Source organism: Myotis daubentonii, chromosome 9 (assembly GCF_963259705.1).
Source record: "Myotis daubentonii chromosome 9, mMyoDau2.1, whole genome shotgun sequence".
Lineage (NCBI taxonomy): Eukaryota > Metazoa > Chordata > Mammalia > Chiroptera > Vespertilionidae > Myotis > Myotis daubentonii.
The window spans coordinates 63738561-64026918 of record NC_081848.1 but is presented as its reverse complement, the minus strand read 5'-3'; the positions used below and the strand labels follow the sequence as shown (position 1 = coordinate 64026918).

General features: G+C 41.6%; 1 protein-coding gene across 4 annotated transcripts; it reads left to right on the top strand.

Moving 5' to 3' along the window:
* The first annotated feature begins 102500 nt into the window (after window positions 1–102500).
* On the top strand, window positions 102501–278775 carry MPPED2 (metallophosphoesterase domain containing 2). Of its 4 annotated transcripts, none has more exons than XM_059709189.1 (7): window positions 102501–103193; window positions 108701–108949; window positions 158967–159148; window positions 196823–197048; window positions 270885–271000; window positions 274068–274181; window positions 277376–278775. In XM_059709189.1, the coding sequence occupies exons 2-7, from the start codon at window positions 108822–108824 to the stop codon at window positions 277492–277494; spliced, it is 885 nt and encodes a 294-aa protein (XP_059565172.1). In that variant the 5' UTR covers window positions 102501–103193; window positions 108701–108821; the 3' UTR covers window positions 277495–278775. The 4 variants fall into 4 exon arrangements, with proteins under 4 accessions (XP_059565172.1, XP_059565176.1, XP_059565174.1 ...); XM_059709193.1 differs by lacking the exon at window positions 102501–103193 and adding an exon at window positions 103242–103306; XM_059709191.1 differs by lacking the exon at window positions 102501–103193 and adding an exon at window positions 104348–104844.
* The last annotated feature ends 9583 nt before the right edge of the window (window positions 278776–288358 follow it).

The following is a 288358-nucleotide window of genomic DNA, read 5'->3' as shown; positions in this document are numbered from 1 at the left end:
TTTCTCAGAATCCCAACCTGAGATAAGAATTGGAGTGCAAGTAGATTGTTTGATATGTGATCTCTAGAAGTACTGGGAAGGGCTTAACAGTGAAACAAGGAAAGAAAAAAGCGACAATAGGAAATATTCATGAGCAGATTGTTGGTGTGGGAATTGGAGCTCAGTCCCACTGGGGACTTCTGGAAAAGTCTGTGGAATACCCACCTTATGTTGTCTAACCTGTAGGGTGAGGAACAGAGGTATTTATTCACCAACTCCCATTCATCGCTGGTTGAGAGTTGCTTCTTGGATCAAAGAAAGTCCCCAGGCAGAGAGTCCCAGGTGCAGGCAGTAAGAAGCCATTGGTGTGCACAGGAATGAGAACTGCTAATGGGATATGTCAGGACACCGACAACTTCTGCTACACAGCACATTTCAATCAAAAGAAGGCTTTTTGCGGGGACAACACCAACCATGTGATGTTCTCTGGAATACAAAAATAAATACAACATGTTCCTTGTCTGGCAGGAATGTAGCTCTGTTACTTCTCATGGAAGATTCTGGAGAAAGGCAGAAAAAGAAAGAGGAGGAAGAAAAAAATAGCCCAATCTCCATTCCCTTTCAGTCTATAGTCTCTGATGAAAATTTTATGCGATTCTGCCCACCAATTCATTACAGTCATGGTTTCCAAATAGCCGTCATGCTTAATGGCTGGCAGTCACTGTCAGAGTGGCACAGAGTCAGACCAGAGCTTGGCAGATGAAAGAGGTATCTTTGCTCACCTCGGGTCCCCAGTGAGCCCCAGCTCTGCTTCGGTGATAGCTCTACATCAATATTTCATTAACCCATACCAAATATGCAACAAGATCACCTGTGCAAATTAAACTAATATTTGAAACAAGGAGAAAAGAATCATGGGAGGGAGAGTCACTTACCACAAAGACTCCTCAAAGAAGTTATGAGGAAAAGGCGACCGTATTTTGTGCTTTTGCCGTACAATGAAGCGGTCTGTTCTTGTGAAGTACTATAATTATAAAGCAATTTGCTACCTCTAATGGGAGGACTTTTCTTTCATAAAATATTAACTAAATATAATATCAGTGCAATAGGTTAGAAACAGTCTTAGTTTCTCCATAAAAAGTCAATTTGTAACCACTGTAAATGCCTTCTTGGAGATGATGGGAGACAAAACATGCCCATTGCCACTTGGCCTTGAATTAAGCGCAACACATTTTCCCGTCCTCTCTTGATTTGATGCTAAGTGCTTTCCCCTGTAAACATGTTAATTTGCGATGCTGTTCTATCCTCTTGCTGAACAGTTCTCCACCGATGGCACCACTGGTACCCAGGCAGTGTTGTAATGGTCGTGGCCCAAAAACCTGGGATGCCAACAAATGAAAAAACTCAAGTTTAGGTTGAGTGCTTAGTTTGTAAAGTCCCAACCTCTTTGTATTGTAGGATTACCTGCACTTTTTCAAATCATGGAAAGGGATGGTTCTTTCTGTGAGACAAGTTCTCCAGGCAGGATTGCTACCCAGATTGCAAACACAGGCAGTCTGGAATCAGCAAAATTCTTCAGGCAGGGCAGACAAAGGTTCTCTTTGCAAGTAGGAAAATCAAAGACTAGCTTTTTCCCCCTCTACTTATTTTTTCCCTCCTAACTTGTATCCTTACATAAAATTTAGTTCTTTGTTGTTTTGGTGTATGAGTGTGAGTGTGTGTGAGTGTGTGTGTGTGTGTGTGTGTGTGTGTGTGTGTGTGTGTGTGTTTTATGCTCTGAAACTTGCATACTGAAGTCAAGAACTGTTTCCCCAATGCTGCTTGGTTATTACCATTTCTCATCCAACCAGGGGCAGCAATCACTCTCTAACGATCCTGGATGATTTGGTTTTTTTTCTCAGAAAAAGATGCAATCTAAAGTGAAAAGGGAAGATGTTTATCTCCCAGGACGATTTGAAGCCACTGTGCCATTTTTCACTGAGAGAAAGCACAAAAACAAAAAATTGCCCAAATAACAAAAACCCAAACAGATCCCCAAACAATTGTGTTTCCGAAACCTTCTTCATTAGAAGTGATGCATAGAAAATCCATACTTGCTCATTTGGAAATTGCCTAAGGGCTGCATCCACTTGCACACATTCTGTTCTTGGTTTACACTTTTTAAATGTATCGTCAAACTCTATTGATCTTAATCAGCAAAATCTTTCTTGTTTTCTAGTTCTTAGGAGTCTCCAAATTAGCCAGGAAGTTTTGCAAGGAGCAGGTATGTTATATTAGGACCAGGAGCAGAAGCATATTTTAGATGAATGTGACTGCAAACTAGAAGTGGACCCCTGGCCCTATATTGGGAAACATTCAATATAATTTCTGAATGGACAAATGAATCCATGAGTTTAATCAAATATTCACATTTAACTATTAGAATATTGTTAAAACAAGTTGTGAACGGGAATTATAACATGAGCTAATATTTAAATATATATTTTGTATGCATATTCCATTATGATTATATTGAATATAGTATTATTTTTCTTGACCTTATAAATTTATATGTTTATATATGGTAAAATAAAATGTATATATGTATACACATACATAAATATGGTAAAGGAAAATAAACTGGAGGAATATACACAAACTAAATCTCTCTGGGAGGTAAAATTTGAGGGGAGGGCGGGACTTCATTTTAGTTGTGAAAATGGAAAAAATTCAGTTGTGACTCTTTCAAACAAACAAGGGTAGAATACAGCCTAACAGAAGAAACATGCATGGAACCATCTCTCAGCTTTATCAAATCCTCACATCACACCATATTTTGATTGAGATCATTTTTTAAAGGAAACATTTCAGATATAATAGAGCAGCTTTTCATTTTTCTACATTGTCTCCATGCTATTTGAATGAACATATTTGTGATCTGTTAAAAAAAAATCAGTTCCAATCTAAAAATAAATGGTAGACATAACCAAACTGAAGGGAACTGAGCTTCAACGGCTCATCCGTGGTTGTGTTTCCAGAAAGTTTTTCTGCTTCTGCTATTAACAAGAGGCGAGCTTGCCTATTGCCTTCCACTCCCAGCTGTCTGGCCACTGGAAGTGGCGAGTTGGGACTGAGAAACACAATGTCCATGTAGGTGCCGGTGGGTTGGCGAGCCACATGTTCCTCTTTATCCCTGTCAGCCACAGGCCCTATTAACTATTTTTAATGAATCACCACTGCTTTTACTTTTGCCATCAGCCATGACCTTCACCATTTAGAAACACATGGTCCCTCATAAACGATAGCCCACGACATATAAACTTGAGAAGGATTCTATCACAGCTCAAACTACAGTATCTATCACTAAAACAAACAGCTCGTTCTAGCTGAAGAGACACTCAGCTATATCACAAAACCAACCTTCCATATTTTGAAATTTACTGCCCCGTGTTGGCAGATTTTTTTTTTGAGGAGGCCAGGCAACCTTGCTCACTTAATACTTTTGATAAACTTCTGCTGACAAGGAGTGTGATTAATGATGGTTAAAAGAATTGAATCAAGAGTAGGAAAGACAGAGCCAAAAAAGCAGACTGCCGGGCTGATGGAAACTAACGTCTCTACAGAAATATATGATGGACCCTCCTTTTTTTTTTTTTTTTTTTTTTACCATGCCAAGTAATTACTTGCACAGGCCTGTTGTAATAATTCCTATTACAGCCAAAACGGAAAAGTCAGTAACTCACCGCCCTGGGACAAGGTGAAGGCAAGGCCAGAGTAGCATGGATCAATATTTCATTTACTCACCGAGGTTAGCTCCTATCCCTGTATCCAATTCTTTTACAGAAAGCCATGAAAGAAATGAGGTTTGCTGCAAAACACCAATACAGGGGCCTTGTTTCCTTGGGGTGCTTATGAGGGAAGCAGAGCAACAAACCCTTTCAGGAAAACAATATGCACTCAAGGTCACTCATTACTTGCTACTGTTGGAAAATAAAGTGCCATTAGCCTGATATGAGTAATGGACATCAATCAACTGCAGACGAGAAAAAGTATGTTTTCAACTTGGTGGTGCTGCTGGTAATGAATGAGCCATTTGAACACTGTCTACACAATTTGACAATTGTGGAAAAATTTTCTCTTGACAGTGTATCATTTGTTTTTTATGTTTTTGTTATTTAAAAAAAAACAACAACATTAACATTTATCTTTGATTACCTCCTGCCTTTAAAAAAGAAAATAAAAGAAAGGCAGCAGGAGGCCATTATGGTTTTCTCTGCCACCAAGAAGTTTCCAGTTTGGTACTTTTCTTAAAGAGAAATCACAGGTGAACTATGAAATGCCTAGGAAACAAAAAATGAAGCATTTCTCAACATGTCTCCTTTTATAGGGTTTTAAATGTTAAGATTCTCAGTCTAAGTTTTCTATGAAACTTTCTGGGAAAAAGGATCTGGTACTAATTAATTTTAGGTCCCATGTGGATGTTATGAAACTAATTTATTATTATTGATGTTGAATTCTTACAATTTCACTTAACATCAGATTTAAATAGTCCCGACATATATGGACCTTACATGAAATGCACGATTTGAATATTATATACTCATTCCATTTATTGTCCCGTGTTTTGGGTTAGAACAGACTTTAATGCTACATTTGTTCTCTTTCTTAGATTTTATAAGAACCACTATTTATGAAGCATATTTCCACCATGCCTCACACTTCCATGTGGAATGGTCTTAGGAAAATTCTCTTGCACTTGCTTTTCTCCCCCCCGCCCCCACATTTTTATTAATTCCCAGTTGCTTTTCTTAGGATTCCAGGAAGGAAGAAGGAATGAAAGGATTGATTTATTTGCTCAGAAACATAGGCTACTGGCAGTAATGACTGGTAACCTTGAATGTTTCTTACAGTTCATTTTTTCTCAGAAATAAATCTACTTACCTTCCCTGGAACTTCAAAGCTACCCTCTACCAGATCTCCCTATCTCCATGCCATGGAATGAAGTTTAAATCAAGGCAGGGAAGTCCTGGGCTGTCATATGAGCCTTAGATGTGTGCTCATCTCTAGAAACCTAGGTCAGCTGGCCTTGACATTGACTCAGGCCAGCAGGACTTGCTGCCTGGCCAATCCACATCTTAGAAGTATTTTTCAAGTGTTTGGGGTCTGCAGAAAAGTATGCTAGAGTTTCCTAAGAATTCTCACCCCCTCCTTCCCGCCACCCCTTCAACTTGGACCCCAGGAGTATTTCGAAGGAAATTCAATCCATATGTGCCTGATTCGTGTTCACTTGACTCATTGACATGTTGTTTTCCAGGAGCTGATTGATGTACAAGGAGTCTTCTGACCTTTTTTCCTGAACCTTGCCGAGCTGCCTTTCTTTGAGCTGGAAAATTGCCTTTCACTTGGGTAAGTAGCACTTTTGAGAGTTGAAAGTTTTGAGCTCAGCTTGAAACATAGTTCCCAAATCTGCGTAGAATTCTGGGTTTGACAAATGTGGCCTCAATACCTTTGTATAAAGCCCTTTCTTGCCTCATTTTTTTTTCATGTGTGACACTCATAGCTAGAGGGGAAAACCCCCACAAAGATGATAACTTTCAGAGCATCCAAGCAGGTATCTTTGGAAGTCACAGCGTCGCTCTGATGGTGTAAGTTGTCTAAGTCCATCTGTTCTCTTCAACCGTCCTTCACTAGCCTTGATTTCTTTTATGTGGTCCCAACCCAAAGAACTTCCTCTGCCAAGTTTCGAGTATGTAATAAAGGCAGCAGCTGACTTTAAGCCCTGCTTTGATTCTGTTAGGCAACATCTCAGCTTGGGTTAGGTTCCCTAGCAAAGAATTTCAGTAGACTTTCATATTGCTACCCCTTGGAACTCATCCTAAATTATGCCACTAAATCATAGAAGTTATAAAGACAAACTACTCTCTTCATTGTTTTTACTAGGTTCAGAGGGAGCTGTGGCAGGGCGTGTCTCTGCCCAGGGACAGCTGTTTAATTGATCTAGAATAGCTGGAATGACACCATGAAAGGATCGCCTCTTAGCTCTTCTAAAACTCCAGCTAGAGGAGCCAAATTCGATCCTGTGGCAGGAACCTACAAACCCAAATGCCTACAGGGGACAAATAAGAAATGTAAATAAATGGAGCAGATTGACGGGGACTAGTTCAAATAGGGAACTCATGTCTAAAGCTCATCCAAGCCAATGTCCAGAGTCAGCGACTAGAAATTCTTGTGGGCTTGGTGTTGCTGGGTCTCTTGGGATTTCAGAAGAATCCAGAAATCTTCTAATTTTTTAAATATTTGCATCTAATTCACATATGGTAACGTCTTATTTTATGAGCCAATTTTAGCCACCCAACTGGGGATATTTACTATACAAAGTGACAGAGGGAAAGAAGAATAACAGCAGTTGGCAATTTATGGGTAATTGTCATGTGCCAGAAACTACGCTAAGTGCTTTCCAGACATTATTTCATTTGCTCCTCACCATAATCCTACCATATGGATAGTATTCTTTTTCTCTGTTATAAGAAGAGAAAACTAAGATTTGGAGTCCTTGTTACCAATGCAGATTCTTAAGCCCCTCCCAGACCTACTGAATCAGAATCTCTAGGCACAGGACCTCCCGGGTCTTGGAATGTACATCCAAGCTGGAGAACGACTGTCTCACGGTAGATCACAGAGTCTATGCATGGAGCTTAAGAAGAATCTGATCCAACTGCCCCGTTTGCACATTAGGTTCTTAGACAGGAACTGACTTGCTTAAGCCGTGAGAGCAGAATCAGGGCTCAAACTCAAGCTTCCTGGAAACAATAACAATAATAACAATATTGGTCATGACCCCAGATTCTACTGAAGACCTGCCACGCACCAGGCACTAGACAACGAATGGTGTCACCCCTGATTCGAGCCTCAGAGGCACGCTAACACAAAGATTATTCTCTCCATTTTATAGGCCAGTAAACAGGCTCAGAGGAATAAAGTGGTTTTCAAGGTCACTCTGAGAAAAGTAAAGGGTAGATTCCATTTTTAAACCCAAGTATATCTGTTTCCAAGCCCAGGGCCCTTGCCATTATACAAGGACAAAATCGCTGGGTCCTTGCCACTGAATGCCGATGGAACTATGTCTATGAAGCAGAAGGTATGAGCGCACATTGAAAGAAACCCATGACAACGATGGTGGTGGTGAAGGTGGTGATACTTATAAGGAGGATGAGGCCGAGAAGGAGGAAAAGTCAGGAAATATCAAATTGCCCAAAAGGAAACCAACTGATAGAATCATCAACTTGCTGAATGAAGGGCCTCAGAAGCCACTTATCCACTGAGGGGCTTGGTGCCTTCATCTTCCAAGTTAAAGAGTTTGTCGTAGGTAATCTTCATGCTCCCGTACCGTTTCAAACTCAGTAACTCTGGGTCATAAGCATTTATGTAAACGTAAAGTCAGGAATTCCACCCTGCTGAGGAAGTCAGGGTGGCTGCCCCGCCACAGGACCCGGCCCCAGCAGGTCTCACAGCATCACTGCGAGACTTGCCTACCGTCTGAGAGTCATCTGCAACCCATCTTGAAAAAACACGGAAAACTGCAGCTGGGGTAAGGTGATCATGCCTCCTCTCAGGAGGCAGCCTGGCCTGCTCCTTGAATGTGGCCTCTGACTTTCTGGCTGGGAGAGTGTCTTCTATTGCTCTTTCTCCAGCCTTCTCTTCCTCCCAGCCTCCATGCCACCATCCTTTCTTCTCAGACAGAAAGCCAGCTTCTTCCGTGATGGAGTTAACATGCTATTGGAGGCCAAGGTACTTGGACCTCTGCTGTACTTAGTTCAAGATCCAGCCAAAGGCCACAATCAATACCGCAAATCACAACCAAGCGACAACAAGGAAGCTCTTGTTCATTCTCTCCCCTTTTAGGGATGCCATTTTTAACACTTAGCAATTTCATTAACTCAATTTCATTAGCCTAGGTCTCCTTAGGAGGCCTGCACTAAAAGCTATCTTTGACACCAGAAAGAACTGGTCCCTACACCATGACCTGAGCAATACAGAGCTCCTCAGGGGCTTCTGTGTGTTTACATGTGGCTGTACCTCAGACATCAGCCCTCAATATTCAAAAGCACTCTGTACAGAAAGAGATCAAAGGCATTATGGCGAAGAAGCATCTATTCTGCTGAATGCATCAAGCTCTATGGATCTGTAAAAGCACAATGTCAAAGCAGTGCGATATAAATGCGACTTGTCACAAAGTTATCTTTTGTAGAGAAGAAATGCTGCCATTCAAAAACACATAAAACCCCAGCTTGCTTCTAACAGTACATACATATAATATCCTCAGATTCCCACAACTAAGTCAAATTAGGGGCAAGGCAACAAGACAGACTCAGAAAAGTTTAATTTCTATGCATACTACCTGGTGAAATAAAAGAAGAAGGTTTTAATCTTTCAATATTTCTGATTTCAAGAGTAAAAGTATTTGCCCTTCTCAATTTCTCCAAAAGCTTATTTTTTTTTAAAATATCTCTGCTGTCCAGTGTACACACCACACACAAGAATTCAGAAAGGAATTTTTGATGCCATGTCTAGGATTTGAAATAGGATACATGATTTCAGTTAGACTCATCTGGACATTTTAGCAATTATGGGTTGGATGAAGATATTCAGTAAAGCATTGTTGGCAATGCTGATAAACTGGAAACAACCTATGTATCCACCAACAGAGGAACAACTAAATGAGCTATGATATAGGTGTGTTATGTAAGCAGCACAGAGAGCTGCCACCAACATCTGTGTGGGATGTTCGCTACACAACTCCATGGGTGCCACATATGAATGGTAACCCTGTCATAGCCACTATTGCATCATCCTAAAGGAATGAGGTAGATTAAATGTACTAATGTGGATAGATTTCTAAGACATATTGTTGAGATAAAGAAAGTTTCAAAAGAATATATAGACATTTATTTTAATTAGCATACACTTGAAACTGTGTGTGTGTGTGTGTGTGTGTGTGTATACAAGCAAAATCTTTGGGAAAATATTGACTACATTATAGCAATAATTACTTGTGGGGGAAGGGGCAAGAGAGAAAGCTTGGGTAACTACCAGAGTACTCTCTCCATATATGTAATGTTATAATTTTGAGTAAGATGAATGGAAATTTTTTTAAAGAAATTTTTTAAGAATTTAACTGAAAATTGTGAAGCAGTTTAAACTTACATTTGTGATTATTTTTACTTTATTATATTTTAATGTATTTATATGCATATTTTATATTTTATTTAAATATATACTTATGTGTACTTCTATGTTATTATATTTATAGCTTATTTATTATTATTTGTGACTATTTTCCAAAAGAATCAGTGAGTGCAAGATGATGGGACTCATATGTTTTATATTATTATATATGTATGTACCTATTTCTTTCATGAGGCTAGCAGTTCCCAGAGAGCAGAAACTATCTATAAATTCTTCCACCTTTAGAAACTAGCACAATGAATAGCATAGAAATTGTGAATTAATAAATTCATTAATTTATCAACACATTCATTCCAGAAATATTTTATAAGCACCGAATCTGTGCCCTGAGAATGAATTAGGGAACACAACCAAAAGAGTTTAATTTCTATGCATAAAAGAAAGAAAGAACAGAGGGAAGGAAGGAAGGAAGGAAGGAAGGAAGGAAGGAAGGAAGGAAGGAAGGAAGGAGAGAGAGAGAGAAAGGAAGAAAGAAAGAAAGAAAGAAAGAAAGAAAGAAAGAAAGAAAGAAAGAAAGACCTGAGAGAATCTGGACAAATCCATTCCAAAAAGACCCCCAAATATATAATTAATCTACTTGTCTGGCTTAGAATTTCCACTACTTGATAATCACTTCCATAGGTTGCATAACTTTTTTCAATTTTGTGTCCATTTCCTTCCTTCCTTCCTTCCTTCCTTCCTTCCTTCCTTCCTTCCTTCCTTTCTTCCTCCTTTTCTTTTTTTCTTTTTAATGGGCTTTCTCTACATTTATTTTTTAAATTCAGAAATAGTCTAGTAGGTTTTCTTTTGGATTATGTTCTTTCACTATCAAATTAATCGATTAAAATATCTGTTCCTTGACATATCTGTCTTACAACATTCCTGCAAAGTTCTATTTCATTATATTAACTAGAGGCCCGGTGCATGAATTCGTGCACAGGTGGGGTCCCTCTGGGTGACCTGCAGGGATCGGGCTGAAACCCGCAGTCCAACTCTGCCTGTAGCTCCTACCTGCCGCTCCTGCTCATCCCAGCCCCACTGTGCCTGCAGTGGGCTGGTGCTCAATCAGTCCCAATCGGGAGAGGCTCCTGCTGCCACAACAGCACTCACCAGACATGAGCCCTGTGTCTGGTGCCCTCCCAAGGGGAGTGGCCTGTGAGGTAGGGCTGAAACCAGTTCTCTGACATTTTCTGAGAGGTCCCAGATTGTGAGTGTACAGGCCAGGCTGAGGGACCCCACGGGGGCACAATAGGGCTGGGGAGGGACCATGGGAGGGCTCCAGGGCATGTCTGGCCCATGTCGCTCAGTCTCGATCGGCTGGACCCCAGCAGCAAGCTAACCTACAGGTTGGAGCATCTGCCCCCTGGTGGTCAGTGCACGTCATAGCGAGCAATTGAGCATCTTTAGCATATCATTAGCATATTACACTTTGATTGGTTTTTTGGTTGTTCTGCTGTTTGGTCTATTTGCATATGACCCATTTATTATATAGGATAATTTCTCACAAAAGTATTGCTCTTTACACTTTACCAAATGTTTCCTATATACTTTCTACATATTTTTACAAGATCCTAAATATACTTATTTGTTTCTAACCGAACAGTGAAGTATGCTGGGCAGTATTTATTTAATGGATAAGTGGACCGAGGCTCAGAGGAGTTTAGCAACTTGTCCAAGGTTTACACAGCTAAGAACTGGTAGAACCAGGACTGGGACCAGGTCTTTTGAGTTCAAAGCCAAGACTAGCCTATTCATCATGTCTACATACTTAGCCCAAAAGTGCTAGGGCAAAAATACTTAATTATTTTAAGAAATTAAGTTTATTTAAAAGTTGAGACAAATACCACTCAAGAGGAAGCACGTAAAGCTGTCCATGTGGGTGTTTTCTCCATGCCAAGGTGTGTTAAACATCTAAGTTGGAGTTAGGCACGCTTGGTTAATAGCTATGGCTTCTTTATGCTTACCGTTGAGATTTCAATTCATGAAGGCAGTAATGACAACAGCGAGGACAGTTTCTTAAGGCTTTTCCTGCACTTCTGTGCCCTCTATTTGATCACCTGCCAAGGTTTGTGAATAGTGCCAAATCAAACAGCACAGCATCTCTATGAGGATCCTCCTGGGAGTTGAGGAATTCAGCAGTTGGAGCACGGGGTAAGATATAAAAGGCACAATTATGGTCTTCTTTGAAGAGTTTAGAGGCAGAAAATGTTAATCTATTTTTTGGAATTTCTAGTCTAAAGTGCCTTCATGCAGCAGCCTCCTCACTTCCCTGTGCTTCTCTGGCCAGCTTATCCTATATCTTATAAACATCCTAAAATGAGAAGGGATACAGTGATCTGATGCTTTTGAGTTTTCTCAATGAGAATTCCATACATAAGCATCAAAGAAACAAACACATGATCTCCATTGGCAATCCCATTTACCTAAGTAAAACATGTAAATGTTTCTCATGCTGATCTCGTGCATAAATCTCTAATGGTCTCCTCTTTTGTGCCTCTCTTTTCCCAACTTCATTGTTAGGAAGATTGTATTACCATGTCCAGTGTGATGTTATTGTTTTTTATTTAATCATGATTAGTTGCAGAAATTGTTTTGACATATTGTATTCAAATTTTCTCTTCACAGATGCTACCCTTTTTGCTACTTAACCGTCTGATTTTCTATTTGGCTGCACTCAGTAAGGTAAGCCAATGGTTAAATCTTCTTCCTCCTGAGAAAATTAAAAAACTTGCTGCAAATTTTGCATACCATTATAATTGCATGGGACCAGTTAAAAAGTACAAAGGTACACTTTAATATTTTTAGGGTAAGAAACCAAAAACCAAAATATTTATAGTATCACAGGTTCAGTTTTCTTCTTATAGAAATAGACATTTTATATTGCTGTTCCTTAGCCAACTGTTTCTATAAAAGAGTACTAGTCTTCTCCATAAACATTAAAAGGACTAAAAAAAAGTCTTGAAATCTGAAGTTTAAATTTTCATTATGTGTTGAGATTGGCTAGATGCTCCCCAAACCCATTTCCTCCTCCTGGATATGGGACCAACCTGCATTTCTGTTTCTCTCCTAGGTGAGGCCACATGACGTTATCACCGGTGGGACATGAGCAGAGGTACTATGTCACTTTCAGGCTCCAACAGGTAGTTAAGAGAAGGTGATCTTCACACTGTGGATTCCCAACTGCAAGTGGAATTTCAATGCAGGGAAACAAGCAGTCACCAAAGACCTATGTGGGACTGTGTCACAAGTGAGAAATAAACTTTTAGTGTGTTAAACTACTGGACCAACGCTTGATTGTTACATAGGTACTTATCCACATTAATATTACCCATTTATGTTCAACCTCTGGACATGTCTCCCTTAAATTTGATTTTTAACATTCAATTTTAAGAAAAAAATTACATACTAGTAGCATGCAGTAAAATCCTCTTATCTGTCACAAAATATTTTGAGCACACAAACATAGATGTAAATATCCAATAAATATTTAGGTACATTTTAAACATAGAAATTAAAAATAGTAAATCAAAAAAGTAAGATCGCTACATTTATATCTACCAATTCTTTAAAAAATGATTATAGTCTATTATTGGTGTAGTCAAGGTTGTTGAATGCCATTACCTCCAGTGGGCAAGCCTACTGCCCCAGACATGCTTTGTAGCAACTTTTTTTTCCTCCTTGGATTCCCTTGTCTAGAGACATTCAAATCCTTCTGCTGAGCTGTGTTGCATTTACAAATATGCCTTTCTCATTCAACCACCCACATCTCCTATAAATTTTACCTATCTGTCAATGGCAAAATTTTATTAGTCTAGATATGTTACTCCAGGATAACAAGTAGGTTATGTAACCTCCGTGTAATAACTGAGGAGGGAGAATATATGTTCAATGTCATGCATACAGAAAGAGGAAGGAGATTATTTTCATGTGAACTTCTTACAGCTGCCTAAACAGAAGGGAAACAATTATGACTCTCAGATGTGGAGCCAAAAATTCAAAATCCTAGAAGTGGGGTTAATGGAGGAAAGATTGAGGGTGATAATGAGTATGTTATAATGAGATCTATAGCTAAAAGAGAAAAGAGAGAGTATATAATACTGATCTTCAATAAGACATATTTGGTGATGTTCAAACCTCCATATATATATTTAATTTCATTGCTTAATATGTGCCAGGCACTGAACTAAGCTCCTCTCTTGCATAATTAAATTTAATTTTCACCCTCCTGTGAGGTCAGAACTGCAATTATCACCCGCCTTTTACATATGAGAAAACAGAAGGAGAACAAAGGTAAATCATTCTCCTGTAACCACGCAGTTGTCTAACAATGGTTGAACCAGGAATCCCCAGGAATTGCTCACATCAATGCCCACAATCTGTGCCACAGGCAACCTAAGACTGCCAGCATGGTGATGACACCATTCCTCCTCTGCATCCTACAGACCAAATGACTGCCTATTCTCTCTCTTAAGAATGAACATTTAAACCAAAATGAAGCAGCTTCAGTATTTTATTTAAGAAGGTCAGCTTTTGACCGGGAGCAGCCAAATCAGATAAGGCAATAAATGCCAAAGCACTTTGCACACCATAAAGTGCTGAAGGAAATAAGTATCATGATGCTTGACATTAATAATAGCCATGCGTGCATTCTCTAACATTCCCATTATATTTTATATGAGATATTAGGAGAGAGACTGAAGTACCAATTATTGCATGAACCCATTGCATACCTGGCTGGCTTTAACTTTCCTGAGAATGATTTTCCTCACCTATGAACTGGGGACACTATTTACAATATCCCAGGAGTGTTGCATGATTAAGCGAAATCATAGATGCAAAGCTCAATGCCCAGGTTCAGAGTTCATGTTCAATAAAGGACAGCTATTTTCTTTTTTAATATATCTTTATTGACTTCAGGGAGGAAGGGAAAAGGAGAGAGAGAGATAGAAACATCAATGATGAGAGTGAATCATTGACCGGCTGTCTCCTGCATGCCCCCTACTGGGGATTGAGCCCCCAACCCGGGCTATTTTCTTAAAGGAACAATTGTAAAAGATGGAAACTGATTCATTAACCTCTTCAAATGTACATTTTAGATTGTTTTCTGTCTTCACATTGTTTTCTCTGTTATAAGGAGGACAGGACACGCTTAGAATTAATTCTCTGTGCTCTCCTTGTGCATCCTTGCTCATGAAAGAAAGGACATGCTACAAGAACACCCTAAAGTGGGTTCTCTACTGAACAGTGGAATTGAATGACCCTTGGGAAAAGCTTTATGTCAGCTCCCCCTTGGAAATAGTTTAAAACTTTAAAGCCTAGATATTCAAATGGTGTTCTGCCGACCAGCCGATAATGGCACTACCTTGGAGCTCGTTAGAAATGCAAAAATCTCAAGCTCTACCCCAGACTCACTGAACCAGAATCTGCATTTTAACAAGATCCCCAGGTGAGTCATGATTCACGGGCACTTTCAAGTTTAAAGCACCCTACAATGAGCCTGTTGAAAACTACTGGCACAACAGACCAAGAAGCAGCTTAATTACATTGCTATTATAATGGCTTTGGGATGAGAAGTGCATTGCATGATATCTGGCATGTATGCATTCACTGGACAGGCATTTATGAGCACCTGTTATCTGCCAGCTACTGTACTGGTTACTGGGAATAGAAAGTTCGAGAAGAACTGGTCATGCTCTCACATTTCACATCATTATTTAAGGGTTCTCTGCCTAAGGTTACCATATCTTCTCTTCTCCAGAGCACTAATGACATTAATAACAGCAAACACTCATGGACGTCTTGCTCTCTGTCAAACACTATGCTGAATGCCTTAAATACTGTAGAGAACATCTGTTGTTTTGTCTATACCCCCCCAATTTTTCTTTGTAATAATGCAGAGCCCCCCTTTTTTGGGCTAGAGGAGGTATCCTTCACCTGCTTCTCTGTCCATGTTGTTTGGTTGGAGCTTGTATAACCTACTAGCTCCAGGATCAGGCCAATTTGAGAATGCTTGCCCCTGGCCTCAGTCTGGAGCACATGACTCGGGAACCAGAAATGAGATTCAGCCCTAGGAATTTTGCTAGAACCATGGAAAAAAGGACACCCTTTTTCACTGTAGTTGCTAAGCTGTAAGATATAGTTTGGAGCTTGCTGTTGGTGGTCATCTTTGCCAGCACATGAAGAGAGTACTTGAGAATAAAGCCAAACCAAAGAAAAGCAGAGCCAGCAGTTGGAGAAGAGGCAGGTTTTGAATACGCTCATTGAATGTCTCCATCCAAGCATGCCTAATGCCAGCTTTGCACTTTCAATTACTTATTGCATGAACCAATAAATTTCCCTTTATGTTTGAGTTGGTTTGAGTTGGATTTTTGTGACTTACAACTGATGAGATCCTGGCAGCATACAAAAATGTTTTCATTGAATCCTTACAATGTACTCTGGGATAGATACTATTCATGAATCCATTTTTCAAAGGAAGAAACTGAGGTTTGGAAAGGTTAAGTGTCAGGCTCATCTGTACCTAGCTGACAAATGGCAGACTAAAGGTTAAATCTCAGAATACTTTATTACAAAGTTTTACAATTTATTAGTACCATTATAAGTATTGTTTATGGTCTGGAATCGTTAAACTCTGCATTTGAGAAAGATTTAAAATAAGTAAATACTCCAGAAATTCACTTCAATAGTATTTATACTTTGAAAGCATAGCCCTGAGGGACCACTGGAGTAGCAGATCCATTGACAACTTCCCAAAACTGAACCTTCTTGACAGGGTTCATGGCAGACCTCATCTTAATTCAGTCTGTGCAATAACAGGTTGCAGGTTTACAGCTATAGCAGTGGGTAATTTAGTCTGAGGTCAAAGCCATCTGAAGGTAAACTTGCAAAATAAAAACGTTTGTCTTCATGAACTTTTCAGCTTCATGGTTCTACTCCCATGATATTCCATGTCCCATTTCTCAACAATATCATCCCACTCTAGCACTCTTTCCTGGAGCCCAACTAAAACTTCCTTCAGAAAAACCCAAAATATTTTCCATAATAAGATAGTTATGACTGAAACCAACCTTCATATCTTGGGTCATCCAGTTCAAAGCCACAGAAATGAAGTATTAATAATGGAAATCTATTATTAGAGAAGGCAAAGTTTACCCAAGGTTTCTGCAAACACAGTACCCATTCCATCTATATATAAGTCTAACGCTTAGTAGGTCTGTGAATACTTTGGTGCCGGGGTCCGACCCCAGCAGGTCCAGGGGTCCCCAAAGGTGTGGACGGAGTCGGCGAAGAAGGAATGACACGGAGGCTGAGTTCAGTTGATCAGCAGCCTAGCCAGGATCTCCAGCCAAGTTCTGGTCTCGATCTCCAGAGAGGTTCTGCTTCGGTTCTCCAGTCAGGTTCAGTCACCAGGTTCTAGTCAGGCTCTCCTGCCAATCTCTGCAGTCAGGTTCAGTCCAGGATCCCCTGCCATGCTCTCTCGCCAGGCTCTGCCTCCAGGCTCCAAGGCCAGTCCCTGTCCAGGATCCTCCGGCATGCTCTCGCCAGCGAAGTTCTTCTGTCTCTAGAGAATGTTCTGTGTAGGTTCTGTGCCTAGGTTCTGTCTCCTAAGTTCTGTTCTAAGTTCTGTGTTCTAAGTTCTGTCTCTTTCTGTCTTGTTACATCTGTATTTATACCAGTTGATTCAATCCCATCAATCTCTATTCCAAAGGTTAGGGCATTTCTTATCTCCATTCCAGGGAGTAAAGATTATGTAGCTTAAGCATGATTGTTCGTAGTTAAAGTGATTAATTACCCGCCTGGCACTTAGTTGAGGGGTTTTATTCCCTCCCTAACTTCAGGGGAAAACCCCTACCTGGGGATTCAACCTTTCTCGGAGAGGTGACCTTGGTTAAAACACAGCGCCAAGAAGGTGAGCAAACATATTAAGAACCGTATGCCATATATGCCAGGTCCCTTGAAAAAGCCAGGATGGACCGGCTCCCGGCACTTTGGGCCTACAAAGAGTCATTGCTGAACAAACAACCTTTACAAACAAGAAAATGAGATGAAATTTTCACAGATATTATGGAAAGGCAAGATGAACAGAGAGCTTTTCAGAAAAGTAACATTTATCGAAATGGGTTACCGTTGCTAGCTTACCTTTAGAAGAAATTAAAAAGCACTTGAAATATCAAAATGCCAGTGTGTCTACATAGCTTGTTTCTTCTCCTCCAGCCCCTCAAATCTCCCATCCTGCTGCTATTCACTTCCAAGACAAATTGCTAATTTGTCCGTTCTGCAAACCTGCACTGCATTTGCCAAACTAAATCCTCAAACATTTTATTCATAAGTGAGGTTAGCTGAAGCTACATGAAAAAAATTAAATCTCATCTATCTTGTCCACGCGTACTTGGAGAAAAATTCAATGTATAAAAATGTCCTTAATAGGAAGATTCTTTTATCTTAATTGTAGTCATAGCCATTAAAAATGCACATATATATCTTTCATCTTTAATTTTATTTATTATAAATATGCACCCATTTATTTAAAAACATTCATCAGTGCCTACTATTAGGGAGATGTTGTATATGGTAGATTTTATAAAAACATGGAACCCTGGTCTGTCTGGCTTAATGTTTCCTTCTGTCTCTTCCCCTCTTTTTCGCTCTCTCTAAAAATCAATGGAAAAAATATAATCGAGTGAGGATTAAAAAAAAAAAAAGACATGAAAATGAAGGAGCTCCAGGCTGTGCCTTCCTTTACCCAACAAATATTTATTGAGTACATAACTAACGGCCAGGTACTGTCAGGCAGAACTATGATCAATTTATACACATTTTCTGCTCCATAGAATTACATTCTAGTGGGAGAGGAAAATAATAAAAACAAACCTTATCAAAGTAAGATAATTTCAGGAAGGGATAAGAAAGGAAAATAATAGAATATCAAGTAACCTGGGGCAGAGGGATGACTCAAGGTGCAGGTGTTACAGAACAGTTTCTTTGAGATGATTTCATATGAGCTGATTCTTGTGATAGGTTATATTATTATTGACAAATGTCCTCCCTCTTCCTTGTGAGATTATACAGCACCATCATATGACTTCACTGTCTTCTGTAGGACGATTTTCCTTCCCTACTGTGTTAATCAAGCTTGGTCATCGGATATGCTCTGATTAATAAAATGTTAACACAAGCGACGGTGTGCCAGCTCCACGGAGGAGCTCTGAGAACTGGTGATTGATTTCATCAGCTTGCTTATTCTCTTCCCTCTGCCATGAGTTTGGCATATTTCAAACGGAGTTTGCTCTTTGCTTCTGGATCCGAGGATGAAGATCTGAGGAGCAGATCTACAGATAATTCACAGTTTATGAATCAGCCATGCAACATAAGTAAGAAATAGGACTTTGTGTTTTGGGAGACAGTATAACCTGGTAAAAACTAACTCATTGAGCTAAACAATGAGAAGAAGCCAATTTTGAGAGGCTCAGGGAAAGAAGGAGTGTGTGTGTGTGTGTGTGTGTGTGTGTGTGTGTGTGTGTGTATCTGAGAATTCATTTGGCATGCTCAAAGAGCAGAAAGAAAACCAGTGTGGGTGGTACAGAACTAGAGGTGACATAAGAAGGTGAGAATAGGCCAGATGGTGTAAATCTTTGCAGACCATGGTAAAAAGTCTGGACTATATAAGATTGAAAAAAAAAAATGTAAAGGGCACATTTAAAAGTTATCTTTAAAACAATTTTCAATTATCACATTATGTTTTATTTGTAACCTTTTATTTTATTTTATACTTACATAAGAATTGCATCAATAACACAGAGAGTTTCCTTGTAGCCCTCACCCAGCTTCTGTCAACAACAGCAGATATTTTTATAAAATATTTTGTCAAAAACTTGGGTTTGTCTAAAATTTTCTTGTAATTGAAGTAAAGTTATGCATTTTGGGGAAGAATGTTACAGAAATGATGCTATATCTTTCTCAGTGCCTCAGAGCAAAGAATTCATGATACTGAATATCTTTGGTGCTAGTTATGTTCAATGCTGGGTTAAGTTAGTGTCTATTGCATTCCATCACTGTAAACTCACTATCTTTCCTGTTGTAGTCAGTAAATATCTTGAGGAACAAATTTTGGTGGTTTTTTATTTCCTTCCTTCCTCTACTTTTATTAATTACTAGAGACCCCGTGCATGGATTCGTACACCGGAGGGATCCCTCGGCCTGGACCGCAGGATTGGGCCAAAACCAGCTCTCTGACATCCCCTGAAGGGTCCCAGATTACGAGAGGACACAGGCCAGGCCAAGGGCCCGCACCAGTGCACAATCTGGACTGGGCAGGGGCCACAGGAGGGCTCTAGGGCATGTCCGGCCTGTCTGGCCCAGTCCTGATAGGCCAGACCCCAGCAGCAAGCTAACCTACCAGTTGGAGCGTCTGCCCCCTGGTAGTCAGTGCACATCATAGCGACTAGTTGAACGGTCAAATGGTCAGACATTTATCATATTAGGTTTTTATTATATAGGATAGTTTTACAATAAGAAAGAGTTATTTTCTCATTTATTTACTTAACCAAACATTCATTTATATCAGTGTGTAGTCATGATTATTTTTTGTTCTATAGGTTAAAACCCAATACTGTCATTTGCTTTATTTCTCCAACAGTTCAAGCTTTGGCCATCAGGAGCTCCCTCCGGTTGGCTATTGAACAAAAGAACAATTTCAACAGAATTCAATCTTTTATTAAGCATTTTCTTCTATCCTGGGACTATAAGATGTCCAGGATCATCTTGTGATTTCTTACCTCAGCGTTAGAATCAAATACTTCTCTTGGAATCAAATACTTCCTTTGATTGCAGAGTAATGTTTAGAAATTAAGATCTGGATGCTACATGTCTATTATTGTGATGCCATTGCTTCTCAGCAGACAGAACTAGGAAATACATTTATGTGTGTTAGCTACACATGTACATACATCTCTCTTTATACATAGTACAAACCACGAGTTTGTGTTGACACCTCAGATTCTAATCAACACTTCAAAGTTCACTTTAGCCTTTTCCCTTTCCTTATTTTTAAATTCTTTTTCCAACAGTGAAAAACGCAATTCTTATTATGTACAATATATTTACCTATTTGTTTAATTTGTGTATGCTCATAAAATTGTTTAAATTGCCAAACCACATACCTTTGACAAAAACACCTATTGACAATATTGCAGAATTCATGCACACATGAATTCTGGGTCTTTAGCCTTACACTATCCAATCAAGGCACTGTTTTCCAAAATTACTTAGGTTAGTTCTTTTCTTCCTCATCCCATCAGTGTGATTATGCTATTAATTTGTACTACAATTCAGTCATATGTAAGTATCTGTTTCATTTTTGGGTTCCGTGCACTTCTGGTTGGTTTCAATTATTTCATTTTAAATATTAATAATTTTGTAAAATAATGTTTCATATATCCTTCACATTATTTGGGCATGTAAATGTTATATGAAACATAGTTATGTATGGTGCTAAGAATTAGCACTCTTAAATATATACTCAGAGAAATTCCGTGCCCTCATCCCTGTTCACCTGTTCCAATTTTCCCATTTTTCCAACCTACCCCATTAGGAGACCAATCTCTTCAGTTTCTGCTTTACCCTTCCTGTATTTCTTCTGAGAAACTGAAAAGACTCTTGTGTATTTTTTCAAATCCTTTTTTTCTTATAATATGATAGATACTCTTGGGCATTTTGTTCTTTTTATGCAATAGTATGCCCTGGAAATGAATAGTGTACTTTAAAATATGGTGAAAAATTCCATATCACCTCCATCAGCTTAATATTCTGCACCTACGTCCTAAATACACAATAGTTCTGAATTAAAGAAAAAAATACGTTTTAGTATAATGTGTTCTTTGAAGCACATTGTTTCAATGTAAACCTTTAAAATGTTCCTATTTTACATCCATCTGTATTTCTGGCTGAGGAGCAAATATTCTAAACCAGACCACAGACTTGTGTTCTCTGGCCAGTGTTCACTATTGTCAAACTCAGCTTTCCTTGAAGGTCAGCAGGCCTGACATCTGACATGAAGTTAAGCAAATTGTCTCCCTATTTCTGCGGTTGGAAACCAGGCACACTGATGGAAAAAACTGATGGAAAGGACTGGCTGTGTTTGGTTTGGACAATTCATCCCAATGAGAGTGAGCCCAGCACGAGTTCTGCCTGAATGATGTCTGAAAATCTGGGCTCTTGCATCTACCTTAACAGCCTATCTATTTGAATTTGACTGGAGTTCAGATACATAAACCAAATATCTTTGCTTTGGTTTCCCTTGAGTCCTATCAATCTACACCTCATCAAAAGTATGAAGTTAGAAAGAACAAAGAAGCGATTGAGCATCCTAAAACCAGCTGTTAATTTGGGCCTTTGGAGATGTCAACGAAAGTACTAAAGTTGTGTGTTTAATCACATTTTCTTGGTACTTTCTGTGAATAGTAAGAATTTGAGGAAAATTGTAAGTATGAAGAATTCTTTAAAATTACAACTTTTATTTATATTTAATATTTTAAAATGCTACCTCTTACATTTAGTATGTTTAAAATTACACTTTTATAAAAGAAAACACTTATCCAGAAAAGTAAATGCCTATCAGCATTTTACGAGAATGACTTGTTTAAATGCTGAGAAAGTCAATGATATTTACTTCTGTCAGTTAAATAATTTTTCTGCATTTGTTAAATAATATTTTAAAACCCAATTTAACAGAGTATCTGCAAAAATTAACAGCTTGAAAATTACATTTTCATGAAGAAAGAAAAAGTAGAGTTTGTTTTATTTGAATTATAGCTTTTCAACCAAATCTGAAAATATGATATCCTTGCCTATATCAAGAATGAAGAAAATTTTCTGGAAAGAGTGTTAGGAATTAGATAACCAAATTACCCAAATGATTACCTCCACTCTACACTTACCCTTTGTATGTAAATGCCTTGGTGTAGTCAAAGCTCCTACTTGTAAATATGTTTTAAGATACTTGCATGGCTCTAGAACAAATTTTGGTACGTAAGAAGCACCTGTGAAGCATGAAAAGGGCAAATGCCCAGGCTCAATCCCCAAAAACTTTGACTCAGTTGGGTCCTGAAATTTGTGTTTTTAACAAGGGCTAGTAGTTAAGAAATTGTCCTAAGGGGACAAGAAGTTCATCTAGCCAACCCCACTCATGGTACAAATGAAGATGCTGAGGCCAAGACAGAAGTCATAGCCAAAAGCAATTTTCAAAAAACATTTTTATTCATTCAAAACAAATGTAAGGGACACTATTACTCAATGCAAACTAGGCATTGGGAATACAGTGGCAAATGAGCCAGCTTTGGGCCTTCCCTAGGAGGAAGACCTGGTAATGGCAGAAGTAAGATTATGAGAATTGGGTTATATCCCAACTCAGTGTTCTTGACATTATGATGTACAGCTCTTGCTTTAATTTGGGTAATCATGATCATCTCAATAACTGAGAGAGACATAACATCCACTAAAATAAAGAAATTTATTGTTCAAATGTCTCCTGTGTTCTTGAAAGATGTGTTATGCTTCTAATAGTTACATCTCCTCATGCTCACACCCCTAGAAAGTTTCAGGATTGCATTGAAATGATGAGATCTAGAAAGCTTCTGGCTCTTTCGCACCTCTAATTTCTCAAACCCACATTGGGGCTAACCCAATGTGATCCCTAAGTCCTACCATCAAGCTCATCCTTTTGCTTATGCCGAGGAAGGCAAGCCCATGTGTGGTCAAACTTCTATAACTTTTACTTATAAAAATGTTATTGTTTTGTTTGTTTTGCATTCAATGGAGCAAGTCATGCAGACACATAATTAACACAATTTATCCTTATTTTCCATTGACAGGTGGCTTTGTTGATGGACTTGAAAGGTTTGGGAGTAAAATAAATCTCAAAGTGAAAATTGTGGCATATTAAATCTCTGTAAGAAATCAAAAGAGCTCATAACTAAAAGCTGGTAGTTGGAGATTAGTTTAAATTCTGGGGCTAATATACAATCTCACTCTATTGCTAACTTTGAAGTCTGGACTAAATAAATACCCACCTTCTGGGTCTTTACCAAAATTCCCTTCTTAACATGGATCCCAGTGTTATAGGCATTAGGTGCCCAATCAAATCCTCTTGGATGAATGAAGAATGAATTACAGTAACATCATTGAATTACAGCAAATCCTAAACAAAAGTTTAAAGAATTTTATTAAATAACTAGAGGCTCGGTGCATGAAAATTTATGCACTGGAGGGGGGGGTCCCTCAGCCCCGCCTGCCCCCTCTCACAGTCCAGGAGCCCTCAGGGGTGGGAGGTGACCCGGTGATCAGGGGAAGGCAACACCCCATCACACCTCTGCTGCTGCCACTGCCGGCAGCGCAAGCCTCAGCAAGCACTGGTTACCTGAGCCTCGGGTGGCCCTGGGCAGCTGGGCAGCCACCATCCAAGGCTTGCCTGCACCTCAGGCTGAGGGACTGGGGGACTCCGTAGGCAGGCACACGGAGCGGCTGCACGCCTGCCGCTCCGGTGGGGCTGAGGGGACTGGGCACTGCCATCTTGTGGCTGTGGATGCTGCCATCTTTGAGGGCAGGGCAGTCAATTAGCATATCCCCCCTTATTGGCTATGGGCACTGCCATCTTTAAGGGTGGGGCAGTCAATTAGCATATTCCCTTTTTATTAGATAGGATTAGTTTAACATCTACTGTTTCAATTGTAGATTTCATTGTAGGCTTATAGTGGAGATTTCTCAAGCATGCTAATAATGGTATTAACTTTTAATTTCATATTAACTTAATAGATGACACAATCTACTAAAATAAATTTTAAACTTCAAATTGTTCTACTCTTGCCAATTAAATCGTCACTTATCTTTGGATAAAATTTGGATGGAATTGCATACAAAATTTTTAAAAAGCCAAAGGCATGAGAAATTATTTTATTTGATATTATAAAGTTTGCATATTGATTTAGAGCTTAACCTTACAAGTCTGTTAAAACTGGTATGGAAATTGTCCTTGGGCAGGCTTTCTCATTAGATTTTTGGCATCTCTGCATTGGTCTCAGCCAAAACCCTGAAGTGCAAAGGCAAAACTGGAACACATTTATCTAAATATTTCAGAACCTCCAATGAGGTTACTTCCAAAAGCTAAGGAAGGGGTATGGTGATTCTTTTTCCCTGGTTCTTCTTCTATGAAATCTTTTATTATCCAAATTCATTATGGGAGAAAACTGCTATCTCCAAATGTATTTTATTTGTAGAATGTGTATGCAAAACTTTTTGGTTGAGTTTCAGGTCCAGCAAGCAATCTTATTAAACACAGTGGCCATTCAAGTGCAATTTAAATATCCCATGGCAATTTTTAAAAAGAGCAAGGATTAATCCCAAATCCAGGCCAATATCAATAAAACTGCTTCTAATTTCCACAGTCCTGTTTGAGCTACTGTCAAGAGCATAATGGCTTTCTCCATTAGCTTACATACTTTCTCACCACTAGTGTTTTACTCATTACTCTGTAAAGCACTTTAAAGTACTTTAAAATACCCCAAGTATGAAAACCGCTATTTAAAAACAATCCTGTGCTGTTTTGTACCATATCAGATTAACCTAGTTAACCCACCTGAAATAACACTATGATTCCAAACTTGGGGTTTTACAAAAGTCTTTTTAAATTAAATAAAATAGATGGCACCACGTACATTACTTTCAACCCATACCTAATTAACATACTGTAGCTTATACTTGAAAATGGCCATAAGCGTGTAAAAGTCCACTCCTTGACTACAAACATATTGAGTACAGGATCCACTTTTAATTTGTCTCCCCCCTAGAGCCAGTCATGGTACCTTAAAAAGTAGATAATAAATATTTGGTATAAACTTAGTTATTCATTTATTAATCCTTCCAAACATCCACCCATCCATCTTTCATAGTCATGAGTTAGGTACTTACTATGACTGGAGCAATATTCTGAATAGGGACAAGACTGCCCCATAGGGGCTGCTTTAAATAAAGTAATGTTATTTGGTCCAAATGATTGGTAGGTACTATTGACCTATCCTGTATAATAAAAGGCTAATATGCAAATTGTCCCCTCGACCCAGAATTTGACCAGGAGTTCAAGCAGGGGGCGGAGCTGGCTGGACGCCAACAGTGCACAAATTTGTGCACTGGGCCTCTAGTAAATGATAAAGGGCCAGGGATGCTAGATATTCTATAATGGGAAAGACAATCCTGCATAATGAAAAATTGTCCCAAGTGCTATACATGTTGGAAATGTTCCTTCAGACATTCATGTCAGTGAAAAGCTTAGTTATAACTCTATTGACACAGAGCCTAGCCTTACATTGCATATAACACAAAATATTTTTGCATAGTTTTCATATACAATGAATTTTTCAGGAATGCAATTATTAGGTAAATCAAAGTAAGAATGTTCTTTGCTTTGCTTGGAACTTTATCGAGTCATTTCAAAAAATAACCAATGATGTAATACAGTTTTGGGTATCTGAGTTGCCAATTCAGCCACCTGTATCAATCTGTATTTGCAGTTATCACAATCATCTTGATTCTATTTATAAACACAAGCATCTGACAACCTCATTAAATCCTCTGGTGTAGTTGTATCCAAGAATTTTTCATTTTTTTTTATTATATATTACATTATTTATATTATAGTTAGGGCTTTAAGAAAAAGCTCTATGCATAGGCAAGTTACTAGTCTTTTATCCACAAGTTTCATTTCAGGATATTACAGGTGTGTTACAAATGTTTGCTGTAACAAAGGGGACTTTAGGTGCCAGTGGAGAGAATGGGCTGGTGTGTTGATAGCAACTCTTTCCCCAAAGACTTCAGTCATTACACCTAAATGTCTAATTGCCATGAGGTATTCCCATTCTAAGGGTTTGATTATGGTTTAATGCTTGCTGAAAAAATAAACGAGCAAAATCAAATTAGGGGACCACATTTTTCCCTGCATGAAACATTTTAATGTGATTTTATGCTTACATTTCACTGACCATTTTGACAACATAGAAAGCCCATCCCATCTCAGGGCCCAAATGAATCAGTTCAAGAGCTGTTTTTATCTTAATAAGTGTGATTGGACCTAACTCTGACATTCTCCAACATTGGCTGAAATATGGAATATGATTATGATGTATTGAAGGAAGAGTTAATACCTGAGCATATTGTCATTGGAAAATAATTACTTTCTTCTTCTGATTTAAAAAGAAGAAGTGACATTGAAATCTTCACCAGGTGAAGTGAGGGATTCCTTTACACTTGGGGTAGGTCACCCACCCTGTTGTTGTCACTATGATAAATAGGTACCTCTTCTTGTTAAAAATGCTTAGCATAATGATTTCAAGTGAGTTAAGCTAAGAAAGAGACCCAAATAGTAATGGCCTTAAATTTGCTTTAATATACAGAATTTAAATGCCTGCTGAATTTTTCTTTGATGTTATTTTCTTTCCCTTTTTCCCATTCTCCTGTTTCATCTTTCTCATCATCACCACCAACACCCACACGTGGAGGCAGTGTAACTGAGTAGAAAGATGATTGGCTTTATAATCAGAGAAACTTAGATTGAAATTCTGAGACTGGCTGGAAAGCTAGAGCAAGTTGCTTTTCTTCTGTGTGTTTCATTTGTCTTATCTAGAAAGTGAGAATAATACCACACATATAACAGACCAGGCTTGGCACATAGCTAGTGCTCAGTAAATGGTAGCTATCACTGAACGTGCCATAAAACATGGTCCCTGCCCTTTGAGCAATCTAAAATCTACTTAAAATAAAAGGACCCATACATAAAAGATTAATGATATAAAATGTGAAATATAATAATTGCAAATAAGTCAAGTAGATGATAACTACTAAAGGAGTTCCCATAGGTAGAAGCAGTCAAGCAGGGCTTCATGGAAGAAGAAGGCCTGTGATGGGACTTAAAGCCTGGCCAGGAAAAGCAGGAAGTGTTTGCAACAATAGGGCTGGCATCCAGTGGGCATAGTAAGCACAGTGCCTAGGGCCCATGAAATCTTTTATTTTTAATTTCTTTTAAAATCAGAAGAGAACATGAATATAATCACGAAGACTGTATCAAAATCAACACAGCCTGGATTATAGTTGTCTCTAACAGCCATAAAATATAATTTCTGATTTTTTTGTGTGTGGAAGAAGGAGCTCGGGAAGGCAAATATTCTCATAAGTCATAATGCAGCCCTGCCAGAGAGGGAATGGGGAAACTTCTCCCAGAAATTCCTGCCCCTCACTCTGTTGTTAGACTAAATATGTCCCCACCACCACCAAATTAATATGCTAAAACCTAACACCTAATGTGATGGTATTGGATGGTGGTGCTTTACAGAGGGGCTTAGGTCATAAGGGTGAAGCCCTCATGAATGGAATCAGTGTCCTTATTCAAAAACAAAACAGGGAGCCCTCTAGCACCTCTCAACATGTGAGGGTACAGCTTTCCAGGAAGCAGGCTCTCCCCACATCAAATCTGCCAGAGCCATAGTATTGATTGGAATCCCCAGCCTCCAGAACTAAAAAAAAAAAAATGTTTGTTCTTTATAAGTCACCAAGTTTATGGTATTTTTGTTATAGCAGCCAGAACAGACTAAGACTTCCTGCAAAGAGTTTGTAGTTCAAACCCAAAATTAATGGTATGTTATACAACAAAAGCAATAATTATTTTAAAGAAAGGTTCTATGTCTTTCTTTCAATTCATCCAAACTTACCTGGTTTTACCTTATTAAAAAAAAATCTTCCAAGTTTATTCTGCATCCCCAAGGGCTCTGGAGGCAAGGTCTTCAATCCAAGGGGATCCAGAGAATTGCGGCCTCACTCTGTGCCCGTGTTCTCAGGCTGTCACCCGATGCTCACTGAGGCAGATGCCACTAATGCCCTTCCCACAGAAAAAGCAAAGGGACAATCGGAGCTGCTGAGTGGAGTCCCCGGGTCCCTATCTAGATCACTTACCACTACTAAAAAGGAGAAAGCCATAGAAAAACTCAATTTGAGATTTTATTTCTTATCAATAAAAAGCTCCAACTTACTTATCTTGTTTCATACTTGGTTTCAGAACAAAGTATTATGTTTCTACACTCGCTGTCCCCAAATTCAAATGATATCAATAAATTGGTAAGTGGGTTGCATGAATTTGGATCTTTCGTCTGAATTCTTTCTAGGTAAGAATCATAACATTCAGAGTCAGATGAGATAATGGATACTATGAGATCCAACCATTTTATTCTATTGCTGACTCTAAGCTCACAACTAACTGAATATCATCACCAAATTGTCACTTCTTACTCTTCTACTCAACCTTTCCTCTTAGGCTGTGACTGATGGTCCTTAGGATAATTCATAGCTTCTCTCTTTTGCCTACCCTATCACTGTGGAGTTCATCAGGTGTTTTGTGTTGTTGTTTTTTTAATCTTGTTCATTTTTGAGGAGTAACTTCCAAGTTACCCTTGCCTCATCAGGGTCAGGGGGATGTCTGCAGATGACCAGTGTTCAGAACTCGTCTTAGAATAAAATTAATATTTTTAAATTTTGAAATATAAAATTTTATTTTTTATGTCATGAAACTAACTACCAATCAATCTTAAGCAAATGTTTTAAGGACAAATTATTATTTTTACTAAAAATGTTTCTTTCCTCAATATAATCAGTGAAGGCTGAAATTAGGGAATTCTTGATTTTAAGAATGGTTGCTGATAGTCCCTGAATTACTAGCAGATTTTACTTTTTTTAAAAATGATAGGTTTGGAATTCATTCTGACAAAAGATAATCCACACTTCTAAACAATGGAAGATTTTACATCAGGAGACTTTGAAAATGTCCTTCCACTGAATGAAAAACAGCATCTGTTATTGATTAAATGTGAAAAGGTGAAGTATTCTGGAATAAAACCAATTCTAATGCTCAAGTCTCTATAAAGACTGCTACCTAACACATTATGGATGGCTACCGAATGAGCTGCATAGCTTTAACAGCTTATAAAATGAAATATAAAATGCAATACGTAATAAAATTCTCATTTATTTAATAGTCAGTTGTATGGTACAGTAAGAGGGTATGGTAAAATAATCATGGGATTTGGAATTAGGAGACCTGGGTTTGATCCTCAGCTTCAAATGACTTGGGTTCAAACACTTCTTTTTTTTTTTTTTTTTTTTCTCAAAACTGGAAAGTTGATAATAATACATCAGCAAAGAGAGAACATTTTAGGTATTAAATATACAATGTTATGCAAATATTTCTCTTGTAGCTTATATTGCATAAATAACTTATAATTTTCTTTATATTTTAACTGTTAAAATGTGAATTTATAATTCACTTAAAAATAATAAAAATGTGTTACATGTAAATATAACATATTTATGAAAAATAGCTATAGTTCCTAAAACAAAAATATTCAATGAGAAGAATCACATTGTTTTACATTTTTATAATTTCTTTTTTCTTATTTTCCCCTTTTAATTTTTTTTCAATTACAGTTTACATTCAATTATTTTGTATTAGTAATTTTCTTTATTTAAAAGATATACATTCCTTGAATACGGAGAGAATGCTGAGATAGTTCAATGTCCATTCTGATGATTTATATTATTATTTCTGACCTTTATATTTATTAATTAAGAAAAATTGTCTTTGTTCACTTTACTTCACATATTAGCATGTCTTAGCTCCACTTGATAGGTGCTCAAAAATGTTTGCTAAATGTTGACTATTACGAAATTCCAACAAACCACTCAGAAAATTTTAGTGATGTGAATAAATATGAGAAACTTGTGGGAAAGACAGTAATGAAGAAAGTTAGAAAATCTGAATGAAAATCAAGACATTCATGAGATTTGGCAGGAAGAGGGAGCCACTCCTCCCCAGAGGAGAGCCAAGAGAAGGCTCTCTGACTCTGATTTCCTCCTGCTCTGACACAAGCACTTTCCTGAGTTTGACAGTTGAACATAAAATAGGGAGATTATCCTGGATTATTCAGATGGGCCCAATGTGACCATAGGTGTCATTAAATGTGGAAAAGGGAGGCAAAAAAAATCAGCTTCTCAGCAGGTCATTGCTTCCCTCTCTCTGTCATGTTTAGTTCGCATTTCTCTTTTTTTCTCCTGCCTTCCTCTTATCTGTCCTTTCTCCCTCTTTTTCCTTCATTGTTTATGACTGTGTGCATGGTGAGTCTCTGTATGTTATATAGGGACACACACACACACACACACACACACACTCAAACTATATTGAAAATGAAAACTTCTGAATTCAACCAAAACTTCATTTTAAAGAATAGCTGACTAATCTATACTAATAAAAGGGTAATATGCTAATTAGACCAGACATCTTCCGGACAAAGCCATGGTGGCGGGGGCCAAGGCAGAGGCTATTAGGGGCAATCAGGCCAGTAGGGGAAGGGAGTTAGGAGGCAATCAGGCCGGCAGGGGGGAACAGTTAGGGGGTGATCAGGCCAGCAGGAAGGCGAGCAGTTAGGAGCCAGTGGTCCTGAATTGTAAGAGGGATGCCCGACTCCTGGGATCTGGCCTAAACCGGCAATTGGACATCCCCCGAGGGGTCCTGGGTTGGAGAGGGTGAAGGCCAGGCTGAGAGACCACCCCCGTGCACGAATTTTGTTCACTAGGCCTCTAGTCCTATATAATAATCCTATATAATAAAAGGCTAATAAGCAAATAGACCCAATGATGGAACAAGTGAACAACCAGTCGCTATGAAATGTGCTGACCACCAGGGGGCACATGAGGAACATGGGGGGCATCGGCAGCAGGCGGGATTGTGGAGCAGGTGAGTGGGGGCGCCAGACCAAGGCAGGGTGCCAGTCGCTGTCATTGGGGCACCTCTGGTGGTTACTAAAAATTCTTTACTACCACATGCAGAAGTCCTGCCTGGCACTTGCACCTGCTGCCAGCAATGGCCCCACTTGCACCTGCAGCTGGCCCTGGAGCTGCTGCTCACACCAGCTGCCAGTGCTTGGTGCCAGTCCTGATCGCTCAGTGCCGTCAGTGGGTGTGAGCAGGGGCTGCCGGCCCCAATTGCCCCTGAGGGATTCTCCACCTCCCCCTGCTCCTGAGGGGAAATCAGGGCAGTAGCCACCGCTTGCACCTGCTATTTGCCATGGTGTCAGTTGCTCCGCGCCATCAGCAGGTGCAAGTGGGGCTGGCACAGTCAGTGCATGGGAGCAGTGGCAGTGGGAGCGGGGCTGCCAGCAGACAGGGGACCAGGGACTGTGGCAGAAGTGGCCAGGTGGGGATCCAGAGGATGGGCTGAGACCTGCCCCTGTGCTCACTGCAGCCTCGCAGCCCACAATTCCTTTTAAGGTGCACAAATTTGTGCACTGGGCCCCTAGTCTATAATAATAAAAGCATAATATGCTAATTAGACAGGACATCCTTCCAGATGTCCTTCTGGACAACCTTCTGGATGAAGCCGGGGCTGCAAGGGAAGCCCAGGTCTCAGGTGCCAGAGGGAAGCTGGTGCCGGCAGCGGGGGGAATGAAGGCCTACACTTGCATGAATTTTGTGCATCAGGCCTCTAGTATTGTAATAAGATAATGTGTTTTTTTTAATGTATTTTATTGATTTTTTACAGAGAGGAAGGGAAAGGGATAGAGAGAAACATCAATGAGAGAGAAACATCTATCAGCTGCCTCCTGCACACCCCGTACTGGGGATGTGCCTGCAACCAAGGTATATGCCCTAACCGGAATCAAACCTGGGACCCTCCAGTTCACAGGCCTACGCTCTATCCACTGAGCCAAACCAGTCAGGGCTAAGATAATGTTTTTATCTATTAACTGGTGTTCTTTTGTTTTGCTTTGTTTTGTTTTCAGATTTCTGAATACGTCTTCCATCGATTCAGCTGCTAAGGTATTCTAGACTTCCTGCCTTAGTGAAGGGAAAATACAGCTAACTAATTTGATTCTTGCAGAGGCCTTGGCATACCTAATAAACAGGGGTTGGGTTCCCTCCCCCCACCCCCCACCCCCCCAGGTCCAAAGTAAAAGGTGGTTAGGGAAAGAAAAGAAAGTAAGAAGGAAAATGCAAAGCATAAATTTTGGCAGGGTCTCAACATGATACCCTCAAGGGGACAAAACAACAGACTCTCTTGATAAGAGTTGTGATCTGAGGGCAGAGGAGACCTGTGCACCCCTTTTCAGCTTTATGAATAGAAGTTTCCTAGTTAGTATTGGCAGGACCGATAGAAAAGAAATGGTTGAGAACATTAGTTTCCTACTGCTGCCTTCATATAAACTACCACAAACTTAGTGACTTAAAACAACACAAATGTATTCTCTTGTAGTTATAGAGGTCAGAAGTCCAAAATGGGTTTCAACAGGCTAAAATCCAGGTGTCTGCAGGGCTGCATTCCTTCCTGAGGGCTCTCTCAGGCTTTCAGCTTCTCGAGGCTGCCCACACTGCTTTGCTTGTGGCTTCGTTCCTTCGTTCAAAGCCAGGCAAGTCTTCTTCACACTGAATCACTCTGACACTGACTTTCCTGCCACCCTATTCCACATTTAATGAACCTTATAGTCACCTTGGGCCCATCTGAATAATCCGGGATAATCTCCCTAGTTTAAGTTCAAGTGATGGATAACCTTATTCCTTCTGCAACCTTAATTCCTGTTGCCATAGAACATACCATATATACAGATTCTGGGGATTAAGACCAGGAAGTCTTCAGAAAGCCATTGTTCCTATTACAGCTGTGCTGTTTGTGATCACTGACACAACTTCATAGAGGTGTAAGGTACTACAGGGAACAGCAAAATGTTTTTTCCTCATGCAGCTGAGAACAACATGGACAATAACATGGACTGGCGATTCCAGGGAGGTCGTACTATCAAACACAGGAGAATATGACAGGTGATTTATAAAATGGACCAGTGAGCAGGAACGTAAATCCAGGTACCAATCCAGGCTGATGTACATTTCAGTAGCTACCATCATGGAAAGATAGCGACCAAGGACCAGACAGCCTCTTTTCTCCTGACCCCAGAGACTTTATGATACATCGTGCCCTGATGCCCCTACCATCCCCCTGTAAACTTAGATGCAACTTTAGGGAGAAAAAGAAATGAGAAACCTCAAATCAACTGAGTTTCTCTGAAATTAACTATGACTTATCTTCCAATATCAATAGATTGGGGCTCTGCATAGAAATTAGGTACATTTACAGGGGGATAAAAAGCATATTTCAATATTTGAGTTTATTGTCTGATATTTCACACAAATTAAACTCTCAACACTTTTTTATTAAGACTATAAGGAGCCCTTTGCTTTTCAAAAACCCATTGGGTGTGTGTGATCACATCTGTACTTGTGCTTCTCATTTTCAAGCATTAGAGATAAAGGAGGGGGTGGTGAACCAAACCAGAGCCCTGTGTCCTTGGATTCATCATCTCCTTCCCCCTTTCATTTCAAGATGGATTACTTTACCAAGGAAGAGACTTTTTCCTCCAACATATATTTTTATTTCTATTCCACTTGGGTTATCTTATGGTAAAGTTGAGACCCTTACCTCAGAAAAAAACTTTTCAAAACCATGGCCTTTCCCAGGGCTCATGTGAAGTCACTTCTTTAGAGGATCCCATTTTACCATCCACATGGAATTTTTCCTTAACAAATGTCAGTGGAGAAGGTAATAATGGCTATCAGAGGTTTCTTCCAGAAACTTTATACATTCTCTCTAATTCCCAGAACTCTTTAAAATATATATTATTATCTCCAATTTACCTGTGAGAGAATTGAGATCCATAAAGACACCAAACTTTCCCAAAGTAACTTAACCTATGACCCACTGTACCCCCCCCCCAACCCCACCCCTGACAAAGCAGAGGCTGACACCAAGGCTTGGATGCAGGTAGTTTATCTGGGAAGAGGGCTAAGGAGCAGGACTTAGGAACAGAGGGAAGAAAGAAAAATACACTGTAAAGGATGCATTATAACAGCCAGTTCTGAAGGTGGCAGATTTTGACATGGCCATGCCCTTCCAAGGAGCTTTGTAAAGTGTGTCATAGAACTGTGCATCTAGGTTAGAAAAGGGAGAAGACTTTACCTTTGTTCTTCTACTCTGACTGGTCAAGGTGGCTCTCCTCAGGTGCCTACTCTGTGGCCTTTCCAGTTTTGTACATACAATGCCAACAGTTTTCCCATAGGTGTCCCACATCTAAGCTCTGGGGCAAGAAGCTAGTGATCTGGGTGGAGAATGGCAAGGCACTGCCCTATTTCTCCTGTGCACAGCTGGCTGAGGCCTGTGCAGAAGTGTCCACAGCAGCAGTGCCTGTACACGACACAGAGCTGGAAGGAAGTGAAATGATGCCAGAAGTGGCTAATACCCAAGGTCATATGGCTATTCAATATTTAAAATCAGGCCCACATGACCGCAAGGCCTGGGTGCCTTCCATAATTCAGATGAGTTCCCAGGAAGATATCTGGCTTTGTGGAACTAAAGCATGAGTGTAGTACCCTTGGCAATTAGATGAGGATCTGGTATTGATTTTACACTATATCAGAAATGGACCATTATATACTCACTCTTTGTATATCTGAGGGCATGAATTCTTCCCCCATTAACCTCCAAAATGGGTCTGAAAATAAATATGCTAAATATAGGGCTCTAGAACAGTGCTATCAAGCAGAAAAATAATGTGAGTTATATGTGAGATTTTAAATTTCTTAGTAGCCACATAGAAAAATGAAATAAGAAGCAAGTGAGCCCATCCGGTGTGGCTCAATGGTTGAGCATCAACCTATGAACCAGGAGGTCATGGTTCAATTCCTGGCCAGGGCACATGCCCAGGTTGCAGGCTCAATCCCCAGTGTGGCGATGGGGCGTACAGGAGGCAGCCAATTTTATATATACATTGTGTATATATACACACACATACACACTCATACTAAGTCTTCAAACTCTGGTATGTGTTTCAGACTTACAAGCACAGGGCAGTTGGACTAGCTGTACTTCAAGTGTCAAATAGCCACATGTGACTACTATTACCACTTTCAACAGTGCAGCTCTAGAGTTAACTGAAAGGCAATACCATTGTACTTTTCCTTCTGATGGGATGGAGTAGGGAGGATTGCTATACACTTTCTTGACATTATGACTTTGGTCTCCATTATTTATCTCTGAAATAAACAAAATGTCATCTTGACGAGGTTCATGGTCAGAAGTGATTAGAACAGTAATTTGATGACAAAACCAAGCCATACATGAATCTAATATTTCAGAGCTTATTTCCCCTGTTTACTTGTCTTTAAACTGCAGGATGGTAATTTTTAACTTAAAAAAATAGAAAGTTTACATATTCAAGCATACCACACATGAATAATATAAGATAGTGATTCTAAAAGTGAGTTACAAACAAGATATCCTACTCCCCCTGAATTATAACATACTAGAGGCCTGGTGCATGAAATTCGTGCGGGGGGGGGGGGGCGGGGTCCCCTCAGCCCAGCCTGCACGCTCTCCAATCCAGGACCCCTCGGGGGATCTCCAACTGCCAGTCAGACATCCCTCTCATAATCCGAACCACTGGCTCCTAACTGCTCACCTGCCTGCCTGCCTGGCCACCCCTAACTGCCCCCCCCGCCCCGCTGGCCTGGTCACCCCTTATTGCCCCCCTGCCAGCCTGGTCACCCCCAACTGCCCCCCCGCTGGCCTGGTCGCCCCACGCAGCCTGCTGTTCAGTCGTTTGGTCGTCCCTCACTAACCCCCCTGCTGGCCTGGTCACCCCATGCAGCCTGCTGTTCGGTCGTCCGTCCAGTTGTTTCAGTCGTGATGGCCCTTGGCTTTTTATATATTAGAATAATATACAATATATGATATATTATGTATGATATATGAGTCTAAAAGTGAGGTATCCTATTCCCCCTAAATTATAAAATGTACATTTGTTTGTCCTTAATCCTATAAAAACTACATTTTTATTTTCATGGGTTTATATTTCTCATAAAGCAATGTCATTTATATAAAGTCTAATACAATATTTGGCATAGTAGTTAAAAACACAATATTTAGAGATATATCTGGGTTCAAATTCCACTTTACCACTTAGTGTGTGTAACTTTGAGCCAATCATTTCACCTCTTTCAGCTTCATTTTGTCTTCTCTGAAATGGAGATAACAACAACCATCTGAAAAGGGTGTAGTCAGAATTAAATAGGATAGGGTATGTTAGCAACAGTGCCTGGTACATGGTTAATGCTCAGTAAATGGCAACGTTTACTATTAGTAAACAAAAACCTAACAATAAGGCGGTTTGCATAGTGTCCACCTTGCCTCTGACACTTCTTAGAGTCTATCTATAGTTAAGAAACATTTGACACCCTATGTGGAACCATGAGTTACTGTGCATGCCACTAAACTTTACAGCGTTCAGGAATTTACCAATAAAAGGGGCAGTTTCCATTCAATGCTGGCCAAATTGTTCATAAGAATCCACCAGCTTAAAGCAACCTGACTGGGAAGTTTGGGGAGGTCTTTCTGTTCTTTTGTCTCTTAATCCCCACACTGTGGCCTGATTCCCATAGCAGCTGAAATTATCACTTTAATTTTCACATTATCTGCTTTTTATTACAGATGAATAATGTGCTAGAATAAAAAGGGGGATCTTAGGAGGAATTACCAGAGATGAAAAAAAAAATATATTATGCTTCTTCCTGAACAGTCTTTTATAACCTGTACTGAATTTTCAGTGGCCAGGAAACTACATCCCACCATTGGGTCTAGAACCAGATCAGAAGCAAGCCCTCTGAGAGACAAAAGTCTCCTGAGACAAACTTCCTGACTCACATCTGCTTTTCACTACCCACTTTAAGCCAAGTAGCTTAAGTACAATTGCCTTTGAATGAAATGTTATTAGGTGCACGTTCTAACAATAATAATAGCCAAAATTTATTCAAGGGTTGCCAAATATTATGCTAGTATATCACATACATTAGCTCATTTATTTAGTCCTATGAGGTATCTGACAGATGCAGGGATGGAACTACAGAAGGTCAGTAACTTTCCCAAAATCATACAGCTGGGAAGTGGCAGAACCAGTATTCCAAGAGAGACATTTTGACACCAGTGCCCAAGCCCAAAACTGCATAAAATGCAAAGGAGACATAACACATGTACAATCTACTAACAAGTCCTTCTGGCTCTACCTCTAAAACATGCTTCTAGCTTAGCATTTTCCCCATCTTCACCAACACCCCCGTAGTCTAAGCCACCACCATTTATTGTCTGGATAATTGCAAGTTTCCAACTACTCTCTCTGCTTCCATTCTTGTTCTCCTACAAACTCTGTTCCATACAGCAGCCATGTGAACATTATAGAATATAAATTGAACTTTGCTCCAATTTTGCTCCAATGCATCCCTCTTAGAATAAATCCAAAGTCCTTACCATAGTCTTTTAAACTGCACATAGCCTTAGCCAGTTTTGCTCAGTGGATAGAGCATCAGACTGCAGACTGAAGGATCCCGGGTTCAATTCCGGCCAAGGGCATGTACCTTGGTTGCAGGTTCTCTGGCCCTGGTGGGGGTGCATGCAGGAGGCAGCCAATCAATGTGTCTCACATTGATGTTTTTCTCTGTCTCTAGCTTTCCCTTCCACTCTCTCTAAAAATCCATGGAAAAGTATCTTTGGATGAGGATTAATTTAAAAAATAAAATAAAATAAGTAAACAAACAAACTTGCACATAGTCTGAGCTCTGTCGGCCTCCTCACCTCCTTTTCTCCTCCTCTCCTCACTCATCACTTTGTTCTTCTTTTCCCCTCAAGTATGTCAATCCCATTCTTTCTTTAGGGCCTTTGCACCTGCCATTCCCTCTGCTTGGCACACTCATGCCATACATCTTTACACAGCTGAATACTTCTTGTCATCTGGGCCATCAGTTCAAATGTCACCTCTCCAGAGAGCCCTTTCCTCATCACTATCACTAAAGTCATCCATTCCTTTCTCCGCTTTCCCATTTGCTGTCTACATGACCCCATTTTACTTTTTTCGTCACACCTCTTTATACCAAATCATGTGTCCATTTATTTGTTAACTTCTTTGCTCTCTGCCTCCCTGCTATCACTAGCACAGTGAAAAGTACCATAAACCAGATACCTTATCTGTCACATTCACGGCTGTATCTGCTGGGTCTAGAACATGACTTGGTATATAATAATTTTTTTCTTTAATAGGAACATGAATAATTTCATTAATTAACAGCATGACAAAAAACAATCATCTTTAAAGACTTAATTCTCTGGAGTCCTTCTGTCAATATCAGTAAGGTAGTGAGAAATAGGAAATAACAGGGATATAGACAGAGAAGCTATCAACAATTAACTCCAAAAAGACACAGAGAGCCAGATAAATGTGGTTTATGTTGTTGACACTTTTCCCATGCCTCCGATTGTATCTCTGCCACAGTACTTTGTCATTTATGTTCTTCTCTTCTCTTGAACAGGTACTGTGTTAGGTACTTGGCTACATAAATGCCTAAGGAATTCTAATGAGGTCTCTATATGTTCACATAAATAATTATAATACAAATGCCCTCTTTGTGGTTTTTATAAAGTATTTTTGAACAATGGGAAATTAAGTAATCATTAAGAAAGACCAGTAGATTTTTTAATAAGAGGGAAAATAATCTATACTAATAAAAGGATAATATGCTAATTCGACTGGACATCTTCTGGATGTCATTCTGGATGTCCATCCTGACAAAACCAGGGGTGTGGCCAGCCTGCAAAGTGCCCGTGGCCCCTCACTCATGCTGGCCCTGCCCCCCAGAAGGGACCCTCCACCCTGATTGGGGGCATGGCTGGCCTACAAACCCTCAGCGGCCCCTCACCCAGGCTGACCACAACCCCCAGTGGGGACTCCCCCACCCATGCACCAGGCCTCTATCCTATATAATAAAAAGGTAATATGCAAATTGACCCTAAGACCAGAATGACCGCTGGACCAGTCACTATGAGGCACACTGACCACCTCTTGGTCCCTTTCCCTGGACGGCAGACTCTGATAGCCTGATGGCCACCCATGGCAGGGGCAAGGCCAGGGAGCAGGCGGGAACAGCCGACCTCTCCATTCCTTCTCCCGACCTCTCCGTTCCTTCTCCCGGCTGTCAGGCACCAAATACCCAATGGCAAACAGGGAGCGGGGGTGGGAGGTGGCAGCGAGCTGGGGGAGATGGCCCTGATCGCAGTCCAGGCCTAGGGACTGTACCGCACACAAATTTCATGTGCTGGGCCTCTAGTTATACCATAAAAGTTTTTGAGAAAACGTGACATCTCAACTATCAAAAAAATGCATTGAAAATTACTAATAGTAATTTTAAGGAAGGAAATTACTAACAGGATTTGCTTCCTGTCAGTGGAATTACAATTCTTTCTTTTCCTTCTTTTTCTTCTTCCCCTTGTTCTAAATCAATCACCTTAGTTTCAGGTTACACTTCAAGAAGAAATCTCATTTGTCTCTCATCTTCACATTCAACATGGGGATAGACACAGCTCTGTTCCACATTCTCTTCTTTCTTATCCATGGCTGAAGGATAAGCCTCTCTTTAGAATACTACAGTCTCATTGTAGGAGGTAAAAAAAAAAAAAAAAAAAGTTACCTGTTTTTTAAAATGGCACCTGCCACTTTCCTCACCTTGTATTGGTTGGTCTAACCAACCCTCATGGCCATGCCCTCTGTTCATGGGGGAAGAACGACATTCTTCCTATAAGGAGAGGCCTCAAATATTTAGAAAAATAAAGCAGTCTACCACAGGCCCATCTATCCTTCCAAATTTTTGGAATGAGAGCACTTTATATTTATTAAAAAAAATCAGAGATGTTGATTTTTAAAGTAATTTTTCCTTTCTTTAGCTCGACATGCATTTAGCTGGGATAATAGAAAATCTGGCTTTCAATGGCTTAATAAATAAAGGATATTCTCTCATATAATAAGAAATATGATGTTAAGTGGCTACAAGCATTAGCTTAGCAGCTCAGTTATGTTAGTGTCAACTTCTTGACTTTTCTCTTGTATTTACAGCCCATTGTCACAGATGACTGTCACAGATGCCTAATATCTTCAATGAAGGAAAGAGGAAAAGGAGGTAAGAAAAGCAGAGCAGTCCCTTTATCAGAAAAGTAGAGGCTTCCCCAGAACCACCCCAGCCCCCACTTTAACTTATATCCATTGACCAGAAATGAGTCACATGATCACTTCCAGATACAGTGAGATTTGAGAAAACAGGGTGTGGTACTGTGATTACCTTAGAGCAAACATGATCTTTCCTGGGGTTTAGCATATTTCTGTGTTAAATAAAGTCTGGGCTATGTTAGCGAAGAGGAGGTAGGGACTGGTTATTGGCAATGTGTCCACTACAGAAGCCAAAAGTGAATACAATTCATTCTGATGGGTGAACTAGGTGGACATTTTAGCTGGAATTGAAAAACAGTGCACTTTTATCCCAAAGAGTATCTGAGTGTTCTTTCATAGAAGAGGTGCAACATGAGTCCCAGCAAGAAGGTAGTTTGGAAATACCAACTAGTTAGTCTGATATAACTTGAGTGTACAGTGTGAAATTGCCACGAAAGAGTAGGAGTGAGGGAGAAAGGATAGAGGCAGATGAATGATGATAATAATAGTTTGATTTACTAGATGCTTACTAGAGATCTGGTACTCTTACTACCATCATTTAATTTTCACACTCCATGAGTGCTACTATTTCCTCCTATTTTACATATGAGGGTAAGTAACCTGCTCAAGGTCACATAGCTAATAAGGGGTAGAGCTAGGATTGAACCTGGTCTACACTGTAGTGATTAAGAGCACGTGCTCTGGAGTCAGACTGTCTGGAGCCTGCACCCCCACCCTCAACTCATTTACACCCTAATCCCTACCCCACTCCCTTTTACAGTGAACCCCAAGGAAATGATTTGTAACCACAAACACACAAATTACACCTTGTGTAATTTGAGCACAAATTAAAAGCCAGTGTGGTAGAGAAATCCTGTGTGTGGAGTGGGAAATAAAGTAGGAAGGGCCTGGAAATGGGGAGATTAATATAGTGATTGAATCATCAGAGACAATGCTTCTTGTCCGTACCTCTCACATCAGAGCAAAGGAAGCCTGCAAGTTCAAAACACTCACTCTTCCCCCCCAGCCAATTTACATGATCTGACATAAACAAGAAAGCATCTGAGCCAATGGCTGGGCTATAACTCATCCACTATCAGAGAGGAGATGAGCTTAACAATAAGGTTTCCCAGAAACATTTTTCAAGCACCAGTTCAGCTGCTTAAAAAGTGTTGCCTGAATCGCTAATAAATCCTGGCAATCCATACACTACATCTTTACCAGCCTTAACCATGATGTATATGAGGCTTCCAGAATTCAGCAGACCTTGCAGTCACTGGGTTTTCTACTTGTTTTAGAGTGTGACAGTTTCCTTTGGTTTTCCACTTCTTCTCACCCAAATCCATAAGATATATTTTATAAATATCTAACTTCTCCCTCTACCACATTTCTTTAAAAAGCAAAGACATAGTCAAAAAAGTATAAAATAATAAATGTGTGGATATCCTAATTGTCACTTCTAGAACATAAACAATTTCAGTGTTCTGCCTTATTTTAGTGTTATAGGTCAGTGTTTTCTTAATTGTGCACTACTGTGTTGACACCCTTGGCCACCAATATCATTCCCCAACCATTGTGACAATCAAAAATAAATGAATTCCCACATTCATTTCAAAACCTACACTCTGGGAACAGTTTTCCTTCTCTCTACTCTCTTGAGAAACATTGGTTGAAATGTGACAAAATTAGGACTGCATTTTGGTTGTATCTATTGTGGACGAAAGGGGCCACATGCTGACCTGACAAGCTCAGGGGAGGCCTGCATGGCAGTCTTGCAAACTTGGAAACCTAAAGTAACCACAAAGGATGGTCTGAAATTAAACTTTAACTAAAAGCAGTTATGGTGGGCAGTTACGTCCTAGGCCAGTATCTTCACTGACAAGGTCAACCTTTACCTTAACTGAGCCTATCTCTCTTTTTGCATCTATGATAACATACCCTTGAAATGTCTGGGTAACTTGTGACTTTCCTTTATCTGGAGCCCCTGGGGCACAACCAAATGTGCTGAGCCCCAGGACAGATACCACAAATTCCTTCATCATCATGTTGATTGTTCCTGCACCCACCTAAGTATGTGTCCATCATTTTACTTTTTATCCAATCCCAGGGGTTTCCCTGCTTTGCTTATCCCTCCTCCTTAATCTATCACCAATGAATTTCATGTAACCCACCTACGTCCCTCCTTTGATTGCAATGTATAAATGCAGATGTAACCCCACCATTCTCCGGAGCATTATCTCAATCCGTTGAGGTTCTGCTTCCCGGCATATGATAACAGTTTGGCTCAAATAAACTCGCAAAAATTCTTTACAGGTTTCAATGGTTTTTTTTTTTTTACATTAACATTACCTATTCATAGGAAACAAATTGATTTCCATATCTGTAAAATCGGCATAAAATTAGCACATACTTTATATATCATGGTGATACAAAGTCAAGCACACGGGCCCATCCAGGTAAATATATTAGGTTGAACCAAGCCTAGCATCTGAACTGTTTTTCTACCCTCTCTAGCAAATGCTGACCTAGATAAATAGAGTTTTAATTCACTGCTCCATTCTGCATTGCCATATCCTGGCTTCTGTTCATTTGGAAACTAGATAACTTGGAGCACTATTTTAAAAAATTGAATATAGCTCTATGATTGGAGTAAAGTAGGATACTATAGAAATAATGATAAAAGAGATGGAAAAGTCTATTTTGGAAAAGGTGAGACTTACAGATCAGGAATTCAGGAATGTTATAGGATCCTAGAAAGTCCTTGTTTCCTTGATTTATGAATTTATAAACTGGAAAATTATCTTTTAGGGTTTCTTATAGAGAGCATTCCTTCAAAGGGGGGTGTGAGGGAGGTAAACCAAGTAATCCAAAAGATTCATCTAATTTCTAAAGGTCTGTCAAAACTTCCGTGCATATTCAAAGATAAATAAATATTTTTGTCACAGAGATTTTGTTACAGAATTTACCAGAAAATACACACACAGGAATACTCGGAGATACAGGAAAAACCCATTTATTTCCAGATGTACTAGTACCGTGACTCAGGAGAGCCTGTTTCCAAATCCTGAGCAAACCAGTATGGAGGAAGCTCTCTCTTTATACCCCTTAGGTTTCTTTGTCCCTCAAATAATGATCAGACTTCCAGATCTTTGGCGCACTTTGCAAAAAGTCCCATGTGTTGGGATGGTGGCCATGAGACCACACCTAAAGGCCTGGCCTTGCCTGGTGCCAGAGCTGATAACCCCCTCTGGGGGTTGTGAATTGTTCATGGTTTATGGCCTCCGTAAAATGTGAGTATTTAGATGAACAGGTCTTGCAAAATCAGATAATTAAGGAAGGGGCAGTGACTGCTCTATAGGCTAACAGAAATGTGCATTAGGGATACTAATTAACTAGGGACAGAGTCAGGCTGCTGGTCTCCCCCCCCCAAAAAAAATGTCTTATTTTCCTCATAATTGTAACTAAGCAAACAATATGTGAGAGCAATTACAAAAGTTCAGCTCCTTTCCAAAAGCAACAAAAATTTAAAAGAGAAAAAGGGATCTTTTTAACACTTTGTTGAATATGCTAATTTTACTTTAGATTTCAGTTTTGTACAAAATAACTCCAGCAGCGTAATATTTCCTTAATAGAGGAATTCACTCTATTGGATATTTCCTGTAATCCCTGGAGAAGCAGCCTTCAACCCCCATTCATATAGTAACTCTTACAGGAGAGAGAAATTAACAATGTTCCATTAGATTATGATTTAAAAAATGCATTTGCAGCAAACTAGAAATAGAAAGAAACTCTCTTCACATGATAAAGGAATATCTTGTTGCAGAAGACCCCAGAAAAACCAAGCGACGCTTTGAAGAAGTGGAGAGACACTGTTTTAATTACACAGGCGGACTCCTGGAAGTAATTTCTAAATCAGAGTCCGAAACATGCAGGGGCCTTCATTTTATATCTCCCTGTGGTCTTTGTCCCGCAAATGTGGATTATGCTTCAGGTCCTTCTCATGGGCTTTGCAAGAGGCCCTCAGGTGTTGGGGGTCTTCAGGCCATATCTGATGGCCTGGCCTGGCGCCAGCGGTAACAACCCTCCTCCGGGCAGTGCACTGTACACAGGTTTATGGACTCTGTAACAGATTCTGCAAGACCAGTTTCTGGGAAAGAGGTAAAGACTTAATTATAGGTTAGCTTCCTGACATAGATTCCAATTGCTAGCCCTCCAAATATCAGGATTACATTTGAATTAGCCCTGTTTAGCCTTCTCAGTCTAACAAAGCCTATAGCACATTTCCTACTTAACAGTAAAAATTTACAAGCACTCTCATTAATGTCAAAAATGAAAAAAGGATACCCACTAGATTCACTATGAGTCAACATTGTACTAGAAACTCTGACAGTACAATAAGGCAAGAAAAAGAAATATGATATATGACTAAAAAAGAAATACACACAATAGTCATTATTTTCAATACTATCAATTTGTTTACATAGAAACTTGAATAAAAGCTATGATCATTAAAATGTATGAGAATGCAGCAAGATTTTCTGGAGACAAAAATCCATAGCATTCCAGTAACCAATCATTAAGTAGTTTCAAACAATAGGATTTTCCTATAGAAGAAAATTAAATTAAATATTTAAATTACCCATGCCAAAAAAATTAATTCCAGATTGATTAAACCTACAAGAAAAAAAAAATGTAACTTTGTCTATTAGAAGAAAATATATAAACATAACTAACTTTATCAACCCAAGGTAAAGCAGGACACACAAAAAACTCAAGGCCCAAGGGAAAAGTTTGACTAGTCAACTTCTGTCTATTGTTTCTGTCACTTAATCTGTCAAAAGATGTCAAAAACAAAAGACAATGATAAATCACAGACAGGGAGACAATACAATGCATATAAATAACCATGAATTGATATCAGAATATACAAATCACTTCCAAGAAATGTGGAAAACAACTCAATGGAAAATATAGGAGGCAATTATGAATAAAGTGTTCATAGAAAAAAATAATAAAAAAATAATAAAATGACAAATAAACTCATGAAAGATGTTCAATGTAGAAAATAGGGAGAATAATGTAACCCACCATCAGAATTTTTTCAATGTTAACCTTTGGTCATAGTTGCTTCATTTTTTAAAAAATATAAAAACCTAAGCTATTACTGATAAACCTAAAATTCCCTTTGTCCCCTCTCTCGTACTCATGTTCCCTCACTTCAGAGAAATAGAATCATGAATGTGTAAGTATACTCCAGTCTATTTTTTTCACACATGCATTGTAGGTATAAATATTGTTGTGTTGTGTTTAGAACATACTTAATGGAATGTTTCCCAAAAAGTAGAAATAAAAGTGGGCAGAGCCCAACATTCAATCCCTAGTGGGCCTGACTTCAAAACCCACACTTCTCTCATTATGAATGAGTATTTTCCCTCTTGAAATTAATGATTTATTGCTGGGGTCCAACCCCAGCGGGTCCAGGGGTTCCCCATAGGTGTGGACGGAGTCGGCGAAGAAGGAGTGACACTGAGACAGTGTTCAGTTGATCAGCAGCCTAGCCAGGATCTCCAGCCAGGATCTCCAGCCAAGTTCTGGTCTGGATCTCCAGAGAGGTTCTGCTTCGGATCTCCAGCGAGGTTCTGTAGCCATGTTCCCTCGCTAGGTTCTTCAGCCAGGTTCTGTAGCCAGTTCTCCAGCCAAGTTCTGTCTAGGATCTCTAGCCAGGTTCGGTCACCAGGTTTTAGTCAGGCTCTCTTGCCAATTTCTGTAGTCAAGTTCAGTCCAGGATCTTTTGCCATGTTCTCTCCAGCGAAGTTCTTCTGTCTCTAGAGAACGTTCTGTGTAGGTTCTGTGCCTAGGTTCTGAGTGTAGGTTCTGTGTTCTGAGTTCTGTCTCCTTCTGTCTTGTTACATCTGTATTTATGCCAGTTGATTCAATCCTATCAATCTCTATTACAAAGGTTAGGGCGTTTCTTATCTCCATTCCAGGGAGTAAAGATTATGTAGCTTAAGCATGATTGTTCATAGTTAAAGTGATTAATTACCCGCCTGGCACTTAGTTGAGGCGTTTTATTCCCTCCCTAACTTTAGGGGAAAATCCCTACCTGGGGATTCAACCTTTCTCAGAGAGGTGACCTTGGTTAAAACCCAGCGCCAAGAAGGTGAGCAAACATATTAAGAACCGTATGCCATATATGCCAGGTCCCTTGAAACAGCAAGGATGGACCGGCTCCCGGCAATTTATGACTCTGAAAGACTTTTGTTTCTTCCGTCGCATCAAGATTGAAAGAAAATATGTATTTCCATTCCTACCCATCCCCCATAGTTTCTCTTTTTTCCAACTGGACATCCAACATATCATCCCCAGCCCGTGGCTTAGACGAAGCATTTAATAGGACCCACACACCCCCAAAGGAGAGTGATGGACAGGATGTAATCCCACCCATTTTTGCCCTCTCCAAGGAAGTCGCTATCACATTGGTAGGGGCACAAGTCATTGACTGTTTAATGGGAAAAAGGATCCTAGAAAGCCAATCTCACCGTGGGCCTGCCAGATAGAAGCTTGACTGAGGAAGAGAGACGAGCAGGTGAAAATGGCTTGCAAAGAGGTCAAAAAAGTCGATATGAAAAATGAGACAATAGTCCTAGGAGCACAGTAAAACTCTTCAGCTTTCATAACCCACCACTACGGTGTTAGCTTCGCTGGGTCAATTAGCTGCCTACTCTATCTTCCTCTGTTGTTAATAATGGCCAATATCCTCTCTCTTTAAAGAATGAAAATGAGGAATTTGTGGTTATAGTAAGCTATCATTAAAAGCACATGAATTCCTAAAAGCCTCTGAAAATAAATTAGTCTTCACATTACCATCTGCAACCATTTCACCTCAGCTAGTGATTCCATTAGCCCTTGTGCACTCTAAATAGGCGAGGGCTTGGATATTACTTAAGGAAAAAATCTCCAAGGGAAATGGAGTGACTGCAGAAATCAAAAAGAGAAATGCCAAAGGTGGCATCTGTACACTCACATAGCCCCAGAGCAAAGACCCTGTGCCACACGAGGGACACCAATCGGGCCATCTCTCAAAGATAAAGATGAACTCTTCAGGACCAGCCATCAATAAAACTCCAGGATGACTGGTAAGAAGGGGACCGGCACATTCAGATTTAAAACTAATCTACTTAAATTCTATCTTTGGGTCTGTGGACGTAAGAAACGTCCCAACCTGCAGAGAATTTTTATGAATTTATCTGAGCCATACTGAAGACAATTGCCGGGAAGCAAAATCTCAAAGAATTAAGAAAATGCTCTGGAGAATGGCAATTTTGCACCTTATTTTAGACATTAGAGTCAAAAGAGGAGGCATAAGGGGGTTACATGAAATCTACTGGTGATAAAGTAGGGAAGCAGGAGATACCAAAGTGGGGAAATCTCTAAGATTGGATAAAAAGCAAAAGATATAGACACATATTCCTTTTACATTGGTGAATATTGGATAGTTAACAGTTAACAATGAACAATGAGGGATTCTGTGGTCTCTTACTCTGGTGGGAGATTGCATCCTGAGGGGTCTGGAAAAGCAAATTACCTTCATATTCCAAAGGTATGTTATCTTAGATGCAAAAAGACAATAGAGAGGCTCAGTTAAGGTATCTTCCCTTTGGGAAGATATCGGCCTAGGACATGACCACCTGCCATGACTCACTTTCAGTTAGAAAATTTTAATTTCAGACCATCCTATGTGGTTACTTTCAGTCTGTGAGTTTGTAAGGCCCACCATGCAGGCCTCCTTTGAGCTTGTCAGGTTTAGTATGTGACTCCTTTTTCATCCCAATAAATCTGAGACCATTCTCTGGACCTCTCTCTCTGCAGCATCAGCTGCTATTGACACTGTTTCCTTTGGAACTTATTTTTTTTCCTGGTATTCTAGGTTGGATCATGTCCCCCTAACATTCATGTACACACCAGACCTCAAAATATGGCCTTATTTGAAAATAGGGTCTTTACAGATGCAATTAATTAAGATAAAGTTGTACTGGAGTAGGGTGGTTCCTTAATTAAAAATGACTGGTGTCCTTATACGAAGAAAAGACACACAAAGATAAAGGCATATAGGAGAACTCCTATAACAACAGAGGCAGAAAAGGAGTGATGTGTCTATAAGCCAAAGGATGCCAAGGATTACTGGCAACACTATAAACTAAGAAACAGGCAAGGACAGATTTTCTCATGGAGCATCTAAGAAGGAACCAATCAATGCTGCCGAAACCTTGATTTCAGATGGTGATTAAAGAAAACTGAATTTGGAAAAACCAAGATGGCGGCGTAGGTTAACGCAGGAGATCGCTGCCTCGAACAACCACTTCAGAGATATAACTAAAGGACAGAACGGACATCATCCAAAACCACAGGAAGGCTGGCTGAGTGGAAATTCTACAACTAGGAGGAAAGAGAATATCATACCCAGACTCAGAGGAGGCGCAGTGCTGAAGTGAAATCTCAGGTGCGGAGTGCGCGCGGAGCGGGCTGGTGGCGGAGGGCGCAGTTGTTATTTTCAATCGGGAGGGAGTTTCAGACTCTGAGCTCCAGATCCGGGCAAGTCTCTGGGGAGCAAGACTCAAACGGGAGAAGCGGGACTGTCTGGCTTCAGTCGGAACTCGAAGGCAGCTTTCTCTCCGAGGTTTGCAGCCATTGCTGGGATTCTGAGAGGCAGAGCCCCTGGGGAAGGAACTGAGAGCAGCCATAACTGCTCGCTCCGGCCAGCCCTGTAGATCCCCTGGGACCTGCCCCGCCCAAGCCCTGCGCAGAACCATTTGCCGGATAGCCTCAGGCAAAGGCTAGATTAGCACCGCCTTAGAGATCCAGCACAGAAGCCCTCCCACTGCAGACCCAGCGACTCTCATAGCCAGTTAGCCTGGAGGTCAACTCACCCCCGGTATTGCCGACATCAATCAAGGCTTAAAGGCAACAAGACTGCACACAAAGACCACTAGGGGGTGTACCAAGAAAGCATAAAAAATGCGGAGACAAAGAAACAGGACAAAACTGTCAATGGAGGATATTGAGTTCAGAACCACACTTTTAAGGTCTCTTAAGAACTGTCTAGAAGCTGCCGATAAACTTAGTAAGGCCCTCGAAAAGACTGGTGAGACCGCCGATAAATGCTGTGAGATCCTCAAGAAATCTAATGAGACCCTCGATGTTATATTGGGGAACCAACTAGAAATTAAGCATACACGGACTGAAATAACGAATATTATACAGACTCCCGACAGCAGACCAGAGGAGCGCAAGAATCAAGTCAATGATTTGAAATGCGAGGAAGCAAAAAACACCCAATGGGAAAAGCAAAATGAAAAAAGAATCCAAAAATGCGAGAATAGTGTAAGGAGCCTCTGGGACAGCTTCAAGCGTACCAACATCAGAATTATAGGGGTGCCAGAAGATGAGAGAGACCAAGATATTGAAAACCTATTTGAAGAAATAATGACAGAAAACTTCCCCCACCTGGTGAAAGAAATGGACTTACAGGTCCAAGAAGCGCGGAGAACCCCAAACAAAAGGAATCCAAAGAGGACCACACCAAGACACATCATAATTAAAATGCCAAGAGCAAAAGACAAAGAGAGAATCTTAAAAGCAGCAAGAGAAAGAAACCCAGTTACCTACAAGGGAATACCCATACGACTGTCAGCTGATTTCTCAACAGAAACTTTGCAGGCCAGAAGGGAATGGCAAGAAATATTCAAAGTGATGAATACCAAGAACCTACAACCACGATTACTTTATCCAGCAAAGCTATCATTCAGAATTGAAGGTCAGATAAAGAGCTTCACAGATAAGGAAAAGCTAAAGGAGTTCATCACCACCAAACCAGGATTATATGAAATGCTGAAAGGTATCCTTTAAGAAGAGGAAGAGGAAGAAAAAGGTAAAGATACAAATTATGAACAACAAATATGCATCTATCAACAAGTGAATCTAAGAATCAAGTGAATAAATAATCTGATGAACAGAATGAACTGGTGATTATAATAGAATCAGGAACATAGAAAGGGAATGGACTGACTATTCTTGGGGGGGAAAGGGGTGTGGTAGATTCGGGAAGAGACTGGACAAAAATCGTGCACCTATGGATGAGGACAGTGGGTGGGGAGTGAGGGCGGAGGGTGGGGCGGGAACTGAGAGGAGGGGAGTTATGGGGGGGGGGAAGAGGAACAAATGTAATAATCTGAACAATAAAGATTAAAAAAAAAAAAAGAATTCAGTGGAAAAAAAAAAAAAGTTTTATGAAACCTAAAAAAAAAAAAAAAAAAAGAAAACTGAATTTATTTCAGGGAAGGGGATGGGGGATGAGATATCCAAAGGGAAGGGCTGCACAGCACCGAGCCAAGGGGATATTGGGGCAATGATGGCAGCCCCCAGGAGCTGGAGTTTCACTCTTACATGCAGTTGCTGGTGGGAAACTGTCATGAGTGGGTCTGGGGGCTGAGCTAGTGGGCTTGTAATGCAGATGGAATCCAGGTGTCCAATCAGGTGCCTTCAGGAGAGTTTCCATTCCTTGTATGGTCTGACTCCTGGGATCCCTGGAGTTTTCCCTGATCTTTGGTTCTCCTGTGGCAGGAAGCTTACAAATGGCTGTTAAGGGTTGTATTGCCCTACAGTCCTAACACCTAGGAAATCAATAGGCCTAACTTCTGTAATGCCACAGTCTAACCACTCTTCCACCTGGCCCTCAAATGATGCAGTTTCTTCAGGCTCTATCCTAGAGGTCTCCTTTTCCTCATTCTAATCTTCCCCTGGCTGACCTCACTCCTATTCCTGACTTCCATTACAACCTAGGGCGGGAGGGAAAAATAGAATAGTGGGGAGTAGCCACAGTTACAAGAAATATTAATCATGCTCTGTTAACTGTGATTGTTTTGCCCTGATTAAAGAAAGTACATTCTGACCTGGCTGGGAGTTGAATATGCCGGGACTTGGGAGTTAGCCTTCAAAATGGGGTCCATTCTCCTTATCTGAGAACTGCCTATCATCATGGAAAGATTAACAATTTTTTTGCCAAAACAATGGAGTCCAAGAGATGCCGGCCCTTTGCAACCCCCTCAGCACTCATTGCCTGTAATCTGTAACCATTTTACCATTTCTTATTCCTTTTGTCTACTTCCCCATGTAATGCTTGTCCTTCTACCCAATATAATGACTTACTGCTCTTCCATGTTGCTGGAAATATTGGAAAATAAAATGCTCACATATGATTCAACGCTGACTCTGTTTAATTGGCTCAAATAGTGACACACAGCCCAGACCCATCCTTTGTCTGGTTTCACCTTCATACAGTGACTCATACATTTATACCATCTCTAAAGTCCCATATGTAACTTCATCTCTTAGCTTTCTTAAAGCACTTCAAATACATGTGTCTCAAATCAAATTTATTATCTTTCTCCCAATCTCAAGGCTTGTTTTGTTTTTCCAGTAATCCAGGGTCAGCAAACTTTTTCTGCAAAGGCCTAGAGAATAAATGTTTTAGGCTTTGTGAGCCAGTCTCTGTCAAAACTACTAAACTTGGCATTTATAGCACAAAAACAGCTGTACATGCCACAAAAACAAATAAGCATGGCTGTGTTACAGTAAAAGTTTACTTTCAAAAATAAGCTGCAGGCAGGATTTGGCCCACGGGCCATAGTTTGCTGACCTCTACTCTAAATGAATGAATACCAACCCCCATCAGTTGTATTTATTACCTAAAAACCAGCCAGAAACCTACTCTTAATATCTAACTCCCCCTCACAACTCTTTCCTGATATCCTCTCAGTCCTGCAAATTTTACTTCTCAATGATTAATCCATCCACCCCTCCACATTTCTTCCACTAATCCTCTTGTCTTCTTTTGCCTAGATCATAGCACAAGGCTATACTGACTTGTCTACTCACACTCACTTCCAGTCCACTCCCCAAAGTCCTCTATAAACCACAACAAAATGATCTTACAGTGCAAATGGAGTCATACCACTTATACTCAAAGCTATCCTGTTATTCTTATGACGATGGCAATATTCTTTAATGCTGGGGTCCATCCCCAGCAGGTCCAGGGGTCCCCAAAGGTGTGGACAGAGTCAGCGAAGAAGGAATGACACGGAGACAGCGTTCAGTTGATCAGCAGCCTAGCCAGGATCTCTAGCCAAGTTCTGGTTAAGATCTCCAGCCAAGTTCTGTGTCCGTGTTCTCTTGCTAGGTTCTCCAACCAGGTTCTCCAGCCAGGTTCACTCACCAGGTTCTAGTCAGGTTCTCTTGCCATGTTCTATCCAGGTTCTGTAGCCAGGTTCTGTCTCTAGGTTCTTCAGCCAGGTTCTCTCGCTAGGTTCTGTCTCTAGGTTCTGTGTCTAGGTTCTTCTGTGTCCTGTTGTCTTGTTACATCTGTATTTATACGAGTTGATTCCAATCCTATCAATCTCTGTTCCAAAGGTTAGGGCGTTTCTTATCTCCATTCCAGGAAGTAAAGATTATGTAGCTTAAGCGTGATTGTTCATAGTTAAAGTGATTAACTACCCGCCTGGCACTTAGTTAAAGGATTTTATTCCCTCCCTAACTTCAGGGGAAAATCCCTACCTGGGGAAACAACCTTTCTCGGAGAGGTGACCTTGGTTAAAACACATAGCGCCAAGAGGGTGAGCAAACATATTAAGAACAGTATGACATATACGCCAGGTCCCTTGAAACATATGCTGTGCAGATCTTTCTTCCCTGCAGAGACTGTGTCAAGCAGCAAGGATGGACTGGCTCCCAGCACTTTTACACAGCCAGCCATCCCCTACATGGTTTGGCCTTCAGGTGCCTCTCTAGCTTTATCACAAATATTTACACCATATCATTCTTTATAATAGTGAAAACAGAGAATAAATTACTGACCAACATAAGGGTTGATTTAAGGTATATGTATTATATAAGTTCAATGGTATACTATGCAACCACTGAAAATAGTGTATGCATAGGAAAAACAACAACATGTAAATAACAATGTTTCCAGCCCCTTTACTCAAAATAGTAAAAAAAATTTTTTTTGAAAGAAATCAAATGTTTAGCAACAGAAGGATAGATAAACCAACCAAAATTGTGGTGTATTCATACAATAAAATTCTACTCAGTGGTTTAAAAAAATTTTTTTTTAAACAACTTTGTGCAGCAACATGAACAAATCTCAAAAACATGCTGAGCAAAACAAACAAATTCTGAAAGATTATATATTATGTAGTTCCATTTGAATATGTTCAAGACAGCAAAACTAGACATAGTTATATTAGGGTTAGTGTTGGAAATTATGTGAGGGTAAGGAATTGACTAAATACTGCATTGTAGTATTGGTTGCATGGTTATACACATTTGTAAAACTCATAAAATTTTACAGTGTATTTCACTGTAAGATTTACCTCAATACAAAATTATTGAGAAGGAATATGCATTTATGTTGAAGTGTTTTATAGACTGTTGTTAAAGGTGACAATAGAAGCTTCATGATGCCAGAGAAGGGAGGAAAAGGAGGAGGGAGGGAGGGGAGGAGGGAGGGGGTAAGGAAGAAAGGGAAGAGGGGGAAGGAAGGACTAAAAGACATAAAGTATGATAAACATGTCAACTTTGGGGTGGAAGAAATCTGTCATTTTTTCCTTTGTGTTTTCTGTGTGTACCAACTATTAAACATTAAGCCTTAACTATACTTGTGAAGACAACAACACATATTTTTAAAAGTGTAAAATAACCCCAAAAGTTGTTAGTTTAAGAAGGCAGATTTTTCATGAAATTCATCTATACATGCAATATACTGTATATTCAATATTGGTTTTTCTCAAGGTTGTTTGGTGGAATAAAATTCAAAACAAGACATCCTACATTTCTGCAACCTTTGGTGTCATAGACAGAGGGTAAGATTAGTCAAGATATGTTAATAAGCTTCCATTAAAAACTGAGTGTCACCCCTGCTCTACAATTTCCCAACACGTGTAATTTGGAAGTGCCACTTTCTGTCAGAACAGAGAGGAGAAATGCAGAGGATATTTGAGAGAAGGGTTGGTTTTCTGTTTCGAGGAGACTTTTGTTCTGTTTTCAAGGCTAGATTTGGGTTCTGCTTTAAGAAAAATCCAATGAAACAACAACAGCAAAAAAAACAAAACCAAACCTGTTGTATCTTCAAAATGGATTTATGATATGACATATATGAGAAAGGAAAAAAAGCTCACAAAATTGAATGTTGGGTCCTTGAAATTTATATATCTGATAATATGGTGGTTAGGCATGTCAAAAATCAATTTTCCCCTTCATCTTGATAAAATTAAATTTAAATGTCTCTTTTGGTTTTCTATGTTTAGAATTTTGAAAAATAGATTGAAGAGAACAAATATCTATCCTGATTTTTCTGGAACCTCAGGTAATGTGATGTGAGTGGTCAGGTTATATAATATGCCACAGTTTGTAGCATCTCCTAAAGCAGAGATAAAAGGAAGCATTGAAATTTTTCCACATGACATTTAATACTGCAAAAGTTTTTTGAGATCATCTAGTCTAGGATGGAAGAATAGATTTTCATCTGGTCTGTAACTTCTAATGTATTAATTATGTTGCCTGGATTGCTGGGCTGAAAGAGATGCAGGAGCCATCTCTATGCTTAACAGGACTTTTATTGATTATAAAAGTCTGGTTGGCCATGGATAGGGGAAGTGGTGGTAAGCATGTCAAAAATTTGCTGTCCTGATTTTAATCCAACACACTGATTTTACAATGGAGAAAAGGTTGAATTTGCTGTTTCATGAGATTAACCCAGTGCTCAGCAGTGCCCATTCTCCTTCAGGATTCATTGGGTCAGCAGATGGACACTGTTAATGTCTATTCTTTATCAGGTCACTAGCTCACAAAATTTACCTCCATATTCCCATCCTCAAATTATTTTCTACTTCTTATATCTAACACCACTCAGGGCTCATCATTCTCATCAAATCCCTGGGAGCCATTGAAATATATCTATTGGCACCTCATCTCCTCAGACCTCAAGGTGACTATTAAAATTTTTAAAAATCATTGTTATCACACAATTGTTAGATTATTTGAAACCCCATAATTATAGACTCTCTTGAATTATAACTTATTTGAACTAAATCTTAACCACAATTGTCCAGTTTTTTTGCTCAGTAATTTTATTTAGAGAAGTATGAGCCATGAAGATTTGGGGAAGGATATTTTTTTAGACAGAAAAGTTTAATTAAAGTGTCTAGACGTGTCCTTCCTTTAACAGAAGGTTTCTCACTTGCTTGTCATCAGCTCTGCTGTCAATCCAAAAAGGATGTCTCCTCTTTAGATCACAGCTAGAGACTTGGTCCTACTCCCCTTTATCTTCCTCTAACCTTTTCTCCTGAACTTCTTTAAAGACGAAGAAGCCAAATCACATAAGGAAATGATGTCAATTGAATTTCTATATGGATGATGACATTTCTCAAGGATAATGATAGGAATGCACAACTAAGAAGAAAATGATGAGCCAGATACCAAAGCATTCACCTAAATTTTCCTGCTTAATCACTCCATAACTTAGAAGCAGAAACTATAAATATTTATTATTTAGCTCATATCCTATAAGTTTGCTGGGATAACTGAAACAGCCAAAAAGACTGGGACAGCCCTAGCCAGTTTGGCTCAGTGGATAGAGCGTCAGCCTGCGGACTCAAGGGTCCCGGGTTCGATTCCGGTCAAGGGCATGTACCTTGGTTGTGGGCACATCCCCAGTAGGGGGTGTGCAGGAGGCAGTTGATCGATGTTTCTCTCTCATGGATGTTTCTAACTCTTTATCCCTCTCCCTTTTTCTCTGTAAAAAATCAATAAAATATATTTAAAGTTAAAAAAAAAAAAAAAAAGACTGGGACAGCTCTTCTGGTCTAGGTGGAAGCCATTGATCTTATAGTCCATTTGCTGTTCTGATGGAGCTGGATGTTCTAGAAAGGCCTTATTTACTTGCCTGGGAGTTGGATCCCAGTGAGTCTGCTTGTATCTGCTCCACTTGGTCTCTGTTTCCTATATAATATACCAGCTTATTTACAAAGTGGAAATGTTCTAATGAAGAGCAAGACAGAGACTGAGAGACAGATGGAGATAAAGGCAAAGAGAGAGAGAGAGAGGTTGAAGGCCATAAGGCAGCAGTTCTCAACCTGTGGGTCGCGACCCCTTTGGGGGTTGAATGACCCTTTCACAGAAGTCGCATAAGACCATTGGAAAACACGTATATAATTACATATTGTTTTTATGATTAATCACTATGCTTTAATTATGTTCAATTTGTAACAATGAAATTGGGAGTCACCACAACATGAGGAACTGTATTAAAAGGGTAGTGGCATTAGGAAGGTTGAGAACCACTGCATAAGACTTCTTAAAGTCCTGGCTCAGAAGTAACTCAATGTTCTTTCTGACACATTCCACATTCAATCAGACAAAAACATCTCAAGGCTCAGCAAGATTAAAAGTGTTATAATGTACCCCACGAATCACAGAAGGACGCCTCAAGAAGCCGAATTAAAGAGTCACATTTATTGCAATCCGGGACTACGAGGGAGTCATGCACTCCAAATCTCAAAGTGCCCTCCCCATGCCCACCACCAGATTTATAAGCAAAGATCACAAAGGTATTGATTACATCCCAGGGTTTGGAATGAGGAACGTGGTTCACAAAAAAGCAGTTTACAGAAGCAGAATTAAGCATGTTAATTATAGTCTTGGGTCTCCAGATCACTGAGTTGACAGAAACACGTTATCTGGGATCGCTGGGTTGACAGGAACACATTATCTAGAGCCCTCCGGTCTTGAAACTACTGAGTTGCCAGGAACACATTATCTAGAGCCCTCGGGTCTTGAGACCACTGAGTTGACAGGAACACATTATCTGGAGCCATCAAGGCAATTTAGAGTAATTGTGCTGTCCTGGTCTTGGGACCACTGAGTCAACCGGGAACGCATTATCTGTGGCCACTTAAGATAATTGTGCTGTCCTGTTTCCCAGGTACGGAAGAATGTGCTTTCATAAGCAGTAAGATCACAATCAATGGGATATTCACATTACAGTTAATAAGGTATTCAATCAAATGGGATGATTTATACAATTCAGAAAATCACAATAACTTTTCTATTATTAAACAAAGCAAATAAGTACAGGAGCTAAACAGCAGAGTTAAAGTTAAGCTATCGTTTCTATCTGAGATGATTGCTACTATACTTCAAAAGGATGAAAAAAGTGGATTCCACCTCTTTATGTAAGCAAGGATGTCAGTAGACTTTGTATGTGGATGTTAAAATTCTCATGGACAATGATAGAAGTCCCAGATACATAGATAGATAGATAGATAGATAGATAGATAGATAGATAGATAGATAGACAGACAATCAGATAGATATGGAAGGGGGTGAGAGAGTTGGCAATTTATCACCTGACAGTTTATTACCTGTGGAGAATGGACAGGAGATGAGAAGTTGCCAGCAAAGTTGCCAGGAAGAGGATGGTATCCAGTGGTTCTCAATCTTCTGGCCCTTTAAATACAGTTCCTCATGTTATGACCCAACCATAACATTATTTTCATTGCTACTTTATAACTGTAATGTTGCTACTGTTATGAATTGTAATGTAAGTATCTGATATGCAGGATGGTCTTAGGCGACCCCTGTGAAAGGGTCGTTCGACCACCAAAGGAGTTGCGACCCACAGGTTGAGAACCACTGGTATAGACAGATGGAATATTCTTCCAAATAACAAGACTGCCATGAATTTTTGCATGGAATTTGGAAGTAACAATGAAACCACACCTTAACTCCCTGCTTCCTTGCTCCATAGTTTTTGGTCATCCATAAAGAGTGGCCTCCACTCAAGCTACAAAGGAAATAATATCCTCAAGGAAGAGCAGGATTTCTGGTAAAACAGGAAGACTCAATCCTCTTTAGATAAAGAGGACTTTGTAGTAATGTATTGTGGACTCCTGGGGATATTGTGCAAGGAGTTAGGAGAAGGAAAGGAAAGGGAATGATTCATTGGGTCAGCAGATGGACAAACAAGTTTAGGGATTAGAACATGAGAGAGAAAATATTTGCAGTGGTATCTAAAGATGACAAAGGTAAGATACATGAAAAAAAAAGAAAAGAAACTAAACCACCAACTTACACCATACTCAGAAATAAACTCAAAATGGATAAAGGACTTAAACATAAGATGGGAAACCATAAAAATCTTAGAAGCATCTATAGGCAGCAAAATATTAGTCATATGTTGTAGCTATATCTTTACTGTTACAGCTCCTAGGGCAATGGAAACTAAGGGGAAAATAAACAAATGGGACTACATTAAAAAAAAAAAAGTTTCTGCACAGCAAAATAAACCATCAACAAAACAAGAAAGCCTACTGCAGGGGAGAACATATTTGCCAATGTTCTATTCGATAAGGACCTAATCTCTAAAATTTATAAGAAACTCATACATCTTAACAAAAGGAAGATAAACAATCCAATCAAAAAATGGGCGAAGGACTTAAATAGACGCTTTTCAAAAGTGGACATACAGAAGGCCAAGAGACATATGAAAACATGCTCTAAGTCACTAATCATCTGAGGGATGCATATCAAAACGACAATGAGATACCATCTCACACCTGTCAGAATGGCTATCACCAACAAATCAACAAATGACAAGTGCTGGAAAGGATGTGGAGAAAAAGGAACTGTCGTGCAGTGCCCATCAGCAGATGAGTGGAATTAGAAAACTGTGCTACATCTACACAATGGAATACTATGCTGCTATAAAAAAGAAAGAACTCTTACCATTCGAAACAGCATGGATGGAACTGGAGAGCATTATGCTAAGCGAAATAAGCCAGTCAATGAAAGAAAACTACCACATGATCTCACTCATTTGTGGAAGATAATGAACAACATAAACTGATAAACAAAAATAGATCCAGACACAGAGAAGCATCGATCAGATGCTCAAAACTCAGAGGAAAGGTAGGGGAGGGTGGGGGTAAGGGGGACAGTTCATCCAAAGAACTTGCATGCATGCATATAAGCATAATCAATGGACACAGACACCAGGGAGGTGAGGGCATGAATGGCAGGGGGTGGGGTGGGGGGTGGGCAATGGGGGGATAAGAACACATATGTAATACCTTAATCAATTAAAAAAAAAAAAGATCCAGAGACAGAAAAGCATTGAACAGACCATCAAACTTCAGAGGGAAGGAAGGGGCGAAGGGGGAATGAGATCAACCAAAGGACTTGTATGTATGCATATAAGCATGACCAATGGACACAGACACTAGGGAGGTGAGGGCATGTGCTGGGGGTGGGGATGGCTGGGGAGAGGTCAATGGGGGTGTTAACGTAAAAAATCCATTGAAACCTGTAAAGAATTTTTGTGAGTTTATTTGAGCCAAACTGTTGACATATGCCGGGAAGCAGAACCTCAACGAATTGAGATAGTGCTCCAGAGAATGGCAGGGTTATATCCTTATTTATACATGAAATTCATTGGTGACACATTTAAGGAGGTGGGATTAAGCGAAGGGGGGGAAACCTCTGTGATAGGATAAAAAGTAAAATGGTGGACACATACTTAGGTGGGTACAGGAACAATTAACATGACAAATGAAAGAATCTGCTACATCTGTCCTGGGCCCAGCACACCTGGCCCTGCCCCAGGGGCTCCAGATACAGGGAAATCACAAGTTATCCAGACATGTCAAGGGTAGGTTATCATAGATGCAAAAAGACAGATAGGCTCAGTTACAGTAAAGGTTGACCTTATCAGTGAAGATATCGGCTTAGGATGTAACTGCCCACCATAACTGCTTTTAGTTAAGGTTTAATTTCAGACCATCCTTTGTGGTCACTTTAGGTCTCCGAGTCTGCAAAACTGCCATGCAGGCCTCTCCTGAGCTTGTCAGGTCAGCATGTGGCCCCTTTCGTCCACAGGGGAAAGGAGACTTATGTAATACTATATGTAATATTTTAAACAATAAAGAATTTTAAAAAAAGAGATGACAAAAGGTAAGAAGCACAAAACTAACTTCTAAATTCTTAGTAGAAATTTGAACAAGGGACAATTTTCATATTGACACTCAGCGTGGCCGTCATGTTTGGAGAACCTCTCTATCTTTGTGGCTCCAGGTATCCCTGTGGGTCAGGCAGCAGAGTTACCGGATTTAGCATAGAAAATCCCAGTAAAATTTGAATGTCACATAAAAATGGAATAATAGTTTTTAGTCAACCTCACTCTCATTCTAAAATTACTATTTCTGCCATCCACATTTTCTAACTTTTTTTTCTCCAAAAGAAGGAAGTAAAATTGGCATCTATTATAAATAGGAAAAGGGGATCCTTCATCAATTACACCCGCAATCCACAACCCTGATGCTACCCCTGAGAGAATATGTCCTTAATTTTGCAAATCAGAATGAAGGTAGTACCCTTTAAGAAACATCAAATAAAACATTTAAATGTATTTATATTTCACATCCTGAGGATAAGGAAAGCTATAATATAACTGGTTGTGGAAACCCTCAGGGTTTGTAGGAAAGGCTGCTCCTTTCAGTAAGCAGTGAATAAATACCGAAATGAAGTACTTAAAATTGGTTTACAATATACCTCAGTGCAGAGCCAATAAATTAATAAAATCTGATAACTTTTCAGATCCCTTGAGGGGTCCGTATGCAGCTTGCAACATAGCGAATTTATAGCAACATCACAGAACAGTGAAAGTTAATTTTTTCATTTCCTATGTAGAAGGCCCAGCTAATTTTTCACTGCCAACCCCCGTTTTAAAAAGTATACAGTTCTAGTACACATTGCTTAATAGTGATTTTCATGTCACGTCTTTTTTTTTTTTTTTTCCAATTGCTTTTGAGGAATTCCAACTTACAAATAAGGAACTGCAGATGGCTTTATCTTATTTACTCAAGTATTTTCAGTTCACTCAGCAATCAGTGGGGTACACTTACCCTGGTGTTGGGTGGGGATATTGCATACCCAGCTCTTATCACTGTTCATAAATTATTGTTCCCTTATGCACCATCCTGAAAATGTACCCCTATGGGCTTTCTGTGGTGGTGTTAGTAGGAACCTCACCAGAAATCTGGAAAAGACTAGCTAAAAGGTGAATCCTCTCCTCCCATTCCCATAATACTGAACCAAGCAACCAAACATGAGATACTGTAAATGTAACTTATTTTCTTGGTTTTGCATAAACATTGTCAACTTTAAGATGTATTTGAATATTGAATACAACACACTGTTTCCTGGAGAGTTCTGTTTACAAACCTTTTAAAGGCACATCATGCAGACAGCCCACCTTTATGATTCTAATGGCCTCAGCTATTTTGCAGGAAGACTATTGTAATGGCCGGTGGGGCTTAAATGGCCACAGGATTAAGTAACAGCACAAAGAAGCTTCCACCTTGATTTAGAGCACCAATTAAACCAGGTAACAGCTGTCAGGTCAGGGCCCACTCCACAACAGGACATTTTAGTTAGCCCCTTTCTCTGATTAAATCCTGTTTAATTATTTTATTAAATATATAGTTATTGATCATTACCAGGATTTCAACTTGGAAGTGGTTCCCATCTCACAGAGGCCCTTATGGGTGTCCTGTAAAGGTCTGTGGATTGATACTATCTTCTATTTATTGGTTTTTCTGGGTATACCAGATGGAGTAGGACACCATCCCTGCCCTCAAGTAGCTCCCACTCTAGTGGGGGAGCTTGAAAGATGTATCTGGGACAAAGGCAATAATGACATGTTGAGCAGAGAGAGCTCCTCAGTAGGTAAGCACATGTGATCCTTTTCTCTTTTAGAACCACTGATCTTAATCATCAGGGGGAAATATTTGAATCTTTTTAAAATGTTACTTACAAAAGCTGTTTCTTTTCTTCACAGATAAGGATTTCTTTCAGAAGAGGTGTCTTCATTAAAACAGCTGCCCCTTCAATACAAAACCAAAGTAAACCAAATAAACTAACCCCGCAATAATATACAATGGTCGGCCAAAGAAAAATATACACCCCAGCTCAAAATGTAACAGAGTTGTCACTCCAACAGAGGAAAAGCAAAATGGTTCCAAAACAGCAGCGAACCTTGGTTCTAAAATATGCTGCCAGGTTCCTGAGCAGTTTGCTCCCATCTACATATCTGTTTTATCTTTATTAGAGAAGTTGATGAAACCTTTGATGTTCCCAAAACACAATATGGGATGAATTGCACATCATTTTCACAGTCATGTGTGCAGTTTTGGATTTGAGACCTTTTTTTAAGGTCTCCAGTGTCCAAAGCAGTTTTCATTGTTTTTAACATCTTCTCCTCTAATTTCTTTCCCAGCCTGATCCCTCATCCTGAGTAATGGACTAGTAGCAGGGACTACTTTTAAAAAATGTTTTGCTTAAAGCATCTGTTTATGCTTCAAGAAAACAAAGTCAGACATATTAAGGAATATGGTGTTTTAGAAAGAAAGAAAGAAAACAAGCAAGATTAGAGGAAAGTTAACTGTTCCCTCGGGAGAAACCCTAGTGGTAAAACTGTTTCATCAGCAACAATGCAGAGATTGTTTTAATGGTGTTTGGAACATCTTAATTCTTGGAAAAAAAAATATGCATGCTTACAAAACACAAAGCGTGGAATCATGGCTCTCCATTTGGAAAGTGGACATTTATTGAGTGCAATAATTCAGAAAGTCTGTTAAAGCCAACAGAGTGAGGATATGGAAACTTTATTATGTACCTTCACAGATGCTAAACTGATTGATACTATTTAGGACAATTAATATTTTTCAGACTCTGGAGAGAGGCTTACATTCTAGTGCTGGGTTCTTGGACAAAAAGCACATTACAAACCACCTTTTAAAAAAATATATGTATCTTTATTGATTTCAGAGAGGAAGGGAGAGGGAGTGAGAGATAGAAACATTAATGATGAGGGAGACTCATTGAATGCTGCCGGGAGCCGGTCCACTGCCTCCTGCAGGCCCCACACTGGGGATTCGTCTGCAACCCGGTTATAGGCCCTGACCCGGGATCCAACCATGACCTCCTGGTTCATAGGTCGATGCTCAATCACTGAGTTTTGCCAGAAGAGCTCAAAGCATCTTTTATGACAGTTTAAGAGAAATCACACTGGGAACAAAACTGAAGTCTTCTGTTTATGTATGAACAAAAGTGCACTTAAGTGTTTGTCTTTGCTTTCCCTTTCCAATACAAAACGCTGTGCTCCTTTCTTTCTGTTTCCATTTTCCAGGCGTCAGTTTAAAATTTGGGGGGCGGGGGAGTGAGGAGTTGAAAGGCATTATTTTCCCATACTGAAATCTGCTGCAGCCTTTTTCTATCTTTTAAAAACTCTAACCATTAAATGCATGCTGCCATCACCAGACTACCTTGGAGAAACTTCTAGGTTTGTCACAGCAGCAAACTCCATCATGCCCTATGGTCAGGTATAAACAGACAGGGCAGGGTCCACCTCGGACAGGACATCCCTGTTCGAGGCTTTAAATGTTTTTCTCCCTTGCCCTAAACTACAGATTGGCGGCTTCCCTTGAATGCTTTGGTTTGCCTTGATAAAGGCTGTTTGTTACAGCCCGTGTTGGGGGCAGAAGTTCTTTGGTAAAACTTGTCATTATTTACGTACAAGAAAGGAAAACCTTGTCTACTAAATTAATGAGAATGTGACCTGAGAAGGAATATTTTTGATCATGAAAACAGAAAGCTTTGGGGAAAGGGGGGGAAAAGGCAGAAAGATTCAAAATACAGAGCAGCATTGTTTGCAGAGAGCCTGCTGCTTCCTTTATGCCTAGCTGAACCCTGCCAGGAGCCCTCTTGAATTTCTACAAGAATACAGTTTCAGATCATCTGCATTCAGGGCCAGAGTCATGGCCCTGGAACCGATAATTGCCTCTGACAGGATTTAATTACCTTCTCTAGGACCTTTTCTCTGTTTGATTGGAGACCACCCCCTGCCTCCGATCAAATCAGACAGTAATAACACGCTGAAGCGCAGCAGCCAATCACGAGTCAAGTCTGAGCAGTGACCTTGCTGAGTCGAAGCTGATTGGTGGTGTCAGCCTTGTCAACGATGTTAGGGAACCGTCAGACAAGAAAGGGCGAGGGGGGAGCTGAGGGGAGATAAGAGAACAGCATTAATGCTAATGGTGGCTGTCAGCATCTAAGGCTCCAGGCTGCCTTACGAGCGGCCTTGCACAAAAACAAAAATATTAGAGAACTCATACGAGTCTAAAATATTCAGGAGGGGGACATTTTCCCTTCTCCAGTTTGGGGTATCTGTTCAAGGTAGAATTCACATGCAATTCAGATCCAGTGACAGATACACGCACATAATGTGACAGTACTTTTCATGAAAAGAAAGAGCCCCACAAAACTTAGCCAGATGAATTGGGGCGGGGGGGAGGGGGTTGGAGGGAGAGATAAACCACTACTACATGACTTTTTGTTTTTAACTAGAGGACTAAGAATGCTGGTATTTAAGATGCACCACAAACCTCTGCTTTCAATATTAACGTGACTAAGCAATCACTATATTATTTTATGACCACTTCAGTATGGGATATAAGCCCACCTATAATCTTAATAAAGAATAATACATTCATTAAATGGCCAATCTTCATGTACACATAATTTTAAGAAAATTTATAGTAATGGCATAATTCTGGAACTACAAAAGGAATAGTTTAACTAAGCTGTAAAATTTGGTTAACCTCTAGTCCATTGGGGAAAAAAAAATGGCACTTTCCCCCTGAAAAACAATACCACAGCATCAGTGAGTTATAATATGCAGAGAGCCTGTTACAAAATAGTAATAAATTGAGATTTGGAAGAGAAGTAGAATGCATTATTAGTACTGAACTAATTTGTAGTTTAATTTATTCATTACATTTGTCTAAAAATAACCTTCCCCATAGCATTTCTTTTGTTTCTGACTCACCTACCTTTCTTAAAAATGCAGGAACTAATAAGAAAAAATAGATATTTGCAGAGGTGCATTGGAATTCTCTTAATTGAGAGGCTAAAGTCTCTTATATTTAATAGAAATAGGACGTTTAGTATGACGCAATATTTTTTATAGATCTTTCCATCTTTTAAGAAAACTGTTGTCTAATTTGACTCCTTTCCCTAAGAAAGAAACACTTCTTACATGATTACTAAACTTTACCAAAAGGAATATTTTTTTTAAAAAAATAATATCAGCTGATTTAAATTTAAGGCAAAATTCTGGCACATATCTACAAATACGTATTTCTTTGAGCAGTTTCCAGCTCTGCCAAGGGATCTTCCCTAGACAGCCGTTGCACAAGTTGATTCACTGTTTTTGACTCCTATTCTTTACATAAGCTCTTCCCCAGCAACTTGTTTTTGAATAAAGAATGGATTTTTAAACTATACATCTTCAGTTCTTTTCCTTTATAGTCATGGAATTTAAAAGATGGTTTAATTAACATATAACTAAATCACATTTTTCTATACTGGATTAAAATTTATAATGGTCTTGTTAAGATGATATAGTTATTTCAACTCTTAAAGGAGCTCTTTGAAACAACACACAAGGACTTGGTGCTACTTTGAAAAGGTTGCTTATTTTCAGAGTCCCACGGTTAAAACAACTCGTTTAGGAAAAAATGTATCTGACCCAGGAAATCAGAGGCTTAGAGTCTAGCTAGGATCTAGTTCCAGCTTTGCTATTGACAAGCTGTCCAATGTGGGCCAAGTCACTTTGTCTTCATGGGTACTGGTTGCCTTGGCGATAGAAGGCAGTTAACATTTGGTTACCTAGAGCAGTGGTTCTCAACCTTCCTAATGCCACGACCCTTTAATACAGTTCCTCATGTTGTGGTGACCCCAACCATAAAATTATTTTCATTGCTACTTCATAACTGTAATTTTGCTACTGCTATGAATTGTAATGTAAATATCTGATATGCAGGATGTATTTTCATTGTTACAAATTGAACATAATTAAAGCATAGTGATTAATCACAAAAACAATATGTAATTATATATGTGTTTTCCGATGGTCTTAGGTGACCCCTGTGAAAGGGTCGTTTGACCCCCAAAGGGGTCAGGACCCACAGGTTGAGAACCGCTGACCTAAAGACTTAAAAGGGTGCACAGTACGAGTATAATTCGAATGTAGGCATGTTAACATAGTCATTTCACTTCTTAGAAACACTATTCAGGTTTGGTGACTTTTTCTCTGCCTGTACTCCCTCCAGCCCCATTCTGTCATACACTTCATCAGCATCCAGCATACATATACACCCTGACAAATAATTTGACCAATATTGAGAGGTAGGTAGCAAGTAGTCACTATCACCATCAGGACTAGAAACCAAATTTGCTAAGTTTTATCCCTAGGTTTTTTCAAACCCCACTTTTTGCCACTTGGAACTAACACCATATTGGTACTCAGATAAATGCTGATCATTTATTGTGCTGGTTTTAAGTATATTTCATTTATAGGGTCCGTATGCATCATGCAAATGTTACCTGGGAGCAGATGCTTAACAAATGCTTTTAAAAGAGATTGTGCAAAGTAAACAGATTTAATCCTTGTGTGATTATCATCCATTTGAATGATTGGCCACTTTGGCTAGTATCCCCAAGTCTAGAATATATGACAATGAAGACAACCTTTATTTAGCTATTTTTAAAGTATTAAAGAGAGTATAACATGTGAGTATGCTTATGCTCCAAACATATGTTTCAAAGCAGATAGTAACATTTTATTCAAATGGAGGGAACTGCCTTTTCCAAAGGCAATCTGCCCCAGTTGTGAAGGGAAAGGCAGATTTTCATTCTGCCTCCTGCTATCTCCTCTTCCACCAATGCCAGAGCAGAGCAGCAGCGACAGAAAGAAAGGGAAAGAAGCCAGCAGCATGCCTTATTTCATTTCTTTGGCAACAACGCCATTCTCGCCTGGAAAGGTGAATAATTAATAGCCATCTGACTCCACCTAATTAAGTCCACATTTGCTTGTTCTGTTCATTTGAAAATGATTTTCTTTAGAGAAAATCCCCTTTGCTTATCTTCACAGTTTATATTCCTTAAATGGATACTTTTGGAATTAAAGAGATTCTATCTTGGTTTTGAAAAGCTTTCCCCTTTTTGTGCTAATCATTAGGAATCAAAGACAAAGCTTACTATTTTCCTAAGCAAAAAACAGAATATTAACTGATTGATGGGTTTAGAGTCTTGTAAAATAGATTGTCAAAGCGCCTATAGTCCTATGTTATATCCTTTTTTCTAGAGAGATGAAAAGGAAAGTCTTTTGGTCCTTTAAAAACTAAATACATACACTGACAAAAAGAGAGAAATAAAAGAGAAACCATGCACCAAATTCTAGGTTATATCTCAGTTGCTGTTGTAGGATGATCTTTGCATAATCTGAGTTACACAATAGAGTGACTCTATTTGTAAATTCAATCACTCCTTGACTGAGGCTCAGAAATCAATTCGCAGTAAAATATATGACACTTGGTCATTCAAAACAATAGAATGGTCAATATTTCATTATCAACATTCTAGTTAGGACCTATTTCAATACAATACAAATTTAGTTCTTTTACTATGTCAGGCAAATCTTTTCTATTCCTTGTAACCTTTCCTAACATTCCCAATAATCAAAACTAGGATTGAAGTTCAATAAAATCATGAGATTTCCAAGACTTGTAGAGAGAATTTCCCTAAAAGACTTCTGATCTCAGACTTTTGACCTGCTCTTAGTTCATACTGATTGTCAACTTCACTTATGTCCTTGTGGTTTGGCAACTTAAATTTAGACAGGGATCATCCAAGTAAGAGAGTAATGTGGACTAGGGGCCTGAGACAAGGAGGGCAGAGAAGATCCAGGTTCAACTAAATGGTCCAGAGTCTGATCTGAGATTGCAGAATACTGGATTTTACTGTATTCACAGCAATTGAATGGAAATTGCAATACAATTTCCCAATAGACCTCACTTTGGCATCATTTTCTCTAGCTCTAAAAGCCTGGGATAGAGGACAGATAGAATTCAGATGTAGAACGAGAAACCAGATCTAAATAAAAAACAGGTAAATGGACAGTTTTGAGTCCGTGAGCGTTTCTAAGACTGAAATTCCCAAGTTTTGATTTCTAGTACTAAGGCGTGACTCTTATTTTTTAGCTTGAACTTTTACTAAACCTAAATAAAATAGCCAAGGCTTACATTGTTTTGTCACATTATTGTTATTACTATTATAACAATATTGGAGTTTGCCAGTATGTTTAGGAAAGGGGTGTTTCTAGAAAGAATTCCATCTGATTAAGTGCATTGTTTATTTACTTTAAAATCCACATTTTAAAAGATGGGCACACAAAAGACTCAGAAATGCACCCAAAATGAAAACCTCCCTTCAATTGATTAGTCAGCTGGCAAAATGGAAATTTCAAGTTGCACAGACAGCTAATTGTGGCCTGCCTCTGGAATGACAGGTCTATAATTTTTAGTTTTGTGTGCATTGAAAGCCAGTCACCTTGACACTCAGAGCTCCATTATCCACCGGCCACCAACCATATGATGATGTTCAAGGAGTGACGGGCACTTTCCATTATGGGCGATGAAACACACCGTGTTTTGTTTGGATAGCCCTGTCCTGAGAAAAAAAGAAATCCAGGTGCCTACTCCTCCCCGCGAGCAACAATGACATGGGATCACCTTTAATTGCAGAGATTCAACTTATTTGTTCTTGTATAACAACAACCATCAGTTACTCGTGCTATTTGCTGCCCACATCCTTGGAGTGCTTTAATATGTCACGATCTTAGCCTTTTAAATATAAATTTTGCCTCTGAATGTCAAGAGCTCTCCTTAAATTGTATCATGTTAGAAGAACTCGAAACCTGGTTAAAGCCTGCACCCTGGGGGAAGCCTAACATATTTGTTCTTTGCCTTTTCCCCCTCAAATCTACCATTTCAATTTCCGAAGGCTTCATAGGAGTGATTATTGAATCAGGAGCCAGGAGATAAAAGTACAATCCAGTTGTGAACTAATTGACTTGGCAGAACTCTATCACCTCTCAGAGCCTCAAATTAGTAATCTCTAAAATAAAGAGGCTGATTCCAATGTACTCTTTATTTACTTCTATCCCTGGAAGTCTTTGTTTCTATATTAATATTAAGATCTTGATCATAACATTTTCCTGGCTTCAAACTGCACCAAAACTCATTTGTCAAGTGGAGCCCTGAGGATGCAAGTATTCAGATGCAAGGAACAATGCCTACTAACTTTGGCATAAACAGAAAAGACAACCATCTCACCTAACAGGAAATCTGGAGGCATAGTACACAAGGTTCTGTGCATTGCTCTCAAGGACACAGGTTCTTTTTGTCTTCAGTGTGTGGGGTTTTCATTCTTTGAGATCACATACTGCTTATAAAATGGCTATAGAACCTCCAGGCATCTAAATGTCAGCAAGGATGAACCTGAAGGACATTGTGCTAAGTGAAAGAAGCCAGGCAGAAAAAGAAAAGTACTGTATGATCTCACCTCTATGTGGAATCTAAAAATGCACACTTGAAATAACCGTAGAGTAGAATGGTGGTTGCTGGTGGCTGGAGGATGGAGAAAATGAGGAGACACTAGTCAAAGTGTACACATTTTCAGTTATAAGATGATTAAATTCTGATAATTACAGTTAATAATACTGTATTGTATACTTAAAATTTGCTAAGAGAATAGACCTTAAGTTTTCTGTATTAACTTGATTGTGGTAATCATTTCACAATGTATATGTAGATCAAATCATCACATTGTACACCTTAAAAAACAACATCAGCAGAAGGCAGCTGATCAATGATTCTCTCTCATCATTGATGTTTCTATTCCTCTTTTCCTCTCCCTTCCTCTCTCTGAACTAAATAAAAACATATTTTTAAAAAATCATATTCTATCCCAGCCAGTGTGGCTCAGTGGTTGACCATCAACCCATGAACCAGAAGGTCCAAGTTTGATTCCCGGTCAAGGCACATACCTGATATGTGGGCTCAATTCCTAGTAGAAGGCGTGTAGGAGGCAGTCTATCAATGATTCTCTCTCATCATTACTGTTTCTATCTCTCTCTCCCTCTTCCTTCCTCTCTGAAATCAATAAAAATATATTAAAAATCATATTTTACCAACTAAAAACATACAATTTTTACCTGGCAATCATACCTCAATAATGCTGAAAAATTAAAAAGTTTTAATGAAAAGGCACAGCTACAAAAAAGTAAGTTTCTCCAAAAAAATTTCTAGCATGGAAGGGGAGACTGAAAAGAGGACTCTCCAATTGCCAGGAAGTGAAACTTACCCAGAGGCCAACTGGTGGGCTGGATAATGGCCACCACGTCCACATCTTAGTCTCCAGAACCTGTGAATGTTACCTTCTATGGCAAAAGGACTTTGCATGTGTGATTAAGTTAAGAATTTTAAGTAGGGAGATTAACCTGGCTTACCTGGGTGGGCTCTGAATATAATCACAGTTGTTTTTATGAGCGGGAGTCTGGAGGGAGACTTGACACAGAAGGGAAGTAGGTGATATAATGACTGGCAGGAGGTTGAAATGAAGTAAGAAAGGAATCACAAACCAAGGATGCAGGTGGCTTCCAGAAGCTAGAAAAGGCACTGATTCTGTCGAGTTACCAGAGGTAGCAGCCCTGCTGAAATCTCAACTTTAGCCCAATGAGACTGCTTTTGTACTTCTGGCTTCCAGAACTTCAAAAAAAACATTTTTGTGGTGAGGCACTAAGTTTGTGGTAATGTGCGACAGTGATACAGTAATAGGAAACTAATACAAGCTCTCATGATACTTCCTTTACATCCGATTGGCCAAATACAGGCTATATATAGGCTATTCCTCAACACAGAGGAAGCTGAGATAATAAGTAACTGGCAAACAGGAAGAAAATAGACATGATTGTATTAAATCTATTTTGCTTCATCCCCTGGGGGTATGTTGCTAGCCTCAAACCAACTGCAGTTCTGTTACCATGGAAATAGCGTCTGCCATATCAAAGTTCAAGGAAATGTATGAACTTTGAGATTGTTTCTCAACTTTGAGATTATGGTGATGGTCAATCACAGTATTTGCTAAGTGCCTGGTCACTCAGCTTAAAACTTCAGTGACTTGTAAGGTTCTCCTTGGTCTAACCTCTGCTTATCTTCCCAGCCTATCTCCCATCATTCTCTAGGGATCCAGTCATACTGGTTTTTCAGCTTTTGTTACAAATTAGGCTTTCTTCCTCAAAGTCACTCCACTATGTATTCAGTTTGCTTTCCATAAAAGTTGCACCAACCCATCCCCACTCCTATACTCTTTGCTTAGCTAAATTCTACTGACTTTTCAATTCTCAGCTTAAACAGCAATTCCTCAACAACGTCTAAGTTAGCAAGCCTTGCTACACGTTCATGTACCATCTTTTATATAATACTAAAGGCCCAGTGCACGAAATTCGTGCACAGGGTGGGGACGGGTGGGGAGAGTGTCCCTCAGTCCAGCCTGCACCCTCTCTAATCCAGGACCCCTCAGGGGATGTCCGCCTGCCAGTTTAGGTCCGATCCCTCTCACAATCCAGGACCCCTGGCTCCTAACTGCTTGCCTGCCTGCCTGATCACCCCTAACCACTCTGCCTGCCTGCCTGATTGCCCCTAACTGTTCCCCTGCCTGCCTGATAGTCCCTAACCACCTCTTCCTGCCTGCCTGGTCACCCCTAACTGCTCACCTGCCAGCCTGGTCACCCCTAACTGCCCTCCCCTGCCAGCCTGATTGCCCCTAACCACCTCTACCTCAGCCCCTGCCACCGTGGCTTTGTCCAGATGGATGTCCCAAAGACATCTGATCTAATTAGCATATTACCCTTTTATTAGTATAGATGGTCATCAGACTGAACAGGATCTCATATTTTATTCCCCACTAGTCCGGGGAACCCCTTGATTCTAACAATAAAAGTACATCTTTGAGGAGGGTTTAGGCCAAAAAATAAAGTCAGCCCTGTTGGCTTGTCAGGAAGCCAAATACTGTACTAGTATAAAGAAGGCAACACTCTCTTTCCTATCTGTCTCACTGCTGTGGTCTGAATGTTTCCCTTCAAAATTCTTAGGTTGAAATCCTAATGTCTCATGTGATGCTATTTGGAGGCGATAGGAAGGTGCTTAGGTCACAGGGTGGAGCCCTTCGGAATGGGATGTGCTTTATAAAAGAGGCCCAGAAAGCTTGCTAGCCCCCTGTGAAATAAAAGCAAATATGTGTCTTAATCTCTGTCCCAGGTTCCTGGCACAAAGCTCCTAAAACCCTTGTAATTTCCTAAATATAAGAGCTGTAGGAGCATCTTTTGGTCTAATAGTCTTACCCAGTGACAAAACCCCCACAGTTTAAGGAGTCCAAACAAGTATCAAAACTAAAGTCAAAATGGCAGGAATGTTGGAGATATCAGACCAGAATTTTTTTTGAAACTATGATTAATATATTAACAGCTTTAATGGAGAAAGTAGACAATATGCAAGAACAAATGGATTATATAAACAGAGAGATGTAAATTCAAAGAAAGAATCAAAAGAGAATGCTAGATGTCAAAAACCCTGCAGCAGAAATTTAAAAATGCCTTTTATGGGCTCATTAGTAGACTGGACACAGCTGAGGACACAGCTGAGTTTGAGGATGTGACATTAGAAACTATCAAAAGTGAAAAAGAAAGAAAACTGAAACATAAAAACACAATATTTAACAACTGGGAGACAACTACAAAAGGTATAACAATATGTGTAACTGGAATACCAGAAGGAGAAGAAAGATAGAAAGAAAAAGAAGTGTTACTTAAAGCAATAATGAATAAGAAATAATGTCAGACACCAAACCAAAGATTCAGGCAGCTCAGAGAACATCACACAGGATAAATGCTAAACAAAACAAAACAAAACAAAACAAAAACAAACAAAAAACATGTAAGCATATCACATTAAAACTTCAGAAAATAAAAAATAAAGCATAATTTTGAAAAAAGGCAGAGGAAAAATATACCTTACCTATAGAGGAGCAAAGAAAACAATTACATCTGATGTCTCAGAAAACAAGAAAGCAAAAAGAGAGTGGAATATTTAAAGTGTTGAGTGATAATATATATATATATATATATATATATATATATATATATATATATATATATATATATACAACTAGAATCTTGTACCCTGCAAAATTATCCTTCAAAAGTAAAGGAGAAATAAAGATTTTCTCAACAAACAAAAATTGAGGAAATTAGTTGCCAGTAGACCTGCCTTGAAAGAAATGTTAGAAGTTCTTCAGAGAAAATGAAAATGATACCAGTCAGAAACTTAGATCGATATAAGTAACAGAAGAACACTGGAGAATGAATAAGTGAAGATAAATAAAACTTTTTAAATTATCACTTGATCAGGTAAACATGTGTTCAAAATAATAGCAACAATGTGTTAATTTATGTATGTTTATGTATGTATATATGTTTATGTATGCTTATAAGTGTAGAGAAAGACAATGATATAAGAGATAGGAAGAGGAAATAAGAAACATTTTCTTACTATAAAGTACTTACACTATATATGAGGCAATGTAGTATCATCTGAAAGTGGACTTGAATTAGTTATAAACATATATTACAACCCTAGCACAACCATTGAAAAAATAAAAATATAATTGATATACCCAAAAAGGAAAGAAAATGGAATCATATTAAATATTTAATTAAAACTATAAAAGGTAGAAAAGTAGAGAAAGACAAAAATAGAAACAAAGAACAATAGCAATAAATAGAAAAGAGTAGCAAATATGGTAGATATTAACCCAACTATATCAATAATTACCTTAAATGGCAATTGTCTAAATTCACCATGTCTAAATTCACCACTTAAAAGACACAGATTGTCAGAGTATATTAAGAAATACCCCACTATATCTTGTTTATAAAAACTCACTTAAAAATAAAAAGACACAAGTAGATTAAAAGTAAATGGATAGAGAGAGATATACCATGCTAACACTAATTAAAGAAATCAGGATTTTCTATATTAATTTTAGACAGGTCAGACTTTAGAACAGGGAAAATATCAAAGATAAAGAGGGGCATTTCATATTAATAAAGAAATCAATACTCCACGAAGACATAACAATCCTTAATGTGTATATGCCTAACAATAGAGTGTCACAATGCATGAGGCAAAAATTGATAGAACTGCAAAGAAAAAATAAATAAATTCACTATTATATTTGGAGACTTCAACACCCCTCTATCAGAAATAAACAGATCCAATAGAAAGAAAATCAGTAAGGGCATAGTTAAACTTACCAGCACCATCAATCAACAGGATGTAATTGAAATCTCTAGACTATTTCATCTAACAACAGCAGAATACAGGTTCTTTTCAAGCTCTCATGAACCATTCATCAATTAAGACCACATTGTAGGACATAAAACACATGTTATCAAACTTAAAGGGAGATAAATTATACAAAACCTGCTCCAAAATATTTGGAGTTTAAACAACACACTTGTAATCATACACGGGTCAAAGAATAAAACATCAAGAGAAATTTAAAAATATATTTAACTAAATGAAATGAAAAATATAATTTATTAAATTTATATATGATGCAGTGTTTCCAGGAAAATTTATAACATTAAATTTCTATATTAGAAAGAAAGAAAGATCTAAAATCAATAATCTAGGTTTTCATTATAAGAAAATAAAAAAATGAATTAAATTCAAAGTAAGCAGAAAAAAAGAAATAAAATTAGAACATAAATTAACTTAAAAAAATGGAAAGCAATAGAGAAAATGAATGAAACCAAAAGCTGGTTCTTTGAAAAAAAAAAATCAATAAAATTGGTAATCCTCTAGGCAAGCTAACTACGAAAAGAGAAGACACAAATTACTAAAATCAGGGATAAAAGAGAGAACATTAACATAGAATTCATGGACATTAAAAGGACAATAAAAGTAATATTATAAAAACTCTATGCCCACAAATTTGATATTCTAGATGAAATAGGCCAATTCCTTGAAAAGCACTATTTCTAAAAACTTACACAAGAAGAAATAGACAATCTGAATAATCCTATACTATTAAAGAAGTTGAATCAATTTTTAATAATCATTTGATCCAGTAATCATACTCCTTGGTATTTACCTAAAAAAGTAGAAAACATATGTCCATATGAAAACTTGTATTCCAGTATAGATATTTATAACAGTTTTAGTCCAGATAGCCAAAACATGGGATGGAAGTAATTCACCAGTAGGTGAATGGATAAATGAGGTAGACAATGAATATTATTCAGCACTTAAATAAAACTTTAAAAAAAATTATTAAGCAATAAAAAAGACACAGAGGAAACTTAAATGTATATTCCTAAGTGAAAGAAGCCAATGTGAAAAGGCTCCATACTGTATGATTCTAACTATATGACTTTTTGGAAAAGGCAAAACCATGGAGACAATGAAAAATTAGTGGTAGCCAGGAGTTAGGAGAAAAGGAGGGATAGACCGGCAGAGCACAGAGGAAATTTACGGCAGTGAATCTAGTCTGTATTATACTTCTACTAGAAGCCCAGTGCATGAATTTGTGCTCAGGTGGGATCCCTCAACCTGGCTGGCAATTAGGGTTGATAGGAGCCAGCTGGCTAGGGGGATGGACCACAGCCGGCAGGGCGGGGAGGGACTGTGGTTGGCTGGCCACAGGAGGTTGGCTGTGGGAGTGCACTGACCACCAGGGGGCAGCTCCTGCGTTGCGTGTCTGCTCCCTGGTGGTCAGTGCGTGTCATAGCTACTGCCGGTCGTCCGGCCATAACAGTCGCTTAGACTTTTATATGTACAGATACTACAATGGTGGACACACATCATCTCACATTAATCAAAACCTATAGAACATACAAAATCAAGAGTGAACCTCAATGTAAACCAGGGGTGTTCAGGAATAATGATGTGTGAAGGTTTTTCGATTGTAACAAGTGTACTACTCGGGTGTGGGATGTTGGTTGTCAGGAGATTGTCTGTGGGAACAGTGGGTATATGGGAACTCTCTGTGCATTCTGCTCAATTTCATCACAAACCTAAAATTTCTCTAAAAACTAAACTCTATTAGTTAAAAGAAAAAAAGTAAATGCCTCATCCCCAAGGTCACAGAGCCAGAGCAAATATTTGAAGCTAGAACTCCTTTTTCTCAGCCCAGCATCTTCCCATTACACCAAGCTCCCATTTTTTTCTGCCAATTTTTATTTTGGTTTCCTATCCTGAGAATATAGAGAAAATATTTATTTGTCATGTGCCTTCTCCTTTGTAGAATGTAATTTACTCTTTCATAAGTGAATCATAATTTCCCAAATGTTCCTATAGTTACATCCTGATTAATGCTGTATATATTATTCATATTGAGAACATGCGAATTAGACTATTTATACTTCAGAATATTCCTAGGGCTTTATCTTAATAGTTCAGGAGTGTATAGATCAAGTACTTTTTTTTCTTGTCAGCATATCTGATGCTTCTTCTCAGGTGCATATTGTTTTCAGAAGCTTCAAGTAGATCATTCCCATGCCAAGAGTTCCTCAGAGCCATAAATTTTAATTTCTTGATTATCTGTTTAAGCATAATCTGTATTTCATTAGTATTACTTATTTCTCCCAAGAGACAACTACAGACATCTTACATCTGTTTCTCATAGTCTGGTGTAAGTAACGATGATAAACTGTACATATGAAAAGACAGGATACTGTTTCAAAATATTTTTTTGGACAAGTCTTGTCCATTCAAACCCTCTTTTATAGAAGTTAACACTCTATCTTTTATAATCCCAGTTGCAGAAGGAATAGTGGAAAATATTGTGAATGAGTATTATTTCCTACCTTCCATATTCAGCATCTGCAGACTGTTTATCCTCCATCAGGAAGTTAGTTAATGTAAATGTCTGGTTATTATAATAGAGTGCTCCAGAATTCTTTCAACCGAGATTTAAAGAATTAAACTAACCGGTACCTCAAGGCAGAAGCATCATTATGTTGAAACTTGAGATAATGGGCTAAATAGAAATTCCGTCACTTAACATTCTTCCAGATCTAAATACAAAAGAAAGAATTTTGAAGTTGAATTAATGCTTTTTATTAAGAAAGCATGTAGTAAAATCCGTTTGATATCATTCCCTTTGAGAAATATGACCTATATAATTTCAGCATGTGCTTTAAAATGGAAGTTTATGAAGACATATGAAGAAAGAGTAAAGGAAATACAAAAATACAAAATATGGTTTGTTTTTAACTTGTTCAGAAACCATTAGTTTGGTCATAAAGCATAGAATTGTGAAACCATCTGAGGAACAATTCCGGGGGGGGGAGGGAATGATCAGAAAAAAAGTCCTGAGGACTGGCCGGTTGTGTTTTCTGAACTTCCTTTTCTGAGACTCAGCAAATCAGAATATCATAGGTTACCTTGTTAGAGGGGGTAAGAGTAGTTGGTAGGTTTTATGTTTCATTTTGTGTGTTTTGGCTTGTCTTGTCTTGTTAAGAGGGTCTTGAGTAAGATGTTTCATCTGACCTAGAATTAAAATTGCTTCATTCATTCATTCACTCATGCACAAAATGCCTATTTAAGGCAATGGCAATTAAGCTGAGTTCTACAGGATGAAAAGCAAAAGTACAAGCATTCCAGGCAAAGGAAATATTGTGCATTACACAAAATGTTTAGTAGCCCGATAGGTGGGAAAAATTTGTGGAGGAAAACGATCAATGTGGCTACAAAATAAAGTCTGAACAGAAAATTGACATAAGATGTGGTTAGGACTGTAAGCAGAAACCCTTGCGTGTAAGGCCTTGAAAGCCTTTACAAGAAGTTTGAATAATTTTTAGAGCCATTAAAGGGCTTTTAATAATGGGAGGGTGAACAACTTACATATTTTTAAATTTTACTTTTGTTGCTGTGCATTTGGGTAGATTTAAGCAGTGTTTCCCAACTTAGTCCCTGAGGGGCATTTGGCAATGTCTACAGACATTTTTCATTCATGTAACAGGGAATCAAGGGGGAGGGGTGCTATTAGCATCCGTGGGTAGAGTCCAGGGATGCTACTAAACATTCTGTGCAATGCACAAGATAGCTCCTTCCTCCCCTGCTGCAATCCACAACAAAAAATGTAGTCTGCCTAAAACTCATAGTCTGAGTTGAGGTACCTTAGATTCAAGGAAGCAACCAAAGTCTCCAGAAAATTGGTGACTATTTCAGTGATCTAGGTAAGAGATAATGGTGTTTAGGATGTTGATAGTGAAATGGAAATAATTGGATGGATTCCAGATATAATTTGGAGAGAAACATACGGAACTAGACTTCTACTTTTGGTAGTAGCAGATTAGATCATTCAAGTCATTCCTGAAGACTACTAATGCTGGTGGGATACATGTTTTGTTTTAACCTTTTAGAGATAACCAAGCAGCTAACAAATAAGTGAGAAATTAATAGACTAAGGTCAAACGAGGATGAAAAGATGTGAGCTGAATATTTGAGCTTATTTTTGTCTTGTATTTGTCCATCTAGGACAGGAGGTCCAGAAATTGACTTGTGTTGGGGGAGTGGGGGGAGAGAATAAAAATCAGAGTCTAAAGTTTGGCAAAAGTGGGGACTCTGCTGAGCCATTCCTACCTCAGCCTGGGACCCTGAAGGGCTGCATTATTAAAGTTAGGTGACTTGGAAGCAAATCAACCCTTGCACAGATGGCAGCAGCTACTAGTCATCTGGGAGACCCAGAAAATTTTCAGGCATGGAAATTGGATTAGAATGATCTTTAATTGCAAATGCACAGGTGCCTAAGACAAAAGAAAATCTTCTCTAGAGGAAGAAAATGTCCTCCACAATTTTTTTTTTTTTTTTACAATACTGTTTCAAGCCCAGCATAGAATCAAAGAGATTAGATAAATAATAATACAAACCTAGTAGACATAAGAGCCAAAAGAAATAGACCAACTAACAGCCCTAACCGGCTTGGATCAGTGGATAGAGCATTGGCCTGCGGACTGAAGGGTCCCAGGTTCGATTCCGGCCAAGGGCACATGCCTGGGTTGCAGGCTCCATCCCCAGTAGGGGCTGTGCAGGAGGCAGCCAATCAATGATCCTCTCTCATCATTGATGTTTCTATCTCTCTTTCTCCCTTCCTCTCTGAAATCAATAAAGAAATATATTAAAAAAAAAAAAAAAGAAATAGACCAACTAACAATCTCAAGCCTGGCATTTTAAATCACACACTATAAGTTGACTATGAAATTCAGTCTTAATAATTTTAAATAGGGAATCAGAAACTCTAAAAAAGTGACAAAACAGGCTTAAGAAGAAACCAAATAGAAATTCAATAATTAAAAACTACAACTTCAAAATTAAGAATTCAATGAGCAGTTGACATAGCTGAAGGGATAATTACTGATCTAGAAGAAAATAACCATAATGAAGCAGGAAAAGACAAAAAGATGGAAACTGCAGAAGAGAGCAAAAGTAACATAAGAGTAGGCAGGGAGAGGTTTAATATACACTTAATGCTGTCAGGAGCATAGGAAAGAGATAATAAGCAGAAGCAACATTTGAAGAGAAAATAACTACAGATTTTTCAATCTGATGAAAGATGTCAATCCACAGATTCAAAAAGCCCAACTATTCCTAAGAAGGTAAATGAAAATACTTCACAGCTAGACACATCACCAAAGACAAAATGAGAGTCCTAATTGGGGGAGGGATGCCATTCACTGGGTTGAAGAAAACTGGGGGTGTGGGGGGATTGATCAGATGTAAGAATCTAATCCTTTCAGTATAGTATTATACAGCTGCATAATATTAACATTTTTTAGCTAAATCAGCATCATGACCAAATAATACAAAAATTTTTATTGGACTAAAAGAATGCCCAAAGTGCGATTGAGTGTCCCTCCTAAGTGTTCTAACATACAGGCATTCATAACATTATTATAGTCACCCCTTTGCTTGCTAGAAATTAAGTCCTATGAAAGTAAGAGTAATATCTTTCATTTATTATCCTCAGAATGTGCCTGGCAAAGAAAAGAGTCCCAATAAATTTTCTTTATGTCCCTTATATCACTTACAAATAGTGTTAGTTACTAGGAACAAAGACCTAAAATATGAACAAGTTAAACAAGATCCATGTTTATCTCATGTAAATGAAGTTTAAAGACAGGTAGACTCAGGCTAGTAAAAGAGCTCCTGAATTCACAAATTTACCAGTGTCATTCTGTCTTTTTTCTACATGATTTCCATGCTTAAAGTCAGCTCACAACTCCAAGATGGCCACTGCTGCTCCAGCCATCACGTATGCACTCTGGGCAGGAAAATCAAAGAAGGCCAAATAGATTGTTCCTATCTGCTGAGTTAGTCCCCTCTAAAGAGCTTTTCTGGAAAAACCATGAAAGAAATTCTGTTCACATTCATGTTTGGACTTTTTATTGCCCCTACCAGAGTCCTAGCCTCTGCAATTTCCTGTCTCTACTTCCCTCTGTTCCCAAGTTTGAGACCTGTTCTGCGTTGCTCCCTAACCATAAAAGACAGCTAAGCCACTTCCTCAATTATGGAAAATATATTTCTAGGTTTTCTCTGGCTTAAACGTAAAACTCAAACACTATTTACAAACTTGCTTAAATTAGGAAAGTTATTTCTGATTGCACACAACTGCCCTAGAAGCAAGTTTCTGAAACACAAGCATTTGTTAGGGAGCATCAGTATCGTCAGGTATGCTAGAACTCTGGCAGTGCATCAAGTAGTGGCCAACATACTTTTGAATATTTGTTCATATTTTACTTTGCTTTATTATTGTTCTTGCTATTCTATGATTGGAATGTGTTGTTGTTTTGTTTACTTCTTTTTTGTTTTTAACCAAGGACATAATTGTGTCCCTCTTATAACCTGAAACATTATTTTTCCTCTTGAGACACAACAGGAAATGATTTGCTGGTGTCTTGAGCATAGCACTTATCCAAACTTAGTTTTCATGTCACAAGACTTGGCTAGTGGCTAAAACAATATCTGCATATTTCATCTAGTAAACCCAGAAGTGACATGTTAGCCTTTCAGGTCAACACACATGCTCTGAATAGTTCTATCTTGAAGTAGTGATGAATGAACATTAGTTTACTTTTGATAATTTCCCAGAATTTGAGATATTTCCAGGAATTTTTTGAGATACTGCTAATCTCATAGTTCATCAAATTACCTCACATAGAACTTGATGTCTTCATCATGTTATTTTTAATTATAATTATTCATAATCATGGCACATTATCAATGAGTAAAACCTTTGGTTGCATGATTTGTAATTGTATATTCTATTTTAAAAACCTTGTCCCATAAAATCTCTTTGTTTTCTACCTGCTCCCCTTTCTCTCCCATTATATCCAAGTTAGCTTCCTTTCTCAAATTTCCTTGTTTATCTCTGAGTTCATCAAATGAAGTCAGGATCCTGGATATGATAAGCTGGGAAGATTCTAATTCCATCTATCCAGAAGTAAAAAATAAACCATTCCCCTTATGGAAACTTTCTTTAAAATAGGAATCACAAACTCAAATTATTCCAGGGATCCAAGCAGGTGACACATGAATGAGAAAGGATGGGTGAGGACCAGAACAACCCCTAGGACTCATACTTAGGTTGAAGTAAGCAGCTGTTACTCATCTCCACCCAAGCATGGCATGATGTTGGGTTCACTATATCCAGATCTTCTTTTTTTTTTTTTTTTTTTTGAGAGAGCGAGAGAGAGAGAGAGAGAGAGCGAGAGAGAGATAAATTGAAAATATACTTTTTTCCCAAGTGAAATGCAAATTCTTTTTATTTTTAAATGTACATTGAAAAAACAAATCAAATGCAAGTGCTATATTGAACCCCTAGGCTGCCAGTTTACATTTGTTTTATGGGAAATATGTATAACTTGAGGAATTTATAACTAAATTTTTTTAAAGAAATCTGGTATTTATTTTTCCAAAGTCAAAACTGAAAGAAAGAAAAGGACACAGTTACCCCAAGAAGTCTCTGTTTGAACTTTATAAGAGGTTGATAATTATCTACACTAATAAAATAGAAAGATGCAAATTGACCATATCTTCGTGACACCCACCAGCCAATCAGGAGTGAGTATGCAAATTAACACAACAAAGATTGCAGGTTAATTTGCATACACAGGCACCGACCGGTGGAGGGCAGGGTGGGATGCTTGCATTGTCGCCATGGCGATGACATAGGTGTTCCACACCACCCCAGCCGCTCTGGGCCTCTGGGCAGCATGGGAAGGCGGAAAGGTGGCTCCGGCCAGAGCAAAGGCAATGCTGGTAACCAGGGGAAGGAAGGCCCACTCTTGCACAAATCTTCGTGCATCAGGCCTCTAATTTATTATAATAAAAAATAGGTTCAGCCAAAACTGGTTTGGCTCAGTGGATAGAGCATTGGCCTGCAGACTGAAGGTTCGATTCTGGTCAAGGGCATGTACCTGGGTTGCGGGCACATCCCCAGTGGGAGATGTGCAGGAGGTAGCTGATCAATGTTTCTCTCTCATCGATGTTTCTGACTCTCTATCTCTCTCCCTTCCTCTCTGTAAAAAAATCAATAAAATATATTTTAAAAAAAATAGGTTTAAGAAAAACAGCTTAGTGCCAAGCATAGTACTGATGCTGGTATATAAAAGTGAGAAAGATGAGGCCAAAAAAGTGATGGAGGCCAAAAAATATATAAATAAATAGAATACTGTAATGATAAAATAGATATTGAGTACTTACTATGTGCCAGGCATTGTGCTTTTGTCACTCAGACAATCAGTCAACAAACATGTGTTAGGCCAGGCACTGTTCTTTTTTTTTTTTTTTTTTTTTTTCCAAAATATATTTTATTGATTTTTCACAGAGAGGAAGGGAGAGAGATAGAGAGTTAGAAACATCAATGAGAGAGAAACATCAAACAGTTGCCTCCTGCACACCCCCTACTGGGGATGTGCCCACAACCAAGGTACATGCCCTTGACCGGAATCGAACCTGGGACCCTTCAGTCTGCAGGCCGACGCTCTATCCACTGAGCCTAACCGGGCAGGGCCAGGCACTGTTCTATGTGCTGAAGTACAGCAATGATAAAGCAGAACCCTGTCTTCTAGAAACTTAGAGTCCAATAGAGGGAGATGGAAAATAAAATTGTAAACTATGAGAGAGAGAGAGAGAGAGAGAGAGAGAGAGAGAGAGAGAAGAGGATTTCAAGTGCTCTGTGATACAATAAAGTAAATGAAATAATGAAGTAGAGAGTGACTAAAATAGGGGAGAGAGAGTTTTCAAAAGTGGTCCAGGAAGACCTCTCTGAGGAAGTGTCTTTGAATAAAGACAAGACTTGGGAGAGAAGGCAATCATGAAGCAAAATGTATGTAGTTTGCTCCAAGTGGAAAGTGCAAACACTAATGGTTCTGAGCTGGCTACAAATTTGGCATATTCAAGGGATGGAAATTAGGCCAGGGTGAGTAGAGCCAGGGAAGAGTGGGAGAGGATGAGCTCAGAGAGTAGGCGGGATCCTTATGGCATCGTAGTGGAAGATTCATCTACTATGGGCAAGGGAGACACTGGGAATTTTTTTTTTTTATGTTTTTATTGATTCCAGAGAGAGAAAGGGAGATGGAGAGAGAGAGAGAAAAACATAAATGATCAGAGCGAATCATTGACCAGCTACCTCCTATAAGCCCCCTACTGGGGATCAAGCCCACCACCCAGGCATGTGCCCTGACCAGGAATCAAACCATGACCTCCTGGCTTATGGGTTGACGCTCAACCGCTGAGTCACACCAGTGTGGCACACTGGGAATTTTAAGCAGTGCCCTGTATGTTTGATTGAAGCATTAAGATCACTCTGGCTGGTCAATGGAGGAGGATGTACTGATGTGAAGGCTGAGCTGATGGAGGGCTGGACTAGATTGTGGTGGGGCTGATGGTAAGACACGGACAGAGTTTTTAATCTACTTATTTATATTTAATGGACTGAATGTGTGGTCTGAAGGCAAGACCTAAAACAAAGATGACATATTGGTTCGGAGCTGACAGGAGCTGCGCAGGCCACCACCACTGGCACCACCTCCATTGGCTTTACTCCTTAGCGATCACCGTCAACCACCCTCTTCACACCAGTACCGTTACCAAGCCCCCCTGCTCTCTGCTGTAGCTGCTGCTGGGCTAGATCAGTAAGTGATTTACAGTCAGTAGAGTGATCTTCTTTACCAACCAGTATGGAAGTATTTTAATATATATATTAATAAATAAAAATATATTTAAATATATATTTAAATATATTTTTATTGATTTCAGAGAGGAAGGGAGAGGGAGAGAGAGAGAGAAACATCAATGATGAGAGGGAATCACTGATTGGCTGCCTCCAGCACACCCTCTACTGTGGATCAAGCCCGAAACCTAGGCATTTGCCCAGACCAGGGAAGAGAATGGTGATCTCCTGGTTCATAGGTCAACACTCAACCACTGAGCAACACCAGCCAGTATTTTAATATTTTAACAGACATATCAGGTCACACCAGCTAAATGTCAGTCTTAGAGTAAGAAGTTTGAAATCTAACCTGTTAGACATAGAACATCAGTGACAATTTCTGGCCAGGGGAATGACATGATCAAAGTAGAGTTTCCAGAATGTTGGCCTGGCAGCTGTGTGCAGGAGGAGTTGGAGAGTGATGGAGAAACTGGATGCAGGGAGCTCCATTAGCACGTTATTCCAGAAGAGGCATAAGATCAGGTGGGAAGCACACACAAATTCCCCAAAGGATTTAGCTGTGAGAGTTAGACTTTACCTTGAAAGGTGGAAGATAATAAAATCCCTCCCCCTTTTAAATTGATTTGTTGGAATTCTGTTTTGTCACCGAGGGTAACAAGTGAATATATCACTGTCACTGACATGCCCTGTGGATTAAATGATAAAATTACCATCCCTGCTTCCTCTTTCTTGAAGGAATGAACTTTAGAACTTTATGGAAAGGGCTGGATTAGGAGTGAATTCCTGAGGCAACTTGGTACCTTCCAAAGACAGGTCTATCTATGAATCTTTGACATGTTTTTCAAACTGAGAAAAGGGAGACATTCACACCTGATATGAAGAGCATGAAAAGATCCTTGAAAACCACCTTAAAATATATCTGTGCTTCTTTCTGACTGTCAGAGATAGAACCATTCACAGGAAAGAAAGGTTTGGGGAGGGAGAACAAAATAATAACAATTAGCCTGGCCTATGTGGCTCAGTGGTTGAGCATCCACCTATGAACCTGGAGGTCATGGTTTGATTCCCAGTCAGGGCATATGACCAGGTTGTAAGCTTGATCCCCAGTGTGGGACATGCAGGAGGCAGCCCATCAGTGATTCTCTCTCCTCATTAATGTTTCCATCTATTTCCTTCTCCCTTCCTCCCTGAAATCAATAAAAATATATTTTAAAATGTATATAAAAAAATTAAACAATTGGTGAATCTAGGCTAGCACATGCATAATCACTGTATTGTTTTGAAACTTCTCTGTAAGTTTAAAATATTTCAAAATAAAATATAGGGGGAAATAATCTGCTAGTTTGTTAATTGCTGTTTCAACTAGTTGACATTTGAATGAGTCACTTTATTTTCACTCTTGGAGAGGTCTCTCTGTACAGTTTAATGATAAAGTGAATCCCATATGTCTAAATCATGGGTCCAAGGTCTTAAGTACTTCCTTAATTCTTCTTGTTTTAATTTCTGTAATTATCTATATAATAAAAGCCTAAGTGACCGTTATGATAGAATGACCAGAACAAACGGTCGCTATGATGCACACTGACCACCAGGGGGCAGACGTTCAAGCAGGAGCTGTCCCCTGGTGGTCAGTGTGCTCCCACAGGGGGAGCACCACTCAGCCAGAATCCGGGCTCACAGCTGGCGAGTGCAGTGGCAGTGGCAACAGCCTCTCCCACCTCCAAGGGAGCACTAAGGAGCAGCAAGCAGGTAGGCGATAAGGAGCAAGGGGTCCCAGACTGCAAGAGGGATGTCTGACTGCCAGCTTTGCCCTGCTCCTGGGGATCGGACCTAAGCTGACAGTCGGACATCCCCCAAGGGGTTTCGGACTGTGAGAGGGCACAGGTTGGGCTGAGCTGGCAACCTGCCACACCAGTGTATGAATTTCGTGCACTGGGCCTCTAGTTATTATATAAACAAGGGACCCTTGCTGTGGCTGTTGAGTTTCCTAGGAGGCAAAGCTGCCTTTGCTTCTCTTTGCCATTTAATTGCTATTTGGGTTGACACAGAAATTACTCAACCCAATCAATAGATGTTGTGCATTATCTATTTATGATTTATTTGTTTGGGTCCACAATAATTCTGAAAGTGTCTGCTCTGTCAAACGGATCTGATATAATATGTAAGAAAGTGAAAGGACATTTTAAACCCTATTTATTTTTCAGGCCATCACTTCGAAATACAAGCAGGAAGTAAAAATGTTCAAATCACCATAGCTTCTGAAAACTGGAACAAATACCAGGGCAACTGCAGTTATTGTCAGAATCCAAAAATAATATCATGGCTTTGTGTTTTATTCACATCTTAAAATATTAACTTGAACCCTATAAAAATGACATTTTGTAGATTAAAAAAAAACACAGTTAAATATTGACAATTTCATATGGTTCCCCCTATTAAAATCAATGTATTTCTTATAAAGTTGACATCATATTCTGTACATATTCTACAAATTTTGTAAATTCTGCACAGATTCTACATATTACTTGAACACTTTGCAGCAGATTCCCATGATTGTCATTGTCAAAGTCTCACTTCTTTGCTAGTCAAATGGAAAACCTACCGAGGAGGCTGGAAGTTCACTGAGTAGCATTAATCTATTGGGCAACCTACGTCTTTTTCTTTCATTTTTTTCCTGACTTACAGCTTCCGATAACCTCTGACAGGTGAAAAATCACTCATAGAATTCTCTTACTCTTTCTTTTTAACAAGTGGATATTTTCAATTTAACATGTATCATACTTAAATGCCAAATTCTGAACGTACCACATGATGCAATAGAGCATAGATTATCCTAACGGCTCTGCTAAGTGCTATTAAAAAAAGTCTGTGAATAATTCTCATAATTTGGCCCACTTACAACGCAGGAATATCTTTTTTTTTTTTTTGACACAGAAAATGTATCTCCCCCCTCAAATGATTAGTGTTTCCCTTGGATATTTCTCATTAATATCCTTAAATATTGGAGTTCTGAGAACTACAGTTTTTCTAGAAGCAGAAAGTTACAATGGATTAAAAAAAAAAACTCTCTTAACAGAAATTATAATATTAGAGCTTCAATGCAACATTGCTGCTTTTTCTGTTACCACTTCAAAAACTGTACTGGCAAAAATAAAGGAGAAACTGAGATTTGGGATTGTTTGCTTATTGAATTCACATAACAATTTTCTTTTCCAGGTGCTTCGAAAGTTCACTATTCAGCCAATAAAGATTTTTTTCTTTTTTCTTTTGCTTTGGCATAAAGCCCACATACTTCCTAATGTTATGTAAGTATCTCAATAGTACAAATCAGCAGAGGAGAAAAGGAATTGGAATTTAGTAGCACAGAAAGTCAACCGGAGGAGAGGCATGAAGAAGAAAGGTATTATGGGCGGGGGGGGGGGGGGGGGGGGGGAAGGGGCGGGCAACAAAAAGACTCAGGTCATGACAAGGAGCTTCTAGAGAAATCCCTGTGTCCACCTATACTCAGGCAGGTAGTGCAGTATGTTAGCTGATGCCCCATATGGTGTCACATGCCTGGGTCCAAATCCTAATTACACTTCATTCATCTTAAATGAGTTGTTTGTCTTCTGTGCTCCAGTTCACTTGTCAATAAAATGGGTATAAGAACGGCATGTATAGGATTGAGTTAAGAGGATTAGATGTGTGTGTCAAGTAAAGCACTTAGATCTCATACTTGAGCCTTGGTGCCAGCTTGCGGAGGCAGACGCCTTCCCCTAACTGCTTCCTCACTCTCAGACACACTTCCAACGGAGACTACCCTTCGCCTTCAATGTGCCCAGCTCTTTCCTGCCTTAGGATCCTTGTAGCTGTTGAACCTTCTTCCTTCAGTGGTGCTGTCCCCACTCTGACTCATTTGTATTCACCTTCCAGGCCATTGAGAAGCTTTCCTTATGCTTCCACCTAAGTAAGCCACTCACTGATCCATCTATATGGGTGGATGTATATCCTCTCCCGGTGAAGCCCCACTTAAATTCGTAGACGTTGGTATAAACAGAGCTTTGCCCTGGAACAAGGCCAAGTCAGCTTTGCTCACCAACGACAGAAGAGGGAAGTGGTCATCCAGTCATTTTAATCTTAGTCCTTTTGTTTGAATTTCCTTAGTTCTCTTGTGCCTGCTATGTTTGTGCTTAATTTTGAGGTGTTTTGGGAGCATTATTAATCTCATTATGTCCAGTGAATGTACAAGCAGTGAGAATGATGAAAACTGCTAATTAGTGGCCTAGAATTATGACGGAAACACAGTGAAACATACCATTAATTGATGAGCATATGTTCAACCCTTGTAGGGCATCATTTTGGACTTTGGAACAAATAGGCTTGTAAATAGTCTTTGGAAATTTACCTCATCTGTACCCAGAGGAGTTTCTATGTTTGACTTTCTGGTGATATTTTCATTTTTATCTCTCTCTAAATTCCATGAGGCTAGGAAACGATGTTTTGTTCAACATGGTACTGCAGATGTCTCAGAGTGCCTGTTATGCCTTCTGACACCAGCCACCTAGAGTTAAGCCAAACCTCTCAGGTTAAGAGCACAGTCTTCCACAAGACTTCCCTCACTCCAGACACCAGCCACACATTTGGGAGTTCCCAGGCACCCTAATTTCTGAGCTGCTGGCTACAATTCAAAATTACCCATCACCCACTCAGGTTTGGTAATTCGTTAGAACAACTCACAGAACTCAGGAAGGCACTATACTTAACGATTATAATTTAATTACAGCAAAAAAAGGTTTGAGGCAGCTCTGAGTATTTTTATAATCTGCAGGCTCTTGTTTTACGTTTGTGAATATTTTGTGGACTGAGTGCTAAATACTAAATTATTAAAGATCACTTAAAAAGGAAAGAAGAAGCCTAATATCTTCTAACACCCTGTAAATGACTTTATCTGGAAGACTATTTCAATAACGTTATTCCCAAAACACAATTAGCAGACAAGATATACATTTTACTTGCAATTAATTTGTATCTAAGGGTGTTATAACTAAAGACAATTATATATTGTAGTAGGATGAAATGTGGTCTGACTGGACTCACTGTTGTTTGACATCTGTCATCCATTTGCTGTTCTGAAAAAACACACCAATTTCTTTCCCCCCATGTTATAGTCTTGGTGGGGATGACAAACCCAGGTGCTTGCTTCCCTACTGGGAGGTGAGTCTGAGCAGCCGCTGGAGGCTCTTTCTTACCAAACCATTCCAGCATCTCTCAGGTACAGGCAGAAGGTGCATTTATAGTCACATTTGGGTCTGTGGATGTACCCTCCAGGACTTAGACTCTTAAGCAAGTGATACAGGATTGAGGAGACATTAAGTCGAGTCATCCTGGTGGCAATACTACAACCATCCTTCCAGTGCTGCGGGGTGTTTCTCTAGCTCTTACGGCCCAGCTCTTCGATCCTCAATTCCTGCTTCCTCTCAAGAGTTGCAGTTACTATAGCTGTTACAGTCCACCCCAATTGAGTGGTTTAAAACAAGAACATAACAACATCTATTTTGCTGCAGACTGCAGTCTGGGCAGACCTCAGCAGGGTCAGCTAGTTTCACCTCTACTCATTCTTGCCTGGGGTGGCTTGCAGGCAGGGCTTGAAGGCTTGCTCACATGTCTGGAGCCTGGCAGGGAAGGCTGGGACAGCTGGGGACCAGAACAGATGGGGCTCCTTGGGCATCTCTCAAAATCTTTATATGGCCTATCCAGCCTGGTGGCTTTAGGGTGGCGGCCAGACTTCTTACGTGGCAGCTCAGGGATCCAAAGTTCCACCCCTCTAGAAAAGATTCACAAGAAACCCTATCTCTTTTACTAACCTCGCCTTTCAAGTCCTGTGAGGTCACTTCTGCTGTGCTCTTGGTTGAAACTTCGTAAAAAATCCACCCACGTTCAAGGGGAAAGAACGCGGACCTTCCCACCTCTCCACAGAGTCTAGTCAACATCACATTGTAAGAAGGACATTTGGGACAAAATATATAGATATTGGTGCAATCATTTTTGGAAAATTTAATCCCCAACCCTGAGCCTTCCCATTGATGTAATCCTGTTACTTTTCAATAAACACCCTGTTGCCAGGGTCAGATTCTATTACTTATAACTAAAGAATCCCAACCTGATAGATTAAGGATCTGTTTTATTAATCCCTTGGCAAGTAAATGCCACTTTAATGTTGGATATTTAATTAATATCACCATCAAGAGGTTGGTCCTTACTCATTACTTAATTACTGGACACACCTACCCAGCTCAGAAGAAGACTTCGCTTCACTGGTGAACACCTCCAGCTGTTTTATCAAGTCTCCCTCCATTGCTGTAAAACAGACTCGATTGGAAGAGAATAGCTGAGGCTCAGAAAGGTTATTTGGTTTATCACAGATGGCAATGGGGAGTGCAGTGCTTCCAGAAACAGGCCCAGAAGTTTTCCTTCCCTCCGCCAGCCTGGAACTATTAAATCCCATAGAAATACCAGGAAAAGATAAGCTACATGAACCAGTGATTGCTGGCGCTAAACACTCCAGTGAGTTCAAAGAGCCCTGAGGGCCTGCTGCTTATTTGGAAAACCAGGGGGTGGGGAAAGTGACGAGAGAAAGGCAGGATAGAGGCCTCACTAGGTATTAGCTTTAGGGTTTTATCTTCACCAGGCTTGCTTAGAGAATTTACCTAGTAGATGTGCATGAGTTTATGTATATATGTGTTTAGCGTACTTGAATCCTGTTTTTTTAAAAAAGCTTCAGGGAATGTGTATGCATTTAAAATTAAAATGCAGTTCCAGTAAGTATTATCAGTCTATTATTAGTCATCGAATTTTAACGTGAGAGCACATGAATGTCAGAAAAGCATGTTAGAAAAATAGCAAATGATATAATTAGTATGTAAAATATGAGGTTGCTTTATTAAAGATGAAAATTTGTAAAATAAATAATAAAGGAAGGGAATATGTTTGTTGTTTTTAGGAATATTCCGTTTCTCCTCCTGGAACTTATTAGCCAATTTCTCTAAGATGCCAGAAGGACTTTTTTTTTAATGTGATTGTCTGATTGGCCATCTCTACTTTTAAACTCTTTTATTGATAAAGTTGTTGGAGATCAAAGAGAAGAGGAAAGTATATGCCTGTGAGTCCAGTTACTGATATATCTAAGGATTTAACTTTAACCTTCAGTGTTCAAATATTCTCTCTCTCTTCTCTCTCTCTCTCTCTCTCTCTCTCTCTCTCTCTCTCTCTCTCTCTCATAGGAACTGTTTTGGTCTTCCTTGTCTTCCTGCCACAGAGTGTCAGAGACTGAAAAAATGGCCTGAATCAACATGGACCCCAGAGACTTTCATCACATCTCAATAAAACTTGCAGTGATCTTCATTTTCCACACAGCATTGCAGCTGTGGATGACACCCTGCATCTGACCAAAATTATAGGGAACAGCACCTTGAGTGAAAAGATTCCTTCAAAAAGAGATCATACAGAGAATTAATTGCATACCTTGCTTTTTTTTAGTCTCCATTTTGAGGAAAATCACTACTAAACCCCAAGAAAAATCATACACATTCCTTAAGAAGTACAAATGTCCTAAAATCTTTAATTTGAAAACCCCTCGTGCCCTAAGTATATTGAGCTTTGCAGAAAATTCTATGTGTGTTTAGACACTGGTTATGACTATTTTTCCAAAGAAATGATTATTAAGGAGCATGCATGAGACACCTCACCTTTTTATTGACTAAGTTTGGAGTTACCGCTTCCCTCTTTTTTCTTTGTATGTGTTCATCTTATTTTATGAGCCACTGGTTGCTGGATTCTGATGTATTCATTCATTGCAACAGCAAAGCTTTTTTGTGTTATGTTACAGTATTACTTCTAAATGGTTACATTTTTACCTCTGTGTAAGTACAGTATCGCGGAACTACACAACATACATAACTCTCCATCTATCCTCCACATTCCCTTTGCATTAGGTGTCCCACTGGCACGAAAATCAGAGCCCCAGCTCCAATTTTTCCAGCTGTCTCTGTCGCCCTGTGATCTTTCGGTACAGATTTTCTAGCCTGTTTGAAAAGGCAGCCTTCTACCCCCCTCTTTGATTGTACTTAGGCATTTTGCCAGCCCGAGACATGGATTAATCTGAACAGAATCACAGGCTCCTCTGGATGTAAGTCATTTACGTGTGCTTAGTGGCATCTACCAAGCAAGGAAAAGGCAGCCCACGGTTGCCTTTGTATAAAGTCGGGGTAGGTTTTGATTTCACTCAGAGTCAAGAACAAAGCAACCTCTGACTTTTCCTCCAGCTCAGCCCGTACGGAATGACTTCTAAGGACTTCACGAACTGCTAGCCTTCAGGTGACGGGAGCGTTTTTCACTTTTTAAGTTTTCTCCTTCTGTGACGTTCTATAATTATCCCTATTTTGGGTCTTCAGATTTTCTGAGTGTTTCAAGTCTAGAGGAAAAAATTTAAAATCATTTGGCCACCATCAAATGCTCTTTTCAGTTTGAGGATAATGTGGAGAGAGGCTTTAAGTGTCGTGCCAACACCCAACATGGCATTGCGGATTGAATGAGCCAATTCTGGCCCCAGAGTCTGAATGATTTGGAGGAGACGTGATGTCATTGTCTACTTAGAGATAAATGGGAAGGAGTCTGGGTGGAGACTTTTGGAGTGGTCTTTGTAATAATAGTAATTAAAAAGAGCATTACCTCATATATTTCAACTTTTTGTATATACCATGTGCTTTTCTCATTTTGACCCAATATTACTCATAAAGGGCTGGTGGTTCTGTTTCATTATTTTTGAAGCACTGTTGGATGACACTGGTTTAACAGTTTCTCACAGTTCACTGCTTCAGTTTTCATCAAATTATATTTCTAGTCACACCAGCCACTTTCATCATCAATTTCCATATGTTTCGAAGACATGCAAGGACCAGTTTGCCAACAGCAAATTCAGATAGCAGATACTAGCTGCTGTGGAACACATTTTTCTCCTAGGGCAGCCATTTCTAAAATGAAAATCTTAGAATCCACCAGGCCAACCCCTTGGCCCCAAACACGCTTATATTTATATACCTAGATTAACCTGTGCGCATGTTGCAGGGTGAGGATTACCACAGACGATTTAGTTTTGATGTGCATATCTTTTAAAATAAACACTGGTCATATACACTTCCAGATACTTCATATCCGGGTGGTGGAGAAGCAACAGCCATACAATTTGCCAAAGAACTGCCAAGTTCCAAAATATTCTTACATCAGCCCTTCCTCAAATTCTACAACTTTCCCATGTTATTGCCATCACTTCTTAAACCTCCTGTTGTCAAATGAATGCTATATATTGGGGCCCATTATATATTCTTGACAGCTCTGAAGTATGCAAATACATGTTATATCAACAATTGGTGTATCAATGAGTCACCAGTTCTCAACGAACTATCAGCTTACTTGTTTACTTTTTTGGTTATGTAAGCAGTATAAATAACCAAAAACTGACTGCAGCTAGCAAAATGTAAATTCCTCCATTTGTTTTTTTAGAATATTGCTCATGCCTCAAAAAAAAAAAAAAGAGTGGGGAATTAATAAACTAACAATAAATGACATGCAAATATTTTGGTCTTACAAAAAAACAACTCAATCATTCCCATTAATATGAATATCAGAAAAATTTTCTTAATATGTTTTAGGACTACTGAATTCTTAAGGAGCATTTTTTAAAATAATCTCTATGATTGTACTATGTGTACGGTATTTGAAATGGAATATGGACTGTTGGATATTCTGAACTTGTAACATCCATAGCACTTTTTTTCATGAAAGTTATCCTATCTAATAAAAGAGAAAAATGGTAATTGGCGTACGACGATACCCTTTTCATTGGCTAATCAGGGCTATATGCAAATTAACTGCCAGCTATGATTGGCAGTTAACTGCCAACTATGATTGGCAGTTAACTGCCAACTATGATTGACAGTTAACTGCCAACTAAGATTGGCAGTTAACTGCCAACAAGATGGCGGTTAATTTGCATATGTAGGCACAATGCAGGGAGGCGAAAGGGAAAGCAGGAAGAAGCCCCCTGCCACTGACAGTGATCGGAAACCCAGGGGGGAGCTAAGAGCTGGGGCCTTTGCCCTGCCCCCCAGCCATGATCGGAGAATCAGGTGCCTTTTCCGCCCTGGCCAGTGATAGCAGGAAGTAGGAGTGGAGCCAGCGATGGGAGCTGGGCACGGTCGAAGCTGGCAGTCCCGGGAGCTAGGGGTCCCTTGCCTGGGCCTAAAGCGGAGCCCACGATCACGGGGCCGCTGCAGCCGGTCCATGCTTGCTGTTTCAAGGGACCTGGCATATATGGCATACTGTTCTTAATATGTTTGCTCACCTTCTTGGCACTATGTGTTTTAACCAAGGTCTCTGAGAAAGGTTGTTTTCCCCAGGTAGGGATTTTCCCCTGAAGTTAGGGAGGGAATAAAACCCCTCAACTAAGTGCCAGGCGGGTAATTAATCCCTTTAACTATGAACAATCATGCTTAAACTACATAATCTTTTCTCCCTGGAATGGAGATAAGAAATGCCCTAACCTTTGTAATAGAGATTGATAGGATTGAATCAACTGGTATAAATACAGTTGTAACAAGACAGAAACACTCAGAACTTAGAACACAGAACTCAGAAGACAGAACTGAGAACACAGGGCTTGGAAGACAGGACCAAGAGAGACAGAGCCTAGGCACAGAACCTACACAGAACGTTCTCTAGAGACAGAAGAACTTCGCTGGAGAGAGCATGCCGGAGGATCCTGGAGAGGGACTGGCCTCGGAGCCTAGAGACAGAGCCTAGCGGGAGAACATGGCAAGGGATCCTGGACTGAACCTGACTACAGAGATTGGCAGGAGAACCTGACTGGAACCTGGACACTGAACCTGATTGGAGAGCCTGGACAGAACCTCTCTGGAGATCGAGACCAGAACTTGGCTGGAGATCCTGGCTAGGCTGCTGTTTCAACTGAACGCTGTCTCCGTGTCATTCCTTCTTCGCCGACTCCGTACACACCTTTGGGGACCCCTGGACCTGCTGGGGTTGGACCCCGGCACCCGCTGCCCGGGCCGGACGCCTAGGCCAGAGGCCTCAGGCCTGGGCAAGGGGCTGATCCTGCAATTGGAGGGTGATGGGGGTCAACGCCTGAGGGCTCCCAGTATGTGAGAGGGGGCAGGCTGGGCTGAGGGACACTCCCCCCCACACACACCCAGTGCACGAATTTCGTGCACCGGGCCCCTAGTAGTATATAAAGCTATAGAAAGATGTTTAATGACATGGAAAGATGTCCATAGTCTTCTATTCATGTGTAAGAATAGGTTATATAGGTGGTGGGATATGAGGAAGAGAGGGCAGCGTTTACTTCTTAATATACTAAGATATTTAATTCATTTACAGTAAGTATATATTAATTTTGTTGTTAATCCTCACCTGAAGATACTTTTTCCATTGATTTTTCTTTCTTTCTTTCTTTCTTTTTTTTTTTTTTAGAGAGAGACTGGAAAGGAGAGAGACAGAGAGAGACATCGATGTGAGAGAGATACATTAATTGGCTGCCTCCCATACCTACCCTGACCAGGCTGGTGACCGAGCCCGCAACCAAGGTCTGTGCTCTTGACTGGGAATGGAACTTGTGATCCTTCAGTCCCCTGGCTCAGCGTTCTAACCACTGAGAAACCTGCCAAGGCATTTCTAAATTAAAATATTTAGAAATGGATTACAATACTGTATAATAATTGCTTGATATGTATTAGTCATTATTTTAAGCTCTTTTAAAATATTAACTAATTTAATCCTTGTAACAGTTCTATGAAATAGGTACATTTAAGATTTAAACAACCTTAGGTAGTAAAAGAGAGATGGGATTCCAGCCCTGCTTTTCTCTTCATTACTACACTATACCCTTAACTGCAACCAAACTTTATTCCATTTTTTTAAAAATAAATTTGATTAGAAAAACTACATAACAAGAGGTTAACAGTGAACATTTCTGAATGATGAAATTATAGCTAATTTAAAAAATTGTTTTACCTGTGTTTTCCAATTTTCACAAAAACAATGAATAGATAAAGAAAACAAATGAAAAGAAAAAGACTAATATTTTTAGAGTTCCTCCTGTGAAATAGGGATTTTGATATAGTGCTGTGATTTTTTTAAACTACCCTCCAGTAACTTTCTTTTTATTTTAGCATCTAGTAAAAGCATGTGTCTTAAATCTTGGCTCTTCAACTGTTCTCTTGTGGGCAGATTTTATTTTGTTTATAAAAGGTCACGATGGGGAACTATGAGAACAGAAGAAGGAACCTGATGGAGCCTTCCAAATGTAGAAATGCCAAGAAAGGGGTAAAGTTAGAAAACATAATTGTCATTAAAGAAGTCATAAAATGTTTGACTATATTTCCATTGCATCTTTTTTTCAGCAGTCTGCGTTGCTAAGCAGGACCATAGCGACTTAATTTATATCTCATATGAAATAAGAACATGTCCGTTTGTGGGCCAAAAATAGGGTGATAAATTTTAGGATCTTTATATTTGGGAAAAAAAGTTAGATTAGTGACATGTTATGCCAGTATTGCATTTAAGATTGCAGTTCTTCATGTCAAGATGGGATTCTGAAAAGTGGTTACGGGATAGAATGAAGATGGCTTGGAGACGTAGGAAGTCTTGCCTGTGAGTGGCATAATGGGTTTAAGAAAGGAAGTCATCAGGTAAGTATGACAACCAGCCTCTCTGTCTGGGTACTACCATGCTTTCAGCCAGTATTTTAAGATTCTGATTTTTTTTTTTAAAAAAAAATCAACTTTGTTTTTATTACATAAAATTTATTCAAATCCCAAATCCATTTATGACTCTCCATGTCTCATCTCCTCCTGTTGAAGGCTACCATCACCTCCAAGTGACCTCCCAATGTTCACTCTAGTCCCTAAAATCCATTCTCCACACTGGGAGGAGAGTGACCTTTTCAAATCACAAATGTAATCATGTTAGCCTTTCTACTTCAGATCTTTAAACAGCTTCCAGTTGCCCTCAGGATAAAGTCAAACATCTTGAACAGGGCCTTAGCTGGGTCCTTCAAACTTGGCCCCTCAGTTCTGGCCTCTGCCTACAGATCCAGATCTAGATCCCTTTTGCATGTACCATGCAGTTCCTCACTCAGCACCCCACCACGCTGCTTCTCTCTCTCTCTCTCTCTCTCTCTCTCTCTCTCTTTTAATATAGTTTATTGATTTTTTACAGAGAGGAAGGGAGAGGGATAGAGAGTTAGAAACATTGATGAGAGAAACATCAATCAGCTGCCTCCTGCACAGCCCCTACTGGGGATGTGCCCGCAACCAAGGTACATGCCCTTGACTGGAATCGAACCTGGGACCCTTCAGTCCATAGGCCAACACTCTATCCACTGAGCCAAACCAGTCAGGGCTCTGCTTCTCTTTTTCCTAAGACATCCTTGTATTCCTTTCCTCCATCAAGGAAGTTTTCACTCAACTTCAGAGGAGAAAAAGTCTCCCAAATGTGTGTGGAATTTTTATTTTTTGCACCAGGTGCCTCTCCTTTTCATAGATCTATTCTTTATTTATTTATGTGATTATTTAAGGTCAGTCTCCCAAGCTCCTGAGATTACAAACTCCATCATGTGAGGAAAAACTCTGCTTTTTGCATCATTAGACTCTCAACATGACTTAAGCACCCTGACTGGGACAGAGCAGAGCTTAAAAAATAGTTGTTGAATAACAGAACCATTACAGTAATAATACAGAGAGGAATGGGTTTTCGATTTTACTAGTCTCTCAAAATCAATTAAAAAAAGGTATTCATTCATTTATTTACTTTTGCTGACAAGAAAAATTACATTATATATTGCATACTCAAAATATTGATATATCTTGTCAAATTGAATTATTAAACTTGAAAACTCCCACATACATTTTCTTTAATCAGGTGGTTATGGGTTTTCCATACTGCCCATCTGTCAAAAGAGATTACTTTGGTTTTTACCTCAATGAACACACCCTTCTTAGGATGAAAAACACATTAACACATGCTTTTTAGCACCTTGGTTTTAAACTAATTATTACAATTTTTGTTGCATAAATAATATTAGTCTTCTTTGTTGATGCATACAAGATATTGGTTAATAAGAATGGTAAGAATTAATGTTTCCGAGACTCCATGTTTATCATTTATGCAGCAAAGCAGGATTGAATTTAGTCTTTCTAAGATAGTGCCTATGTAATTTATTTTATGAAATGAAATATCATCAGTTCTAGTGCTTCCTGAATCATTATTGGTTAACCAACTGGAAATTTCGAATACAAAGGACAAAAAAAATGTATATATTTATCTTGAGGACTTAAGAAAACGATATATCTAAAAGTCAGGTTAATCACATAAGTTTCTTTTGAAACCACATCTTGGTACATTTATTCTGTAAAATTTAAAATATAACTTTTACTCAAGATTATTATTATTTTTGTTTTCTTTGCATCCTACTGTATTTAAAAAGAAAGCTCCCTTTGCCCTGGTTGGGTGGCTCTGTTGGTTGGAGTGTCTGTCATCCCGTACACCAAAAGGCTGTGCGTTACTACTGGTCAGGGCACATACCTAGGCTGCAGATTCTATCTCTGGTCATGGTGTGTCCAAGATCGATGTTTCTCTTTCACATCAATTTTTTTTTCTCTCTCTCTTTCCCCTTACCTCTTTCTCTAAAAACTAAAAAACATATCCTTGGGTGAGGATTTTTTTTATAAGGCTGCTTTTAAACAGATGTGATACATAACAATCTTCATTTTCTCAATGAGAAAATCAGCTTCTGAAACAGTCATATATTATTTCATGTCTCTAAAGATATTAGCAAATTCCTTTAAATGTGCTACATGAACTCCATGGAAAGTCCTTAGTTCTTACCCTCCGACACTGATCTCATGACTTCACTTCCATCCCTGCCTACCTGGTATGAATTTTCCTTCATTGTGTAGTTGTCTCATTCATGCATGCATTCTCTTACTTACTTTCTCATTTACCGATCCATACAATTGTGTAACAAATACTTCCAAATTTCTACTATTTGCATAGCACATAAGAATGAAGGACACAAAGGAATATAGGACATAGATCTTAAACTTGAGGGGTTTACAGTGAAAACATTCTAAACAGATCAAAAAACAATAACGGTAGGAATTTGAATAAAGTAAAGGTGTTTGTTGGATCAGGTTATTTTCTAATCGCATCATAATAATAGTTCTGCTAACAAGCTCTGATTTTTCACATGCCATATCTTGGCTTTTGCTGGAAAATGATAAAAATGCAGACAATTTAAAGAAAAAAAGAAGAAGTAAAATAGTTGCTGTTTGTTCCTAGAGTTAGATTAGCGTATAAAAGTTCAATAAAATTACTCCATAAAGTGGCAATAGTTTCAACAAATTTCTCTTTCCTGAAGAAAACCCACACTATTGTTATACACAGGTACCCCTGGATTACTGAAAAACCTGTTATAGGGAGCAGGAAAGCCAACTCCAAATGAAAGACTGAGCTTTCCAGGGAAGCAGCTTTCACTTTCCCAGCTCCCACCTGGAGTTCTCCCACATTCCTCTCTCTCATTTTCTTCCCGAAATACATTCTGAAAAGGTATTTTAAAATACATTGCAGCAGGCTATCAGAACGCATAGTTGCCTGTTCCTTTGATGAAATCACTGGAGGAAGGGTCCAGATTTACATTCCATTAAAGAAAAATATGTGTAGTATTTGCATAGAGGCAATCATAAACTTGGCGTTTGAGTTTTGTCCTTCTTTTCTTTCCCATTATAAACAATAAAAATTGAATTTACCAACAATAACCAAAAAAATGGAGCTTATAGGCTCACTTATCTTAAAAAAAAAAAAAAAAGTACCAGCCTCTAGCATTTACAATTTGGTATAATGAGGCTTGATATTTCAAAGCTGATGTCAGGGGACAGACATGGTTCACATCCAATCATTTTAAAACACGCTTTTAGTGTAGGTAGCTATATGGGTGGAGAATATGATTTAACAAAACACAATGTGTGCAAATCTATGTCATGAGAATTATTTGAAAAATGAATTCCTTTTGTTCCTGATTTACTATTTAAATTCATTTACATTTCTCCAGCTTCTTTCTTTTGGTAGCTTACTGGGAATAAAATTTCAGAGCTCTAATACAGCTTGGCCACTACCTCTCAGTGACTAATTGATCAGCAGGGACAAAGTAGAAGCTGACTTCTTCCTATAGTGCAAGTTACAAATTTTCCCCAGTCAGCAAAATGATATACAAATTTTCATCAACTTTGTATAGGATCACTCACTTGACTTTCTGTAGCTTTAAATATCTTGTAAAATGTGCCAATCTGTGTGCACATAGATTTAGAATCATGTACAAACTATTTGGCTGTTTTGATTGACTATCAGTTCAAGAAAGAAAAAGTTAGAAAACCACAGAAGTTATTTGGCTTGGCTGGTGCCAATTTTTTTTTTTTTTTGACTGATTAAATTATTCCAAATCAGTCTAAAAATTCAAAACATTTAGATAAGGGGAGTACAGGCTAACTCACAGAATAAGGGAAACAAAACTAAGCACTTCTTACATGACTCTAGTCAGTGTTTGCTGCTGGGCTGGAAAATAAAAACAAAATAAAAAGGTACCCCTACCCCATCTTTGGCATTCTTTAATGTCAGTGTCGCTTGCTGTGATTTGTGCTGGGCAAGGATAGCCACTATCCCTTGATCCCAGCACATATGACAAGTACTGACACTATAGGCACACTGTAAAACAAAATAAATACATTAGCAAGATCCTTTCCTCCTTCATTTCAGCCCAGGCATAAGAGATAGGATACTTAAAATTCAAGTGCCAGGAAAGCCTATTGTAAAAGGGAAATATTTTCAAGTGAAGTCCGTTTGATCTTTTTTTTATAGGGGCTCCTACCAGCCTCTCTCCTTTCCTCCCCCTACCCTGGAAACCAATTAGTCTCAGCACAGAGGCCACAGACCAGGTTGAAATGGCTCCTTTTTATTTTTAGGGGATATAATTTCAGCCAGCATGTCTAGTCAGTTGTCACATAGTCTACTTAGCACACTTCTCTCTCTCTCACATACCCCCATTGGGTTTCCCTTTGGAGAATGGCTAGATCTTTGAGTCTGACTCCTGGAAAGGAATTGATCTGGTTGCCGTCCAATTCCTTCAGCTCTGACAATGGCATAACATCACAGGGCCACCTCATCTTTCATAGACAGCCCTGCCAACCAAGTTTTCTAAAAGCCTTCTTTTCCTTGTCTTCTATCATTTCAGCCGCTTTCCCTTTCCTTATGTTGTTTTATGTTGTTTGCATACAATTCTGAAAACCTTTTATCCCCCACCCCCCAGCCATTATCCAAAGTAGCAGAGAAAATAGGATGAACTTTGCTTTTTAAAAACGTTTTAGAAGGGCTTATCTTTTGTGCCCCAAAGACAAACATGAAAACAGCTAGAGTCTGCCTCTCCTCAACTCCCTATCTTGAACGTGGCTTAATTCATGAAGGTGAAAAAATTATCAGCTGGGTTGGCCTTTTCTTTCCCAGGAACAACATTGCAGAGAGAAAGGGGTGTGTGCGTGTATGTGTGTATCTGGCGACTTGACAGGCTTGAGGAAAAGGAGCCTAGCTCTCCCCCAGGAAAGCCTAAGCTCAGCCGATGGGAAGGGACCCAGGGTCGCCTTCTTTGGTCTGAGCGCAGTGCCCGAGGCCTCTCGCCTTGCCCCAGCGGCGAGCTCTGCGCCCTGTAGCTGTGCCAGGACTCCAGACAGCGCCTGGCAGGTCGGTGGGTGGGAGGCCTGGGTGTTCTCTTTGCAAAAGACGCCCTTTTGGAGGGAAAACTCCCTTTATTTGTCCTGGGGTTCCACAGCACCCCTCCCCGACCCCCGATCATTTTTACGCTGATCACACTCCTGATGATGAACTTGCAGCTCAGCTTCCTGCCGCCTGTTTGACCCGGGAGCGCCAGCAGGCTGCCGGCCTCGCCCTCAGTTGCCTCCGCCTCCTCCTGCAACCTCGAAGCCCCGAGGCGCCGACGGGGGTTCGACTGGGCCGGGGCTGAAGGAGGGGCGCGCGGGGGCGCGGGGTCCCGCCGGGGAGCGCGCACGGAGCGGCGCCTTGGCCGCCGGGCTTCCTGGAGCTGTGCTCCTTTGACCCCAGTGGCAGTCCCTGTCACTGCACCGCTCCCTCCGGCTCGCCGCGCCCTCGCTCTCCCTCCTCGCCCCCTCGTCGTTCGCTCTCTCCCCAGATCGAGGCTGCTCTTGTCCTTTCTTCCCCCCCCTCATACCCCCGCCTCCCTCTCGCGCCGCGCCCCCCGGCCCCCGGCCCCAGCCCGCGGCGGGACCTCGGAGGTCGAAGGTTCTGGCCCGCCCGCGCCCCTCGCCGCCCCCGCGCGCCCCCCGCGCGCCTCCCGCCGGCTCCGGCCGCTCAGCGATGGATCGCCTGCTCGCCGGGCGCTGAAGGCATCCCCCGGACCCGGAGCGCAGCCCGGGAAAGGTAATCCACCCCGGGAAGGGAGGCGGAGGGCGGGGGAGGGGGAGGAGGCAGCCGGGCGCCCGGTGCGGAGCGCGAGAGGAAGGGAAAAAATGCACACACAAAGCGGAGCCCGGGTGAGAGGTGCCTTGTCAGAGGCGCGTGCGGGGGGCTCGGAGGCGGAGGACCGCAGCTGCCCCGGTGCCCCTGACATTCGCAGGAGCGGGCGCTTCCCGGGCCATTCGGAACCCGAGGAGGGCTCGTTTTCTACCCCCCGAACGAAAGCGAAGTCTTTTTTAGGAGCGTCTCCCTCCCACTCCCCATCCTGCCCCTCTGCTCTTCTCCCCCCCTCCCCCCAGCCCTCGGCCCCGACCCCTCGGGGTCCCCAGGTCCCCGCCCCCTCCCCCGCGGGGATTTCTCAGGCGGAGAGGAGAGGGTGTCGGTGAGGGGCAGCGGCTAAAGCCGGGCGGCGGGGATGGGGGTGGGGACGAGGGCCAGGCGAGCTGTTTACTAGAAAGTCCCGGGGTTGTGCGTTCGAGCCGCCCCGGCCTAGGCCCGGGTGCATTGTGTTGGCCCGCACCCCGGGCGCCCGCGGCGGCCCGGGCGCGGTGCGGTGGCCGGGAAGGCGCCGCGCAGCTTTGTGCTCGGGCTGCGCTCCGCCGCCGCCCCCGGGCCGCCCGCGCGCGCGCCGCTCTCGCGCGGGGCTGTTTCTCACCCGGTCCCCGCGCCCCGACCTCGCTCTCCCCTGCCGCCTCGGGTCTCCACGATCGCAGCCGGCGGAGCGAGTCGGTGACTCGGGCTGGGCGACTGGGGACGAGCGGCGAGAAAAAGTAACGTTGCCGCACGGTTTCTTCTGGAGAGAGGCAGGAGTTTCTTTGCTATTTACACGTTAGCAGGGTTATCTTTGTAAAGCCTCTGAATTCCGGGGGTTTGCGGCCTAGGAGACGAAGGTGGCATTTTACTGGAGATTGGGGAGGGGGGTTAGAATCCATCAGCAAGAAAAGAAATTAAGGATGCTCCAGTGGGGTAGATTTATAGCATATTTACCTCCCCCCCCCAGCACACCCCAAATTAAGTGCAAATTCGGGTCATGAAAAATATGTAATTGATTTGAGATGCTGCAAACAAACACGAACAGGTCAGGATAGGGAAACACACACAAATAAAACTTTAAGCGAAAGAAAAGATTTCCCGAGGAGGGGGGAATCCGTGGCTTTCACATCCCCTTCCAACCCTCGCTGGCTTCTCCCCCTTCCGTTCTCCGCGGCTTCTGGGAAGCAGCCCGGCAGCTCCGGGGCGGAGAGCGGGGAGGCCACGGCGGCGGCTCCGGGCGCGGGCTCCGCTCTGAGGGTTCGGGGATGCCAACGCGCCCGGAGACTGACGTCGGGGGCGTGGGGCTAGGATGCCTTTGCGAGGATGGCGCGGTGTCAGAGCCATGGGCCGCCAGTGGTCATCAATCAACCCGGGGCTGGGGGAGCGGGAGAGAAAGAAAGACAGGCGCTCGGCGGAGCCGGGGCCGCGAGCGCCAGCGCCAACAGTGCCAGCAGCGGCGGCGGCCGAGGCGACGGCAGTGGCAACCGGGGACTAAGCGATTAAGGCGCGCTGGTGCTCCAGGAAGGAAGGGGGAGCTGTAGCCCGGACAGCCGGCCGTGAGCCTGGAGGGCAGGGCGAGCCTGTAAGTGAGTGTGTGTGTGTGTGTGTGTGTGTGTGTGTGTGTGTGTGTGTGTGTGTAGTCGGTGAAAGCCACCCCCCCCCCCCCGCACCTTCCCCCGATTTAAAACAAACACACCAATCCAAAGTAGGGAATTCCGCGCCCCCGCCCCACCGTATATAGACTCTACGCGTAGCCAGAGGCGCAGGAGAAAAGTCCTGCCCTTCCTCTCCCAAAGCATGTGCCAGCCCGGTGTCCGCAGTGCTGGAGACAAGTTCAGGTGTAAGTGCGGCGGAAGGGAGGGCGCTCTGTGGACAGCGGCACGTGGAACTTTTTGCATCCCTCCCGAAACTCTGGCGGAGTAGCTGCCAGGAAGGCTTGTGAGGATCGCTCTGGGATGCAGGGACGAGTAACTGGAGGTGGGCATAAAAGAGCAAAGGCGGGAGTTTCAGCGATCACTGGATCTGGGCAGCAGAGGGAGGAGAAGGAAATTTGGCGCAGTTGGAGCAGGCGAGCTCCAAAGTCTGGCCAGGCGGTTAGGCGATCTTAGGGCAAGTGAATAAAATGAGCATCCTTAAACGACGAAATCACGGGCTCCTTTCCCATAGGCTATGCCGTGCGGTGCTCGGGGAGAGGGGTCATGAGTTGCTGCTTTGAAACTTTTGGTAAATTGGACTTCTGGTGTCTAGGAGGTGGAGACAGTTATTTAATTCCTCAGCGTTTAATCCTTTCATTGCCAGCAAACTTTAAAAGGTTTTCCAACTAGATTCCTGGGGAGGGGGACATTGCAAGTTGCACAGCTTAAGGGCTTAAGGGACAGGAGAAATGACTGCTGTCTAGGAAATGCAAAATGTGCTCACTTGTTTTTTTGTTTGTTTTTTTTTAAAGAGAAAATCAAACTAACGCCAGCATGAATGTTTCGCAATGCTAGTCCCTTTTTATTTTTCTTTAGGATTCCTGGCATTTAGTACTGGGCACCTTTGTTTTGTGGAGCAAATGTGTTGAAAAATGAAAAATTTTAAAAGGAATACTGGTCTCTTTATTATATGTGAAAAGCAATGAAAGTGTGATGAGATGCTTCAAAATCTGATCATGTGCAAGGTTTTACTGCCCACATATGTGAAGCAGGGTGATGTAGCTTCTTGATAGTTCTAGGCAGTGTATCATTGTGTCTTGTTTCAAGCTTTTAACAGATTTCTCAGGTAGAAGAGGGAAGACCCTCGTCCCATTTCTGAGAATTTACCCAAGAAAGGTAAATGCAGGTGTTGGTGTTTAAAATTCTTAGGATAAGTTCATTTTGTGATGTGAGTGGGGGTAAACATAGCATTTTAAAAAATAGCTTTTTATTGACTTGTCGGTAAAGGTTCCTGTGAAAGTTTTGAAGCTCTCTGCCTCCGTCTGACATTTTCTTCAAAGGACTCCAGATTAAAGAAGATAGACACTGCAGGTGCACTGTTTTGATAAAACATTTGAAAGAGAACATGGTGAAGATGAATTCAAATGAGGTGCCAGACACCCATTTAGCCATTCAGAGTTATAGGAGCCTGTGCTTGCTGATGAAAAGATGTTCTGTTTGTCTTGCTGGGGCAAAGGTGCAACAAGGCACAGATGTTCACTTGATAGAAAAGGCAGCCCTACATTGACTTTAGGAGTGTGAATTGATCACCTTCTAAGTCCTGTCTCTTCTGGGCTTCCAATGGCAGGGTCTAATGCTAACTCCTATAAGTCATGGCATAGATATTTACATAATGGGTATGTATATTTTATTTTAATTAGCGAGTTTGTTCCAGAAATATTTAAATTGTTTCTGGTACTGAGGGCAAGGATTGTTACTGAGAGGTCACAATGGTCTAGACATGAATTTTGTTTCCTTCACTTCTTGATGTTCTGTATTTCACACAATAGACATTGATGGCAGGAACATGAGAATTGCCATGCAGTTTTTACATCACTCTCTAATTGTGCTAACACTTTAAGTTCTCGCAGCCTGGAAATGTGTGTGTGTGTGTGTGTGTGTGTGTGTGTGTGTTTTCCTCTGTGCTTTCTTTGATGGCTAACATTCTTGCTAATGGCAGTCATTTCTATAACAGGAAGATGTTTTCATTTGTATTTACTTTTCAGCATGGCACAATTATGCAGTTTTGCGCTTCAGTACTGTCTCGGTACTTTGTGTCTCAAAAGAGAATTACAGTACTTAGAACAGGACTGCAATTTGAAGCAGGTGTTGTGTTTTACTGTTCTGCAAAATAACAGTAAAATATAATTGTGGGGGAAATTAAGGAAACAGCTGCAAACTTGGTATGAAAACTGCTACATTATGATTCGTAAGCAGTTCTTATAGATATCTTACATCAGAGGGGCAGGGAAAGACTTTAATTTCGTTAATCCTACTGGCCTGCTTGTCTATCAACTGGTGCTTAAAGGACTCATACCTCCCATGAAGTCAGGAAGAAGAAAGAGAACCCAAAGGGATACTGTTTAAAGTGCCAGCGTACCAGGGATTCCTCTCTGGGAAGTGCCTTTGGTCATTAGGAACGCAGGCAAGGTTGGGTGTTGTTCAACTCGCTTTGCTAAGATGAACAAGGCAATGAATGACTTGAGTGGAACGCTGTGGAATTTCTCAGCCCAGCTAGCATATGGAGGACTACACAAGCCCCGGGTTGCAAAATAATAAAATAAATGGCCTATAGCAGGCCATCTGCCTTTTGCTTGATATTTAAGGTGTTTCATGCCAAATTTAAATCTAATCTTATTATTCTACATATTTTGATTTGAGAGAGCAGCTAAGACTCAGAAGCTTAATGGTGCACAATGGCAAACGGATTCAGATGTGGAGCACTTAACGTAAGAGCGTGGGTTACCCAAGGGTTACCCGAGGACTGTGCTGCCTGCCACTGCTCCTCTACTGCACTGATCGCTGAAAACAGCCTGTGCTTTCCTCAGTCTTTGCACACCTGCGATGAAAGTAAACATCCTCATTTCTGAACCCAGTGCAGCAAATCATATATAGACCTTTAAAAGAAGATTCAATGAAATTATGAAAATTTCATAATTATAAAAGTATGAAATTAATTACTGAGAATTATGCAGCAACAAGCAGGAACGAGGCAGGTGGGAGATGTAATGGTCCCCCTCCTTTAGTGCTCCCTCCCGCCTGGAGGAGGCATGGTAATGAATGCATCCAAAGCGGTGGTCCAAGCCTGGATGTGTTTGCCTTTCCCCCAAGTGACCGTAGTCTTTAGAGATATGATGTTCGATTTAGCATGAAGGATTTGCTTTACCCTAAAGTTCTTTGCAGTGGTTGAATGCATATGTATAGTAGGCATTGAGTACCTATGTATTTTGGGAGCTACCTCATAAAAGAAAAAAAAATATGTTTAACGTGTGCATATATGATGCGTGTAGTACAGGTACACACAGGTATTGTTATGAGCACAGCTTTTTAAACTTACATATGTTGTTGCATGTTACGGCTGTGTTAAGCATGGAGATTTCAAATTATTATATGAAACCAACTTTGTACGGACCCGATATTCCAATTAGCAGGAAGAGTCTCCCACTTCGAGCACAAACCATTTATAGTTAGACTCCATGGCAACTGGGGATATGGCCCTTCTGTAATTCATGTTAAGTGCCATAATTATAATTAAAGAGGAAATCTTCGTTTGAACACCATTGAAATGATTTGCTAGCAGCCAGCATGTCACATGGAGTGCAGTGTCCACTCTGAAGTGCTTGCAGGATAGAGAGTTGGAAAAGGTGGTATCCACGAGACAGCAATACATATTGAGATTTTTTTCTGGAACCAATTTCATGTCCGGGTGTTACAGTTGAACACCCTCTTTTTCTTCGTTCTCATTTTATAATTTTTTTCCCCCAGAAACGCACAGCAGTATTTATGAGTAGATCCTTGGGTTCAGAGGTTGGCTGAAGCGCACCATGCCTGCTTCCATCCTTCGCTCCGGAAAGCTGTGAATTGCTCATGCCTATAGAGAGGAAGGATGGCACATGGGATTCCTTCTCAAGGCAAAGTTACCATTTCAGTGGATGAATACAGCTCTAACCCCACCCAGGCATTCACGCACTACAACATCAACCAGAGCAGATTCCAGCCGCCACATGTACATATGTAAGTATCGCTCATGAACTTTTAAAAACTAACAATCAAGAAAATAGACATAAAATAAGAAAGTCACTGATGACTTCTGCCGGGGAGAAAAAAAGACCTATGATTCGCAAAACAGATGCTTATCTGTGGTCCTCACTATCGCTTGGAGGAATACCCTACATCTGTTTAACACCTCAGAGTGTCAGAGTACTTTCAATTTGATTTTCAGAGCCTCTCTTGGGTGGTAGTAGGTCGCCCACGTTTTATGGATAACATCAGAGAGGTGAAGGTATTTGCCTAATGTCACACAGTGAATTTTGGCAGAGTCGCCTCCTGATCCCCTAGCTCAGTTTGCTTTACACTGTATTGCTTGTCTCCATGAGGAAATATTTCTTGAAAATGTCTAGTTTCCCCCCTCACCTCACCTTACCACCCCTTTACATTTAGCTGGGAAATAGGTCTAATCAGGACTAATTGTTCAGCCCCCGCCAAATCCGCTGCCTTGCCTGTTGCTAGTGGAAAGTGTGCTGCATGTGCACCACTCAAACAGGGAACAAAGGTCTAAGGGACGGTGGAGCACTTGGTTCCAGGAATTGTACTTTTCTACCACTCCCTAACACTGTTTAAATCAAGTGCGGTTTAAACTGTTTCAGGAACAAAGTGTGGGAGAAATCAAGAGGCAGATTTTGCAGCACCTGGATGCACACCAGCTTTTTTCTGTTCCTCTGCCACAGGATGTGCGGGGCTTTCAGCAGATGGGGCAAAAGGTCACCATCTCCCTTGTTTATTCAAGGCCTGGTGCTCATTCTCTATGAGACCCTTCCAATGGCTAACATGCGTCTTTCATAGTAGGACTAAACCTCTTTGAAAACTATTGTATAGTCAAGAGAGAAAGGAGATTAGAGCTCTGTTGACTGTTTTTGCCATCCCTGGCAAAATTGAACTCAGGGCATATCTAAGTCACAAGCTCTTTTTGTTTTTTTAGTAATTGTTTTATTTGGGCATTTAAAAAAATAGTGGGACCGCCCTCCCTCAACACACACACACACACACACACACACTCAAATTTAGAAACACTAACCAAACAAGATCTTTTTTTTTGACTATTTGGATATTAGTGTATAATAGGATGTTACTTTGCAAATATATCCAGTAGAACCACTCAATTTCCATGTGATGGGATTTCTAACAAAAACGAGAAAGAAATCCTTGTAAATGGTTTGTATGCTAAACTATTTCTGAGAAATTTATACTTGCTTAAAATCAGAATATATTCATGATTATGAAGTATTGCTAGCATGATTTTAAGGAAAAGTTTTAAGGTAAATTATAATTTTTTTGTTAAAATGGTTTTTCCAAATGATAACTATGTATTCACTTCAAGATTTCTTTTATTCTCCTATTTCTAATAATTTCTTTTTTTTTCAAATACTAGTATGTGACAGGATTTGTGGACGTAGGATACTTCAGCTCTGTTTTGCTGGGGTGACATTTTGCATTAAAGAATTGCAAAGTACTTTCTGGATTCTGTTCTCTTTTAGGCAAAAGAAAGTATGTTTTGGCCTAGATTCTGGGAAAATGACTGACAGGGAATCTCAGCTTAGTCTTCACTTGTTGGTTGCCATGAGATTCCACTCCTGAACTGTGGATACACAGAGATATTTTAAAGGTCATTTAACCTTAGAACTGATCTGCTTAGATCTAGCCATGAAATATTCAAAGGACCAGATTATACCTTTTTTTCTTTTTTTATTTTATTTTTTATTTTTTTTAAACAATTCTTTTTTTTTTAAAATATTTTATTGATTTTTTTACAGAGAGGAAGGGAGAGAGATAGAGAGTTAGAAACATCGATGAGAGAGAAACATCGATCAGCTGCCTCCTGCACATCTCCTACTGGGGATATGCCTGCAACCCAGGTACATGCCCTTGACCGGAATCGAACCTGGGACCTTTCAGTCCGCAGGCCGATGCTCTATTCACTGAGCCAAACCGGTTTTGGAGATTATACCTTTTTTGAAAAAAAAGCTTGACAATTGGGGTTTGTAATGGTAGCCTAGACATCTGGGGAGCCCTTTTTCCAGATTGCCTTCCTACCTTGGAGTAGAGGATTCTTCCATGGTCTGGGTCCAGCTTGCCTTTTCATCTTTATCACCCACTGAGAGCTTCCTACCTGAACCCTTTGCTACAGCCACATAAGTTGGCTCACTGTCACCTGAGCACACCCTGAGCCTTTCCATCTTGGTGCCATGCTCAGCTCATCAAATGCCTCAGAGCCCGTTCAGGCTCCTCTACATCTATGAAACCTCTTCTGTCTCTCCCAGTCCGAACTGATTGTGCCTTCCCTGACCCCACACCTGATGCCCCTAGTCATTTGGCATATACTTCAGTACTAACTCCATTATTACTGTTCTCACTCTCTCTCTCTCTCTCTCTCTCTCTCTCTCTCTCATTTATTTCTTAAAGACAGGGATCGAGTAGGTAACAGGTATTCAAGAAATACTGATTGATTGCTCAATCCATCCATTGATTTGATTGTGCATTGAGATAAGAAATTAATGTTTGAGATTTGGAGATTTTCATTGGAATTTTTCTGAGCTGTTTTAACATCATGAGTGTTTGAATGACGGTGTATCCTGTTTTCAAGATGTTGACCCACCTTTCCCTTGCCTTTACGTTTTCATGTTTCATACCTTGACACAGTGACTGGCTCATACTAGGCATCCAAATATCTTGGTGAAATGTGCTAATGTTACTTTCCATTATTTTTTAAAAAGATTGCCCTTAGTCCAAATAGAAACTTAAATTGGCTGGAAAATATCCATACAATATTTAGTTTTTCTTCAGTTTTTTTAATTTTTAAAATGTCACATAGGGCTTTGCTCCTCTCCCTGAAGATATGTTGTCTTTTCCACTTGAAATGTTACTCATTTATTTTGCATGGGATTCTTAAAACACTTGTTTTCCTTTTTCACTTACAATTGAGGACTATGAAGACCCATGACAGATCACCCGGGTTGGAGTTGCAATCTTGCTTCCTTAAATGATCCGTGGTTTTCTTTCATGCAGCCTTGTTGGGGTTTTCTCACCATAATTAAGGACTACTAGTAGTTCACTTCCCATTTAATTCAGTTAGTCTCATCTCAGCCTTGTGACCTCCCTTGGTCAACTTACTTCCTTTCTCCAGGCTTCAGTCTACTCATCTGTGAACATTTGCACTAAATGATAGTTATGGATCTTTTAGCTCTGACATCCTAAGATGAAGATGGCAACCAAGACAATATTTATTTGCAAGGTGTTGCTTTGGGAGGACACAGAAACATAAGACCTGCTCCCATCTTCATGAACTCCATCATGATTTCAGAGCTGTTGTCAACTGGCTTTAAGAAGTTTACTGCTTGGTCTTGGTTTGCTGTTACCCTTGAGTTCTGATGAGGTTGCCACCAAGCTTTCTAAAAACCACTGGCCTGCATCTCTGTGACACAGAGAAGTTTTTTACAAAATATTTTTTAATTATTTCAGAGAGGAAGGGAGAGAGAGAAAGAGAGAGAAACATTAATGATGCAAAGAATCATTCAATGGCTGCCTCTCGCATGCCTCATACCGGGGATCGAACTCACAACCTGGGCATGTGCCCTGATTGGGAATCGAACTGTGATCTCCTAGTTCATAGGTTGATGCTCAACCACGGAGCCATGCTGGCCAGGCAGGAAATTTTTTTTTTTTTTTAAAAAAAAAGCAATCCAATGTGACCTTGGGAAAGAAAATTAAAACACAGCTGGAGTTGGCAGGGCAGAATTTAACCCAGAATTTGTGTGCCCCTCTTCCCAGACTCTTGAACACACTAATAGATGTGCTGATTGAAAACCAACAATTAATAGGGCTTTATTTTTCTATAACCCTTTCATCTTTCCCAAGAAGACTTTTGAGAGAATTGTTTAGTATTTAATGATGGTGGGAGGAGCTGCTAAAGGAACCAATGTAGGTTTGAAAGCACTGTAATGATTTTGTATGTCTTTAATTATCTGAGGCCTTATAAAATACTAGGGGCCCAGTGCACAAATTTGTGCACCTTGAAAGGAACTGTGGGCCTTGAGGCTGCAATGAGCACAGGGGAGGGTCTCGGCCCATCCTCCATGCCCCGACCCGGCCCCTCCTGCCATGGTCCCCAAGCCCCTGTCTGCCGGCAGCCCTGATCCCACCGCCACCGTTCCCACATGCTGATGGCACAGAGAGATTAGGGCTGGTGCCAGCAGCGGATGCGAGCCGGGCTGGCCCTGATCACCCCTCAGGAGCAGAGGGAGGTGGAGAAGCCCTGAGGGGTGATTGGGGATGCCAGCCATTGCTCACACCCACTGATAGTGCCGAGCAATCGAGGCTGGTGCCGGGCGCTGGCAGTGGGTGCGAGCCGTGGCTCCAGTGCTGGCAACAAATGTGAGAGGCAGCTGCCAGCCCCAATTGCCCATTAGGAGCAGGGGGAGGTGGAGAAGCCCTGAGGGGCATTTGGGGCTGGCAGCTGCTGCTTGCACCTGCTGACGGTGGCCAAGCAGTCAGGGCCGGCGCCAGACACCGGCAGTGGGTGTGAGTGGCGGCTCTGGTGCTAGCAGCAGGTGTGAACACCAGGCAGGACCGTGGTGCGCAGGAGCAAAGAATCTTCAGTAACTACCAGAGGCTCGCTCTGATGACAGCGATTGGTGCCACGCCTTGGTCTGGTGCCCCTGCTCACCTGCTCCACCATCCTGCTGTGGCCAATGCCTGCCATGTTCCGCGCTCTGCCACCTACTGCTGACGCCCGCCATGTTCCACGCGTGCCCCATGGTGGTTAGAGCATGTCATAGTGATCGGTTGTTCCACCATTTGACCTATTTGCATATTCAGGTTTTATATATATACTAGAGGCCCAGTGCACAAAATTCATGCATGGGTGTGGTCCCTAGGCCTGGCCAGTGATCAGGGCCATCAGGTTCCCTGCCTTCTCGCCTCGCCCCCCCCTTCCCTCTCTGCCCACATCTGCTGCCACCCACTCCCTGGTTCCCCATCCCAGCCTGGGGGCCTGTGGGCTGAGGGCAACTCCTGTGTTGAGCATCTGCCCACTGGTGGTCAGTGTGTGTCATAGCGACTGGTCTTTCTGTCATAATGGTTGCTTAGGCTTTCATATAGAGAGATAGATTCAGGACTTTGTAGTAGAGTGTCCAACCATCTCAGTTTTTGCACTGAAAGTCCTGTGTTTTGAGAGACCATTAGTCCCACACTAACCAGGATCATTGGTCACTTGCTTAATTCTTCCCCTTTTTCTTTGAGGGCTGGTTGTTAAGAAGCTCAAAACAAATTTTATTTTCAGTTTTAGTTAGTTTATTTATGTATATCTTTGGTTGTCAACACCCCTTGGGTCTTCTTTTTAAAAATAATTTATTTTTCCCCGGGTCAGCTTTAGCTCAAGCGGTTACTTCGGATTCTGCTTGTTGCAGACACATAAAAATAATTTATTTTTCAATTATAGTTTACATTCAATATTATTTTATGTTAGTTTCAGATGTATAGGATAGTGGTAAGCCAATCATATATGACCTTACAAAGTGATCCTGGGATCTTACTTAGCTCTGCTTCTTTTGCACTTGTTTTGGGAGACACTATAGCACAGTGGTGAACATCTCCAGGGGAATCAGATTGTTGGATTTAAAACTGGTTGCACCACTTACTAGTAGTGCAACCAAACACAGAGAAATGTATCCACATTTCTGTTTGTTTGTTTTTCCACTTGTAAAATGTGGACAATAAAGTAGTGCCTATCTCAAAAGGTTACAAACAGTATTACTTGTAAATTTCTTAGAGGAGTGCTTAGTGCTTGGTTATACTCAATAAATGGTAGATATTATCATTAATGGTTGTTTTATAAATTTTGCATTTGTGTTTTTAATTATAAGTTGTTTCCATTCATTTTGAAAACCAGTAGAGTACAAATAAATGAATAAAAAAAATACTTACTGGTAAGTGCTGTCCAGCAAACTTTTCTGGGTGGGTTGGCAGGTATCCTGATTTTTTAGATCACAGCTTAGGAGTGTCTCACCTACCTTTAATTGCTCCATGAGAGTGACAGTCCCAAGGGAGAAGGAATCCAGTGAGCTGAGTGTTGCTTGGTTGTTCTCTAGGGTATCACAGTAGCCTTCCTTCATGTGGGCTGGTCTCAGGTCCTTGTAACCCCAATTAATGCCTTAGACTCCGCTGTTGACAGAGGTTAAAACAGAAGCATCAAGAGTTAATCATAATAACTAGGGTTGAGTGCAAAGGGGACAGCTTGAGCTGAGAAATGAGGACAATATTCATATGGTGGCTGAGAATGAGGTCTGAAATAATAGATCTCTACAAATGCTGATCCCACCAGTTAGTTACAGGCTTAGTTAGGTGATGATGGACAAATTAATGAACCTCAGTCTTCTCATCTGTAAAATGGGTTTAATGACCCTTTATAATGATTGTGAACATTAAATGAGATAATGCATATGACATAATGGCTGAAAGATAGCATGTGATAAACAGATGTTGGGATAATATTTATGGGTTTTTCCACTACTTGGTGAGCATGAGATAATTGTTGGTTAATATTTTTATTTCTGAACTGCTTGGTGGTATAAAACCTGACAATGACTTATTACTTGTTACTTTGTTGAATTCTATAGCATGTCATTGTTTAATTGGGCATTTTGATCTGAAGCATTTAGGGTGTCTGGGTGATCATTCCATGCCAAAATTCTTAAAGGATTTTGCTTCTTTTATCTGAAGTTTCATTTTAATGTGGTAGAAAGTAAATATTTATTTCAGGGCTGTATTAGGTATCCTTAGGTACAAAAACAAAATTACAGAAGAGCATTACAGAATTGTGTTATTTGGTTTAAAAAAATATAAAAGTGTGGAAAGATAAATACCAACATTACTGATGATTATGTAGGGAATAAATTTGGGAATGAATTTGCTAAAGGAGTGTTGGATAAAAGACCTTTCATTTTTTACTTTATATACTTAACAACTATGTAATACTTTTTTGATGAAAACATTTTTTAAAGGATAACAAAAATATAATGTATCTACAAGTCCCTCTGCTTTGTCTGCAAGATATGCAATAAAAGTTCCCTCTGCTGCAAATCTACTTACTCTGGGCCTCACTTCCTTAGGTGGTACCAAGGAATAGACCAAAGGCTATTTATTCATTGGTTCGGTAGAATTCAACTTGCTCATGTGTGGGAAGATGAGAGCAGTGCCAAGGATGGTGCCTACTTCTTAGTCCGCTACCTGAAGTGGAATTTTTTAAGAAGCATCTTCAAATTCATTTTTGGAAGCTGGCATTCTATAGTATCAGTGAATAAGCAGCTTGCTGTAGGACACGACTTGACGGTGTTTAAGGGAACTTGGATTGGTCACTAGTTAGGTCTCTGATCCTTAGAAATTTGGGCTTCTCTGAATTTCAGGTTCCTCCCCAGCTATTGGATTTGATACCCTTTAGCATCAGACCGTCTCACTCTGGCAGTTTAGGATTTCTTCTATGTTTTACCTTTTCTTTAGTCTATTTGAAATTAAGAACACAAATCCCTCATCATTAGTGAAATTCTGCAGGGAAAGACTATAATAGGGAGGCATCATAGAGATATGGTGGAGGGAGAAGAAAAATGACTCCTAACTCTCAGACAGAGGAAGAGTAATATGAATGAATGAATGAATGTCTGGGGCTCTGTAAAATTGCACATGTTAAAGAAGGTAGAATTTCATCGTTTCCTACAGAGCTGGGCTGCATTAGCTGTTTGGGAAAAAAAATTTGAAACATTTTTCTCTTGGTAAGCCACTTTCTCATTCTCATTACAAATTTATCACTGGCCCGCACATTAGCATGGCCATAATTTTTGTTAATGTTTTCAATCTGAAATTCATCGTGGAGATGCTGAATGGCCCTTTTAGCTTGCACTCATATATAAACACAGGGTATTTTTCTTTTCCTCTCCCCTTTCTTTTTTAAAATAAGTTCTTTTTCCTCTATATTCCCTGAGGGTACTGGTCTTGTGGTCCGTGACAGTTGACTTTGTTGTACAGCTGACTTTTCCCCTATTCTGTAGATTTCTTTGTTTGCATTCGAGCATTAGAAAGCCAGGCTAAAATCAGACATATCTTTTTTTTTTTTTTGTCCATATGGATTTGTTCTTAGAGCCCTAGCTGTATGTTGCACAACTGGGTGGTATTTTTTGTTTGTGTTTTTGGTTATTTAACTCTCTGGGAGGGTAAAGAATTCTGATACATAAAGCAGAACCTCTGTAGTATGGTATAACTGGATTTCAGATTCTGAAATACTTAACCTACATTTATGGAGGTAAAACAAGAATCATAGGGAGAGTGTGGCCGCCATCGATGGATAGACATATAAAACGAAAACAATTATATCACTTCTGCTTAAGGGTTGAATCTGTACCTTGTTCAAAATACAGGGTTTTTTTTAAAACGTCTTTCATGGAAATGTTTCGATAAAAATATGCAAAATGGCAAGGCAAGCTGACCAGGAAGTAATGTAACAGAGAGTCTGCATTTGAGACATTTAATTTTAATTTGGAGACTTCAGAGCTTATGAAGATGCATATTTTAAGATCTAAAAACAAAGTAGGGCCAGTGTATCTACCACATTTTGTATAAAAAAAACCCAGGTAGTTTTGAACTGTTTTACAAAGAAGAGAAAGCTCCCTGCGTCTCAGAAGATCTATCCATCAGCTCGTTTTGATTCCTTTGCAGTATTTCTTTAGCTCTCTCCTTCCCATTGTCTTTTTCCCTTTTAGATTTTCATAGCATACTGGAAACTAGATGTTTCAGGAGCTACTCTGGCATGATTAGGCTATTATTTGAATATCAGTGCGGATAAAACTACCACATTTGTGCAGACCACCATGTTAGTCTGCCGTTGTGTGTGTGTGTGTGTGTGTGTGTGTGTGTGTTTTAATGTACAAAGTATAGTTGGAGACTTTGTGTAAAAACACTAACTCTGCAGAGAGGAAACTTGGTTGGATTTATTGGCCCTTGCAGTATTTGGGTCTGCATATTTTTGTATTATTTTGCTTTGAAGATTTCTTGTTTTCCATTTCTGCCCCTGTAGGAGGGTAAAATGTATGCAAAGAAGAAAATGCATTTTTGTAGGCTTTTTTTTTTCTCTTCCTTACCACAAATCAAGAATATAAGCTCCCCTAGTTGGTTTAAATTTTTGTGGAGTTTTATATTAAGTAGCAAAGCTCTTGACACTAGTTGGAAAAAAAAAGAAAAACTAACACCATTTAATAAAGCAAACAGAGGTAAATTTTTAGTAGTCGTTACTATTGAGCTTTAAAATTTCACGTGCATATTAAACCATTCTTGAAGTTCCTCTGTTGGCAGTTGCTTCCTTAAAATATTGCAGGGCCCTACACCATGACATGGACTCTACTTAGACCCATTTATTTCTTTGTACAGCTAGTCTCTGAAACCTTCCAGCTCGATAATTCTTGAGTTAGAAAAATATCATTTCCCATCTTGCAGTGGGCTATTTTGGCATTTATGCTGATTGGCTAAGGAAAGTGGCTCACTTGTGGTATTTGGGCCACAGAGCAATACATATTGTACACTTAGTTAAAAATGTGTTTTGCACAAAGGCTTAAAAAGGCTGAAATTAAGAAAAAATTAAGTCTCCCACCAGCTAAGCAACCTCAGCATGTTTCTCTAATTTCCTGAAAGATTTTAGCCTTTTGCTACGACAGAGACATTTTACCAGCTCTATTTTGGGTCTGAGTTTTGGAAAATTTTTCTCCCTTTTGTTTCATTTTGCTTTGCCCTAAGACTTCAAAGATAACCACAGACCCTACTAGACTATATTAGATTGATTTTTTTAAAATCACAAATATCATACCCATTGCTCTTGGTTCTGCCTTATATTTAATGTGTTCCTTTTTTTTTCTTCTTTTTTAAAATTACTAGTTTTTATATATTAGTCCTGCTTGGCTATGCAGGGCGTGTAATGAGAAGATGCATGTTTTATGACGAAGAGAAAACTGAGGGTGTGTGTAAAGGAGAGAAGGAGAGGGGGAGGGCGGGCCTAGCAGATATATTCATTAGCTCATAACTCTTTCTTGCAATTATGATGTCCCTGGTCTTGGGCTTGACTAACACCAGGAGAGTGTCAGTATCTCCAAACATGAGTCAACGGGGAGATAAGATAAACTGCATCTCAGCTTTCTGGGGTATGCATGCTAACTCTACATACCAATGAATCCAGCATTTGAAAGGATTAAAATACCAATATTGGATGCATTTGCCTGTTTTGATCTCTGAGAAGGAACAATTTGTTAGGTAATTCAACACTTTAGGTTTGTGTTTCAGTATTTTAAAAAAATCTGTTTGACAAATAGCGAACCATGAACTTGCTTTTGAGAAATGTAAGAATATCTGCAATTGCGATTTCCCAAGGTTCGCCATCTGTTAGTATCAAGGAGCCTGACCATATGTTGTGCTCAGATTCTGACTTTTACAGGTTAACTTGTTTTCACCTGGCTCTTAACCCTCACATTTTGGGCACAGCTGGCAGCACCTGAAACCTATTTTGTCTCAAGCTTAAAGGAAAGAGGAATGGGAGGGGCAAACCTTTGGGAAGAAGCAACAGAGTTGGGAAGGCGGTGTTGGCTCCTAAAGGGTATGCATTTCTGACTCTCCCGTAATGCAGTTCAAAGAAGAAGCTATTTTTCTCTCTGTGTGAAATATAAAGGCCTGGGTGTCCTGTGCAGCACCGTAGAGTGAGCCTTGCCCCACCCCCTCGCCCACTGACACTCTGGAGAATTCAGAGGGAAATAGTAACCCCGTGGGAGGTTGCTTGCCCCACACTGTGTGCCTTGTTGGTGGATGGCTAGTCTGTTTTCCATCTGTCCATCTCGACCCCTCCACCGCATTAATGGCAGCCGGCACGCTCCACTGTTTATCTTGGAATTTGATCCCATCATCTTGGCAACCAAACTGGGACCTTTACTACTCAGATTGTTTGTCATTTGTTGTTAATTATCTGTTACCATAAATTCTGCACTTTGAGAAAAAAAAAAAAAGGAATGTTTTGTAATAATTTCCTCCAACATGTAAGTGGAGCTTCATTTGCTGTGGACAAAAGAGGGGGGCCCGGGGGGGGGGGAAATAGCCCTTTTTGGAATTGATTTTAGGGAAATCAAATGTCCTCTTTTTAAAGACAGGCTGGTTTAGATCCCACTGCTGCAGCCAGAAAAAACCTTTGCAGTTCAGCACCGGTCTGTAGTGAGGAGATGGGAAGGGGGTGGGGTAATGATTTAACTTTACATAAGGGGTTTTGCCGTGGTCTCCTTGTGCCATAATTGTGTTTTGTGTGTGTCAGAGGCTAGAAGTTCCCTGCAATCGGTTCCTCCCTTTCAAAGGTTATTAAGACCAAGCAGTCCAGAGTGAAAAGTAGCTTCTGCTTACCTGCCTTTACGAGGTGTTTATTTTGTCAAGTGTAGAATGAAAATGGGCTTTCTGGCCATTAGTCGGTTTTAATCATGCCCCCACGCTCTGCAGGGAAGGTTGTATCACCTTATAAACCAGCAGTGCTGTTTTGCGAGGTGTTGTACCACAGGCAGCAAGAGCCAGGGCTGGACTAGTATCTTAATAAAGCCGTAAACAGAAGAACAGCATAGAGAGAGAGGAAGAATGAATGCGTATATGTTGGAGGGGAGAGTTTGGGGAGTGGAGTGGTGGTTGCTAAGCAGACATGTAGGCACATTTAAAAATATTTAAAAAATCACTTGAAGAGTTCCAAAAAGAAGTATATTCAGAATCCAGTCTGTGTCTTCATCCCCATGCTCCTTGCATGTGTTTATTTATATTCTCTACTGTGTCTCGTCTTTACCGTGGGCATCATAATACTATGCTTTAATAGGTAATGGTGAAGGTTATATTACATGATGCTTAGTGCTTAGGAAAGAACTGAGCACAGTATCTCAGTGCTCACTGCATGTTAGCTATTATTAAGTACGATAATTAATAATAAATGTCATTAAGTTTGATGTGTCTGTTTACTTTTGAGAAGTGTCCCCCCCACCCCACCCCCCCGGCTGCCCCCACCTCCGGCTCTTAAAGTTTTTAGGATTCTCCCAAGTGATTCCCACACTAGGAGGGAAGAATTGAGTCTGTGTTAACCTACTGTTAGCCAGGGCATGGACTTAATAAACACTTATCTCAGTTTACTGCCTTCTGCCTGGGACAGTGGAACTCTAAGAGATGTGCCTTTTACCAGAGTTGTAGCTGTTGCTTGGGTTTGCTGTCTTTGGTTTCCACGAGACCAGAAAATGTTCTTCCAGACTCATAAGGACTCATATAGTATTGTCCCTGAAATAAAACATCATTTCTACATATTCCACTTCCATTTCTCTCTTACTTTCTCTCTCTCGGTGTTTTTTTAAAGGGAGTAAGGGAGGTGTGTGTGTGTGCACCATTTTAGAACACAGATTTTTTTTTATTGTTGACATATTACAGATGTCCCCAATTTTCTCGACCTTTACCCCTGTCTACCCAGCTCCTTGCCCCACCCCACGCCTTCCCCACACTATTGTCTGTGTCCATGGGTAATGCATGTATGCATATGTGTTTTTTGGTTAACTCCTTCTGTCCCCTCCCCATCCCCATCCCCATCCCCTCTGAGACCTGTGATTCTGTTCCATGCATCCATGCCGCTGGACCTATTTTGTTCATTAGATTCCACATATAAGTGACATCATGTGATATTTGTCTTTCTCTGACTGGCTTATTTCACTTAGCATAATATCCAGGTCCATCCATGCTGTCACAAAGAGTAAGAGATCCTTCTTTTTTACAGCCTCATTGTATTCCATTGTGTAAATGTACCACCACCTTTTTATTCACTCATCTACTAATGGGCACTTGGTTGTCTTCTGGTCTTAGCTATTAAAATAACACTGCTATGAACATAGAGGTGCATATATTCTTTCCGATTGGCGTTTCTGGATTCTTAGGATATATTTGCAGAAGTGGGATCTCTGGGTCAAAGGGCAGTTTGAATTTTAATTTTTTGAGGAATCTCCGTGCTGCTTTCCACAGTGGCAGCACCAAATGTATTCCCACCAGCAGTGTACTATGGTTTCCTTTTCTCACATCCTCGCCAGGACTTGTTGTTTGTTGATTTATTGATGGTAGCCATTCTGGCAGGTGTGAGGTGATATACCTCATTATAGTTTTAATTTGTATTTATCTGATGATTAGTGATGTTGAACATTTTTCTCAAGTCTATTAAGCATTTGTATGTTATCTATGGAAAAGTGTCTCTTCAGGTTTTTTGCCCATTCTTTAATCGGATTGTCTTTCTGTTATTGAGTTGTATGAGTTCTTTGTATATTTTGGATATGATCCCTTATCAGATATATCATTGGCAAATATGTTCTCCCATACACTGAACTCACTTTTAATTTCGTTGCTGGTTTCTTTTGCTGTACAGAAGCTTTTTAGTTTGATGTAGACCCTAAGAAATCCTGCTTGCCCCACCTTGCATCTTGATCTCTGCTGAGGAGGCAGAAGCAGAGGCTATGCCTTTAGGTCTCAATAGTCTCAGGGGGCATCAATGATTGACTTTTGGTGGGGCCATTCCCCCCACTATCCTACTATGTTTCCTCCTCGTGGGAAAACTGACAGACACTCCCAGCTTCCAGCAGACTCCACCAGACTGCATACAAGGGGTTCCGTCTGGATGAGGTCAGGGAAATACTCTGGGACAGACTGAGACGTGTGGTGCTTGGATGGGGGAACACACCCACCATCTTCACTGAAATCTGAATGGCACCTCCCCTGACAGGAGACCCAGAGGTCGCATCCTCCTGATTCTGCCCCAAAGTCCTTTCAGAAACAGCCTTTTCAGTAATCAAGTCTGGAAGCCGGCCAGTAGGCAGAGATGGATGGAGATGGATATGTAGGTACTTACGATGTTTGCTGATCAGCCTCAAGGCCCCATGCTGCTAACAAGCCCACCCTAGGGCACAGCCTGGCCCCTCCTGCACACAGCCAAGCCCTGTGGAGGCAGCCAAAAACCATGGATCGCTCAAAGGTTCAATCACATTGTCAAGAGCAAAATGTGGGCAGCTTCTGACAGTGGCTAGCACCAAATTACCTCTCAGGAGGCCCAGAAACAGCATACAAAATAGTCAGCCTCAGTCAACATAAGAGCAAGATCCAAAGGGAGCTGCTAGGAGGTACTAAACTAAACACTGCCCAGGTGAACTCTACTTTGCTTTGTGTTTTGCATTATTTTCTTTATTTTTTTATTGCTTTGTTATTGTTTTTATCTCTCTTTAGTCCTTCATAGTCTTACTTTTCTTTTTCTTTTCTTACTCTAGTTTTTTTGTACTTTTCTCTTATTTTTTTCTCATTTTTTTCTCCTTTTTTATTTTCATATATTTTCCTTCCTCTTTTCTTTTATGCTATTTTTCTTTTCCTATTCTTTGTTCTTATTTTTTTCTTCTTTTTTTTCATATTTCCCCCACTCCCCTTTATTTCTATGTGTATTTTTCTCTTTTGTATTATTGTTATTCTCTTAACTCTTGCCTAATTTCTCTTTTCTGTAGCGGTTGTTTTTGTTGTTGTTATATGTTTTTGTTTTGTATTGTTGTGTTTTGTCTTGTTCTGTCAGCACCTGCATAACTGCTTGCACGATATGGTTGGCGTTGAGCCTCATAGTCAGCCAGCCTGAATGGAGAACCCACCCATGAATGGAACAACAAGACCCAATTATAATAGGAGAGCCCAAATAACTCACACAAGGGGCAGTCTTAGAGCATCCAGCTCAGGAGATCAAAGAGACTGCAACAGTGGGTCCCACAGAACACCTATTTCAAAAGGCCACCCCGCAAAGACTGGAAGGCATAGCAGTACAATCTCATACATGGAAACAAGAACAAAGGGACAGCAAAAATGGGGGACAAAGATATAACTCCCAAATGAAAGAAAAGGAAGAAGCTCCAGAAAAAGAGTGAAATGAAATGGAGGCAAGCAATTTATCAGATATAGAGTTCAAAGTAATGGTTATAAGTATGCTTAAAACGTAGTGAGAATTATAAGGAACTTAGGGGAAACTACAACCATGAACGAGAACCAGTTGGAAATGAAGGCTACCATATCTATGATCAAGAATACACTGGAAAGCTTTGCTCTTAAGCATTGAATACTTTACTAGAGTAGATCTGAATGATCCTACTCCTTTGGAACAAACAGTGCTTACTGGTTTCCAATCATATTTAGCTTCGGGTTGGAATTTAAAAAAATGAAAACCTAAATAAAATAGGTGAAGTTCCCTGACTATTCAGGTGAGTACACAAGAAAAAAAAAAAGAATACACTGGAAGGAATTAAAAAATAGACTGAATGAAGCAGAAGATCTAATAAGTGATTTGGAAGACAGGGTAGAACAAAACACCCAATTAGAGCAACAAAAAGAAAAACAAATTGAAAAGCAGTAAGATAGTTTAAGGGAACTTTGGGACAACATGATACTTAACAACAACTGCATCATAAGGATGCCAGAAGGAGAAGAAAGTGAGCAAAGAATAAAGAACCCGTTTAAAGAAATAATGACAGAAGACTTCTCTAACCTGGTGAAGAAAATAGTCACACAAGTCCAAGAAGCACAGAGTCCCAATCTAGATGAACCCCAAAAGACCCACACAAAGACATATAATTAAAATGACAAACATTAAAGACAAAGAAAGAATCTTAAAGGCAGTAAGATGGTACTCTACAAGGGAGAGTTCCCATTAGACCAAACATGTCAAACATGATGTGCTTGCATTAGACTGTCAGTTGGTTTCTCAATAGAAACACTTCAGGCCAGAAGGAGTTGGCATGTCGTATTCAAAGTAATGAAAAACCAGGACCTGAATCCAGTACTGCTCTATCCAGCAAGGCTATCATTTAAAATTGAAGGTGAAATAAAGAGCTTTCCAACAAAAAAAGGCTAACGGAGTACATTGCCAGCAAACCAGCATTGCAAGAAATGTTAAAGGGACAGCTTTAAGAAGAAGAAGAAGAAATGAAGAGAGAGAAACATAGGTATAAAGTAAAAAAGGCAATAAATAAGTTCCTAGCAATCATAAACTTAAGTGAAAATGCCTTAAATGTTCCAATCAAAAGACATAGGGTAGCTGAATGGATAAGAAAACATGACCCATATATATGCTATCTACAAAAGATCCACCTCAGAATAAAAGATTCACACAGACTAAAAGTGAAGAGGGATGGGAAAAATATTCCATGGAAATGGGAACAAACAAAAAAAGCTGGGGTAGCAATACTCATATCTAATAAAATAGACTTCAAAAAAAGACCATAACCATAGAGAAAGAAGGTCACTACCTAATACTAAATGGATTGATCCAACACGAAAATATAACCCCTGTAAACATAAACACACCCAACATAGAGTACCTAAACACATAAAAAACCTTTTGGTGGGCTTTAAGGGAGAGCTGGATAATAATACAGTCATAGTATGGAACTTTAACACCCTACTGACATTGCCGAATAGATCTTCTAGATAGAAAAATCAACAAGGAAACAGCGATCTTAAACAACACACTAGATCAGATGGATTTGATTGATATTTGCAGAACATTTATTCCCAGAGCAGCAGAATATACATTCTTCTCAAGGATACAAGGATCATTCTCAAGGATAGGCTACATGTTAGGACACAAAATAAGTTTTAACAGATTCAAGAAAATTGAAATATCAAGCATCTTCTAGGATTACAATGGCATGAAACTAGAAACAACTACAGCAAAATAACTCAAGAACATTCAAATACATGGAGGCTATATAGCATGTTATTAACAATGAAAGGCTTACCAATGAGATCAAGGAAGAAATAAAAACTTCCTGGAGACAAATGAAAATGAACACACAACCCAAAATTTCCGGGACACAGCAAAAGCAATCCTGAGATCTTCATAGTATTACAGTCCTACCTGAAGAAACAAGAAAAAGCTCAAATAAACAATCTAACCCTACAACTAAAAGAATTAGGAAGAGAATGACAAGAAAACCCCTGAGTAAGTAGAAGGAAGGAAATAATAAAGGTCAGAGTGGAAATAAATGACAGAGACCGGAAAACCAGTACAAAAGATCAATGAAATCAAGAGCTGGTTCTTTGAAAAGATAAACAACAATGATGAACCTTTAGTCATACTTATCAAGAACAATCAGAGAAGACTCAAATCAAACCAGAAATGAAAGAGGGTAACAACTCGCATCACAGATATATGAAGGATTGTAAGAAAATACTATGAACAACTATATGCCAACGAACTGGATAATCTGGGTGAAATGGACAAATTCCTAGAAATATACAATCTTCCAAAACTCAGGACGAATCAGGAAACCTGAATGGGCTGATAACAACTAAGAATAAACTCAAAATGTATAAAAGACTTAAATGTAAGTTGTGAAACCATAAAAGTCCTAGAAGAAAACATAGTAAAATCTCAGACATCTCACATATTTTCACTGATATATCCCCTAGGGCAAGAAAAACAAACGAAAAAATAAACAAATGGGACTAGAACACAGATTTTGATCAGACTTTCAGATTAAGCAATGAGTATTAAATTAATGTCTCAGACCTTATTACAGTTTGGGTAGAATATGAGACTGGGAGGAGAATGGAGGTTGGCATAAAGCACCCTTAGACTGCTCTGGGGGAGGCTGGGAAAAGGATTTCACACTTTGGATTTCTTAGAAGCCATTAAAAGTCGGATGGGATCAGATTACCTGACTGCCCATCTGAAACCTGAAACTCTTGCCCTAAACCGTGCAATTGAGTTAAGCTCCAAATTCAAGGCCTCCCCCTAAGACTGGCCTCTGGGTAAGCCTCATTGTGGATTGCAAAATGATTTCCTTTGAGAGGAGAAAGACTATAGTGAGTTTTTTTTTATGGCCAATTGAGCCTGTACATTGGTGCCAGCCAGACATTTGGCAGCAGTTAGTGCCAACTTTGGTGATCTGTCCGCCGATTTTTTTCCCAAGGTCTTCAATCCTGTCTGGATTCGGTGCTGACATTGAAGGGGAAATACATACGTTGTAAATCCAACTTCCTAGGCATGCCCCCTGCATTTTGTATTTTTTCATTTCTCCAAGTGAAGAGGTACCGAGAGGTGCAGGGAGAGAGCAGGCTGGTCCCAAACTTTGTGGTTCAGAATGATGTCACAGCGCTCCTCCCTAAATACTATTTCCTTCCCTCCACCGTTGTCACTTCTTTAGGAGACTCCTGATCCCCATTCCCTGGATTAGGTGAACCCAGAGTAGCTATAAGTAATGCTTTCCCACAGTCACACTTATCATAAATGTATTTTCTAATTGTTTGTGAAAAGACTTTCTTCCACTAGGCTCTACACTCTATGAAGGCAGCAACTCTTACTTTTTCTTGTATTTTATGCCTGCCTCCATCTACAGCAACTGTCACAGTGTTAGGCACATTACACATGCTCCAAGTACCTGTTGAATGAATGAATGAAAGTTGTGTGTGCAAGGATTCAGCATTCTCTTACTGTGTGCTCCCTTGTAATCATTCATTCATTTTGAGAGCATGTAGTTAGACTTGACTTTAAAAAGGATAACATAAGTCTTCGTGTTTTTTTCAGGATGGAGCTGGATTAAGCTCAGAGTATTTTTGATACTCCTATACGAACTCTACAGTCTATTCTGCCTTTAGCTGACTTTTACATTGACAGTAGTAAGCTCTCAGGATAAACATCAGTTTCATTTTCAACGGACCCTAAACATTTGAATTTCCTATATTGTTCTTTAACTTAAAAACTGAGGCATTAGGAAGTATATTGTTTAATCTCCTTATAAAATGCTCATTTATTGATCCTACTTGAAGTCAACAATTATCAGAAGTGTGAAATAATTAATTAGGATATATTTCAGCCTGATTAATGGGAATCTGACTGACAACTACCCTTAACATGTGGAGTTTACCAGGAAATGAAGACCATGAAAGTGTGTCATTTGTTATCATGGAAATCATGCAATTTTATTCTGTACTTGGATGTTTTTAACAACTTGGCTTGTTTTTTCTTTTGAAATAGTAAGCTCTTCAAGCTCTTACAGAGGAACTATTTTGACAGAAATCTGCGATTTGTGTTAGTTACGGACAATACAACATTAGTGTGATATAGTAATTGAAAACCTTTTGAAAGTTTTGATTTAAAGGTAAAACAAATGAAATTTAAAGTAAGTATGTAATGGAGTTCTAATTATGGGTGACTCAACTACAAACCTCTTGAAAACCAAACAATCAAAAAAAAAAAAAGCCCGTGTAAAGTGCTGAGCTTAAGGAAGAATTTTACATGAAACCAAACTTAAAAGAGAGGAGATAATAGGAAAGAGAGGTGTGCATTGCCAGCACTTTGGGGCAGGAAGTTTTCAATTTAGGTGACTGACTTCTGGTTTTCTCCCTAACTGCCCTCGTGACTGTGTCTCCCAAGGAAGGTGTTGTATAACCAGGCTTTCTGGAGATGCCCTTTGGCTGAGGATGTAATTGAGTTTCTGGACTTGAGTGTGGTCTAGAATGTTGGGGGGTCTCTTGGCCTATAGGTAGAAGCGCTTTGATGGACCTGCCTCTTTGATACGTGACCTGTAGCTACAGGCAGTGACACTGTTTAGGTAAAGTGTGGTTTAGTAATTGAGGAGTCAGTGTTCCTTAGTATACGAAAATCTTTCTGTAAAATAGGAAAGACACCAAAATCCACATGTGCAATTTAAATGAGCTTGTATTCTGCATTATAAATATGCACCGGATGCCAAGTAGAAAACCGGAACACTCTCTCAGGATGCTGTTAGGGCCAAGCGGAATCTCATTAGGGACAGCTTCAAAGATCAGTTCCTCGTGTCCATAAAAACAAGTGTAAATTATCTGCTGCGCGCCTGCTGTTAGCAGCGCGGTTTGCATTATGCATGATCCCAGACTGCACAGAGGAGACACAGGCTGCACAGAGTTCTGCAATAGATGTGGGGATTTCTCCATTATCTATATCTATATTTATATATATGTTTTTGGTGCTGAGTCCTACATTTTGGAAATTTATTGGTGTGTTTCAGTTAATGGAGGTTGACATATATAACCTGTTCCTACATTTTTGATGAATTGGAGTCAGTTCACAGAGGCATGATAAGACTCTGAATTGTTTATATGAACAACCAATCTACTCAGATTTATGTATCTTGTTTGCTCACATGGGGAGTCGGATTAGGGGGCCATGAGTGCATTCGAGGTTCATAGAATTGGGTGCATTTGTTTCCACCATCCTCTCCCTCTTTGTGGTCACTTCGTTAGATTTTAGAAATATGTGTGAACACATAGTACATTAAGAAAATGTAGTCAAGTTTATCATACAAGGCTTTACTAAGTAGTTTTGGAATAAATGCCTAAGTGTCTGGAATATGTTCCTGAGCTTTAGTGTGTGAGGAGATAGAGAAACAGTGCAGTGCAGTGTTTAAGAATATGAACTCTAGAACCAGGTTGCCAAGGTTTGAGACTTGATCTACCTCTTACTAGCTGTTTGACTTTGGACAAGCTACTTAACCTTTCCAGGTTCTCATCTGTAAATGAGGGGGGGTGGATTAGTACCTACCTCAAATAGCTGTTGTGAGTGTTAAGTCAGTTGATACATGCATAGTACCTAAAACATTACCTGGGACACAGTAAGTCCTATCAGAGTGTTGGCTCCTATTGGTGTTATCATTGTTATCAGAGCTAGAACAGCTTCCACGACAGCTGGGGATGATGAGATATGGCAACCCCAGAGACTGAGGTTATATGTGTGCTTGACTGCACACATACACGAGGCTAAGGGCAGGCAAAGCCAATAACGATTGAGGTGAATTGGGAAAAGCCATTAAAGATATAAAATACGTAGTGGTTGTGTATCTTTCTGGTCCATATAACCCAGGGAAATAACTATGAGGTCTTGGGACAGGGGTAAAAAGTATCAAGACAGAGGCAGCTGCTGCGTTCCTCTGGCCAGAGTAGAAGAAAGTGTGTGTAACCTCCCCTTTTCCCAGTTGTTTCTCAGAGCCTAGAACAATGCTTCATGTGGGGGGAAGATCATGTGACTTAAATTCACAAACCATCCAGCACCCTTGACCTCCATGTTGAAATTTACATTTGCAAATGTAAGAGGACAGCCAAGATGTCAGTAATTCCCTTCCTAGACTGGAAGCTCTGCCAGGGCAGGGTTGATGCTGGTTGATCTCGAAACCTCTGCCATGTCCAGGGACTCAGTAATCAAATACAGCTTTGACAAATCAATAAACAGTCTCTCATGTGTATTTCCTATGTTGTTTTATCTTCACCGTAAATTATCAAGGAGTTTAAAATCTTCCCATCCTCTTTAGAGGGTCATCCCTGCTGTCATTATGCTCACCCAAGCACTAGTCATTGCCAAATCACTTGCTTCATGTTCCTCCTTGCAGTTTGCTGACTACCCTGCCCCCTCCTGTCACTCACGCATCAATATCTGAAGGATGGTTTGTTGGCAGCTCTCATATTTTGGCATTAAGTGATTAAGGCCTCCTTTGTGAGTCTACAGACCTCTAATACCTTTATGGGGAAATGAGAACCACTAAACTAAATGAATAAGGGAAAAGAATCGTTTGACTTGATGGGAGTCTTGGATACCATCTGCAGGACGTGGAGTAAATGAGCAAGATGCTTGGGAATTCTGGGGAAGTTGGATGCCATTGAAAATGTTTCAATTAAATAAATCAATAAGTATTTACTGGAAGTAGCATGGGGGTGCAGGGATCGTGGCTGTTCGGCTTATTCTTTTATCCCTAGGACACAGCGCAGTAACTGCCACAATAAATAAGTAGTTACTGATGAAGAAATGAAGAAATGAATGTCTTCTTGAGTCTAATTGTCAGAAAAATGTAGAACTATAAACCACCCAGTCTTCATCTATCAATAGGGGTGTTTTGCCTATTTAGGGAGACAATCAACTGAGCCTGAATTAAATAATATTTGATAAAAATATCATGTGTGAATTATAATTAATAGAATATCAAGGCATATTTTTGTATACTTATGTGCTGGTGTTCACTGTGAGGAAGCACATGTAGAGAATTTTGCATATGGCCTATTGGCCACCCAGAGAGGTTGAGATACCTTATGAAGGTCACATAGGACAGCTGGTTTGCAGTACAGTGTCTCTTTCTGACCCTTACTGAGCAGAAAGTGCTTAGGGAACTTACAGTTTGAGATAGATAATAAGGCCTAACTGAATAGGAGAAACTAGGGAGAATTTCTTCAAGCACATGTCTGCAATAAGAATTTTTTCAGGTATCTGACTTAATTTTATTACATTACTTTCCCATTTCATTTCCTGATTTTTCTCTGTAGACATACCCCAGAATGTCAGTGTGTCTTTAGGACTGATTCCTGTCCCACACATGAAAGGAGGTAGGCTCTCTGCAGGAGGCACCCCGCGATGGAAAGTGGTATGAATGAAACAGGCGCAGCTATTTTCTGCCGTGGAGAATCACACTTAGCTTTCATTTCAGAATATTTCTTCATGTTCTTACCACTCTGGTGTCCCTTGATTCCTCTCAGGTCTGGCAGTAGCTTCTGGACCCCAGGGCTCCAGAAACCATTACTCGGAGACTATGCACACTTGGGCAGCAGTTGCATTTTTGCTGGGATGTGGGAGTTGAGAAGTGTGCAACCATATGCCGTGGGCTTGGATAATGGCTCACATTCCAAACAAGTGAAATGGTTTCTGGCCCAGTGCTTTGCGCTGTGTGGAAATGAGCAAACCTGTGCTGTGCTTCTAGGTCGTTTCCATTCAGAGACAGGAAGATGGTAGGTTAGATGCATCAACACAAATTTTACAGAGTTCAATCTGAGTACAGTTTTGAGGCCTGACTGTAGTTAAATATCAACGATTGAGGGTAACTTCAAAGGCATCTCCATTTTTGAGAATTTCTTAGAGTTTACTATTTGGAAGTGATGTCTCTCTGGCTAAAAAGAAGTTGTGCTATTGCCCAGAAAATTGCTCCTGTTATCCATATTCGTGTTGGCATCACTTGGTAGACCACTGAAGTGTGTCTTCTTCATTAAGATTGAGAAACCCTAGGGCCACAAGTCATTCCACAAGGAGCATTTCCAGCCACATGCGATTTTCCTCTTGGAGAAGGCTCTGTGGAAGGTGTGAGGTACCACGTTCAACTTCTTTATTGTTAAAACTGTAGCTGGGCCCAAGTTGGCTCTGGCCACGATCCTTTGCCTAGGGTGCTGCAAATCTAGTGATCAGTAAGACTCTAGCCAAATGCCTAGGATGCGGGTGCAGTGGCTGGCAGCTGGGCATTGGTTCAGTACAGTTGCTGGTCATGAGCCAGAAATAACTGTTAGATCTTTAAAAGCTGAGCGTCACAGAAAGGAGGAGAATTGTTCCAGATCTGCTTTTCTGGGGAGGTCAGAGATGGCATCGGGCAGCACCTTTCACAGCATTCTAACTGGGGAACTGCATAATAGAAAAATTATCTCACAAAAGCTTTACTTTTGGTGATGATTAAAATGAGTAGTTCTGGAATGCTCAAGATGCCAACTTACTGGGCAGAGTTCATAAAATATGCATTGTGAGGAGTCCAGCTAATGAATAGATTGGATGTAGCAATCTACATTTCACTGTGGAAATCACACATTTCTATTGTCCATACACAGAAACGTGTGTGTACACAGGCACCCCACCCACAGATAAATGAAGGTTTAAAATTAACATAGGCGCAAGTGCTTACTGAACACTTTCTTATGGCCATTGAAAAAACAAATAAAACATCGGACATTGTTTACATGTGGGCTGAACACCTCAGCTAACATTACACACAGCTGACCTTGTTTTCTATTAAGGGCACCAAGAAGCCACATTATTAAGCATATTGGGTCAAGCCGGGGTTCATGTTAACATCATTTTTCTTTCTGCAGTGATGAAAAGGTCTTCCAGGCAGATTGTTTTCTTTTTGTTCCACACCAGGCAGGGGGGAGCCTGATGTTTGCATGACTATAGGTCTGCTCTATAAATAAGCAGATTCAGTCTTTTGTTTTAAATGTAATCAGCAAGATTGCATTTGCATTGCTTGTAAGTGAATCACATAAGTGAAATTACATTGCCTGCATCTCATTTGCTATCATAAAATGTTATGGGATGCAGGCTGTTTTTCTCTAGCTAAAGTGTCTTGAGTTAGTATTAGGGGGCTTGCTTTCATTTTCCTTTGTGACCAAATGTGTTGCATTCTACAGAGCTGGGGCTCATATTTTCACTTATGTTAGTTGCTGGAGAAATCCTCGTTCTCATTCTCCAGAATGAGCTGAGATATTGGTTCCGTAGGGGGTAAATGGGAGTTTTAAGACTATCTCATGTCGTGTAGCAAGTGATTGCTAATCACTTTCTGTCGTCTGTGACAACTTCTGCTTACTGAGAGTAAATGCCAGTCACTGTTGGGTGGAAGTATAAAGCAATCTGATGTTTTTCAGGCAGTTGGCTACAGAAAATGGTTCACATAAAACTAAACCAAAAACTTCGGTTCGTTACCATTTTTTAGTGGCGAGCATAAACATACCTATCTGAATTGATTCTTATGAAAGGTATTTTTCTGGCAGATACCTTAACAGTCATTTTGAGATTCCCTCGCTTATTTCTTGAAAATAAATAATTTAACCCAATAGTAAACGCCGACTTCAAGAGTCAGCAATTTCAGTGACAAATGAGAATGCCCTATTTCACAGATCACCTCCCCCCTCCACTGAGGTTTTCTTAATTCATGAATTTTTAAGATGGAAGTCGAAGGAAAGGTATGAGTTCTTAGCTAACCTATAACAGTGCGGTTATCCACAAAGCCTCTGTTTATTAACTACATTATTGATAAAATCCCACAAGGCAGCAGGCTGGAGTGCTGATTATGCCCTTTGGTAAGTGTAAAGACTGCTTTCAGAAAAAGCATGCCAGTTAGAGTGATAAACCAACAAAGCGAAGGTGCTCCATAACCAATGGTGATCTTTGGTTATTCTGAAAGGTATTAGTAGGCATAAATAGGAAGAATTATATGTGATGAATGGGAATTTAAAATATGAGAGGGTATATTTTTTTCTATCAAAAGAGAAGAGTTAAGGATACGAAACCCAAAAGAAAAATTAACATTCCTAAATAGCGTACAGGTTTTTTTCCATACAACTTTGAAGGAGATGTGCAGTTTTGCAGTATTTTTTTTTTTAAAAAAAAATGTATCCAGAAAAAAGCATTTCATATGGAAGGAGAGGATTGAGTATAACTTCTTTTAAATTAGTCAACTTTTAATTGAAGCATGGCATACATACACAGAAGTGTACAAATTAACTGTATTTGCCTAAATGAGTATTCACAAAAGGAGCATATGCGTGTGACCCCTATGGGATGTAGTTTTAAGGATCATCTGTTTTAGCTGCAAAATAATATTCTGAAGTCATGAGAATTTAAATATTATTGCAAACTGCAATAAGCTTTTATTAATAAAAACTGTAGAGCCCTTTGTTACTATTGCTGTGTGGTTTACACAGAAGATAATTGTATGCGGTGGGATCCCAGTGGCCTCCCCGGGAGCCCTCTGCAGCTGGATGTTGCAGGGTTTAGAGTTGCATATGTGACTACTGTGACTTTTATTTAAACTGGTCTCCAAGGCATACTTTTCATTTGTAGTCACTTAAGATTTTCTGCAAGCTCCTCTCTGTGATTTGAAAATTCTCTGGGTAATATTTCCAAATTGATGACCTCCTTGAGTTAAAATATTTTTTTTTAGGCTAGCTTTAGCGATATCTTTATTTTCGATTCCATTCATCACCATTTTCTCATTGGAAAAATTAACCATGCCTATCCCACTTCAAATGAGCAGCTGCACTTTGAAACCAGATCTTTCTCTCGGCTGTAATTGTCCAAAATGAGAAGGACCAGGTTTGCTAACTGTTTGAAAAGAATTGGTTATGACTGTAAAGCATTTTTATACTTTCAATTTTTTCTCTTCACATTTTGGTATGTTCCCAGATAGGAAAAAAAGAGAAGACGAAAACAAAGAAAGAGGGAAGGAGGAAAAGGGGAAGGAAACCAAAGAAAAAGAAGGGGGAAGCAGTTGACAATATATCTGTAAGAAAGGTGGCTCTTACCTGGGAAAAGTTTAATTCTAGCTTTGGAGGAAAGAGAAAGGTCAAGTTCAGCTCATGGAAAACAATAGGGCTTGAAGCGTATAAACTACTGACCTAGATTTTTTGTTTCTTTTTTTAACAAATTCACCAGAATAAACAAAGTAGTGTGTGTGTGTGTGTGTGGGGGGGGGGGGGGGTTGTTTGATGTTATCACCTATTCCTATAATACCTACACTGCTGAGAATAGTTCTGAAACCATTTCTTTAGAAGTTATCTTCGGAGCCGTTTATGGAGACATAAGTATATTTTCCAGCCCTAGTAATCATTTTCACTCCTATTAATTCATTATTTTCTAAGAGGCCCTTATAGTGCTGGTTCAACACACTCAAGTATTAAAATTTAAATTTGGTTGGAGCCCCCCTCATGATCATTGCCATTAAGAATTTTTATTACATAGTAGCATATCAGCTTTCTACTTGTCCACAAAGGTATTGGACTGACTACTGGAAAGCTGATATAACAGTTGATCCAAACGATCCTATATAAATGGGAAATAAGTCTTGTCTGTCAGCTTAGAGACTGAAATAATTGCACATTCTGTTTTTTAGGTGACCAAGTTGACTGATGGAGATGTTTAATGATTAGTTACCCAACAAGTGGCCATTTTTTGAAAGGAAACTAACAATCATAATAGATTACTTGGCTATGTATGACTGTTAAATCTCACAATAACTGGGGGAGAATATTTCCACATGAACGTGAAATAGCTCTGTTTATTATACTATTGTGAAAGCTAATAATTTGTCTTGATATAAAGAACTGCTTTGGGCTATCAAGAGTCACAAATAAATGAAAATGTGCATAAATTTCCAAAAAAATATATTTGAAATCTTATATTTTTATTACATAAAATTTTACATTGTCTCCAACAAAAAGGTTTGGATTGATACCCCCAGTTAAGATAGAACTATTTTAAAACTTACTTAGCCTTGAGGAGTGGGGAAGGTAGAAGAGGGTGAAAGGTGGAAAAATGGTGATTGAAGGAGACTTGAACACACAATACACTATATAATTATATTATAAAATTGTACACTTGAAACCTATATAATTTTATTAACCAACATCACCCCAATAAGTTCAATATATTTTTTTAAAAATCTGAAAAAAAAAAACTTAGTCTTATAAATAAAATGGTGAATACAGCTGTTTTAGAATTTTGGTACATATTTGCTTATTTGGCATGGTAATATTTTATTAATTCACTAATTCAAATATTTATTGAATTCCTGCTATGTGCCAGGTAATCTGATTGAGTCTGGGGCTGTTTAACAAATTGAAATGATAATCTCATAAATTTATTATGAGGGAAAATGTTTCAGTGCAATGCCCATTCATGATCTGTTTCAGGTTTGATACAAAATTTGTTATAACTGAGAGTCTAACCCTTATTATTTTGACTATTTGTCTGTTCTGATGTTTTTCCTTCATTTTATTGTCTTGGCCTTGGTTAAACACTTCTTTTAGGGAACCCTTTTTCTTTCTACCTAAGGGCATCTTCAGTCCTCTGGACTGCAGGGCATACAGCCTAAGTTAGACCTAACAAACCAGATATAAAAAAAGGCAAGCCAGACAGAACAAGGCAAAATCCACAGAGATGATGATGATGATGATGATGATGATGATGATGATGATGATGTGGCTGCCATCTATTGAGTGCTTGTTATGTACCCAGCTAAATGCTAACTGCCTTAGTACATTATCTTATTTAATTCTCACCATAACCTTCAGAAGGAGGTGGTATTATTCCCATTTTGCAGAAAAGAAAACCAAGTCTAGAAGAGGCTGCCCAGTGTGACTTGGGTTTCACAGTTGGTTCATGAAATACAAGTTTATCATGCTAGTCTATCAAGGAGACAGTGATAGACCCATGGATTAAGGATTTGGACTTTGTTTTCTTTTCTTTTCCAAAACAATGCTCACGATAAAACCATGTGGAACTGAAATCATGAAGAAGAGTGAAGTAAATACAATCCAGATCCACAAACATGCTTTTGGAATAGTTCCCCTAATTGAGGCCATTAGAGAAGCATGACCAAGGGCTACTTTTTTACTCTAGAATATGGAGGAATGCATTATTATGAGGCTGGGAGATCCATGGAGAAAAGCATATTGAATTGAGAATCAAATGGTGTAGGTCTCTGTTACCTCATCTGTAAAATGGAACTAATAGTAGTTAAAGCAGATGGTCTCCAAGGATCCTTGCATTTCAAGCATTCTCAAATTTTAGGCTGAAGTTACTCACAATTCCTTGTATTAGTTCCTGGACTTTCCTCTCCAAGGCCATTGGGATTAGTTATCATTCAGGGGAGTGTTACACCTGGAAACATCACACTCACAGGTCATGGAATTCCAGAGTGAACACTCAAGACTCCTAACCCTTTCTTTTTTTTTTTTTTTTTTTTATTGCTTAAAGTATTACAAAGGGTATTACATATGTATCCATTTTATCCCCCCGCCCTAGACAGTCCCCTAGCCTCCCCTATCACCCCGTGTCTTATGTCCATTGGTTATGCTTATATGCATGCATACAAGTCCTTTAGTTGATCTCTTACCCCCCTACCTCCTGCCCCCCAACCCTCCCCGGCCTTCCCGCTGCAGTTTGACAATCTGTTTGAGGCAGCTCTGCCTCTGTATCTATTATTGTTCAAAAGTTTATAATGCTAACCCTTTCAACTAAACACCCAAAACTGAGTGCAAAAATTTAAGAAAGCAAAGATGTTCTCTACCTTTACAGTAAGTGCATTTCAAGAAAGATTTCCTCAAAGTGCTGGGAGCCGGTCCATGCTTGCTGTTTCAAGGGACCTGGCATATATGGCACACTGTTCTTAATATGTTTGCTCACCTTCTTGGCACTATGTGTTTTAACCAAGGTCTCTGAAAAAGGTTGTTTCCCCAGGTAGGGATTTTCCCCTGAAGTTAGGGAGGGAATAAAACCTCTTAACTAAGTGCCAGGCGGGTAATTAATCACTTTAACTACGAACAATCATGCTTAAGCTACATAATTTTTACTCCCTGGAATGGAGATAAGAAATGCCCTAACCTTTGGGATAGAGATTGATAGGATTGGAATCAACTGGTATAAATACAGATGTAACAAGACAACTTAGAAGACAGAACTTAGAAGACAGAACCTACACACAGAACTTAGAAGACAGAACTTAGAACTCAGAACCTAGATCAGAACCTACATAGAACATTCTCTAGAGACAGAAGAACTTCGCTGGAGAGAACATGGCAAAAGATCCTGGACAGAAACTGGCCTCAGAACCTAGAGACAGAACCTAGCGAGAGAACATGGCAAAAGGTCCTGGACTGAACCTGACTACAGAAATTGGCAAGAGAACCTGACTAGAACCTGGTGACTGAACCTGGCAAGAGAACCTGACTAGAACCTGGTGACTGAACCTGGCAAAAGAACCTGGACAGAACCTGGCTGGAGAACCTAGCGAGGGAACATGGCTACAGAACCTGGATGGAGAACCTGGACAGAACCTGGCTGGAGAGCCTAGCAAGAGAACATGGACACAGAACCTGGCTGAAGATCCTAACCAGAACTTCGCTGGAGATCCAGAGCAGAACTTCTCTGGAGATCCAGACCAGAACTTGGCTGGAGATCCTGGCTAGGCTGCTGATCAACTGAACGCTGCCTCTGTGTCATTCCTTCTTTGCCGACTCCGTCCACACCTTTTGGGACCCCTGGACCTGCTGGGGTTGGACCCTGGCATCAAAGAACACAATAAAGAAGTGTAAAATCAAGATGTGGAGACTGGGATGAAGAAATTGAGATTCCAAAAGAGAGTGAAAGGATTTATTTTGGTCACTAGTTCATCTAAGAATATGTCAGTGGCCTGAGAGACTAGGGTCCGGGAGCCTCTAGCTTCAGAAATGCCACTGACTTGCACTTTGAGATTGTACATGGCTCTCAATATCTGAGCCTTGTTTTCTTATCTGGAAGTTGTAAAGTAGGTTCCCAAAACTGCTTTCTGATCCTAAAAATTTGTCAGTATGTCAGTTGATGTCACTAAAGCAAGAGAATGAGAGTAATGAGGTGGTAGTATTTGGAGTGACAGGGCTCCCAAGTCATGGGTGAATGACCAATTCAGAGGACCTAGACTGAGGTGGCTCCTATGGAGAGGAAGAAGGAAAGTCTAATCTTAAAAAAAATAATATACAGTTGACTGAGACTGGTTTGTCCTCTGGGATGAGTTAACTAGGTGATAATAAATCTGTTCTCATACACAATGGCATCTAGGAAGTGGTGGAGGAGACCATCTTGCAGCCCATCATGTCTTTGGAGTCCCGGAGACTGTCTGCATTAGGGGTTGATGTGAGCTGCAGGTCTTAGAGGGATGAAGTCATGTCGCTGTGTAGAGCTGTGTAGCAGTGAACCAGAGTCAGGGAGGCCAGCATGTGGTGTTAGGCCTAAGCACAAGCAAAAGTGGGGGCTCTTCCAACCCAAAGAAGGTGGTAACAGGAGGCAGACCTCTAGTGGATATTCTTGAATTTGGGGGAAGAAATTTAAAAATCAGAGCCTAGCCTTAAAGAAACAGGGCAAAGGCCAATTGATTGCAGTGCCTGGAACTGGAGTAGACTATAAAAGCTTAGAACAGAAGAGAGGAGGAGCCTATTGACAAGAACTGAAGTGAGAAGGCAAAGCAGAGGGAGGTGTCAGAATGGCTTGTCCCTGAGCGGCTTGAGGCATGGATTAGGGTGTGTTTTTTTTAATGCTATCTATGGTATGGTCAGTGCAGACACCAGATCTGGGACTGAGCGGAGTGGTGGCATGAATCTGCTGTGGCTTTGGTTTGGGGACCGATGTGGGGACAGGAAACCTTGCCCTGCACAAAGTGCCCAGAGGATCCACTGTTGGGTAAATCTCCCCAAGACAAGCCAAGAAGTCTAGGAAGGGTGTGCATGCTTAACCTCCCTAGTTCTTAGTTTGCATTAGATGTGTGTGTTTTTAAAGGAGAAGCAGTAGTCCTCAATTTCTTAATCTGTAGGTCCTTGACTTTGTTCATGATCATTTGTACTCATGAATCGTTAGTACAATCTGACCACTGACATCTTCCTTCTTGTGATACAGACTTTTGTTAATAATACTGAAATCCTTAGAGTGGAAGACATACCTGCTCTTTGCCAGTGATGGTGGTTGGAGGTGTAGATGCCATATTTAATACTCAAAGAAAACTGCTTGATGAGGCTTGAATCAGAATTCAATCCCAGCTTTTCTTGAGACAAGGCCTCTTCTTTCCCACCAGGCCATCCTGACTTTCAACTTGAAGTAGTAATCTCTATCCTATTTCTCAGTCTTGTTTTTAACAGGAGCAATGAAGATGTTTAAAATTCCAGCTACTGTGCCTAGAATTTCACAAATATCTTCTCTGTGTGGAAACTTTCACTGCTTGGAAAAAAAAATCTGTGTTTGTTTTTTTGTTTTAACTGTGGGAAATGCAAAAGTAATTCACAAGTTGTTTCTTGACACCACTGTTCCCAATTTCGAAAGGCCTGGCACTAAATTTTGGACCTTGAGATGATGGTCATGGCTGAGCATGAAGGTAATGAGTGAGCATGACAATTGCCTTCTGTGACTGTACACAAGGTCCATGTAGTTTGTTCCTACCCTCTGCTTTCACCCCCACCTTTTTTTTCCTATTCATTTTTATAGTTATTAAATACTATATAATAAAAGGCTAATATGCAAATCGACTGAATGGTGGAATGACCGGTCACTATGATGTACACTGACCAGGGGGCAGATGCTTAACACAGGAGCTGCCCCCTGGTGGTCTGTGTGCTCCCACAGGGGGTGAGCCACTCAGCCAGAAGCCCTGAGCCCAGCTCATGGCTGGCGAGCGCAGCAGCGGTGGCAGGAGCGGGCCTAAGCCGTCAGTTGGGCATCCCCCAGAGGGCTCCCAGACTGTGAAACCCCCGACCTCAGGCTGGGCTGATGGACCCCCCGAGTGTACGATTTTCATGCACCAGGCCTCTAGTTGATATACAAGTAACATATACTGTTGTATTCATTTGGATGTATAGTCTAATGATTTGACATATGTATATATTGCAAAATGATCACCACCATAGGTCTAGTTAACATCCATCACCACATGGTTACAATTTTTTTTCTTGTGGTGAGAATTTTTAAGATCTCTCTTTTTTTCCCCCCTGAAAAAAAAAAATATAACGAACATGATACGTGATTTTTAAAAGTAGGTTTTATGGTGCAGTTGGCGGTGGCAAATGGTGCTGAGTGGTGATGGAACAGCGATTTTTGGAAATGAACCGTAGAGGGGAAGAGGAGAGAAGCAGATACGTCTGTGCCCTGTGTTTGCATTGGAGCACAGACTTCAGTGGGGGAGGTGTTTGTGCTCTTCCCTCTGCTCACTGTGGGTGGCCAGGACCGTGGAGAACATGATTTTATTTATCTTAGAGGAGTTGCTGTAATTGTGCCCAGAACTGCTGGCATTTGGGGTTCACACATCGCTGAACTTCTGGTCTGTTGGCATTTGGAGAGTAGGACCCACGGTGTTTCTCACTTAATGGTGAGAAGTTATGCAGCTAGTTCCCAGAATGGCCCAGTCCATGACCACAGGCAGGCCCCGTTGTTAAGGTGGTGTGTCTAGAAATCTTGCCTGGGCTTGACAGCTTAAAAGCCTTTTGGGGGAGTTCAGCAAAGAGAAATGGTTAAGAAAATTATGACAACACTAACTCATGCAATATCCTGCACCCAGTGAAAACGTTTATACAGAGTCTGCAGCAACATTGAAAACGCTGACGTTATAATGGTTTAAGTGGAGCAAAAAGAAAAGAAATCCCAGAATATAACATTCTGAGTGCAGAATGATGCCAATTATGTTTTAAAAATGCACAGCGGGAAGACAAAATGGAAAGATACCAAAATGTTACTGGTGACTATTTCTGGGGTTCAGCTTTCTTTGCTTTTTATGCACATGTTCTTAATTTTGCTAACTTTACTAAGCATATCTTTTATAATCAGGAGGGGGAAAAGCTCTTTTTTTCCACAGTAAAATAATCATTTCTCATATTTTGGGCACACTTCCCTGTGTAGGTCAGGGGAATTGGCTTGTCCTTTGTGATTCTGGTTTCTCAGGTGGCTCTTATTTGACTGAATTAACACATTACTTTGTGTAAAATAACACCCATTTGACACGAGTACTTGGGTGACCTGGAGGACTTGACAGTTTTAATAGTACCTGGTGAATAATAATTTTGAGAGTCGGAGCTGAATTATAAATGACGAGATGGTATGTTCTCTCCCAGTTAGAGTACTGCGTGCTTTATTATCAGGATATGAGAGAGTGTTGGAACACTTCATTAAGGAGAGGAGTCGGATTTTGTCAACTTAGTGAAACTAGGGCGATCCTGAGAAATTCTGCAGAGCCAGAAATAACTATAAAACGATAATAGTTATGATAATGATTGGTCCTTTACACTGTGCCCCGTGCTTTCTCCTTACTTTCTCCCAACATCTCTGGGAGGTAAGTATTTTTATCCCTAATGCAAACATGAGAAAACTGAAGCCTGAGGCTCAGTAACTTGCTCTCGTTCCAGAGATTGTCAGTTCATAATACTTGGGATTTGAATCCATGCTGTTTGTCTTGAGAACTTACTATGTTCATAAAGTTTTCTGGGGATTCTAGTAAATTTCATGCAGGAATTTATATGGAACGTCTGTTTTTCTGTGAAATGAACTAAGAGATGGAACCAAATGGTATTTGGACCGGTAAGCATACCTGTCAAAAATAGCACTTTATAGTTTTGGAGTGTTTTCTGTTGGACAGCATCAGAGTGGGCAAAACTGGAATTTCAAACGTTTATTAGGTATTTAAAAGTAATACCTAATATTTGAATACTTCAGATCTGGAGAAAACTTTCATTGCTTGAATTTACCATTAGATGTGTGTAGAAAAAAAGTATTGGACTAGGAGTCCATATAACAGTGACTATGCCGGGACTCAGACAGGCTCCCTTTTGTAACTGAGGCTTCATCATTTATGGCATCTTTGACCTTGGGAAAATTATTTAGCCTCATAAACCCAGTATGTCTCATCTGTAAAATGGGATTAATAAAACCACCTTATAGGGTTCACCCAAGGAATGGATGAGGTAATGTTCATCAAGTGCTTGGCATGGTGCCTGATGCATGGTAAGAAGCATTCATTGATGGTAGCCATTATTTTTTTAATTTCTTTTATTGATTAAGGTATTACATATGTGTCCTTACCCCCCCATTACCCCTCCATCCCCACCACTCATGCCTTCACCCCCCTGTTGTCTGTGTCCTTTGGTTAGGCCTATATACATGCATACATGTCCTTTGGCTGATCTCTCCCCCTTACCCCCACCCTCCCCTACCTACTCTCTAAGGTTTGACGGTCTGATCGATGTTTCTCTGTCTCTGGATCTGTTTTTGTTCATCGGTTTATATTCATTATATTCCATTATTTTTATTACTGGGATTTGGGAAGCATAGAGCCTGGATCCCGATCTGTTGGTAACATTGGCCACGAGTGAGTCACTCCACCCATCTGAATCTTAGAGTCCAGTGGGAATAATAACACTGCCCTTTTTACATAGAGGTGAGGATGAGATCCGATTATTTATGAAGCAGCTTTTTGGAAAAGTATGAAGGGTTGTACCAATGCGAGAGTTAAAGATGAAGAGAACAGTAGGCAGGTCAGAAAGGGCAAAATAGTTGACCTGGGTTTAAGTTGTAACTGGAACTTTCCCACAGGAATCCAGTTTGCGGAGAACAAGTTGAGTGAGTTATACTCTTGTGAAGAAATGCTTTAACCCAGAAACCCGGCAGCACTATGTACAGATTCACCTGGTTTGTGCTCTCTTATCGAGAAAGGGCCGGCCAGAACCAGACCCGGAGGGAGGTCCTAGGAGAGGCTGTGCCTTTCCTTCTGGGGACTCTCTGACTGGCCTGGCTGAAGTTTCCCCTTTCACAGAGGAGTGAGGAGAGGAACAAAAAAGCCCACCGCTTCAGTCCAGCAAGCTGTGGGAGCACCAAGTGTGAGCTTGTCCGTATCTCTTGGGCCAAGTGCTTATAAAAATTATCTGGGTGCTAAATTGCCATAAGCCCTCAGCGGAGTTTTGCTTTGGCAAACCCACATGAAAATTCCTGGCTATTCTCATCCCTTCCACCAGGCCATCATGGGAATTCTGCCCTGCCATGGGTCCTGTAGCAAACATTTATTTATATTGTTGATAGTATTACAGATATCCCCCCACTTTCTCCTCTTTAAGAGTCAAGACCAAGAAGGAGAAAGTGTATTTTAGATAGGCTGTGCTTACTGACATGGGTTCATGATTCTCACTTTTTTTTTCTGGTATATGCGTGCTAAAACATGGGTGGGAAAGACAATCATTTCTTTGCAATCAGAAGCTGATTTGTAGTCGGGGTATAAATCTTTTCAGTGACTTTCTCAGGCTGCCACTCACCCTAGATTCCAAAGGAATCACGTCTGCACAGAACACCGCCAGCCCCGATGGAGTTTAATTCGTCAGCCAGGATTGCTTTTCTAAGGTGGGCATTTGGAGGCATTGCCTCTTAGAACATCTAGTCTTTAGCACTGCCTTGAAAGCAAGCCTGGAGGCTTGATAGGGGCTACCATCCTGTATTGTTATTATTACTATTATTATCATCACCATCATCATCATCATCATAATTGTTATTGTTGTTGTTTTTAAAAGCAATTAATATGGGAATGAGAGGGGTTTGGTTCTAATGTAATATGCTCCATTGGCCACCCCTCCGTAAAAAGATGATTTAAAAACAGGCAGTGAGCCAGAGAATTTTCAAGGCTAACTTTCTCACGTGCAAGAGAAAAATTATTGCAATGCCCTTTAGCTAAGTACACTCACTTCAGCCTTTATGGATGGCAGTGGTCACGTGTTCACCTCTTCATGAGGGAGAGAGCCTGAAAGAATCACACAGCAGAACCTCCTGAGACTGGGGGTGGATGGTATCTGACAGTAGGGCACAGGGAGTACCTGTAAGGTTTTTTCTTTTCTTTTCTTTTTTTTTTAGGAGAGGCTTTTTGAGGAAGCTATATTCCTGCCACAAAACTAAAGTGGTCTAACCTCCTTTTCATCTTATCCATCATTGCTCTAGTCTAGCAGAAAGAGAGGGGTGACGTGCCTGGGTCTCATCAGAGCTGCAGGGCGCTACAATAGGCAGTTTTGCAGAATTCACACTCCAGGCCAGCATTTAAATGGTTATATGCAGGGATGAAAAGGAGCAGATAGAATTACACAAACACGGTGCTTTTCAGTAATTTTTTAGCAAATGTCAAGACACAGAACTAAGTAAGAATTACCTGAAGTGTATTCCCTTTATCCCAAGTATCCAGGAAAGTCACTGATTTGAAATACGACAGGGTAATTTTATATGTGAACTATTAGGAGACAAATAAAGAATGTAGAAATGACATGTAATCAGGCACAGAAAGAAATTGGATCTGGCCAGGATAAGAACCAGTGTATAATTGCAGTTGTTGGATTTGTGTATTATTTTCTTGGATGTATAGGGGAGACAGGGAGAGGGAGAGGGAGAGGGAGAGGAAGAGAGAGAGGGAGAGAGAGAGAGAGAGAGAGAGAGAGAGAGAGAGAGAGAGAGAAGACGGGGGAAGGAGAAAGGGGGGGGGGAGAGAGAAATATTGAGATATATATTGAGAGAGAGATTATGTAAGCTGTTAAAGTACTTTTAATGAAGTTTGGCCTCTATACAATGTGGTCTGTACATTGGGCTCAGCCATTCTTGGCTAATACTTCTTATTGTTTTTGTAAAGTTTGGAATAAAATAACCCCTTGTTCCTGATGGCTGCCTGAACTGGGTGAGTAGTCATAACTATAGTCATGCTGACTTGGTGTCTGGATTTCTTGAAAATTGGTATCTGGATGACGCATCCCTACTTGGCTTTAGCAATCCTTATACAGCCATGAAGTAGAGAGGTACAAACTTCAACAACTTGAGGAAAGCCCAGGTCACCTTAGAAATGCAGTATCCACCAGGGAATTACCTTCTGCAACTTGGTACTCTGACTCACCTTCCTCATCTTCATTCCTGTCTTTATTTAAAAAAAAAAAAATACTGCTCCTTTTATGTCAAATGACATCACCTTAGCTGTTTGCTTGGTGAACTCCTACTACCCCAGATAAAATATAACCACTGTGTGAAGACCTCCCATCCCCAACTAGAGCTAATTCCTTTCATCAATATTCTCATGGAAACATCTTAATAATGATGGCTAACCCTTATTTAGCACTTAATGTGAACCAGTTGTTTAAATGGCTCTAAGCAATAGTTATTTAATCTTTGTATCAACTTTATGGGGCAACTGCTGTTATCATCCCCCGTTTATAGATGCGATAACTGAGCCTTAGAGAAGTTTAGTAATTTGTCCAGGTTCTCAAAGCTAGGCGGAGGCAGAGCTGTGGTCCAAAACCAGGTTTTGTTGATGTTGTAGGTGACATAAATGAACCCCTGACATGACCCTTCATCACTTTGTTCTCTCCTACTCTCCCTACCCCTATACCTATGTAGGTATATGTAGGTGTATGTAATTTATGGTCACGTTGGTTACATTTTGGTATGATGATGCCTTCCCAAGCAGAAATGGGATATTCAGTATGGTAAACATGTCATCTTGGTGATTCTGTAAAAGAAGAATTCTTAAGAATCCTGACTCTCATACAGATATAAAATCTAATCTTCAAAATTTTTATTTAACTCATTAATAAATGAGGGAATCAAAACCTCAAATTCATCTGGAATAAAAGAATGTTGAAATAAATTTACAAATGGATGCAAACCTGAAGGGGAGGGAGTCAATTGAACCTCCATTAGGCAGAATTCATTTGCACCTATAGATAAGAGTTATTTGCATTGCTTTCACTTATCTATCAGTTAGTTACAAATTTGTAACCTAGCCCAAAGGATAAAAATTTGTGTCCCTATGGGACCAGATAATGCCCAGAGGGCTCAGCCTTCTATTAAAAGGATGCTTATTCCAAAATCTTAAAATTTTCCCCAATCTTTGGAGAAACACAGTTGCATAGCAAAAGGTGGAAAATCATGGTTTAGTCAGGCTCCATAGCCAAAGTCCCAAACTTATTAGGTAACTTTAAGCAAAATTTGAAGAATGCAGAACACAAACACACACACACAAACACACACACATACACCCTATATGAAGATCTTGAGAGGATTAAATGTAATAATACAGGAAAAGCCCACTGCACATAGTAGATGCTGCTAATTATCAGGTATGCTTATTAGTAACAAGGTGACTAACATATATTGTTGCTTAACAAATGTTTATCGAGTGACAAAATTAGGTGTGGACAAACTTTTTCCGATTAAGGTCCAGATAGTAAATATTTTAGGCTTTGTAGGGTGTATGGATGGAGTCTGTCACAACTCTGAAACTCTGCTGCTGTAGCTCAAAAGTAGACAGAGACAATATTTAGATGAATGAGTTGTGTTTTCTTTCTAGTCATTCTTCCTACAAACATGCATTGGGACTCTTGCCTATGGGGTAGTCTGCTGACCCCCTTCTTCCCTTGTTAGAAAGCCACCTTCCTGCTCTGTCCTCAGATGGCCGAGACAGAGAGAGACAGAGGTCACCTTTCTTGTGCCTCTTTTATGAGGCCATTAATCCCATTTCCAAGGGTTCCACCCTCATGACCTAACTACCCCCCAAAGACTTCACCTGCAAATGCTGTCACATTGGGGATTTGGGCTTCAACATAGGAATTTTAGAGGAAGAGACAAACATTCAGTCATAGCACCGGATCAATGATAAAAACGGGGACAGGATGGAGCTCCAGGAGACCTAATGGTGAAGGATGTTGTCATTCATTTTGGACTACTTCTCCAACCCTCATTTACAGTCAAACTCATGATAGTTTCTGTTTATCATACCATCATCGGGTTTCTACTGTCTTCGTGTCCTCTCCTTTCTGTTTTCATTTTGACTGGGCTGGGCTCTATCATCATAAGTCCTTTCATGCCCTCCCACCCCACCCCTACCACCCTCACACCCTGCACGAGGCCACCGTGCCTTTCCTAAAAGCCAGCTTTCTTGGTGACCCCGTCCCCACCCTGTACCTTTCAGTGGATGATGGAGGAGGAGGAGGATGTTTTTCACAGCCTCCAGGGCTGGTTCAGGCCCCACAGTCTGGCTTTCTGTGGTCTGGCCCCAATCCCACCAGCCTTTCAAACCTTCCACTGCTCACTGTCACAGAGACTCTGCCCCAGCCATGCCTCCTTACTCACAAGTCCCTAAATGCGCTAAGCTCGTCCCTACCCCCCTGCTGTTGCCTGATCAGCTCTTCTCTGCCTCTTGATTTTCTAAGCCTAGTGCTTGTTTAAGTCCCAATTCAAGTTCCAGCTTCAGGCCACTCTCATGCCTCTCCTTTCTGAGCCTAAGATCCTTTGTCCCAGGCATTTGAAATTGACACACTACCTTGTGTTCTTGCCCACGGTAATATCCCCTGTTTTTCCCAGCTCTCAAAGCAATGCCAGGCATTTCTCCTTTTCCCCACAGTGCCTCGCACATCCTTTATTATAACACTTTGCATGTTGTGTAAGTCACCCGTTTACATATCCCAGGGACATCTCTGCCTTGGTTATAGCTGTCTCCCTAGCACCTAGCACCACCTTTGGTCCATAGAAGGTGCTTAATAAGTGCTTGTGAAATGAATACTGTAAATGACTGAGCAGAAACCAGGAGTGCTAATAAGCATTTGTCGAATAATGAATTGACAAATGAACTGCAGAATCTCAGAAGGACCCACCCTTGTTTCTTCTTCATTGTCCCAGAGCCTCCTGTGGCGCCTGGCACACAAGTAGGTGCTTAAGAAATGGTTGTTGCCCTAACCTGCCGGGGTCCAAACCCCAGCGGGTCCAGGGGTCCCCAAAGGTGTGGACGGAGTCGGCGAAGAAGGAATGACACGGAGACAGCGTTCAGTTGATCAGCAGCCTAGCCAGGATCTCCAGCCAAGTTCTGGTCTTGATCTCCAGAGAGGCTCTGCTTCGGATCTCCAGCGAGGTTCTGTAGCCATGTTCCCTTGCTAGGCTCTCCAGCCAGGCTCCGTCCAGGCTCTCCAGCCAGGTTCTGTCCAGGTACTCCAGTCAGGTTCAGTCACCAGGTTCTAGTCAGTTCTCTTGCCAATTTCTGTAGTCAGGTTCAGTCCAGGATCCCTTGCCATGTTCTCTCCAGCGAAGCTCTTCCATCTCCAGGTCCCGCATAGGTTCTATCTTCTGAATTCTGTCTGAAGTTCTGAGTTCTGAATTCTGTCTCATGATTTCTGTGTTCTGAGTTCTGAGTGTTTCTGTCTTGTTACAACTGTATTTATACCAGTTGATTCAATCCTATCAATCTCTATTACAAAGGTTAGGGCGTTTCTTATCTCCATTCCAGGGAGAAAAGATTATGTAGTTTAAGCATGATTGTTCGTAGTTAAAGGGATTAATTACCCGCCTGGCACTTAGTTGAGGGGTTTTATTCCCTCCCTAACTTCAGGGGAAAATCCCTACCTGGGGATTCAACCTTTCTCGGAGAGGTGACTTTGGTTAAAACACAGCGCCAAGAAGGTGAGCAAACATATTAAGAACCGTATGCCATATATGCCAGGTCCCTTGAAACAGCAAGGATGGACCGGCTCCCGGCACTAACCGGTTTGGCTCAGTGGATAGAGCATCGGCCTGTGGACTCAAGGGTCCCAGGTTCGATTCTGGTCAAGGGCATGTACCTTGGTTGCAGGCACATCCCCAGTGTGGGGTGTGCAGGAGGCAGCTGATGGATATTTCTCTCTCATCGATGTTTCTAACTCTCTATCCCTCTCCCTTCCTCTCTGTAAAAAACCAATAAAATGTATTAAAAAAAAAAGAAATGGTTGCTGACTGACTGACTGACAGTATGGAATGATACATACAGTACAGTGTCACACGGCTTCTTTTCTCAAATGCAAGGCCAGCCCTCAGGTAAGCCCATTGACTTGGTTGCTAGGTTAAAGGCATGGAAACATTTAACCCCGGCCAGTACACCTCTATCCACTGGGATACTTATGCCCCAACAGTATGCCATCTGAGAGGCTTCTGTGGCTTGCACAGTAGCTAGCTTGACGGACACCAAAACACCTCAAATGGAACTAGTACAAGGACCATGAATTCATATTATATGTAGTGCTCAAAGAATTAAATCGTTACCACTTAATATTCATTGAATGTCAGCACTGTACTTTTGTACTAGGAAAAAATAGACGAGACACACTCTGTGCAGTGGGTTTTGTTAGCTGTAATTAGTTGGTGATAGAACAGTGTTGATACAGCAGTTCAGCGGTTAAAGGAAAGTGGTGTCCTTGGTACAAATGTGAATATATTTATGTGGTTCAGCACCATTTCTCTTCTGGGGCATGAGGTCCAAGCTAGGAGAAGTTTACCAGCTCTTAGGTTTTAGGAAAAAGAGAGCAGCTCTGTTTCTGAAGCACCTAGTTAAATCACGTATGTTTTCATTTTGGTTTTATTGTGGTAACTGGAATTTTGGCTCCTTTGTTCTCTTTTACACTAGATATACCTGGACGTTCTGTCTATAGTCCTAAATTGCAGTTCCACATATTTTTATACGTAGCTTTGCTAATTCTGATTATAATTGGAGAGATCTGGACTGCATTTATCTTTGCACTAGAGGCCTGATGCACAAAATTTGTGCAAGGATCTCGGCCCCTGCCACCGCCACAGTAGTGGCCGCCTCCCCTGCCTTGGGTCCCCGCGGTGGGCTGCCTCTGCCCTCGCAGCCCTGGCTTTGTCCGGAAGGTCATCTAGTCTAATTAGCATATTACTCTTTTATTATTATAGACTAGAGGCCCGGTGCACAAAAATTTGTGCACTCGGGGGAAGGGGGGGTCCCTCAGCCCGGCCTGTGCCCTCTAGCAGTCTGGAACCCCTTGGGAGATAACGCCCTGCTGGCTTAGGCCTGCTCCCGGGTAGCAGAGGGCAGGCCCAATCCCTAGGTGCAGCCCCTGGTCGGGCTCAGAGCAGGGCTGATTGGGGAGTTGGGGCACCGCCCCCTGTTATGCACAGAGCAAGGTGGATCGGGAGGTTGCGATGCTACCCCCAGTCACGCTCAGGGTAGGGCCGATTGGGGGTTTGGGGCACCGCCCCCTGTCACACTCAAGGCAGGGTCGATGGGGAGGTTGCGGCGCCACCCCCTGTCACGCACAGAGCAGGGCCAATCCGGGGTTTGGGGCGCTGCCCCCTGTCATGCACAGAGCAGGGCCCATCAGGGGGTTGAGGAGCTCTCCCCTGTCACTCAGTGAGTAGGGCCAATAGGGGAGTTGGGGCACCGCCCCCTGTCACACACAGAGCAGGGCGGATCAGGGGGTTGGGGCGCCGCCCTCTATCACCCACAGAGCAGGGCGGATCAGGGGGTTGGGATGCCACCACTCTCACACTCAGGGCAGGGCCGATGGGGAGGTTATGGCTCTACCCTGTCACACACAGAGCAGGGCGCATGGGGAGGGGGTGGGGTTGGGGCGCCGCACCCTGTCACACACAGAGCCGCAGGGCGATCAGAGGTTGGGGAGCTCTCCTGTATCAGGCACAGAGCAGGGCTGATCAGGAGGTTGGGGTGCCTTCCCCTGTCACGAAAAGAGCAGGGCGGATAGGGAGGTTGTGGCCCCACCCCCTGTCACACACAGAGCCGCAGAGCGATCAGGGGGTTTGGGCACTGCCTCCTGTCACGCTGATCCCGGTGCCGGGAGGCCTCTCGGCTCCGCTGATCCTGGTGCTGGGAGGCATATTACCCTTTTACTATATAGCGTAGAGGCCTGGTGCATGGGTGGGGCTGGCTGGTTTGCCCTGAAGGGTGTTCTGGATCAGGGTGGGGGTCCCCACTGGGGTGCCTGGCCAGCCTGGGTGAGGGGATGATGGCTGTTTGCAGCTGGTCACACACCCTTCAGGGTTGGGGTCCCCACTGGGGTGCCTGGCCAGTCTGGGTGAGGGGCTGAGGGCTGTTTTCAGGCTGGCGGGTGAAGGAAGCTCTCAACTGCTCCTTTCTTTCTTTCTTTCTTTCTTTCTTTCTTTCTTTCTTTCTTTCTTTCTTTCTTTTTTTCTTTCTTTCTTCCTTCCTTTCTTTCTTTCTTTCTTTCTTTCTTTCTTTCTTTCTTTCTTTCTTTTTTTTTTAAAATTCTGGGCCAGCTTTAGCTCTGAGGCTCCAGCTCTTAGGCCTCCGCTGCTGAAAGTAGGTAATTGAAACAATGTATAACTCCAGCTCTGACTCTAGCTCTGAGATCCCAGCTAGCTGAAAGCTGGTTTCTGGGGTTTTTTTTAGCATCTATATTTGTTACAATGTTTCAAACTGCAGGCTCAGAGGCCTGCAGTGGCTGGTGGGGAAAGTTGGTTTCCTCCATCACTGAAGCAAGCAAGCCTTATGTTAGTTTCAAGCTGCCTGGCTGCCGGCCGCCATCTTGGCTGACAGTTAATTTGCATATTGCCCTGATTAGCCAATGGGAAGGGTAGCAGTCGTACGTCAATTACCATGTTTCTCTTTTATTAGTGTAGATTGCCTGGAACACAAAATAAAACTGTAAGGAAAAGAACATGTTTTCAACTATGAAGGAGACTGGGTTGTTTCTGAAGTCTTGTACAAGTTAGTAGTGCCATAGAAACCATGCAGCTCATCACTTGGGGGTCATTTTGTTCTGTCCCTCTTTTCACACTTGAGGTACAGGCTTGAGGAGGGGAAATGACTTGCTCAGGGTCACAGCTAATAGCCAACCAGCGTGGAGAGAGTGCAGGCAGCCCTGGATTCTACATGCTGGGCTGTTTTTAATGAGGGCTTTTCTGTTAACTAAAGTAGTTCCTCTGAAGACACCTAGTTTTGGAACATAGTCAGTCTCCACATCAGCCTGGACATCCTTGAGCACGAATACTTTTTATCTTTATCAGTATTCTAAAAATCAAGTTTGATGTTACTCACTCCCTCAGTGGAGACTCCATTCAACTTTGCGGGGTCAGTTCCCAGAGCACTAAAACTTAGAATTTTTTTGTTTGATAGTGAATTCCATTCATTTTGAGCAGTCTCTGTAGATATTAATGAGTATAGGAGCTTAGGCGATTGATTTGCTGGCATTTTTAAATTTGTATCGTTTTCATTCTCCAAGTCAGGCATATTTTCAGCTCCCAAAATTAAGTGGGGGGGAAAGGGAAGTGGAAGTTAGAAAACTTGAGTTCTGGTTCCGTAGAGTGGACAAACCTTAGACAGAATTTTAGTAGTTACTATTTATTTTAATGTGTGGTTGAAAATCCAACCAGCACATATTCAATTCACGAGTTCATGATGCCATTACTTAGGGCAAAACTAAAAAAAAAAACTGTGCAAAAACTGTAAGAGACAACAAAATTTAAATAATCGTATACATGAGTAGGGCAAAAACCATGAACAGGGAATTTAAAGACACGAAACACAGGATTTGATCATCTCTAAGGTCCCTTCCAATCCCAAAATTCTGTGATTCTACTACTAATTTAAGCTTAGTATTTGTTTATTCATTGTTTTGCTAGTGGGTTTTGCTTATCTTTGTCTAACACTATATATAGAATGGGTGGTGTAACATCACAAATAATTTCAGCTTTTCAAGCCATCTAAATTTTCTGGGTAAAAATGAAAGCTTTAATGTCACATTGGAAAACTTTTTAAAAATAAAGTCAGTGGAGTGCATACGCAACAACATCAAGATTTTCAAGGGGGATGGTAAATACATTCAGATCCCTCTAAAATGCTTTGTTAGGGTTATATTCTATTCTGACACTGAATTATTAGGCTAATTGTGTACATGAGGCTTTTATTGCACACATGGCCTTAAAAAAGAAACCCACGTCATAACAAACCACATGATAACAGCTTTTCTGAAGATCTAGCAATGGAACTTGCAAGGCTGTATGAATTTGTTATTGGAAAAAATAACACATATGGCCAGGAGAGGATTCCATAGTGGAAGCAATAATACTGTCATATTATTTTTTTATGGGTAAAAAAAAAAAGCCTAATGTGCCAAGACTGAATAAATGAGAATGGTTTATTTATTTGAATATGCAATGAGATATGTAAACATTTGACAATCGAGTTTCAAGAGGAAGATTTGTGGCTTGGCACAAAACCTAGAGACTTGATTAAAAAATAGTTTAAGATGATAGCTCAGGCCTCTAGGAAAGTCCGCCCATGTGTCCGGCACTGTCGGCTCTCTGTCGCCTATACTTGTATTTGTCTTTGAGAAACAGCTCACTGGTCCAGGAATTCCCATGGCCCGTGGGAATTCTGACACTGCACAGGGAGGGCTTCCGACCAATAGGATTGCACCTGGGAGATCACCAAGATTCTGAGGACATGTGAAATCCCATCACACAAAGAATGCTGAAGAAAGTGTGGCTCCTCAACTGGAGTAGAGAAGCTTTCAGGGGATTATCATATGTGTCCTCAAATATTTGAGGGACTATCAGATGGAAAAGGGACTGAATTCTTATTCTCTGTCATTTCAGAAGTAGGGTTAAGGAAGTGACAGTAGGAAATAAATGTGTTTGTTTACTGTGGTCTATGTGCCCTGTACTGTGCTAGGTGATGTGTATGTGACTTTTAATTCTCACAAAGTCTATGTGTAGCTGTTATTATCTCCTTGTAACAGAAGAAATGGAGGTCAGAGAAACTAAAGGATACTACTATTAATAGTTGTAAAAATACTACTAGCTAGTGAAAAAAGCCTTAACATTTACTGTCTGCTGTGTGTCAGGCACTGTTCTGCATGCTCTGAACACGTTATCCCTCTTCATCCTCACAGCAGTCTTATGAGATAAGGTACTATTTTTATACCCATTTTATTGACGAGGAAACCAAGGCATAGGAGTTAAGCACCTTGCTTGGTGTCACACTGTGAATAAATATGGAGTGGGATTCAGAGCCACATAGTCTGGCTGTGTAGCTGAACGTGCTCTACCCTTACATCATTCTGCACCTCTACTTTCTGAGCACATGCTGTGTGCCAGACCCAATGCTTGACAATTTATATCCCCATAGCAACTTAGCAGGTTAGGCATTATTATTCCCATCCTACAAATGAGAAAAAAAATGAAGACCGAAGGAATGAAATAACTTGTCCAAAGTGAGTAACGCAGCCAAAGTTGTTACTCAGTCCTCAGGCTCCAGGCCAATTCTCTTTGGACTGTGCTCAGCTTTCTCAGAGGTGCAGACTCTGGATCCAAAAGTTTCTAGCAAGGAGAGCTATCAAAACCCAGAATGGGCTGCCCTGGGGGAGGGGAGAGGGCCCAGGACCTCCCCTTCTCTGGAAACCTTGGAAAGAAAATTTATGGCAGGTAGGTAGGAAGAGGGGAGGGTGTTCAAACTTTGTATAAAGCATTGAACCCAATGGCCCCTAAGGTTTTGTCCAGCTCTGGGATTTTATGATGCCGTGTTTTCTTCTCATCTTCCCATGTCATCTTGTTTTCCCCTGGGTGTACTCAGATGTACGTGCAAATCTCATTCTGATATTTGAATCTGGCTCTAGGGGTTAGATTGCCTTGGTAAGAGACTTACTTGCTGGGATATTTGACATGGTGCCTTGGGGGAAATGTTAGGTCATTTGAGAAGTCTGCAGCATAAACAGTAAGCAGTAAAGATGTTAACTAGGAGGGAAAATGTGGCAGGAGGGTCTCACACAATGTGAATAGGTAAATGTTGCCATGGCCATCAGGCTCCCCCTTACACACGCATTTACAGTGAAAATGTTTGTCTCTCTTGACTTTTCAAAGTGTTTACCAAATGCCCAACTTGGAAATAGTAGCTTCCCTAGGGTTGTCTCGACTTTAATTATATTCACTGCAACTTGCCTACTCTACTAGACGTCTTATTTGCAGCTCTGAATGTCTTTGGGTGGAAATGTCTTCCTTCCTATCACCCCCCCAGGTGACATTTGTCATGTTATCCTGCAGCTGGCTCTGACAGGCTGCACCGTCTTGCCTTCTGGTACTTAGTCCTGTGGGTAACAAAGGATATCAGTGCTTCTGGGTCAGGAGATGTATATAAATTCCACATTTGCATCTTTAGGCATTCCCCTTCCCCAGGCTGCTACCTAAATCAATTCTCCATGTCTCTCCTAAGTGCCTACAAATTGTTTCTCTTTGATGACATCAAGTTGGTGGTGGTGATAGGTGAGCCTTCTCCGCCACTGTTTCTGTATACTTCTGACTCATTTTATTTCAGTTCAATAATAAGACATTTTCTCCCTATTTTCTGTCTTCTGGTTTTTTTTCTATTCCTTGGCTTTTATTTCATGTTCAATCTGTTGGATAGTTACTAGTTTCTCTGGAGGAGGTGGCAGCATGGGGAAGGAAGTTTCAGCCATTCAATAATTGGTGTTCCAATAGTCTTCGAAAGTTATTGCTCAATATAGACCTAAGCTGGGAAACAATATTAGGTACCACACATGATGATTTGCTTCTTTAAATTGAGTAGATTCATAGAACAGGGACCTATTCACAGCGAAGGGTTTGTATCTGTGCTACCTTCTGTGTAATACATTCAAAATGATGACTGTGACATCCCTTTGATGAATTCGGATGGGCTCATAAAAGATGTTAATGCACTACTTGTGCCTGTAGCTTATCTGAGTTACTGAGGGGAACTGGAAAATAAAGACATGCATAATATTGAATTTATTCATGTGTTTAAAGTCCAGTGGTTAATTTATTTAATTTTCATTCAGATGTGGGTGGGCTGAGTAGAAATGTACATGGTCCCATTCCAGTGAGCATCCTAACTATAGGTCGAGGGATAGAATATTACCTGTCGCTTTCAGAGGGTGACAGGGTCTCCTGCAGCAGGGAACAACCCAATCATTCATTCTCTGAGTGAACTACTTTTAGAAGACAGGGTATCATGATAAGATTAGAGCCTGGAACTGTTTGGAATAGTCTCAGTACAGGAAAAGAAGGTACCAAACTTCTTCATACATTTTTAAAAAAATCAACATTGGATACAATCAGGAGCGTTTCCCAGTTACTTACAAAATTCAGTGGATTAGTGCATTTTCTCCATGGTAACAGCATTGTTAATTTCTAAACTTTACAGGGAACATCTATTCATTTTTTTTGCAGAAAGTAAACTTTCTTTTGGGTTTCCAGTTAGATCCACTGTGTTAACCAGTTCACAGTCCTTCCCTGTCTCCTTCCTTCTTTCTGTCTTCTTCAAGCTCTTTCTTCTTTCTGACTTTCCTTCTTCTCTGTCAAAGATAAAATAAAATTAAAAGGTAAACTGTGAAAGAAATGCAAGACCAATGAGGATGTATACGGATATCTTTATTCCCCTCACTACAATTGCATTGTTAAAATGGGTTCTTTCTTTTGAAAAAGTGGGAAAAGGAAAGAAAAATTAAACCAAGCCTGCAGAGCAAGATGTATAGGGATTCTTATGTTGACTTTCCGTGTGTTCTCTGCCGCATGTTAACTGTCAAGGGTAGGGCTGTGATATGAAATATGATATGAAATATTGGTCCTTACTTAACGTTTCGCATGGTAATCTCTGCTTTGCATGTTTGCTTCTCTCGTGACCTTGTCTTTACAGCTATAACTGCTTCTCTTCACCCATGATCCAAAATAAGTGTGCATTCCTACAGAGAAATTAAAGGAAGCTGTCAGCATAGTGTTAATATAGTTAAAGCATCCTTAACTCTGCTACCAGCCCTTTAAATGATTAAAACTGTATGCTTGAAGAGCCAGATTTGCATTTCTTTACCAAGTTTATTTAGCACACTTTGTTACACTCAATTAAATGAGAATGTTCTGTTTCATTTTCTTTGCTTCGGGTTGATCATTTTGCCTTTTGATTCTTATGCCCTAGTGTAACTTCACAGTGCTTAGGTCTCTAAAACTATACATATATTAATGCATATGTGTATCTATAGACACTCATTAAAAGGCTTACTCTTGTACTGAATGGAATCTCTGCTCAAGGCATTCCAAGCAGCCTCAGGTGTTAGTGGGGCTGCAGATAATTCGTTGTGGTAAAGAAGGGGCTGACAAAGTTTTTGGACATCCAATGAATGTTGTGTGTTTTTTAAAAGCTATGTTATGTTGGCATCACCTTCCCTCCCCACAATTTGATTTGAGAATCTCTTAGCAAACACAAGAAGATCCTAAGATTCTTGAAAATACAAACGGTTCTGGAAAGGATATTAAATATTAGTACTATCTAATATGCCTCTCCACATCTCAGTTGGCAAAGCACGTGCCGTGTTCTTCATAAATTAGTTCATTGCCTGACTTATCTATGTTTAAGAAGGAATAAATTAGTTATTCATTTCCTAATGAGTAGTGGGATCAATTGGAGCATGATGAGAGACAAAATAGCATAATTTTGCTTCCCCAGTTGGGGTTCAGTATCCCTAACCTTCACCATTAATCATTCTATCAGTTTCCTGGGTTAATTCCACCTCTGCCATAAGGTAGTCTTTTTAATTTTCAAACCAGGTAAGTAAGACTTTTTAAATTTGCCCATTGGGATTGTAGGTGGGTGATGCTATCTCCTTTGCACTCAAAAGTGTCCCCTCGTTACAATGGTCCCTTCTGCCATTGCATCAGTTTGTCTGGGTGCTTTCACGGATATCAGTTGGTATGTATGTGTGATGACAATTACGAGGGTTCTAATATATTTAACTGTTACGGGATCTGTTATGTCTACTTTAGGGTCGACCCCATCCCATATGACACTCCAAAACCAGCGGGCCACACGCGGTTTGTCTGCATCTCAGACACACACTCCAGAACAGATGGTATCCAGATGCCTTATGGGGACATCCTTCTCCACACAGGCGATTTCACCGAGCTGGGACTGCCCTCAGAGGTTAAGAAGTTTAATGACTGGTTAGGTAAGGAATGATTGCGTTCTGGCGCCCCCAATTAACCTTTCCCGTCCGAGTGTCACTCACTGCGTCCTAATTGAATTAGAGCACTTGGAAGCCAGCTCAGCCATTTCTCGTATGATATGCCGTGGTGTCTAGCTTTAATCCAATTCTGTTAATTAAAGATGAATTTTTAGATATTTAATTTTACTGTGCATCCTTTCAGAGCCTGGCCTCGGCGGCTCTGGGGCAGAGGGATGGAAAGCTTTGAAACCGATCTTATCTATTCATTCTGTTTTAATGAGGGCATTCATTGGCACACAAGAGACCTAGAATCATATTTTTAATTCATTGGCTCTGCAATCTTTCCCAGATAGGATGAGCAAAGATGTACAAATGACCTACTAGCAAGAGAATGTTTCTAAGGAGAGAAGGAGCATGTAAAAGTCTATGAAGGGAAGGTCCTAGCACAGTGTAGCTGAGAGCAGCTTTCTAAAGAGAACCAGGGGGGTGTCTTAGACCCCGGAAAATATAAAATGTCCTGCTGTAAACTCCAAAAACCTGGAGTATGAAACCTTCCTCTGCACTTTGAAAAGTGTAATGGCAACTTTATGGTTACTGTAGAGGCCCCTCACTGGTCAGGGTTATCGGAAGCATGTTGACTCCTAGGTTAGGCATTGCCAAATATTAACATTACAAGGCAATCATGGGGTTGGCTATTCATAGCTAGATAAGATGACAGATCTTTGTTAGAATCCATTTAGGTGCAGGAAAGAAATGCAAGGGTTCTGAGATTTTAAAATATCTAAAGTCAGTAAAGAATTATAGAGTAGAAAGCAAAAACCATTCTGGAACAAATAATGTCATGAATAAATATGTCAGCCGACAAAAACTACGCAGAAATTCAGGTTGAAATTTTAAAGCATGGTCAGAGAAATTTTTAAATAATTGAGAAAATGTATATGTTAATGAAAAATTCATTAAAAATAGTTAAATATTAAAAATTAATAAGTATAACTAATACTATAACTCTTGAGTTTTTCTGTGCTCTTACACATCAACCCACATTTTATATGGTTGACATCAGACTACATATCTGTTCTTTTACTTTTGGTTATTTTCATTTAATAGTATCCGTGAGATTTTAAATGATTTTGTCTAATTTTCATATTTATCTTTTGTAATAGCAACATGACATGTATATGGTTCTATGCTTTTATTTAATAAAACATCCCTCTAAAATGAACATTGCAATCAATAACAGTTTTTCCTCTGATAGCTAGCATTGAAATGTGCATTTGGTTTGTATATGTCTTTTTGCTTCTATTGACTTATTTCTTAAGCTAAAATAAAGTATGAGTTAAATTACTAAGTCAAGGATATGAAAATCTCTCTGGTTCTTGTTGTCATCTTGCTTTCCATGGGGGTTGTAGCTGTGAATTTAATTAACTGAATGAATATACCACTTTTACCACAGTCTTGGCAGCATTGGATATTGAGCTTTATGTTTTGTGCTGGTTTCATAGGTATTCAATCATCTCATTTAAAACATCCACGTACCGTGATTGCCATTCAGCATAATCTAGGTTTTTACAGCTGACTCAGAGGTGTAGAGAAGTTAAGTGACTTTTCTCGGCGTCTCCTTGTGGCAGAAGCTGGGTCTATAATCCACATCTTTTCACTTCTCTTTTGCCTCTGTACAATTTGCCTTCAAGTACTATCATCTCTTCATTTTAGCAACTTTTATTTATGAGCTACTAGCAGGCAAAATTATTTTGGGTTGAATTTTTGACATTTTTAAGATGTTCTGTGACAACTGAACCTCAACATAGAAATGATCTGGCTGCCTTGACAACATTGATTTGTGCAGAAAGGGAATAACACAGTGGGAAGTGTTCACAGAAATATAAGACAAGATAGATCCTGGTTATAATCTTGTTTAGCCACTGACCTTGGCCAACGGAGTTAACCTCTCTTTTCCCCTTGGTTTCCCTGTGCAGAACAAAGGATTAATACTACCTGTCTTTCTGGATTGTTGTGCAGATTAATCAGTAAATGATTGCTGCTAGTAAGTTTTTGTGGGCCATTAATAACTGAATGGGGAATGTGGTGCATGAACCATCAACAGATATTTAGAGGGTAAAAACAAGAATAGGTCAGAGGAATTATTTAGTAGGTTAGAAGTCAACAGTGAGATATTTTATAAGGGAAAGTACTTCATAAATGGAAATGTGCTGTAACTAAGAAAATAAAATGATAAGGAAATAAAATGTGGAGATCCAGGTGCCTGGTCCGTTACTTCTCTTCCTGTTTCCTCTCTGATCTTCTGAGGCAGGAGGGTGAGGTCTTAGCTGGGGGTGCAGAATGTAAGGCCAAAGGAAGGGAGCCCGCTAGGTTGTGGATAGAGGAGTTGAGATCCCACAGGGAAGGCCAGAATCGTGCAGTTACCCTGGCAACCTCATGGTGCTCGGAGGGAGAGATGGTATGTGATTACACTCTACCCATTGGCTCAATTGGGAACCTCTCTACCTGAAAAAAATACTTCCAGCAACAGCTGCCAGGTGGCCTGGCAGTGTGGAATCAAGGATCAGATCAGTTAGGGCTTATGCCATAATAGGGTATCCAACTCTCAACCAGCATGAGTCCTCAGATTCAGCAGCTACTTAAGAGTCTAATGAATCTTTAACTGATTTCCATCTTTCTACTCTAGTCTAGACTACCCTGATTTTGGAAACAACCTGACCATCCCCAAGCTCCTTTATTCTCCCAATAGACTCATCTGTTTCTTCTACAGGCCAGGCACTCCTCTATCTCTACAACATCTAAGGTTGTGAATGTTATCCAAGTTTTATAGATGAGGAACCTGAAGCTCAGTTGGGTTACCTTACCCAAGATCATTTAGAGCAGCGGTTCTCAACCTGTGGGTCAAGACCCCTTTGGTGGTCGAACGACCCTTTCACAGGGGTCGCCTAAGACCATCCTGCATATCAGATATTTACATTACGATTCATAACAGTAGCAACATTACAGTTATGAAGTAGCAACGAAAATAATTTTATGGTTGGGTCACAACATGAGGAACTGTATTTAAAGGGCCAGAAGGTTGAGAACCACTGATTTAGAGGCTAGGTAGCTCAGAGAAGCTAAAAAAATCCACCCAAGTGCACTCAATTAGTAAACCTGGAGTTGTCTTACCCCAAAGCATGAGCCCTCTTCCTTTATCTGTCTGTGATGTGAGTACGCTTATGGCAGCTGGGAGGCTCGTAGATCTTAGACTTGAACTAAAATGCCATAGCTTTTGGCAGGTTCAGGTGGAAGTGGAGTAGCTGTTTGATCATGTTCTGTTATTTGAGAGATGTATTAAAGTCCTGCGTGCCTAGAATCTCACCTTGACCTACCAGCTGCAAGGCCTGAGAATCCCATCATGAGTTCCCTGTTGGTTCAGAGATGATGGGTCCTGGTTAATATGGGCATATGTCATCTGGCAGGTGTAGCACATAACGTTATTAATACAAAGTAATTTATGGGCTAAGCTAGCATAGCACAGGGCCATAAGAAGATAGAACTCAAACTAGATATAGCTAAGAGGATGGAGAGGTGGTATAACTTATAACGATCAGGAGCAGCTGGGAAGAGCCAGCGTTAAACTCCATACCCTTGATAAATTGCTTAATATTCTGAGTCTTGATGTCCTCATTTGTATAGACTTTGTGATAAAGCTTGTATCATTCTTAACACAGCCCTTGGCCTAGGACGACTTCCAACAGATTTTGTGGAGGGAGACAACAGAGCTAGTGTCAAAAAATCCAAAAGGCAGACACTAGAAGGTTCTGGCACTGTGAATTTTAAAAGATTTAGAGTGGAAGACGGGGCACCAACAGGTATAAGAACAGAGGTTGGAAAGAAGCCTCCCTCTGAACAATTATACTAACTGGTCAGAATGTTAAGACTGTAAGAGGCTTGGAGGTCCCACCTCCAAATTCAGTAGAAGGGGAAACTGAGGCAGGAGAGACATTAAATGAATTGTCTGGGGCCACTCAAATAATGAATGGCCAAGTTGGACTAGAGTCCAGCTTAAATGAGGAGGGATTGGACTATCATGTGTTTTCTGGGTGGTGGGGTCTAAATACTCGACCCCTCCCCACCCTTCAATCACGTGTCATTTCATGCAGTCCTCATACTAACTTATTTAGTAAGTATTAGCTTCTGATTTTTACTTATGAGGAAACTTGAGTCTTGGCGAAGTTAACTTACCTCAGGTTACCCAACTAGGAGGTGACCTCCGGATTTGAACTTGGGTCCACCAGACTCCAATTGCCAAGTGTGTTCTTCTGTCTTTCTCTATTCTCAGTCGGGGGCCTGGGATCCCTACTGAAGGGACAATCACCTGGGTAAAAAGGTTGTCCTTTGACTAACAGCCTCCTTTAACACATATAGGCACACTCAGGGTCTAAGATGGGTTGATGTCATGCTAGAGGTGTTTTTGTGGAACAGCCTCTGTCTTCAATATTGCTAATCTGCCCATGGATGCTGCACAAATGAGCCTTAGGAAATCTTATTTGATTGCACATCCACCTTCTTATTTCCACTTTTATTTGCCCCTAATTTCTTCCCATTCCCCAAATGCCTGTGCCCTTTCACACTCTTTCCCTTTGCAGACCCCGTTCCTACTTCCTGGAATGACCCTCCCTTTAGGAGAACTCATTCATCCTTTCTGCCTGAAGAGTTGGTTGTTTCCCTTAACCCGTTGGTCAGGCATGTGTGCAGCCAGCCCTTCTCATAGTTGCTATGTGATTGTCTACTTGTCTGTCTCCTAACCATTGCTCTTTGTACCCCCACTTCTGAATAACGGGCCTGGGATATAGTGGGGAACACCAATGGTTGTTGAATCTCTGAGTGGATGAATGAACTTAAAGGTATAATAATTTTTTTCTGCTTTGCCTTTTGGCTCGAACATTAAAAGTATGCAATTCTTAATAGAGATATGCTGTCTTATCCTCCTTTCTCTACATTTCCCTTCTCTTCACTTCCTTTTCCTTTACTCCTCAGAGTATAACAGCCAGTTGGCTATTGTTCGTCATTTCTTTATACTGTGCAGGAATACTTTAAAAGGATTTGTCATTGTTGTCGTTTTGTTTCCAATATTATAATTAGAAAGGCAGGGTTCTTGGGTGGCCTCTTCCTTCAGCTGAAATTTTATATATAACAATCTAGTCAGTCAAACTCCAAGGCCATGAACTTTTAATTATAGCTTTTCTTTGGTCTCAGTTGTCATTAAATAGCTCTGAACTTCGGTTTCTCCAGGCCTGAAAGGAAGGAAGGAAGGAAGGAAGGAAGGAAGGAAGGAAGGAAGGAAGAGAGAGAGAGAGAGAGAGAGAGAGAGAGAGAGAGAGAGAGAGAGAGAGAGGAAGGGAGGGAGGGAGGGGGAGAGAGAGAGAGAGAGAGAGAGAGAGAGAGAGAGAGAGAGAGAAGGAAAGGAAGAAAGAAAGAAAGAGAGAAAGAAAGAAAGAAAGAAAGAAAGAAAGAAAGAAAGAAAGAAAGAAAGAAAGAAAGAAAGAAAGAAAGAAAGAAAGAAAAGTGCTTCCAGCCCTACTGGTTTGGCTTAGTGGATAGAACATGGGCCTGCAGACTAAAAAGTCCTGGGTTCGATTCTGGTCAAGGGCACATGCCAGGGTTTCGGGCTTGATCTCCAGTAGGGGGCATGCAGGAGGCAGCCTATCAATGATTTTCTCTCATCATTGATGTTTCTATATCCCTCTCCCCTCTCCTTTCCTCTCTGAAATCAATAAAAATATATTTTTAAAAAGAAAATGCTTCCAAGGAAAATCTCAAGAAAGGGATTATTCATATCTGTAGAAGCATTGTATTAGACATGGTTGTAACTGAGTGTGACTCCAACACACATCCCCTTTGTCCCTTTCACAACAGTCATATTGGGAGACTGTGTTCCTTTCCAGTGATTGTGCTGTTGGCCCAGAGTTTTGGAGCTGGGCTTTCAGAGAAGCTTTCACAGCCTGAGCTATTTATTTTACTCTTAGAATACATGTAACATATGCTCATAGAGATACCCTAGCAAATAGAGATACGTGGAAGAAGAAAACAGAATCACCCATGGCCAGAGATAACCACTGTTAACATTTAGTGTGGCTCTTTATAGACTGTTTTCTATTAATACATATGCATACACACAACACATATTTTTACCAAATAGAGATATTACAGTAATACCATGTCATAGTCTGTTCATCTTAACACTATATTATAAATAACTTTCTACATCAATTAATATGGCTACATCAATAAGTAAGACCCCCCCAAAGAATACTTTCAATATAAATAAGATACATATACATTATAAAATTTTCAGTATTTGACATGTGCAAAGCAGAAAATATGCATTCATCTGTAATCCTCTTTTTCAGAGTAATTACTATTTGGTGTATAGCACTTGAGAAATTTTTCTATTTTCTATTTCTATGTTGAATATCCTTAATAGTGGCAGTCTTTATGCTTTAAGGATTTTTTTTTTTTTTGCTTAATTACTATTTTTAACTTATTTTTTATTTTTAAAATTTTTCACTACTTTATTTTTCCAAACAACTTTCTTTTCTTTTTCTTTTTTTTTTTTTAAAAGAGCTTTAGATTTTATTTTTCTATTACAATTTACATTCAACCTTCTTCTGTATTTGTTTCAGGGGTACGGTATAGTGGTTAGACTTGGCAAAGTATTCCCTCTGATATTTCCAGCACCCACCTGGCACCATGCATAGTTATTAAACATTGATCATATTCCCTTTACATCCTTTTGGTTATTTTGTAACTTCCAATTTTAGTTTTTAATCCCTTCACCTCTTTCTTATTATCCTGTAACTTTAAAAAATGTAGCACGTCATGCTCTGTGTCAGCATAGCATCCTGTTGTATGGGTGTACTCTAATTTTTTCAGCTCTCCTTATTACTGAAGACCTAAGGTGTTTTCATTCTTTTATTATTACCTACACTGGTGTGATGAACCTCCTTCTTGCTCTCTCTTTGCAAACGTCTTTTATTATAGTTGTAGGTTATCTTCCTATAATTAGAATTGTTGCTCCAATTGATACATACTTTAAACACACACACACACCCTTTTATTATGTATTGTCAAATTTCCCTCTAAAGATTCCCCATAATAGCCTCAGCAGTATTTAAGAATTTGTGTCATATTTTTGAATCTCCTCAGTGGCAGAAAAGCTTCACCTTGTAAGGGCTTCTTAAAAATGACTACAAACTCTTTCTCTAATTGTGAAATCTTACATATTCTTTGTGAAAAGTGTAGATAATGGTACAGAAAAAGTATTAAGATCACCAGTATATCCTACAAGTCACAGATCACTGTTAACAATGGGTGTATTTCCTGTTGTGTCCTGTGTGAATGCACATGTATCCAGTGTTTGCAGGTAGTGAATTGTCAGTAATGTTACCTGCTGCTAAATTACATTATCCAAGTGTGCCAGTGCCATGACTCCTCCTTCCTGCCCTGTCAGTGAGTTTTTCTTACTCCCTGGGAGGGCAGGGCTTTAGGGAGAGCAGCCTTTCAGTCTTTTGTGCCCCAGTGACCCTAGGCATGTGGCCCAGTCTGCCTGAGGAGCAGAGAAAACGGTGAGCCACGTGGCCCTGCCTGGCCACCAGAAACGTGGCACCATCTCCTTTCCAAGCATCCCAGACCCCGACACACATATATGTTTGTAGGTTCTAATTTACTTCTCAACTACACCGGAGGGGCCAGGCCTCCACTTTCCTATCCCTGTTTCAGTCTCCTGTCATCTCTTTTCTGCCCCATTTTGAACCTGACTCTCTCCCTCCTCCCTCCTTGTCACCCACCCTCCTCCTCTGGAAGTCACCTCTGCACACCAGCTCCTGTCTTACAGACCCATGTGCGCCAGGCTGCGGGCAAATTGCAGCTGCCTTTTCCAACTCTGACACCCCATGGTTTCCAGGCATGGTCTGCACATTTAAAGCTACTGATTTTTGCAATTGCACAAAACCAGTAGGAACTGGAGCTTGTGAAGTGGGCAAGTGGAGATGGACAATCTCCAATTAAAAAAAAATGATATAAACTAACGGCAATTGCAGAACAGTTCCCAGAAAAGGTACTTCAGAAGTGATTTGAGCAGGGGAGCCTTGCTGGAATGGTTATAGCGACTTAATAGTCATAGCTAATAAAGAGGCAAAGGTTTGAGGCTTTAATTAGATGACTCCCCAGGACTTGCAGAGGAGAACCTACCAGAGTTCCTTACAGCCTAGAATTCTCTCACTTGCATTGTCTGGAGTTTAATGTCAAAGGAGTTTCTTAATCATTAACTTGCTCACAAAAACCATATCTAACATGCTAGACTTTTCAGTTTGTGATTCATAATTTGATTTCCCCTATTACCATCCTCAAGTTATAATTTATGTAAAAACTTCTGTTTCTATGTCACGTAATTATTTAGGGTGTTATTTTGCATTCAGTCTGTTTCATTCGTATAACTTGTGAAGCTACACTCTGACAAAATTGCTTGTGCAAGGAAATTATCATTAAAAAAGTAAGTTTGTAAAAAAAATAAAATAAAGAGATTCTAGAATTTCCAAAAATGTCTATGAGTTGACTGCATATCCTATTATGAGGATACAAATGTCCCGTTTTCTTGTCTGTCATATATTTGTTTAATCCAAATAACAGATTCATGCTTATTATCTACTTGTCTTTCTTTATGTTAAAGACTCTTTTATGCTAAAGTGAATTATCTCATGGTCTTATTCATAGGTAAGTACTTTTCCTCCAATAAGAACAAAATTAACTTGAAAGTATAGTTCAATTTTGATATAGAATTATGTAAAGTACTTAAAAAAGAACATAAATACAGAATGGTTGAATATGCTCAAATAAGTCAGACTGGACTTTGTTTCTTTAGAAAGGATTGTTAGTGACCCGAGGACATGAGGCGAGGTCATTTGTGATCCATGTGAACCGAATCCTCTTTGTTATGGCCAGCCATTTTCTTAAATTACATTAATTATAATGCCTCTAATTCATATGGCATCTTTCTCCAAAGGACTCAGAGTACCTAGGAGTATATTAGATCATTAATGCTTATAATGGTGCGGGGAAGTCGATATGGGCAGACAGCATTATCTCTGTCTTGCTGATGGATGGATGGGGATCCAGAAAGGTGGGAGGACAGACTGGGGTCATGCTGTGGACAAGAGCTAATGTCCCTGGGTGTTGTCCCTACTCTTCCAAAATTCAGTTCTAAAACTTCCTGCTTTCTCCTTGGCTGAAATATCTCCATCGCCTAGAGCAGCGGTTCTCAACCTGTGGGTCGCGAACAATGAAAATACACCCTGCATATCAGATATTTACATTACGATTCATAACAGTAGCAAAATTACAGTTATGAAGTAGCAACGAAAATAATTTTATGGTTGGGGGTCACCACAACATGAGGAACTGCATTAAAGGGTCGTGGCATTAGGAAGGTTGAGAACCACTGCCTAGAGAAACAGGCATGGGCGAGACTCATAACCATTGCTTCATCAGCTTAGCAGAGAAAGCCAGGTACACACTTTCCTGAAAAGGGCAAAATATTTTTGAATTTCACTACATGACAATTTTGTCACTATTAAAAATAAATAAATAAAGGAAAAGGAGCTCTTTGGAACAAAAAAATCCCCAAATTTTCTAAACCCTCTGGCCCGAGAGAGAAAATTGAAGCCCTCAGAATTTACGTGATCCTAAATCCTAGAGCAGGATGCTTGCATACCAGAGCATGAAGGGGCTTCATCCTCAAAAGGTTATTTGCATATGATCTCAGTGTCTTGTCAGTCTTCCGCCACAGAGAATGTAGAAGGGAACAAGAGAGCGGTGTTACTGCCCTTAGCATCTAGCCTTGGCTTGTGTATATTATCTCCCTGTTTTATAAATTAGGCAACTAGAATTCACAGAGTTTCAGTGTCTTAGCCAATTTCACACAGATTTGTTAGTGGAGGGCCCAGGCGTAGAGACTTTGTCTTCTGCCTGGGCGTGATGCCATTTCTATGTTAATTCTGCACGTCAAAACCTGGGAGATTATTCTCATTCTTCAAGGTTTGATTTATGGAATGTAGTACTGATTAATCTTAATCTTAATCTACACACACACACACACACACACACACACATTTGCATCTAATTGGAGACTAACTATTTTACTATAGATGATAGATGCCTCAAAATCAATATATCACAACGTTGAATTAACATCTCCTCCAAATACTGCTCATTCTCCTCATTCCCCTTCTGATCCACGTGATCATTAACCCAGGCACTTCCTCTGTTGTTGGTCTCTGCTCAAATGCCAACTCTCTGGTGAGATCTTACGTTTGCTACTTGTGTGTCTTCTTGCTTATTGTTGGTCTTCCTCCATTGAATGCAAGCTCCATGATATCTGTATCCTCTGTACCTACAACAGTGCCTGAGTCATAGGAGTAGCTCAGAACATGCATTGAGTGAAGGGATAGATGAATGAAAGCAAGCTCCACGAGATCAGGTGGTGGGTCTCTACAGGAGAACGGGTGGTCCTCCATATTGTCGATGAGGTCACAAACACAGGGCTATGTGTGTACAAAGCACTCTACATTTTTGCTGAGTAACTGAATCTTCAATCCTGTTCATCCCACCCCCTGCCTGCCAGTCTTGTTCCCTTTCTTCTGTGAAATCTTGTTCATTCTTTAAAGCAGGGGTCCTCAAACTTTTTAAACAGGGGGCTAGTTCACTGTCCCTCAGACCGTTGGAGGGCCGGACTATAGTTTTAAAAAAAACTATGAACAAATTCCTATGCACACTGCACATATCTTATTTTGAAGTAAAAAAACAAAACGGAAACAAATACAATATTTGTATTTGCATGTGGCCCGCGGGCCGTAGTTTGAGGACCCCTGCTTTAAAGCCTACATCAAAGATTCTATCTGTTAGGAAACTGGCCCTGCCTCCCTAATTGGACTTCATCCTTTTCTCCCCTCCGTACTAAGTTCAGACCATCAGCACACATTAGTTTAGGGATTCTAGTGTCCTTCGATGATGAGTCTCCTGAGATGACACTCCCAGAGGGCTCGTCAATAAATGCCTGGTTTTCTTCACTTCCTACTTGTATTTTGATCAACAAAATGTGTTTGCTTCCCTGATCTTCTGCCACTTTTTCTCTACAACAAGGAGAAATAGACACAGAGTTGTGAGGGTGACTTTTGAGGGGCATTCTCAGCTGTCAAGTACCTTGTAACTGTTAGACGTGATCATTTTATTGTTAGCATCACACCCTTCATTGTCTTGTATTGTAGACCTCCAAATGCATGTCCACATCCCACCACAGGTTTCTGGATAAGGACAGTTATTCTTATAGGTAGGTAGCCCTTGGTTTGGCTTTTATCTTGCCAATATGGAATAGATCACTTCCATTTGAGCTCTCCCACATCCTCCCAGCCTATCTGCATATTGTTTCCTGGCATTTTCCCCCCAGTGGTCCCCTGGGTTTTTGAATGTCATTTTCCTGGCTCTTCAAGCTGCATGGGGAGTCCATTCTGCTTCCAGTCTATGGCTCGACTCACTAATTCTTGATGTACCCCCTCCCCCCGCCACCTTTTGACTGATAAATTTTCATTATTGGTTTTGCGTGAAAGTCTTCAGGGTTCCACTCTGCCTGACCCCTGTGGTCACTTAGTGATTACATGCGCCAGCTGAGGTAATTTATTCACTTTGTTTTGGTGTGAACACGTCCCATGGGTCTTGTAACTGCTGTAATCACTTGACCCTAGTGACTGTTAAATGCTTTAAACACAGTTATTTTTAATTTATAATTGTTTTCATTAAAAATCCCTTATAGTAACTTAACTGACCTTGCTGTCAACATGGCATTATGTGCAGGGGGAAGAAATGAAAATATTATGATGCAAATAATATAGTACTCATCGGAGATACGCAGCAAATCATTAGCTCACCCTACACATGCTCCCTTGGAGTAGTGCAAGGAAGATGAAAGAGAAGAGGACATAATTATAGCACTGTCTGCATAATTCAGCCCTGCCATTCCTGCACCCCGAGCAGGCTAGGCGGGGGAGGGGAAAGTAGAGTGTGGATTCAAAAGTGAAGTGCCAGAAGAGCCATTCATGTGCAGACAGCACTTCCCACACCAATGGGCAGTCCCATTTGATGAATCATTTTTCAGTTAACATTTTATACTTATTTTGAATCTAATTTCAAGCTTAAGAAAAGTTGCAAGAATAATACAATGACCTATCATATACCCTATAGCCCCATTCCCCAATTGTTAACATTTTGCTATTTGCATATTCTCTCTTTCTTTCTTTCTCTCTCTCTCTGTAGATCTTTCTATTTATATAATTTTTCCTGAAATATTTATGTGTAAGCTACAGACTCCATGCCCCTTTACCTTCAGTATTTAAATGTGTCTTTTCTAAGAACATGGATATTCATTTACATTAACTCACTACAGATTTCAAAATGAAAGATAAATAGATACAATTCTATAATTTAATCTACAGACTTTTTTCAGATTTTTCCAAATAAAACCAACAATGTCTTTTATAGAAATGTCTTCTGTGTAGGCCCTACAATGCACTGCAACCTGTTTTAAAGTCAAGTCAAATCAAGCTAAAACAAAACAGTGTTTCTCATTTTCTTACCCTTAAGTAAGAGTGAGGGGTTATAATAGAAACTTGATCCTATAAAATTAGTATGTCTATATGTTTAGTGACAAGATGCTGTGGGTCTTTTGCTAATGTATTTGTTAACTCATTCAATCCTCAAGCATGCACACAAAGAAGTCTACCATAGCCCAGGTCACAGAGACCAAGGAGGCAGTAGCTGTGCTCTGCATCCTGATTCCTTCCATGGTACCCAGGGAGACTGGGACCCAGGATTTAGGGATGGATGGCAATGGGGAATTAAGGGGTGCCATATTTTTATTGTTTTTAATTTTCACACTGTCCTGGTAAGGGCCAGAAAATACATTTACCTCAGAAAGTTACCTAACTCATTTTTTTGCTCCAAGAGATACAACTAATTTTAAGAATTAGTGAAATCATTAATGAATGTTAAGTAAACTAGGTTTGTCTGATGGAAGGCTTTTGGACTGCTGGTCAAAAAGTGCTAAGTCATGAGATACAAAGAGCCTGGGATGCTTGGTTGCTGGCCCTGGAAACTTGCACACTCAGATTCTCTGCGTGTGTCTGGCCTGGCTGAGTTTGTCTTTGTGGCAACATGAAGGCACATTCCAGAGCTGTGGACTGAAGGCCTTCTGGCTATTACATAGATAGTTAGTTAGTGGGCATTCATAATTTAGCCTAAAGGGGGGAGAGGGAGGTTTATTGCAAAACTCACAGTTAGATCCCTATATTTGGTTTTGGTTTTGTTTATTCTTGGCTTTCTTGTGGGGGAAGGAGATTGGAATCGTTGTGCATTTTCATTTAAAAAATGTTTAGTTTTTCCAATATGTTATTCCCGATCAGGGTTGCTGCTGGCCCATGAGGTGCTTTTGTACAAAGTCTGAAGAGGCGTCCCTTACACCTGGCACTACATGCTTGTGGAATGGCATTCAGCTCCCACTCACACTCTTGGGTAGTAAGCAACCTTTGCAACCCATACGGCAACCTTTAATTAGTCTTCTATTTTGATTTGTCCCTATTTAACATTCTTTTTTTTTTTGGCCTTTTTTTTTTTTTTTTTTTTTTTTTTTACTTCTTATGCATGCATATCCTTGGTTACTGTTCTTATTCTGTCACTTTTGTGACCTTTTGATATTAGAGCATTTTATTTAGCATTTGTAACAGTCCATAGAACACATAAATGTAAATATATATGTAAAGTTTTTATCAAAATGTCTCTTCCTAATTTTGAGAATTAGAGATTTTTATGATGTTCTGGGGGAAAAAAATAACATTGGGGAAAATGGCTTTTAGTTTTGATTACATTGCCTGCATTGCCTAGCTTTTTTCACATCTGGAATTTGTTTTAAAACCCTATTTGGTACATCCAAAATGAATAATTAAGCAGTTAACTATAACATGCATTATTGATCTACTGGATTTAGATGTTATTGCAGCAAGTTTTGGGTGCACCATGAAACTGAAATATACTTTCTTCCCCCATGTTTCTTAAATTCTGTTGAAATTTCAGGAGCAGGAAAGAAATAGCACATTTCCCCCCATCTAATTTCAGGGTGAAGTACCATTAAACTGTGCTGTCTCCCCTCTCTTGTCTCCCTTCTCTCTATCATTTCAGTAAATTAAATCTCACTTATCCTCTAGTTTGTATTGTTCTCTTTTGTCTGAAAATAAGGTTGGGAAGTAAACTTTGTTTTCATTTTGAAGAGACTAAACTGTGCCCCAACTTGGAATCAAACTGTGACCTCCTGGTTCATAGGTCGATGCTCAACCACTGAGTCACACTGGCGGGGCTGGATGCTTGTTCTAGATAAGGTCTTGGGGTTTGAGGTGGCACTGGGAATAATTTCCATCTTCACAACTATAGCAGGTGCTACACACAGCTCCTCCTCCAGCCAAAGCCCCCTTACCCTGTCACAGGGACTGGAAAGGGTACAGTTAATGAGAAAGTCAGGCAGAGCAGGCACCCAGCATATGATAAACACGTAGCTGGATGTTTTTATTGTAACTTGCAGCATCTAGATGTGCACGGTTTGGCCAGTCTTCTGAACTTGTGCCAAAGCCCTTCCTTTGTTCACAGTGATTGGAGATCAGCACTGTCTTTCCTGGGAAAATCCCACGTAATTTATCATCTTTATCAAAAATTCACCGTATTTGTCATGCTTCCATTTTAGTGTATGTATTGGCGAGTCAGAGTGGAAACATGCTTGTGAAACACTCCGAGTGCCAGATATTTCTAGATTTTTATGATTCATTCCCCCTTTCTTTTTAAAGGGGTGTAGATTACTCCCTAGGCAACAGCAAATTTATACACTCTTTTAATGTTCTTATGTCATCATTTTAAGTAATACACAATGACATTAGGTGATTATGGCAAAAAGTCCAGCTGGCATAAAGTAGTTTGGAGATAAATGCAAGTGGCTCAGGGATGCTGTACATGGGAGCCGGCGTGCATTGGTGTCACCAGGGACAGTTGTGACTGTCATTAGTCAGTGTGTTGTGAGCAGCAGTCGATATGTATCTCACAGGGGACTGGAGAGTGTCAGTTAATAAGAGTGTCTAGACCAGGGGCGGGCAAACTTTTTGACTCGAGGGCCACAATGGGTTCTTAAACTGGACCGGAGGGCCGGAACAAAAGCATGGATGGAGTGTTTGTGTGAACTAATATAAATTCAAAGTAAACATCATTACATAAAAGGGTACGGTCTTTTTTTTTTTTTTTAGTTTTATTCATTTCAAACGGGCCAGATCCGGCGCGGGCCGTAGTTTGCCCACGGCTGGTTTAGACTCTAGAATTTCTAGAAAGATCTAAACCAGAAACTGTGTGTGGTTTCTGGTAGTTGTTCCGTAGCTCATCATTTGCCATATACTCCCACAATAAGACCTAAGTTTTTATTCTTATAGATGGTCTCTTTGCCTGCCTTGCACGTTTAAAAAAGTCATAGGTATAGCTCCGTGATAGAGAACATGAATTTGTTCAGAAGGCAGTGTATACAGGTTTGTCTTTTATTTGTATTATAAACTGGAGGCCCAGTGCATGGATTCGTGCACCGGTGGGGTCCCTCAGCCTGGCCTGCAGGAATTGGGCAGAAACCAGCTCTCCAACATCCCCCAAGGGGTCCCAGATTGCGAGAAGATGGTTCTTGGGTGACGCACCCTGGAATCAGGCTCCCTCCTCTCTGGTTCCGGGTGTGTCACCTGAGAATGCACACAGCTGCCAAATCACCGCAGCTTGGCAGCTCCTGCGTTGAGCGTCTGCCCCCTGGTGGTCATTGCATGTCATAGCTATCAGCTGGTCAGCCAGTCGCTTAGGCTTTTATATATATTGACTAGAGGCCCGGTGCACAAAAATTTGTGCACTCGGGGGGGGGGCGGGGGGGTCCCTCAGCCCAGCCTGTGCCCTCTCGCAGTGTGGGACCCCTTGGGAGATAACGACCTGCTGGCTTAGGCCTGCTCCTGGGTGGCAGAGAGCAGGCCCAATCCCTAGGTGCAGCCCCTGGTCGGGCTCAGAGCAGGGCCAATTGGGGAGTTGGGGCGCCGCCCCGTCATGCACAGAGCAGGGAGATTGGGAGGTTGTGATGCCACCCTCAGTCACGCTCAGGGTAGGGCCGATTGTGGGGTTTGGGGCACCGTCCCCTGTCACACTCAAGGCAGGGTCGATGGGGAGGTTGCGGCGCCACCCCCTGTCATGCACAGAGCAGGGCCAATCAAGGGGTTGGGGCACTGCCCCCTGTCACTCACAGAGCAGGGCCCATCAGGGGGATTGGGGCTCTGTACCCTGTCACGCACAGAGCAGGGCCAATCAGGGGGTTGGGGTGCTGCCCCCTGTCACGCACAGAGTAGGGGCAATAGGGGAGTTGGGACACCGCCCCCTGTCACACACAGAGCAGGGCCCATCAGGGGGTTGGTGCGCTGCCCCCGTCACACACAGAGCAGGGCAGATCAGGGGGTTGGGGCACCGCCCTCTATCACCCACAGAGCAGGGCCGATCAGGGGGTTGGGGCGCCACCACTCTCACACTCAGGGTAGGGCCGATGGGGAGGTTATGGCTCTACCCGTCACACACAGAGCAGGGCCCGTGGAGGGGGGGTGGTTGGGGAGCTCCCCCCTATCAGGCACAGAGCAGGGCTGCTCAGGGGGTTGGGGCTCCTTTCCCTGTCACGAACAGAGCAGGACAGATAGGGAGGTTGTGGCCCTGCCCCCTGTCACACACAGAGCCGCAGGGCGATCATGTGGTTTGGGCGCTGCCCCCTGTCACCCTGATCCCGGTGCCGGGAGGCCTCATGGCTCCGCTGATCCCAGTGCCAGGAGGCATATTACCCTTTTACTATATAGGGTAGAGGCCTGGTGCATGGGTGGGGCCGGCTGGTTTGCCCTGAAGGGTGTCCTGGATCAGGGTGGGGGTCCCCACTGGGGTGCCTGGCCAGTCTGGGTGCGTGGCTGAGGGCTGTTTTCAGGCTGGGAGTGACTGAAGTTCCCAACCGCTCCTTTTTTTCTTTTTTTTTCTTTTTTATTCTGGGCCAGCTTTAGCTTGAGGCTTGGCTCCAGCTCTTAGGCCTCAGCTGAAAGTAGGTTTCTGGCCTTTGCATACAATGTTGCGAATCTGCTGGCTGAAGTCCAAGGGTATCTGTTACAATGTTTGAAACTGCAGGCTCAGAGGCCTGCAGCCGCAGGCGGGGAACGTTGGAGTCCTCCGTCACTGAGGCAAGCAAGCCTCATGTTAGTTTCAAGCTGCCTGGCTGCTGGCCTCCATCTTGGCTGACAGTTAATTTGCATATCTCGCTGATTAGCCAATGAAAAGGGTAGCGGTCGTACGCCAATTACCATGTTTCTCTTTTATTAGTGTAGATAAGCCCAATGCATCACACAGTAAGATTCCATATTCTAAGATAAAGGGGTTCTAAGAAGGGTCATGTCTCCTAAAAATATTACTAAGATGAATTTGAAAGTTCCATTTCCCATGGCAGGAGGAAGAAGGATTAGGAACTTGTCAAGGCAGTTCTTCCTTCTCCTCATCAGGGTTAGAGGGGTGATGCCTGAGCTCGACCATGCCTACAGAATAAGTTCTGCCCCCTCTCCACTCCAAGAGTGAGAAAAACACACCGAAAGAGCAAAAACACGATCTAAATAGATAGGCTTCTGCGTCAGTGCAGTCCCTTCCATTCTAACCCTGGGCAGTTCAGATTTCTGAAGTGCACTGGCTCCATCAGATATGCAGCCTGCATTGTTCTGCACATTTGTTTTTAAAATGTAACAAGCTCCTCAATATTGTTGGCTTTAAAAATCTTTTTCCATATGTGTGTTTTTTAATCTATCCTCTTTAGAAATGTGTCTTAGGAAAATATGCCCAGTGTTCATAACACTGTGTGTATACCCTGGTGTGAAATACAAATGCACACGACTAACAATAGCTATAAAAATGAAATCTTGCACAAGCCGTGCCCCGCCTTCCCAGGCAGCAGGAACAATGCTTTTGGGGTCCAAGAGAAGCTGTATCACTGGGGAGGTGCATGGGGGTGGCTCTCAGCTCAAGAAGTGGGAAGGGGAAAACGCTGCAAATTTTAGTATAATGCATAATGTTGAAAGAAATTGTATCCCATCATAAAGATTAGCAGGCTGTGTAATTCAATTTAAAATTGGTTGGCGTGCCCTGACTGTTACAAAGCCTTCCTTTTTTTGTTTTATCACCATTTCATTATTTTAGGTTGTCTACCAATATAGAACGAGCATACAGCCAAACCATACAAAGTGTTTTTCTATGGTTCTGCCCACTGGAGAAATTGTTGATGAATGCAAGAGATTATCTTAAAATGAGTTAAGAAAACGCTTGCTCAATTGAATGCCTCCTTGTTTGCTTTCTTACTTTTTTTTTTTTTTTTTTTTTTTAGCATAAAATGAATTTCTCCTGGGCAAGCAACCATTGAGAGTGAAATTCCTTTAAAAGCATTTGCTAGACACAGGGCATGGTTTCCAAAACTCAGCGTTAGCACTTATCGGCAGTATCATGGGCATTACTGTGCCATTGAAAACCAAGATCCAGTAGCTTATGTTAATGCAAGACTAACAGACCCACAGCTGATGGCAGTTACCCATACTGGGGGGTTAATAAACGTTCTCAGAATTACTGTCTTTATTTTCTTTATTACAAGAAAAATGGGCAGCTTCCTAAGCCGTGTCTCCTGCTTCTTGCTAAGTCTTGGTGACTTGCTAATTAACTGTTTTGGTTCCAGGACTTCATGGCTTATGCTGAGTTTAATATTCCTGTTAGGGAAATGCTGAATCCTTTGGCCAAGGTAGTAGGGGGAAAAATAACAAATTAAATTCAGCAAACATTTATCCAGGTGCCCTTTAGGAACATGAGGAGCTATAGAAATAGTAATAATAAGACTTGGATACACCAGAAGAGTATCTGGAAAATGAACACACAGTATTTTTCTTTTGCTTCTCTTGCTTCTATTCGCGAGAGATCTTAATTTTTATTCGTGTTCTGAGTTTTGGCCCAGAGGCATTTTGTTAAGAAGGACCTTCCTGGCTTATCCAGACTCAGTGGGAAAGATGTTATGATTGATTGGCAGTGACTGCCACGTCATAGCATGGGGAGATAGGTGGTTGCTCCTGTGCCGTGCATTTGCAGGTCAGTTTAGCGTCATTTGTCTTTGGTCACACTCATGCTCTGTGACTCTGGTAGACAGAAAACTGCCATAGTGACCATGTCCACATGCTTTATTTTAACTCTTTCTGGCCAATCCACACTTTCATGTGTCTGTGTTAGAAAGTTCCCAAAATGACTGTGACCTAGGCTTGGTGGGATTTTTAAGTTTTCTTCCCATTGTAGGCTGTTGCAGGACATTCTTGGCGTATCTTGGAAGCAAGTTGAGGCTAGTATGTGAATCAGACTGTCAGGAAGACAAGAAAACGCACAGAACTCTTTGTATCCTGTAGGATTTAGGAAACAAGTTCACTAAATCCCAAGCTATAAAGAATTCAGGTTATCGAACCAATCTGATGGAGTTAATAGATCAGCTCAGTTTACCTTATTAAGTCCCACAAATCTTGGGCAGCTCAGTTTTCTCTAGTTTCGAGTTCCTATCTCCTAAACCTGACTGCTTAACACCAGGAGGTTGGTTAAAACTTCAGATTCCTGGAATCTAGCTCAGACCTATTGAATCAGGTTCTCTACTGGTGCGTGCAAATAATTGGAACTTTAATGAACTCTTCTGTGGCTCTCTTGCCAATTCACTGCCCTGTTCTTGCTTATGATGGTGTCTATTGTCAAGTTCAGGGATATAGTCTGCATGTCCTCATCACCCTTAGCAAAGCTGTTCTTTTTCATCATGACCTTTGTATACCTCAGTTACCTCATCTGTAAAAGCAGATAATAGTTCTTAGTTCATAGGGTTAAGTGGATTAATATATACATTTTTTTTAGGGCTGTGCCCATTAGAGGGTAAGTATTACTTGAATCTGTTCGAAGCCTCATAATTGTCATCATCATTTATTTTGTTTACAGGGGCTCTGAGTGTCCCTGCCAGAGGCAGAAATCATGATTTAGGATCTCTTATTAGGCTGTTGTCAGGAGGAATAGAGGGTATAGCAGTAGCATTGTTTGGGAGAGACATTATGGTATTAATTAAGCATGTGGAAGTGTAAACATAGTGTGATAAATCAGTAAGGGGGCTTTTGGCTGGAAGAAACAAGATGGTTTAAATAACAAGGGATTTAGTATCTCAGATAAGAAGAAGCTGGGAGGAGTAAAGCATTTTTTAAAATCCTGTAGTTCAGGGACCCGGTGATGATTTCCAGGAACCCAGGGTATTTGGTATTTCTTCCTCCTGTTCTCACATGTTAACCTTGCCCCTGAGGTTGGAGAATGACTGTTCAAATTCCGGGCTTGTTATGAAGACATGACAATATTCAGTGGAAAGAGAGGACCATTCCCTTATTGTATTGTCTGTTTGCAGAGGTGGTAACCATTTCCCGGGAGCCCTTCAGCACACTTCCCCTCATGTCTCATTGGCTAGGATTGGGTGACATGCATCTCTTCAAACCAATCACTGACAAGGGAAATAGAATTCATCAAGATCCACCCCCTGGGGTGTAAGAATAGGCACACCTTTCTTGGGTACATGGCTTCCCAGGGATGAATATATGGATGAAATTAGGGGCTCTGCTGTCGCGGAAAGCTGGGGTGAGGGTTGGAGTAGGCCACCAGCAGTGTCTGCTTTATGAGTCTGGTAATGAAATATCTTTGCTTTGAACTTTGGAGCGAGTAGCCTACTGTTTTCCTAGAATGGAGTCCATGTGGTATGACTTGCTGCAATTCAGGGACAAGTACAGTGGCATGGCTTGGTTGGGGACTGAGACAGCCTTGGGTAGCACTTTAAGATGTTTATTACCTGTTTCCTATTTTCATCTTGAAAAATGTCACTTTTCTCTTTTGCTCACAGCAGCGATTTTCAACCTTTTTCATCTCATGACACACATAGACTGATTATTAAAATTCTGCCACACACCCCAAAATATGTTTTTTTGCCAATCGAACAAAAAAAATTGGCATAGTTTTTATTCATTCACATTGACAGCTATTGTTGTGTTGCCTATTGTCATTTTTTAATTTGACAACCTAAGGGAAAAGAGGTCAGTACCCCTAACCAAATAGTCAGACAGTGCATGTTTTAACAATTCTTGAGGCACATCGGTTGAAAATCGCTGCTCTATCATATTCCTCTTTCTCGTGAATACTGTTGTAAACATCTCTGGGGGAGGGGGGCTGCACTCACATCTGTGTGTGTGCATGCTTCCTGCCTCCTTCCATTATGTTACACATGATCGGGGAAGTCTGTTTCTTGTATATCTTAGCTGATTGTTGCTAAAAGCCTGGACAAGATTGCAAATGTTGACTGACACTTACCTCCTTTGATCAGATGTCTTCTGTTACTCTCTTTCATAGCAGCTGCTAATTCTCTGCCTAGCACTGATCATAATCTGAACTTTGTTAGTAAGTATTTACTTCTTTTTCTGTTGCTCCCAGCTGAGTGTAAGCTCCCCAAGGGCAGAGACCCTTTTCTATTTTGTTCATTCATTACCTTCCTAGCCAACACCCAACACACTACCTGTCTCACCCTAGGTCCCCAGGGAATAGTTGTTGAATGTTGTAGAAAGACTGTGATCATATCATGGGCATTCTGGGACCCCATTTCATTATCAAATCTCATCCTGACTTTCGAAAGGGTCACGAATCTAATGAGATTTCATGGGACCTAACAAGATTTATTTTCCCCAAGGCTGCTGGATTAGAAAATGAGGTTATGACTTGACTTTGCAGAACTTTGAAATGAGCCCAACAGGGAAAGGAAACCACAACGTGGGTGAATCTGAGAATGTGGAGTTGAAAGTGAAATGCCTCATGACAGAGTTAAAAAGTAAGAACTGTGTAACCCGAAGCATTGAAATCTGGCCAGACCTTCCTAGTAAGGAATCAACTTCACAAGCTTTGAATGAGTTTGAATAGTAGTGGTTGGAGTTCTCAGTTGTGAATTAGTATGTTATACCCTGCAAAAATACACTGTGCTTCTTTTTTCTACTAATGTATCTAATCTCCAGTTTCTAGCCAAAACACGACAAAGGAATTCATTTGAAAAAAAAATAGTTTTTTGTTTTTTCAAAAAGTTTGACCTGCAATTTTAGCACTTAAGAATCAATGATATTGGCCTAACCTCCCATGGGGAGAAGAATGACCTTCGTGAAAAATGCTGGTAGTGTTTCAGAGACAAATGGAAATGAAATACCATGGTTGAGTTGAATCTATCTACACTAATAAAAGAGAAACATGCAAATTGGTCATCACTCTGCTATGCCCATCAGCCAATCAGGATGAGTATGCAAAGTAACCCAACAAAGATGGTGGGTTAATTTGCATATGCAGGCGCAGATCGAAGACTGAAGACTGAAGAGGCTTGGCTTCTCCGCTGCGGTTGGAGCGGAGAATCCAAGCATCACAATGGCCGCAGCAGAGAAGCCAAACCTCGCTGCAGCCGCAGTGGAGAAGCCTAGCCTTGAGGCCTGGGGTCAGACCAAAGGCCTGGGTCCTGGGTGCCAGAGGTAAACCGTTGCTGGCAGCCAGGGGAAGGGAGGCCTATTGTGCGAATCTTCATGCACCGGGCCTCTAGTGTGTTATAAGAAGATATTGTCTAGAAAACCTTTTTTATAGAACCTTGAGAAACTACCTAGATATTTGACACGAAAAGGGGTGCCACATTGGCTGAAAATAAGCAAACATAGCCCTTTAGTTACTGATGGACAAAAATAAGTAACAATTGGGATGTTCACCTTATGGAAGATTTTTACCATTGAATTTCATCAAAAGTGCCTCAATAATAGTGCCAGAGATAGGAGAGTTTGGGAGGACAGTGGCTGGATCCAGAGAGGTCATTTCTGTTATCCTAAGTTACTCTAAGCTCACAGTTAAGGTTGCAAAACAGATGCTTTGTCCATGGGTCAAATGAAAGAAAATGGTCTTCAACTATAATAGTAGAGGTTTAAAAATAGAACAGAATAAGTATCCCAACCATGAACATGAGCAGTCCTGAGTGTTGTGAGATATGAAGAAATGAGTGACCATATGTCCTGGGGATTATTGGACGGGACTTGCAGGTAGTGGCAGATTGGTTTTAGGAGTCAAGATTCATGCTTGTGGGCATGGTCTTTAGAAAAGGCTCTCCATTTCCCTGAACCTCAGTTTCCTGATCTATAAAGAAAATCATTTCAACACTCTTTGACTCAAAAACTGACCGTGTGACTGCATGACATGATAAAGGAGTAGAATATTGGGCTGCAAAAGCAGGAGTTCCATGTTGCAGCTAACTCGTTGGGTGACCTAGAGGAATCCTTATAGCCTTGCTGGATGGTAGTTTTCCATTCCATGGAAGGCATGATTCTGCTTTCTGAGGACTCTCTCAGGTTGGAATGTCAGCGAGCCTGAATTAGGATAAGATGTCAAAGGCCTCTTGATTTTTTTCCGTTGGAAGCAAGCGGGAAGAGCTGGCCCTGCAAGTATGTTCGAGTGGATTCTTTCAGCTGACCCAGTGACTGGGGGCCTGAGAAGATGCACACTCATGACCTGCGTGGCCAGGGCAGTAGGTTCATTTGTAAAGAGTGGCCTCTGCAAAACCAGCTGTCAAAACAGCAGTGATTTGCCTGAGAGGCCTAGGGGTGAAAACTTTCAGATGAAGGGCTACAACAAAGAAGAAATACAGGCAACTTACTCAAATAATGAATGGCTATTCCATTAACTCCACTATTGATTATCTCCTCTGAACTACCCAATCCTGGGAACAAAGGCTGCAAAAATCTTTAAATGAGTAATGTTAACCCATGCAACAGCAGTAATTTTCTTCTCTTTTGAAATCGAAACATTATTTGTGTGATGCCTATAGTTCGTTCACTCATTTATTTATTTATTTGTTCACTCCTTCAACAAAATTGAGTTTTTACTATTGCAAGCCAATATTTTTGACTCCATCTGCCTTCCCCTCCCCAAAAGCCCTTTTATAACAGATTTAAAAAATCAGATTTAGTTTCTCCATTGCAAATGAATAATAGACCTTGTAATGGATATAATTGGTGCCATCCTAGGATAAATAAAAATAGGATTTGTAACACTTTAAGGCCATCTGGAGTCCAAATATATACCACATGATTCTTAGCCAGGATAAAATTATTTCTTAATTATTCATTCACTTGATAAATAATTATTAAAGCCTGCTGAGAATGCAAAGATGAATGGAATAGAGTCTGACCCTCCTGAGGTCTTAGTCAAGTGGGAGAGAGAGCCCTGTAGACAAATGCTCATTCTATGAACTGCAAGCACTTGGCAAGCTCAGAGCCACCCAAGATATGATTGGAGGAGTGGCTGTGAGGCCAGATCTGATAAGTTGCACATACTATGCAGGGAGTGTGGTCTTTTGTCTGTAGGCAAAAATAGGGAATTAAGGAAGATTTTAAAGTGGCCGAGTATATGGAAGGAATATGCATGATGAGATCTGTATTATAAGATTACCTCAGTCCAGCTAGCATGGCTTAATGGTTGAGTGCTGACCTGTGAACCAGGATGTCACGATTTGATTCCCGGTCAGGGCACATGCCTGGGTTCTGGGCTCGATCCCAGTGTGGGACGTGCAGGAGGCAGCCAATCAATGATTCTCTCTCATCACTGATGTTTCTATTTCTCTTTCCCTCTCCCTTCCTCTCTGAAATCAATAAAAAAAAATTCAAACAACAACAAAAAACACATATAAGATTACCTTAACTTCAGTGTGTAAAATAGATTAAACAAAGTCTACTTTATAGGAAGGTATATTTGTTTGCTCGAGCGGCCACAATAAAATACTACAGATTGGGTGAGTTAAACAACAGTTTATTTTCTCAGTTCTTGAGTCCGGGAAGTCCAGAATTAGGATATCAGCATGGTCGTGTTCTGGTGAGAGCCCTCTTCTTGGTTCATCGATAGCTCCTTGTCACTGTGCCTATATATGGTGGAAGGGGCTAGGGCACTGATGGTGAACCTATGACAAGTGTGTCAGAGGTGACACCCGAACTCATTTTTTTGGTTGATTTTTCTTTGTTAAATGTCATTTAAATATATAAAATAAATATCAAAAATATAAACCTTTGTTTTACTATGGTTGCAAATATCAAAAAAATTCTATATGTGACACGGCACCAGAATTAAGTTAGGGTTTTTCAAAATGCTGACACGCCGAGCTTAAAAGGTTCGCCATCACTGGGCTAGGGAGCTCTTTTATAAGGATATTAATCCCATTTATGGGAGCTACCACCCTCAAGACCTAATCAGTTCCCAAAGGCCCCACCTCCAAATACCATTATTTTGAGGATTAGGATTTATCTATGAATTTTAGGGGGACACAGACATTCAGAGCATAACATATGGGTAAGGAATAAAAATGTGGAATAGACCTTGGGCCCCGATGCCATGATGGACTTTGCAGAAGTCCTTTCTTCCTGAGGAATTCTCCTGCAGCATCCTTTAAGCTCCTTCTTCCAGAGGGGAGGCTGGTGGCATTTAGGCCACAAAGCTATTCCCAAGGAAAGAGATGTTGGAACTAGTGTTTCCGTGAAACAAAAACCTTATCAGTAGGACACTTCATGATTCCACACTCCCCAGGAAGTCTTCTGTGTCGCTTCTGATGATATGGAGTTTTTATTGGAAAATTTTTCCAGTTGTGGGCGGGGGAGAAGCAGAAATGGGAGAGGAAATGAATGTGGTCTCCATTCTCTCCATCTCATTGCTGTCACTATTGATCAAAATAACCTTCCCTGAGAGGTTTCTTTTAAAATTTTATTCTTGAAATGCTTCATTAAAATTTCAAGTTATAAAATAGAAAAAGTCCATTTTATTGGGCCCTAAATTTTGCTGTATGCAACTTCCTATCCAGAGTGCAAATTATTGAAATTGACATAGGATGTATGTGCAAGGTAATATCCCCTTTCGTAGGCTCCTCTCTAAATTTCAAGATCTTCTGTAGAGTGGATTAGATTATACAGTGAGTAGGGACTCTGAAGAGAAAATAGAATTGTGTATTGATGCCTTCAGAAATATTATTTGATGGCAATAAAATATTCTCTGAAATTCCCTTCAGAGGAGAGAAAATGGAGTTTGTTTGCAGTAATTGCATTTTCTAGCATTTGCTCTCACACTTTCCAATATAAGCCAATTGGAACCTGGGATTTGGTTTTGCTTATTGGCAAAAGTACCATGTAAATTGATCTGTGATGCATTTAAAGAATATGCTTTTGAAAGTTTGGAAATTGAGATGGCTCTTTCTTATTAGATTTCAAGAGTATTAGGGTTCATTTCTATATTTTAGTCTAATGTAATATTAGCCAAATATGTTCTTTTTCAATTTAGTTTTAATCAAGTTCTGGAAGACCATTTTCATCTAGCCCCAGTGGCACTGTTAAGGCAGAGATTTTATTTCCATTGTCAACCCTCCGCTCTGGCTTCTGTGGACCAGCCCCTTGGAATCACGGCACAGCGATGTCCTGCATTCATTTGCCCAGGCATTGCTTCAGCATGCAAAAATAATACCACGTAGTACGGAAAGATTTGTTTATTATTCTCCACAGGTTTAAGGTGGGGAGGGAATCTAAAAAGCCTCAAAATCATTACTGGATGTAATGAATATAGCCATGATACCTGTGTTATTTTTATTTAATTTTATTTCCACAATACTGAATGGTTTACAGTGCAAACACATAGGATTTGCATTTGTTCCTCTAATTATTCAGTAGAATAATTGGCACTTGTTTTTATAATTATTGCTGGAAGGAACACCTTTTCTTAGTTACTTTTTAAAGGCTTTATGGTGAAAAAAAACAACATACTGTTCTTCAGCTCACCATAGACTTTGTCAGTTAACACTACCCGTTTGTTAAAGATACTCATTGAATACTCCTTTAAGGTGGTAGGAAGTAGGAGATGGACCCCTTATCCTGAATGAAGTGACAATGCAAAACAGAGGACAAGATCAAAATCATAATAATAACAATCACCCTTTTTGTGCCCGGGTAGGGTTAGGTCCTTTATAGATCTTTCTCAATCTGCATATCCACTCTGTAATGTAGGTTGTACAATTATCCTCACTTTTTCTGATAAAGGGAAAGTTAAATAACATGTTTTAAGTTTGAGTTTCATATGTAAGAAGTGAGTGAACCAGACAGTTGGTCCTAAATCTGTCTGACCCCCAAACCCATGTGTCCCTACATCCCAATACATTTGAGTGATATGAACGTGCACACAGCTGGTCGGGATGAGTCTTGACAAAGTCTTAACCGATTTTTTCTTGTGACTCCCCAGTGGAACCCTCAGTTGGATCCAGTTTAGTGTGTTGGGATCGAATTTGTTGTACGGGATATAAATCTGTCCCAACAAGACAGGGCTTTCATTTGGAAGGAGAAGGTGGTATAAACAAAAAACAGGGAAGAGACCAGCTATGGTTCCAGTTGCCCAGCCAGATCCTAATACTCAAGTATAATTGGAGCCACTCTACTGGTAACAGTTACCACCACAGCTTCACAGTGTAGAACACATCATGCTGGCCTGGGTGGCAACTTAGAGATACTCATTTGGGAAATGAAGAGGATGTTGTCATTCATTTTTACTATGTTATGATTGTCTTTTAAAATATATGAGCGTGAATGAGTGTTTCTATAGTGTGTGTGTGTGTGTGTGTGTGTGTTTAAATCACAAAGAGTCTTGTTGGATACAGTTATGGTTGAGATAGGAATGCATGCAAACCAGTTGCTGCTGAGCAAGAATGAAATTTCTGAGCTGTTTGCAGGTCCCTAGTACATAGTTATGCATACTAGTATGGCCTGTCCTCTCATGGTTTACACTCCTACGTTACGTTACCTGTCCTCCGTGCCATATCCTGGTGACTTTTCAGGTGCAGAGGTGGTCTGCTTTCCTCCGTGGGGGATGGAGTTTTGTCTCCTTTGTATAGGTTGAGGCTTATAACTTCTCCTGGTGCCTTGAGATTCTTTTCTCATTGAAGGCCGTAGAGGAGAAGGGAGAGTTTCAGCTGTGGCTTCTTACCCCAGCCCTGATTCCTGCAGCAGGCCGCTGGACTCTCACTCGGCATTCCTTGCTTTCTCCTGGGTTTCTGGCCAGTCCTGACATCATTGTAATATAGTTTTCTGTGTTTAATATTTCTTAGACTTGGTTTCCCATTGCAAGCATGGAAGAAACCCTAATGCATGAGTTTCAGAGGAGAAGGTAGCAGTCTGAACCTGCTGTGTGGCTCCATCAGCAAGTGTGAGTATTAATGTTAGAGCTGTCAGGACTTGTGAACATTAATGGAGCCTGACGGGGGACAGACTGAGGTCAGAGACAGCGTGACCCTGATTGAATGTTTCTGGTGGCTTTGCAGCCCAGGCAAGTGAGTGCAAACCATGGAGCCAAGAGGGGTTGCTGGAGGTTCATTCATTCACTTAATGGGGTAGGCAGTGTGCACCAACTCAGTGCCAAGCATTTTCCTAGGTGTTAGCAGGGAAAGGTGGTCTCTGCCCAGTAGAGCCAAGAGAGCCCTCTCCCTGCCTCCCTGGACTCAGCCCTTCAATGATATTAGCCCCCAGTAATTGTTAGTGATGGAGTTTATTGGTAGATGACCTATCTCCTAGCCCATTCCACAGCCTCAGAGTTCTTCTCCTCAAAGCATTGATATTTTTTATTCCTTTCTTACTCCTGAAAAATTTTCTGCTTGGCTAGTTTTTAAGCCCAAGTTATTATTATTCATTCCTCAGTGGAATAGAGAGACTTTAAGGGTTTGAACATTCTCCCTCTCTGCTAGAGTCATGATATTAAAGGCATAATCATTTTAAACAGAAGACATTGCCTTCTTTCATCCACCTGGGGGGTACAGCAAGGTCCCTTTATAATATTGGCATAAGGACACAGTGTTTTGAAACAGGCCCCTGGCACTGCCCATGCAGGCTGAAGGTTTCAGAGATGTGATTGATTGTCTCTTTTGGTTAGAACCAGTCCCATGATGACAGACCTGACTAGACGTCTGTTTTATTCTTTTTAATCTCAGAAAGTTAGTTTCTTTCCTGCACCTTGGCAAGGGAAAGTGAGCCCGAAGGCTGTGCCCTGTGAGTTTGGCATCTGGGACCATAGCAGGTTCTCTTTCTGTCTTGTCATCTCTGTTGCTTTCTTCTTGCTGCATAGTGAGCTTTATCTAACATGAGGGTTAAGCCACCAACAATTTTTATCTTCTCGTTTATTTTCAAAGTCTGTAATTTAGGAGTATGGAGGGGAGTGGGCATAAGGATTGGAGATCTTGAAATGTGTCAACTTTATACAACTAGGTTTTCTTTTACCCAGGAAACCCAACAAACGGTGTTTGCTTTGGGATGTCCTCCTTCACGAAGAACTACTGTTGTGCTCTTGGTTCCTTTATTTTCCCTCTTGGTTGTAGCAGAATAAATAGGAGAGAGCAATCAATTCACCTGATTAAAATGGTGCATAGAAAAGGTGGTATCTGTCATTAGCCATGTGGTTGCCCCTATTTCCCACCATTCCCTACTCATGAGGAATGAAGAGTATGGTGCAGGAGCTGACTTCTAGCAGGTGGCAAGAAGATTCCCAAGGAAAGTGACTGTTCTGGAATTGACTTTGGATTTTTATCTGACCTGAACTTGAGTTTTCTAGAGGAATACATTCTATAATGATTTGTAACAGAAAATTGGTTGCAATTATATGGTACTTAATCTTGAGGGACATTAATTTTTACTGGTGGTGTGTCAGGGGTAGGGGCAAGTTAGCAAGGAAACTTGTTTGGCCAAAACAATATTTACATATGTTTATTTTAAGATGGTGATGCACATGTGCGCTAGTCCTTACTGCTCTCTAGTACTTCCACCTAGTCCAAATCACATTTCTGTTTTACCTCTCTGGCTCCATAGAGGCATTTAGATTTATTACCTTGAACTTCTACTCTCCAGTCATAGTCTCCCCTTAGTTCTCCTAATAGAGCCAACACGTTTTTAAATTCTGGGACCCTGAATAAAGTTGAGCAGAGGAGCATTGTTTCCCTTCTCCTTCTCAAGTCTGTGACCTTCCCTTCTTGGGTAGGCTCCCAAATTCTTCTGGGAGCTAGAGGGTAAGAAATTACACCCATAGCTGCAGTAGTATTTGGGGAATGCCTGAAATGAGCCAGGATGTGTGTTGTCAGAGTTGCGAGGCTGACATGGCTCAATGTCCCCTGGAGGAGATATCCATGACACAGCCAGGCAAACATCTAGAAATGGGGAGTTCTATTTCATGGCATAAACAAAAAGGGCCATAGCTGCTTGGAACTAGAGTAAAAATCACCGTAGGTGGAAGAATGATATGAGGAGGACTTGAGATAGATCTAGAGCAGTGGTTCCCAACCTTTTTTGGCCATGCTCCACCTAAGCATCTCTAAAATCTTCATGCCCCCCCCCCCGCCCCCCCCCCATGACAAATAATTCTTATTATTCAAAACAGTGAACTTCTGTTCTTGTGGAGAAAGCCTAAAAGGACATTGACTTGATCTAAACAAGCTTCCAAAGAACATGGCACTCATGAAAGAGAAAAATAAAAGACGGAAAGGACAGTTGAAGTACTGAGGAAGAAATCACTAAGAAATTGTTAATAATAATAATATGAATGATGTGAAAAAATAGCAAATACAGTTTCAAAACATATAATAGAGAACTGAAATGCATAAATATGTCACAATATGTATTTATATACTCTATATGAGTCCCCCAAGAACCATAAGAAATGCAAAAAATTCACTGTTAATAACTCATTCTCCAATTGCCCCCCTTAAAAATCAAATTGTCCCCCTGTGGGACGTGTGCCCCACGTTGGGAACCACTGGTCATAAGGTTGTTAAAAATCTGAAATCACCTGAAAGAAAAACTAGCACAGGAGGCAAAGGAGCTATTCTTGTCCCTCTGGTGCCACCAACCTTGCCTGTGACTCTGCTTAGTGAGTGGCAGCACCTCCCTCGCACTGTTTCTTCATCACTGAAATGGAATTGGATAAATCAGTGGTTTTTCTTTTTAATATTTTTAAGCCAGTGATACCTTTTGTCAAATGAAATCTTCCCCTGAACTGTAAAATAAAGGGAAGCAGGGCCCTCCCTTCCGCCCTTGGCTCTTTCCTCATGTCACCAAGGCTCATGGGGCACAGCTTTCAAATCACCACATCAGGCTGTCTCTGAGGCTCCTTCTGGGTTCATGTGCTGTGATTTATAGGGGCCGCGTTAAGTGACAGATTAAATGTCCAGACTTTGATAAGGAAGGGAGGCTGACCTTGACACAGTTTGCTGTATGTCTGCTTTAAAGTTGTTGTGGATTTATCAGACATGTACGTACCTGAAGATCTTAAACTTTACTGAATATTCCGTTCCTCTCTGCACACGCATCTGATTCTATGAAGATATTAGGGATGCTCCAAATGAGTAGTCACTGGAGAGAAATGGAATCTGGATGTTATCTGTCCCAGGTTATACTAGTCACTGTGAATGAGAAGCTGATCCTGGCACTTTTTTTGTTATTCAGTAAATATTAGACAGGATGGCTGACTGATGGGACAACGGAAGGAGGAAAGAAGTGGTGTGTTCAGGTATACATTTTGCAAGATTAGAATCATCTCAACAGAGGTGGGTATGTTTGTACTGTGTATAGCTTGGAAGCCTCATAGACCACCCACCTCTAGATCCAGATGCTTTAATGACCTTAACAATACTTCTGTCAACTTGAAGGACACCTTGGACCATGCCAGTTCTTGCCTTTGAAAAATCCAAGTTTTCATTCTTATCTGCAAATGCTTTTTTTTTTTTTTTTTAGACTATTGCCATTGTGACCAGGGAGTGATCCAATCTGTGGATAAACTGATATTTTTCTTGGATAGCAACTGGGAAGGTTAATCGTTATAATAATTATTATAATGCAACTACTGAGTGATTATGAAGTGTTAGAAATTGTAGGTTCATTACATGCAGTATCTTGCTTAATGCTCACCAAACTTTGGGGGTAGTACTATTATTTTCTTCCTGCTTATATTTCAGGAAACTGCATTAAAAAATAGTTGTTGGAGATTATTTGGGTAGACTGGATTTGGAAGCAGGGAATAGGACACTTCGGGGGGGACAGCATGACCCTGGTTTAAGTCTTGTTGAAGCCCAGATGGCAAGCTCAGTTCCTGGAATTCTAAGGAAGCTCCTGGCAGATCTTAGAGAGGTTCATTCATTCCTTCACTTATTCAACAGATACTAGCTGTGTGCCTGCCATTTGGACAGTATTGAACTGGGTACCTTGTGTAAAACAAAGAACTACAAGCCACGCTTCATGCCTTCAAAGACCTCACAGTCTAGGGGGAGACATGTCATATGCAAAGAGCAAAACTTTAAAAAATGGAGTGAAAAATAATTAACATGCACTGGTTGTTTGTGCTCCATATCATGCATGTGCTTTAGAAGTGTCTTCTCATTTTATCTTGAAAACAACCTATGGGGGGATGCAGTTATTTCCCACGTTTGCTAGTGCCTGTGAAGAGAACAGAAGGACTCCATCCAAGGTTATGCAGCTGACGCATGGCAAAGTCTGGAGTCCCCACTGCTGACTCCAGGCCACCTCCATGGTTTCATTGTACTAGTTTAAAAACTGAATCGCAAAGAACGGAAATGGGAAACATGCCGTCAGAAAATATTTTAAGTAGTACCCATAGAAGTAAAGGTGAAGAGGGAGAAAGTAGTGAGACAGCCAAATGCAGAGGGAGCTGAGGAAGAAGAGGGGGAAAGGGCAACATCAGAGAGGGAGGAGGAAACCAGAGTGGGACATCAGGATTCAGGGAACTGATACTTTGAGCGACAGGAATGCCATTGCAGTGTGATCAATAGAGATGAGAATGGACAAAAAAGTCTTGGCCTGGTTATTAAGTTATTATCAACATTCCAGGGTAAGCTTTTGGAAGAGAATAGAAACAGAAGCCAGATTTTGTTGGGTAAATTCTGAGTAACCATTTGGCTCTAAGTTGCAAATTCCGATACGAGTCGCCCATCAGGCAAGGCAAACATGATAAATAGGCCAGATGTGAGAAGTAATAGAGAGTGGGGAGGTCTGTGGCAGACTGAAGGTCAGCATTGCCGGATCTTTTAATTTTCCAAAGTAAGCTAGAAAACCAGATATCCAGATTTCTAAATATTAGTTCAATTAAAAAAATAAAATAAAACAGTTGAGGGCCAACTATAATATACCCGTGGGCTGAATTTGGCCTACTACCAGTTGCTAGCCTCTGGAATTCTCTTTTCCGAAGTATAGAAGTGAAATGAGGAAGCATCTCAAAGAAGAAGCAAAAGTTAGGGATGGTTTAGGTTTGTAGGTGAGGTACGTGTGTGTGTGTGTGTGTGTGTGTGTGTGTGTGTGTCAAGGGCTGCTTGCTTTCTGTTTTCTTGGGGTGGGGAAACATAAACTCACTAAGGAGGAGGATTAAATAGAGAGAAAGATCCTATATAATCAGAGAGCTGTCTGGAAAAGGAAAGTGCCAATGGGAGTGGGAGGAATGGGATTAAGAGGCCAATTATTAGAAAGATGAGATGATGCAAACAGAGTGATAGGACAGTTAGGAGGGAGTGAAGAGAGCCTACCTTGAGGTCAGAGGGCACATTGTATGCCAAGAGGAGAGTCAAAAGGAGCCTGGAAGCTAAAGAGGTGACTGCTTAGGGGACAGGCCGCAATAAGAACGTGGGACAAGTAGGATTGCAGAGCAGCAGTGAGGACCCAGCTGGCTTTCATTATCCTTTAGATTTTAAGTGAGCATCTATTTATGTGATACCACTAGACCAGCAGTTCTCAACCTGTGGGTCGCAACCCCTTTGGGGGTCGAACGACCCTTTCACAGGGGTCGCCTAAGACCATCGGAAAACACATATATAATTACATATTGTTTTGTGATTAATCGCTATGCTTTAATTATGTTCAATTTGTAACAATGAAAATACATCCTGCATATCAGATATTTACATTACGATTCATAACAGTAGCAAAATTACAGTTATGAAGTAGCAACGAAAATAATTTTATGGTTGGGGGTCACCAAATATGAGGAACTGTAGTAAAGGGTCGCGGCATTAGGAAGGTTGAGAACCACTGCACTAGACGATAACAGATACAATACAAGATACAGATTAGAATAAGACTTAATTTCTGCTTCTAAGAAGTTATGGCCTCACCATGGTCTATAGCTCCAACCTGATCCAATGGATTAGTTTCCCACATATTATGCATCACTTGCTACCATCATCATATCTGTGAATTAGCTGTGCTGTTATTTGCCATATTTTTGAATTATCTGTACAATCATTTGTTCAATAGTTTTCTTTAAATCATCTCATGTATTATATGTAGGCTGAGGCAAAAGTAGGTCTACAGTTGCGAGTATGCAAAACACAGTTTATTCTTGTATTATTTATTAATTATTGTACTATTTTCCATATGAACCACTGAAACTTACTTTTGCCCGACCCTATATAAAAATGAAAAAGAGAAAAGTGAATTTATGTTATTTGCACTGTTACAGTATACTTTTCAAATATGTATTTTTAAAACATACAAAAAAATTTGACATTTTGTCAAAAGTTTATCGCCATTCCACCTAAAATAATTTTGTATATCACAAGTAGGACATATATCATGTCTTGGGAAAGATGGGACTGGTTAGTTGGTTGAGTGCCTTAGGTCATTTAAAGCAAGAATTTTTTCATGTGGTCTTGGTTTTTTTATTCAGGCAAGTCTGAATAAAATAGATAAAAGCAGGCATCCGTTTATTTGATGCTATTTGAATACCAAGAAGTTTGGAGCTTGACTGCAGAAACTTCCAAATTAATCTGGTTTGGAAAAAAATAAAATGCTGTCAAGTAACAGGGGGTTTGTCAGTTGCCCTGCTTACACTTTTCATATAAAACATAAAGGTTGGCAGATTATAGATGAAAGGTCAGTTCAGCAAAAAAAGAAAATATGTCAGACAATCTCATAACATAGGTGACAGAAAATGGAAGTTGGAAACTACTATTGGATTCTCAGGAAGAGATGAGTTTGTTGGCAGTGTGTAAATTTCATCACGGTTTCTGCGGCTGTTCATTTTGGTGGCTACTTCTTTATGTCGCGTCTCCCAATTTGATTTAAAAGACCCCGAGGAGTCCTATCTTCCTGAGGAAGATTTACTTTGCAGCAGTTTTACTTTATTTTTTTTACACTGGTCTGAAGGGGAAACATGTACTTCCTTTTGCCTTGCCTCCCAATCTCACCCTTGCCATCTCTGAACCAAAGCTCTAAAATGAAAAAAGCAAGAAGCCAAGCCCTATTGCAAGAGCGGTGGTGCATAAAGAAAAGGCTTACAGTGAGTCCATCATCATGAATCATTAAAGGGAAACCGGTCAGCTACAGTGTGACTTGTACAAATACAGTTGCTCAAAGATTCACGCTGGTAGGACCTGCCTTGGAACAGATTACTGTCCAGGAAAACGTTCCAGACTCAGGAACACAGGTGAACCTGGGGGTGTCGTGTTAAGCCAGTGGGGTCACAGAGTCTTGATATTAGAATTGTGGGGCATCTCACAAGTTTCCAGTATGTGCAGTGCTGGGAATTTGCAGCCTGTTATGTATCTTTCATCTGTATTTTGATTGCAAGGAATTGTGCAAAATATTATTATTATCCGGGTAGTTTACAATATATGCATTGCACTCCTTATTGCATTATGCTAGTGCAGATTATAAGCTCACATAAACATGCATTGGAGAGAAGCTTTCTATTTTCCACGAGCTGTCCACCTTGCAAATAACTGAGGCCAAAGGCATGTCACAGCATCCTGGGCTGGTAGCCAAGGATACCCATTGACACTTGGCCACTGTGTTTTCAGTTCCACCTTTCTCTTATTTTCTGACTCCTTCATCGCTCTCTTTAGCCTCCCCATTAACCTACATGCTGTATATGCTATTTTATTACTGTTAGACGCCTAAAAAGTGGAAGCCAAAGAAAAACCAGTAGCATTACAAAGCATATTTTAGCAATCTTAAAAATCCCTTCACTGTTGGCAGATACATTTGCAGTATGCTACTGGGATTGTGGACTTCACAGTGTAATAATCCCGACAGTTTACATTGCTGAAATCCATGTGGACCCATGACAAAATTTGCCCCTTCCTCCCCCCGCCCCCCAAAAAAGAATTCTCTTCCCCACTAAACTTCATTAATTAAATCATTGACTCTGGCTTGCTGGTGAGGACCAGTTCTTTACAAGTGTATCCAGTGTCCTGCTTGTGGTAACTTTCACTCTTGCTGGGATAGCAGGGAACATTCATTTTGCATTGGACCCAGGAGCCTCGGGAAGCTGGAATTACAGGCACCATTGTCCCTCCCTTTTTTCCTTTCAAAATAAAATGAAATGAGTAGCAGCCCAGTGGTGAGGGTTGAGGAATGGGTAATGAAAACGAATAGAAAGGGCATTAATTTCAGGATGGGGACAGCTGCCCGACACTATCTCCCTTTGGATTTTGGTTCTTATAGCATCACGGTGAGTTATTAATATGTATGATCTGTACTTTATTCAAACATTATAAATCTATGCAGAAGTCTGGTGTTTGGGTTTTCCTTTATAGCTTTCATTCTTCTTCCCAGAATTATCTCATTTCGATCGAGAAACTTTTGCATAAAAAGCACACACCGAGAACTCCCATTTCCATTCCATAAATATTAAAAGGGGGTTAAGCTTTACAGTTTCTTTTCCCATCCCCAGTGGGTGGAAAGTTAGCCTGCTAATGGGGGGGGGGGGAGGGAGAGGCATTATTAATGTTCTTTTTATCCCTGAGTCCAAAGGTAGACTTTAACTTACATATGAAATTGTATTACGGAGTTCCTTTCATTTGTTTAAATTGTGGAATGCTTGGCTGTGCCACGTTTTTTATATGAAGGATATGTTAAAAAATCTAGCGGTTATCTAAGTTGTTAAGAATAGTTGGTTGACATATATTTTATTAAAGTACGGTTGGCGTACAATATTATATTGGTTTCAGGCATAAAACATAGTGATTCTATGTCTACATGCCTTACAGTGTGGTCTGCTTATTTTTTGAGGACTAAACCAAGTCCAGACCTCTTTTAAGGATCGTGATTAAAGTGTTTTTTGCTGGATTCATCACAGTGACTCTGCAGCATACAGAAGAGGGAAATGGAACCAGAAACTTAATGTCTTCTTAGTAGCTTTTTAGCTTCTTAGAAGCTTTCCATTTCCCATTTATTGTCATTTTTGTTAGCATAAAGGAGTAGTCATAAATTTTGGTTCCCATGGAAATATAAAGGAATGCATGAGCTATTTCATTTGGGCATACTGGCTGCTAATCACGCAATCTCGGCTGTTGTACTTCGTGATGGGAAATGAACGTGCTAATTGGTGCTCTTTTTTTTCTTCTTCTTCTTTCAGGAAACCTGCCCTATGAATATAAAATAGTGATTGCTGGGAATCATGAACTGACATTTGATAAGGAATTCATGGCAGACCTCGTTAAACAGGACTACTACCGTTTCCCCTCTGTGTCCAAATTGAAACCAGAGGACTTTGACAACGTTCAGTCCCTCCTGACAAACAGTATTTACTTACAAGACTCGGAGGTAACAGTGAAGGGATTCAGGATATACGGTGCACCTTGGTAAGTGTTCGTTTGAAGAGTCTTGCCCTCTGAATTGCTCAGCGCTAAGAAAGCGTGGTGCATGCAGACTTTGGTGCTTTAATGGAAAGGACGAGGCTGCAAAGAAACCTTCTTGCTGATTTTCGGACAGAACACGGTCGTCTGGCACTGCTGGGGAGGGCCTGGGGAGGGCCGTGTTTATTGTTTGCATTGTGAGGCAGATGTCTTTAGGCAATATCGATGGGAGCTGGGCTTTGGCAGATGTGGGTGAGGCTTCCTTGTGCCTCAGTGGGACACAGATGGATTTGGGGCAAGGTCTCCATTGTTCCTCTCCGTGCAGATTCAGCTACACTGAACATTCCATCCGCCTTCGGTCACTCGTTTCCCTCTCAGCTGATCACTGGAGCACTCATGAAATACCTTGCTTAGATTGGGGTTTCTCAACTCTGACTAATACATCAGAATCACTAACTCTGACGAAATACAGATTTTGAAGCCGTGCCCACGGAGACCGATTCTGCTTCCTGAAGTGGAGCCCAGGAGTCCGTGTTTTTCAAAAGCAGATGCAGCAGCAGTGAGGGAGTCACAGGCTGCGAGCTCAGTCCTAGAGTCCTCAGCACTGAGATCTAGAAAGCTGGGAGCAGGGGCATATTCTTTGGGGCCAGTCAAGAAGTATGTTGACCTTGGCTCTACCAGTCATCAGTTGTCTGGTTTTGAAGACGCTAATTGACAGAGTTTGAGCCCCAGTGTCTGCATCTCTAAGGGGGTGAAAATAATACCCACTTTAGAGCGTTATGATGAAGATTAAGTCACGTGACATTTGCAATGGATTTAGGTGGTTTTATTAGGATAATAATTAATACTTTTCTGGCCTTGGCTCTGCCGCTAAGTATTTATAGGGTCTGGAGCCTTCAGAGCCAGATTTTTCATCTTTAAAATGGGACAGTTCAGATCATCCATATCAAACAAGTCTTGGATTTTTATAATTTATGTAATTTTTAAGCGTTCCATGTGTATGTAGAGCAGAAGAATTAATTTTTACCCACCCAACCTGGAGAAGTACTCCAGCCCTGCCCCAGGAGTTGCAGGTTAAGGCTGGAAGAGGACAAAGAGAGTACATTCAGATTGGCTACCGCATTTGACAGTTCGGTTTGTCCTCTATAGCATAGAAAGTTGAGATATTTTCTATTTTATTTGGCATCCGAAAGGACTGATGAGTGGATACAGGAAGTATATCTGTGTTAAAATGAGCCTGGCAATGGTTTTGAACTCTTAACTGAGTCCTTACTATGTATGCCAGGCACTATTCTAAATCCTATTTATATCTAGCATCTCCTTTATTCAAAAGACCTTTCTTTAAGAGATAGGCACTGTTATGATTCTTATTTGGCAGATGAGAAAACTCGGGCACAGAAAGGTTAAGGAACTGCTCAGGAATCACACAGGTACCAAATGGCAGCCTCCTGATTTGAGTCTGATGGCAGGGTACATGGAATGGCTGGGTGGCGGTGGTCATGGTGTGGGAATCAAAGGTTATTATCTGCAGTGGCTATACCCAGCTTTCTTGATGTATATCAATTAATTACTTTATATGTGAGAAGGCAGTAAAGGGAAAAGAGAATAAACAGCAGAAACTAGTCTTATTAAACAGGAACCTGAAAACGAACCTCAGGGTAGAGTGGGAGGTTGATATGAGCATTTCTGGGTAAACAGTAGGAGAGAGAGGGAGCGTTTCAGCCACTTCTTCCTGACTCTCTGGTAGCTGAGGCATGACCTCTGACTGACAGAGAAGCTCTGTGTGGAGTCCTGGTCATTTATTCAATAACTTCAGATGATTTCAGAAAAATCTTCAAAGGGCACAGAAGATTGAAGGCTACTCCTGAACATGCAGAACTTTCCGAGATCCCTGGGTTGATAGTTGCGGAAGTGATGATAGCAAACAAACTTCCTCCCTCTCTGTGCAGACCCAGACCTGTGTAGCGTCTGGTTTAACTAAATCAGATTAGGGCTGTGATGAATGAGATTTTGGATGCTAGGGCAGATTTTGGAGCATCTCAAGAAATAAAAAACATACCATTGTAATTCAAATATGGGATGTGATGACAGGTAATTCATGTTTGGTGGTGGTACAAACTTCGGACAAAGTTTATGTCTGCACTGGATTCATATTATTCAGGAATTTTATTTGAATATTGGAAAAGGTGGTAAAGACAAGAAAATAGGCACCATTAGCCATCTGAAATGTTGTCTTGAGGTTGGTTTTGTACATATTTTGTTGGGGTTTCCAGAAAGTTTGAACTACCTCCTGCCTAGCACCTCACTACAGCAAAGGAGATCTCTACGTGGAATTTGTCTCATCCATAGGAATTGTTGCTACTTTGTCTTTTTACGAAAAAATGCAGAGGTTGGTGAAAAGGAAATTTCAGTCGCATCCTATATTTTGGAGGCTTCAGGAATTTGGATCTTATTGTGATGCTGTTTTGTCCAAATTAATATTCCCAGGACTGTTGATCATCTGAACACTGACTTAGGGAAGCTTCCAGGAGCATTTCTGTTCAGGGAGGGCAGATTTTACCATATATCCCATTTACTCAGCTCTGGGGACCTGGAGTGCGTTTCTGAACATCTCCATGCATCTGTTTGCTCATCTCTGAAGTGGGAGGTAGCAGCCTGACGTCCCTCACGCGGTTGTTAGGATAGATGAGTTAATGCATCCGCAGCACGCAGAAGACTTCCTGGCATCGAGTAAGCCTTTGAGGAGCTATTACTGATATAGTGGGGTTGGTGTTTCCAGTCTATTTTGTACCTTTGTCCACTCCATACAAAGACTATTGCACTAGGAGTCTGATGGGGTGGGTTCTAGCCTCTGCTGATTGGGTGACAAGGTGAATCTCTTAACTTCTCTCTTGTCAAAAACAGGGGCAATGGGTTCTGCACTGGTCTCTTCCTGTGCCACTCACTGTAATGTCACCAAAGTCAGAATCTTCAAAGTCGGGATTTTGTGGGCCTGCTTTATTATTTTAATATCTTATATACATTTTTTAACTTCTTTCGCTATTAAGAATTCAACTAGAAGCTAAGTTACCACTTTTCTCACTTCAGAAGTTAGGTTTTTCCTTCCCTGAGATTCTCCCATTGGTGAATGCTTGCTTAGTAACCCATTAGATCTTGTAAACCCCCCCCCCCCAAAAAAAAACTTTGGGAACAGGTTTACATTTGATTTGTATGCCTTTCCAATGACTTTTTTTTGAGGAAATATTAAGTTCTCTGATTTGCTGGTTTGCAAGTGGTGCTAATCGATAAAACAGAAATCAAAATAAGAACCTAGATACTAAAGATTTCCATCCTGTCATGGGTTTCTCAAAAGTAATTGCCATCTGACCAGGAAGATAGCTATGACTCATGTATCTAAAAAATGTGACTTGGTCTCCTACAGGAAAGGAATATTAGTCCACATTCATTACATGCTTACAGCTTGTAATATTACAAGTTATAAACATGTAAGGAGAGTTTTCTAAAGATCAGGGAGGATGAAAGCAGTATCTCCTGACTTACCATGTAGTGGGAACATGTATGTGGAAAATAACAGACAACTGCAGCGCTTTCACGTGTGTTTACAATTGGAGTGCACACTACTCCTTAGATGCCCAAGGGAGGCAGTTGGATATGGTTTGTTGGGTCTGGGGAAATTCAGTGGCCCACACTGAAGACGTTGTAAGTGGGGTGACTTGTCCAGGGAGAAAGGTGCTCCCCTGGAAGGAGGATGAAAGTTGATGCCTTCCTGGGGACACCCCTGCCTCAAGAGGCCTTTTGACAGCTTCTTGTGGCTTCTGTCTATTTTCCTTCACCATCTTGTTATTCCAGGAATCTTAAAGAAAGGGATCAGGCAGGATGTGCTGTCGTCTTTGGGAGCCGCAGTTCAGCCACACCTTTTCTTAACTTCTCCTGTTATGTTTTTCTCCCCCTCCTCGGGGGACAGAAGAAGAGGGTCTGTGTTGCAGGCAGCTAGGTCCCCCTAGGACTTTGCTGTCCCCACAGGAAAGCTTGTGGCTTTCTTGTATCCCTCTTGTTGATTCTCTGCCGCCAAGATTCTTCCTGATTTCCTCTTTACGATCACTCAGCTCTGTAATGTCTTTTCCAAAGGCTGAGGATGGTTAGAAAGAGGAGACAACACTCTGATCTGTCCAGTATTAGCCACTGTGGTAACAAACTGCTTGTCTGGCCAGGGTAGAGGGACAGTGGCATTTTTGAATCATTTTTTGTATTTTTGGTTACTGTTCTGTGCAGCCAGCATTTTAGCGCAAGCAAGTTTTGGCAAACTCACTCATGGAACTTGGCATTTAAACACTCACTAGCCCCTTCCTTTTCTTTTTCTTTTTTTTTTTTTCTGATTTCAGCTGCTCTTTTGTTTCTAAGGTACTGTTTAGAGAGAAAAAAAATCCAGGTGCTAATTGACCAGCAGCCCAGCTACCAAAAGTAGAGTCTATATTGCTCTGAGCAGAGCGGTTGTGGGGTTCAGCAGCAGCCTGCACCTCGGTCCCCTCTTCCACAGCAGTGCAGAGCCGGTCTCCCGTGGCTTTTAATGAATATGAGTGGGGCTTTCCGACGTGCAGGAATTTGATCTCTGGGCTGACCAAGGGGTCAGGAACAAAGAGCACACTTTTTCATGTTAGAGTAGACCCAGGTGTAATTTGTCAGATTTAGTAACTGTGGAGGAAGTGCCTTAACTTCTGCAGCAGGAAAATTAGATCTGGAGCCTAGGCAGCGTAATTCTAAAACGGCTGAAATAGCAAGAGAAAGCCCATAGAGTTGCATTTTCAAAGAAAGTGTGAGTAGGACCCGGCCTCCCCTTCTTGCTTCCCCCCATTTAGGATCATAAACATGTTGAGTTCATTCATTCATTGAGATGTAATTTTCTCGGCATTTTTCAAAGTGGGAGTTAAGTGTTGATTCCACTCTTCGGCATTGGTAATTGTGCCTGCATACCAACAGCCACACGGTTGCTCACGTTTCCTTGTTCTGTTCAGTGCAAGAGTGCTTTATGTTTACCCCGTCGGAAAAGCGTCAGATGTTTTAATTTCCAATTATAAGTTTTGTAATGCATCATGTACTTTGATGACAGTCTTCAAGTTCTCAAAATAGCAAACAAATTAACAGCAGATATTGAGTGAGCGGACTCGAAAACCAATTGGCAGTTCATATGATAGAATTCAGATTTGGGGATCGGTGGAATGGGCTCATTTATTTTATGATCGCAGTCATACTTTGTCATTAACTTGGCCAAAGAAAGAAGAAGGAGGAGGAGGAGGAGATTAAAAAAACCACACAAACATCTCCATATTCAGCAGGAAAACCCTTTCACACCAAAGAACCAGAACTATACACACAATGTTGGTTCTGTACCACGTTCCCAGGATTCCGGCTTTTATTCAGGAGGGTTCAGAAAGGTATTGGCACAGAAAAGGTCTGTGTGTGTGAGTGTATGTGTGTGTGCGTGTGTGTGCGTGTGTGTGTGTGTGTGTGTGTGCTAAACAAATATGCACTCTGCTTTTACATGATTCTGTTTAAAGGCCCAGGCTAGCATTTCATTTTTCTTGGCTCAGGGCCCACAGACTCTCCCATAATGAAACCTATGGTCAGGCCTGTCCTGCTCTAAAGTTTCAGGCTCTGTTTACATTTTTGCCTGTTTCAGAATACAGCTGACTGCTCTTAAAGCTGCCCGGGGTCCGATTCACTTATGGTTTGACAATTGCCCTGTTTATTTGAAAAAGGAGAAAGCAAAGCCAATCCCTTGGCTTCCTACCTCCCATTGACGGCCGTGTCAGCATCTACCATTTCGAAAGGCAGTGTATGCAGACCTGGTGATGTTGAAGCCACCTCCTACCTCCATTCCTTCCCACTCTGTCCAAACCTGGGAGGCCTGTCCTGTGCCTTTCTCTGATGTGTTGGTGGTGGTTGTATAGACAGATGGGGCATAGAAGTAAGTGTTGGTTGTGTATCAGCCACTGGCATACCTTACGTTTTTGCCTGTGCATTCTGAGAGACAAAATCAATCAGCAGACAACAATAATAAACTGACATTTGGATGGTATTTTTCACTCAAGAGTTTTCACGTGCTATCACATTTGGGCTTCACAATCATCCTAAGTAATTAAAATTTAAGTAGAAAAACAATTCTAAGCAATCAGAATCAGCAGAGTATGTATTGAAAGCAACAATAACCAGCATTTACAAGTGTTTATAGGTCTCCTTGGCATTGTCCCATGTTGACGCAGGAGATCAAGATAGAGTTTTTAACAGAGAAGGTGACGTGCCCAAAGTCACAGAGTTAGTTTGGGGAAAAGAGGGGCTAGAATACCGAGTTCCTTTGCTGAGTTCTTTAGACTAAACCAGGGTATCCTAGTAACCGCTGATGTCCCTCTGCTCCTTGACCTGAGGCAATGCAGGAAGTAGCCACTTAGAGCTCTCGGCTGTGTCCATCTAGTGACAAAAAGGGAAGACAAAAGTCCAAGCAGGTAAGCTTCAGGAGCTCTCAGGACCCAGTGATAAGGTGCCTGTGGGGGGAAATAGGAATGTGGAGGTGACAGAACCAAGGGACGATCCATTATCTCTTACATGGTGTACTCTAGAAACTAGGGTTTTAAAAATGAATAATCTACTTCTTGTAAGATCTGGACCAGGTCCTTCTGGTGTTGCTGCTCCATAGAGACAGCTTCTGTTTGCTTTGCACACCCATCGGGGGCGGGTGTGAGGTGCATGTGGCTTTTTCCCTCCCAGGAACCAAGTAGCAGGTGAGAGAGACAGCAGCCCTGGGCATATGCACCGAGAAGAAAACGCTGGCCACATGCCCCCACTGAAGTCAGGCCTGGCGAGAGTCCAGACAGCAGGCTACAGAGAAGGCCTGGACCTTCACGTTGAGACCCAGCTGGCTGGCTGCCGAGTGTTCTTTCAACCTCTCATGTTAAACTGACAGCTTTCTTTTTAACCCAGAGCTGCTGCTGGTGGGTAGAAGGGATGCTACAGTGGCTGTAAGCTCCATGAGGGCAGAAATCCTGTTGGCTTTGTTCTCTAGGCATACCCTAGGCTAGCCCAGTGCTGGCATGGAGTGGATGCTAAGTCCATATCTGCTGAATGAATGGATGAGTAAGGGTGGTGGCAGTAGACATGTGCCCGTGGTTGATGGACTGAAGGTCTACACAGATGAGACACCCAGTTACAAAAGGAAAGAAAGTATTTCCATTACAAGATCTAGCATAGCCACCAATCTACAAGGAGGACCAGAGGTGGTAGAATGTAATGGAATCAAACAGAGTGCTAAATTATATTCATGAGCTTCATGAACAGATCTAGATACTTCCTGAACATTCAACAATACAGAAAGCATAGTAGCATCTCTCCAGGTGTGTAGGTTTAGTCAAGGTGAAGAATGGGAGTAGTTGGACAAACTTAACTTGAAAGCAGTTAGAGTCTTCAAAGGAAGGCTCCAACAATAGTTTTAGGCTCTTCATTGCCATCTTTTCCCCTCAGATGCCTTATCTCCAGGTTGTGAGCAGCATGGAAATCTCCGTTAGAGTTGGAGACTGCATCTCCAAGCTCCGGTAAAGGAAGTCAGCATGAGGTGTGAGTTTGGTAGGAAGCTAAACCAGATGGGCCCTCAGCAAGTCTTTTGGACATTAGAAACCAGTTATCAAGTATTTCATATTCTCTTTTTGCAACGGTGGAATTCTCAGTGGTTGAATTCTTAGAGTTAAACTGAAGTCATGTAGATTCTGTGCCATTTATTTTCAAGCTATTTGGCAAACATGGATTTCTCACTTTATACTCTGAACACTAAGTGTAGTGTGAATTTCTCCAGGTGTTACCAGATAGGGAGTCCTCTAGGGCTCCATTGACAGTCTTGACCCATCTTTGCCAGATTCCCATACACTGCTGCTGCTTTGCCTTCCCGGGGCGCACTTCTCCCCTATAGCTCAGATGTTCTCACAAGTGAGTTCAGGCAACTACGTAAGTTCCTTTAACTCACTTACCTTGTTATTTCATTTCCCTGAACTGCAAATTCATCTGTCAAATGGGTATGCAAATAATAATTACTATGTATTGAGCATCACCTACATACAGGTACTTCATATAACATTGTTTCGAAGCCTCACAGCAACCCTATAGAGAAGGTAATTTTACAAACCCCACATGGGTCGTGATAAAATTGGTTCTACAAGTTAAATAACTTACCCAAGGATGCTCATTTCCCAAGAAGTTCAACCCCACAGCCTTTTTTTTCTTTTTCTTTTTCTTTTTTTACTATTCAGTATATATTTCATGAAATTAAAATGTAATGATGGTGCTAAGATTCTGGCACTCAGGAAATGCTCAGTAAGTATTATTTTCTTCCCTGAAAAGTAGCAATTGTGTAGTTTTGTAATGGCTAGGTTTTTTGTTTGTTTGCTTTTGTTTTGTTTTGTAATCCTCACCCCAGGATATGTTCATTGATTTTAGAGAGAGAGGAAAGGAGAGAGGAGAGAGAGAGAGAGAGAGAGAGAGAGAGAGAGAGAGAGAGAGAGAGAGAGGAATATCAGTGTGAGAGAGAAACGTTGATTATTTGCCTCCAAGATGTACCTCTACCAGAGATTGAACCCAAAACCTAGTTATTGCCTTGACCGGGAATCAAATCTGCAGCCTTTTTGGTGTATGGGATGATGTTCCAACCAACTGAGTCACTGACCAGGGCTGTTTGTTTTTCTTTTTCTTTTAATAAATCTTTATTGTTCAGATTATTATAGTTGTTCCTCTTTTTTCCCCATAGCTCCCCTCCACCCGGTTCCCACCCCCACCCCATGCCCTTAGCCTCCCCACACTGTCCGCGTCCATAAGTGTAAGATTTTTGTCTAATCTCTTCCTGCACCCCCCACACCTCCTTTCCCCCAAGAATGGTCAGTCCACTCCCTTTCTATGCCCCTGATTCTATTATATTCACCAGTTTATTCTGTTCATCAGATTTTTCATTCACTTGAGTTTTAGATTCACTTGTTGATAGATATGTATTTGTTGTCACTTTGTTGTTCATAATTTTTATCTTTACCTTTTTCTTCTTCCTCTTCATTTTTTTAAAAATATATTTTATTGATTTTTTACACAGAGGAAGGGAGAAGGATAGAGAGTTAGAAACATCAATGAGAGAGAAACATCAATCAGCTGCCTCCTGTACACTCCCTACTGGGGATGTGTCTGCAACCAAGGTACATGCCCTTGACTGGAATCGAACCTGGGACCCTTGAGTCCACAGGCTGACTCTCTATCCACTGAGCCAAATTGGTTAGGGCATTCTTCCTCTTCCTAAAGATTACCCTTCAGCATTACATATAATACTGGTTTGGTAGTGATGAACTCCTTTAGCTTTTTCTTGTTGGTGAAGCTCTTTATCTGACCTTCAATTCTAAATGATAGCTTTGCTGGGTAGAGTAATCTTGGTTGTAGGTTCTTGGTATTCATCACTTTGAATATTTCTTGCCACTCCCTTCTGGCCTGCATAGTTTCTGTTGAGAAATCAGCTGACAGTTGTATGGGTACTCCCTTGTAGGTAACTGACTGTTTTTCTCTTGCTGCTTTTAAGATTCTCTCTTCGTCTTTTGCCCTTGGCATTTTAATTATGATGTGTCTTGGTGTGGTCCTCTTTGGATTCCTTTTGTTTGGGGTTCTCTGCGCTTCCTGGACTTGTAAGTCTATTTCTTTCACCAGGTAGGGGAAGTTTTCTGTCATTATTTCTTCAAATAGGTTTTCAATATCTTGCTCTCTCTCTTCTTCTGGCACCCCATAATTTGGATGTTGGTACGCTTGAAGCTGTCCCAGAGGCTCCTTACACTATCCTCGCATTTTTGGATTCTTTTTACCTTTTGCTTTCGGTTGGGTGTTTTTTGCTTCTTCGTATTTCAAATCTTTGACTTGATTCTTGGGATCCTCTACTGTTGGATCTCTGTATATTATTCTTTATTTCAGTCAGTGTATTCTTAATTTCTGATTGGTCCTTTTTGATATCCTTGAGGGTCTCACTAAATTTCTTGGAGATTTCTAGAAGACTCTTGAGTAACCTTATAACCGTGGTTTTGAACTCTATATTCTCTTTGCTTGGGGTTTGGAAGTGCCCAGATGAGACCCAGCTGTGAAGCAATGCAGGCTGCTGCTGCCAGGCCTTAGGCCTTCTTTTGGAAGCTTTGGAGCTCTCTGACCCAGCTGCAGTTTGTTAGGTTTTAGGTAGCAAAAGGACAGGCCATTGATATGCAAAAGCCGCTGCACACAGCTTGGGTGGGGTTGTAAATTGGGTGGGGTTGTAAATTGGGTGGGGCAGGGTCTCAGGGAATCACCAGGGCAGAGTAAACAGCAATGGCTGCCAGTCAGCCCTGCTCCGGAGAGGTCCCCGGGTTTCTGTGTCCTGCGGCCCCATGTAGGAGCAGTGATCGCTGCGAGCACCTCTGAGAGAAAGCCGCCCTTGTGTTCCAGCCCGATGCCAGACAGTCCAGTTTCTCTCTGTATGAGTCTGGGCCCCCAGAGTCTCTCCCGGAACTGGAGTTCAGAGCAATCGGGAGCTTATATCTTTCTCCTGATTGAAAAATACAGCAGCGCACCCAGTTGCTGGCCCGTTTCATGCACACCTTCGCACCTCCGCACCTTCACACCTCCTACCAGTCTCCATGCGTTTTTTTCTTTCCTTCTAGTTGTAGAACTTCCACTCAGCCAGCGACTTCCCTGTGGTTCTGGATGATATTTGTTTTGTCTTTTAGTTGTAGTTTTGATGTGGTTGTGAGAGGCAGCAAGTACAGATGTTTACCTATGCTGCCATCTTGGTTGTCTCTTTTTCTTTATTTATGATGGTATACCAGTGTAGAAGGGGAGAATAAAAAGGAGCAGAAATGAGGTGAATAGAAAACTTAGTCTAGCAAAATGGTTACCCCTGTTTGTGTGTGTATGAGAAAGAGAGAGAGTATTTCTAAAAGCAATTGTTCTACAGTTTCTTTGCACAGCAAGTTGCTTATGATCTGGATAACTGCAAACTGTTTAAGGAAGGAACTCCATATATCAGCTGCACTAAGTCAAAAGACATAGAAGAGTGAATGGATGTCTGTTAAATGAAGACATATGGGCATTTTTAAGGTCACTTACATGAATATCGTTTTGAATATATCAGTAACACTTGGTACTGTGTTTTCACCCAAGAAAAATAAAGGTAATCTTGGATGGGGACTATAAATTGAATGTGGAATGTTCCATGAGGACTGCTTACACAGGAAATTAGTGACAAATTTGACAGCCTCTGCATTAACAGAATGTGTCTACATTCTGTAAAATGTAGAAAAGATGAATTACAAATCTGCATTAATTCAGGAGGGGATATAAGTTTTGTTCATATATTAGAAAAGATCGACTTAGTTAAAGTGTAAATACAGTTACTATGACTAGTAATGTCCAAGTATGAAATTTTCAGTGAAAAATGAAAAGTCAACAAAGAGAAGCACTTGGTATATAAAAGGGAAATTGGAGAAAATAGTTAAGAACTAGCTAGTGTAAATAAGATCCTTCCCAGAATACAACTTCCCAAGACAGCCTTTGAAGGTGCTGGTGATATTTATTGGGTAATTTAGATACTTTCAGGTCTAAATGTCTGGCATGTGGGTTTAGGATAGCTCACATTTTTTAAAAAGTGGTGCTAAAATTTCATATGAACTCCTAGTAAATCAACACTGAAGACTAAGTAAAACCAATACTATGTTTGCAAGGGTAAAAAAAAAATAGTCCAGATTAGGCACACTGGTTTTCCATTTTTTTCCTAAAATTGGCTGTGCACTTTTTTTTTTTTTAACATACTGTGTACAAAATGATTGCACTTAAGACTAAGTGGTTCTGATGCCTGCCTGGCTTCATAACTGGAGATTACTCTATTTTTTTCTCACTACATTTCAAGCTACTGTATGTATTGAAATTATGGGACATATTCAATCTGAACACTGAGTCCAATATGTTCTGAGTTTTCATGCCACACAAGGCTTTATGAGCGATGAGAAATGGCTCAGAGTATCCTGGTTCTAAAAAGAGGATTATAGAAGACAAGTTTTAGGCTGGGGGAGGGGGGGACTTTTTATTGCATTCATGATTTAAAAGTCTAATCCCCAATTCACTAGCCATCATCTGGCCTCTGTTTTTATTTTGAATGAAGAATCAATAGAAAACACCTTCTTGCTTTGATCTTTTCAGAATAAACAAAAGATGCTAGACTAACACCTATGCACAAATTGATAATGGCAAAACTATTTGGAAATAATGCCACTGGGCAATTATTAGCCACTTCATTACATTTTTTTTTACTTCTTACCCTTTGGTGTTATGACTTAAGGGGAAAAATACTGTGGAAAAGAAATTTCAGAAGCTCCATTTGTAGGGTTTGCTTTTATATTGTTTATATAAATTAATACAGAGGAAGCATTAAAGAATGAGGGTTTTAGGCTATGCTTACGATGCCTCAGCTAGTGTACATTCCTCATGCTTCTCTCTCTTTTTCCCCCCCCACATGAAACAGCAAAGATTAGTTTATTTTCTAATCCAAATTCAGCCTCTCCTTTAAAAAGATATACTTCTGCAAGGAGAAGAATTTACCTATTGGTCCAGCAGCATGAGTAGGAAAAATGGGAGGAAACCTAAGGGAGTGTGTGGCCTTGACCTCTGTGCTTTTAAATAGCTCTTTACGGAGACGAGTTCTGTATAGTTGTGGCTTGCAGCAGCTTCAGAGACAGGCCCATGAAAGGCGAGGGAATTTTCAGGTTACTGAGCACCTTCGTACATTCAAAAACCCTGTTTATATGCTGTTCAGTATTTCTATTAAAGGGAAAATCTGATACCAAGAAGGGTATCAAGGGTATTGCTTTTTAGGTTATTTGCTATAGAAATGACCTTCTGTGGAGTTTGAACTCTGTTCTGAAAAGCCTGAGAGAAACAGGATCACTGCTTTGGAATTCTGCAGTTCGGTTGGCCTGAAGACCACAGGCTTAACAGTACACAGAAGTCAGTTTGGAGATTTGTAACTGTTGATATTTATGGTCTTCATTACAAATGTTTTTCCCTCCTCGATTATTGCAATAAACAGAATAATCAGATTATTGATAAAGCGGAATACAAGTATGCCAGGGGAAAATGCATTCTCTTTGTCCATTGAACCTAATCCTCTTCTTGGGACCGAGACAAAAAAAAACAGAACAACAGCAAAAAGCCAGACATCTAAATTCCTGAAGATTGTTTCCCAAGCTGTGTAAACTCTCTTCAGTGAACCAGATACGCACACAGATGAAAACTGAACAATTCCAGTAAAAATTCACACATTCACCTGGTTTTAAGTCATTCAAGAATTAGCATCAGTCATCAGAGAGCAGTGATATGTTTTTCTTCTCATATTTAGCAGTAAGCACTTCAAAAGCCATATCTCCACTAAAAATATACAGAGGGCTCATAGCATTACCAAAAACATATAAATATACAGAGAAAATGAAAACTGAGAGGTACTACACCACAAGTGAAACAGCGATGTTCCCTTATGCATGTTCTTTTTTTTTTTCCTTTCTTTCTTTCTACTTCCGAGGGATTTTGAATATTCTTACAGTGGGCAAGTCTTTGTTTTTTACAGTCAGGAAAAAAAGGCCACATTCTCTTGTAAAATCTGTGTTGAGGGGTAATTTTGCAATGAACTCTCTTCTAACATTATGCTGACCCTGTGTGTATAGTTCCTGTCTATTTGTGGGCCTGGGCGTACACACACACTTCACAGATTACCATTGCTGGGGAGGTGGTAGCGTCCATCCTAATCAACAAGTGCTGTGGTTTGCCGGGGTGACATGGAAGGATTCCCCAGAGCACCAAGGGCCAGCCTCATTCTGAGGAAGAATGTTGTTTCCTCTTTTACATCAGAATCTCCATAGAAGGTGGCGCCTAGATGGTTCATTCAGTGCTGGGGTGATGGAGGGAACCCAGACCTCTTTGGTGCCATGTTTTGGTTTATCCCTGAACATGGCACCCTGGGACTTGAGGTCTGTGGGTCTGGCTTTATAGGACGTGACTTCAGTGGAGGAAAGCCTGGTGCCTACCTTTGCTTATTTGTATTCCGGTGCTGTAACCTCCCCTCCTCTCGGGTGTCTTTGTTCTATTAATCTGCAAAACAGGGCTCGCTCGACTTGTGATTAGTCCTTGGAGCTTGTTTCTATTAATCAGTCTGCAAAACAGGTTGACTCGGATGCTTTTGTCCCGGAGCTTAACGCATTCCCCTTGTCAGGCTGGGGTTTAGGGTGTTCAGTTTGCATTAAACGGGACCAGGCGGTGAAATTTGGTTTTTATATGCTGATTGCATTGTCAAGAAAGAAAATACCGTTTGAAAAGACAGTAAGAAAATGCTAATGTACAATTGCAGAGCTGTGGTTTAGGAGGAGGAAAAGTTTATAGAAAATATAACTTGTGTAGCCTGGCTGTGTTATACAATAAGCTGCACAGGGCAGTTGACTGGAAGAGAAAATAAGGCATTATTCATATTAGATAATCTAGAAGTATGTTGTTGAGCAAAAGTTGCCTATTAATAATAACTTCATGTGTATTTGGGATGTAATTCTCATTTGATACTTAAAGGGAGAATATGAACTACAGTGTTGACTAACCATAACACCCAGCACAATTTTGTGATTGTCCTTTCTTTTTTTTCTTCCCACCCTCCCTTGTGCCACAGATTGAAATTATTCTACCTGTTAGATAGGGAGAAAGTCCGTTTCTCAGTTTTCTTATCTTCATTAGCAAGGGACAAGCAGTGACCTAACCATGGAGATAGAGTGTGGGTTAACTGAGTGATGATTATAAATTGCTTCGTAAAATGCTCATTATCACCATTTTTAAAATTCTGCTAACTCTAACGTCGAATGATAGAATTGGCTGGAAAGGAACTTGAATGCATAACTTTTCCTAAGGACAGTGACGCTGTGGGAAAAACACAGTTTCCTATTGGAATTCTTTTACATCTCTAAAAATTTCTAGTAAATTTCAGCAATGACCATTCTGCAGGCCCCTTCTCCCCCCAAATTAAAGAAATCTGTTGGAGTACTGTACATGCACGGAGCAAACTGTCACAGTCCCAAATTAAATTTGTCATCAGTGATAAATTTAGTGCTGCAAGATACTTTAATAAGTGCTTCAGCCTGATTTATTGGTTTTGTTAGTTAACAAGAGTGTATTATGTCTTGTACAGAACTTAGCAGAAGCAATTTGTGACTAGACCTTCCTTGATTTAAAAATAAATGAAGTCTCATTTTAGTCGTGGTGGTAATTATTTCAGTACCAAATTGGAAGGTAACTGCAGTCCTGTCAATTTTTTTTTTTTAAAGGAAAATGTCAAAATGCGAAAGGGAAGACATTGAAAAGGTTCCAGTTCTTTATTTTTGTACATACTTTATTTCTTTGTGTGTATGCAGAGCGGCTAGGCTGTTTTAGTGGCTGGGGCTTAAGTTGCAGCCCTTGCATATATAATCACTAATGAGTGTCAGTATTCAGCTGCTAATTTGAAAGGCTTTGTGGCTCCTTCACCCCAGACACTAGCAGCTTCATTAGGCTCTGCTTTGTCCGACCTAACCTTTGCTGGCCTCTAGATCACAGCTAAATACCAACATTACGCCAACACCCTCCCAGTTGAAACAGTCCAGACACGATTCCTTTGGAGCATATCTTATCAGCATCTGCTCCTGACATAAACTTGGGTGCCTCTCTAGCATGCCACATAATTAGGATTACCTTTCCCCAAAGAGGCGCCATTTCCTCACACCCACAGGGGTATTCACTGGATTGGAGATTTGAATTTGATTGCAATTAGCAAATTTCTCAGTCCCCTTTTTACACACACACACACACACACACACACACACACAAATGTACTTTTATAAAGTTAAGCTTTTAAAATGTGTTTTCATGGATGTTTCAGTGAAAGCAACAAAAAGGATGTTTCCCCCTTTGACTTGGTAAAATACAGACAATTTACTATTAATGGCCACAAGTAGGAAAAAAGAAAATAAAATCTAACGGTACTTCTTTTCTCTAGTGCAGCAGTTCTCAACCTGTGGGTCGCGACCCCTTTGGCGGTCGAACGACCCTTTCACAGGGGTCGCCTGAGACCATCCTGCATATCAGATATTTACATTACGATTCATAACAGTAGCAACATTAGTTATGAAGTAGCAACGAAAATAATTTTATGGTTGGGTCACAACATGAGGAACTGTATTTAAAGGGCCAGAAGGTTGAGAACCACTGCTCTAGTGGTTTGTCCTTGAGAGTCCTTAAAATCAACCCAGGTAGCAAGCAGGAGAAAAAGGGCCTTCTGTTGTGCTCTTTTAAGCATCCTGAGAAATAAAACATGGGGCGTGATTTGCCAAGCTTTTGGTTGTTGGGAAACAGAGCCCTAATTTTGAGTGGTATTGTTTGCGGGTTATCCCCCTGCTGTGCCCGATTCCCAGAGAAGTCGTCTGTGTTCGTTTATAAATTTACCCTGTATTTGCTACGAAGCAGTAGTCAGGTGAAGGTATATTTTAGCATGGTATGTGATTATCAACCAGGAAAGTAGGTCTTTATCAACTTCTTTCTCAATAGATCCAGTCTTCAAGCCAGGTCTCCGATGATCTTATTTTGAAGTGGTTTGAATTCTTCTTTTTTACAGAGAGTCATAAAATTAGAGATGGGAAAGAACTCTGATTACATCACTTTTTCCACCCCTTTGGCCAGTGTGATCTCCCTTCCTCCAGCATATTCCCTGGTGTTCCATTCAGCCTAGTTTAAGATCCTAAGACCAGAGAGGCTCCCTGTCCAGTCCCCTCTGGGAAAATGTCCCACGGTCCCTGACATGTGGACAAGCTTTTAAGCATGCAAGCTGAAGGTTTCTCCTGCCTTGACAATGCTTCAGCGTTCTTATGCTCAGTCTCTTTTCATTGTTATTCCTTGCTTCTAAACCCTTCGGAACTTTTCCTGTCTCAGACAGCCTGTACGTATTGTGAACAAAGAAACAATACACACATGCCTGGTTTTGTCTTTTTATCCTTCTCATTCAAACCACAACGTTATTTAGGGGGGTTCTCATTATTAACCATGTGTCCAAGATGTGCCTAAATTTGAATGGCCCATAAATTTCACCTATCAATGAATCTCATAAATCCTTAGCTATTTCATAGGCCCTGTGACTGGAGCTTCTCAGAATCATGTCGGTATTGAGACTTTTCAGGAGTCTAAGGGCAAGATGAGGACTCTGTGCACATTTGTTTTTAGGTGGACAGAATTAAATTTATCAAAGTCCTCGGTTCATGACACACGGCCATCGCGGGTCTCTGCATAGCCCTATTATTATCGTGTTATTTATCCTTTTCTGAATAATGTAGTGAACAACCTTTAGCCCACACACACAGCCAGAGCACTAGAACTCAGACAATAATTTGTATTATTATGGTGTTTCCCTCTATCTTTTTTCTCTAGGGGCAAATTAATTTGAACTTTATCTTTATCCTTTTTTAGCTCTTTTAGATGTATCTTAATGAACACATATCTAAATATTGGTGTAGAACTTTATAAAAATGATACTTTGAGTTTCTGCTATGATTATGAAAGAATAAACGCCTAACAGATTGAACCATCCACAAATAACTATAAATTCTGGGGAGGGAAATCCAAAAAATAACACCTAAGGCTTTAGAGAACAAACACACAAACAGGGAGATTTTTGGAGGGGATTTGACTCTTAGAGGAAGCAACTGGCATAAAGTGAGTTTTCCATTTCTTTGGTTTTGCCCTGAGGGCAGCCATAGTTAGAGTTATGGCATGGGGTGGCTAAAATTCTAAAGGAGAGCCTGCACTCCTTTTTTTTTTTTTGGCAGGAGGAACTATTTGAAAGAGTTTAGAATAACCAAAGCTACCAACAAGTGAGGGAGAGTTTCAGAAAAAAAAAGAACTAGAAGGAGCCCCCAAATCTGTATATAAACTCTGCCCAGGTCTCTGGGCGACTCCTGAGCCACACATGCATGGACAGATTGAATGCAATCTGAACTGAGAACTGAACTACACCACCCACCACAGAGTTTAGAGTTTGATTCTAGCCAAGTGAATTGCCGCTGAAACAAATCATGAACATTCTTCAGAGAAATATAACACAATCCAGAGTCTCCACAACATAACCTCCAAAATAGACAGTATTAATTGACATGTGGGAGGGCCATTGTCAAGGCAGAAGACAATCAGCAGAGGCCAACCTTAAGATGAATCACAGAATTATCAGAAAAGGATTTTAAAGCAGCTCTTATAATTATGCTAAGTGAGGGTTGAAAATATATTTGTAGTGAATAGAAAGCTAGAAAATATCGGAAGTGACATAAAAAATAAGGAACCAAGTAGAAATTTTGGAAAAGGTATAATGCCTGGATACATCATTCATTGCATGGGTTTAATAGCAGATAGACCAAAAGAAAGAAAAAAGAGTGGATGAACTCCATGCTTGATTAATGGAAATTATACAGTCTAAAGAAGAGAATAAAAATTATTGCAAAAATTAATAGCTCTGTCAGGTATCTATTGGACAATATCAAAGGTCTAATATAAAGGAAAATTGAGACCCATAGGAGAAGAGAGAGTAGAACCAAAAATTTATTTGAAGAAATAATGCTCCCAAATCCCCAAATTTGGTGAAAGGCATACATTTACAGATTAAGAAGCCCACTGGACTCCATATAGGGAAAAATATCAAGTAAACTATGCATAGGGATATCATAGTCAAATTGCTGAAAACCAAAGAAAATAGTTTAGGCAGCGAGATGAAAAACAACTCATTTCCTATAGGGCAGTGGTCGGCAAACTGCGGATCTCGAGCCACATGCGGCTCTTTGGCCCCTTGAGTGTGGCTTTTCCACAAAATACCACATGCGGGCGTGCCTGTACATTGCGATTGAAACTTCGTGGCCCATGCGCAGAAGTCGGTATTTTGTGGAAGAGCCACACTCAAGGGGCCAAAGAGCCGCATGTGGCTTGGGAGCCGCAGTTTACCAACCACTGCTATAGGGGAACATTGATTTAAATGGCATCAAACTTCTTATCAGAAATCGTGGAGGGCAAAAAACAGTGAACCCAGAATTCTACAGGCAATGAAAATATCCTTGAAGACTAAACACAAAATAATATTTTCCAATAAAGAAATAAAGGAAAGTTATTGTTACCAAACCCAAACCACAAGCACACAAGCAGTGCGAAAGGACATTTTTCAGTTTGAAGGGAAATGAGACAAGAGGAGAACTCAGATCTTCGGGAACGAATGGTTTATATCTAGATGGATATAAAAATCTACTTTCCCACTGATTATGTTCAAAACTGCATATGACTGGTTATATTCTTGTGTTCATAACATTTGTAGATGGGCTATGACAACTATGTCATATAATAATGTAAGGAGACTTACATGATTGCAAGACTTTTACATTTTATGTGAAATGGTACAATATTATTCTAACTTGGCTGTATAATGTTAAAGATGTATACTATAAACCTAGAATAACCCCTAAAAATATAGTTTAGAAGCCAATTGGTAAAATGGAATTCCAAAAATTTTAACTAATACAAAAAAAAAAAAGCCAGGAAGGATGAAGAGAAGAACAAAAAACAGAGGATAAAGAGCCTGGCTGGTGTGGATCAATGGTTGAATGTTGACCCAGGAACCAAGAGGTTTCTGGTTCGATTCCCATTCAGGGCACATGCCTAGGTTGCAGGCTTAATTCCCAGTATGGAGTGTGCAGAAGGCAGCCAATCAATAATGTCCCTCCCTCATCAATGTTTCCATCTCTCTCACTCTCTCTCTCTCTCTCTCTCTCTCTCTCTCTCTCTTTCTCTCTCTCTCTATCAAATCAATAAAAAACATATTTTAAAACAAAACAAAGGACAAATGAAAATAAATAAGAGATGACCTATATCTGCTCACATGAATAATTACATGAAATGAATTTAAAAGGCAGAGGTTATTTGAATAAATAAGAAAACACCTACATTTTATTTTAAAAAGACACATTTTAAGTATAAAGATGCACTTCAAATATAAGCTACAAATAGGTTGATGTAAATAGATGGGAAAAGGTGTACCAGGCATATGGCAAGTATAAGAAGGCTGGAATAGCCCAATTAATATCACATTATATATACTTTAAGAAGAAGAGTATTACCATAGATAAAGAGGGACATACATAATGATAAAAGGATCAGTTCATCAGAAAGACATAACAGTCATAAATATATCCTTAACATTGGACCTTAGAAATACATGAAGCAAATATTGACATTGTTAAAGGGAGAAAGAGACAATTCCATAATAGATTTTAACACATCTCTCTCATTAATTGATTGTAAACCTAGACGACCGCCCCCCCCCCCAAAAAAAAAATCAGCAAAACATACAAGGATCTGAACAACATCACTAACCACTTTGGCCTAATTGATATTTGTGGAACTCTTTACCCAACTACATTCTTTTCAAGTGCATATGGTCCTTTCACCAAGGTAGACTATATGCTGGACCATAAAACACGTTTCAGTAAATCTAAAAACATTAAAGTCTGCCCTAACCCGTTTGGCTCAGTGGATGGAATGTCGGCCTGTGGACTGATGGGTCCCAGGTTCAATTCCAGTCAAGGGCATGTACCTGGGTTGCAGGCACATCCCCAGTAGGTATATATATATATACACACACACACACACACACACACACACACACACACACACACACACATTAAAGTCTAAAATCATTCCCTCAAGACAATGAAATTTGGTTAGAGATCAGTAACAAGACACATTTGAAAACTCCAAATATTTGGAAATTAAGCAACATGCTTCTAAATGAGTCATAGATGCCCAAATTTAGTAATGATTTCAAATTGAATGAATAGCAATGAAAATTGCTATTTTCATTTTGCAAAGTACAGATAAAGCACTGCTTAGAAGGAAAGTTTTAGCTCTAATGTTTATATTAGGAAAGAATAAAGACCTGAGCCAATTACCTCAGGTTTCCATCTATGGAGCCTGGGAAAAGAAAAGCAAAACCAACTCCAAAGTAACTAGAATGAAGGAATTGCTGAAGGTAAGAGCAGAAATCAGTGAAATAGAAAACAGAAAGTAACAAAGCTAAAACTTGACCTCTGAAAAGATCAGCAAAACTGATAAACCTCTACTGATCAAGGAAAAAAAGAATATAAATCACCAATACCAAGAATGAAAGAGTTATCACTACAGCTCTTAGAAACATCTATAATAATAAAAGCATAATATGCTAATTAGATGGGACATCCTTCCGGACGACCTTCCAGACGAAGCCAGGGCTGTGCGGGAAGCCTGGGTCCCAGGTGCCTGCCAGCAGCTAGAGAGAAGTCCAGGTCCCAGGTGCCAGAGGGAAGCCAGTACCAGTAGCCAGGGGAAGGAAGGCCTACTCTTGCATGAATTTCATGCATCGGGCCTCTAGTTACAATATAATAAGAGATTATTATGACTATCTTCATGCCAATAAATTTAGATGCAATGGACAATTTAAAAATATACAGTTTACTAAAAAAAAAAAAAAAAGACACAAGATAAAACGTAAAATTTGAAAAGTCCTGTATATAATAATGAAATAGAATTCATTTTCAAAAACCTCTCAACAAGAAAACTTCAGGCCCAGGTGGCTTTAATGATGAATTTCATCACACATACAAAGAAGAAATATCAGAAACTTGCATAAATGCAGAAATTGGAAGAGGGAATGTTTTTTTAATATCTGATGGCTAGCATAACATTAATACCGAAATCTAACAAAGGCATTTCCTGCCCCCCCCCAAAAAAAATAAATTACGTGATAATATGCCTCATGAACAGACAGAAAAAATCTTTGACAAAATTTAGCAAATCAAATCCAACAACATACAGAAGAAAGGTTAATATATTATAACGAGAGAGAGAGAGAGAGAGAGAGAGAGAGAGAGAGAGAGAGAGAGAGAGAGAGAGAGAATATTCCTTCTAATCAGTGGAGGATTTGGAAGAAGGAAAGATGGTGGTGTTGGTGGTGGTGGTGATGTAGTGTTTGAGGGCTTACTCTGTGGTAGGCACTCTCTGAAAGACTTTACGTACATCTCATTTAGTCCTCAAAACCCCCTTATTTTAGATACCTTTCACTACAGTGGAGGCTGGATGAACAGAGATTAAGTAACTCCCATGCTAATATACTTATCTGGAGAAGCAGGACTGGGCTTGGATCTCTCTGTTATGCTATTGCAGCATCTCTAATTCTGAGTTTCCTCATCTATGAAAAAGAAATAACAGTATCCAGGCCTCCCTATCGGGTTGAGTTAGCACATGTAAACTTCCCAGACCATGCCTGTCATCCAGTAAGTTCTCAGTGAATATTAGTCATTATTTTATGTTATTGTCATTATTATTCTACATGACTTTGAAAATACTAGTAAGAGGAGTCATCTTTTAGGAAAAAAGTACTTGGTAAGGGAATAGAAATGTACACAGTCAGGGAAAAGTGCACTCTTTTTCTGTTTCCATCAAAGGCTATTAAAATGTTGGGTCTGCTATTGTATATTTATTCAGACATCAATCTTAATCAGCCCCTTTGCTACTTTGGCGGTAAGGGCATTGTAATTCTATTTTTATCAGTTCCTTCCTGTGCACCAGACATTCAAAATAGCATGAGTAAGTATCAAAAATATCTTAATGGATTTGGTTCCCAGATATCAGTGACCAGAGGAAGAGCTTTGCAGAAATTTCTTCCTGAGCCGATAAGGACGGTGAGTGGGGAAGGTGCAGAGGGAGGGCTGGCTGTGTGGTAAGTCTCCATAGATCGAAAAGGCCAAGACCAAGTAACGGGGTGAACTCTGAGAGGCTCTGGCAGAATCTGGAATATGAGAGCATAAATGCTTCTTATTTTCAGGTTTATGTTTGGGACCAGCTTTGTGCCATTGTTTAGGGATAATACTGCCTCTTGATGAGGTAACCGTGTTTTTGATAAACAGACTTCCGGGTGTGATTACATTGCTCCTACAAAAATACCCAAATACAGAGGTTCCTATGCTGTCATTGTTGGATCTCTTGCCCGAGCATCTTTCTTTTTCTTCTCTCTCCTTCTCTCCTGATTATTTCATCTCTTCCTCCTCCTTCTGACTTTCCTTTCTCCCCGCCTTGCCCCCCCCCCCCCCCCCGCCACCTCATTCCCTCTCTCAGTAGCATTTTGTATTCAGACCAATAATCATGAGAAGGCTATCAAAGTCTGGAAGCTCTGATCAAAGGGAAGAGAAAATACCATCTGAACACCCAGAGCAATGATAGTTCTTACAGAAATGCATGTGATGCAGTTCCCCAAACTGTGCTAAGTTATGCCACTTAACGAAGCATGACATAATCATAATCGTAAGGCGTGCACAGACGGACATTTGTTCTTTGGTAGTTTCGTGTTTATTGCATGCATACTGAAAAGCGCACGTGTGATATGTGTATATGTAGCACACCAACCTTGTGCCTTCACGAGTATTGTTGTTTAGGGTGAGAATAAATTTGTTTAAGTAATAAACGTGAGTCCATATGTAGAGAAATATTCGGTAAATATTAGTACAGGTGGTGCGCAGATGTGGCAAATGAAGCATGCCTCTAGTACATGAGGACTGAAGCTTGGGAACCACTGTTGTAATCTGTGGCATCTTTGCCTTGAATTTGGGGCCTCGGCTCTGTTGCCTTCTCTGTAGAATGTGGGATTGGTCCCCCCAAGTCTAAGGGACATTCGTGCTGTCTCACTATCAGCAAGCCCACCTCCGAGATAAGGATAATGTCACCAGCCCCCTGCCCCACTCCACCCCCAGCAATTTCACAGCTGCATTTACTGATGAAAGCCCAAGGCGTGAGCTATAACTCTGCAGCAGCAACTTAAGTTTTTAAACATTTAAATGTGTAGCAGGTGTGAATATTATTCCGCTGTGATATACAGACGCAAGACATTGCACATCAGCTTATTTGTTTGTTTGCTTTCACATTTGAAATAGATCTAAATCTGAGTCCTCACCCCTTAGTGCAGGAATAAATTAGATTTTACCCTTGATTGAGGCTCCCTCTGCCCTGGCTCTCAGCCCCCAGCCTTGGAAAGATCCAGGACATTTGGAGGGGCCCTCTGGACTTTGGTCCACTGCTGTTGGGCCCTTTTTTGGCCTCCAATGGTCCTTTGAAATCAAATGATGGCTTTGTTTTCCCTAACATGGGCTGGGGGGGGGGCCGGGGGGGTATCTGCACAAGCTGAGAATTAGGGCATGATTTGTCCTCCTGAGGGACACCGCACTGAGGACTTGTCGCCCACCACCACCATCCCACCCCCTGCCCAGAATTTCAGCCCAGGCCTCACTAGTCCTGACTAGCCTCCTGTCTCAACTGCAGAGTTCCCCCTCCAGTTTATCTTGACTGTTTCTTGTAATCCTTCACCTCCACCCCTGGCCCCAGGGCCCTCCTCCCCAGCGTGTTGACCTAACTTCATGCTCTCAGTGAAAACAAAAGTCAGGAAGGGTGGGGGCAGGTGGTATTTCTGGCAACTTCTACTTAAACCATGATATAAACACCCCTGAGGCAAAGGAACACAAAGGCCTTCTTGGAATAAGGGAGAGAAAAATAGAGGACAACAAACAGAGATTAATATTTCTGCTGACTAGTCTGTCATGTGTGAAGGGAAAAATGTGAGCTATGTGTATATGCTTAAAGTATTTGTTATAACATCACACACACACACACACACACACACACACACACACACACACACTGTCGCTCCAGAGGCTCAGAAGTGTGTTCACATAGGGTTAGCTATAGACATAGTCTCCTAGTTTTACCAAGTAGAGTTAGCTCAGAGTAAGGAATCAGAATGGCATGGAGGTACAGGCCTCAATAATTATCTTTTCAAGTGCATGTGTCCAGATAGTCCATAGGTATTTGGGGCCCAAAAGTCCTGTTTTAGTTGAATGCTCAAAAGCATTTAAAGTGGGGGAAGATAATAGAGGGCCAGCTCAGGCCCTGGCCTTTGATTGGGTCCCTGTGTGTTCTTGCACCGTCAGTATTCGTGGTTTTTGTTTGTGGTTTTTGTTTTGTTTTGTTTTTTTACTTTTACGGTCACACATTTAATGCATTTTTGTTTTTTTAAAGTGTTAATGTTTTAAAACTGAGGCTGCACTGATCCTTCGCGCTTTGCGTTCAGATCTGTTCTGGTCCTCCTCCTGCCCCTCTCTGCATCACAGGGCGGACGGGCAGCTGCCAGCTAGGATTCCCAGCTCCTTTGCTCTCTGACCTCTAGCTGGGCTCTGGAGCCCGGCTTCCCTGGGGAGCCCTTTCCTCAGTGGGCCCAGCTGGGTGGTCCTGGCCTCCAGCAACAACACCTCCTCCCTTTGTCACTATGCCCCAGGGGGCACAGTGGCATCCTACAATTAATTACTAAATCCAGTTCCTCTTCTAACACCTTTGAAACTAATTCTCCATTTGTTAATTCCTGTATTGAATTACCTGGCTGTCAGACATTGCTCTCCTAGCTGGGTCATCATTCAAGGGGCTGAGATAAACCTGTTAAATTCCAGAAATTAAAATTCTGAATTTGAAAGCAGTGATTCTGTGTAGAAATCCACAGAAACAAATAATAACTTTCATTTAGTCACTCGACAAATATTTATGGGAGACCTTCTTTTGCCAGGCTGAGGAGCAAAGTCTGTACCCTCATGGAGTTTCCATTCTAACAAGAAATAGGTGGGCCAAAAATAAAAATAATGTAAAATGAGAATATCAGATACCCATAGTGCTGTGCACAGGAATAAAGTATGCGTTAGCCAGTGGCTACTTCAGGGAAGGCATTGTAATTACTACAAGCTTGGATGTAGCTTTCGAAGACATTCCGTCCACTGAAACCCTCAACTCTTTTCATGTCTTTTCACATTCTACTTGCCACGGGCCCAAAACTAGAAATTAGGGCTGTATTTGGACTCCAGATGTGTTGTTTTCCATGTACAGTGTTTTGTTTAAGCAAATAAATAAATTCGTTTAAAGGTTTTCTGTGGTACATGGATGCTCCAATGAGCCATAGACCCCATCACTTTTTCCAATTACTCTAATATTCCAGCTTCACCTATTTAATGAACATGCCTGCATGAACTGTAAATGCAGTTTCAGCCTGAACTACTTGAGATACGTTTAATGTGCAAAGTGTACCATGTGCCAGAAACTGTGCTGAACATCTGATTTCATCTTCACAGCCTTATGAGGAAGGTATACTAACCCTCATTGTGTAGAGCCCGAGGCCAAGACCCACAGGGAACTTGTCTAAAATCACGTAGCTAGTGAGTAGTAGAAACAGGAATAAGACTCAGTTTGCTTAATACCAAAACTGAGTTGGATTGTACCAGAAAGCCTGCCAGCTATCCAGGTATCTCATGGGTGTGAGTATGGGTTTCCCAACTCAATAAGTTCCTTGAGAACTTTCTCATCTAAATCCTTGCAAGCTCACAAAAGAAGCTAAAATATAAAATAAATTATAAAAAGTATATGATTTTATAAAATTTAAACCGTAAAAATGAATTGATTGAAGATGAGCAACAAGTCACAGCTTTGACTATTCCTAGATTTTTCTTTGAACTTGATTGGAGACTCTTCTCAGAACAGACACATGAAAGGCTTACGGTTTGTCCAGATGATTGAAAGGTAGCCGTCTGAATTAGTGAACGTCTTAAGTTTCAAAATGGTTTATTAAGTCAAGTATATCAAGAAACAAAATGTAAACTTTCATGGCATTATGATGATGAAGTGAGGAAAAAATTGTGTGTTTGTGTGTGGTATTTTCATTGTATGTTATCAACTTAATTTCTTGGGAAGAATCATTCTTTATTTTAAAATTATGGTAACCCTACATTTTAAGCGTTAGGTGTTTGTTTTTTAATGAAATGTAGTAGATGATGGTCCAGTGTGGTATGTGTGTATGTGAGTGTGTATGCATGTTTGTGTTTTAGCATCCTTTCATGGTAGAATAAAAACAGCTTGTGGGTACCTAAAACATTTCTTGAAATTTTACTAGTCCACAAAATCCTCAAGTCTAGGAACCTGTAGCTCTGAAAAAAAGATAAAATCAAAGAGGCTGATATGTGTTTATCATTTCACTTAATTATAATGAGTGCTTGTATGGTTAAGATAACATATATCGATGTAAGTGATCAAGTTTTTATTGAATACTTTCTATATACTACTTATAGTCTAATGGCTTAAATGTTATTGAAACTTGTTCTTTTAGACATTGTATGAATAAGTTTTAACCTAGCCTTAGATGAATAATATTTTACCATAGTAAAAAATGTAAGTGTAGCCATAACCCATACTGGCTTGAACAAATGGAATGTATTGGCTCACCTAGTAGAAAAATTCAAAGGTAGATATGGCTTTAGAGGAGACTTGAAGATGGCCTTAACAAGTGACTGTGACACTGTTTCTCCCTTTCCATTTCTTAGAGGTTGGCTCCATTCTCAGACATAATGTCTTTTCATGCTTTCCAAATGGCTGCCACTGGCTTTGGGGACTAACAGGGAAAGAGACCGCATGTAGGATGGAGGCAGACTCAGCCAAACCCTGAAGCTGGCCCTGTGGGCTGACTTGGGCCATGTCTCCATCCTTGTATTCACAATCAGGGATAAAGGGATGGAATGCACTAATGTCCTCAGCCCCGGTTGCAAGCTGTACCTTGCTGGGCGTGACGTGCAGTCAGCTTACCATGGATCCCCAAATGGAAGGCAGGGTTGTGGGGAAATGGAAGCATGAGCGTGGGAAAGCAACTAACAAGGGCCCACTCTGAGCTGCTTACTGGGGGCAGGAAGTGGACAGCTCCCCTTTGAAGCTCGTTTCCTCTACACAATCACAATTACTTGGTGTTTATTTTTTTTCTGTGGTTCTCAGTATTCTATTGTAACTGATATTTCACAGTTGGCCTGAATACATGGCTGAGAAACCTTTCTGAATGACAAATCTGTGTGGAGACCATGTGTTAGGGACTTTTATTACATCTCTTTCTTTTATGAGTTGGAATATTTGTAAGTTTAAAGTCCCCGGCTAGGGTTTCCCAAGTTGGAAGGCACAGAAGACTTACATGGAGAATATGAAAGTGCTGCAGATGCCCACCTGTGCCCAGAGATCTGCTCTGCAGGGCGTGGGTATGGACCTGGAGGGCACATTGACAGATTCGATTCTAAAGTCACTCAACTATTCTTAACTATTGTATTTGTCTTTTTCTAAACCACAGGTTCTTTAGGAAAATCCATCTTTCTTTCCTCCAATAGTTAATACTTTTCCCCAACCCACTCCCTACTGTATGACCCCTTTTTTCCCCCAGATTTAAAATCTCTTCATATGTGCCTTTTTAGATTCTTATTAAACTTTCCATCCATCAAATAAATCCCAGATGATAGGGACTGTGCCCTTTTCCATACTTTTTGCCATGTGGGTAATAAATGCATCTATTTATTTCAGTTTCCATCAATTAAGCCTGCTACAGTGGCTTTCTATTTAATCAGTTATGTGGATGTTAGAGTGGGTGGGAATGGGATATTATTGGACTCCTTGTTTGCAAGGACTTGGCTGTTAGTAAGCTTCTTTTGGAGATCTACTCCAGGAAAACAGACTGAGGGCCAGAAATAGAAACAGAATTTTCCCCCCTAAATGAAGGAAGTAATTGTTTAACATAATACTTAAGCGTGACTTATTTCCCCTTTCCTTTTTAGGAATATTTCTGAATGTACTTTGAAAAAGACCCTTGGTAACTTTGAATTATTTTAAATTATTTGCATTTCTTATGCATTGGATTTTATGCAGAGCATAAACTGAAGTCTTCATATTCCTTCATGCCCAAGTTGGATCTGGAAGTCAAGATGATTTCTTTTTCTCTCTTTCCGGATGGGTTATAGAATAACATAAAGGAGCTCATGCTGGGGATTGGTGCTTGCAGGATTGGTTTTGTTTGCATTCTGCTTTTTGCTGCTTTCAGATGATTGTTAAGTTAAAGGAATGTTTGTATCTTTGATTGCTCCCCGGTAACGGGGGTGTCGTTACCCCAGAAAATAGAGGGTAATGAAAAACAGGAGTTGAATGTGAACTTAAGGTTTTATGTTCTCAAAATGTGCCCAGAACCACGGCAAACTTTTCCGGGTTCTTTCATGCAGATCGCTATATGGGTAACTGCAATATTTTCCCTGATCTCCCCACATACCCCACTTCCCAGACCCCCCTGAGTCTGGCAACACATGAAGGAGGATTACAAACTTGTTGAATTACAATTGACACGTTGGTCAGATGAATGTAGGCGAGACAGTGAGTGCCCAGCACCTCTGCCTAAATGTTTACACAGGATCATTTGTAACATAGCTAAGTTTCTAAAAGAAATACATGACCTGCAGAACCTGAAATAAGACTTGAGGAAATCTGGAGATTAAATTGTCAAGTTGCTCTCCTTTAAATATGGGAAGACTTAAAGAACATTCACTCTTTCTAAAGAAGATTTAACTGTTGTAGTAAACTTCCAGGGGACATTCTCTCTTCTTTAAGGTCCTTTTCATCCTATGCCTGTCTCTGGGTGCTGCGCTTTGTACTGTTGAGCCATTCACATCCATCTCTTTATCCTGTAGCAATCTTGACAGCCTTCAGGGCTTCTACTCGTGGTTCTGATGTTTGGGTGTGAGGAGGTAGAGCATCCTTTCCACTCCTGCAGGGATAGACTTAACTGTGCTGTGGCACAAATCAAATGCTAACCGAGACCCATTCATGGGCTCTCTGGTCTGGCATCACTATTTCCCTATCAGGTTATTTTTTATTGTGATTAAAATACATAACATGAAATTTGTCATTTTAACCATTTTTAAGTGTACAGTTCAGTGGCCTTAAGTACATTCATATTGTCATGCACCCATCACCGCCACCGTGTCCAGAACTTTTGCATCATTCCAAACTGAAACTCTATACCCATTGAACAGTAACTCCCATTTCCCTTAACCCCCAAGCCCTAGCAGCTACCATTCTAGTTTCTGTCTGTATAAGTTTGACTACCCAGGTAACTCATGTAAGTGGAATCATACAGGATGTATCCTTTCAAGGCTGGCTTGTTTCACTCAATATAATGTCTTCAAAGTTCATCCATGTTCTAGAATGTGTCAGAATTCCCTTCCTTTGTATGTATATGCTGTATTTCGTTTATCAGTTCATCTGTCAATGGACCTATGGGCTATTGTGGATAATGCTGCCTCGAACATGAGCGTGCACGTATCTGTTTGAATCCCTGCTTTCACTTTTTTGAGGTATAGAGCCAGAAGTGAAATTGCTGGACCACATAGTGATTCCATGTTTAATTTTTTGAGAAATTACCATACCATTTCCACAGCAGCTGCACCATTTTACATTTCCATCTGCAATCTATCAAGTTCTTTTTCGCTGATAGAATTCCTACCCCACCCTACCCCCCAGAAATATGGGACTGTAGATTCCTGATTCTCGTCAGTAAGGGTTTTCTTCCATTTTAAGAGGGTGGGAGATTGGACTCCACATTTTCATTGTGGCCAAGGAAAGCAGAAATGCATAAAAAAATATAAAAGTACTTATATGCATTTTTGCATACCCCATGGACACAGACAATATAGTGTGGTGAAGGCCTGGGTTGGGGGTGGATGCAGGGTGCAGGGAGTCAATGGGGAAATAAAGGGGCATATCTGTAATACTTTCAACAATAAATATAAATTTTTTAAAAAAGTAAAGAAGTGAAAATTTTTTTTAAAAGACATAAAATTGATTAATTCTGGATGCTGTGATATTGGGATATTTTTAGAATATGTACATCACTATCCATTTCAAATACAATTTGGAAATTTAAAAAGGTAAGAAAAAATATGGCATAACAGGTATAAAAAAGAAAAGCCAGCTTTCACAAAGAACACAGGATCCTCTGGATATAAACAAAAAATGCTAGAAGCAGGGCATGGAACTCTCATCTGTCCATCGCTGCTTCATTTAGGGCACCCCTGGTCTTGGTTGTGCCAAGTATAAAATGCCCAGGGTCCTACAAAATGGAACCGACACCAGCCTGAGTCTCAGCTAAGCGCTCCTTGCTGCTGTTGGTCTCCAGATAGTTCAAACCATGTCTCTTCATTTCTGGAAAAAGAGAATCCGTTTGGCTTTCTGAAAAACAGTTACCACCCTTGGACAAAACTGATTGTCCCGATACACATGTTCCCAGGATTTCCAGAGAGAAAAATGTTTGATGCTGGTCTATGTAATCCAACCTGACTGCACGCATGGCAGTTAGGGCTGAAGAGGAGGGGCAGGAGAATTATTATTTCCAATTTCATGTAACTCTGGTAACTCGAGGTACATGTTGGAATAATATGACCCAGAGAAAGGGCTTCTGTGTGAAACTTGGTGGATTCGAAAGCTGCTACACTGAATATTTTATGATCTTGTCAAGGCCTCTCCTTATAACATGACCTAAAGGGGCTGCAAAGGCTTCTTTCTTATGAAGACTGAACATTTCCAATTGCAGAGAAACCTCACGAGACGTGGTATTGTTAAACCTTAGAGTTTAGCTTTTCTTTTCTCTGCTTGGATGTTTATGGGTTTTCTTATTATACAATTAGCGTTGTCACAGTGACTTTGTCTGTGTTAAACCAGATATTCCATGGTCCCGTGAAAGTCCCACTTTAGGAAACTGGGTTTATTTGTGAATGTGCTGAATAACATTGTGCACAGAAAGTAACCCAACACTGATAAACAGTCATCTGTGGTGGGTGGAGCGTTTGGGTAAAGTTTAAATTTCTGAAGATTAAATGAAAAACTCATTTATTTTAATAACTGTTCACAATTGTCCTATGAATTTTAAATCAGGGTCATCTGTTGCCTCCAGGTGACCATAATTAACAAAATTTTATTGACCCCACTTATCTAGCTTTCGAACATGAAGTTCCTGAATACAGGTCTCCATCTCAGCCTCCGTTCCTCTAATCCATGCCAAATCAGAACCTTGGGGGTGCGGGGGCAGGAGACCAACACTTTAGCACTCAGGGTGATTTTTATGCTCATTAGAATGTGGGAACAGCTGCCTTTGAAGCTATAGGTGTTTGAGTTGGCTGTGTATTCTTAGGATCACTTTTTTCTTTAACATATTTTATTGATTTTTCACAGAGAGGAAGGGAGAGGGATAGAGAGTTAGAAACATCGATGAGAGAGAAACATCAATCAGCTGTCTCCTGCACACCCCCTACTGAGGATGTGCCCGCAAGCAAGGTACATGCCCTTGACCAGAATCAAACCTGGGACTATTTACTCTGAAGGCTGACGCTCTATCCACTGAGTAAACTGGTTAGGGCAGGATCACATTTTATAAATTGACACCTGTTGGGGACATCTTTCCTATAAAAGTGGGGAGAAAATAAATTAAAGTCCAGTTAATTCATGACCTGTGTTGGTGGAGATATAACAATTGTGTTGTGTGTTTTTTTGCTGATTTTTAAAATATTTTCCCTTCAATTATGTGTCATTTTAAGCTGGTTCTACTCTGTGTTGTAGAAGGACGGTTGATGGAAACTCAGTTATATACATGGTCCACTTCCTAGTGGTGTAATTTTGGATGGCTTGGGCCTTCCCTTTGTTTAAGTATAAAATCAAAATATTGTACTAATTGATCTCCAAGTTTCTTTCCATCTCTAACATTTCATGCTTCCTTATTTCGTGTTTTAACCTTTTTTTGTCCCAACCTCAAATATTTTCTCATGCATGGAACTGAAAAGGACCCTTGAGATCATCTGCTCTGCGTCTCTCATTTGGCGCAAGAGAAAACAGACTGAGAAGTGATGGCAGGTGCTGATCTGGAAGAGCCAGAATGAGAGCCCAGGCAGGGCTTTGGTGCTCAAGTGAGGGGCCCCTTCCACTGTGACGTGAATCACAGGCCATGGGAAGGGCTCCCTGTCTTACGTCTCAGGAATACCTTATACGGTGAACATTAGGTGCTGCAGCGTCAGAGGTTGCACTGGACATTTGGAAATTGGGAACTTAATACATATTGGTTCATTTCTGTTACCCAACTGTATCTTCACTCTGGGAACATAGATTCTGAATTAACCCCCAAATAAGAATGTGGCATCCCACAAATAAACCCAAGATGATGCTTGTTGCTAACTCGAGAATGCCATTATACTGCAGACGTTACTGCAATCCTGGTGTGTTGGGAAGAGTGTTGCTTTGGACATAGAAGTGTGTGTGAGGCCTGGTTTAGTTATTTACTAGCTGTGTGACCCTAAGCAAGTTACTTTACCTCTCTGAGCCTCATCAACATAAAGGTTGTGAAATAGCTAGTTTGCAGATTAAATGTGATCATGTATGTAACAATTCTTGGAATTTAGTGAGCACTGAATAAATACTAGCTTTCTTCATGGAGCTTTATTTACTTTTGATATATAATTAGGATCTGAAACTTTACAAACTTGGGGCACATATCAACAATTTAAGAATACCAAGGGGCCCTGGCAGGTTTGGCTCAGTGGATAGAGCATCAGCCTTCAGACTCAAGGGTCCCAGGTTCGATTCTGATCAAGGGCGTGTGCCTTGGTTGCGGGCACAACCCCGGTGGGGAGTGTGCGGGAGGCGGCTGATCTATGTTTCTCTCTCATCGATGTTTCTGACTCTCTGTCCCTCTCCCTTCCTCTCTGTAAAAAATCAATAAAATATATATTAAAAGAAAAGAATACCAAGCGGTCATTTTAAGGTACTCCCATGACTTAAGGTGACTTAAGGAGAATATCGGCTTTCAGCAACTTAAAACGAAAGGACTGTTTTTGAAAAAGTGAAAGTCACAATGTCAGACTAACATGAGTGAGAAAATCCTTGTGAGCTTTCTTCTCATGGGTGCATATCATCTTTAAGGATGCAGTCTCAGAGAGAACCCTGTCGCAGACCAGAGGGAAAACCTACCCCACGGTGTCCCCACCTTTTCTTGTTTTCCTTAGAACATGTCCAGGAAGTAGTGTTGGGTGTGCATTCTCAGAGCACGTGGGTTCATTCCATAAACGCTGATGAGTCTTTTTCTCAGACAGACTGAAACCCTGTGAGTGAACCCCCCGCCCCCTTTAAAGGACTGAAAATGAAAGTTTATCAAATGAAGCCTAAGAAGAAGATTGACCCCTGCCAGGCACTGAATTTTCTGTCTACAGCTTATTCCTCTAGATGAGGTATTAATTTTTAACAGGGCTGCAGATCACTTTTACTCCAGGTTGGGAGTTAGTGCCTATTGCTGTGTATTTGTCAGTCTAACCAGTTTTTGTTCACGTTGCTGCTGTGTGGTTGCATGAATAATCAGTGCTCGCATAGCGCTTTAAGAGCCTCACCTTCCTGGAAAGACATACTGATGGAAAGGATCTTACTAGTGTATCAGAAACCATATGGCACTGTGTAATACATCGGAAAGGCCTAAAGTAGATACACTGTGCCTACAAAAAATAAAAGTGGGCTAAAAAAATGGGAATGGAGGCAAGGCCATTTCTTTCCATTCTTATTTCCATTTGATTTTTAGGATTTTAAAATCTCAGATTGCAACAGTTCTTAAATTTTATCTAGTCATCCAGTGCCTCTGCAGCATACCTTTATTACACATGTGCACACAACAGAGAGAGAGACAGAGATAGAGAGACAGAGACAGGGACAGAGAGAATGAGAATGAACTCATCCAGTCTCTGCTTAACCTCCCAAGCAGTATATGGAATGTGGCCAGGACCCTTATTGCCCACTATATGGTCAGGATTGATTTGCTGGTTGGGTGCTCATCCCCTCCTCTGGCGCTGCTCTGCCTTCGTTCCTCTCAACTGGGGACCATTCGTCAGGCAAGGCATTATGTTCTATGCAAACTTTCTTTGGTTGAACCCATATCCATCTAAGCCTTAGTCCACACGTCCGATAGCTCCTCCGACATTCAAAGGGAATTTGCTGCTTTCCTTGTTGTCTCTTCTCCAGGTGAATTTCCCCAGATTCTTTATTTGCTCGTTCTTATGGGGAACGACAAGCAAAACTAAAGGAATTTGTACACGGTTTCCTCCGTTATTCATAGTAGTGCAGGTTTTCTATGAAAAAATGATATTTGTAAAGAACGAGTAAGATCGTGTCTGGAAAGGGTTTTAAATTCTTAGAATGGATGCTCTACCTCAAAAGCAGGACCCGGAAGCTTTGAATTCAGGGTGTGATGAAACATTACCCAGGCCAGTGTTCTGTCTGTGTCAGAGAGGGGACACTACGTCACAGAGCATCCAAATATCAGTCTCAAAGAGCTGAGTGGAATGCCTGGCAGGTTAGCAAGTCCTGGGTGTGCCCAGAGGCTGCTCTGGTCATGGCAGGACTGTCCAGGTGAGGAATCTGTACCTTTGTGAGCAGGGAGCTCCCATATCTCATCATATTAAGCCAGGCTGATCTGCAAGGGGATGGCTTCCTGGGGGGAATAGCGATGCTTAATTGATTTACACTGTTGAAGCCCACAGACATGCCTTCTGATTACCTCCCCTCCCCTATGGGAAGGGAGGCGGAGGTTCTAGAAGCTGCCTTTTGGTATTCAAAAGAAGACAAACACCAGGGCACTGCAAGTAACCTAAAGATAGGTACTGAGCTTTTGAAATTCTTCTAACACGATGAAAATTAGTTTGATGGAATACTAAATTTTAGTTCTAAATGCATATTCTAATAACAAAAATAGGGCTGTTGCCAAAACTCGCTCCAAAAGGCAGCCTTTTATCCTTAAAGCGCAGATAGGGAAAGAGACAGAGAGATCGAGTGTTCTTTCTTTTCGGTGACAGTGCTGCACCATCCCTCCTGGTCAGCCTGTGACAGGGTCCCTGCAGAGCTTCTGGGTCCCCCTTGGCAGTGCCGCCTGGTGGCGCAGAGGCTGGGCCAGCGCCCGAGGACGGGGGGGTGGGGGGGGGAGCACCCCAGCCTATTCCCGGCCTGTTTGCTCTGAGTGCCAGCCAACTGCTTTGGCTTTGGCTCACCTGTCACTGAAGCAATACGTCGTGACATTTCAAACTGCTAGCGTGGAATCCAGGTAAAGACTGCGTGGGACAACTGGGAAATTTCATTTAGACAGAATGTCAGACCCCAGTCCCCAGCGTAAACACTAGAGGCTTTACTCTGTCCAGTTATGCAACAGCATTTGCTATGAAATTATATCAAAGGCCGGTGAGAATCCGGGGAGGATCTAAATGTATTAGTACATTTAAGGTTCTTCCCTAATTTAGGAAGCCTTATGCTTCACCCTTTGGCACCCGGGTACCTGGAAGAGGCCCCAGTGATATATAATATAAAGGTGATGGTTAGATTCTCTAGCACAGAGAAAAAACACGGAGCTTGTAGACCCTCTGGTTAAAATTAAATAAAAAAGTCTTTGATCTTCGGGATCCAGCTTGGCGCCGGTTGTTTTGATTTGCCCAGCAACCTGTCCCTTCTCTTGAATAAGCAAGTTGGACTTCAGCTTCCAGAATGGTGAGTCGCCTAGACTCACAAGTCATTCTGTTCATTTCTCAGGTATAAGATTTTTTTATACATATAAGGAGAGAGAACAAGGTCATTTTCATTCTATTTCCAGCCCTTTTTATCTTTCAGGAATCAAATGATCAAATTTCAGGAAAACTTTTTAAAAATTAGGTCATGAGTTTCAAAAGTCATCTTTACCCTCCCCAGCAAAATATTAAACTTGTTAAAAAATATTCGTGAATTTTTCCTCCAGTGAATTTCTCACCTCCTTCCCCCTACACACACACACACACACACACACACACACACACACACACACACACAAATGCTCAAGGAAAATGCTTGCCTTCACTTCCTGCTATTCAGCCCTGTGCATTGTTAAACTGATGCTGTGTTTATACACATCGTGGTGTGGCTGTAGTCCTGCCATTGTTGAAAGATGTTAGACAGCCATTTATCACAGTACGCCAGTACACCCATTGTAAAAATGTCCTACTAGTTAAATGAGGCTTGGCTTTAATGAGGCTGTAAGAATGGACCGGGTTTTTATCATACTGTAAATAAGATTCCTGGAGCACTGTCATGGGAATTAAGATGCAGATATCTCTTTAGTTTTCAAGCAACAATAGTCTCCTTGCCAAAAGAAAAAGAAGCTCCCTTCTCTTTGGAATCTTGTGAAGAAGTTAGTTGCCAGCTCAAAGAAATGCATGAAACAAAAGGTGTGTGTGGCAGGAAGACAAGATCCAGGATGACCTCTTTGGGAAAGAAATGACACTCCCTGACCTCCTTTGTGTACTACAGCAACTTGGGAGAGCGCAGGAAGTTTCCTCCTTGACTCCTGCTGCATGCAGATGTCATTACAATGTTGTCCCAGTATTTCAGGGAAACAGATCCAGCCCCAGAGAGACCAAATCCAGGATTCCTGGCCAGCGAGCCGTGATCAAGTTCACCATAGCAGGAGGGCATCTGCCCCTTGGAGCCAACTGGGGAAGCTCAGAGTCGAAAAAACCATTTTCTCTGCTTGGTCTTATCAGTGTCCAGTGAAATCTGCCATTTCGAAATCACAGAGCAAACTGTAGAAAATGACCAGAAATTTTCCCCAGAAGAAGGGAAAATCGGTTATTTTCCTAATGTCTAAGGAAACCAATTCAGTGTGAATGTCACCATAGGCAGCCAAAGGCAAGTGTCGGGGCCGCGGTATACCTTTTACAAAATTAGCCAGTTTTGAAATTGGCCTACTGGAGAGAAATTTGATTGTCCCCAAAATAAAATAAAGTGGTCTCCATCTTCATTTTGTTAGGGGCCCTGCAAAGCCTCAGCTCAAAGACTTTGTTTAGAAGAAACCTAAATTAAAGGATGCCCGAGGGCCCGCCAATAACACCGAGGCAGCTCACCCACCCCTGCCGCTTCCCTATGTCTTTCTGGAGCCCCTTCCAGGTGTGGAGGCTTCCCAGGCTGAGCCTCAGTTTGATGCGACATCAGACCCCTTCAGGCTTGGACCCCACATTCTCTTTTCAGTGGAAGGGTCCCAGGGAATCCATCGGTTTCCATGTGGTTGTCCCCAGAGGCTTGATTTTAGCTACAGGTAGTCTGGCTGTTTGTATTTATTTAATGTCCTGAGCTGTCACAAGGGGCTGTTTCCCTTCGGGGCCCAGAGCACATGACTGGATTGTACATCCTTGCAAGGAACGCCTGCTGATTTTTCTAGAAAGTCACATTTGGATGAGGGGTCCTGTCTGCTCTAAATCCTCAGCCAGGAGGATCCCCTCGGCACTGTCTCCATCGGCAGGCACCCCCCAATGCCCTCCTTTCTCAGACGCCACTGTTGTAAATTCCCACTGTCCTTGTTCAGGGCCACATAGAAGAATTCTGACAGAGAAGCGGGCCATGCGCTCTGAGCTCCTTCTATAGCCCCACACTGCAAGACAGAATGACATCCTAAGGCAACTCATTTTCACCTCAAACCCTCAGACTTCACTTGCCTGTGTTCACTCTTTCACAAATGTTCATCGAGTGCCAGGTACGGTGCTCTGCTCTGGGACACACAGCGAATCAGGCATGATTCCTGCCACATGAGAGCTCACACCCAAGTGAAGTGATTCTCACCTTCCACACGCACAAGTCCCACCCCACCTCCAGAGGTTGTAATTCGGTGAGTTTGAATGAGACCCCAGAGTCTTTGTTTCTAATGAGCAAATCAGGTAATCCTGATGCAAGGACCCCAAGAGAAATGCTGATAGAGTGAGGGGAGGGAGAGGACCTAGAACATCGAAATGACAATATTGCAGAGACTGCCCGGATAAAGGTCTTCATGGATGTATACAGAGAAGTGTTCATACTGCAAGATGGACCATGACAGGGCCATACACCCCTGGACGGGGTCCTGTTTAAGCCAGATCTTGAAGGATGACTCAACTCTGGCTACTTGGCAGTGCTGGAGAGAGGAGGCCTTGGGAACAGGAAATAACAAGATGAAGGAGACTGGGGTGAAAGGGTAAAGAGCGCCCAGAGGTCAGTGCAGCCAGAGCAGTAGGTGCCGGCCAGGACTCTATGAAGAGATCAGGAATTTGGGGTTTATTCTTAGGCAGTGAAAAGCCCTTGAAGATTAAGCGGAGACATGAAACGGACTGATTTCTGCTTTTATTCAGTAGTGACCAATTGAGGTGGTTTGAGGCAGCATTAAATGAGCAGAAAGGGCAAAATGAGAAGAGGCAGGAAATGGGATCTCAGGGCTCCCTTCTACTCCCCAGCTCCTTTGAGGCAGGCTTAATTGGTGTGATTCCATTCTCAATTTAAGAAATTAAGGTTAAACGACCTGCCCACGATGGCATCGAGTTACATGGAGAGTGGGAACTAGGGCACAGGCTTCCTGCCTCCAAAGCTCCAACTGATCCTTGCCCCCACTGCAGCCTGTCAGTCAGGGAGATTTTAAAAAATGCCACCTCCAGCCCTTTCAATTCTGTGATAATGAGGCCCACTGCATAAAGCACTGTATTCTTTGGAAAGTTCCTCTAACATTGTTGGAACACACATGGAAATGGTAAAAGTCCAGCAGACATTCCTGGAAACAAGCTTCCTTTAATATTAAAATAGCATTTTCCATGGAGTGACATGATAGGGTAGGGGTTTCCCTGAAGACAGGAGTTGTGGCCCTAAGATAGAGATTCCTCAGTAGCAAAGGTTCTGAATCAGCCCGGCATACGCGATAAATAGGAGGGCATTGGGCATTCAGACTCTCCATTATTCATCATAACAGGTGCTACCTGCCCACAAAGACCACTGCCCTCCATCTGAGACCTCTCTTCCTGCTGCACGTGGGTCAGGTCAGCAGGGGGGCCAAGCGTTGTCACATCTAATTCCAGAATGTTGTAAAAGCACTGAAAGATGAAGCAAGGAAGGCAAAAAGGAGTGAGATGGAGCTTCCCATTGAGTGTCAGAGTTGGAAAGTAGCTTACAGATCATGTCATCAAGGATTCCATCATCATCTTTACAAGCAGGAAGAAGCAAAGCCCAGAGAAGAGCAGAGGTTTGCCCAAATCCTCACAGCTAGTTAGTGGTGGGGCTGGGAGGAGACCCCAGGTGACTCTTGCTACGTGTCAAGCTGCTACTCTCCCATCTCATGGTACCGTGCTGCCCACAGATTATTTTCCAAGGATCCATTGGGATAGTTCATGAATCCTGTAAATGCAAAAATTAAAAATGATCCTGGGAAGGTAGAGAACCACGAGACCAAGTTCAAGACTGTCCTGCTTACCACCCATGTGGCACTGAGGCAGACGTCCAAGCTCATTACCTCTTCAAGAGAAAGGGACTAATATTTTCTCTCTTCCTTTTTAGAGAGCGTCTCTGAGGGTGAAATGTGACTTGTGTGGAAATTCTTTGCAAACTGAAAACCCCCATTAAGACACATGCCATTAAAGTGTTGACTGCAAAACTTGGGTGCAGAGTAGGGTCCAAGGATGTTCACATATGTAGCTATTATTTTTCTGTGTCTGTTGTTCGGATCTTTTAGAAACACCTGGGTGCAGCCCTATGGCTGATCCTACAAATCCAGGCATTGCAGTCAAATCCCAGTACCCCCACTTGCCCACGGCTGGTCATTGGCAGTTTACTTCACCTCGGCAGACCTCCGATCTTTACCTATAAAATGGGACCCTTAACGTTTAATTTATAAGACAGTTGTGAGCATCAGTGAAATAATATGTACAAATCACTATGCATCCTGAGATATAGGACCAATTTAACACACCTGTTATTACTGATAGTGTCTTAGTCATTATATTTATTATTTATTCTGGTCTAGACAAGGAGCCCGTGCATGCAGACTCCAGGCTGCTTTGTTAACTGAAGCCCCAGGTCTGACAAGGCCTGGCAGTAATAGACGCTTAGTGAATATTTTGGACAGAAGCAATGAAATCATAGTCAAACACAGCAGAACTTTAAGATTCAGGATAATCTGATTACTTTTATTTTCAGCTGTACTTAGGTACATTCACTCATTCATTCTTCCACAAAAATTTGTGGAGTACCTGCAATGTGCGGGCTCTGGATATATATATTGACAAATATATATATATCATACTGCTGTGGTAACCAGTAGAGGAGACTGAAGAGAAAGCAAGTAAACAGATGAATAAAACAAAAGCAGTTATCAATTAGAACACGTGCAATGAAGAAACATTGGAAGGGGATTAAAAATATCATGGGGGAATGTTCCTCTCGGCTGTCAGGGAATGCCTTCTACAAACATATATTAGCCCTTTGCATTGTGTCCTTGTGGAAGAAATTTGTCTAAAATGGCTTGTCCATCCTAATATATAAAAAGCCAGGGGCCATCACGACCGAAACAACTGGATGGATGACCGAACACAGCAGGCTGAGTGGGGCGACAAGGTCTGCAGGGGGGTTAGTGAGGGACGACCAAACGACTGAACAGCAGGCTGCGTGGGGCGACCAGGCCGGTGGGGGGTAGTTAGGGGTGATCAGGCTGGCAGCGGGGGGGGGGGCAGTTAGGGGCGATCAGGCAGGCAGGCAGGTGAGCAGTTAGGAGCCAGTGGTCCCGGATTGTGAGAGGGATGTCCTAGGGCTCACGGATTGGAGAGGGTGCAGGCTGGGCTGAGGGGACCCTCCCCCCACCCCCTGTGCACGATTTCGTGTAGCGGGCCTCTAGTTTTCTTATAGATCACATTGGATGCCTAGCAGCAGCCCCCCAAAGGCTGTTGTAAGAATCAGTGTATAAAGCTGTAACATTTTAGTGTGTATCATGATCATCTGTGGAATCCACAAAACAGTTCTGAACTTGTATGACATTCCAGCGGCAGAGAATGAGGTTGCCCAGTGGGCACCTGGCATTGGTGCCAGGTTTATGGAACGAAGTCCAGTCTGAGAGCCCCGCCCACCCCAGGAGCCAGGAGCTGTTGATTCCTTTGCTGGCTGATTCCTTTGAATTTCACGGCTCTTTCCTGGGATGTGGCTGCAAGAAGCATAGACGGGTTTCAGTGTGAATGACATGAAGACATCTTCAGTCCCCCACTGGAGATCCCTGTTGTGAAAATGGCTTGTGATTTGGCTCATTCTCCCCACAAATGATGCTCATTCACCTCTGACAACATACTCCCTCAGTAGTAGATATTGACAGCAGACAAGGGATTCTGAGCCATGTTCCTGAGTGTCAATTCTGTAAACCGCCGACATTGTTAATTTTGTATCTTGAGTGCAGATACGAATTTCTCTTTTGAATTAAGGTAGCTTTCTTCATATTTTAAGGCAGTCTGCTCCCCAACAGAACCATAGCATTGGCGTCTTGTGTATCTTTGCATCCCAGCACTTGGTACAGGGACTGGTGCAAGGAGCCTTTGGAGAAATACTGGTGGAATGAAGTAATGATCCATCAGGAAGCAGACCCTTTCACCTATCAGCAGAGGACGGAATCCAAGCTCTGCCTTTTCTCCCTGCCCCCACCTAACTGCACGGACCCCTCTTGGCTGCGGACCCTCCCTGCATTGCCCCTGGGCACCTGGCTTCCTATTTACCAGCTATCAATATCCGCCCAGTGCCGGCTCTTGTCAGTCTAATTTCGAGTTGCTGCTGCCGCTTGACACCCTGCACTTTATCAACCGCACGCTGCGTGGCTCCTGTTACCACCGATCCCAGCATTGCTAATACACAGCAACACCCAGGCCATATTTCCTGGTCCCTGTCAGGCCGCCGCTTTCCTGGGTGAAATAAAAGTCCTATTAACATGCTCCTCCTCATTGCCTCTGACAGTGTGATTAATTAGGCCTCCTCTTTAGATGACCTCTGCACTAACACGACAAGGAGGTGAATATAAAATGAATAGTTTGCCCACACAACGGGCTGCTGTGGGTTTGGGAGTTTTATCAAATCACGCTGTCGGAAGTTCTGAACTCATGTGAAATTCCATGGCTTTTGGTCCACTGGGCTGTCACGTACTGATAGGACTCGATGCCACGGGCTCCAGGGCAGGGTGAGCCCACCGGACAGACACTGGCCTGTCTGATTAGAATGACCCTGTGCGTATGCAGGCCAGGTCATGGAGCACACATCTAACGTTCTCTTAATGTTATCAAGTCAAATGACAGTTTGTTTTCAGCAGCTTTTCTTTCCCTCCTTCCTCTCTGTCCCTGCTAGAAAACACGGTATGTTAACTTTGTGGCTGCCGGCTTCTCAGAACGCTGATGCAAAACCATTACACAAAGAGCACTTGCGTTAAATGCACACTTTTCCATTATAAGTCGCTGTCTTCAGGGAAATCAGTAACTTGGCCATAAAAAGTCATTTTAGACTGGAACTCCGCATGGGGGTTGGGGTGGGGGTCTCGACAGTCTTGTTTTTCATTATGGGAGTGTGGAGTCAGAGGGGAGCGCCTGCCTCTGCGGTGGGGCACTTGTAGGAGGGGGTGGCTAGGGAAGCCAGGAGCCAGATTGAGATATACAGGGGGCTCTCTCATTGCTTTGCAAAGCAAGCTCAGTAGATATTTTAAATCCTGCCTGAAAGGAAGAGTGGAAGAGCCTGGCAGAGTGTGGAGGCTTCTGCAGGCAAGCAAATGTGGACAAACGTGCCAGGAGATGTTTCTTCTGCTTCTGTACACTTTTCCTTTTTCCTTTGCAGCGAATTAACTGATTTTTCCATCATAGTATCTTCCAAAGGAAAATACCTTTAGGGATGCCAAGATCAAGTCTGTGAATACCAAGCATAGACCCTGGTGCTCAGTAGTGGTTGTCAGGTTGAGCTGAATCAAGTGTCTTTGCTCAGGATGAATTCCCAATGGAGAAAACACTCGGAGGAGAGAGCAGGAGAGGGAACTTGCTGGGGTCCTCGAGCAGATTTCATTTCCTGTATGCAGTTGGAATCTCCAGGGCCAGGAAGGAACTCGAAACCTTTGACGTTGAGTACAAAGCTATTCATTTTGTATCTCCCTACATTTGGGCTGGGTTAACAGGTATCTGCAGCCAGCTTAGTGAAATACTGGGTGGTCTATGGAGGAATGATCATAGTAGTAGAAAATGGAGTACTCAAGAAGGTCTGTGTCCCTCTACCATCATTTTAGAGATGATAATAGTGACCCCAGAGAAGGGGGAAGTTGCTAGATTGAAGGTTATGTGAGCTCAAGCCATATTTATACATCTGTGTTCACAGCGGCATTATTCACAATAACAAAAGGCGGAAGCAACCCAAATGTCCACCAACAGATGAATTGATAAACAAAATGTATATACATACATACAATGGAATATTATTCAGCCTTAGAAAGAAGGAAATCCTGACATATGCCACAACATAGATGAACCCTGGAAACATGCTAAGTGGAATAAACCAGACACAAAAGGACAGTGATTTTATGATTCTATTTATATGAAGTACATAGAGTAGGCAAATTCATAGAAATAGAAGGCAGAATGATGGTTGCCAGGGGCTGAGGGGAGGGTGAAGGGGGAGTTATTGTTTAGTGGATACAGATTTTCAGTTGGAGAAGACAAAGTTAAGGAGATGTAAGATGGTGATCATTGCACACTAAGGTGAATGTACTTAATGGCACCGAACTAACTGTACACTTAAAAATGGTTAAAATGGTCCAGTGTGCATTATGTATATGTTACCACAATAAAAATAAAGGTTACATTAATTAGTGACAGATGAAAGAAGGGCTCAGGAATAGAAAGATGTTGCCTAGGAGTCAGAAAGTGTGGAATGTAGGTCCCTGAGGGTCTCCCAACAAATGAATCCCACCCTTTGAGCGTGATTTTCTATCTGTGCTGTGAGGGGTTGGACAGTAACCCCACTATGCCAGCCTCACCCTCCCAGCCCTTCCTCATCTTCCTAGTTCTCCCACTAACATTTGAATGAGGCCAACCTGGTTTCTGCTTTCTGCATTTCCCTTTGTCACAGGTCATTCAGGCAGCCGCTGAAACTTAGACCAGGTGTTGTCAGGGGAGAAGAGGGAAAGAGAAGATGGAAGCTTTAAAGGACTGCTCTTCACCCCCAAACTTAATTTCACAATTCCCAAAGAGGGGAAAAATTAATGTAGTTGCCGTTAGAAATTGCTGTGTGTCCTGTCCTTTCATCCCAACGTGAGTGATCACTGACTCCCCGAAGTCTTGACAAATCCAGTCAGCAGACATCCTGGAATTTATTTAATTAAGGAGGTGCCGCGGCTAGTTCCTTGGTGCACACAGTTATAGGAGTTCAAGAAATCAATTCTGTCATGACTGCATCTAAGTTTTTAATGTTTGGGTGCATTACTGAAAAATTTATAAATTTTTAACTAGAATAAATTAAACAACTGGGGAAAATTCCAACAAACCAGCACAGCCCAAGAGTACAGATATAAAACCAAAAAGAAAAGTGGAATGGGGTAAGATTATACTAAAAGTCTTTTTTTAAAAGTGAGTTATTTATTTATTCTTTTTAAGCCTTAACCTGTAACATTATTTGGGATCCCAGTAAATGTGTATTTTATCTCTTGTGTCAGCCCTGAGGTGAGTTTATTCTGAATGTTTATTTTAAATGGATTTAGCTATCCTAGAGTTAGGTCATCTTGGGAAAGTGTCCCATCTGAAAAAAAAGAAAAAAGGATGATGGTTTGTTTGTGTGTTTGAGAGTAATTCAGAAACCACTATTAATTTCCAGTCTTGTTATAGGCAGCGTCTTCAGAAAGGCAAGTGCGTTTGATGTGTTTGAAGCACTTTGTGAGACAAGCAAAACAATTTGGAGCCATCGAAAGTGACAGCTCTGCTCCCAGCACGTGGCTTTATTTTCAGTAGCTTACAATGCAGGTAGCATGCACAGCATGTGGCCTGTCTCGGTTCCTATCTTCTACCCTTCTGTGCTTTACCTCCAAACTTTTCACCTGACACTACGATTCCATCCGGCCTAGTTTCTTTTTTACTTTCCTGGTGAATAACCATTTGTGACTTTACTTGTTTTAGAACTCATTACAAAAAACTTTAATCACTTTTCTTTCCAAATAATGACTTTTGCTATAACTCTCATGAAATAACAAGTACTCAAAAAAAAAACACACACACAAAACTATTCTGCTTTGGGAAGGTTTTGTGTTGTTTTTTCCCCAGAACATCTTGCATCCCTTAGCAGTTTGGGTTCACCCACATATCAAATGGGGATTGAGAGCAATGCCCAGTTCCAAGCACCTGGGCCCTGGGGAGAAGCCCAAGGTGAGCTCATCCCTGCTTTAAATGAGTTTCCTAGTATTTAGTGATGCAGTCTTCCTTCTTATGACAAATGTCACCAATTCAGACAGTTTTCAAGTAGACAGAATTCCATCAAACTAGTTACTGGTGATTCTCTTGAGACTGAAGGTGCCAGAGGAGGGATCTACAATTTATTACCCCAATTGCATTCGAAGCGCTGCCGATTCCCTAAGTTCATGCTGCCGAGCGAAGATTTGAACCCTGCTCTGTCTGGCTGCAAAGCCTGGCTACCCTCCACCTTCTTCTGTGCCATCTTTGGGAACTGCTTAGCCTCTCTCTCTCACACACATTCTGTCCCTTCTCTGTCTTCTCCCCCCCCCCCCATCTCTGGCCCCTCCTTTTCACTCCCTCCCCTCCAACCATGTGAAAGGAGCTCAAGGAGACAGACCAGACACTGACCCTGAAGTCAGGCAGACCAGAGCTTGACTCCCACCTGTACTGGGTGACCTTGGATGAGTTATTTAACTTTGCCAAGCCTCAGATGCCTCCGCTGGAGACAGACAATGCTGATAGTGAAATCATAAGCGTAGGCCTAATGCCTGACACAGAGGAAACTCTCATTAATGATTACCACTGTCATTTTTACTGTCTTCACCACATAACTGCTGTTTCTATTTTATGGTTTCTTAAAAATATATCATTTCCTATCCCAGCAGAGTGGACGGGGAAGCAGGTGTGGAGAACTGGTTTTAGGAATCTGTGTGACTGCAAGCAAAGAGAAATATTAATGTTGTTTCTAAGAAATTTCTCAAATGATTGATCCAAACAGGTTAGAATCAAAGTTTAATAGTGATAACTATTTAATAAAAAAAAAAAAAAAGAGTCCCAGTGGACAGTCAGCTGAACTGTCACCTGGCATTCTCCCAGGCGGGTGGTCCCTCCGGCCTCCACACAGTGAGTGCTCAGTAACTGAATGGATGGAGTAAGGAATGAATGCCCACACTTAGCACAGTATTTAAAGTATTTTTACATCTGATTCCCTTATCAGACCATGAAGTTGGTGGGATCTGGAGCAGTGTCTCATCTCGTACCCTTCAGCCCTGCTGCTCTGACATTCTTCACACGTGGTAGGCGATCAGCAAATGTTTCTGTTGCTTCTGTAGACCCCTCCTATCAGAGACGGTTCTCCAACGTGGACTTCATTGGACTATGTACCCACATCATAGGTCTTAATTCCTTGAGCCCCATGTTCCCCAGAACGATCCCAGTGGATTCTGTCTGGAGAGTAGCCTTCTTTCTTGCTCCCCTTCCAAGGCCTCAGGTTTTCTTCTGAAACTACCATGCTAGAGGGGCTTTTCTGTTCCTAGGATTCTTCCCACCTCCTTCCACAGCTCCTCAACGAGGCTTACTGTCTATGTATTCCAGCTGTTTCAAACATACATGAAATGCTCCCTTCTCGCCATCTTTGAGCCCATTATTCCAAGGAGCCAGAGATCAGCAAACAGAAATGTTGCTTGTATATCCACTCGGCCCAGGCACTAGACCAGGCTCTAAGGATTCAGTGGAAAACAACACCTGCCTTCTAGGATTTACACTGCAGTGCAGGAGCAATTCAAGGGAGATACGTGTTTCCACATGATAAGTAGGGAGCCAGAGGGTAGCCTAACCTAGCCAGAGGGCGGGCTCTGAAGACTGATGGAGCCTCCCCCCCCCCCCGACACTCCCCACCCACCCTGCGCTTGTCCTCATTAAGTCTCAAGAATGGGGAAACATATGTCAAAGAGAAAGGGGTCCAAGAAGATGCGGCCATGGCACTGGAACAGCATTGGGGGATGAAAGCTTCAGAAATGCTTCCCATTTTTATCACTGGGATTGAATTAAAGGACATAGAGGGAGAGAAATATGAGACCGAACCACAGAATTGCAGATCTGTTGCCAGGCTCCTGGAATGAGGGGCCATTTTTTTGGAGGCATAATTAAGCTATTACCACAAGATTGTAGTCAACTGGAAGTATTTCATACATTACAGATGTTTCTAAAAGTGATTGGTTTAAAGAAGGGGACTGTGGCAACTGCTGTATAAAAACACGATCTCTCACTTGTTCCATTTCTCATTTGCCACATGGAACAGATGATCTTGATTGTCTCATGGTCAACCCAGAATTAGGAAGGTCTGGGAGGATTAGAAGGAGCAGAAACTGCTACTTAAATCTCTTCTCGGCAGCATTGGAAGGCATGTGTTTCTAGTAATAACTCCTGGGAACTATTTGGTCAGTAAATGCTTCAGTTGTAATTAAAAGGGCATTTCCTTAGTTTTAATTTCTTTTCATTAATTAAGAAATATATCATCTGGGTGTAGTCCCTTCCTACGAATGGGGAAATATTATGTCTGAGACCAAAAGGAGTGTTCTGCAGACCACCGGTCCTGCTGGGTAACTCATGGAATGGAGGGTGGTGGCGGGGAGACAGATCACCGTGGGAGGTGCTGCCGTGTCCTCTTAGAGATTCACCTTGTGTGCTAATACACCAAAGGCTCTGAGAAGTCCTGGAGTAAAGAAACCTCTTTACTGTAACTCGGCTCTTCACAGATGTGTTTGACTACGGCACCCTGTTTTTAACTCAAGGCCTATTATCATTCCACAGAACACACTTTGGAAAGCGTGGCTGTTGGGATGTCTTAGTGTCCATTGGATGCATTCTTGTGGTGACACCAAGCAAGCAGGACTTATAAGCAGGCATATCTCATACAGAAGTCAGAGGCGAGGCCACTGATCTGCTGGCAGTGCCAGCTTAGCCCTGGTAGCTTTTTGAGTGAAATGAGCATGTCAGTAGAGTGTAGTGGAAAAAGCACTGGGTTTTGGAGTCAGACTGCCAGGCCTAGCCTTGGCCAGGCACCTACTAGCTTTGCTACCCTATTGTGCTTTCTTCTTTTATCTGTAAAATGCCATAACCATACCTACCCACTCTGCTGCTGCCCTCATAACCCTTATCCACTCAGTGCTAGTGTCTAGAACAAGGGTAGGGAACCCTGTTCTGCAAACTGTATTTGCAGTTGATATCTTAAACTTTGCAAACCATATCATCTGTGCCGTAACCCCTCAGCTCTGCCATTGCAGTGTGGGAGCAGCCACAGACAAAACACAAAACTATAGGTATGGCTGTGTCCCAATAAAACTTTATTTACAAAAGTAGTCACCAAGCCAGATTTGGCCCACAGGTTATAGTGGTCTAGGGGATCCCCCAAAAATGTATACACACACTTTGAATAATTATAAAGGCAGTGTTTATTAAAATACATTTCTTTTTCAAAATTGAGCTCTTAGCTATTATATTGTGTATACATTTTTTGGACACCCTGTGTGTTGCCTCTAATTAACTCCGTGGGGTGATACAATTAACACCTTGATTTATACCAGCCGTGGGCAAACTACGGCCCGCGGGCCGGATCCGGCCCGTTTGAAATGAATAAAACTAAAAAAAAATAGACCGTACCCTTTTATGTAATGATGTTTACTTTGAATTTATATTAGTTCACACAAACACTCCATCCATGCTTTTGTTCCGGCCCTCCGGTCCAGTTTAAGAACCCATTGTGGCCCTCGAGTCAAAAAGTTTGCCCACCCCTGATTTATACTCAAGGCAACTGAGGCAATGACATCACAAAAACAGGTCATATGTAACAAAGGTATATACAAACAGGATGTAGTGTTATCTGAGGATGTTCACTTTTACTTGGCTATAGGGAGAAATTCATAGGGAGAAACATATCCTATACTAATAAAAGAGAAAAATGGTAATTGGCGTACAACCGATACCTTTTTCATTGGCTAATCAGCAAGATATGCAAATTAACTGTCAACCAAGATGGCGGCTGGCAGCCAGGCAGCTGAGAATAGGAGGCTTGGTTGCCCCAGCGATGGAGAAAGTCAAGGATCCCCGCAGTTGCAGGGCTCTGAGCTCCTGAAGCAACAACTCCAAAAGATACAATGTTTCAATTATAGAAGCTAAAAGATGGCGGTTAATTTGCATACTCAGGCTCCAAGCAGAGCGAAGCCAAACAGCCCTGAAGCAGCAGGGCAGAGAGGCCTCAGGGCCTGGGATCAGCAGAGTCGAGAGGCCTCCCGGCCCCGAGATCAGCGGAGCCGAGAGGCCTCCTGACCCTGGTGATCAGCGGAGCCCAGAGGCCTCCCGGCCCCGGTGATCAGCAGAGCCGAGAGGCCTCCCAGCCCCGGTGATCGGCGGAGCCGAGAGGCCTCCCAGCCCCGGTGATCAGCGGATCCGAGAGGCCTCCCGGCCCCGGTGATCAGCGGAGCCGAGAGGCCTCCCGGCCCCGGTGATCAGCGGAGTCGAGAGGCCTCCCGGCCCCGGTGATCAGCGGATCCGAGAGGCCTCCCGGCCCCGGTGATCAGCGGATCCGAGAGGCCTCCCGGCCCCGGTGATCAGCGGATCCGAGAGGCCTCCCGGCCCCGGTGATCGGCGGATCCGAGAGGCCTCCCGGCCCCGGTGATCGGCGGAGCCGAGAGGCCTCCCGGCCCCGGTGATCAGCGGAGCCGAGAGGCCTCCCAGCCCCGGTGATCAGCAGAGCCGAGAGGCCTCCCAGCCCCGGTGATCAGCAGAGTCGGAGGCCCCGCGATCAGCGGAGCCCAGAGGCCTCCCGGCCCCGGTGATCAGCAGAGCCGAGAGGCCTCCCAGCCCCGGTGATCAGCGGAGCCGAGAGGCCTCCCAGCCCCGGTGATCGGCGGAGCAGAGAGGCCTCCCGCCCCCGTGATCAGCGGAGCCAAGAGGCCTCTGGCCCCGCGTTCAGGGGAGCCAAGAGGCCTCCCGCCCCGGTGATCAGCGGAGCTGAGAGGCCTCCGGGCCAGGGATCAGGGGAGCCGAGAGGCGTCCTGGCCCTGGGATCAGCGGAGCAGCGAGGCTTCCCAGCACCGGGATCAGTGTGACAGGGTACGGAGCCCCAACCCTCTGATCGGCCCTGCTCTGTGCATGACAGGAGTGGCGCTGCAACCTCCCTATGGACCCTGCCTTGAGTGTGACAGGGGGTGGTGCCCCAACCCCCCAATCGGCCCTACCCTGAGCATGACTGAGGGTGGCATCGCAACCTCCCAATCCACCCTGCTCTGTGCATGACAGGAGGCGGGGCCCCAACTCCCCAATGGGCCCTGCTCTGAGCCCGACCAGGGGTTACACCTAGGATTAGGCCTGCCCTCTGCCACCCGGGAGCAGGCCTAAACCAGCAGGTCCTTATCTCCTGATGGGTCCCAGACTGTGAGAGGGCACAGGCCAGGCTGAGGGACCTCCTCTCCCAACCCCGAGTGCACAAATTTTTGTGCACCGGGCCTCTAGTATTATATGACAAGCTTACTATTCCCTCTTACCCTCCCTACTCCCACCTCTAAACTATGCCCCAGCTTCCCCCATCCCCCACCTCCAGTCACCTTGAGCACAGAGTGTTATTCACCTTCTCCTCCTTTGGCAAGGACTGGAATTTCTTTCTAGAGCCTTTTTCTGGAAATTACCTAAATCCACTAACAGTTTATTAAACATAATAGTGACACCACAAATGAGCCTGAAACATTAAAGCTGTCCGTATGCTATAGATTTGACTTTACAGTAGGGACCTAGCGTTCCAGCAAATTCAGACTGTTTTTTAATAAAAAATAACCCCGTGCACATTCATTTATATTTCTCTTCCTAAGTGGAGTAAAACTAGCCCTAGAGTCAAGTTTGAAATTATTTTCATAATTTTGGGTAATTAAGACACTTCCCAGATCTCATTAGCAAAAGCCCAAAATAGAATAATTGCCACATAATTAGTGATTGGCAAACCTTTAGAGGTTTGGAGGGCTCGTTCTTTTCTGAATCTGGAAGTACAAGGGCCTAACCTGAGTTTGTCTGAACCCGGGCTATTTCAGAACCAGACAGCGTTCCTCTCCCAGTTCATTTGTTTTAGTCCTGCTTGACTTGTTCTACTAAACTCCTTATCTTTCTATGAGTTCTTGGACACACTTTGGCATTTTCTATTTAAATCTTTCTCTCTTGCTGGAGTCCTGTTTCTTAACCCCCGTTACGTGTGTTCTTTCTGTGTGTCTAACACCAGGCAAACTGCTGCAAGATTATAAGAAGAAGGGACGATACTGCCCGTGCCCCCTAGAGCTTCCATTTGGGTAAGGAGATAAGACTGCACGTAATAAACTCGAGAAAGATAGGGAGGCTGATCGGGCAGCTACGCCTGTTGTATGCTGAGGGCTAGAGTTGGAGCATCTTGCTTTCCTCTGGCATTCTAAATGCTTCTAGGGCTGCCCTGGTTATCACCACTAATCTCACAATAACTCTACAAGGCAGAGCCAGGGGGACACAGATTAGTACGGTCTTCCACGCTGGAGCCCAAGGGAGACCGGTAATCTCTCCAAGGTCACACAGTTATCTGTGGGTTAAAGAGAGAAAGAAAAACTAGTCTTTTGCCCACTATCCCAAGCTGTTTCTACTGAGATGAATGGCACATGGTTTGCCAAGTGTCTCACCTCTTTATCTGGTCAAGAGAAAGAGTATGAACTTTGAAGGGAGGCAGCTCTGTATTCAAGTCCCAGCTCAGCCACTTGGCTGTGACTTCTTTGTTCAGTAACTTAAGCTTTCTTAGTCTTATTCTTCATAAGTTACTTGAGACTATAATACTTGAAGAACTCTTATGGGGATTAAATAGAGGACAAATAGCAAAAACACCTAATAAGTGTTTAATAAATGGAAGCTACTCTAATTATCCTCTAACTAGAGTTCATCACTACACACACACACACACACACACACACACACACACACACACACACATACACACACACCACTTTCTTCTCTGTGTGCCTCCTTTACCAGACTATGAACTCCTGGAGAACATTTCTTTGTCATCTCTCATACACAGTAGGGTTCAATACATTTTATTCCTTTAACAAGTATGTGTCAAGGACATTCTCATTGTTTTACATATTTTAACTAAGCGTCATGATAATCCCTTGAGGTAGAAAAACTATTACCATTCCAGTTATACAGATGAGAAAACTGAGGCACAGTGAGGTTTGCAGAGTTCTCCCAGCTAAGAAGTGGTCCAACAAGAATTCAAACCCAGTTGTCTGGCTCTAGAATACATACTGTTTACCAAGCATGTGCTGCTGTCAGATGGACAGGCTGGACAGGCACATCACCTCTGTTTCCCCCAAAATTCCTGCTTTTTGGCCCTGGAGACTCATCCTATATAGTAAAAGCTTAATATGCAAATCAACTGAACAGCGGAATGACCGGTCGGTGCAGGGCAGGGCCAGCTAGCAGGTGGCACCAGGCCAGCCAAGGCAGGTGCCCCAGGGGGCAGCGGGAGGGGATGGCGATCAAGGAGCAGCGGCGGTGGAGGGGCTATCAGGGAGTGGGGCCGATCGGCCTGCTGGTCTCCTCCCACAGAGAGAGGCCTAAGGCATCAGTCGGACATCCCCCAAGAGCTCCTGGACTGCGAGAGGACGCAGGCTGGGCTGAGGGACACCCCTCTCCAGTGCACAAATTTCCATGCACCAGGCCTCTAGTTTTGTTAATAAGTCAGAGATTCTCCCAAGAGGTCTGAGTTCCTCTATCTGCCTTCCTTGAATTGCTCTTGATCTCTTGATCTTGATGTGTTGATTCTGAGGTAACTAGACAAGATGACAGCTGAACCCCCAGCCTATATTTTAATATAGAATCTAGAGGTGTTTTGGATGAGGAAGGGAGGTGGCTCACAGGCCAGGTGGGTAGAGGAAGACTGGTGACTAGGCTCAGTTTAGAAATGAAGGAAGTGTGGTTCCAGAGGCGCCCCAGCTCACGTCACCCAGATAACAAGGCAGGTGTTTGTTCTCCTACAAGAATAGGCCTCATGTAGAAATAGAAAGCAGTCCTTTCACGCACCCTTGCCATTGTAGGGTTGGGATGTGATAGAGAAAAGGAACCTTTCGGCTCTCACTTAAAAGAAAGTGAGAAAGCAAGGAAACCATCTCTCAATCCCCTTGAGCTTTCAGCTCAGGCAAGGTGTGCGATCATTTGCAGAGGTGTGCAATCAGTTTAATAGAATCATAGAAAAGCTTGAATGAACAGGGAAAGGAACATATTAAAACAAACATAAGGTAGTAAAAAGAAAATTCATTCTGAGCTGTGGGTGGGTAACTCGGCGTTTAGGCCCTAGTTTTTATTGCATCCCAATGCTGTGAGCAGAGCAACTCGGAGGTAGGCCTGGTGATGACAATATCCATTAAAGTTAATTTCCTGGTAGAGGCCACTTAAATCTGATTGTTGTTTTAATTTGCTCCACTGCTAATTTCCTTCAGCTTAAATAGAGGAAGCTCTCTGCACCTCCCGTGGCCAGCGCAGGCAGGCTCAGAGAAGTGATGTCTACAGGACCTTGACCATCCAGAGATGACCACCATGGCCATGCTCTCCGGGCAGGAGGCGATGTCTTGATTTATCGCTGGAACCTAGATATTGCCTGATTTGAAAGATAAAGGTGCTCACTTTAAAAATTGACTGACTAAGTGAGAAATCTCTTTCTGTTACTCAGCAAAGACCCGAATCTACATAGATCATAATGGAGAAAATGTGAGTCTGGAGTAACTGTAGGGGTGAAGGCTGGGATTTCCAAATCACACATACTCATTGTGTGTGTGTGTGGAAGAAGCTAATAGAAACACAGACTAAAGCATTAAGGCCGGAAAGAAAAATCTCCTGATCATAACAACAGATAAAACAGTTTTGAAATACCAGGTCCTGTTGGAAGTGTTTTACATACAGAAGTGTGTGAGGTAGGTTTTGCTGTAATCTGCATTTTTACAGATGAGGAAGCTGATGTGCGGAGCTAAGTTAAGCTCACGCCCAGGATTTGAACGAAGGAAGCCTGCCACAGAAGCCAACTCTTTACCACAAAGCCAGTGCTTCTCAAACTCCGGTCCCAGGCACCTCCGGACCTCATTAAAAAATGCACACTTCCAGGCCCGCCTGGACCTACTGAACTTTGGAGTGGGCCTCTCCTCTCAAGTTTGAGAACCACTGCACTGCACCATGCTGCCTCTCCAGAATTTGTCCTTGCATTTCATAAATGTTTATCAGGCGCAAGCACCGTTGGAGATATAGCTGAGACAAAAATGCCTCCCCTCCAGGAGCTTACAGTTTAGAGATTAAGACAGACACTAAAAGAAAATTGCATAACTTGTGTACCAATCTCTGTTATCTCAGGTTGGCAGGTTATGTGGACAGTTAGTGAAAAAAATATATACTGACCATCAGCACTCTACCCACCCCCCAGGGCAGATGAAGGAGTTCAGTCAGTTACCGCAAGAGACACCACTGTTTCTAACTCAAAGGCAGGTTTAGAACCCAGGTCTCTTGATGCCTGACAGTAGTGCCTTTCTGCTGTACTACGCTGAGTGTGCTCTCCCGAGCTCCTTCATCCTGTGTCTTGTCAGGGAAGAAAAAAACAAAACATGAAATTTATAGACAGGCTGACCTGAGTCCAAATCCCTTCTCTGCCTTTAGGGATTGATCCATTGTGATTGACATGGGGAGTTTGGTAGAGGTAGAGCCCCAGTTACTTCCAGCTCATGAAACGAAGAAAGACTCCACTCTAGAAAGAGATACGATATGAATGATGGGCTGAGTGTCTCTGCTCTCGGACTCCAAAGCTGCCTGTTTGTCCCTGTTGTCAAGTTTGGAAAGAGGTGTTTCTCTCTTTGTCCCTGTGCCGTGCTGCTCAGCCAGCATCCTCAGAGGCAGAGTGAAGTTGTCAGGTGTTCTTCCCGATGCAGAGCCACAGTGATTGACTGTCACTGCCACTACTAGTTCAAAGTTTTCCGTTTTAGGGGAAGCCAGCAAAACTCTGACTCCTAGGATTTCCCAGTTGTTGAAAAGTCAGACAACGCCACTTTTGATACTGTTCATTAAAAGGTATTTGACTAGCAGGAGGCTGTGGCCATTTCACACAGGAGATGGGGGGGGGGGCGGTCATCAGAGAGTAACAGTGACTGAGGAAGAGTGGGGCATACAAATTCTGGTTCGCTCACTTTCTAAAAGCCTGGCACCAACAAGGAAGTAAGCAGAAGTTTGTTATTTGAAGAATTAATAACTCAGAAAGCCTACAGACAAGAGCCTCTTAGAAGCTCACTTGAAAGCTCTAACTCTGATTTAACTGGCAAATGTGACCCGTTCTGCTGGCCCCAGAGGAAGCTGGGCTGTGGATTCCAAGGAGAAGTGGAAACACTGAACATGTGGGCTCTGGGGGCAGAGTTGGGATCCTAATCAAGTGAGTTAAACACTGTAGACCTGTCCTCATTTGATCATCTATAAAACGGAGAAAATAAGAGTCGTATCTCATAGGGTTGTTGTGAGGCTAAAAGGAGCTAGTGTGTTGAAAGCACCTGGCAGGTGACTGTAAAATTTTTTTAATAATGATGCGGTAGCAGCAGCAAATCGAATCGGGACACTTACTGGGAGCTTCCTAGGTGCCAGGCACTGATCTAAACACTTGCAGGTATTAGTTTATTTAAACATCACTGTTACCAGATGAAGGTACAGTGTGTTATACCTGGTACGCTCTGCCAACCAGGAAGATTAAAGAAGTATTGTTTTTAAGCAGAACCAGAAACATACCTGTACTTATAATATTATGAAAACAGTGATTTCAGTTTTTGAAAGCTCAGTATCTTTAAGGAAAATTATTGCTCCTGAATGATGAATCAGGATGATCTATGGATTCAGGTGTTCCCAGCATAGAACCATGCCCCTGGGGCCATAAACACACACCTGTTGGAGAAGCACGTCCCTGCCTTGTTCATTCATCTCACCTCTGCTGTTCAGGGGCCCTCATAGCTGACTGAGCGGTGATGGGAAAGGGGTCAGGTGAGGGAGAGAGAAGCCCCATGACCTTGTCCCTTCCCTCTCCCCATGTAGTGGGAGCTGGGGGCCCCAGAGGAATCTCCATTTCCTCCCTCCCACCCCCTGCCAATTTCAGACTCACCTTCCGCTTCAGCTCCCAGGCAGTGCAACGCCAATGTGATAGGCAGAATAATGCCCCCACCCCTGCAAAGATGACCACATACTAATCCCCCAAATCTATAAGCCTTCAAAGCAAAATTGCTTTTGCAAATATTTTTATATTAAGGACCTGGAGAGGGGAGATTATCCGGGATTATCTCAGTGGGCCCAGTGTAATACCAAGGGCCCTTATAAGAGATACACAGCAAGATCAGAGTGGGAGAACATGGGCCACAGAAACAGAGGTCACAGTCACGCAGGCAGCCCCTGGGAGCTGGAAAAGGCAATGAAACGGATTCTCCCCTAGAGCTGCCAAAAGGAACCAGCCCTGCCAATACCTTCATTTTAGTCAAATGAGACTGATTTTGGACTTCTGAATTCCAAAACTGTAAGATAATAAATGTATGTTGTTTTAAGCCACTAGGTTTGCAGTAACTTGTTATAGCGACAATAGGAAGCGAATACACCAGGATCAAGTAAGCCTTTCCGCTGAGGTGGGGGTGAATCTTCCTCAGGTCTCTTATGAATAAAAGCCTATTGTTAGATTTTCTTTCTCTGTTGCAAAAGAGGGAGACTTGCTTGTCACTCTTAGAAAGTTTCCAAATCCATCTTCCAAGGACTCCTGGGCTAGGACTTGAACATGAAGGAAAAGAAAGCGACCTGCAGCCAGCCTGGGCCTACCTGTTGGACTGTTTCCTAAAGGGACCTTCAAGCCCATTGCTTTCCAGGGTTTATTTGGGCATGGCGGCTAAACAGGGGTCTCCGTGTGACTTGGGAAATCTTTCACCTCCCCTTACCTCAGTGTCCACATTCACAAATATGGTTCATCTTTCCCTTTTCTTCAAAGGGATGCTGTGGGCATTGAATGATTTCATGTATGTAAAGTGCTCAGAGCAGTACCTGGCACATCTTAAGCTTTTATAAATGTTAGCTGCTGTTAATAGGCACTATGGAAGAAATTGGCACAGGATTCATAGGGGCCTAATATGTTTGGATCGTGTTCAGTTACATCAAGTTAAACATAGTTCTGTCCAGCAAGGCTTCTCAGATTCTTTCCTGTGGTAATGTTCACTTTATACCCCCAAAGTGGAGGGGAAAGCAACAGTATTTCTCAAACTTATCTATAATAATAAAAGGATAATATGCAAATTTACCGAATGGCCAAACAGTGGAACGGCCATCCAGATGACCTTCTGGACAACCTTCCGGACGAAGCTGGGGCTGCAAGGGCCAAGACAGCCGGGCTGCGAAGGCCTACTCTTGCATGAATTTCATGCATCGGGCCTCTAGTTTAACCATAAAACCCTTTGTGATTTCAAACAATCTCAGCAGGTCTGATCTATGGGACCTAGTAGGGGAAATACTTCCTGGAAAGTTACACCTGGAAGCCTTAGTTCACTTCTGCCCAAGGGGTTAATCTCTACTCCTGGCCCCAGAGCTTCCCCTGAGCTGCAGGCTGGGGACCAGTGTCATCAGGACAAGGAGAGTTGTGTTCCTGGCATTCAGACCTGAAAATCAGCCCTTCTTCCCACTCACAGTCTAGGCAGTGGTAGAGCTCTTAGCACTATCATGGTCACTGTAGGTTAGTCACATGAATTCGCTTGGCCGCTAGGGACTTGCCCAGGAACCTGGCATTGTTTCTGCAACATGACACATGAGTCCCAACCAGGCAACCTAGAAACAGCATGTTCCATAATCCACAGTTCAGGGACTAGTGGGTTCAGTTTCCCACTAATGCTGTTAATTTGTGAGCAGGTAACCTAGACTTATACATCGAAATGGTTATTATACTCCTTGAAGTAAGCCATTTTCAGAGGAATTCTGTGAGTACTTGATAGGATGGAAGTATAACATTCAATTGTATTTATTCTGGGGCATATGCTTGAAACAAAACAAAACACTATGGTGTCAAAAAATAAAAACCACTATGGTGCCATTACTTTACATAGGCACACCTTGTAGAAACATAGGAAATCTAATTTCGGGGGAATTCATTTCAAGAAATCAGGCCTGGCTCACATAAAGATACCTTTCAAAATAGAAATATAACATGTTTAGTTAAGCTCAGGCTTTTTGGTGTTGTTTTGAAAGCTATAAAGAAGTAAACTGTAGCCCTCTATTTTTAGCAGACACCTCTAGAAAACCTTGAACAATGTTCTATTTATAAAACAAAAGGTCTGTTTTCTTGTAAATGTGTTTAGTCTTTTATTGGAGAAAGAGCAGGACCGGGTATCAGAAAAATGATATGTTTCTTTTTCCAAATTTCTTGAATTCATCAACCGCTCTTTAAACACCGACAAAACGATTGACCTGGTTTTGTTTTCAACTAACGGGCGATCACCTGGAGCTTGATAAATTGTGCTCAATACTCTGAGTGGATTAGAACTGAATGAGTAACATGCTGGCTGGGGGAGGGGGGCTTAGTGGAGTGGAATTTGAAATGAGAGTACAGTCTGGCTTTTGTAAGAGTTATGCTGTTGAGTGAGAGAGAGCAGACCTAAATAATTCTCCGGTTAAATTACTTCACTATCATGTTATATAGAATATTTATAATTTCATCATCCTTCAAGGTATAGAAAAAACAAAGAAGAAACTGTGGCTGAATAAATTCAATGGCTATAAAAGATTCTAAAGTGAAAAATAAGTGACTCAGTATAACTAGAAAGTAGCATTAGGAGCAGGCAAGGTCCCAGCCTTCTATTTTGTCATCCTGATCCTTTATATTGAGCTTGGTTTCTAATCTTTATGATAATAAAATCAGCCCTAACTGGTTTGGCTCAGTGGATAGAGCGTCGGCCTGCGGACTGAGGGGTCCCAGGTTCGATTCCGGTCAAGGGCATGTACCTTGGTTGCGGGCACATCCCCAGTAGGAGGTGTGTAGGAGGCAGCTGATTGATGTTTCTCTCTCATCGATGTTTTTAGCTCTCTATCCCTCTCCCTTCCTCTCTGTAAAAAAATCAATAAAATATATTTTAAAAAATAAAATCAGATCAGTATTAATTTAGTGCTTATTATGTGCCAAGCCCATGCTAAGAACTTTATATGGATGATTTTATTTAATTTTCTCAATAATGTATAAGTATCTACTCAACCATGAAGTAGATACCAGGATCATCTCCATTGTACAGATGTGCAAACTGAGACTCAAGAGAGGTACACCAGGAGGTGTTAGCACCAGTTCAGACATGGGTCTGACTCCAGAGCCTCACTCTTAAGGACCATTCAGTTCCTCTTTGAGCCAACAGTGCACATCTGCTCAGTGCCAGAGGCTCGCCGTGGAGTCAGACGCTGATTTCCATCTTGCCTTTTTTTAAATAAAAATTCAAGAAAGCTTGGGAATCTGTGGAAAACTCCATCCCACTCCCAACCCAAAGAATTAGCTACTTTGTTCTTCCTCACATTTCCCCAGTCATTGCTCATCACAGGGAAGGTTAGGTGTGACCTCCTTCAGGTGGCCATCTCGCTTGTCTACATTTCTATTTGTACATCCAGTTGTCTTTTTACCTAGCTGTCTCTGGGTCCCCTTTCATTTCCCATCTTCCCTGAATGCAGAACCTGGTATGTAGTGATCATTCAGCAAATGAATAGTGAGTGATGGAAAGAACTGCATGCAGATTATATGTAAATTAAAACACTGTGCTGGGGGCTAGCTTTTCCAAGCAATGTTGTCTTAAGGATTTCTGTGTTGCTACCTAGTCCTCATAATTAGTGCTTGCATAATATACATATTAGTGTATATTCCAATCATAGTAATTTTCTTAATCATTCTCATTTTTATGGAGAGTTTAGGATATACTTGTTTCTAATATCTTCTCTTAAAAATGACATTGTGTTGAATAACTGCACATAGCATTTTTCTTTGTTTTTGGATTACTTTATTGGGATACTAGTGGCCTGGGTGCACAAAATGCGTGCATGGGCGGGGGGGGGGGGAGTCCCTCAGCCTGGCCTGCATCCTCTCCAATCTGGGACCTCTTGGGGGTTGTCTGACTACTGGCCCCGAACTGCCCCCTCTGCCAGCCCGATCGCCCCCAACTACCCTCCCCTGCCCTAACTGCCCTCCGCTGCCCACCTGATCACCCCCAACTGCCCCCCGCCCCCGCTGGCCTGCTCGCCCCCAACTGCCACCCCCCACCAGCCTGCTCGCCCCCAACTGCCCCCAATTGCCGGCCTAATCACCCCTAAACGCCTCTGCCTCGGCTTCGCCACTATGGCTTAGTCTGGAAGGATGTCCGGAAGGTCTCCCGGGAGGTCTCCCAGTCTAATTAGCATATTACCCTTTTATTAGTATAGATAATCCCTAATCAGAGATTACTGAATCATAGTACACACATTTATGCAGTCTGTGATAGCATGTTTTAATATGAATATAACAGAAATCACATATGTAACTTAAAATTTTCTGATAGCCTAATTAAAAAGTAAAAACAAGTAAAATTAATTTCAATGATATATTTTATTTAACCCACTGTCTCCAAAACATTATCATATAAATATGTAATGTATATATAAATCAAGTTATTTTTACATTTTTTTCTTTTTGTAAGAAGCATCCAAAATGACATTTCACGTTTACAGTACATCGCAATTTGCACTAAGCCAAATTTTGAGTTCTGCGTAGTCACATATTTGACAGCAAAGGCCCATGTGATAGTAAAGTATTTTAAAATGGTTTTTGTTGTTTAAAAACCCAACCTTAATCTGTTTTGCCCCATCCTAACCTCCCATCCCATTACTCGCTTGGGCACTTACTCTAAACTCTCTTGCTGTTTTTATCATTGTCAATAATTTCTTGACATCTCTTATGTATCAGGCACTGTGTTAGATCTTGGGGACCTACTATAAACAGGACATGGCTCACAGTCTGTTGGGCAAGATAGACGTATTCATAACCCCACTTTTGCTTCAAATGCTTGTAGGAATGACGGAAATAAGTTAAAATACACACATGTGCACACATGGGCCAGTAATAATGCAGACTATGGTAAATTTCACAAATGACAATTAGACAAAGTGCTGAGGGCATTGGGAAAAGCTTCTTGGGGAGATGAGTTGAGCCTTGAGGGCTGAGTAGAATTTTAATGGGCAGAAAGAGAGGAGAACAATTTTGACTATCTCGTTATCCCAACCAGATGGCAGGTTGGGATGGTCTCTCATTGTATTCAGATCTCCCTGGAGGCCTTGCCAGAGCCTCACAGGGGAAGGTGCTCAATAATGTCTGCTGAGCCCAATTAATAATACATGGTTGGCTGGCACACCGTCAGGGAGACACCGTGAGGGAGACACCAGGTCTGTCTGCTTGCTTTAACCTCTGAGTTGAAGGGGCAGCTTCAGCTTTTCACTCATTCCTCTGATGGTGTGTACTGCCCGTGCCCCGTCACAGTTCTCACTCTGCTAAATGGTCTGGACTGAAACGAGTCGTTTCGAGCCAAAATGGTAGATAAATGGGGCCAACAGTTTAACTTACATCTGACCTACTTGTCACTCATTCCAGTCCCTCTGAGCTTTTCAAATGGCACAAACAGGCAACACGGGCAGCCAGTGACGTGGGAATTAGAAGACACTTTCCCTGTAGTTGCTACTCGCTTACACGCACGCGTTTGTTTGGTGACCTTGCAAGTTTCATAGGAATTGGTACCCCACTGCAGTTAAGGAAGCAGGAGATCAGAGAGCTTACTTGCTCCGGGTTATGTAGCAAGTAAGTTGGAAGAGCCAGGTGCTGTTTGCTTATTCGAAGCTGGTCCACAGTAGCCGAATGCCATCCCATCACTTGTTGCTTGGAGACAGATTCAGCCACTTCTTTGGTGCCCACATTCTAAATCTGAGAAATGGAGAGAAGGCATGCTTTGGTAGGAGTACGAAGAAGATAAATTAGAAAACAAAAAACAAAGAGTTGGTGATATTAATATTTATAATAGTAACATCCATAATGATGATGACAATAAGAGCTGGTACCTGATTCTTAGTAGTGGAAAACCACTCTGCTCAATGCATTGCATATATTATCACATTCGATTCTCACACCCAATCTGTGTGACTGGTATTATCATCCCCACTTTAGAGAAGAGAAATCTGAGATCAGACGGAAAAACTTGCCCAAGGTCACACTGCTGAGCAGATAACAGTCAGAATTTGAACCCAGACCTAACTTTTAACCTTTCACATGGAATCACTGGACTACAAAATTACGTTCATGCCGTCTCAGCTGTCAATGACCTTGGGCAAGTTACTGAAATTCCTATTTCTGTATATACTTTCTCTAAAATGAATACCTTGCCCACCACTTGGGTTTATTGTGAACTGGTAAATGTGAGATTGATTTGTCAAAAGGACTATGCAGTTATGTAATGTTGCCCACATTTAAGCTGGAATTCCTCAGTAAAATGAGAGGTGAACCACCACGAGGGTGTGTGGCACACAGCAGGCGCTCAGTAAGTGTGTATTGAATACTTGAATGAACACAAGACCTTTGCTACTGAAGAAGCCCTTCTGTTCCCATAGATGGTGATGAGGAGGGGAAAGAAAAGGCAAGCCCCACATCATCTTCCTGAACAAACGTGCCCCAAATCCACCAATTTCTTCACCCCCAGGAGGAAATTGCTTTGCAGTCAGTCTAGTCTAAGCAGATAATGAATTCTCCAGATATCTCCTTCCACGCTCCACTTGCATTTGGCTGAATGGAGATTTATACACTGATTTTTCCCCCTAAATTATATAAAGTCAGTATAGAAAAAGTAGAAAATAGACAAACAGAAAGAAGGGGGAAAAAGTCATTCTTGATCCTTCTCCCACCCCTAAGATAGCCATTCATTCAGCATGTTGGTCTGTTTCTCTTTCCCTAGCATTTTTTGCAGACTTGAATTCATACTGAAAAGCAAATTGATACTTTGCTTTTCCATTGACCATCCAAGAATACACATATCTGCATGTAAGTTATAAACTCTTCATGAACATTCATTCTTAACTCAGGTCAGCTCAAATCCTTAAGTGTCTGTTCTGTGCCCAGTGCCAGGGACACAGTGGTGAAGCAGACTGAAGTCACTGAGCTTCCAGGCTTCCTTATTATGTTTAATTAATGGCTACATAGTATTTTATTGTCCACTTATCAATTATTCTCTTTGGATCTATTTTCCAAGTGGCAAACTTTCTTAACAGCATAATCCTCCACAGCTATATCTGTCTGGGGCCCTAGAATATGAAATAGTATAAAAGGAAGCCAGCATTAGTGATGTAAAAGTACGTGACAACACACACACACACTCACACATTCTAAACTAAGTTACACATAATAAAATGTTGTATTGTTCTCCATTGGGGAATAGAGATTTCATCTGTCCATCAATTCTTAAGAGTTAGCTTTGTAAAGACAAAATCTAGTTAATCCTGAACTCACCTTCTCTCTCTCTCTCTCTCTCTCTCTCTCTCTCTCTCTCTCTCTCTCCTCTCCTCTCCTCTCCTCTCCTCTCCTCTCCTCTCCTCTTTTGGGAAATCTAAGTTAGAAAAACACTCTCTACCTGCTACGTTTCTGTGACATGTCTCCGGGCCGGGGAAGGGGGGTGAGGCAGCTGCAGGTGCTCTCTGCCGAGTTGCCTGAGTACTTGGCAACCTTCCCACCTCCTCCACTGTCCTCTTTGTCCTGTGCTTTGGAGCCAGCCAGGTGTGTGACACATGCTGCCCTCCAGGCTCCGTCTCTTACTAGGATGTGGTTTTGTGTTCTGTGGTCCTGGTTTCAGTTGAAGAGCCTTATGAACGTGTGTGCATGAGGAAATGAGAGAAGTCCTGCCAAATATGCCACTTGTCAGCTCCTGACCTGGGGGACAGTCTGTACTTGGAATTGCTGGATGAATTCTCAGGTCATTCAGATGTTCCCCAAGTTACTCTGAAATGAGATTACTTGGAAGTAAAGGCCAGAGTTTACAGACGTCTGTCCAGGGCAACTTTACCTATGACGTGGTGAGTGTGGGTTTATCCTAGGAACTTAGTTCAACTCAAATACCACCCCGAGCCCATCCTCACTGGGCTTTCAACCCAGGAACTGCACACTTCATGAAGAAAAGGACTCAGACTTAGCATCCGTGTCTACCTTAGTGCCTGGCGCATCCTAGACCTTCAGAACCCTTAGCTGAGAAAATGAATGCTGCATACCCATGCGGAGGAATACTATTCATTCATAAAAAGGAATGAATTTCAAGCATTATCCATGCAGCAGCCTGGGTGAGCCTTGAACACATTATGCTAGGGGAAAGTGAGCCAGATACCAAAGAACAAATGTTGCATGGCTCCACTTAGATGAGGTGCCCAGCATAGTCACAGTGATAGAGACAGAATGTAGGATGCTGGTTGCCAGGGGCTGTGGGCAGAGCGTGATGGGGAGCTACTGTTTAATGGGCACAGAGCTTCTGTTTGGGATGGTGGGGATGGTTGCACAATGTTGCGAATGTACTTAATGCCACTGAATTATACATTTAAAAATGGTTAGAATGTTAAGTTTTATGTTATATATATTAGACCATGGTAAAAAATGATTGCAAACACAAAGGGAAACGGTGAATGCTGCTCTTCTGTTTCTGCTTCTCGCCATCCACTGAGCCTCCTCTTTTCTGTGAAACCCGGATGATGGGTGCTGTGATGTCCTGTTTGAGGAATTCTCCCAGCTGGGGCTTAGATGTCAATATACTTCCCATTTGGGAGCTGCTGCGCCAGAGCCCACCCTCTGGCCAGGCACCCTGGCACTGGTCCCCTGGGTTCCTCAGCCACAACACAGAGAGACACATCTGGAAGCACCAAGGCATGTGCGACACTGGCTTCACCTGCCCGCCCAGGCAGAAGTCCTGCGTGTCTGTCCCCTGCCCTGCTGTGAAATGGATGGGCATGGTCTCCCTCCCATCCCTGTGGGGAGGAAATGGACTGAAAACCTTCCTCTTCCTGCTATGAACTTGTTTATAAGATTAAAGGCAGGTATGCTTGGGAGGGCCGGGCGGGCGCTGTGATTTTTAATAATTCAGGGCACACCAAGTTCAAAAACAGGTCACAGTGATTTTCCCCGTTGGTTCCTGAGGCAAACTCTGCTGACATCATCTCCTTTCCAGGAGAGGGGAGAGGGAAGGAAAAGGGGCAGCAGAGGCTTAATTCTGACACTTGTTCCTTATTAGTCACACAAAGGGGACCCCGTCGGCATGTTTGTAAAGGCCGGCGTGCGGGCCGCCTCGGTTTATGAAGACCCCGCGCAGGGCTCATGGGCCTCAGGTGACTATCTCGGGTATGATTACTCCTGTCCTGTCCCGGCATGCAGACCACGTTACTCACCCAGGCCTGCCCTTTATCAAAACAGTATCTCTTTTCATCCCAAGGCCCTCGTAACAAAGACCAAGTTACAGAGTCAGAGCGAAGAGAAGCCGGCACTGCCTTCGGTGGCCGCTGAACCTCCGTGGTTTGGGCCAGGCAGCTGCACAGGAGCGTAAATCTCACCCTGAAGTTAAGTTGTCTCTCTCTCTCTCCCTCTCTCTTTCTCTCTCTCTCTGTCGCTTTGTTGCTGCACAAGGTGCAAAGTCCCTCCGTGGGCTAATGCAAGGCATCTCTCCAGTTGCGTGGGAAAGTAAGTAACTTCCAGGCTGCCGAGTGGAGGGACCTGGGGTGGGGAAGGCTGGCTCTCCAGAGCAAGCAGAGGAAAGAAGTGAGGTGGGGAGCGGGCCAGGTGTCTGCCTTTCGTCGGATATTCAGGACGACACATCTGGTGCCGGGGAAGCTGCGCTTTCTAACGGATGGGAGGCTGTGCAGCCAGGGGAGGGCTGAGCTGTCAGGTGAGCTAGAGATCAAGAATTATCATGACAGCCCCATGGCATGTGAGCGGCGCCGTGAAGTGCGGAGTGATTCTAACCAGCGGTGGTTAAATTAGCTCCTCTTGGACCTGGTGTATTGTGCCCGCAGAGACGGGCCGATGGCACAGCAGCTGGGAATGCCAGACATGGAGAAGGTATCTGAAACGCCACCATTTAGAAAAGAAAGTGTACATGGGGACTAACCGGCTCCCAGATCCTGGGTTTTGCTTAGTGGAGGTGCCAGGCGGCAGTGATGTCATTAATAAGTGGTGTGTCAGTTCATCCAGGGAACCTCTCCAACCTCTTTATTATAAATATTCCAAGGACCCAAAGTAACCTTCTTCCTTGAACTTCCCCCATTTAAGATCCTGTCAAAATCTAACCACCTGTACTAGCGGCTAAGCAGCCTTGACTAACCGTTTTGCCCTGTGCTCGCACATTCCACGGGATTGTCTATGCAAGACTGAGCCAGGCAGCGAGCGAGGGAGTGCCTTTCTGAAAAACTTCCACTCAGAAGTGAACTGAGGAAGTGCCGTTTAATAAGTAATCAGCCAGAGGAAATCAGGCTCTATCTAGCCATCTAGTAATGCTTGCCTATTCATTGGGGACTTTTCAAAAAGTCTGGAGCTGGACTGTCTCTGATTTGATGAGCCATAGCTTGGGAAGTTGTAGAGAGAAAAAGCAACATGAGCAACTCGTGTGTGTGTGTGTGTGTGTGTGTGTGTGTGTGTATAGGTGTGTACCTGCAATCATACTGCTAATATATATCGTATGCAAATTAAAAGCTGCACATTAGTGCTTTGTGCCAATACTCTGCCAAGAGTTTTACATTAAAGTGTCTCACTTTATCCACATAGGCAGATAGTCTGCTCCTATTTGAAAGATGAGTGACCGAGGCTCAGAGAAGCCAGTAAGTAGCACATGTGGGACTTGAACATGGGTCTTTGGACTCCATGATCCATGCTCAGACCCACTGTCTCCAAAACAAGAGTGGCTCACTTTTACAGAACCCTCTGGATCTCATGCCTCTAAGTGATATGCTCAGAACACCAGCTCTTGGGTCTGGTAGGTGAGCCCTTGCATCTTCCCCTTCACAGCTGCCAGGCGGAATTCCAGTGGCGCCCCCTGGAGCTTCCAAGTCCTCATCTCTGCTAGAGGCACCCGGAGGCTGTCTGAGCAGGAGTCCCAGGTCTCTGTGCTATAGCCTGCCCTGGACCCCTCTGTCCCTGGAGAAGTGATTGGCACTGATAACACCAGGGCTGAACCCGAGCAGCCCACCTGAGCTGAGAGACCACTCGCTTTCCTGGAGTGTGCCCAGCCCCCACTGAAGTTGGCGGGGGAGTAAACAGCCATTCACCTGTCCAAGCCTAGGATTTATGGTCCGGCACCTCCCTGCTGCCCACAGCACTGTGTACTGCAAACACAGATGACCTTTGCTGCGATTTCATCTCCACCTGCTTCCTCCCAGAAAACCTGTTTTGTATTGACATTGTTGGAAACAAGTTCTGCCTCGGCGAACTCCCTCAGCGCCTGCTCCTGACTTTCAGCCGGGAGAGGCCAAGTGCCTCTAATTCCGAGAGCAAGAGGGAGGGCACCTTGAAAGCACCCCTGGCTTCCATCCATCCGACTCTTCCATCCAATAGCTTCAGGCAGCTGCAGAGTTTCCCTTTCTTCCAGGGTTTTCTCATCCCTCTCTGTGAGGGGATAGCTTGTGAGCTCCGACGGGCCCACTGGCAAAAGGAGCGCTTTGTGGGACATTTTCTTACAAGTTGGTTCCCATGTGGTATTTGTTAGTCACCGCTAATTATTAAGTCCTTGGCTGAGGCAACAGACATTGTTCCCTTGGATTCCTCCCTCCTCCTTCTCCCCTGACCCCATCATCACTACAGAACAAAACCCACTGTGGGGCGCTGGAGGTTGACTGCGATGCGACTGCAGCACATGTTTGCCAGCGAACCCCCATGGGCTCACTGCTGGGGTGTCATGGGTGGAAACGCAACTGCATAAAGCATCCTTCATTGATGCTGACACATTCTGTCTCTACTCTGGGTAGTTATGTAGTTAGTTCTCCCACACTGGACTCAGTCCCATACAGACAATTTAGATAATTCATTGAAAGCGATTCACAGCATTTACTCGGAACATCGATGGTCTGCACAGAATTCTAGACTGTTAGGATTTGGGCTCCTAGGCAGATCATGAAGGGCCAGGCTTTCCCAGGTGTGCTCAGAGGTGTCGGTCAGAAGGAGGAGGGGCTGAGTGAGCCAGCAGGCCCAGGGCTCCCCCCCCCCAGTCCCGCAGCAGGAGCGCCTCTGCTGGTACCCGCTTTGGGTACAGGCTTCTGCAAAGGATGTCTGCAATCCTAAAAGCAATCCTGACAACCAGTAATCAAACCCACCCACTCATTCTTGCCTCAGAAGAGGAAACGGGACCACGGGGGATCCTTCTCTTATTTAAGGTCCACGTGACTTAGTGAATTGATGCCAGAATGAGAATTAGCACACGGGTCTCCCCACTTCTGTATGCCCCATTTATTGCGCCAGGCTGGGATAACTCTGGAACCCATCCCTGGTCTGCTTTTCCCATCGCCTGGCCACTGGTCTTGTGAAAAAGGCCTTACCTAAAGGATCTATCTCGAGCAAGGGTGGGGAATGTCCGACTCAAGGGCTGTATATTTGCTAAAACGTTAGGGTGAATTACTTAAACATTTGACCAAATATAGCAGCCTGATTTTTAAGTTGATAATTTTGTATGGCCCTTAAATGATGTTGTAAGTATAGAAATGGCCCTTAGCAGTAAAAAGGTTCCCCACCCCTGATCTAGAGGAACAAAAAAAATCCCAGAAAAGCCATAGCAACATTGCTGAAGTCACACTTTGTTTTACGATGCCAGGCACCTTCCGGGGTTGTACAGTGCACAGCCTGAGAGACTGTATGGAGCAGCCCTGTTTTTACTTTACCTGAGTGATATCCTCACTGGAATTGGGCTACACGGTTTTATTTCAGCGTTGTGCAAGGGAAAAGCACAGGCTTTTGAGCTAGCAGATCTGGGTTTAAATCCGAGCTTGCAAGTTACATGACATTACTAATCGTCAGCTTTTTTTTTTTTGTCATCTAAAAATAAAGCTGATAATACCTAGCTCAAGGATTGTCGTGAGAAATCAAATTTAATAGTCTGTGCACAACCCCTATGGAAAGCGTATCAGGGCCTTGATAAATGTTCCCTTTCCTACAACTTAACTCTCTGTTGCTCTCATACACATGCAAGGTTTGAGTCCAAATAAAAGCCAGGCATTTCTGAAGTGTCCCCTTAACTCGGGAACTTCTGGATTTTGTCACAAGCTTAACATTCGCCAAATGAAATGTGGGGCGTCTGTAGACCACGGGCCTGTCTTCATCTTTGGCAGTGCCGTTGTAAAACTGAGCCTTTCCTGGGGGAATAGGGCTGTGGGTTTCTAAGAAGAAAATTCTGTGCGAGAAAACGGGAAAGACTGAAAAAATGAAGTCCTGTTTCTTTGAGGCTGGAAGCCCCTGGGATGTCTTGGGGGTCGGAGGCTGCCCGCAGTCAGACCCTGGCAGCGAAGTCAGAGCCCCTCATTGTACCAGCGACTTGGGTGTGCTCGGGGCTCTTTCAAGCCCTTCTTTATTTGCCATTCAAGCAGGAACCATAGACCCAGACGCTTGTTTTCAAAATCTAGGAAAACAGATGTTTTTGCTTATTTTTCTCTCTCATGGGCCAAAATGCTCACTGGAGTTTTCCTTGGGTTCTGAACTTGCCTTTTTCTCTTTTCTTTTTTACTTTTAAGACAAATCATGGGAAAAGGTCGTTGTAAAATGCAGGGGAAGGATGGGCATCTCACACTGGGAAAGCTGTTTTAGACCCTAATAAAATGTGTCAGATTCTGAAGGCAGGGAGGCCTAGAAGACAAGAGAGAACGGGACGGGCTACTCGAGCTCTGGAAGGATCTACCTGGCATCGTCCACATGCCTGCGATGCCCGGTACCTCCCTGGCAGATTGTGTAAGAAAGCCAGCACTGCCTTCTCCTCTGAGGAAACCGTCTGCATTGTATCTAACTGAGCGAGACCGTGTGCCGATGGAAGGGCTGCCTTGATTAAACGTATGCTGGGTAGCACTGTATAGCCAGCTCAGACATTTTAGATACTGTATTCGTTTTCTATTGTTGCTGTCACACATCACCACAAATGTAGTGGCTTAAACCAACACATATTTATTACCTTACCATCTGTAGGTCAGGGGTCTGACACGGTCTCGCTAGGCTGAAATCTAGGCGTCAGCGGGGTTGTGTTCCTTTCCGGAGGCTCCGTGGGAGAATTCCTTTTCTTTTCCAGCTCCTAGAGGCTGCCCACATTCCTTGGCTAGTGCTCCTCTTCCTCCACCTCAAAGCCGGCAACAGCAGGTTGAGTCCTTCTTACCTGCATCCCTCAATCTCCTCCTGTTTCCCTCTTCCATTTTCAGGGAACCTTGTGGCTACACCAGGCCTCCTAGTAACCCAGGATAATTACCCTCACTTGGGATCAGCTGATTAGCTCCTGAACTCCATGGCAACCCTCATTCCCCTTTGCCATGTAAGGTAGCATATTTTCAGGTTCCAAGAATTGGAGCATAAACATCTTGGGGGTGGGGAGAGATCATTGCCAATTGTAGGCACACAGGTCATTTCTACATTAAATGCAATACATATTAGGACTCTTTTGGATGCAAGAAGCAGGATCTAACTCAAGCTGATTTAAAAAAGGGGGGGGCAGTTCTGGCTTATGCACTTGGGAGTAACATGTGACTGGCGAGTGGCAATTGGCTTCAGGCGCAGCTGGATCCCCATGTCCAGCAGAGTCATCAAGGCGTTCTGTTTCTTGGCTTTCTTTGCGGTGGTTTGGTTTTCAAGCCCAGGTTATCTGTGTGGTGGCTAAGACAGTCCCCAGGCAATTCGGATGCCGTTACCAAAAGAAAGAGGAAAGAGCTGAACAGGAAAAACCATTGGTGTCCACTCCGCCATCTTACTGCTGTCCATTTCACCATCTTATTGCTGGATTTCAGAACCATGCCATAGATATATTATTCCAGTTAAGAGTACATTTAGCTTCAAGCAACAAAACACTCAACCTTGAAAGAGTACAGAAGAGTACAGAGCCAGAAAGTTGTAAGTTAATTCAGGTAGTATATAAAGAGGAATTGCATGGTGGTTAAGAGTATGGGTTTTGGAACTAGTCTGCTTGGGTTTATGTCCAATCTGTTGGTTGTGTTTACTTGAAATCTCTGGGCCTCAGTTTTCTCATCTGTAAAATGGGGTGAATCATAGTACCCACATCATGAGCTTGTTAAATAAAGTCCTTAGAATAGTACCTTGACATAAACATTCAACAAATAGTAGCTTTAATAACTATTATTCTAATTATTGTTATTGTATTACTATTGTTATCACAAGTAAACTTCCTGAGGATGGCTTAGGAACTTGGAAAGCAGTTAGGAACCAAGTCAGATACTTACTTGGTTTCTCTTTTTCTCACCGGGGCTACACAGTCTCTTATCTCTGGAACTTTCTCAAACCTCCTCAGGGAACTGAGATTCTCACCTGTTACGAGAGTCTTGAGAGAATCTGATTGGTCTGGGCCGAGACTGGCTTTGAATAAGAATGCACCTTGTGTTATTAGTTGTGACTGCCCAGGTGACTTTGTACACAGGGTTCACCTCTTTCAGTAGGCATGGAAGAGGCAGCTTAAGTTGAAGGAGAAAAGGCTAAACCAGAAAATTGGCCAACTTGTCTTTTATATGTACACTGTAGCAAATTGGAATTTTCCTACAGAACAAAAGAATCCATTTCAAAAACTAATGGTTATAGCTAGATGTTTGGGAATAGGACAGCATTGGGAACTGCTTTGTTCTGATGTCATTTAGCCTGTGGTATTTGTAGAGAAAAATTGGTCATTCTCCTGTTATGATAAATGGTAGAGACATTTTCAGCTCCAGTTAGAAATCCTCATTGGATGGATAAAAATACCCCCCCACACACACACCCCCACCCCCAATAGCATTGATCCCAAACCCTCATTTCTAGAGCACAAGTTCCTTGCCGGAGGGGACTGCTCATACTCACTGTCAGGAGAGTAGATTCCAGAGTGACCAGGGATGTCCTCAAAAACCTTCCCTTTGGTATCAGGAAGAAAATTCCACATTGGCCTTTTGTTCACTGTGTCCCTTCTCACCTCTCAGAGCCCCCATGTTTTTCCCAGCATTCTCAGTCCAGGGTGTTCCCCACATACAGCAGTTTCTGCCTTCAGAGCACTTGTCCTTTTCTCCAAGGACTTCAGTGAGCATCTTTCTGGGGAAGTAGTTCCACAGTGATGGGGAAAAGAGGTACTGACAGATAGAATTTCTTAGCTCTGAGGCATTATAGGAAGGGTGGAAATGCTTCGGATCTGGGCAGAGCATCTTCGGAAGCTCTGAGGTTTGGGGGGAGACAAAGCATTGTTAAGATTTTGATAGAAGTCTGCTGGGAAAGTCTCCACTGCAAAGGCAAGTGTGCCCGTTTCTAGCTGAACAATTCGCAGGTTCCACACTGGCTCTCAGATGGGTTGGTTTTGAAGCAGACAACAAAAAAGCATCCCGCTGCCAGGGCCAACCATCAGAAAGAGAAAAGAGAGCCATGCAAACCGTGGGGGAATGTTCGAGAGGGAAATATTGCCGGGCAGAAACGAGGCTCTGCTGGCCTGATACCTTGTGCATTATCTCCCCAAAGGACCCCGTGGTTTAATGGATGGGGCTTTAACCTACCCAGAGGTCAGTCTCTGCTGGACAAATGGAACCTCATCCCCGAGGGCATCGACATTCTCATGACACATGGACCTCCTCTAGGTAAGTGAAGAGATGGTTTTCCTTTTGTCCTAGGAGACACCTTTTCCCCCCAAGCATAATGAATAAATGTTTCAGGGCCATAATAATGTTTCTTAAAAAAAAAAAAAAGTTAATACAAAAAGAAAAGTGTGGATGTCTTTAAAGAAACCCAGTATGATAATTAAACTCAGCAGTTCTGCTGGGCTTACAGGTGTTCTTGAAATTAAATTTTTTGAATTAGTCAAGTCAGGGAGAATCAAATGACTATGGAGCGCCACAGTCTTTTGAGCTGGATAATTTATTTTAAGAACTGTCTTCACTTTGGAGTACGGGGACGGGGAATGGGAGGAAGACAGGGACTTTCCAATCACAGGGCTTTTGCATGGTAGTGAAATGAAGGAAACTTTTGTTTAAAGGAGCTCTTTTTTTTGTTTCCGTATCATAGTATAACCTGGGAAATATTTAAAGTTTGCCATTGTGCTGATTATGTGAGAAAAGGATCCTTTCATTGTTTCTTTTAGCTAAGAAACAATATTACTTACGTTGAATTTTACTTAAGGATACTTATCCTAGATGGAGCCTGCATCCAGGTGTAGATTGCCAGGGTGCTTCCAGGCCACCTTTAGTTACCCAGATTATAGGTCAAAAGGTGATCATTTGACTTATGTAATAATCCTCTAGTTATTCGTGAGCTTGTGAGTGATTTGGCTTAGCCACACAGATATTCCAAACATGACTACTCCCCCCCATCTACTCAGGATCCTCCCTTGTCAAACTAAGCTGTGCTCTGGAAATTCAGGTGCTTCCCTTTTAGTAGGATAATTTTCTTTCTAAGTTGTGGTAAAAAAAAAAACCAAACAAACAAACAAACACATACCCTCTTAACAAATGTGTAGGTATACTAGAAAAGGTTTCTCGATCACATTGATTTGGAAAGAGGAGGATGGGGAACACTTACTACAGGAATAAGTGATTTTACCAACTTTTTCCCTGTGGTTTGGGGTTGTTACCCATGTCACTTTCTTCCCCTATGAGCCCCCAAAATAAAAGTCTAAGAGTCATCCCCTAATAGGATTTTAATCTTTGTGGATATTTTCACCTCCAAGCTGCCGAGTGCTGCTTTCCCGCCATTACAGTGTTCTGTGTGTCACAAAGACACAGCGGAAGGGCGAACCAGGCCATGAGCTGGTGGCACATTTTAATGCTGGAAAAGCAAGAGAAGGGCGCTAGGTCTGTTGCAGATGGGAGCCTGTAGATTTGTATACTTTTGACGTTTTCAGTGCTTCAGAACCACCACTCCCATGCTTTTTCCCTCCTCCGTATTACCCCATCCCATGGTTTAAAAGATTTTACTTATGCACAATCTTTATCAAGTCATAATTAATTCATTTTAGTATTTTGCAACAGTAGAGACTAATTACAGCATTAAGTTGCTAGTGAAATATTCCGAGTTACCCAGTGAGATCCTCCAGCGATGGCATCCCAGCCAACTTGGTTCTTTCCCCAAGCAGCCTGGTTGGGTGCAAGCATGATTCCCCATTGGCTGTTTACTGTAAGGGACTTGGGCATCCTCGGCATAGAAACATTTACATGCCTGAAGTATTATTCGGAATATAACTGTGGACAGATGGAGTGATCCACAGACTTCATCAAGTCATTAATTTTGGTACAAAAGTAAGTGGTAATAACAGTGAGTCTGAATTCTAGCCTCCTAAGAATTCAGATGTCCTTAAAAAGGGAGTCTATCATCTCTCTCTTTATAGTAAAAATGAAGTGTCCAGAGAGTGGCTGTGCGTAGAGTCGAGTAAGCTCTGGAGTTCCAAAATAAAAGTACAGTGATTGGGATTCTTATGCAAATGCTGGATAGGGAGGTGGGAGTAGGGGTTGAGGGTTGACCTTGAAATTTCCCCTCCTGGGAAGGGAAGCCACCACAACATAGAACTTTACTATGTTGTGAGCAAGATGTTTTCTCTGGATATTGTATATGAAATGAGATATGTACCCCCTTCAAGAAAAACACATCCACGAAGGAATAGGGAATATGCCAATTGCTGTGAGCTAAGGACTTTTCCCTCTAATTAACAAAATTCAAAACCCATGGTTGGATTTTTATGGGGCCCCCACTTTTATCCGATGTTCTTCCCAGACTCTCTGGCCATTGCCCACACTCCAAGGAACATGTCTTTACAGAGATGCTAAATCTTCATTTCCCCAGGCTCGCCAAAGTGGAATAAACGTGTCTGTCCCTTTGTGCTGGATCATTTCTAAATAATAGAAATCACCTAATGGAGGTACAGAATGGATTCCCACTGATTATGATTTAGCCTTTCATCCCACCTGCCTTCCTGATGCCCCATCCTGTTGAGGCATGTGGATCATAATCATTCAAATAGCTGACTTTTGCTATAATTGATGTCAGTTTTTATGGATTTTCTGCATTAAGTGTAGAACTAAGTGGCTTTTACATAAAGATAGTCAATTAGCCCTGGCTCCCTGCATGCCACCACAAGGTCACCATTGTTGCCTATCATTAGAGAGGAGGCTGGAGGAGGAACTTGGCATTCCCAAGCTTTGGTCATCAGGAACCTCGAAGGGTTAAGAGTTGATGTATCTAAAGAGAGCTAGGTATCTTGTGGCCAGTTTGCCGGCAGTGCCTCACACATTGTCTCCTCTGAATTACCTTGGAAGTAAACTGCTAACGTATAATAAAAAAGGAAAGGTACTGAATTGGGAGAGAAAGAGATATTATGGGGCTGCCAGGAATAAGTGTCATTGAGCTCATGAAGAAGATTTGAAACCCATGGCTGAATAAATCAAATCCCTCACAGGAAAAAAAAAAAAAAAAAAAAAAAAGTTAATTAACAGGAAGGAAAAAAAAAGGAAATAAAAAAAAAATTTTTTTTCAAGAACCTAAAGAAGACAAAGTGACGAGTGAAAAGTTCCTTAAAAGCCATTGTGAGCTTTAATGGGGAGGCTAGGATTACAGATAATGTAATAAACCTTCTGTGAGTTATGGCTTCCTGAAAGTCTAAATGAAGCCTTACCTGAAGAAAGAAAATTAAGAGTATTGATTGCATTTTGCCCTTAGGTTTTCGAGACTGGGTTCCAAAGGAGCTTCAGAGAGTGGGCTGCGTGGAGCTCTTAAACACAGTGCAGAGGCGAGTCCGACCCAAGCTCCACGTGTTTGGTGGAATTCACGAAGGTAAGACCAGAAGAAAGGAGTTCATGACATATTGTGTCACTACCCATGATCTCCTTCCACAATGGGGACCTTGGCTGCCCTGGGAGTAACTGGAGAAGTGGTTTTCAAACTCTTTCTACCAGCGGAACCCTCTCATCACATAAAATGTTAGGAGGAGCACCTGCACATAAGCTGATAAATATTTTATATAGAGCTGCTCTATTTTAAACATAGTAGAGAGAAGGAACCAGGTCTGGCCCACCTTATAGAAAACCCAGACTTCCCCTAAACAACTTCTGGAGTTTCGGGGCTCTGATGATGAATTTTTGATAACCACTGCAGTAGAACAGCCGTGAAGTAATAAAAGACAGTCTTTCTCTTCAAGGTTGTTAGACTAAATAACTCCCATGGCCTCTTCCTACTTTTAAATACTGTGTTTCATAGCAACTCAGGAAAACAAGACAGTCTTCAAAAACTAACCAGCATGACTCAGTTGTTGAGCATGGACCTATGAACCAGGAGGTCATGGTTCAATTCCTGGTCAAGGCACATGCCTGGGTTGTGGGCTCGATCCCCTGTCGGGGGCATGCAAGAGGCAGCCAATCAATGATTCTCTCTCATCACTGATGTTTCTATTTCTCACCCTCTCCCTTCCTCTCTGAAATGCACACACACACTAACTTTGGACATGCAGAGAGAGCTGTATAACAGAAGTGGCAGGAACCAGTACATTTGCAAATAGACATTTTCTTGCTAACCTCAGAAAACTATTTCAGACTTCTCAGAAATCGTTAGCACTATTAGCTCCGGCTGAGGTTAAACAGAATAATTAAATCTCCCCTAAATGGGAACTGGTCCAGTTGCCGCTTTCTGCCTTTCCGAGTAAGCTAGAGTCACGTTCACAGAAACCGAAAGTCTTCCAAGGACCTTCAGAGTTCTAGGTTTTGTCTGTCCTCCATTTTGCAAACCAGTGGGAACTGAGCCCTCTTTCGTGGGCCTTCGATTTTCTGGCCCTGCTGGTCTCTCCCAGTTACACACGTCTGTGTGCAGTGGGTATGTGTACTTAGGCAACCACCATATTCTTTCCATCTCCTGTGTATAGCTGTTTTCTAACGTTATTCAGAAATCTGCATTTGAGGTGTTTAGGTTTGTGTACCCGATGAAGCAAAAAAACACACACACAAAACACCCACAAACATGTTTGCTTTTCAAAGCCCACAGATCCAGTGGCTTCCTGGTGTAGACAGGTAATACAGAGCATATTGGAAATCATCCTACTGAGGCCAGAAACAGTAAGCAAGCTCCAAGGATAGGCCCCGGCTGAGAGGATGGAAAGCAGGGGTGTAGCTCCCCGAGGGTGGGTGTCACCCTGCGCTGACCGAGCTGTGTTCCCTGAAAAGGAGCACACCTCTCTAAGGCTTGTTGCATGATATGGGGGTCGGGGAATGGGAGCTCATGTCTAAACAGCATTTCTAGGGGCAATGATCAGGTTGGAATTCCTGCAGCATTCCTATGGGTTTGCATTTCATCTTTTTCTTTTTTTCAATCATTTATTAGCTTTAAACTAGCCAGGCAATTGAGGAATTCCACTGAAGTCCCAAAATAATAACCTTACTTAAAAAGGAAGAGATCGTATTCAAATAAACTTGTCTCGATTTTATTCGCTTAAGACAGCTGAAGAGGGCAGAGAGAGGGCAAATACCAGCCTCCTGATGGAGAGAGATAACAAGACTTTCTGACCCCAGAACTAAACAGTGCACAGTTTAAATGCCTCTTTTCTTTTCTTAAGAGAGTTTTCCATTGACCCTCATTAAGCTCTCCACAGGCTTCCTTGGAGAAATTGTAGCAATTTGGCAGGGGGAGAAAAAAACACCCTTTTCAGTTATTTCTGTAAGTCCTGGTCATTTCATTTTCTCATAGGCATATTTTTTAGTGCTGTGGAGCCTGATACCAACATAGAGTGACAAATTTCATTGCAGAGGCTCTAAGCCAGTGGTTCTCAACCTTGGCTGCCCATTAGAATCACCTACGAATCTTTTTAAAATCCTGATTTTTGGGCCTCATCCTCCTGAAATTCTGTTTCTTTGTTATGGGGTGGGGCCACAACATTAGTAACAAAGAAACAGAATTTCTGGGGTATGAGTAGCCAAGATTGAGAACCACTGCTCTATGCAAACAAAGTATCCAGGGAAATGGGCAAATTGGCAAACATGCTGAAACTCTCAACGTGTCAAACATTATAAAAGGATTTGTACCTACCAAAGACCCAGAGAAAATGCCTTAGCTTTCTTCCAATAGGTCACAGGGGATCTATACTGCATATGGGAAGTGTTTTAGCTTAAGCCGGTGTCCAGGTGAGCTTAGGAAGCAGTGTCCTATGTGATGTTTCTCCAAGTCACTTGGACCTTTGATTACTTGACTCTTTTTTTTTTTTAATATATTTTATTGATTTTTTACAGAGAGGAAGGGAGAGAGATAGAGAGTTAGAAACATTGATGAGAGAGAAACATCGATCAGCTGCCTCCTGCACATCTCCTACTGGGGATGTGCCCGCAACCCAGGTACATGCCCTTGACCGGAATCGAACCTGGGACCTTTCAGTCCGCAGGCCGACGCTCTATCCTGAGCCAAACCGGTTTCGGCACTTGACTCTTTTGAATGAAATGGAATTCAGACCAAAGCCACACACTTCAAGTAAGATATGATCACTTCCTGTTTTCTTCCATGGAGGCAAGTGTAGATACTCTTTCATAGCCTCCTCTCCCAACATGCCTTCCTTCTTCATTCGTCTGGAAGTCTGGTGGGGTGTGGGTGTGGGTGTCCCTGAGTTTATGTTACTCATTCTGTCCCCTAGAACTCAGCAGTTCTTTAGCATAGGGCTTTGAAATGAAAATCCTATTTTAAAAAGAGGGGGGGAAATTTATATTCTCCCTAGTAAAGGCATTTTACAGCCTTTTCCCTGACAGATCTAGTATTTAAATAAGGAAAAATGAATCACTTTTCTTTGAAGTAGAGAATTCTCCTTTTAAAGAAAGTGGAATAAAATCTGGAGGCCGCTTCTGAAAACAGTTATGTCTGAGGAGGCTCCAGTGAATTTCATCTCACTTCCCACTGGCAGAGATTTTGTTTTGTTTTGTTTTCCTTGCCTGATGGCCCTGCACTGAGTCACTATTATTTGTGTATATGGCAGTAAGCGTGACACTGTCTCCCCACAGGTTATGGCATCATGACCGACGGTTACACAACCTACATCAATGCCTCAACGTGTACAGTCAGCTTTCAACCGACCAACCCTCCAATTATATTTGACCTTCCAAACCCACAGAATTCCTGAAGCTCTGAATGCCCAACTGGAATGTGAGGGAAGGTCTATAAACTGCCATTTTTCTAATTATAAATTTACATTCTCTGACTTGTTTATTTCCAAATCCTGTGAGTTCTTTTTGTAAATTGCTGGAACAACAACAACAAAAATGATGCTAAAGGTTGTGCTTCTTCTTTATTATTATTATTATTATTTTTAAATGGGGTATCCATTTGAAATCAGAGGAGCATTGTGGATTTGTAAAATGACTTCTGTTTTCTCAAAGGCCACGCCATTGTAAATTGTTAGTGTTCGCCAAAGGACAGCCAAGCTTTCTTTTTAAAAGGTGATAAAAGTCTTATTTTAATATGCTTTAAGCTGGAAGAAAAAAGGAAACAGGTAGGCAGTGTTTTAAAAACCAACCAGATTTGCACAACTGTTTAAGAGTGTTGTTTGAACTGTTTTACTTTTTTTTATTTTGATGTTTTGTTATTATTGTTTTCTTGGTCATGCTTCTTTTCTGCAGATGGGGCCCAGATTTATAGGAATCTTTTCAACAAAAGTCGGCGTGGAAATAGACTTCCCCTCACACTCTCACTCTAAAGAAAGTTGTGTTAAGGGAAGAAAACAGCCCACGTCTTAAAGGATGGCTTAGCTAGTGAGATCTATACTGTGGTTATGCAAGGTCTCCTCGTTTGTTGCTTTTAAATTATTTTAGCTTTAAAAATATGGAAATGGAATCTGTCAAGAGCAGGTATTTCATGCAGTACAAAAAAAAAGAGTGTGCAAGACTCCTTTTTTAATATGGGTTTATATATATAAGTATTTTTTGTGTATTATGACTAAGTTAGGAGTTTACTATTGCCAAGGATGGTAGAGCTGCAAGGGATGCTGTATAGCAGGGCATCCGGAGGTTGAGGAGCTCACACACTTTCTCAGAACTCAAGGTCTTAAAGAGCTTGAGTCAAATCTAGGTACAGTTACAGGCGTGTATAGACTTAAATGGATGCAATGGAAGCTAACGAAAATAAGGCTTAGTTGTCCTTTATATTTAAATACCCTGAATTGTCTTCTTACTTCCTCTCCCTCCCCCCATTTTGCACTGTGTGTCGATGCAATCTTCGCTAGCACAAAATATTGTCGCTAATAGTCATTTCTGTTTTCCCATTGTAAATGCTGTTGAGCTTTATTCTATTTTATGTTACCTTGTTAATGAAATTTAGGAAAGCAGCTGTTTCTTTAAATTTATTGTGATATTCTATATCTAGCGGCCTTTATATGCAAATAAAATTGCAAGATTTTTAAAACTGTGCTGCTTGGAGGGTTGGCTGGTGGGAGGATGGTGATTGAGCCCTGTGGAAGGGGGGAAGGGGGTATTCATATGCAACATCAGTGCTCCCTTTTAAAAGAATTAGAATCGGTGACATTTTTTTCTAATTTTCAATAAATTTTTATTACCCACCATTCACGGGCTGGCAGGTGGATCGATAAGGCACTCAGTGTACTCTCTCCTTCCATCACGCTGTCATCTATCTTGCCAAAGGTTTCAGAGGATGAAGATTTCTCTTTGGCCATTGTCATTTCTGTGGGAACAGAGTGACGATGCAGTGAAGTCTGGAGGTTCCACTGTGCACGGGAGTGGTCGTGAGAAAGGAAACCAGGGGGTAATAGAGTAACCGCTGCACATTTCCATTTGTCCCCAGGAGCAGTTTTCATCTCCCCCTCACTGTTTTTTTAATGATGTGTGCCACTAAGATGCTACAGCAGCCAGGAGGCGGCAGGCAGTGGTGTACGGAAAACAGTGTTACCTCTTTTTTTATTTTCTCTGAAGAGCCTTTGAAGAGGAGCAACATGATTTCGAATCTCCAGTAGATCCCCAAAGTCTACGTTCCGGTGCCTGTGGGCCTGCATTCATCCACACCTCCCGTCCTTCCCACCCACTGGAGATTCTTTGGGGTAATTCCAGAAAACAATTCTTGATTTCAATACCAGCAGAACAGAAAGAATGTTCTAGGCCAGAAATCCAGCTCAGACTCACATAAAGTCATCTTGGGCCATCATAGTTGTCTCAGTTCCACGGAGAGCCTGCGGTGGACACTGAGCCTGCAGAGCAGACACCCCAGCTTCCCACCCGGAGGTGGCTCACAACCACAGTAAGCAGCTAAGACGTTCTGTGAGCAGTGAACCCTCCTCTGACCTGCCCCATCAGCAGAAGAGGGTGTGACTTCAGGCCCTTTCTAGGGAGCTGGAGTGAGAGGTGGACCGAGTGGATATTTCATCCAGTCACTGTACCAAGGAGCTAGGCTCTGACTTCTGGAAAAGCAGGCGTTCCAGAAACAGGGCACGGATCATGATGACAGGTGTGCGTGCACAGCCCTTGAAAGCACGTCTGGACACAAACTAATTAAGCTTAGCACTTACTAAAATTGCTTTTCACTGTGTGGGGGCAGGAGGCAGCCAGCCTGCAGAATCTACAGGCTCAGGGACTGAGCTTCCTTCAGCCGCTCCAGGTTCACCACTTCCTAGGCACAAACTGCTTCCAGCGGGGCCAGAAGGACTGTCCAAAGGCCGGAGGCTGTCTCCGCGCGGCCTTGGAACAAGGAAACCTTAGAAATGGCTTTGAAAGACTTTCTGTTTTTCCATTACCAGGCACTCGGCTGAGCAGGCCTCAGATTTTGTTTCTAATCCTCACAAAACCCTGGGGGAGGTTACCTAAGCCTCCCTTTATAGATGGGAAACTTAGGCTCCAAAAGTTGAATAACTTTCTCTAGGAAAGTAGAAGGTCCAAAACCAGGTCTGTCTGACTCCGCAGTTCATGCCCTTTTCATCACCCTGCCCCTGGAGCAGAAATCAGAGCTGATAGAACACTGGGGATATTTCCTAGCAACATAGCTTTGTGATAACACTACGGCCAACCACCTCCCCTCTGCCTGCAGCAGAGCCAGTGGCTGGGAGCCCAGAGCCTAGCAGGGGTGGGCAAACTTTTTGACTCGAGGGCCACAATGGGTTCTTAAACTGGACTCAGGAGAAGGAGCTGCGGCCGTGTTTCCCGGCGTTGCCATGTTAACACTGCTGCTGGTGAAGGAGCGGAGGGGAGAGCAAGAGAACCCTCCGCTCGTTCGGCTCCGGGGGCCGGATAGAACAGCCGAACGGGCCGGATCCGGCCCTCGGGCCGTAGTTTGCCCACGGCTGGCCTAGAGCCAGGTGCCTGCGAGTCCTGACTCCACCTCCAGCTAGCACCCTGCTGCCTGGGCCAGGTATGTAGGGTCTCAGGGGTGATGGTGAAGTTGTTGTAACTTGTAATATGAGTTAATATTTGGAGATCACCGCCCAAGATCCAGGAATGGTGCATGTGCGTTTGTTAAATGAGGTGCCCCAATCTGCCTCGAGATTCTCCGGGCAGGACCTGGCTGTTGACGCTTCACCCTCAAGAGCACGGTGGCACTGTTTCTGAGAAAATGTGTTTGTTTGCATTCCTTGGAAACCATACTGAACCTCCCTTCATAAGAATATGTAGAACCCCAAGGACATTTGCAAGAGGCAGATAAGAGGTCCTGCCTTTTCAGTTTGGGTATCAGAGTTTGCAAAATCCCTTCTAATCTCTGAATAGGAAGGGACCTGCCTTCTTCATGTTGCTTTAAATGGCACCCGTGGATCTCAGCATCTCTCTCCCCTTCAAGACATCTCTTCATAGTGAATTTTTTTCTCCCAATCTCCTTTTGTCTTATAAAGTTGTTGGGTGTCCGGGGTCGCTGAAATCGCTTTAAGAGGCAGGTTACTGTTAATTCCGACAGGTGGCCAGCATTAAGCCTGCCTTCATCTCCATCACTTAAGTAAATAAATACTGTGACCCAGGTCCTAAGTAGGGAGAACAGAAGCTTGGAGGATTTGGGATTTGTCAGTTGCAGATAAAACACTTGCTGTGCCCAGAATACTGCTCCCCTCCCCAAACCCTTATCCTGCAAGGAAATGCTGCTTCGACAGAGTCTACATCCATATATTATTTTGGTTTCCCAGTATCTTTTCATGGCCTGCTCTCACTTCCCTAAAAGTTTTGGGCACATTTTGTTGAATTATTAAACTAGTGTGAGTTAAGTTGTACTTTGTTTTGAGAATTTGACTGAGCTGAGGCATTTGGGAACACTGCATAGCAGGGGGTAGAGGGCCCATGTGTTGAGGGTTCCAGGACTCGACAGTCTTTGCTTCTCTGACCCTAAATAAATGGGTGGTTTCACAAGCGGCTTCAGGCTATTTCTGCACGTTAGCTACTTCTTAGAGAAGTAGCAGGATCACTGCATGCATGCTCGCTCTTCCAGAAGTTCAACGCTACTATCTCTTCCTTTTAAAGATTTCACCTCTACCTCTCTGTCTCTATCCTGTCTTTCCACAGAAGAGAACACCTCTGATTCAAAAGCCTTTCTGAGAAGCCTCCCTTTTTCCCAGTGCCCATATGAAGTCAGCCTCTGCAACTCATGAGAAGTTCAGAGAGGGTCAGTGGCACCACGGTGGTCACACAGCAAATCAAAGAGATAGCCCCACATTGGCATTGTTTATCACGAACTGCTTTTTCAGCTTGTCATTCAGGGATAATTGGATGGAGAGCTCAGTTTGGCCAGACATAATGTGATTTTATAGCAGAGACTAAGCCACTTATCTGTGGCTTATTATTATCATTAAACCAAATTATTTAAAAGAAACCTTAGAATCTGACCTTTGAGTGTTCCTGTCCCACCAGTCCATCTACAACAACTCTGATGGGCACCCAGCTCTTCCTCCTGAAAGAGAGATGGATGTATGGTTTCTGCCTTGTGTAACTCTGAACTTGGACAGCTCTTCGTCATGTGTTTCAACATGCATGTGTATATCCAGTCTGGGAGACACTGGGTGTCGTAAGAGCGCCCAGCGCTGGAATCAGGCATGCTTGTTTGCAAATCTTAGTGATGCCATCTGGATACCTTGGAGGTGCTGCTTTGCTTTTCTCGGCCTCTGACTCCACGCCTATAGAATGGGAATAATTCCTACTTCACAATGGATGTCAGAGTTGATATGATAATATCCATAGGGTCCTGGGCCCACTGAGCTATTAAGTAAATGGAAGGTTTTATTACATTGTCAATCATAATATCTTAAAAAAAAAAAAAAAAACAGCAAAAAGAAGCCTTTAGCTTATTTTTCTGTGTGAGTGCCCTTCACTAGAGAAAGTGAATTCCTCAAACTGGACTGAGTCCGGGTAATGGAGCTGCAAACTCAAGCCAAACATAAATTGAACTCTTTAAATTCCTGTCTCTCTCTCTCTCTCTTTCTCTCAACTACCCGGCAAACATTTGTGGTGGGTTCTTCTCGACTCCTTCTCGCTTCCTTCCTGAATTAGGGATGCCTTACAAGACAAAGACCTTGAGGTAAGTGGCCTTTTAGATCTGAGAGCATCTATATCTGGGTAATGGTGAGAGTGAGAAATGCATTTCCATTAGGAAGCACAGCCACAGTGGTACTAAAAGCACAGGCAGACTAAACACATGGAGGCAGAGGGCCTGCGCCCATCAATCAGCTTTGATTTTTATGAAGCCACAGTTATCATGAGGTGCATCTGAATGCTCTCAGAGCCTGCTTACCAAGGGGAAGGGCCTGAGATTTCATAGCCCATTTCTGTTCTGACCTTAGTGGCTGACCTTGGCAATAGGTTGAGCTTTGCAGTAGAAGCTCCTGAAATAGCAAATGACTTGGAACCCAATGCTCCATGCTTGGGCTCACTAACATGCCCTTTCACACACCAGCTATAATGCTTAGTTAACAACAATCTTAAAGGGACTAATACTTTCTAGAAGCCTTCCCTGAATTCCCCTGCCCATACCCAGAGCAGCATCCTTTGATACACTCCTCGCCCCTCCCCCACTGTCCTAGCACCTGCCACCCTTCCCCGCCCACAATACTTCCACCTGCACCAGGTTCTGATTGTTGCTGTGTGCCTGAGCTCCCTGAAGTCAGAGCAGTGACCAGGTCTTCTGTCTCTGCATTCCCAGCACCTAAGTCTGAAGAAATGCTTTTTCAATGAATTAATCAGCATTTGCCAGACAATAGCCAGGTGTGTGAGAAAGACAGGAGAAGTTAATCACAGATAAAAATCAACAAATATTTACTGAACACTATAAGCCCAGTGCTGTGCTAGTAATAAGCTTTATATGTAAGACCCAGGTTTTGCCAAGAAAGGTTTACATAATTTGGTGAAGAAAACAAGATGTTAACATATTAGGCTAAATAGCAATTAGAGATTTAAATACTAGTTCAAGACAGCAATAAAAGAAAGTCAAGGTCTGTGATACACAGGTTTCTCCAGTTAGGTGAGTGGCCATCATCTTGGGGAAGTGCGGGTTGGGGGTATAAGTCTCAGACAAGCATGGGCAGCTAACCTAGGAAATGGATCCGGAGTGACAATGATAACATCAGTCCATGCCGCCTCATTCCTGCCCGAGGAAAACCGGTCTGGTCAGTGGCAATTTCAAGTGTGTCACGTAGCTGGTTTGTTTTCTTAATTTACTCTATGAAATGGTTTTCTCTAATGGCATGCCATTGACGAAATGCACCATAATGTCTCCATCCATCACCTCCAAATGCTTTTGCATGCATCAGTTGTTGACTTGTTTTCTCCCATTCAGCACATAAATGAGAGGAATGATTTATCCAAGGCCACCAGTTACTCTGATGTGGAATCTGAAATAGCTCCCCGGAGAAATACTGCCCTGAGCACGTGTTTCTTTATGCTGTTCTGAACCTGTATTGAAGGGTGACTTTGGCCTGGGCTGCATTAATATCCTGCTGACCAGTGTTTCCTGGGGAGTAGGTCCAGTTGTCCATTGGGGTCTGTAACTCTCAGATACAAGAGCTTGTATTCCTGTGGATATGATCATTGGAGTTGGATTGAGGTGTGGAAACCAGGGTTTTGGCCTTTGATGCTGTGTGTGTGGGCATTTGACAAGTAAGGAGATTCCCATATGAGCTCTCTTGAACTCACACATACCAGGAACAGAAAGGGAATTACATGTATAGTGCAGTTTCCTTCTTTCAATTTATCCCACTTCCTTGAACTCTATCTCCCATGCTAGATATCTGACTCCACCGCCTCCTCAGTTTTGCATAGATCAGTAGATCAGAAATAGAAGATAAATAGGAACATAAAGATAATTATTTTCTTCTGGAGGTTCCTTGAGAGAAGACAGAGTATGGCATTCTCTAAGTAAGATCTGGTACTGATTCAAACATCAGAAGGGGGCATCCACAAAGATCTTTATCTTATTAGGTGATGGTGATAATGAAGAGAAAAGGTTTGAAGCATAAATAGTACAGGACCCTAGAAATTTAAACACAAGACTCTTATCTGCAACATTAATTGTTGCAAGATATGAAATAACATGTTTATCTTCTTAGTTCTTATCTTTAAAAGCTGAAAAATATAACTTAGAGGGTTTTACCTGAAAAAAAATTTTAAATCAATTTTATACAAATAAGAAAAATAGTGATACTCATCACACTTATCACACTTTGTTTCTGCATTAAAGAATCTCTGGTGAAAGAGAAAGAATGAATGGATGTGTGTGTGTGTGTGTGTGTGTGTGTGTGTGTGTGTGTGTGTCTACTTCAACAATACTATGTCCAGCATATAACAAGTTAACCCTTTTCCTTGGCTGGCTATAGTTCTGGGTACCAATGGAATTGAAATAAGTGTACAGAAGGATAAGGATCTTCCTTACATTGTTTTCCAAAGGGCTGAATAACCAAAATAAGAAGTCTGGAGCTAGTTATAACACCACTGGTTGCCGTGGGAGCAGGAAGTTGGTTTCATGTCTGAAAAGATTCAGCCACTATGGTAGATAGGCATTGCATTTCTCTTGTATTTGTGTTTAATAGGTCATCTTCCCAAGAAGGGTGAGGTCTATGGGTACAATATCCAGAATAGCCATAAAATATGTTTGAGTTCAGAGATTATGCAGAGAAATTTACTCAGTGAAAAGGGGAGGTGGGAGTCAGGACATGAGACTAGGAAGGAGAGAAAGCAAAAGATCTAGGTCCAAAGCTGAATGATTTCCCAGGTCAATATGTGTGACTTATGTATGCTTTTTGATTATTTACTTTCTCAAAACTATGAATTAATGAATTTACCTTCTCAGATATCAGGATATCCTTGAGTGAGTAGCCTGGTTGTTTCATTAACAGGAGGTCTGCTGGCTTTTGTAGAAGACCAGGGGAGCTGGGCCCCTCATCACAATCTATATGTGGTGGTATTTTTTTTTCCCCAACAAAAAATACAGTGGCACATGGGAGACTGTTTTGTGAGGATGTTACTCTTAAAAAAGAATTTTTCCAAGAAATAAATTGTATATCTCCAGTGAAGTGACAGTTTGCAGGCTATTCCAGCTATACTTGTGGATTCAGCAATATCCCACTTCCTGATATGAATATTTATATCCATGCCAGTAGTTCTGTGGTTGTGGGTAGTAGTTGTAGTGAATAGCTGGGATGGGATGCTGAGGACATCACCTACTGTTTTTAAAGCTCGGCATTCTCAAAGCTATTTAAAGAGGCCCTTCATCACCACCACTTTGGACCAATGTTAAAAGCAACTCAGTAGAGGCATTCTTCTCTCACAACCCCCCAAATAATTATTGCTGACTGCTGACCTCAAGGCATTCTAGAGGAAGATGTATGTTGACCATCTTACATAGTTCTTTTTCATATGAAAGTTTTGTAAAATTGTCATTGCCATCCTTCAGTTGCGTCTATGTACAGTTCTTTGAGTTTGTTAGGGAATGTTTCTACTACTCACCTGAAGTCAAAGAGATTCTGTTTTAGTCCTCATTTTCAGGAATGAGGTTTGAAAGTGGGATGACACACCCAATAGAGCAGTGGTTCTCAACCTGTGGGTCACAACCCCTTTGGCGGTTGAACGACCCTTTCACAGGGGTCGCCTAAGACCATCGGAAAACACATATATAATTACATATTGTTTTTGTGATTAATCACTATGCTTTAATTATGTTCAATTTGTAACAATGAAATTGGGGGTCACCACAACATGAGGAACTGTATTAAAGGGTCGCGGCATTAGGAAGGTTGAGAACCACTGAAATAGAGTATCTTTTCAGGTGCTTTTAGTGGCCAGTAACATGCACCTGGGGAATGTTAGATTGAGGTCAGGGATGCAAATCTGTGCCTCTATGGCAGTGATGGCGAACCTATGACACGCGAACTCATTTTTTTTGGTTGATTTTTCTTTGTTAAATGGCATTTAAATATATAAAATAAATATCAAAAATATAAGTCTTTGTTTTACTATGGTTGCAAATATCAAAAAATGTCTATATGTGACACGGCACCAGAGTTAAGTTAGGGTTTTTCAAAATGCTGAGATGCTGAGCTCAAAAGGTTCGCCATCACTGCTCTATGGCCATGCACCACATAACTAATATTTATCATGTGGCCACTCTGTGTCAGGAATTCTGCTTAGCATAAGATTCAGTCCAGAGTTGGGCCAAAAAGAGGCTTCAACCAAAACCTTAACCACAGCAGTCTAACCTGCATCAGAGCAGAAGAGCCTGTTTTCCTCCTAAGACGCAGCTGCTCTGTTTGCTCCACCTGCTGTCCTGCAAAACACAGTCTCAATCTTCTGTAGTGATTTTTGCAGACCATGGTTTATATTTCATAACGCTCAGTTTTTTGGCCATGATGTCTATAAACAAGAAAAGGTATCTGTAGATTTATTTAAGAATGTTTGCTAATAAATACCTTTTATTGGAAAAATAAATGAATACAAAGCAATTGACCCTTGGACCATGTAGTTAGGAGTGCACATATGTACTCCACAGAGGTCTGGCTAATGTTAAATCTCAGAAATTAAAGTTTTAAACCTTTAAACTTTCATTGCATGGATGATTCATCTTAAAATAGGCTAATGAGTACATGATCTACTCTTTAAGGATTTAGAACTTCTCTGGCTAATGTTAACATTTGATCTGCAAAGTCATGTTGAAATGGATACCCACATAAGAATAGAATGTATCTCCCATATGGCCAGGGCCTTGACTGTTTTAAAGCTTTGTGGCAATTCCTGAACTTTCCTACAGTTTTAGGAATTCCTACATTTTTGACTTCCAAGTCAGTCAAAAGACTTCTTTTCACAAACATGTCTCTCTAATTACAGTTGATGACTTAACTATAAAATCAAGTATTTACTAGTACAGTGCTGAGTTTCAGGACTCTTTGTCAGGGAGGGATCTCTCTCTCTCTCTAAATAAATAAATATATATATATATATATATATATATATATATATATATATATATATCTCCGGTGCATGAAATTCATGCACAGGTGCAGTCCCTAGGCCTGGCCGGCAATTGAAGCATGAGTGTCTGGCATGGAAGGGCAGGTCCCAGCTGACCTCTGGGCGCTGGGCAGCACCTGGGCCCCCGGGCCCCCACGTGCCCCCCTCTGCCTGAGTCACAGTGCCCAAGTCCCCACTCAGAGATGTGGTGAGTGCAGCCAGACACAGCAGGCCGGGGTGCAGCGTGGGCCTCTGGGCCACCCAGCAGCGCTGCACAGAAGCCAGGCAGGCAGCGCACTCTCTCCCAGCCGGCCTCACAAACCGGCTCCTGCACAAACCCACTGGGAGCCAGACCGAACCCATGCGGGCCCTGGTGTCCTGGGGGAGGATAGCAGGGGGAGTGACAGTGAGCTCAGCAGACACCCTGCATTCTAACCACACCTCCATCCCCGTCACTCCCACCCCCAGGTAGCCACGAGAGATTGCAGCACATCACCAATGCCTGCCATGTTTCGTGCCGTCCCCTGGTGGTCAGTGCACATCATAGCGAGCAGTCGAACTCCCGGTCTCCTGGTCCAA

Coding starts and splice junctions, on each gene's coding strand:
- MPPED2 (XM_059709189.1), top strand. CDS start 108,822: ATGGCACATGGGATTCCTTCTCAAGGCAAAGTTACCATTTCAGTGGAT. Junction 108,950..158,966: donor CAGCCGCCACATGTACATAT/GTAAGTATCGCT, acceptor TGTCTACTTTAG/GGTCGACCCCATCCCATATG. Junction 197,049..270,884: donor AGGATATACGGTGCACCTTG/GTAAGTGTTCGT, acceptor ATCTCCCCAAAG/GACCCCGTGGTTTAATGGAT.